This window comes from Anolis sagrei, chromosome 1 (genome assembly GCF_037176765.1).
Source record: "Anolis sagrei isolate rAnoSag1 chromosome 1, rAnoSag1.mat, whole genome shotgun sequence".
NCBI classification, from domain to species: domain Eukaryota; kingdom Metazoa; phylum Chordata; class Lepidosauria; order Squamata; family Dactyloidae; genus Anolis; species Anolis sagrei.
Genome location: NC_090021.1, coordinates 266,144,476 through 266,432,833, shown reverse-complemented (window position 1 = coordinate 266,432,833; position 288,358 = coordinate 266,144,476). Strand labels below are relative to the sequence as shown.

The following is a 288,358-nucleotide window of genomic DNA, read 5'->3' as shown; positions in this document are numbered from 1 at the left end:
TTAAAGTTACCTTCAGGCCATGTTTACAAGGTATATATGAAGCATAGTTGAATTTTGTGTTTTCATTGGGATCTTCAAAATATCATTCTGTGTACAAAATCAAAAACTTAATAATAATCTAAAATCCAAAGCAGTTCTGGTGTCAAGCATTTTGGATAAGCGATACTCAACCTGGAACTTTAAAGCACTGTATTTTATTTCTAACATAAACATGGTTGATGTTTAAACATTGCAAGCGAATGCTTTTTCCCCCTTTTCTTGAAGATTAGCTGCAGAGATTTTGAACTGAATCAGAAAAGTGGCTTGCAAACCTATTCATATAGATGCTAGACCTAAATATTTTGTGAATTCAGGAACTTGCATGTTCTTAGAGAATATGCAAAAATAAACAAATAAATCTATGTTACATTTTGGAATTTTCTCTTTCAGATTTAGGCAAAGCATACATGGAGAGCCCTACCCTATAGCAGTGATACAGACCATTACAAACACCCATTGATTCAGATTTCAAGGCAAGAGGCACAGAGTTTAGGTGATCTCTGACTGACAACACTGACACTACAGATAACCCCTGAGCACATCCATCTCCAACTGCCAGCTCAAGACAAATTACCTTCTCTCCAGGAGACTCTCTTTCACTGATTACCTACTACTCAAATTAAAAGCCAACTGACTTCTCAGAAGGCTTTTGTTTATTACATTCTACAGGATTATGCAAAAATAATTGGGGGGAGGGGGCAGGATGAGGGAAAGATCTGGGTGGGTTTGAAGTTTTGTGAATCTAAGAGACTGATCTCCTCCACCCAATTTTGCTGAAATTGGCCAGTGCTGGGGCTAATCTAATTGTTTCCTTGCAATTCGTAAACTGTACTCAATTAATGTAAAGAAGGTAGTGGGGGAAACAGATAAAATCCAGAATTCTGAATAACACTTTAGGGCAAGACAGTGCTGCTGCAGTTGTAGAAGTTAGCCAAGGAGGCTATTTACATGGAATCTGACACTCAATATAGTCAGACCTTGCCTCTTTTCAACTTTCCTCCCTGAAAACCCTAGCATGGTCCTCAAAGAGTTCTTACTTTTATGTTTAGACAATAAAATCTAAATCCATGTATTCAGGATTACTACTGAAAAATGTTTAATTTTATCCATGGCTTTCTTTCTTTTCTTTTCTTTTTAAAAACAAACTTCTGCATATATTTAAGATTTATTCATGATCAAAGAAAGGCAGACTATTAATGGCTTGGTTGGTGAATTTAACAGTATCACTCTAGTCCTGTACAGACGGTCCCCAAGTTATGAACAAGATAGGCTATCTGTGTTTTTATTTATGTTGAATTTGCTTGTATTTCAGAACAGGTATATTTTTAGATGTGACTCCAGCCACACACACACACACACACTCACACAAACACACATCCTTTGCTGTCTGTGGCCCTGTTCAGAAGATTTCACCTCACTTTCTGTCCCTGTTATAATTGGGCTTTGAAAAAATGGCTTGTTGTGGAAACAAGGATTATTATTATTATTATTATTAATAATAATAATAATAATTTTATTTTTCTACCCCGCCTCCATATCCTGGAAGGGACTCGGGGAGGCTTACATGGGGCCATGCTGAGACAACATACAGTTAAAAACAGAACAACAAAATATAAAACAGCATAACAACAACATGATGATTAAATGTCAACTGAAGCATCTTTTCCCCACTCTTTCAGGCATGAATTTCCTTTCTTAGGAGTAGATTTCTCTCACTTCCTGTTGTCTCACTCCCATTCTTAACGATGAGTCATTTATAAGTCGGATGTTTGTAACTTGGGGACTGCAAGACAGCATGTCTGCATAAAGTACCATCCTGAACACAACAGAACATGACTGATTTTGGAAACTAAGCAGGATCAGGCCTGGTTCATCCTTGGATGGTACAGTTATCTTTAGATAGAGCTAAGAATTAATCTTGCCAGTAAAACTGGAGAACTGCTGTCATTTGCAGTTGGCGAGCATGGATTAAATATATCAGACATGATATAAGACATCAGTTCATCCATTACTTTATTTATATCTCTCCTTTCTCCCTAGCTGGTATTCAAGGTGTTGTGCAAAAAAGCAGAGAATGCAATAAAACACATATAATAGAAGACATGAAAAATTAAAATGACACAACAACAGAATTAAATTAAAATCTTTCTTTGCTATGAATCAAAACATATATGACCAGTGTATTGATAGCTGAATACACTGTCTAAATTTAAAACAGCAGTAAAGTCCTGTCTTTTCCAGCAGGTGTTTTCTAAAATGTGAATTCTGAATTGTGTACTTTAATACTCAGTGATCTTATATATCCTTTCAAACTGATCTTTTAACTGATTTATGTTTTATATATTTAACTGATGGTTCATATTGTACATGGCAATCCGCCCTCCACATTTGTTGGTGTTAGGGGCACAAGAGCTCTGTGAAAGTGAACAATCACGAATAAAGAAATTACTATTTTCTTTAATTTCAGAAAAAAACCTCACTATGAATTTCTAGGTCTTCCAAAATGACTCTATAGTCAAGTTCTGCTAAAAGCTGGCCATAGAATCAAAAATTCTTAGAAATCTCAAGGTTCTCCAGCATGACTGGAGGGAATTTACCATAAAATCATGTTGGAGGACCTAGGGAATCCTAGAGAGAACATTTTAAAATCAAATCTGTGAATAATCAAACTCATACAAGTCAAAACTGGAAATATGGAGGGACAATTGTTTAATGTGTTGTTGCTCCTCACCTCAATAAATGGAGAGCAGCGAGTAAGAAAATATTTTTGACTTCTTCTATCTTCATTCTTCTCCTTCCCATTCTTCCTCTTCTCCTTTTCTGAATACTAGTGCCAACTACAGGAGAGAAACTCTTTTTAAAAAGATGCAAAAGAAATAAAGGCATAAAAATGAGCCCTGGGTCCAAATGAGCCCTAAATATTGTCATAAAAACAGGTGCCTGTCTTAGTGGAAATTAGTTTTGGGGGAGTGCATTAGGGAGGGATAAAACCTTGCTACTTCATGCTCCAGCATTAAAGGAAGGAAGTATTTGACATTCCAAAGCAGGCAGGGTTAATCAGTAATGTACCTGATTAATCTCTGAGGACTGGACCCGGTAACAAAGCTGCCATTCTGCTATTGTTCAGATCTCTAGAATGGGTGAGTAGGAGATGGAAGGAAGGGCATTTGGGCTTGACTTAAAGGGTGCTACGGTGCAGAGAACCCGATCAGGGTGATAATACAGGAGTGGTGAAATATGGCACAGAGAGTTGTACTTATCGCAATGACCCTTCATTTAATGCGGAAATGACCTCTGCTCAGATTGGGATGCTCTGGATGGGTGGGAGACAATGGTCACCTTGTTATTAAAGATTAAGAGCAAATGAACTATCATTCAGGCATGAAACAAGCTCTGGGTCGTCCTTAACGGTGGTGACAAATTCCAGAAGAGCAGCAGTCTGAAGCAGGAGCCTGAAGACAAAAAGTGCTGTGGCACCTTAGAGGCTAAGTACTTTATTGTGCCATATCCTTTCATTGTGGCAACAGCTCTGGCGGCAGTAAATCAGTTGGATTCTAAGAGCCAATTTGCATTTTATTTTAAATGGGCAGTTTCAGAAGTGCAAATCACTTGTACTTTCTCAGTCTCCACGGTTAAAAGAGGAGATGCAAAAGAGGAAAGACTGATGGCCATTCACATACTACATTGGACATGCACCTGTAGCAGTAATTTCAATCTTGAGAAATTGTCATTTTTAGACTAATGAAACTGCTGAAACTTTCAGATTGTTTGCAAGAAATACTTACTGTCAAGAACTGATCCCCTTGACTCTTACAAATTATGGAGAAGAGATATGCTTATGATTATTTTATGGATGTATATGTGTATGGCAACAAATTGCTGCCTGTTGTAAGGCTGCCTTGAGTCCCCTTCAGGGTGAGAAGGGCAGGTTACAAATGTGGCAAATAAATAAATAAATGGTGTTCACAGTAAATTAAGTAACAATTTGCTTGTACTTCTTGAGTATCTGAGAAATCAGCAACAGCGACTGTGAGGATAAACAGTTAAAATCAAAGAACAAAATGGAAACCCACACTTTCTAATTAATTTGGCTTAAAATGTATTTCACAGAATATGTTCTTTGTAGAAAATATATTAGAACAGATATAACTAGATGTCAACAGAGTTTGGTCATTTTTCAAAACCACAAGGACCATGAAATTTTACATTGCCTGGGGAATTCTAAGAACTGCAGACTAAGAAAGTAACTTTCTCAAACTCAGATATATTTATATGACAGGCTACAGTGGGCAAATCCCCCAAGAACACTGTCATCAAAGTTTTTAATCTTCTACCATTAAGATCACCTTTCTCGTCTGAGTTTGCAAGGTATTATAAATAGGAAAGGAAAACATCTCTCAAGATATTGTTGAAGGCTTTCATGGCCAGAATCAGGGCCGTAGCCAGAAAAGAAATTTGGGAGGGGTTGAAATTTGGAGGGGGGGTTGAAAATTTCACGGGGGGGGGAGTTAAAACCTGCCTCCTAGCTCACGCTGAAGCGAAGAGCACAGCAAGGGGCAGAGCATCCTTCCATAGCCTGCAGCTCCACCCCTGTCAACCACCTCCACCAAGTCTGGCCTCCTTAATGAGAGCATTCAACCCCCCCCCCCAAACTTGGTTTCTTCGCTACATTGGCTATTGCTGCAAGTAATGACAGTGTGAATAAATTGTCAGTATTTGCTTGAGATAGTGCTTGCAGTTCTGGAGGGACTCTTAATTTTTTGCATCTCATAGACTTAGCATGGGGATTTGGTTAACCAGTTAAAATTCATGAATAAACCAGGTTTTTTAAAAAGATCTGAAATATTTCGGGGGGGGAGGGGGGTTGAACCCCTAAAACCACCCCCTCGCTACAGGCCTGGCCGGAATCACTGGGTTGTTGTAGGTTTTTGTCGGACTATGTAGCCATGTTCTAGAGGCATTCTCTCCTGACATTTCTCCTGCATCTATGGCAAGCATCCTCAGAGGTAGTGAGGAGAGAATGGCTCTAGAATAGGGGTCCTCAAACTAAGACCTGAGGACCAGATACGGCCCTCCAAGGTCATTTACCTGGCCCTCGCTCAGGGTCAACCTAAGTCTGAAATGACTTAAAAGCACACAACAACAACAACAACAACAACAATCTTATCAGCCAAAAGCAGGCTTCCCATTGAAATACTAATAAGTTTATATTTCTTAAAATTGTATTGTACTGTTTTTATGTGTTTTTGTACTACAAATAAGATATGTGCAGTATGCATAGGAATTAATTCATGTTTTTTTCAAATTATAATCCGGCCCTCCAACAGTTTGAGGGACTGTGACCTGGCCCACTGTTTAAAAAGTTTGAGGACCCCTGCTCTAGAACATGGCCACATAGCTCAAAAAAACCTACAACAACCATCTCTCAAGATTCTGGAAAATGGCCTCTATTAATGAAAACAACTGATGCATTCCAACCTGTAGATACTCTTATTCTAGGTTAAGAGCTGTCTAATGTCTCATATTGAGTCTCATATTGGAAAAAAGTTGGGATGCAAATAAAATACAGTACGACTCCCATAACTGCAGGAGCCATATCCACAGTTTTACTTACCTATACCTAGAAGGGGAAAATGGTCAAACTATAAATTGACTAGGGACCTCATCACAAAGAAGTTTCTCCCCATGTTCTACCTGTTTTCACATGCTCTGTCTTGCCAGTATGCTTCAAGGGAGATAATATTCCCTCTTTTCTCCCTTGTTACTTTTCTCCTGCTTCCAGAAAGTGGGGAAAGCAAGGAAAAGCAAAAAGAAGACAGCAAAAAGCCGTGGAATGGTTGGCCATCCCTGAAGACAAAACCTGTTAGAAGAGATTAGTGTAAATGGTTTCCCCATCCCTCCCAAAACTTTTCCCCATGTCTCTCCTTCCCATCTAATGAAGTCCTGGGCCATTTAAGAAGTTACCATGGAATTCACTTGGAGGACCCTGCAAATTCCGCACTGCCCACCATTGCCAAAAACTGATCGGAACAAGTGGGTGGCCACTCTGTCATCCCCTGCCTACTGTGTTACCATGCTTTCTGGCCACAATATAGGTCCTACCTGTTCTCCATCACTTGATGTGATATCTAGGGTGATGGTGCACCAAGAGAAGGGGGGAGGAGGGAAAAAAACCACCTCTCCTCTGTTCTCTCCCTTTTTAGCATTCTCCATCACCTTGGCCAACATTACAGCAAATGAGAAAGCGCAGGTAGTATCTGTCATGGATGGAGGTTGCTACAACACAGGGATTGGAGGGCAGAAGGGGACTGCCATTCTGTGTTCCTGGACTGCCCAAGGCCAGAAAATGTGGAATGGCAATGGGGCCAATTGAAATTGGTTCTATTTTGTGCACCAGGCCAACAATAAATTGGGGAATACTCCCAATTCTGGTGCTCAATTAAGACTTTCTTATGAATTTGTCATAAAGGTGGCTTAGCCCTGTTTTACTCCAAGTCAACCTTGTGTGGCATTTGGGAGCCACAGGGCTGATCCTCATCTACACCAACCTAAGTGGTCAGTATAGATGTGACCTATGTTATGTTGGGCTAATTCAATAGTGTTTGGTTGCATTAGTTGTTTTACAGTCTAGGTGGAAATGTATCCCCCATGGATACAGAGATCTTACTGTAAAAGAAAATAAATGAAAAATAAGTAACACAAATTCATCAAGGGAGCACTCAAAGACAAAAATTCAAAACAAGTGAAGAGGACAAGAGACAAGGACCTGATTTAATTTGATTACTAAATAGCAATAGTATGAAGAATAAGTTTGATTATAATAAATAGTCTTAGTCCTCTTCATGTTAAAAGAGTTTAGAAGAAATCAATTTAAGAGTCTGCCATTAGAAACACACACAGGAAAAGGCTCACATAAGCAGAACAAAGAAAACATGCACCAAATTCAATACTTGGTTTCAAAATTATTCATTGGAAAAAATAAATTAATCATTGAAATACAATGAATTATGAAATCCACAAAATTGTTAGCATCCAATATATACTAGCATATCAAATTAACTGAAATATTTTAAGAAGTCTTCAGAAACATAAGGGATAAAACATTCCAAGAGACTTGATACCAGCTAAGAAGAAAGTTGTAATTCTTCCCTTGGGAGGAAAACACACATATGATTGTTATTCCTTCTGCAGCCCACCTCAGCATGCTCCTTATTACCTTGCAATGTATATAATTCTGTGAATAAAATGACCAAAACATGCTGTGACTTCAGTTTACTCAGCAGGAAGAACTGATAAAGCAATGCAGTATTTCCTTTTTTCTGAATAGTTAAGAGTGACTTATGTATGCTGTAAGTGAACACAGATTCGCATTTTCATCCCACAATACAAAGCAATGCCACTACCAGAATGCACACTGCTATTTCTCAGCTTACAGAGGTTGAAAGAAATTCCATATCTTTATAAAGATAGTGACATTAATTCATCATAGGCCATAAAACAATTAACATGATGTTGTTGTTGGGTTGAATTCAGACTTAATAATGCTTAACTCCCCCCCCCCTCCCCACTCTGGAACTGATTGCCTGGTGAGATTAGGAAGGCCCTCACCTTGGAAACTTTCAAGAGGGATCTCAAAACCTGGCTTTTCCGATGCACTTTTGGAGAGTAGCCATATTATCATACACAGTTGCTCCCCCTCAATGGTTTTTTGTCCCCAGAGTATATTTCCATACCTGTATGAAGGTCTATTTTTATGACCCTGTTGCTTTATGAGTTTCTCCCTCACAAACAATCTGCTCCATCCCTGTCTCATCCTGATTTTAGTATTTTTAGTGTTTTAGTTTTTATCTTGTTATTTTATTGTGTATGATTTTGCTTTATTGTGCTTTATTGTGTTTTTTTTACTCATATGTTATATGTATTTTACTGTGTTGCTATTGAGTTTTGGTTTTATTTTATTGTAATATGCTGTTGGGCTTGGCCTCATTGTAAGCCGCCCCGAGTCCCCATTGGGGAGATGGTGGCAGGGTATTAAATAAAGATTATTATTATTATTATTATTATTATTATTATTATTATTATTATTATTGAAATCAGTAGGGCAAATTCATTACAACTAATTTAAGCTAATGTAATAGAATTTAAGTTGGTTCTATCTGATCTTGTTGATTTCAATGAAGAAGTAAAGTAAACAAGGCTGAATTCCAGAAGAAAGGTGGAAGAAAGGTGGAATATAAATTAAAATATATGAGATGATGATGATGATGATGATGATAGATAGATAGATAGATAGATAGATAACATCATATTGTAGTATAACTAAATCTGGAGCCAGGAAGTCAGAATTCACTACAGTATGTTCCCATCACATCTGATATTTAGATTAACACTGAGAGTGAAACTAAAACTTACTCCAATCAAACAGAACAACACATTTGCAGAGGGGCAGTCTACCATAACTCAGAGCAAGGCTGGATAATTACTTTCAATCCATGGACTGAATTCAGTTTGAAAGAGAAACTATCCCTATGGTAAATGTGTCAAAGACAAAAGCGTGGGACACAAAATACCAGCCTCTTTTTTACTACCAGTACTTCAACCATAAGGTGGGCTTTTCAACTTTTCAAAGTAAGAAAGGTCTATTCAAAAGCTGGGAGAACACCAAATAATGGTAAAAGATAGTGGAAACCTGGAGAATCCCAAATGGCAGGGATTTGGCCCAAGGAACTGACATTCTTTAACCCTGGTTAGAGGTAGAAGAAATGTTAGATTTGGCCTGGAAAGACCAAGAGCCAATTCATAATACATAATCATAGAACCTCATCACATGGAGGTCAAGAAGCTGGGGAAAACCGTGGGGCAGTGTAAGGCTTCATCCCCTTACCATCAATGGTCATGAGATCTCATTATGTTTCCTTTCATTATGATTCAGGGCTAATCACTCTTTGATCTTTTCTATTTGAACTATTTTTAAGTCACCAAGATCAATTGAGCTCCTCTAGAAGTCACTGGTGGATGACGTATTCATTTTATGACATAACTAGACACTTCTTCAATCCTGCCTCCCTGCTCTCCAGTGGCCACTGAAGGTCTATGGTGGCTAAATGGTGACTTCCGTGCTGCATGGGTCATTTGGTCTGCAATGACCAAAACATATTCAGATGTATGCTGAGCTTATCTCACTAACAGGATGTTGGCCGATTAGCGATTCCTTGCCGGTTTGAACCTGTTGTATGTAACAGCAGCCAATGCAACCATCCTAGCACTCTTTTTTCTTGGCACAGTGAAACTATGCATGTCACAATGTATCAATTTAAATTGTAGCAATCTAAATCTAAACATTCATAATTAAATTGGCATTATTATCACACTAACTTCATATTCAAAACATTCCCATTTCTCTTCAAGTCAACACGCCAAATCAGGTTTATTGTATCATGACAGGACTCCTATCTAATGGGCAAATTCAGAAAGTGCCTTTTTTGTTGAATCATGGTTTAGAACAGGGGTCCACAAACTTTTTAAACAGAGAGCCAGGTCACAGTCCCTTAAACTGTTGGAGGGCCGGATTATAATTTGAAAAAAACATGAATGAATTCCCATGCACACTGCACATAGATTTGTAGTGCAAAAACCACTTAAAAACAATACAATAATTAAAATGAATATAAATTTATTAGTATTTCAATGGAAAGTGTGGACCTGCTTTTGGCTGATGAGATAGGATTGTTGTTGTTGTTGTTGTTGTTGTGTGCTTTCAAGTCGTTACAGACTTAGGTTGACCCTAAGCAAGGGCCGGGTAAATGACCCCAGGCCTTAGTTTGAGGACCCCTGGTTTAGAAGCTGGTGTTAATGCACTATATCTGGTTTTAGTCATGAATTTTATTTTAAAGTTCAACCCTTTGTGGTATGCAGATATAAAATGGAACAGAAACGAATTAAGTGATTTTGGTTTTTCAAGAATTCAAACTTTTCTGATTCTGTTGACTTGGAAATGTCTGGTAAGGGCAGTTTTATGAATAGGTCAGAAGTGAGCTGATATATAGACATATTGTTGTAAAGGTTCAGGAAGGAGTAGCTATTGAAAGAAAAAATCAAACACAGAAGAAATAATTTTCATTTTGAAAAAGTTCATGGAAAATACCCGGAATCTGGGTTTTAAGGGTTCTTGACTGACTCCATAACCTTTTGCCTCCTTCAAATATTTCTCAACACCTTGTAATGATTAGTCCAGTAAAGCACTTTTAAAAGAAAAAGAACAATTTAAGTCTTTCCAGTGAGCATATCTGTCTCATTAAAGTATTGTACTGGAGAAGCATAATGACACAGCCAAAGGAATCTATTTCAAGGTAAAAAAGTGCTGCCGATGTCTAAGGCTGGACTTAGGCTCCAGACCTTGTGCAGCCTAGCACTGGAATAGATTAAATATCAACTCAGGTCACATTCTCATGGCCCAGGCACAAGTGCCAACATTCTTCCAATTATTCAAGGCCAAAGAGAGAGTAACCTGCCTGGACAGAATTGTGACACAGCTTGATTAGATTTAACTTAGATGCCTGCCGAAATGGATACTCTGGTATTTAACTCAGATGGGGACAGGAATGGCTATATCAGGAATGAAGATGGGGGCAGGGAAGGAACTAAAGCCATATCCATGTATGCTTGCATTTATAAGAACTAAATGTTAAAACAGTGCAGTTTTGTGACAGGTACACTCCCGTTTTTATATATGACTAGCTGTCCCCTGCCACGCGTTGCTGTGGCCCAGTCCGTTGATCTGGCAAATAAAGTAATGAGAAAATGTTGGTTTCTAATATATGTAATTTCTTTCTGCTTGTGGGTAAACAGTATTTCTTGCTGTTTCTTTGTCAGTGTTGATGTGGAGAGTGCCTGGTTTGCCCACCCTGGAACATGGAACATATAGTTGTCCTTCTTTAAGGGTCCCTTTCAAATCTATGATACTATATCTCTGTGTGTGAACCATATCTATCTATCTATCTATCTATCTATCTATCTATCTATATGGCTGGATGGGTCTTTGTGAGGAGGACTTTGATTACATTTTCTTGCCCTGATGAAGGGAGCTGGATTGGATAGCCTCAAGTATTTTCTGTTGGTCATGGGGGTTCTGTGTGGGAAGTTTGCCCTGATTCTGTCGTTTGTGGGGTTCAGAATGCTCTTTGATTGCAGGTGAACCATAAATCCCAGTAACTAAAACTCCCAAATGTCAAGGTCTATTTTCCCCAAACTCCATCTGTGTTCATACTTGGGTGTATTGAGTGCTTGTGCCAAGTGTGGTCCAGATCCATCATTGTTTTAGTCTGTAGTGGACTCTGGATGTAGGTGAACTACAACTCCAAAACTGAAGGTCAATGGCCCACCAAACCCTTAAAATATTTTCTGTTGGTCAGGGGATTCCTGTATGCCAAGTGTGGTTCAATTCCATCGTTGGTGGAGTCCAGAATGCTCTTTGAATATAGGTGACCTATAAATCCCAGCAGTTACAACTCCCAAATGACAAAATCATAGTTTTTTGAGTGATGGTCACTCCTTGTGTCGTGAGACATTTTTTTTGCCAAATTTGGTGTGATTTCATTCATTGGTTCTTTAGTTTTTAAGGCAGTCATTATGCACAGAGCATTTTTATGGAAGAGACCTCCAAGGGCCATCTAGTCCAGCCCCTTCTGGCATAAGGGGAAAGCACAATCAAACCACTCCTGAGAGATGGCCATTCAGCCTCAGTATAATACTACTACTACTACTACTACTACTATTAATAATAATAATAATAATAATAATAATAATAATAATTGAAGAAGAAGAATCCTAGTATAGAAGAGACCTGAAGGGGCCATCCAGGCCAGCCCCTTTTGGTATAAGGGAAAAGCACAATCAAACCACTCCTGAGAGATGGCCATTAAGCTTCAGTATACTACTACTACTACTACTACTAATAATAATAATAATAATAATAGAAGAATCCTAGTATAGAAGAGACCTGAAGGGGCCATCCAGACCAGCCCCTTTTGGGAAATGGGAGAAGCACAATCTAAGCACTCCTGAGATATAGCCAGCTTCAGGTTAATAATAAGAATAAGAACAACAACAACAACAACAACAACAACAACAACAACAACAACGATAGCAGTCCACTTACATCTGGAGAACACTGTGAACCAACAGAAAGATGGCAAAATTTGAACACGGTGGAGTTTGGGGAAGACTTTCAAATTTGGGAGTTGCTTGTGGGGGGCGACGGGCCCTTCGCTCTTTCACCCCACCTAGGACAGAAGGGGAAAGAAGGGAGGGAAAGACAGAAGATAAGGGGAAGAAGGAAACGGAAGGAAGGAAGGAAGGGGAAGGGTAGGAGGGAGGAGAAACAGAAGGGGAAGAAGGGAAGGAAGGGAAGAACGGGCAGAAGATAACAAAGAAGGAAAGGAAGGACAGAAGATAAGGTGAAGAAGGGAAGAATGGAAAGGGAAGGTAGGACAGAAGGGGAAAGAAGGGCAGGGAAGGGAAGGAAAGGAAAGGGAGGGAGGAAGGAAACAAAGAACAGAAGATAAAGTAAAGGAAGGAAGGAAGAAAGGACAGAGGATAAGGGGAAGAAGGGAAGGAAGGAAGGAAGGAAAGAAAGAAAGAGGAGGGGAGGGGAGGGAGGAAATACAGAAGATAAGGGAAGGAAGGATCAGAGCACTGTGGCTGCTCCATGAGCTACGGGGAAGCGGAGGGGGTGTGTGGGGCTCAGGAAGAGAGGCGTGCTGCATCGGAAGGCCGGGGGGGGGGGGAGAGGGCTTGGTGCAGGGCCTCTGGGAGACCTCTTGGGGGGAACGGAGGGAGGGAGGATGCCCGGGCCCAAAACGGCTGTGTGGTGAGGGCCAAATTTCTGGCGATGGAGGGGTCAGAAGCAGGAGTCCTCTCTGCCTGCAACTCCTCCTGGGAAAGGCGGGGAGGCTTCTCCCAGGCACATTGCTATGGCAGGCTCAGCACCAGCAGCACGGTGACGGAGTGGAGAAGGCGCCTCCTGCTTCTGCTCCCTCGCTCGAAGAGGCCCCTCTGTCTCCGTCGGTCAGGCTGGTGTTTCAGATTTTAAAGTTTGGTGGAGCTGTGGCTGGCTCCGGGAGACCCAGCAGCCATTGCCGCCACAAGTTCCGCCACGAGATGATGGAGGAGCTCTCTTACATGCACGTGTGCTCCCCCACAGCTGCACGCATGCACTGTAATGGCTTCTCCTTTTATTAAGGATTTCTAAGTTGTTTTCAGTTTTATTTTATTTTTTATTATTATTGATGGTCACACCTTGTATGGTGAGGAGTTTTATTGCCAAATTTGGTGGATATTGGCCCAGCAGTTCTTTTGTTTTTAAGCCACTCATTACGACATGAACATTTATATATATATAGATGACTATATTATATAGCTGCAAAGACATGCTTGTATTTTGAACACTTTTAGAAATATTTATTCCAATGGAGTTCTGAAATGCAAACAGATATAAAGGTTGAGTATTGCTTATCCAAAATGCTTGGATTTCAGATTTTTTTTCTCCAGATTTTGGAATACTTGTATTGGCATATAAGGACATAATGGGAGATCTTGGAGATGGGACCCATACCTAAACATGAAATTAATTTATGCTTTATATATATTATGCTCATTATTTGTATTGCAAATATAATAATAATAATAATAATAATAATAATTATTATTATTATTAATATCCCACCATCTCCCAGAGGGACTCAGGGTGGCTCACAAAACACTCAAGGTGTGACATGCAAAATACAACAAGAACAAAACAAAACATATGAGTAGACAATAAACAATCAACATAATATCATAAATTCACAGTACCCTCTGGTATAAACAATAAAATACAGCAATTGCTGTAGATAAAACAGCAGTATTTAATCTCAGAAGTATAAAGTACTAATAAGGAATCCAGAGGTCCTCATATATATTATTAAAGAGTCAAAAGATGGTTGAAGGCTTGTTGGAAAACCCAAGTCATTACAAGGTGTTGAGGAAGGTTTGGAGGATGGGGACTAGCCTGATCTCCCTCGGGGGCCATTCCAAAGCTGGGAAGCACCACCGAGGAGGCCCTCTCTCTCATCCCCACCAACTGAACTTGAGCACATGTTATTTCATAGAAGGAAATGGGGTCTCGAAGATAGGTTGGACCCGAAGAGAATATGTTTTTCAATGAAACAAAGTTTGTGTACATTGAACATCAGAAAGTATTTTGGATTTTAGAGTTCCAGATAAATTCATGAACTGGAGCCATTTCATACATTACATTGCCAGACCATATGTACAAGAAAGAAAATAGTAACTGCAACTCTACATGGCACAGCATAGCATAATAGTTCTAGACTGCACTAAGCTATTTACCACTCCCTCAACCCAGATAGGCTCCTCCCATGACCATTTGATCCTAGAGGAAAGAGGAGAAATTGCAGAAGTATCTGGTATGCTGCTATAGTAAGACATATAGCATCATCCATTGCTGTGGTCATTTGGACGTCTCTGCAATAGGTGCAATCATTTTGCTTCTGGCTATGGCTGATTCTCTAATCGCTCCCTTGCTATTCTCCAGGATTGAACAAAAATGGAAAGGCTACTTTCTATAGCAAAATGGAGGGAGGGCTTTGGTTGCTATCAAGGGAAGAAGGAAATACGATATAGACCTAGGGTTAACTTACATGTGAGTGTGTCGGGAGCAAGATGACAGCCACAGTCTAAATGAGACTTTACATGTAATTTGTTTTCCCTTCACATATGTGCTACATAGTACTCAGCCAGTTTAAGAATCAATTTTAAACTCATGTCCTGTGTTTTAATCTTCGTCCTGTGTATTTAATATGTATTTTCTAGAAAGATGTTTTAATATGCATTTTTTTATAGAACTACATTTTAATATGCGTGCTTATAGAATTTTTGCGAGAGTATTCAAGAAGAAACCAGAATATTATTTATTAGGTTTCACGGACTTAGAATTACAATTAGATGAAAATGAAGATAAATTATTCACCTATATTACGATGGCGGCAAGAATATATTTGGCAAAACTTTGGAAACAGGATGGAATCCCTACCATTGAAGAATGGTTAGGGAAAGTTAGAGAAACAAGAGAAATTGACGAATTAACTTTTTTCTTGAAAAAGAATACCGGGAACCCGATAAAGAGGACTGATTGGACCCTCTATGATAATTATGAAAAAGAAAGAAGCAAATAAGAGGAACATTTTAACGTGGAAGCAACCGGAACATTATTGAGGACACAACACCTGATGGAGAGATGGAAGTCAACTCTTTTTTAATTTTTATTTTTACCTTTTATTTTTCATTTTTATTTTTAATATATTTTTGATTTTTCTTTTTTTCTTTTTCTTTTTTCTCTATTTTCGAACTTTGGGGAGGGGTAGTTTCTTTCTATCTTTTCCTACTGTTCTATCTTCTTTTCAATATTCACCTTCTTTTGCTGTTATTTTCAAATATTTCAATAAAAAACTTTTTTTTTTTAAAAAAAAGAATTTTTGCAATGTTTGTGTGTTTTGACTCTGCTGTGACCCACCTCGAACCATGAGGAGAGGCGGATAAGAAATAAAATAGTAATCATAATAATCATAATAATCATGTGCCACAGTGGCATTAAAGAAAGGGAAAATTACTCACAGCGAGGGCATAGAGATGCCAAACGGACAAACCATAAAATGCAATCAGCCTGAAGCCTATAAATATCTGGGCATACTACAGGTGGACAATATCATGTGAAAAATTTGATGGCATATTAGACTCGAGTAAATATGGGTATATACACTGGACACCAAAATCTGCAGATGCTCAAGTCCCATTATATATAATGGCATAGTAAAATGGTGTCCCTCATGAATGACAAAATCAAGCCATTTTTAGAGTTAAAAAAACTATTTTCAGGTCCGATTGTACCTTATCTAGGCACAATAATAAAATGAGAGTGAGACTGTGGGACAGTGCCCGTTTGAGAATGCTGCTACTTTTGAAGTCAGCAATTCATTCAAACTGTATTTTCAAGTAATCTTGGCTCAATCCTAGAAATTGTTGTTTTGAGCTTACTCTGCTCATAGCTTTGAAGATGTAAATGGGGAGGATATGAGTAAATGTAGGTTAGAACACTACAGATTAAATAATATGAAGTGGATATCTGTAGAAGTGAAAGTATCATATCACACTTGTGCTAAGCACTGCAGTGTGATATGAAAAATAGTGTCACTTCACGTGATACAAATTTCACAGGAGAAATGCTTCCATGGCAGCAATTTATCTTGAGTAAAATGACACATCATTTATTTTGCTTTTTGTATCTGGTCATGGATGTTCATGGTACTACTATCCTCCAGACAATGTATATCAGAGCCAGTGTTATGGTTTCAAAACAGCACAAAGCCCTCGAATATAAAATTCTGAAAGGTAGATTAAGTACAAACTTTTCTTTCTTTCTTTCTTTCTTTCTTTCTTTCTTTCTTTCCTCTGACAAATTTCACAAACTAACTGATATCATACACCCAAAATTTCCAAAAAGCCTGGACATTTTTATTGACAATAGCAAAAAGATGATGTTTGTCTTTGGGTTTTAAAACTGAAGTGTGAGTTTCAGCATAATGCATTCACATCTTTTTTAATGACCGAAACAAAATTTCTTTAAATGTCTGCTTTAAGTTATGCAAAGTTGCAGTTTTGAATACAAATGGTGTAGTCCACGCTGGTACTGAATCTAATAGATAATAGATGTAAAATAGAAGATTTCAGATTATTATATTGGACATGACAACTGCTGCATAATGTATTATTTCTCTTTGTTCTGAAAACGTTTCCCCTCCCCCAACCTAAAAAGCATTTGAATATATGTGCCTAGTTAAGTGGTGCAGGAAAAGGACAGGCAAATCTGGCCTCTCTATAATGAGACCCAACATGTCCTCTCCTGAATTACTAATCTGCTTTATTCACATGGGTGCCATTTGCATTACTTGACAACAGCCCCTCCTCATGCTAATTTACAAAATGGGCTCTTCTGTTTAGAGCTGTCAATACCATGTTCATTCATTATCCAGTATCATTCTAAGCCCAAAGAACTTTCCTGTACTCATGAAGCAAAATAGCATTTCTTTTCCACTCCCTATTTTGGTTGCATAATCATTTCCTAATTTGAGGATTTATCTGTAAAATCTTTTTCGCATTTATATATGTAGTTAAGCACTACCAGCTCATTTTCTTTCCATCTATGCCAGGCCAGGAATCTAGTATAGCAGACTATTAAAAAATTGAAACCTAATGTCATAATAGTGCTTGTTGTGCTTCTTTCTGGACACATGACTTTAATCATAAACAGTGCAGAAGGGTTGTCCATCTGATATCTGACAGATCCATAAATTTGTAATTTTCTTCAGAGACCCTGTTGATCATCCACTGTGAACCTTGCATTTATCTCACCTACCATCCATCCATCTTTCCATCTTTCTATCCTATCTATCTTATATTCAAATCCTTTATTGTGGCTACCATCTAATGTCTTTGCTTTTTTCTATTATTGTCTCTTTGACCAATCTACCCCCACATTTTCAATTTATAGGGTGCTGGATGAAAAACTGGGATAGCCATTCAAAACAGCTCTCTCCCCAGGATCAGGTTTTAAACCATGTCACTTAGTGGACCAGAATTGTTCCAAAACTCCAATAGTTCTCTCCTGCTGTAGACTTTCTCGTCCATGTGGACAGGATTGGAATGTGTGCTGTCATCTTTTCTAATGATTTAAAATACTGGTTTTCCAAACTTGATTCCTAATGTTGTTTGGTCTCTACTCCCCAAAAATTCTAGCCAAAATTGACAATAATTAGGAATTCCAGGAATCAGCAACACTTGAAGATTCAAGTATAAAAATGACAGCTTTAAAATCTGAACTACTTTGTAATGTGTGGCAATGGTGGGATCCATATCAATTGCATAATGTAGGAAGTTATTTAGACTACAATTCCCAAAATCAACCAGCATGGCCATGGCGAGTAAACCTTCAAGCTCTAACCAAGTAGGCAAAGTTTTCACCAAATGAAATGTTTTCTAAGCTTCATTCATAACTGGTGGGACAGGAATCCAGAAGTCATTGATTTCTAGAGCCAATGTAGTTAACTGACATATTGGTCTTTTAGCAAGCATTCCAACTTATTAAAAAGGTATTTAAATGCCCCAGGTCCAAACATCCAGAGACAAAAAACAAAGGTAAGAAGAAAGTAAAATAAATTCAGTTAAAATAAAATGCAAAGCTAGCATGTTTATTGTGGATGGTTATTAGACATTTCCTGACCTCAGTGGTTTCTAATGTCTTCCTGCCAATGAAAGTCATTCATGCCTCTCCACACAATGGCTCACTGAAAAATATTATATTGTCCCACCTTAGGATTTATATTTTTTTGACTGGAGTAGGAAAAAGCTCTCCAATGGCCAAAATTCATAGATTTATTGAAATATTTTTTATGTAGGGTAAAAAGTACATGTGTACATGTGCCTTCAAGTTGCCTGTCAACTTATGGCATCCATATTTTCATAGAGATTTCTGAGGCAAGGAATACTCAGAGGTGTTGCTTTCACTGAAATACAGCCTACAGTGCCTGGTATTGATTGAAGTAAAAGAATAATGTATGTTCTCTATTTTGTTCCATGGTTCTCTGTTCCAAATGTGTTACAGAATTAGGCATTGTGAAATATATTTGCAGTTATTGTAATTGATTTTTTTAAAAAAATGTTTTGATGTGCTTTAATTGTTACTGTTGTTATTTCTGGAGTGGGATAGCACTATAATATCTATAGTCATACAATAGGAACCCCCGGTGGTGCAGTGGGTTAAACCCTTGTGTTGGCAGGACTGAAGACTAACAGGTCGCAGGTTCGAATCCGGGGAGAGCGTGGATGTGCTCCCTCTGTCAGCTCCGGCTCCTCATGCAAGGACATGAGAGAAACCTCCCACAAGGATGGTAAAACATCCAGGTGTCTCCTGGGCAACGTCCTTGCAGACAGCCAATTCTCACACACCAGAAGCAACTTGCAGTTTCTCAAGTAGCTCCTGACACAAAAAAACCCCCCACACAATCTTGAAAGCTCTCTTGACTTTTTTTTTTTTAAAAAAATAATTTAAACAATTAACAATTACTTGCCTTGTCAAGACACTCAAAATATTGGTCCCTAAGGTGTCCACCTTACTCTGCCTAATAGTAGAACCCCCTTGTTTGCAGGATATTGTTGGAATGAAACACACATTGGTCTCAAAAGTATTTGTTTCTCTCTCTCTCTCTTTCCCCTTGTCTCAGGCTGCATGGAATGTGAAGTGATCCAAGCCTGCAGCTAAAAGAAGCAAAGGCCTTGCACCTCAAATTCACCGCTGTCATGGAGGCAGTGCATCAATTTACCAGACGGAAGGCTCCTTTTCGCGGTGGAGGGTCTACCATGCCCTGAAGCTGGCAGTGAAAAGAGCAGCCTTGGTAACAATCCATTTTCTCAACTTCATTCAAGCGGAAGAGCCCATAAGTCTTGACATTCTGCCCCCAGCAATCTAAAGTCTCCTCCCTGCCCTTCCCTTGTTCCACATCTACTAGGCCAGCATTTGACAAAGCCCAGGATTATATAATGAATGAGCCAAAGAAAGAGCATCCCTTTCCATATCCCCCATGGCAGCTTTAGATTCCCCCAGAAAGCAGTGAGATGGAATTCAACTCTCTAAACTTCTTAGATTTTACTGATTTCCATGTCACCTGATTTAAATACATGCAAATACCAAATGTGCATTTTGCTCAAGTTGTAAGTAAGCTCTAAAAATTAGCAGGTGGCCAGCAACAAACAAACTAGGAAACAAACAACAACACAACAAGTTAAATAACCCAATGGCATTGTGAGGGTGAAATGATCGGCATTGTCCTGATAAAACAATAGAATTGTAAACAAGTACCATCACCTGGAATTGTGTTCCTGTATCACAAAATGTATTGGGTGTGTTCTGAACCAGTGTGAAATATCTATCAGACTTACTTACTTTGTAATGGATCCAAGGGACAAACTGATGATTCATGTAGTAGAATGATGGTCAAATATAAGGGCCTAGTATATTATGGATATAATTTTCCCAAACCACATGATTTACCATTGAGTATTGCTTATTGCAAAAAAGGAAGACATTTACCTCATGGATGTTTTGGATTTTGAAGCTCCATCTATGCAGCCAATGGGAAGCAACTGTGGGAGTTATAGTTCAAAATATCTAGAAAGCCAATGGCTCCTAACCCAAATTCAGGTGGTCTGTCCTAACCTAACAAACATAGGAGCCCCCAGTGGTGCAATGGCTTAAACCCTTGTACAGGCAGGACTGCTGACTGACAAAACAGTGGTTCAAATCCAGGGAGAGTGGGTTGCGCTCCCTCTGTCAGCTCCAGCTCCCCATGCAGGAACGTGAGAAAAGCCTCCCACAAGGATGGTAAAACATCAAACATCCAGGTGTGCCCTGGGCAGACTGCTAATTTTCTCACACCAGAAGTGACTTGCAGTTTCTCAAGTCAATCCTGATATGAAAAAAGAAACCTAACATGTACCATGGCCTAACACATGGCTACCAACATAATAAGAGGGTACCAAAATAATAAGAGGGTATTTCTCTGTTCTTTATCCTTTATTTCATACTGGCTTGGGGACCCGGCATTGCCCGGGTTATTAGAGAATGGCTGCATTATTTTCAGGAAGTGAGTGAAGGTACTTGAAGTCCCATCATCCATGGCCCATCCTCCTACAAACAGCAGCAGGATATAGAGTGGGTCATGGAGGCTCTATGTGCCAAGTTTGGTCTTTATCAGTCATTAGATGAAGGTGGCAGTGGTGTCAGTAAGAGAGTGAAGGTACTGCAAGTCCCATCATCCAAAGTCCATCCTCTTTCAAACTGCAGCAGGATGTAGAGTGGATCATGGGGGCTCAGTGTGCCAAGTTTGGTCTTGATTGGTCATTAGAAGAGGGTTGTAGCAATCTTCGGAAGGGAGTGGAGGTACTTGAAGTCCCATCATCCATGGTCTGTCCTCCTCCAAACTGCACCAGGATGTAGAGTGCGTCAGTGGAGCTCCATGAGCCAAGTTTAGTCTTGATTAGCCATTGGCGAGGGTCTCAGTGGTCTCAGGAAGTGAGCAAAGGTACTTCAAGTCCCATCATCCATCTCCAATTTTTTCTAAACAACACCAGGACGTAAAGTGGGTCATGAGAGGTCTATGTGCCAAGTTTGATCTTGATCCGTCATTGGATGAGGTTTGCAGAGGTCTCAGAATGTGAGTGAAGGTACTGGAAGTTCCATCATCCATGGTCAACCCTCCTCCAAAACTGCAGCAGGCTGTAGGGTTGGTCATGGGGGCTGTGTGTGCCAACTTTGGTCTTGATTGGTTATTAGATGAGTTTTGCAGCAGTCTTGGGGAGTGGAGGTACTTGAAGTCCCATCATCCATGATCTGTCCTCCTCCAAACCACACCAGGATGTAGAGTGGGTCATTGGAGCTCCATGTGCCAAGTTTAGTCTTGATTAGTCATTGGCAAGGGTCTCAGTGGTCTCAGGAAGTGAGTGAAGTGACTGCAAGTCCCATCATCCATTGTCAAATGCTTCCAAACCGCACCAGGATGTAGAGTGGGTCATGCTGGGTCTCTGTGTAAATTGTGGTCCTGATCCATCATTGTTGGCAGTTGTAATGGTCTTAGGAAGGGAGTGCAGGTATTGCAAGTCCCATCGTCCATGGTGCATCCTCCTCCAAGCCGCACCAGGATGTAGAGTGCGTCATGGAGACTCAGTGTGCCAAGTTTGGTCTTTATCGGTAATTGGATGAGGGTTGCAGTGGTCTCAAGAATTGAGCAAAGGTACTGCAAGTCCCATAATCCATGGTCCATTCTCAGCCAAACCACACCAGGACGTAAAGTGGGTCATGAGAGGTCTATGTGCCAAGTTTGGTCCTGATCAGTCATTGGATGAGGTTAACAGCAGTCTCAGAATGTGAGTGATGGTACTGCAAGTCCCATCATCCATGGTTCATCCTCCTCAAAACTGCAGTAGGATGTCGAGTGGGTCATGGGGGCTCTGTGTGCCAAGTCTGGTCTGTATTGGTAATTTTCTGACGCAGCCCCCTCTGGCCTTTTCCTTTCCTCTGTTTGTCATCTCGGAATCTTGGAATTGAGGCTGGCCAATCAGAGACCATATGCAAATTTCCTTCTCATGTCCCCGTTTCTGCCATGAACCCTCTTCTCCACCAGGGGCTCCTATTGAAGCTGGCCAATCAGAGACCATATGCAAATAGCACCACAGCGGCAGCCAATGAGAACGCTGCCACATACTCCTCCCGTCACACTTCCTCTGTCCGATACAAACACTCTCTTTTATTATATACTAGCTTGGGGACCCGGCGCTGCCCGGGTTATTAGAGAAAGTGGGTAATGGTGGTTCTCTATGCCAAGTTTGGTCTTTATTGGTCATTGGATGATGGTTGCATTGTTTTCAGGGAGTGAAGGTACTTGAAGTGCCATCATCCATGGTCCACCCTTCTCCAAACAGCAGCAGGATATAGAGTGGGTCATGGGGGCTCTGTGTGCCAAGTTTGGTCTTTATCAGCCATTGGATGAGGGTGGTAGTGGTGTCAGTAAGTGAGTGAAGGTTATGCAAGTCCCATCATCCAAAGTCCATCCTCCTTCAAACTGCAGCAGGATGTAGAGTGAGTCATGGGGGCTCTGTGTGCTAAGTTTGGTCTAGATTGGTCTATGGATGAGGGTTGCAGCGATCTTGGGAAGGAAGTGGAGGTACTTGAAGTCCCATCATCCATGGTCTGTCCTCCTCCAAACTGCACCAAGATGTAGAGTGCGTCATGGAGACTCTGTGTGCCAAGTTTGGTCTTGATCAGTGATTGGAGAGGGTCTCAGTGGTCCCAGGAAGTGAGTGCAGTGACTGCAAGTCCCATCATGCATTGACAAATTATTCCAAACTGCACCAGGATGTAGAATGGGTCATGCAGGCTCTCTGTGTAAATTGTGGTCCTGACCCATGATTGTTGGCAGTTGTAATGGTCGTAGGAAGGGAGTGCAGGTATTGCAAGCCCCATCGTCCATGGTGCCTCCTCCTCCAAACTGCACCAGGATGTAGAGTGCATCATGGAGACTCAGTGTGCCAAGTTTGGTCTTTATCGGTAATTGGATGAGGGTTGCAGTGGTCTCAAGAATTGAGCAAAGGTACTGCAAGTCCCATAATCCATGGTCCATCCCCAGCCAAATCACACCAGGACGTAAAGTGGGTCATGAGAGGTCTATGTGCCAAGTTTGGTCCTGATCAGTCATTGGATGAGGTTAATAGCGGTCTCAGAATGTGAGTGATGGTACTGCAAGTCCCATCATCCATGGTTCATCCTCCTCCAAACTGCAGTAGGATGTAGAGTGGGTCTTGTGTGCTCTGTTTGCAAAGTGTGGTCTGTATTGGTAATTTTCTGACAGAGCCCCTGGCCTTTCCTTTCCTCTCTTTGTCATCTTGGAATCTTGGAATTGAGGCTGGCCAATCAGAGACCATATGCAAATTTCCTTCTGTCATGTCCCTGTTTCTGTCATGAACCCTTTTCTCCACCAGGGGCTCCTGTTGAAGCAGGCCAATCAGGGATCTTATGCAAATAGCACCACAGCAGCAGTCAGTCAGAATCTTGGAACTTTCAGGCTGGCCAATCAGAAAGCTGGCACATACACCGCCACACATCCGCCGCATACAAGTTTTGACTTTTATTATATACTAGCTTGGGGATCCGGCGCTGCCCGGGTTATTAGAGAAAGGAATCGCAGTGGTCTCAGGAAGTTAGTGAAGGTACAGCGAGTTCCATCATCTGTGGTCCATCCTCCTCCAAACAGCACCAGGATGGAGAGTGGGTCATGGGGGCTCTGTGTGCTAAGTTTGGTCTTGATAAGTCATTGGATGAGGGTCACAGCGGTCTCAGAAAGTGAGTTTAGGTACTGCAAGTCCCATCATCCATAGTCTCCCTTAAACATCACCAGAATGTTGAGTTGGCCATGGGGGCTCTCTGTGCTAAGTTTGGTCTTTATTGGTACTTGGATGAGTGTCACTGTGGTTTCAGGAAGTGAGTGAAGGTACTGCAAGTCCCATCATCCATTGTCCGTCCTCCTCCAAACAACACCAGGCTGTAGAGTCGCTCATGGGGGCTCTGTGTGCCAAGTTTGGTCTTGATTGGTCATTAAATGAGGGTTGCAGCAGTCTTGGGAAGTGAGTGGAGGTACTTGAACTCCCATCATCCATAGTCTGTTCTCCCCAAACCTCACCAGAATGTTGAGTTGGCCATGGGGGCTCTGTGTGCCAAGTGTGGTCTTCATCAGTCATTGGATGAGGGTCTCAGTGGATTCACTAAGTGAGTGAAGGTACTGCAAGTCCCATCGTCCATGGTGCATCATCCTCCAAACCGCACCAGGATGTAGAGTGCATCATGGAGACCCGTTGTGCCAAGTTTGGTCCTTATCGGAGATTGGATGATGGTTGCAGTGGTCTCAGGAATTGAGCAAAGAGACTGCAAGTCCCATAATCCATGCTCAATCCACAGTCAAACCACACCATGGCGTAAAGTTGGTCATGAGAGGTCTATGTGCCAAGTTTGGTGTTGTTCAGTCATTGTTGAGGGTCGCAGCAGTCTCGGAAAGCGAGTAGAGGTACTTCAAGTCCCATCATCCATGGTATGCCCTACTCCAAACCGCAGTAGGATGTAGAGTGGGTCATGGGGGCTCTGTGTGCCAAGTTTGGTTTTGTTCGGACATTAGATGAGGATTGCAGCAGTCTTGGGAAGAGGGTGGAGGTACTTGAAGTCCTATCATCCATGGTCTGTCCTCCTCGAAAGTACACCAGGATGTAGAGTGGGTCATTGGGACTCTGTGTGCCAAGTTTGGTCTTGATCAGTCATTGGCAAGGGTCTCAGTGGTCTCAGGAAGTGAGTGAAGTGACTGCAAGTCCCATCATCCATTGTCAATTTCTTCCAAACCACACCAGGATGTAGAGTGGGTTATGTGGGCTCTCTGTGTAAATTGTGGTCCTGATCCATCATTGTTGGCAGTTATAATGGTTTTAGGAAGGGAGTGCAGGTATTGCAAGTCCCATCGTCCATGGTGCATCTTCCTCCAAGTCGCACCAGGACGTAAAGTGGGTCATGAGAGGTCTATGTGCCAAGTTTGGTCCTGATCAGTCATTGGATGAGGTTAACAGCGGTCTCAGAATGTGAGTGATGGTACTGCAAGTCCCATCATCCATGGTTGCAGTAGGATGTCGAGTCGGTCTTGCAGGCTCTGTGTGCCAAGTGTGGTCTGTATTGGTAATTTTCTGACTCAGCCCCCTCTGGCCTTTTCCTTTCCTCTCTTTGTCATCTCAGAATCTTGGAATTGAGGCTGGCCAATCAGAGACCATATGCAAATTTCCTTCTCATGTCCCCGTTTCTGTCATGAACTCTTTTTTCCACCTGGGGCTCCTCTTGAAGCTGGCCAATCAGAGACCATATGCATATAGCACCGCTGCCCAGCCAATCGAAATCTTGGAATTTTCTCATGTCCCCGTTTCTGTCATGAACTCTTTTCTCCTCCAGGGGCTCCTCTTGAAGCTGGCCAATCAGAGACCATATGCAAATAGCACCGCTGCCCAGCCAATCGGAATCTTTGAACTTTCAGGCTGGCCAATCAGAGACCACAGTGGCAGCCAATCAGAAAGCGAGCACATACACCGCCACACTTTTGTCCTCCGCATACAAGTTTTGACTTTTATTATATATATAGATATAGACTAGCTTGGGGAACTGGCACTGCCCGGGTTATTAGAGAAAGGAATTGTATATCAAGGTTGGTCTTTATCAGTTATTTATATGGCTTGCAGTGGTCTCAGGAAGTTAGTGAAGATACTGTGAGTCCCATCGTCTGTGGTCCATTGTGCTACAAACTGCACCGGGATGGAGAGAGGGTCATGGGGGCTCTGTGTGCTAAGTTTGGTCTTGATCAGTCATTTAATAAGGGTCACAGCAGTCTTAGAAAGTGAGTTAAGGTACTGCAAGTCCCATCATCCATAGTCTCCCTCAAACATCACCCGAATGTTGAGTTGGCCATGGGGGATCTCAGTGCCAAGTTTGGTCTTTATTGGTATTTGGATGAATGTCACGGTGGTTTCAGGAAGTGAGTGAAGGTACTGCAAGTCCCATCATCCATTGTCCATCCTCCTCCAAACAGCACCAGTGTTGCAATCCAGAGCAGGGAACGAGGCCCTAAGATAACTATCCACCACACTTGACTGTGAAAAACAATCCTTTTTTATTGAAGAAAAATGGTTACAAAATAAAGGAAAAATGCAAGTCAAAAGACACAGCAAAATAAGCAAACATGAATTTAAATGGACAAAGCAAAACCAAAAGCCTCACTGTGAAATACTGGAACCTGTTAGCAATCCACTAACCGTACTTGATATCCTAGAAATCTTCCCAAACTACGGCCAGGGAACCGGGAGAACTGCCAAGGTCTTCATCAATTCTGAAACGATGCCTGAATTGAGACAGTCAGCCCGGCGTAAGGCAATTAAAGCTCAAGAATTGGTTTCGTGAACCACCCTTCTTCTTTGAAGCCAATGTTTTTAATTCTTGAATTCGGGAGGATCGACGCAAATTGAGTGATTTACTTCTGTCTTCCCAAATTTGGCCCCTTCTGTTGTCATTACAGTTAACAGGTGCAGAAGGGAGGGAAAGGTCAAGGCTTCCCTCTGAAACATTCTCATGAACACTGGTACTTTCATTTTCCAAACCTACAGCAGTTTCTTCCTCACTAATTTCAGGAGCATTGGCATCAAAAGGTACATTTCCATTAGCATCAGTAAATATATTTTCATTAGCATCAGGAGGAACAAACAGAGAATCAGGTTCAAGTTCAAACTCAGGCTGAACACGAACAACCAGGATATAGAGTCTCTCATGGGGGCTCTGTGTGCCAAGTTTGGTCTTGATTGGTCATTAGATGAGGGTTGCAGCAGTCTTGGGAAGTGAGTGGAGGTACTTGAAGTCCCATCATCCATAGTCTGTTCTCCCCCAAACCTCACCAGAATGTTGAATTGGCCATGGGGGTTCTGTGTGCCAAGTTTGGTCTTCATCAGTCATTGGATGAGGGTCTCAGTAGTTTCACTAAGTGAGTGAAGGAACTGCAAGTCCCATCGTCCATGGTGCATCATCCTCCAAACCGCACCAGGATGTAGAGTGCATCATGGAGACCCGGTGTACCAAGTTTGGTCCTTATCGGAAATTGGATGATGGTTGCAGTGGTCTCAGGAATTGAGCAAAGATACTGCAAGTCCCATAATCCATGCTCGATTCACAGTCAAACCACACCATGGCGTAAAGTAGGTCATGAGAGGTCTATGTGCCAAGTTTGGTGTTGTTCAGTCATTGTTGAGGGTCGCAGCAGTCTCGGAAAGCTAGTAGGGGTACTTCAAGTCCCATCATCCATGGTATGCCCTACTCCAAACCGCAGTAGGATGTAGAGTGGGCCATGGGGGCTCTGTGTGCCAAGTTTGGTTTTGTTCGGACATTAGATGAGGGTTGCAGCAGTCTTGGGAAGAGAGTGGAGGTACTTGAAGTCCTATCATCCATGGTCTTTCCTCCTCGAAAGTACACCAGGATGTAGAGTGGGTCATGGGGACTCTGTGTGCCAAGTTTGGTCTTGATCAGTCATTGGCAAGGGTCTCAGTGGTCTCAGGAAGTGAGTGAAGTGACTGCAAGTCCCATCATCCATTGTCAAATTCTTCCAAACCGCACCAGGATGTAGAGTGGGTTATGCGGGCTCTCTGTGTAAATTGTGGTCCTGATCCATCATTGCTGGCAGTTAAAATGGTTTTAGGAAGGGAGTGCAGGTATTGCAAGTCCCATCGTCCATGGTGCATCCTCCTCCAAGCCGCACCAGGATGTAGAGTGCGTCATGGAGACTCAGTGTGCCAAGTTTGGTTTTGGTTGGACATTAGATGAGGGTTGCAGCAGTCTTGGGAAGAGAGTGGAGGTACTTGAAGTCCCATCATCCATGGTCTATCCTCCTCGAAAGTACACCAGGATGTAGAGTGGGTCATGGGGACTCTGTGTGCCAAGTTTGGTCTTGATCAGTCATTGGCAAGGGTCTCAGTGGTCTCAGGAAGTGAGTGAAGTGACTGCAAGTCCCATCATCCATTGTCAAATACTTCCAAACCGCACCAGGATGTAGAGTGGGTTATGCGGGCTCTCTGTGTAAATTGTGGTCCTGATCCATCATTGTTGGCAGTTATAATGGTTTTAGGAAGGGAGTGCAGGTATTGCAAGTCCCATCGTCCATGGTGCATCCTCCTCCAAGCTGCACCAGGATGTAGAGTGCGTCATGGAGACTCAGTGTGCGAAGTTTGGTCTTTATCGGTAATTGGATGAGGGTTGCAGTGGTCTCAAGAATTGAGCAAAGGTACTGCAAGTCCCATAATCCATGGTCCATCCTCCGCCAAACCACACCAGGACGTAAAGTGGGTCATGAGAGGTCTATGTGCCAAGTTTGGTCCTGATCAGTCATTGGATGAGGTTAACAGGCGGTCTCAGAATGTGAGTGGTGGTACTGCAAGTCCCATCATCCATGGTTCATCCTCCTCCAAACTGCAGTAGGATGTCGAGTGGGTCATGGGGGCTTTGTGTGCCAAGTCTGGTCTGTATTGGTAATTGTCTGACTCAGCCCCTGGCCTTTTCCTTTCCTCTGTTTGTCATCTCGGAATCTTGGAATTGAGGCTGGCCAATCAGAGACCATATGCAAATTTCCTTCTCATGTCCCCGTTTCTGCCATGAACTCTTTTCTCCACCAGGGGCTCTTATTGAAGCTGGCCAATCAGAGACCATATGCAAATAGCACCACTGCGGCAGCCAATCCGAATGTTGGAACTTTCAGGCTTGCCAATCAAAATGCTGGCACATACTCCTCCCGTCGCACCGCCACACTTTTGTCCGCCGCATACAAACTTTCACCTTTATTATATACTAGCTTGGGGACCCGGCGCTGCCCGGGTTATTTGAGAAAGGAATTGTGTATCAAGGTTGGTCTTTATCAATTATTTATATGACTCGCAGTTGTCTCAGGAAGTTAGTGAAGTTACTGTGAGTCCCATTATCTGTGGTCTATCCCCCTCCAAACTGCTCCAGGATGGAGAGTTGGTCATGGGGGTTTTGTGTGCCAAGTTTGGACTTGATCGGTCATTAGATGAGTGTTGCAGAGGTCTTGGGAAGTGAGTGGAGGTACTTGAAGTCCCATCATCCATAGTCTGTACTCCCCCAAACCTCACCAGAATGTTGAGTTGGCCATGGGGGCTCTATGTTCCAAGTCTGGTCTTTATTGGTTTTTGAATGAGTGTCGCTATGGTTTCAGGAAATGAGTGAACATACTGCAAGTACCATCATCCATCGTCCATCCTTCAAACAGCACCGGGATGTAGGGTGGGTCATGGGGGCTGTGTGTGCCAAGTTTGGTCTTGATCGGTCATTAGATGAGGGTTGCAGCAATCTTGGGAAGGGAGTGGAGGTACTTGAAGTCCCATCATCTATGGTCTTCCTCCAAACTGCACCAGGGTGTAGAGTGGGTCATTGGGGCTCCGTGTGCCAAGTTTGGTCTTGATTAGTCATTGGCGAGGGTCTCAGTGGTCTCAGAAAGTGAGGTTACTGCAAGTCCCATCATCCATCTCCATTTTTTTCCAAATCACACCAGGATGTAAAGTGGGTCATGAGAAGTCTATGTGCCAAGTTTGGTCTCGATCAGTCATTGCATGAGGTTTGCAGAGGTCTCAGAATATGAGTGAAGGTACTGGAAGTCACATCATCCATTGTCCGTCCTCCTCCAAAACTGCAGCAGGATGTAGATTGGGTCATGGGGCTCTGTGTGCCAAGTTTGGTCTTGATCGGACATTAGGTGAGGATTGCAGCAGTCTTGGGGAGTGGAGGTACTCGAAGTCCCATCATCCATGGTCTGTCCTCCTCCAAACTGCACCAGGATGTAGAGTGCGTCATGGGGACTCAGTGTGCCAAGTTTGGTCTTTATCAGTAATTGGATGAGGGTTGCAGTGGTCTCAAGAATTGAGCAAAGGTACTGCAAGCCCCATAATCCATGGTCCATCCCCCGCCAAATCACACCAGGCGTAAAGTGGGTCATGAGAGGCCTATGTTCCAAGTTTGGTCCTGATCAGTCATTGGAAGAGTTTAACAGCAGTCTCAGAATGTGAGTGATGGGACTGTAAGTCCCATCATCCATGGTTCAACCTCCTCCAAACTGCAGTAGGATGTCAAGTGGGTCTTGTGAGCTCTGTATTGGTAATTTTCTGACCCAGCCTCCCCTGGCCTTTTCCTTTCCTCTTTGTCATCTCGGAACCTTGGAATTGAGGTTGGCCAATCAGAGACCAAATGCAAATTTCCTTCTGTCATGTCCCTGTTTCTGTCATGAACCCTTTTCTCCACCAGGGGCTCCTGTTGAAGCAGGCCAATCAGGGAGCATATGCAAATAGCACCACAGCGGCAACCATTCAGAATCTTGCAATTGAGGCTGACCAATCAGAGACCAAATGCAAATTTCCTTCTGTCATGTCCCCATTCCTGTCATGAACCCTTTTCTCCACCAGGGGCTCCTGTTGAAGCAGGCCAATCAGGGACCATATGCAAATAGCACCACAGCAGCAGCCAATCAGAATCGTGGAACTTTCAGGCTGGCCAATCAGAAAGCCGGCACATACACCGCGGCACATCCGCCGCATACAAGTTTTGACTTTTATTATATACTAGCTTGGGGACCCGGCGCTGCCCGGGTTATTAGAGAAAGTGGGTAATGGCGCTTCTGTATGCCAAGTTTGGTCTTTATTGGTCATTGGATGATGGTGTCATTGTTTTCAGGAATTGAGTGAAGGTACTTGAAGTCCCATCATCCATGGGGGCTCTTTTGGTCTTTATCAGTCATTGGATTAGGGTCGCAGTGGTTTCAGTAAATGAAATGAGTAAAGGTACTGCAAGTCCCATAATCCATGGTCAACCTTCCTCCAAACAGCATCAAGATGTAGAGTGGGTCATGGGGGCTCTGTGTGCCAAGTTTGGTCTTGATCGGACATTAAATGAGGGTTGCAGCAGTCTTGGAAAGGGAGTGGAGGTACTTGAAGTCCCATCATCCATGGTCTGTCCTCCTTGTAAGTGCACCAGGATGTAGAGTGCGTCATGGGAACTCTGTGTGCCAAATTTGGTCTTGATCGGTCATTGGTGAGGGTCTTGGTGGTCTCAGGAAGTGAGTGAAGTGACTGCAAGTCCCATCATCCATTTCCAAATTTTTCCAAACCACACCAGGATGTAGAGTGGGTCATGCGGGCTCTCTGTGCGAATTGTGATCCTGATCCATCACTGTTGGCAGTTGTAATTGTCTCAGGAAGGGAGTGCAGGTATTGCAAGTCCCATCGTTCATGGTGCATCCTCCCCAAACCGCACCAGGATGTAGAGTGCATCATGGAGACTCAGTGTGCCAAGTTTGGTCTTTATCGGTAATTGGATGAGGGTTGCAGGAATTGAGCAAAGGTACTGCAAGTCCCATAATCCATGGTCCATCCCTGGCCAAAACACACCAGGACGTAAAGTGGGTCATGAGAGGTCTATGTGCTAAGTTTGGTCCTGATCAGTCATTGGATGAGGTTAACAGCAGTCTCAGAATGTGAGTGATGGGACTGTAAGTCCCATCATCCATGGTTCAACCTCCTCCAAACTGCAGTAGGATGTCGAGTGGGTCTTGTGGGCTCTGTATTGGTAATTTTCTGACCCAGCCTCCCCTGGCCTTTTCCTTTCCTCTTTGTCATCTCGGAACCTTGGAATTGAGGTTGGCCAATCAGAGACCAAATGCAAATTTCCTTCTGTCATGTCCCTGTTTCTGTCATGAACCCTTTTCTCCACCAGGGGCTCCTGTTGAAGCAAGCCAATCAGGGAGCATATGCAAATAGCACCACAGCGGCAGCCATTCAGAATCTTGGAATTGAGGCTGGCCAATCAGAGACCAAATGCAAATTTCCTTCTGTCATGTCCCCATTCCTGTCATGAACCCTTTTCTCCACCAGGGGCTCCTGTTGAAGCAGGCCAATCAGGGACCATATGCAAATAGCACCACAGCAGCAGCCAATCAGAATCGTGGAACTTTCAGGCTGGCCAATCAGAAAGCCGGCACATACACCGCCACACATCCGCCGCATACAAGTTTTGACTTTTATTATATACTAGCTTGGGGACCCGGGGCTGCCCGGGTTATTTGAGAAAGGAATTGTGTATCAAGGTTGGTCTTTGTCAGTTATTTATATGGCTCTCAGTGGTCTCAGGAAGTTAGGTACTGCGAATCCCATCATCTGTGGTCCATCCTCCTCCAAATTGCACCAGAATTAAGAGTGGGTCATGGGGGCTCTGTGTGCCAAGTTTTGTTCTTGATCAATCATTGGATGAGGGTCACAGTGGTCTCAGAAAGTGAGTTAAGGTACTGCAAGTCCCATCATCCGTAGTCTGTTCTCCCCCAAACCTCACCAGAATGTTGAGTTGGCCAAGGGGGCTCTCTGTGCCAAGTTTGGTCTTTATTGGTATTTGGATAAGTGTCGCTGTGGTTTCAGGAAGTTAGTGAAGGTACTTCAAATCCCATCATCCATCATCCGTCCTCCTCCAAACAGCATTGGGATGTAGAGTGGGTCATGGGGGCTCTGTGTGCCAAGTTTGGTCTTGATCGGACATTAGATGAGGGTTGCAGCCATCTTGGGAAGGGAGTGCAAGTACTTGAAATCCCATCATCCATGGTCTGTCCTCCTCAAAAGTGCAACAGGATGTAGAGTGGGTCACAAGTTTGGTCTTGATCAGTCATTGGCGAGGGTCTCAGTGATCTCAGGAAGTGAGTGAAGTGACTGCAAGTCCCATCATCCATTGTCAAATTCTTCCAAACCGCACCAGGATGTAGAGTGGGTCATGCAGGCTCTCTGTGTAAATTGTGGTCCTGATCCATCATTGTTGGGAGTTGTAATGGTCTTAGGAAGGGAGTGCAGGTATTGCAAGTCTCATCGTCCATGGTGCATCCTCTTCCAAACCACAGCAGGATGTAGTGTGCGTCATGGAGACTCAGTGTGCCAAGTTTGGTCTTTATCGGTAATTGGATGAGGGTTGCAGTGGTGTGAGGAATTGAGCAAAGGTACTGCAAGTCCCATAATCCATGGTCCATCCCCGGCCAAACCACACCAGGACCAAGTGGGTCATGAGAGGTCTATGTGCCAAGTTTGGTCCTGATCAGTCATTGGATGAGGTTAACAGCGGTCTCAGAATGTGAGTGATGGTACTGCAAGTCCCATCGTCCATGGTTCATCCTCCTCCAAACTGCAGTAGGATGTAGAGTTTGTCATGGGGGCTCTGTGTGCCAAGTGTGGTCTGTATTGGTAATTTTCTGACCCAGTCCCCTCTGGCCTTCTCCTTTCCTCTCTTTGTCATCTCGGAATCTTGGAATTGTGGCTGGCCAATCAGAGACCAAATTTCCTTCTCTCATGTCTCCTTTTCTGTTATGAACCCTTTTCTCCACCAGGGGCTCCTCTTGAAGCTGGCCAATCAGAGACCATGTGCATATAGCACCACAGTGGCAGCCAATCAGAAAGCTGCCACATATCCCTCCGCCCTACGTCTGCCGCACTTCCACCGCATACAAACTTTGACTTTTATTATAGATATAGATATAGATATAGATATAGATATAGATATAGATATAGATATAGACTAGCTTGGGGACCCGGCGCTGCCCGGGTTATTAGAGAAAGGAATTGTATATCAAGGTTGGTTTTTATCAATTATTTATATGGCCTGCAGTGGTCTCAGGAAGTTAGTGAAGGTACTGTGAGTCCCATCATCTGTGGTCCATCGTCTTCCAAACTGCACCAGGATGGAGAGAGGGTCATGGGGGCTCTGTGTGCTAAGTTTGGTCTTGATCAGTCATTGGATGAGGGTCACAGCAGTCTCAGAAAGTGAGTTAAGGTACTGCAAGTCCCATCATCCATAGTCTCCCTCAAACATCACCAGAATGTTGAGTTGGCCATGGGGGCTCTCTGTGCCAAGTTTGGTCTTTATTGGTATTTGGATGAATGTCACTGTGGTTTCAGGAAGTGAGTGAAGGTACTGCAAGTCCCATCATCCATTGTCCGTCCTCCTCCAAACACCACCAGGATAGAGAGTCTCTCATGGAGGCTCTGTGTGCCAAGTTTTGTCTTGATTGGTCATTAGATGAGGGTTGCAGCACTCTTGGGAAGTGAGTGGAGGTACTTGAAATCCCATCATCCATAGTCTGTTCTCCCCAAACCTCACCAGAAGGTTGAGTTGGTCATGGGGGTTCTGTGTGCCAAGTTTGGTCTTCATCAGTCATTGGATGAGGGTCTCAGTAGTTTCACTAAGTGAGTGAAGGAATTGCAAGTCCCATCGTCCATGGTGCATCATCCTCCAAACCACACCAGGATGTAGAGAGCATCATGGAAACCCGGTATGCCAAGTTTGGTCCTTATTGGAAATTGGATGATGGTTGCAGTGGTCTCAGGAATTGAGCGAAGATACTGCAAGTCCCATAATCCATGCTCGATCCACCGTCAAACCACACCATGGCGTAAAGTGGGTCATGAGAAGTCTATGTGCCAAGTTTGGTGTTGTTCAGTCATTGTTGAGGGTCGCAGCAGTCTCGGAAAGCGAGTAGGGGTACTTTAAGTACCATCATCCATGGTATGCCCTACTCCAAACCACAGTAGGATGTAGAGTGGGCCATGGGGGCTCTGTGTGCCAAGTTTGGTTTTGTTCGGACATTAGATGAGGGTTGCAGCAGTCTTGGGAAGAGAGTGGAGGTACTTGAAGTCCTATCATCCATGGTCTGTCCTCCTCGAAAGTACTCCAGGATGTAGAGTGGGTCATGGGGACTCTGTGTGCCAAGTTTGGTCTTGATCAGTCATTGGCAAGGGTCTCAGTGGTCTCAGGAAGTGAGTGAAGTGACTGCAAGTCCCATCATCCATTGTCAAATTCTTCCAAACCGCACCAGGATGTAGAGTGGGTTATGTGGGCTCTCTGTGTAAATTGTGGTCCTGATCCATCATTGTTGGCAGCTATAATGGTTTTAGGAAGGGAGGAATTGAGGCTGGCCAATCAGAGACCATATGCAAATTTCCTTCTCATGTCCCCGTTTCTGCCATGAACTCTTTTCTCCACCAGGGGCTCCTATTGAAGCTGGCCAATCAGAGACCATATGCAAATAGCACCACTGCGGCAGCCAATCCGAATGTTGGAACTTTCAGGCTGGCCAATCATAATGCTGGCACATACACCGCCACACCACCACACCGCCGCACTTTTGTCCTCCACATACAAACTTTCACCTTTATTATATGTATAGATATAGATATAGATATAGATATAGATTGGAGAAAGGTAGGATACAAGTAAAATAAGATCAAATAAAATAAAATCAATAAATATTACTTCTGCAACCTTGATTACCTCTGTGCAAATTACCTATACACATTTTTTTCCATGTGGTATTTATGACACCATAAGTACAAACCATGAATGTACTAATTCCTGGGATGTTATAAATGAGAGATCTCCATGAGCTCTGATCATCAGCAGCACTTCTCAGTCTGTAGCATCCTTGATTGATTTAATCAGCTTGTAATGACTCATTTTTTACTGAGCATTATTGTTTTTTTATCTCACAATATGTCCAAAGTATGATAGCCTCACTTTAGTCATTTTCACTTCTAGTGAGAGTTCATGCTTGATGTGCTCTTCAACATATTTATTTATCCTGTTGACAGTACATGGTATCTGTAGAACTCCTTTAGCATCTATACATAGATGTTTTAAACACCCTGGCCTTTTCCATCTTGTATGTTTTCTTATTCCTCTGTTGTAATGGTTATTCTTCTTGTGCAGAGATAATATAATCTTAGTTAATAGTTTAATTCTTTTGGTCTTCAATGTTTCTGAGTGAGAGTGCATTTTGGCAGAAGAACAGAATATAAATCACGGAAAGAAAGAAATATGCAAACATACCCATACCCCCATGAGAAGATGCTGGAAACAGCACTCAAGAGTAATCAAGTATTAAAGGGACTGCAAACAACACAAGTCAGAAAGTAACCCAACTACTTCTTATGCCACCTCAGGCATTTCGGGTTCATAAGTAAAGCTGCTCTTTCAAAGCTGTCAATAATGCAGGGAAAATGGATGACCCTGCAAATTATAGACCAATTAGCCTCCTGAAGACAATTAGCAGATTGTACACAAGGCATCTACAATGGAAACTTCAGGACTGGCTGGAACAGAAAACATACTTGCTGAGCAGCAAGCTGGATTTAATGGAAGGCCAATCCACCATAGACCAATATCTAGTATTACATCATCTAATAGAAAAACACTCTTCTCATAACACATCTTGGTTCTATGTCACCTTCACTTCCCTGTGACTAGAGAGAGGCTTCATGAGGGTGGAGGCCAGGGTGTGGGTAGCTATGGGCTTAGACTATCCTTTCTCCCCATGGACTTGTCCCAACAATGCTGTGGGATGACATGGAAGCAAGCAGTAGTAACTAAAGTCTCATCTCTCAGCTTCTCTCTAGGGCTGCTACTCAGCATCAGATAGGAACAAGCCAAAGTGCTCATAATAGACACAGTGCGCCAATCAGATCTAGCCAGCACCCCATCTTTCATCAGCAATGAAGCTAATAGACATCTCACCTCCCCTATGGTATACTTTGCCAATCTAGAGGTACCCAACCATAAGAGGGTCTTCACCCTTGCACTGTTATACCCTCCCACCTGCCATACTCGAGGGTCAATATTGAAAGACCAGAGAGACTGTGCCCCTATGACCTCCCCTATGGTATACTTTGCCAATCTAGAGGTACCCAACCATAAGAGGGTCTTCACCCTTGCACTGTCATGCCCTCCCACCTGCCATACTCGAGGGTCAATATTGAAAGACCAGAGAGACTGTGCCCCTATGACTCCGGACACATAGAAACAAGAAAACATGTGCTCCTGTAGTTGCTGTTTTACAGAGACATTCATAATACTTTCATACTATCACTGCTTTACAAAGACTCAGGATGCTCAAGACGATTTTACATCACCATGCTGCTCTCGGACACCAACGTTGTTACAACATATATATTTGGCAAGTTTTGTGTGGCAGCGCTTAAAACTCATCAGGTACTGGTCGGGTGATGATTGGTATCATGAGCTAGCATTTTAACTTATTGGAAATTTGTAATCACAGTTATAATTAGTTCTCCACTCCCTAGTCCTTGAACATGTGTCCGACTGTGCCCCTCACTCCTTGTCCCCCCTCGTGTTCCTTGAGTTATTTAACTATACAAGCTTTTAATGATGTTTTAAGTTTTATACATAGCACTGTTTTTAAAAACTCACTTTTTAAAAGTTGTGCCTCAATGTATGTCTTGTTCATTTCTTACTGGTTCTTTTAATGCTGGTCACTGACCAAAATAAAAATGTTCAGTTCAGTAAAATGGTAACTCTTGTTAACTGACGTAACAGCCCAGGGAATCCAGCCAAAAGAAATGTGTCTTACATGTGGTTCTTTGATAAATAAGTTTATGTGTGCTCAGTATTAGCAAAAGTATTACCATCTGTTTACTTTGCACTAATATGTACTCGATTTTTGCACAAAGCCCAGCTTGCGCTGCAAAAACTAAACAAGGCATTGCATCCATTAGAATGGGTGACAAAGTTTTAAATCATATGGGCCATGTTTCAACATGTTATTCATAAAACTGGGTCATGGGATAAGTGTACTGTTGGAATGCAACTTTAGACTTCTTTTCCCAGTAAGATACATCATAAATATTAACTGTCCTGAACATATACAAAGGCTCATGGCCTTGGCTCTAAGCTTCAATGCATGAAAGTTAGAGAATGAGCTCTGACTTAAGCTAGTGAGAATGTGAGAAACCCTGGGATGTCTTCAAGTATAGATTCAGTGTGCATCTTTCTTTCCTATACTCTTGAAATATTCATTGGGTGTATTTGTGTTATTTTATTCTGCAGTTTTAGCCATCACCTGTTCCCAACCCAACTTTTCTAACCAAAGAAATGAAAGTATATTATGCTCTTTATTTTTAAAAATCCCCCTGAATAAATGTCAGGGCTTCCTATCAATTCACTTTGAATATCCTGGAGATACTTGATTTCATACATGGAAGTAGTCTCTCCACCAAGGCAAATCGGAAGTTTTTCATACCACCTTTGTTTCCACAGTGACTATGGCCAATTTGCCACTTGATATTTATTTATTTATTTATTTACTACATTTGTATACCGCCCCTCTCAGCCCAAGGGCAACTCGAATCGGTTAACAATCGGCAACACTTTGATGCCAAATCATTATAACAATTAAAGAATCATAAAATACCATTAAAACACTAGCAAACAATATAAAAATATAAAAACCGTACAAAGCTTTAAAAACATTATCATAAGCGTCTCCATATCAAATCATTGTCCACTTGCGTTGTCAGTGGTTCCATGATATTGTATATCTATGCCGTATTTGGGAAGGCATGCTTGAAAAGCCAGGTTTTCACCATTCTTCGCAAAGTCAGGAGGGAGGGGGCTGATCTTATCTCTCTAGGCAGGGAATTCCACAGTCAAGGAGCCACCGCTGAGAAGGCCCTGTCCCTCGTCCCTGCCAAAAGCATCTGTGAGGAAGGTGGGACCAAGAGCAGGGCCTCCCCAGAAGATCTTAACATCCTAGATGGTTCATAAGGAGAGATACATTTGGATAGGTAAGTTGGACTGAAACCGTTTAGGTCTTTATAGGCTCAAGCCTATAAGGTGGGGGGGGGGTGGGGGGTGTAACCCCATCTAGCACAGGCTGTAACCCTATGCCCTGTTCAGCCTTACGACTGACCAGGAATACCTCTGTCTTGTCTGGATTCAATTTTTATTTGTTAGCCCTCATCCAGACTAACAATAGTCAAGCTCTTTATGTTGAGCCTTTCCCTAAGCTTACGTTTTGATGGCACATTGTCTATCATATCAAAACCTTACCAGCTTTGGTAGAACCTATCAGATCTTCCATTCTAATCAGAGCTAAGGATCCCCTCAATACCACCACGAGCCAATGAACCAGGGCTCTATGAATGATTTGCAGTCACACTCTCTCACAGTCTCTTTCTATGCATATTTATTGTAGTATACAATGAGGTGAATATAGAAGTGAAAAAAAGTTCTCAACTATTGTTTGTTATGACTAGTTTACACCCAGTCATGTGGATCAGTAATTGCCTCCGATTTGGCAATTTGGCAAAACATCTAGAGCTATGTTGCCTTAAATTAGTGTCAAGATATCAGGAGAGGCTCCTTTTCTTGCCTGTCAACACCCTTAGACCAGCAAGGCCAAAGAAAAAGAGAAAGGCACCTCCTTCTCAGTTCAATTCAGCTTTTCTTGAAATAATCATAAATGAGAAAATAACATTTCTTCCTTTTCATAAGGAAAATCCTTCAATTTATTTAATCTTAAACTATCACTTACATTCACCCATTTCCCCCATTCACTGAGGTTTATATACCATGCGCCCTTTCCATGCCGACAATATGATCCTTCCTTTGTGTTTCTGCTTAGTAATCTTGTTTTATTTAGATAGGGAAGGTGTAGTGAAATCTACCTTTTAGGCGACCAGGCCGAAGCCTGAGTATCAGTAGCTGTCATCTTGAAAGACAGGCAGAAGCAGGAGGAGGAGTCAAGCCGACTCCTGATTGGTCAGAGCAATTAGGGGAGGAGTCGGTTGAGAGAGGGAAAGAGGCTGTCAGCTTTTGACAAGGGGGGGGGAAGTGTCTTGACATCAGACACAGAAGGAAGGGATTTTTATGAGAGGAAGCTGATTAGGGTTCTGACAGAGAAGAAGAGTTTTTAAGTGAGCCTTAAGGATAGGGAATAAGGTTGAGACAAGGGCTAGGGTTTTACTGTATTGAGAGGATCAGTAACAGAAAGACTTGTCTTCTTAGATTTAGGAAAAGTTTAGGAGAGCTCATTGCCCTGTGTGTGAGACAGTTAGGAGTCTGTTCTCTAAGTGATACTGTTTCTAGGAGTAGAGCAGTGTGTTTAAGGAAACTCACAGTTTCAAAAGCTTTATTGTTGGTGAAACTCCTGATTTAAATATACTAAGCCTCTACAACTGAATCAAGTTTCTGTACCGCTCATTCTATGAGTAGATATTTGCTTAAAGTTCAATAAACCTTTTCTAGTTCACTTTTAACTGGTGTCAGCCTCAGTCTGTCAAGCACTTTTAAAGTCCAGTCAGCCAGTGAAGAAGCAATAGAAGAACCAAGGGCAAACACACTTTACCTTCAACACACTCACACCTTTTGGTTCCTCAGTCCAATAAAACTGAGGTGGTGGCAGTCATACCTACCAATAACATCGGTCATTGATATATTTAACCTATGGTCAGCAGATAACTACGTTACAGAAGGCATCTTCCTTACAGTACAATTTTATTGGTAAGGAAGATCTAGAGTGGCCTAAGGTAACTAAAGATGAAAAAATGTGTCAGTTTGATGAACTTCTATCAATCTCAGAAGACAGGCAGGCTGGCAACTTGGAAATTCAATTCCATTCATGTTTACTCAGTCCCAAAAGATCAGCCAGTGGAACATATTCCCAATTTAGTTGGTCTTGGGTCACAGCATTGGCTCAGCCTACAAAATTGCCCCCCTTCATTTAGTATTTTTGTCCTCCATTGTCCCAAAAATCTTCTTGCAGAAAAGAATAACAGATTTAGGGTGGCCTCACAGTGCTGAAGAAAGATTGAACTGGATGATGTGCCCCATGTTCACATTTCCCCACTATCTACTAGAAAAGACTGACTGCCTTATCACATTCTCAGTTGTAGGACAATTGAGCCTCTATTCAAACATGGAGATGCACTGAGCTCATCACATGAGTTAAGCTACTTCCAATTGTCATGGTTGAAAAGAAGCAGAAGTGTCTTGAAAGGGGGAACCCCAGCAATTTGACCACATCACATTGAGAAATTCCCCCCTCATAGGACACTTCAGCCTCTTTTCAAGCATGGAGAAGCACAGAGCTCATCACATGTTCCAGGGTTGGAAAAAAAAGGCCGAAATGTCCTGAAAGGAGGGAACTCTGAACATGGGCCAGCAATCCTTGTATCACACTATATTCACATCTTTACAACTGAAAAACAGGTGTGATGGCGACCATCAAAGTTTCCACATCCTGTTTCATTGTTCAGCCATCAGCAGTCTCTTGAATCCTCTGGTGTTCGATGCAGATCAGTAGGATCCAGTGGAAAGCAATGGTTTTAAGATGCATCACTGTCTCTTGTATCCTCTGCGGTTTGGGGCAGAACCATTTTTCCCATGGGAAGATGAGGTTTTAAACTGGTGTCAGTCTTTTTTTAATGTGAGGAGCTTTAGGTAGGGCAGAGGATCACTTGGTTTTTGGATATTGTTGTTTCTCCTGATTAAAAATAAAAAACTAATACTGACATCATGATAAATGTGAGATTAATGTTTTTCCAGATCTTAAGTTTTCATGTGTAAATATGTGATGGGAAGACAGAATGCAAACAGGACTGCTGAAGATGTAAGGGGATGATTCTCTACTCTTAAATGGATGGTCACTCACACTTTCCCCTCTTAATGTGATGAGGTCATAAAGTTTTGTGAGGACATAAAATATTTTCAACATTTTGCTTATAGGTTCACTTCCTGAATTTGCAGTAAATACATTTATTTACAGTTCTCAGTGAAGAACAAGTTTTAAAAATGCCTCCCCCCACCCCCCAAAGAAATTGAAACAAAGGGAGAACTATCACAGGAATAGATAGAAAAGGGCATGAATTTAATTTCATTCAGTTTTTGATAAGAATGTCCCAACATTCATGAATGTCTGTGGAATTTTTTTTTTACAAAAATTGGTGCAGGAGAAAGAGAAAAATGACAAATCTGAACACTCAAAAAGAGGACTTTGCTTCTTTCTTCAAAACCTTGCTTTGAATCCCAGTGTAGTCAGCCATGCTCATGATGCTGAATTAGGGCTGGTACTTACATTGACAGTCTTCTTTGCTTTGGCCACTAAATGATACACCGGTGCAACATGGTCTTCCACAGACTTAAATAGTGGTGCCTATATAATTTGGTTAGTACAGCTATCTGAGAATTCCAATTGGTTCAGTTTTTACAGGAATATTTCAAATGTCATTTTTTCCATAAATCTGATCTACCTGCTATTGTTGTTATTATTTTTAAATAAATGTGGGAGAAATCAGGATCATATGGTTATGGTTTCCATTGGTTATGGATTCCATTGTAATATTTTACATGAATCTGTTACTTGGGTGATCTTTGAAAAGAAACTTTTGTGGCATTAATTATAATATATAATATATTATAATGCATTAGTTATAATATATATAATATATTGAAATATAATATAATATAATAAATATATTAATTATAGTATATTTGAATCTGTTTTATATTTACCGTATATTACAGCATATAAGACAACTGGGCGTATAAGATAACCCCCAACTTTTCCAGTTAAAATATAGAGTTTGGGACATATTCGCCATATAAAACTACCTCTTTTCTAATGCACACCATTTTTTTTAAAAGAGCATCAGATTTCAATATGGTAATTTTCCTATTACTGTACCTCCTTCTCTGCCTCTCAGATCTCTCACATGTGCACCTGCACCGCTTCACTGCAGTCTTCAGGAGCAAGATCTGGGAGACAGAGGAGGAGGTCAGACAGATAAAAGAGGTGTGTTTGTCTGGGCCCAGAGCCACTCTATCTCTTTTTTCCATATTCCAGGTGCCCCAGATGCCTGCAGCTTGCTCCACCCTTCATTTACACCTTCCTGGTGAGGTGCCTCTTCACCTCACCATCGGGACCGCATTAAGTCCACAAATCCTGATGAATGGATTTTCTTCTACCGTACTTGTGCAGTGTCACCTTTAATGCTTTCATACAGTGGCTGCATACGCCAGGGACACGGCCATTGCCATTTTTGAGCTCCCCCCACCATATGCGGAAACCACAGATTCTCCAATACGATTGGAAGTTTCAGCACCCGCTCTATAAGACTACTCCTGTGCATAAGACTACTCCCGAGTATAAGACTACTCCAGTGTATAAGACTACTCCAGCATATAAGACTACTCCAGTGTACAAGACTACTCCTATGTATAAGACTACTCCCGCGTATAAGACGACCTCGCATAAAAGACAACCCCTGACTTTTGAGAAGATTTTCTTGGGTTAAAAAGTAGTCTTATACACCAGAATATATGGTATATCTGTTTTATTGTAACATGTGTTTTTATACTTTGCTTTGTTGTGTGTGGACACTATACTGTGATGGTTGGTAGCCATCCTGAGTCCCTCTGCGGAGGTTGAGAAGGACGGGATACAAATGCCCTAAATAAATGAATAAATAAAGGGACAACAAACAACAACAACAACAGATGGTTTTCTGTCAGAAAAGTTTCATAAGATTATTTAGAGAGAATTAAATTCATCACACTTTAATTTTCTTTCTTTAAGTACCTATCTAATGAGTTCTTTTCCAGCCTCTCTCAAAAGCAATTACAACTTCAAAGTCAGGACCATAAAGAAAAGGAAATTGTAATACCTCCTGCTATTTTTTTCGTGAAAAATCTCAGATTTGACTGCAATTAAAAATAAAATACAGCTTGTGTCTACCTTCAGCATGTACGTTTACATTTTGATCCTTGGAAAAACACAGACTTGAGTCCTTGTGTCAGGGTACAGGCCTCCGCACATTGTCTCCACATTACACTTTTTGATCCTGTTCAGAACTGTTACCCTGTGCAGCTCCATGCTTCAAAGGAGCGCTTGTACACACTGGGATCTGTTTCAACCCTCAGGCAATGAGACCAAAAGACCCTTCTCATAAATTCTAATTCAAAAGTTTTTAGTTATCAAGAGGAAGTTTCCAATTGCTCTCTCACATGTGGGAAAATATGTAAGCTACTGAGAGGACCTTTTGTCTGGGACTTTAATGGGGGCAATTTGCAAAGGGGGAGTGCAAATGTTCTCATGTGCAGTGTGCACAGACAGTAAGCAGGCACATACTTGGTATTTAATGAAGTTCCATGAATCATTAGCCATACAATAACCATGGGGTTCTATAAATCACCTGCAATGATATTTTAGGCCAACAAGTTGAACAGCACAGTGGCAAAGTGGAACACCTAAAGCGACGGGAAGAGTGAGGTGAAAGAGGGAAAGATAAAAGGAGGCCGGCACACTGCATTAGCCTTTAGCTGCCCCAGCAATCTGGAAATTAAATCCTGTTGTTTTAACTTGGTTGCTTTACAGAAAGGCAAGGCTATAAAACAAAAATGGTGCAACCCACTCTTCTACCCCCTCCCTTCCCAAACACTAAGCCTGCATTCCTGGAAATAGATTACTTTAAAATTGCAAAGCTTGCTCCCCCTTCATTTTCAGTGTTACTCTAGAGTAAGTAACTTCATCCAGGGTCCCTTGAAATCAGACTATTGAAAGTGCACCCTGAATAACAGCATTGTCTTAAAAAGCTATGTAAATTAAAATGGAAACAACTAGAACGATGCACAAAATCAAGAAAAGTTCCCTTGGGTTTTTTTTTGTTGCCAGAAAAAGTCACTTTTGTTGAAAAGACAACAAATATTAAAATAAAGTGAAAGCCAGGGGTGATTTTGTGGATAATGTTGACTGAAGCTTGTTGAAGAATTCAAATTCTGTTTCAGTTTTTTGTTCAGCATGAGTCCTCGATGAAGCCACCAGACCACCCGCACTAAGCAAGTATAGTTGACCCTCCACATTTGCAGATTTGACTTTTGTGGATTTGATTAGTCACAGATTTGATGAAAAATTCTCTTTGGGAATCTCTATGTCCTCTAGTGCAATTCTATGGTCAACATCTCCTGGGAGTTGACCATAGAATTACAGTGGAGGAACTAGAGAGAACATGCTTCTTGGAATCTAGAAGTTTCATGGAATTTCTAAGTCCTTCAGAGTGATTTTGGTGTAAGTTAATCATAGATTTGTGCTAACAAACCTATAAATTCCTAGAAAGGTGGTCTCTTGGCTAAAACAATTGCCATTTTTAAATTTCCAATTTTGCCTTTGTGTGGAATACTGTGATCCTGTCACTAGCAAATGTGGAAGGTTAACAGTATAGTGCTATCAAGCCCATAACTTGGGGAAGGGGTGGGTTTACGGGTTCATCCCCCCCAAAAAAAATTCAGGTTAAAAAAAACCCTGGGTTAGTCATGAATTTCAAGTGGTTAACCAAATCCCCATGCTAAATCTTTGAGAAGCAAAAATTAGAGTTCCTCCAGAATGGCAAGTATTATCTCAACCAAATTTTGATAACTTATTCACACTATCATCACTATCATAATCTGCCTTTCGACCAATTTACATTGCAATAATAGCCATAGCCAACCTAGTGGAAGTGACCATGTGTTGATGTCACGGATGTTTAATCAACATTTTTGATGTGAAGACAATGTAATCCACCAAAACTGATATCTGAATTGGATTCCCCAGGTTAAACTCCATATGAAAAACTTAAGTTTAAATACAATTTATGATGTTTCCAAGTATATGACAACAATGATAATTTGTGCTTGCTTTAAAATTTTATACTTTAATTTTTCCTAAACTATCAAGCATTTCTGAATAACTAGGTACAAGATTAAAGGTATTTTATGTATTTCAGTTCATTCAACCCTCATATTCCAGTTCAAAGCAGATAATGTGGGATTTTATTCAGTTGTGTGGAAGGGGCCATTGACTCATTTCAACTCACAGTATATAGCAGTGTAGATGGGGCCAAAGTCTTTAGTTAAACAGTACTAAACATGATATGGCAATATATTAAAGAATTCAGTAAGAAGTGCCACCCGCCGACAATAAATTCACCTGGGCTTTGGATAAAAGTGTATAATGGCTCCTAAAGCCAGAATTCATCCAGGCTTGTTATAACCCCCTGTCGGTCTGTTCAATAGGCAACACTGGCAGAGCACAGAGCTGCTTGTTGACTGCTCTAACCTCTGCCATTAGCAAGGATCCCAGAGAGTTTTTCTGCATGCTGAGAGTATCTGGAACTGCAGCCTTGGCATTCCTACCCCCCCCCCCCCACACACACACACACACACTGCCCACTGGAAAGAATGTAGGAGCCAGATGTTCAAGCTTTCAGCTACCTGAGAACTTCTCCAGTCTAAGAATTCCCAAGCAAGATAAATAGAAAAAAGAACTCCCTCCACTCTGTAGATGCCAACCATGGGTCCTCCCTGAATCAGGTTATGGGAACCACTTCTATGGCAAGGAATGTTTTAGTCATTTAGATTTATCACAGGCCCCTTTGCTGAAGTTTCAAGAGAGATCACAGTTTTTATAGCATATTGGAATAACTTTCCTGCTCCCAGCTAACCATGGAAACAAATGCATAAGGAGTAACCAATTGGAAATAGCAACGTACAACACATCACCTAAATATAAACCTCATCAGTTCTAATCCAAAAGAGAGAATACACTATTGGTCAAGTTATTTTCTCTTTCCAGATAGTGCTGGATTATTGTCCATAGGACTGCCAAAAAACAACAGACAGTTTTAGCTGTTTTAAAGGTTTTTTATGCATGTCTGAAGCATCCACTAATTAAAGTTTTCTGGCTGGTGTACAATACATTAAAAATAATATAGACAACAAAATAGTGGTTGAAAATAATATATAGAATCATAGAATCATAGAATTGGAAGAGACCTCATGGGCCATCCAGTCAAACCCCCTGCCAAGAAGCAGAAAAAATGCATTCAAAGCACTCCCTACAGATGGCCATCCAGCCTCTGTTTAAAAGCCTCCAAAAAAGGAGCCTCCACCACACTCCGGAGCAGAGAGTTCCACTGCTGAACAGCTCTCACAGTCAGGAAGTTCTTCCTAATTTTCAGATGGAATCTCCTTTCTTGTAGTTTGAAGCCATTGTCCTAGTCTCCAGGGCAGCAGGAAACAAGCTTGTTCCCTCCTCTCTATGACTTCATCTCACATATTTATACATGGCTATCATGTCTCCTCTCTACCTTCTCTTCTTCAAGCTAAACATGCCCAGCTCTTTAAGCTGCTCCTCATAGGGCTTGTTCTCAAAACCAAAATTAAATCAGAGCACAATGACAGTATTAAAAAAAATTCAAAAGTCAAAAACCAAGTATTGTACATGGAAGTATTAGGTTATTGTTCCAATATTCTGAAAGTAGTTAGTTATTTGTATAGCTATAAATTTTAAAAGTAAATATGTACTTTTTAATTTTGCTTAAAATTCATTTTTATTTACATTTATGCAACTCTGAATGCTACAAGTTGCAGGTGTGTTATTCTTGTTCAAATCTGCAGTAGAGCATAAGTCAATCCTTAGACCATGTAATATTTCTTCTCTACCATCTAGTGAGGCCCAATCCCATAAATGCAAAAATAACTGAAACTATGCTTACAGTTAAGTGGCAACCATAATGCAGCAACATTGCTTCCACACAGTTAAGGTCACATCAAGCAACCTGGCGAGGACAATTCCAATTAATCCTCTGTCATTTGACTTTCTGAGCTGCCTTTGAGGTCCCAGTTTTTCTCTTCTCTTCTGCTTCCTCCCTTTTTTTCTCAGCTCACTTCAGTTCTTGCAAACTCAATTAAAAATAAAAAAACGATGCACACTCATTTAACTCATAAGAATGGGAGAAGAGAAAAAAGAAAAGAAAAGAAGGGGCAGAAACTTATGATTCACATCAGGCTCAAAGAAAACTGCTGCAGCCTCTCCTGACTTGTGTATTCTTTCTTATTAACGACATTTACCTCCTTAACCACATTCTGATGCTACTTGGGTGCATGTCTCCTGTTTTTGTTTTTTAAAAAAATCTGTGAAATGTTGGAGGGAATGTAAGATCACTAACTTGGTTGGGGCATCAGTGTTAATCTTCTCAAAGGCTAGAGTAAAAAATATGCTTCCAAAAATGTGCCATTTACATTTGGTATATACTCATTTCTTATTAAAGAGCATCTTTTCTGTAGACCACTCATGCTATGGAACAGTATTTCACTACCTCCAGATAGAAGACATATATCAACGTTATGGAATCCCGGGCTTTGTAGGTTGTTGAAGCATCAGCACTCTTTGGCAGAGAAGTCTAAAAACTTTGTAAAAACTACAACTCCCATGATCTAAATAGCATTAATTATGTAGTGTAGATGTGCCCTACCTGGAATTATGATAGATTGTACACGAATGTTACAAATAAATGAAACTATCCATAATCTAAAGCATCAAGTGTTACACATTTTTGCCTGACAAATGGGAGGAATTCTTCTGAAAACACATACCTTGCTGCCAACATGCACTACCACCTTTTCAGGTCAGATTTGATAGGAATGATAAATATTCAGCAACTACGCAGCAGGATTTATTTTGTGTTTTCTGATGTAATCGGTCACTCTTGCTAATCGCTGCTTCTTCCCATTGCAAGAAGGAGCAATTAATCATGTAATTAGTTCAACATTTTGATCTTTGGCAAAAAAGCTAATGTATAATTTGTAGAGGTATGAAGGAGATGGCAGAAATAATAATCTCTCTTGGTATTTGGATTTACATTGCCTCTTTTACAAGCCATAAGGTTGTAATTAAGACTTTTTGTAGCCATAGGCATGTATGCCAGCTTAAAATATAGAGTTATACTTTTGCATTACGATTTGTTTTACAACTTCCCACGCAGCATAGCACAGTAGGCAGTATAAGATCAAAACAAGTTAATGGTGCCAGATAATATTCATCAGCCTGAACCAACTGCCACTTGACTTCCCTCCTTCCACAAGATTTTGGGCAGTGAAGTCTCCTTCATTGTCCCATGTTGGATCAATTGTCATTAGAAAAATGTCCAATCTCTTGCAGCAATTGTTCCCCTGCATCATTTTGTGAGAACTGATTTGCAATTCCTGAGAAAATGTGAATGGAGTTGGGGGGGGGGGGTATTTTGATGCTGATCTAATTTGTATTTGCTTCTCTTGTTTTACCAAAGGCAAAAGGATTTGAATTATTTTATTAAAAGATAAAACACACACAAACTCACATGTATCAAAACAATATGGTTTAAATATCCCCTTCCTCTGAGGGATGACAACTGAACAACATTAATTGCAACTTTGAAACCAGCAATGTGTCTATTCACATATGACTGACAGTTTGTTCATTATATTACTACTAGCCAACCCCTGCCACGCACTGCTGTGGCCCAGTCTGGTTTTCTGAAAAATAAAATAACGAGAAAGTGTTGGTTTCTAATATATATAATTTCTTTATACTTGTGGGTAAACAGTATTTCTTGTTGTTTCTTTGTCAGTGTTGATGTAGAGATTGTCTGGTTTGCCTACTCTGGAACATGCCAACATATAATTGTCCTTACTTAGGGGTGCCTTTCAAATCTATGATACTATATCTGTCATATACATACATGTGTGTGTGAATCATATCTATCTATATCTATCTATCTATCTATCTATCTATCTATCTATCTATCTATATCTATGGCTGGATAGCTCTTTGTCAGGAGGGCTTTGATTATGTTTTCTTGCCCTGGTGAAGAGAGTTGGACTTGATAGCCTTAATACAGTGTTTCTCAATCTGGGGGTCAGGACCCCTGTGGGGAGTCATGAGAGGTTGTCAGAAGGGTTGCCAAACACAGTATTTCTTGTGGTCATGGGGGTTCTGTGTGGGAAGTTTAGCCCAATTCTGTCTTTGGTGGGGTTCAGAATGCTCTTGGATTATAGATGAACTATAAATCCCAGTAACTACAACCCCCAAATGTCAAGGTTTATTTCTCCCAAACTCCATCTGTGTTCATATTTGGGCATAAGGAGTATTCATGCCAAGTTTGGTCTAGATCCCTCATTGTTTGAGTCTACAGTAGTTCTGGATGTAGGTGAACTACAACTCAAAAATTCAAGGTCAATGCCCACCAAAACCTTCTAGTGTTTTTTGTTGGTCATGGGAGTCCTGTGTGCCAAGTTTGATTCAATTCCATCATTGGTGGAGTTCAGAATGCTCTTTAATTGTAGGTTAACTATAAATCCCAGCAAATACAAATCCCAAATGGCAAAATCCATTTTTTGAGTGATGTTCACTCTTTGGGTTAGTAGGTATCTTGTGGCCAAATTTGGTGGCAATTAGTCCAGCAGTTTTTGAGTTATGGTGTCACTCAAAACAAGCAGAGCATATAGATAGATAGATAGATAGATAGATAGATAGATAGATATAGATAGATAGACAGACAGAGTATTCAAAACAATACAAACTTAGTAATAGAAAATGGAGGTACAGAATAAAAGCAGAATGTTTTCTGCCATACCCGCAGGGCCCGTATCCATGGGTTCATTCAACAAACTATGTCCTCTCTAGAAATGTTTAGGTCCTCCATGCAATTCCATGACATGCTTCTACCATCGTGTGTCAGTGGAGAACCTAGCAGATTCCTAAACAGAATATCACTATTTTTGATGTCCTCCAGCAAGACTCAATGGAAATTTTTGGCAGATCTTGTTCATTTTAATAGGGTTCATTATTATCCACTATTACCCTCTATGTATGATTATTTTGACAATAAAGTATGGATATAGGAATTGTACTCTATTACCATTTTCCCCTGTCCATTTTTTCTTTTACATCTTTTCCATTTACTGACAATCTATTATTTGAAACTAAACTATCAAGCCAACCACAGTCCACCAGCCAGCCCGTAGTGCTTCCTATGTCCAATGATCCTCTCAAGACAGAAAATGGGAACAGAAGGAGGTCCAAAGACCCACAGAAACAGCTTACCACATGTTAAAATGAAATAACATAACACATAGTGACCTAAAGAGAGAGGCCCTAGTTATAGCTGATGGTTTCCATGGCAGTGAAGCAGTGGGCCCACTTTAGGTTTTAATCTGAGCCTTAATGGCATTCTCCAAAGTGAAACTTCTATTTGGAGAGTAAGATCAGCACACTGGATAGCTTTTCTTAAAGTGGAGGAATGTGTTTGTCACCCCATTGACATGGAAATTATTAGCTATTATTGAAATAATCTCTTGAAAACAGAGTCCAAAATACCATGCAGCTGTGGACAAGTCTACATAGGGACCACCAAACGCAGCGCCCAGACACGCATCAAGGAACATGAAAGGCACTGCAGACTCCTTCAACCAGAGAAGTCAGCCATAGCAGAGCACCTGATGAACCAGCCTGGACACAGCATATTATTTGAGAACACAGAAATGCTGGACCACACCAACAACCACCATGTCAGACTACACAGAGAAGCCACTGAAATCCACAAGCATGTGGACAATTTCAACAGAAAGGAAGAGACCATGAAAATGAACAAAATCTGGCTACCAGTATTAAAAAACTCTAAAATTATAACAGCTAAACAACAGAGAGGAAAAAAACAGGCACAGATTAACACCTCCCAGCAACAGATTTCCCAGGCGCAGGCAGGCCTTCAAATGCTAATGAAGGTGATCAGCTGAACATTCACACCTACTGCAGCAGGGAAGAGCTCCTTGCCCCACCCCAGCCATTCCACAGATATATACTGTATAAACCCATTGTCCTAATTCCAACAGACCTCTACCTCTGAGGATGCTTGCCATAGATGCAGGCGAAACGTCAGGAGAAATGCCTCTAGAACATGGCTCTATAGCCCGAAAAAACCCACAAGAACCTAGTGATCCCAGCCATGAAAGCCTTCGACAATACAGAGTCCAAAATGTTCCATGAGCTGTGTGTTCCTTCCTCCAAGTGACAGATAGACAGGTAGAAAAGTTACTTTGGATTCAATTCCCAATTAGCCATCATATGTAGGCTATTATTAGGCCATCAAATATTTCACCAGCAATTTATCTTCCAAAAATATGCAATAATTAATCTTCAATTATGATTACTTTAAAAGGAAAGAAAGAAAAGAAATTGTGAGTCATTCCAATGATTCTTGATGCATGTGTTCGATCAGCAAGTATTTCACCATGTTTCTCAGAGGCCTGGCTGAGTCCTCAAAAGAAAGCATGACACCCTTCTCTAAACTGTTGTCAATATTATGATGTTACTCGAATCAAAGAGGCATTGCCACAGCAGATAGGCTTGTGTTGATATTTTAAAAATGACAATCTGCTTTGAAAATAATGGAGCTTGACAGCTGGGGGATGAAAGGCTGCACCAGAAGAAAAACATGGGCCAACACCCTTGACATTGGTGGCCACCCCCTTCTTGACTGCTTCTTCCCACAGACGGGTTTTCTAAAGCTCTTTCCTCTTTACAAAAACATATCAGAACCAAAGAGTTTATCTGACCTGACCTTTAGCCTGGTGCTGAACCCTCTTTCATGTTAATTCTTTTCACAAAAGCCACTGCGTGTAATATCCCTACAGAGGGTTGTCTTGTCTGGCACCTCATTATTAATATTTTTCCATAGAAAATTGTAGAATTTTGTGCATTCATTGTGAAATGACTGGAGCACATTAAACGTGACTTTGCAGTCCCTAATAACTTCATGCAAGTGAGAAGATTTAAAATACCCTCTGATTTGGAGAAACAAAACTGGTGTTATTGAGAAAGAAGAGGTTGGAGGTCTAACTATGTGGGAGGGAGGGTTGAAAGCATTGCCCCAAATAAGAATTCTGTCTCTCATCGAAAGGTCCCTTCAGTCCACACATTTATTCCATTCAGGAGAGGGAGACACAGAAATAGTACATGTCTATAACTTATATTTATTGTGTTAATGTTCCCTTAGAAACTTTGTTTCCTCTTTATCTTTGGATGCCAAAGCTGTAGCTGGATGAGACAATGACAGAGAGCTGATAGCATCCCTGCCCAGTGGTGCTCAACTGGCTTCAGCACAGCTGAGTAGTAGGGCTAACTACTGCAGTATTCTGCAGTCCAGAACCAGAAATAGTGGGTTTATCCTGTGCCTTCCAAGAAGGCATGGAATAAATCTACTATCTAATTAATTTGCTACAAACCAGGGGTTTCCTGGTTTGTAGCATATTAATTCAGGACTGTCCAGAACATTGTCTAGATAGTCCCTCCTTTATTGCAGTAGATACAGCAATAAAGGCCCTGTCTGGATGGGCCCTCTGATGTAAAGAAATTTGTGATACCAAATGAAGACATCTGGCAAGGTTCCATTTCCATTTTTTAATATTGGAGGAGTGGGTTACACCCCACAGTATCATTTTGGTCTCTTGTGAATTTCCAAATGACTTGCATTCCAAGGACTTTTCAGACATTCTGAGACAAAGGGAATTTTATTTTTGGCCCAAACGATGTGTTTTAGGCACAATATCTTTTTGGAATAGTCTTTGATAGGCTTGATGGATGCTTCAAATGGAATGCCAAAGTATCACACAACTCCCATCACTGGTCTAAAATGCCACACAATCCCCAGCTGCAATCATTTAAGATCACTGCTTATCCAGTTTAATGTGGAATAGATAGCACATAATCACAGTACAAATTTGAATCTTGTTTCCTGCCCTTCCTGCTTCTTGTATTAAAATTTTTCACAGGTCCTATTTCAAATCACAGTATTAGTCCTGCAGTTGTAAAAGTAGTTTTCCAAAGAGGTTTTCAAATTATTGCAAGTGGTTCTTTTTCTGTGAAATATTAACATCTTGTTTCTCCTATGTGTTATTCTCTGTTGTTCCTTTCTGGGTTTTTCTGATATTGTGATCATCATCTACCTTGCTTTTCCCTATATATGGAAGCTTTCAGCAACTAACAAAATTATACTGAAATAAAGACAAGAGTGTCAAATAAAATTTCAAGGGACAAGAATATGAAATTATTATTGTGCCTTCAAGTTTACTTTCTTGACAGAATCTTACGGAGGTTTCTCCATTAACTTCCTTCATTAGGCTGAATGAAGGGGTCTTGTCTCAAATAGGTTTCCCTAGCTAAACTCAGATTTGAACCCTAGTCTCCTGGTCTCCTAACCACTGTGCGTGCTATTTCTTGTGGAAAACAAAACCCTAACAATATAAATACTACAGTCAATGTATAAATGCTGTCTCACTTCAACGATTAAACAACAATTTTTCCAATATATACAACATTCATAAATGTTTTTTAAAAAGGGGACAATTAAATATAAGCCCTGTTTTACCCTCAGTGACTCATCTATATCCCATCCTTTGGATAGGCCATTAAAATAGATCTTCTGCACAGCCAGAAGGAAAGGGAAAAAGTAGACATGAGTATTTCATGCAATTGCACAGAACATGAAGATCTACCATTATGCCAAATATTTTTTCTTCCTATAGGTAGAAAAGGGGCACAGATCCCAATGGAGGCAATTGCTTCAGCATTAGGGGTGACTTAGCGACTCTGTAACCAGCCTAAAGCACTGGTCCACAGGATGCTTATCTTATCCCTGGAAATTTTGCTGGATATTTGTTCTTTTTTAAATCTGTGTTTGTGGAAGTCACCCTGACAACAATGAAATTATCAGTTGAATGTATATAGGAAAGTTAGATAGAACATGTGAAATGAAATATTTATTCACACAGCACACGGTTTGACAATGGAATTTGTTTCTACAAGATGTCGTGATGGCTGCCATTGAAGACAGCTTTAAAATGGGATTAGACGCATTCCCAGGGGATAAGGCTGTCACCAGCGACTTGTCATGAGGGCTAGGTAATACCTCCATTATTGGAGGCAGTGCTCCTTTTAGTGCCTGGGAACAACAGCAGGAGGGCTTTTAAAAGGAACTACTATATATATATTCATGTATAAGTCGACCTCGCATAAAAGCCGAGGGCAGGTTTTGGGATCAAAATGTTGCATTTTGATATGATAAATGGATCAGTCGAGGGTCGTTCAGCAGAGAGGGGAAAGCACCAGTTCTGCCTCAGGGAGCCAGCTATCTCTGGTCACTTCCATTTTCTCACTCAGGCATTCAAAAAAGGCCAGACATGGCACCATGGTAGAGAAAGTAGAGGAGGTTGTTGCTTCTTTTAGGTTCTCCTGAGAAGGGGATGGATCCTTTTTTAAGAGTTAAAGCGCAGTACAAACATTAACTCACAGATGTTGACAGGTTCTTTTGGTTGATTTTTAACTAAAATTTCTAGACTTATATGTGAGTATATAGGATATGCATTATTCTGATTGTTTAGGAGACCATTGTTTATGTTACTGCAGTCTAGAAAGGTAACTCACTTAGTTACCTATTACTAACAATTTACTATTCATGTTACTATTGTGCCATGGGAAACTACAAGAAAATGCTTCTCAGTTTCGCCAGGTGGCCAATTCAGATATTGCACCTTGAAAATGCTAATGAAAATGCAAATTACATTCGAAAGTAATCCTTCTCGGTAGCAACACACAGTAGCCACCCATGTGGCCCGTCTATTGCTCACACCAAATCATAGAATCATTGAGTTGGAAGAGATGTGGTGGGCCATCCAGTCCAACCCCCTGCCAAGAAGCAGGAATCACCAGACACACACACAACCAGTAATGAATTACAAGCAGACAATATGTTCCCATTAACTAAGCACCCCTGGTAGTGCAGTGGGTTAAACCGCTGAGCTGCTGAATTTGCTGACCAAAGGTTGGCAGTTCGAATCCGGGGAATGGGGTGAGATCCCGCTGTTAGGCCCAGCTTCTGCCAACCTAACAGTTCGAAAACATGCAAATGTGAGTAGATCAATAGGTACCATTTCTGCAGGAAGGTAACAGCTCTCCATGCAGTCATGCTGACCACATGACCTAGGAAGTGTCTACAGATAGCGCCGGCACTTCAGCTTAGAAATGAAGATGAGCACTACCCCCCAGAATTGGTCACGACTAGACTTAATGACTAGGGAAACCTTTATCTTTTACTCTGAAATGTAATGAAGTCTGTTCCAGTTCTTTACTACAAAAAGTAATTTGTCATAAATTCTTTGCTTTGCTTCTCTGTGTGTCTCCTGTCTAGAGGGCAACAAACTCCCAACAGGGGGAGTTTCAGGCCCCACTTAAGGGTTCCTTTAAGTTAGTATAGCATAGACCAAGATTTGAGTAGCCATTGGGCTTTCACCTGATCAGGGTCTGGCAAAATTATGTCTCTTGATAGTATGGAAGCGTACATGCAAGAAGCAACTAATCCTGTATGTAGGCCTTCTCCTGCAGATGACCAAGCAAATGAGAAGGTATCTGTATGCCCAGCACGAGGATTGGAGCCACACACATTACTTGCGTGATGTTCCCCCTCACAAAAACAACCCAAGGGAGCTTTTCAAGTGAATGACTGGGAAGAGTATAATAAATTCTAAAACAGAGTGCTACATCCCTTTGCATGTTTCTCAAACTCCAAGCTAAAATCATTTTAGTTTCCCAGGCTTTTGCCTTCTGAAGGAACCATTATCTTTTTTTTAAAATCATTTTTATTGCATTTTTGTGTAGTTACAAGGAAAGTGGGGGAATAATTGTGAAGGAGATAGTAAAGTAGGAAATAATAATAGACATAGAGTATTGTGTAGAAAAAGAGTCTACACGCAAAAAAAAAAGAAAAAGAAAGAAAAAGGAGGGTTTCAAAAGGTGAAAAAGAGGTGAAAAACAAAAAATAGAAAAAACAAAAATTTTAAAAAAATAATAAAAAAAAGAAAAAGAGAAAAAAAGGTAAAAAATAAAATTGGTGGACTTCCATCTGTTCTTTGAAGATCTGTATTTGTATTAAAGAAAAAAATGGAAATGGAAATAATAACCAAATCCATAATCTGTAGATAGATTGTGACAAAAAGAGAAGTATATGTCTTTCATTTCAAATAGTTCAATATGCTTTCCTGTGGTACAGTTATTTTTGTTCTATGTTAGTAATTTTCAAGGGGCGACCTCTATATTTTGGTGTTTAAAATAACTTTTCACCGAGTCCCAATTTGTATGTTTTTTCGGTTTTCCTTCATTTGGTGTCAGCCAGTATGTTAGGTCATCCATGTTCATTATTTCTAGTATCTTACACTGCCACTCTTCAATTTGTGGTATTTCACTCTGTCTCCATCTCTTGGCATAGACGATCCTGGCTGCTGTAATCAAATAATTAAAAATAATATCTTTGTTTTTATCTCCTATTATATCATACATTCCCAGCAGGAAGAACTCTGGTTCTTTTCTTATTTTTATATCAAGTATACTTTGTATATTATTATGAATTGTATTCCAAAAATTTTTAGCTTTTGGGCAGGTCCACCACATATGGTAGAAGGATCCTATGTGTTAATCGCATTTCCAACATCTATCGGGTGCCTTCTTGTCAAACTTTGAAATTTTTTGTGGTGTGATATACCATCTATGTATCATTTTAATTTGATTTTCTTTTAAATTATAGGAATAGGTGTATTTCATTTTCTGGTTCCAAATCTTCTCCCATTGTTCCAAGCGAATTTGATGGCCTATATTTTGTGCCCATTTAATCATAGATTCTTTTATTTGTTCCGTTTCTGTTGTCCATTCTAGTAGTTTTTTATAGATTTTTGTTATTATTTTGTTATTTGTCTTCATGATAATATCCCAAAATCCCTCCTTATTTCCAAAATTTGATTCTTTATCAATTTTATAGCAGTCTAGTATTTGTCTATAATTCAGCCATGATAGAGTGGTAAAAGTTTCTTTGATCTCCTTTTCTTCTTTTAGTATAAATGTCCCCTTTTCTAATCTGATTAGGTCTTCATAGGTAGGCCATGCTTCCCAGCCAAGCTCTCTCCGTTGAAATGCTTCCAAGGGTGACAGCCATAGTGGTGTACTATTGTAGAGTCTTCTTTTATATTTTTCCCAGATTTTAATTAAGCCAGCTCTAATATAATGATTTGTAAAAAAAAATTCAATCTTAATTTTATCGTACCACAAATAGGCGTGCCATCCTCGTCTTAAATCTGCCCCTTCTAACGTCAACACATTCCTCTTTTTTAAAGTAGTCCAATCTTTAATCCAACTAAGGCTGCAAGCTTCATAATATGTTCTGAGATCTGGTAGTCCAAGGCCGTCTCTCTTTTTTTCGTCTATTAAGATTAACCGTTTTATCCTCGGGTTTTTTCCTTGCCATATGAATTTAGAAATGTCCTTATTCCATGTATTAAAGATACTCATATTTCTTATTATTGGTTGTTGTTCATTCGTTCAGTCGTCTCCGACTCTTCGTGACGTCATGGACCAGCCTACGCCAGAGCTCCCTGTCGGCCGTTACCACCCCCAGCTCCTTCAAGGTCAGTCCAGTCACTTCAAGGATGCCATCCATCCATCTTGCCCTTGGTCGGCCCCTCTTCCTTTTGCCTTCCACTTTCCCCAGCATAATTGTCTTCTCTAGGCTTTCCTGTCTCCTCATGATGTGGCCAAAGTACTTCAACTTTGTCTCTAGTATCTTTCCCTCCAGTGAGCAGTCGGGCTTTATTTCCTGGAGGATGGACTGGTTGGATCTTCTCGCAGTCCAAGGCACTCTCAGCACTTTCCTCCAGCACCACAGCTCAAAAGCATCGATCTTCCTTCGCTCAGCCTTCCCTAAGGTTCAGCTCTCACATCCGTAGGTGACTACAGGGAATACCATGGCTTTGACTAGGCGGATCTTTGTTGCCAGTCTGATGTCTCTACTCTTCACTATTTTATCGAGACTGGACATTGCTCTCCTCCCAAGAAGTAAGCGTCTTCTGATTTCCTGGCTACAGTCTGCATCTGCAGTAATCTTTGCACCTAGAAATACAAAGTCTGTCACGGCCTCCACGGTTTCTCCCTCTATTTTCCAGTTGTCAATCATTCTTGTTGCCATAATCTTGGTTTTTTTTACGTTTAGCTGCAACCCGGCTTTTGCGCTTTCTTCTTTCACCTTGATTAGAAGGCTCCTCAGCTCCTCCTTGCTTTCGGCCATCAGAGTGGTGTCATCTGCATATCTGAGGTTGTTAATGTTTCTTCCAGCAATTTTCACCCCAGATTTGCATTCATCCAGCCCCGCACATCGCATGATGTGTTCTGCATACAAGTTAAAAAGGTTGGGTGAGAGGATGCAGCCTTGCCGTACGCCTTTCCCAATCTTGAACCAGTCTGTTGTTCCGTGGTCAGTTCTGACTGTTGCTACTTGGTCCTTGTACAGATTCCTCAGGAGAGAGACAAGGTGGCTTGGTATGCCCATCCCACCAAGAACTTGCCACAATTTATTATGATCCACACAGTCAAAGGCTTTATTGGTAAGGATTGAAAAAGAAATAGCATTTTTCGAAGAATGTTCATTTTAATTATCGAGATTTGGCCTAATAAAGATAATTTTAGATTTTTCCAATTTTCCAGATCTTTTTTAATTTCTTTCCATTTTTGTTCATAGTTATTTTTCATTAGTTGAGAGTTTTTTGCTGTCAGTGTTATACCCAAATATTTTATCTTCTCTACTATTTGGAATTCCGTTAGGCTTGCGAGTTCCTCTTTTTTCCTTTTTGAGAGATTTTTTGTCAAAAGCATTGTTTTTTTTCTTGTTTATTATTAATCCTGCTACCCTCCCATATTGATCAATTTTTTCTAACCATTTTAATATGTTTTCTGTTGGGTTATTGACAATGCAGATTATGTCGTCTGCATATGCCCTTACTTTGTAATTTTCTTTGTGAATTTTGATGCCTCTTAATTCCGGATCATTCCTTATGTTGTTTAATAGAGTTTCTATAGCCATTATAAATAGTAGAGGTGAAAGAGGACACCCCTGTCTTGTTCCCTTACTTATTTTTATACTTTTTGACTCTTGTAAATTTATTAACATTTTGGCTTCTTGTGTGTCATATATAGCGTCTATGGCATTGATGGATTGATATCCGAAATCCATTTCTTTCATTAATAATTTGAAGTAATCCCAATTCAAGTTGTCAAATGCTTTTTCAGCATCTAAGCTTAGTAGAGCTAGTTCTTCCTGATTATGTTTTTCAAAATACTCAATTGTGTTTAGTATAATTCTTACGTTGTCTTTGATCTGTCTGTTTGGGAGGAAGCCTGATTGTTCTTCTTTCACCCATTCGCTTAAGAAAGTCTTCAATCTTTTGTAATCAGTATTTAAAAGTGAAATAGGTCTATAGTTTTTAACATCTCGCGGGTCTTGATTTTCTTTGTATATCATTGTAATATGGGCTACTTTCCATGATTCTGGCATTTTGTTTTGATTATTGATAATTCCATTCATTAATTTTCGTAAGTGTGGGGTCAATTCGTCTTTCATAACTTTATAATAAGAGGCTGTGAAGCCATCCGGGCCCGGTGCTTTATTTCCATCCATTCTCATTATTGCCTTTTTAATTTCTTCTTCAGTTATATCTTTGTTCAAGTTTAATCTTTGTTGCTCTGTTATTTTTGATAAGTTTTGTTTGCCCAAAAAAGACATGACTTCTTTTTTTATTTGATCTTTAGCATAAAGTTTTTGATAATATTTATGAAAATGCTTCATAATATCTTGGTTGTTTGTATATTGTTTGCCCTCTGCTACTATTTCTGTTATTATTTGTCTCTGTCTTTTCTGTTGTATCTTCCTGGAGAGCCAGTGTCCCGGCTTGTTTGCATGTTGGAAGTCTCTTTGTTTTATGTATTTTAATTGCTTAGCTAATTGTTCTGTTTCTAATTTCTCTCTTTGGGTATGCCAAAATTTTAAATCTTGTTCTATTTTTTTGTCAGTTGGGTTCTGTTTTAGACTTCCCTCTAGTATAGCTATCTGTTGGGTTATCTTTTCCATTTTTTGTCTCTTTAGTCTCTGTCTATACGCGTTTTGTTGGATAAGATGCCCTCTCATTACAGCCTTGCTGGCATCCCAGATTGTTTGTAATGGCACTTCTTGAGAGGTGTTAAGTTGAAAATATTCCTTTAATATTTCTTTATTTTTATTTATGTCTTCTTCCGATTTTATAAGGCTATCATTTAATCTCCATCTATAAGTTCTCTTTGATTCATTAAATACTAGTTCCATGGGGCAATGGTCTGATAGTGTTCTCGGTTGAATCTTAATTTTTGCTGTTTTTGTGGATATTGCTTTTGAGGCCCATATCATGTCAATTCTAGACCATGATTGGTGGTGATTTGAGAAGTAAGTGTAATCTATTTCTTTTGGATGTATTTTTCTCCAGAGATCAATCAAGTCAAATTCTTGTTTCAAATCTAAGAATTTTTGGGGCAATTGATTCATTTTATTCCCTTGACTCTTCTTTTTCTTTTTAGATTTATCCAATTTTGTTTCCATTACTCCATTAAAGTCGCCTGCTATAATTAAACTATCAAAGTTCTGATTGAGGAGATTTTCTCTTAAATCCTTAATGAATTTTGTTTTGGGGCCGTTAGGCACATATATGTTACAGAACAACACAGTTTGACCATTTTCTTTTATACTTATTCCGACCATTCTTCCTTCCTCATCCTTAAAGGCTAATTTGGGGTCTAATCTTGGGTTGGCATAAGTCACAACTCCTCTTTTCTTCTCTTTTGCAGAAGAATAGAACTCTATCCCTATATTTTTTTGGATTAGGTACGAAACTTGTTTCTGACTTATATGAGTTTCCTGGAGTGCCACTAAGTCAAATTTTCCTTTTCTTATTTGGTTATAGACTTTTTTTCGTTTTTGTGGGGAGTTCAATCCATTAACATTAAGACTCCAACACTTCAATTGCATCATTTATTTTTTTTATTTATTTAGTTCCATCCAGTCGGTCCAAGTCCAGCTTAGGGGGGTTCGGGGTCAGGGTCATCGTCAGGGTCGGGGAGAGAAATCTTGCCCTTTTCGTATCTCTATCATCTGGATCATCTGGTGACATGTCTCTCTTCAAGTCTCTCATCAGTCTTTTGTGGAAGTTTTTGGCTTTTTGTTCTGATGTTACCCAGATTCTTTCTTCTTTATATGTAATCATCATGCCTTCTGATCTTTCCCATCTGAAGCGAGTTTGATTTTTCTTTAGTTCTTCTGCTAGGAACATATATTTCTTTCTCTTCATTAGTGTGCTTACTGGGTATTCTTTTAGGATAAGGATCTTTTTCCCATTATAGAGTTGGGGATTTTTGTTGTTTTCTCTCAGGATTTCTTCTCTCAAGCTTCTTCTGGCAAAATGAACTATGATATCCCGAGCCACCTTATGTTTTTTGGCATAGCTTGTCATTATTCTGTAGGATTTCTCCACGTCGTCTGATATCTCCTCTTCCATAGCTCCGAGTAGTTCAGCCAGTATCTTACATATTTTGCTTCTTGTATTCTCTTTCGGTTCTTCTTCTATGTTTCTAAATCGCAGTTGAAATTCTGTCTCCTTTTGTTCTAGCTTTTCCTGCCTTGCTTCCAATTTACTGCAAGTTGCCTCTAGGCTCTCTACTCTTGTCTGCAATGTATCCTGTTTTTGTTTTAGTTTTTGTTCTTCTTGTTTGACCTCATTGATATCAAGTTGAAGAGAGTTATAATTTTTTTTGATCTCACTTAATTCTGTTGTGATTTCATTCTTCATCTCTAGCATTTTTTCTTGAAATTTTGTTTGATTTTCTTGAGCAACTTTTTGGCTTTCAGATATTCTTGGTATTTCCTTTAATATGTCTTTTAAATTTGGATTGTCGGGGAGAAAGTTTCTTCTTTGCGGTAGTTTTGGTTCTTCCTTTTCTTTTTCTGGTTTTGCCTTTGGTGTCGCCATTTTATTTTTATGTGGTATAAACTCAATTGATGTATTTCTTATTGAATATATTTTGAATATATATTTAATGTGTATTATTTAATTTGTATATGTAATCGATGGGATTTAATAGTGTCCAGTAGTGTCCAGATTAATTCATTAAATATTTAATGTATTTAGTAAATTATTTTGGTTTTGTCTCAGTAGGGTGGGTCTTTAGGAAAAGTCTATGTTCGTTCTGTTTGTGTTTACTACTTTCAGATCAAGAATTGCAGTTCTTTAATTCATCTATTTAGTCTGATGATTATTTTTATTGTTCCTCCTAATCGGTTCCCTGATTAATAATTGGGTGCGATCATCAATTCTTCAGTTCATCAAATTCATCAAATGCTCAGTTCATTAAATACTAATCAACTGTTGTTGGGGTTGTTAAGATCTGTATATCCGTTTGCCCGCTCTGTTTTCCCTTTCCCCCGCTTTTTCTTCTTTTCTTCTTCTGGTGTACCAATCTATTATCCTTTTTTCCGCTTTGGCTGTTAACTATCTTCTTTGTCTTCTTTGTCTTCTTCCCTCCGTTGTCCGATGTTGAGCTCCTTCCTGTCCCTCGTCGCTCCTCGTCCCTCGTCCCTCGTCTTCCTCGCCGTCCACTCCGTTTCCTGATCTTGCCATCTCCCGCTTTCTCCCGCCGCCGCCGCCCTCTTCGCCGCGTTAGGTTGTTGTCCCCGTCTGCCTTTCCAATTCCGTCTATGTTTACTGTAAATATTGGTGTGGCTCCGTCTGACTTTTATTTTTGCAATTAGCTATTGTTTTTATTATTATTTATATTCTAAATTTCGTAATGTCTAGGCATCCGCTCTCTGGTTTGGTCCCTCTATCTTCTTATTTCCTGCTTCCTGTTCCTGTTCTCTATGATCGAGCCTCTTCAATTACTACTTCCCGTTTCCTGTCACCATTTTGTTTGGTGACTCTCTAGCCACATATACTCTGTTGTGGGTTTGTTTTGGGAAGGAGGGGAGTGTAGACACAACAAGTCTTCGATCAAGGTCAGTACTTTTCCAGAATGGCGCCTTGTCTTTCTTGCCTTTCTCCCCCCTTATTTAAAGCAAGTCTTTATAGCAAATCTGCTGTTTTGCTTTGCTTCTTGCTTGGTATATTTCTATTCCTTTCTCTCTCTCTTTTTTTGGAGATATTTATTTTATTCAGTTCAGGGTCTTTTCCCAATCTGTTAAATTATTTATTTATTTCTTCTCCGCCGCGGGGGCAGATGTTTCTTTCCTTTCGCAATTCCCAGGAAGCTAGGTGATCTTCAAATAGAGATTCTAGTTTTAAAAGTACTTACTTTTGCACTGTGAGTTTCTTTTCCATTTGAGAGTGGATGGGTCGGCAGTGTGCCGGCTGTATTGCTGGTGCTTGTCTCTTCAGCGACCCGCTTGCCCTGCGGGCACCAAAATTCCCGGGTCTGTGGACCCTCGCCCTTGAGGGGAGGGGGTCTCCTAGACCGTCGGATGGTGCCCTGTGGGTTTAGCAGTCCGTCAGGTCTTTCCCACCTGGCAGAGGGAGCTCTACCCGGTCGCGAAGGCAATGGCACTAGAGAACCCTAAGAGTGCCCGTCCTGCCACCATGCTGTCCACCCGGAAGTCTGAAGGAACCATTATCATAGAGGAAGTTTGTTTGTTTGTTTTTATTTTTGCTGCTGTTTTTAACCTTGTGAGTTTAAAAAATGATTTTGGTGATATTTTGTTACATTTTACACCGTGTTAAGTTTTGTAAACCATTTAATTAGTTATATACTGAAGGGCAGCAGGAAAACTGGACAAAAAAAGAGGAAAAATGGCATTTATTACAGTTGATTTGGATGCCAAACATGCATTTAGCATATCTATGAATTTAAGCAAAATGCATGTTTGGCATCCAAATCCTATCTATGAATTTAAGCCTAAGTGATGCTCATGGATTGTGGCTTTGGCAGTTTTTCCAGCAAAAGTAGACATTAGGGAGTCACTCTTTTTTTCATGACCATATCACAACATGTGTACAATCAAAGAGGCTGAAAAGATTTTAAGAATCATTTCGCTCAATCTGTTTTTTGGTTTTTTTTTCATGTCAGGAGTTACTTGAGAAACTGTAAATCGTTTTTGGTTTGAAAGAATTGGCCATCTGCAAGGACGTTGCCCAGGGGATGTTTTGATGTTTTATCATCCTGGTAGGAGGCATCTCTCATGTCCCTACATGGGGAGCTGGAGCTGACAGAGTGAGCTCATCCACACTCTCCCTGGATTCGAACCTCTGACCTGTTGGTCATCAGTCCAGCCAACACTGCTGGCATTGTGCCACCAAGGGCTCAGCTGAGTATGTGCCAAAGCAGGAATCCACAGTTAAAGCACCCCTTACAGGTAGCCAAGCTCCCTCTATTGGAAATCACCAATGTTAAGAGAGCCCACTAACTTCCAGTGTAGCTCTTTTCCCTCTCAAAAGCTCTTCCAAATATTTCAAATCTACTGTCTTCTAATCTGAATACACCCCCTGGAGAAAAAGAAAACAGATTCATCCATGCTCCATGTGCCATCCCTTCCAAAATTTGAAGATGGCTGTCAAATAACTTTTCTATCTTCTATTGTCTGGGCTAGCCAAGCCATACGAAAGTTGGAAATTATAGTATTTATACTTTTACTTTTGAGTAGTTTTACTACTCAAATGAGACAATCAATCTAAGATTTTTGATCAAGAAGTTAAAAAAACTGAAGACTGGGCTAATGGGCTAATCTACTGCTCTTTGGGAAAGCAAACTTCATTAGTGGCCTCTCTTAAGTAGGTACGTTCTATGTGCAACTATGAAAGTTCCTTGTATTTGTCTCCTTAAAATGCATAGAAATAGCAAATGCAAGACAATTTCACCTCTACTTCTTCATATTCCAAAGGCTCACATCATGAATAATATTCAGGTGCTGTTGGATGTGTATTCCATGGTGTGCTTAGATATAAAAGTGAAAAATATGCCAAGAAAAGCTATACTGGGAAAATGAGCTAAGAAGAATCAGGTTAGTTTGGAGACAAGATTAGCTGGGATAATTTTTCCTGGTGATCACAAAGGTGCTGAGGGGAAATAACTTTAATTCTCTTTCTGTATCCCAGGGAACAAGAAAACATTTTACATCCACTAGAACAGCCAGGAATTCAGAAAGGCCTTGTGGCATAATGAAAAGTGAGTGAAGCTAAAGGACAGTGCTAGCAATTGTGCTGCTAATAAATGAAGTTTCACAAGTGAGGCCCAAGGTCAGGGGAAAGAAATGAAGGCGGCCCTTCAGGAGGGGTTTTTTTTAGTGCTTGTTCTCCCAACTTCATTTTCAGCCCCATTTGCTGATTTGTGTACTGCTGAAATGACATTTGGATGTTCATTTGTATGAATTCATATTTGCTGGATCAGAAACAAGCACCATTCTATCCCGCTGAATGATTAATCATCACAGAGATGGATTCTCTTGTACTTAATGTGAAGTGAAGGTGAATGGAGAGGTAACTAAAAAGAAAATTACATAATTACTGCTCTCCTTTTTTAAATCACAAGAACCGCAGCACCACTAGCCAGCTGGTCAAATTATTTGTATAATATCGACACAGAAATGGCTACTTCTTGGACTACAACTGCTAGAATCCCTTTACTATGCTTGTTTGAAGTTCTGAACATAATAGTCCTAAGAAAGCAACTTTTCCAAGTTTTGATGTAAAGTTTGATATCTCTTTAACTTACCATTATGGTGTCAGAATTATGTAAAAGATTTCTGGATAACGGGATTGGAAAACAGGATTTCCTATGCTCTGAGCACATTTGGCTGTTCCTTCCTTTGCTCTAGTCACCTGCTTGTTTGGTTTCTGCCCTTTGCCCCCCATATGCCCTTTATCTCCCATATATTTTTATTCAGTGGGTTGGTTGATTGTTATATTTATACCCTTTAAAATACCTTTGTGTATGTAACAAATAATGGGAAACAGTCAGTAAGCTATCAAAAATCGATCACAACATTGACAGATCAAACAGGAGTAAAAACTCTTTGTCATCATTTCACCCACAGGACATAAAGTCAAACCTTTTGAAAAAATCTTGTAAGCTGTTGGCATCCTGCATCCTTGCAGGACAGTGGTCTTCAACCTTTGGTCCTCCTGATAGTTCCTCAGTATTGGCCATACTGGTTGGGATTTCTGGGAGTTGAAGTCCATGGTATCTGGAAGACCAAAGGTTGAGAACCACTGCTAGGACATGCTTCTAGTTTGTATAGAGGACTCCACACATACTGCCCTAAACACATAGATGCCTTTTTGTAGATAATATATATACTTTATCTGCAGATGCCAATGGAAGGGACTGGGCAACATAGTCATTGTTGGGGATATGCCACATAGCCATAACTCTCACCTTGTGATTCACCTCCATGCTTGAAATGGACTATAGCCTGTTGAAGAGCAGGTTTTGGAACAAATGAATGAGCACATTTTACATTTTATAAAAGGTCCTGTGCTGGTGCTTTGTGATCCCTTTCTTGTTGCAATGCTGATTTTGATTGGATCCAGAGCATTTTACAAGAAAATCTTGACAAGATATACATGGAAATACATTTCCAGAAATACATGGTCTAAGTTCATGGTAGTGACACTACTAACCAGGCTGGGGGTCCTTATTTGATGCCCTCAGAAGGTGTACTTTTCTTTCCCTTCCAATGACATGACTCAATAGTCACCCGAAGAAATACAGATGTTTTCTAAATTCAAGCAGGTTCATATGGAAGCATGTGGTGACTGCATCCTAGCCTCAAGCTATACAAAGTTTTATATAAAGGGCCCTGCATATCTATTAGGATTTGGTTCCAGGATCCCCCTGTGGATACCAAAATAAATAGAAGGCCCATTATATACAATGGTGTAGTATAATGGTGCCCTTTATATAATATGACAAAATCAAGGTTTTGGATTTTTTTTACAATAGCAAGTTGTGGATGATGCAATCCATGGATGCAGAATTTGTGGATATGGAGGGCAGAATGTACTACAGATTAATACCAGCCTTGAAATCGAATGATAAGCCTACCTAGCTTTTTGGAAACTTGTGACATACAGTATGTTCCATATGATCTATATTGGTTAGCAACCTGGCTGAAACATTTCTTTTGTACAACCAATGTACATTTCAGAGAGGCAATTGAAGGCAGATCATGCATGCTGTATTGCAGTGGTCAAACTTGGATGCTATCAGGTCATAGACGTGATCATCCTAATATTTATTTATTTATTTATTTACTACATTTATATGCCGCCCTTCTCACCCCGAAGAGGACTCAGAATGGCTTACAAGTTATAATTGTTTCTGATTTGTGCACTATTTTCTTTGGACTTCATTCTGGTCTTGATCTTATACAATAAAAACACAAGGAGTCATTCAATAGGTGTTGCTATGGCTGGGCAGCCAGACTGTTGAAGTACAGGCCATGACAGGTATCTAGCAATGGCCTCTGTTTTGCTGTTCTAAGATCTTCAGTATGGCATTTCTCCTGTCTCATCTTGTTTCACTTCTTGGTTGTAGATTTTCCCCTTTTCCTAGGAATTATGAGACCTATTCTCTTGTCCTTTCTTCTTTGTCCTAGGTTTCTGATGTGTGAAATCCCCCTTTCAACATGAAATATGTCTATGTTAGACTTCCTAGGCATTTCCCCACCTAAAGGTGTTGACTTAATTGGAGTACAGCCACACTTTTAAATGATTCAACAATGGTAATTTATCAAATGGTTCACTTTTCCCCAGAAAAAGGAATGAGACTTCCTTAGTAGTAAGGTGGGCACAATGTTATGTCTTTGTGTTTAACCTGAAGGTTTTTTTTAAGAATGCAAATAGTACTGCAGAAAGGGCATTGCTAATTAACCAGTTCAGAGCCAGCATGGAGAGGTAACGTAACTCTTTCTTCCCCTACTATGATCTTAAGGTAAATTATTCCTTTGCACCTTGCTTTTCTGTCCAGAGCAAACACCAAAGCAAGGACCTCTACATTCCTGCTTTTATGTTGTCAGTTGCCACACATACATACACACACCTCTGATATTATTTATTTATTTATTTATTTCTATCCTGCTTTTCTCCCAGGTTGGGATGCAATGTGGCATACAACATGTAAAAAGCAAAAACAACATACAGCAAAAACAGCAGCATAAACCTACAGCAGCAACGCAGTAGATTATGACTGATTTCTTTGTATCTTACTCTCATCTCAAATAACTATCCATTTCATTTCCCCCCCTACAAAACTCGTGTCTGTTATTACCTGACTTCATTTGAAGTTTGCATTTTCAAAGGAATAATTATACTTTGTATGAAGATGTATAATTGAGTGAAATTCAAACACAACAATTAACTAGATATTTGTTATTGTGTGCCTTCAGGTCATTTCCAACCTAGGGTGAACCTATCATGGGGTTTTCCTGACAAGATTTGTTCAGAGAGGGTTTCTCTTTGCCTTCCTTTGAGGCTGAGAGAGTGTGTTTCCATGACATATTGGTCTAGCCAGTCTCAGAAACACCCTTCTGTTTATGCAATATAAGACTTGCTACATTCTGTGCTGTCATGAGCACAAAGTTAATTGCGGACCAAAGCATGTGTAATCCTTGACAGGGTTCATCTTGGCTGTGAGAAGGAAAGAAATGAGAATCTTCCTGGACAGAATGCACCTCTTTTCCTTGGAGCCAAGATCAGCTGCATCTTCCTCATCTGATTTGCTATCTGCTCTCTCCTGTCCCCACCACATGACAAATGAATGTGGTTCCTATTTATTACTCCAGATTAAATACACACGCGTGCCACTCATAAGATCTAGTAAGATCAGGTTACTGGCTACCTCACATGATTGTGTCCTTTCCTCCTCCATCTAATTTCTGTTATCATACTGGAACACAGTGGTGCCCAACCAAAGTTGGGATACATGGGATTTATTGCAATTGAAGCTAACAAAGATCATGTGAAAATGTGCCACCATATCTAGCATGTTATCATAAGAACTGATTTTTTGTTAGCTTTTAAGAAACCCTGTTCTTTATGTACATCACCATGCTACTAACAGGACCTGCTAATTGTTTAGTCTGAGGCATTCCTTAGACATTTTCTCTCCTCTATTAAATGCAGGTTTCTGTTAAAATAAATGAAGTTTGTAGCCCTTTTCTTTGTAGGGATAGCCTTTTCAATCCCCATACAAATCCAGGTTCTGTTGTCCTGTTAAGCTAGCCATGCAGAAAACAGTTTCCAGCCAAAGAATAGGAATAGCCAACGTATGAACTCTATACCTCAATGAGGTGTTAACATCAAAGCTTCCTTCCTCCATTTAAATGCTAACATTATTAGGCAAGGAAGTCTAAGAAACAAGCACTCAGTGGGAGTCAAAGAACATGTTGTAAAAAGAGTTTTCTTTATGCTCATCACACTCCAATTCACTTAGGATGAGTTCTTGTTCTTTGCCTTCCAGTTTCCTAATTAAGTCTTCTTTTGCTTCTACAGTGTTTAGGCTAGAGAGTCCCCCCTCCTCTCATACTGTTAGCTTTTCTTTTTCTCCTTCCTTTTCCTATCTCCTTTACTCTGTCACTGAGGACAATGACGGAGCTTAGCTCCAGCCCAATTAATGGAACCAGTATATCCTCCTACAATTCTAATAGAATCTGAAAGAGAAAGGTTCAGTCCAATATTATAAGGAAATAATTGAATCACTAATTATACCTAGGAGAGAAAGCTGTGCTATTACAGTTAGGCCATCCCGAGGGTAACTTAGAGAACAATCAGACTGGCAAGCTCAAAGGAGGTGGCATTTCTGGTGGTGGCGCCGCCATGATTTTGGAATAAATTCCCAGCAAGGATACTTCAACCCACATCTTTGATGTCCTTTCAATGAGTCCCAAATATAATTTATTCTCAATAGCCTTTTCCTATGGATTGTGTAGTTGTGTAAAGATGTTTTTTTTTCTGTTTTAGCATTTATTTTACTGTTTGTATTTGGCTTTAGTTTTTCTGTTTTATTTTTTCCAGTCAGTACAATTATAATTGCTTTTTTAATTACATGCTTATGACCTAAATGTAGGGGTTGGAATTATGTGACCCTATAGATGCTGTCAGGCTACCATTGTCATAATTCCTTGATAGCAAAGCCAATGACGAATGCTGGAAGTTACAATTCAACCATACTGGGAAGGCTGCATAATTCCAACTCTTAGGTCAAATCCATTTATGGTTAGTTCCATAAAGCTAGAGTATATCTTCCTCACCACTTAGAATCGCCTTCTGGATGTAAGGTTGAGGACATACTAGAAATGTCTTCTGATTTTTGGTCTTCCTCATTGCTGCATTATAAGCACAATAAAGACCCTTTGCTGAACGTCAGCTGTTCAGCAGTGAAACTCTCTGTCGCAGAGTGTGGCGGAAGCTTCTTCCTTGGAGGCTTTTAAACAGAGGCTGTATGGCCATCTGTTGGGGTGCTTTGATTGTGCTTTTCCCACATGGCAGGAGCCTATGTGGTCTCTTCCAAGTCTGTGATTTTATGATTTGTATTCACTTTGAAATATGCCTTGATACATCTTTTCCTTTTCATTCCAACAAAATTTTGGGCTTAAACAGGACCTTTTACAACCTTTTGCTTATGGATAGTTCACTTCCAGCTCCAGAATTCAAAAGAATAGTATTCTATGTGATTTTTTGATGCAAGCATGTCTGATAGTTTTTTCTCTGGCACATAGTCTTCATGACAGCTCTTCCTAGGAATTCCCTTCAACAGTCCTAATTTGATCAAAAATGTTCCAATTTCTCTCACATTTGTCACTTGCTCCCCACCTCCTTGCCCTCAGCTTATTTGTACTCTTGTAAACTGAATTTAAATTGCAAAAGTAGTTCAATCTTGCCCTTCCCAGTACACTCAGACAAAAACACACTTCTGCAGCCTCTCCTGGCTTGTATAGTTTATCATATTAATAACTTTTGACACATTGACCACACTCTGTTGTTGCTTCACTACATGTGTCCCAGTTTTCATCTGTCAAACATTGAAGGGTGTGGCTAGAGCACCATCTATTCTTCCCATGGCGGTAGCACCTATAATAGGGCCATGTGGTGAAATGGAACAAAAGGCAGTATTCACTTTACTGGCAGCAGCAGAACACAAGTATCTATGTTTTAAAAATCATTTGAAAGTTTCCATTTTCAAGGGTCAGTAGCCTCTTCCAAGCTCTTTACTCTTTTGAACACAATCCATTGGGAAGGATGAAAGCATGGGGAGAAAGCTTTTGTGAAACCTGTAAGGTCTCTGCAAAAGAGTCATTTTTTTTCCTTCCCAGGAAGAGTTTAAAACACATATCCAACATCACATCTGGTGCCAGATATATTTATCCTAAAATCCTGACCACACTGAAGCAATGTTTTAAAACTACAAAATATTTAACCGAAACATTGTGAATTCATCATCTGTATTTTATATGTGTTTCCTTCCTCTTACAGCCAAATGCAAAGATGTCCAGGAATGGTTTCCTACTCCTTTTCTAATAAGCAATCCTTTCTCTCTTATTGTATTCTTTCTCCTTCCTTTTCCTAAGAATTGCCACCTGTATACCTGGACAAGGCTTTAATAGGATCTGCAAAAGAAATGTGATGAGAGGTGAAACTGTGAAGTGATAATGGAAGAGAATGCACAGAAAAATTATAGACTTAATACAAAAGAGACTGAGTACAGTATATTAAAGCTATCAAATATTAGAAGAATTAGGGAAGGCAAACTCTTGCAGTACAGGATTTATTGGCATCTGACAGTCATACCGGTTGATTTCACACATATGTGCTTCTTTGTCATGCAATAATTACAACTTGAAAAGATATACTATTTTTAGTACACCCATATCTCAATTAGCAAAAGCTCTAGCAAATAACCCTCTTTTTACAAAATCTTTTTATGCTTATCCAACCTTTTATCTTGTCTTTTTCTAATTGGACCTTTTAAGCAGCAGCATTATTGGTGTGGAAGGGTTGGAGAAGTACACAGATTTGTCATGGGGTAAAGTACCATGTCTGCAGGAAATCTTGTGTAAGGAATGGTAACCAATCCTACCCTCATTGTATGTTTGCCCAGAAAAGGCAGGGTAAACTGCAGCTACCACCAGAATCTCTTCCTGAACATGAGTGAGCAGCAAAACAGAGAAAAACCAAAAGAGCAGATAATGCTAAAAGAACATAGATCTATAAGTCTGGACATCCACATGGAAATCATAAGAAAAATGAATGCTGACAAAAATGGATGCTCACAGAATTACAAATAATCTCTGGATATAAGTTTGGAACAAGCTTTCAAGTGGTCCTTAGGAGTATGAAAAGGGTTTTTGTCTATTTAGCTAAGGCTTCATTTCAAATGAGAATGTTGTTAGTTTAGAATAAAAAGGTAATTGAAACATATTCAAATACTTTTAAATTTTATGCTGTAGGAGCCTTCACTATTCTTCAGTAAAATCAGCAAGCAGTTTATTGAAGGATATAAATAAGAAAAGCAGTAAAAATGGTAAAAACAGTATAGTCCAAAGATAAGAGATACTCAATGAACTTCAAGGTCAAAGGTAAAAACACAAGATCCAAGGATGCAAAATCCAGAGAAACAAGGCAGCATGAAAATCCAATACATAGAACAGGAACCTGGCAAAACTTGAAACATGAAACTAGAAATCCCTTTAGAAGCAAGTTGTTCATGAAACTTTGGTGTTCCCCAGACTGATCTAAAATCCTTTCCCTGTCTCATATAAAACTTTCCCTGTCTTACGAAGTGAAAGGAAAACATTCTGTTTACCTTTACAACCAGATAAGGACCTCTTTTCTCTCTTTTCTAATAAATGGGCTGACTTTCAGTGAGCTTGGAAACTCTCATTTAGTTTACAAAAGTTTTGCCTTCTATCTTCTATCTCATTAACTACTGCACCTGACAACTAATCCTAAGAAGCAAGTTTCTCAGATAAAGGCTGCCATGGGGTCCTTTCAGGAATTTGACCTTCAGAATCTACAGGAGAAGCACTCCGTCCATTCTTAAGATGTGAAACCTCGGGCCTTTCAGCAAGGCCAGAACCAGGCCTTTCAGCAAGGCCAGGGTTTGAAAGCTCAGTCCCATCAGGCTCAGGAAAACCATCATCCATATTGACATGAGACACAATTACAGGGCGAACTACAACATTCCTTGAACTCAAGAGGATGGCATCTACTTTATTGACTGGAGTATGCCAATCACTAAATACAGAATCTTCAAATCACCTCAGAAAATCTGTCTTAATAGACTACCTATATATTCTTGTAGAAGTCTAAAAATTGTAATAAAAAAGCAACTCAAAAGATCTGAGTTGACTTATCCATGGACTAATGTGACTACTGTATCTTAATTTTTATTTTTAAAAGGGACCATCCTCTTGAGTTCAAGGGATGAAATGCAAGAGATCGGTCTGTCCCCAGAAAATATAAAAGCAACACTGACTTCTTCTACTCTTTCCTCCTTGGTCTCATTTCTGGTCCTTTTGAATTCCAGGCTTGGGAGGTGGAGGTAGCGGCCAGGGGTAGCTGATGCCTGAAATCAAATGTTTGTTTTCTATTCTTCATGCAACGACCCTCAATAGGTCAAATCAAAATCAATAATGTTGGCCCCCAAACCTGCTGCTGACTTATCCATGAGGTCAACTTACATATGAGTATAAATTGGCTTTTATGTACATTATATGCATATATAGTTTAATGCAAAATAACATTATTATTTATTAAACAAATAGCTAGGCTAGAACCTTAGCTCCTTACGTGATGTATACATATGTGTGAATCAGTCCTAAACAAGTATATTCATTGCTGCTTCCAGGGATTCCCTCAGTTTTTTTGTGTTCTTTATAATAACCATTTAGTTTTACTGCCATGAAGATTTCAGTGTCACCTTACACCTCACCATTGAAACCAATCCAGTGTGCAAGCTGCAAACTCCACTTCTTTTGTTCTGCCCCCTTATGACATTTCCCAATGGTAGGGAGAGAGAATTAATAAGACACATAGTTAAACTGATGTCTTTCATATTGCATTAATTAATCATTAACAACTCACTTTCTAAACCATATGTGTCACAAAACTATAAATTTATTTCACTCATGCAAACATTTATTTATTTTATTCATAAAGTTTTTTGCCTCTCCATTCTCTCTACTATAACTCACAGAGAATTAAAAATGAGATTTATTGAATAAACAATTTCATTTTAAAAAATCTAGTATCCAAACTATTAATTTCATCCATTAGTAAATTAAATACAGTAGGCCTGCTTATTATGTGAATTAATTGACTGTATGCCATAAAATCACTCTGGAGAGCTCAGCAATTTTATAGAAGCATTCTGTCCTGGCCACCTGAACAATTCTATGGTCAACCTCTTCCAGAAGTTGATCATAGAAACATGTTGGAAGCCTAGGCATTTTCTAGGTTCTTCAGAGCAATTCCATTGTATCCTTCAACCAGAATTCCAACAATCCTTCAACCAGAATTCCAAGGCAATGTTCATTTCAGATAAGAAAACTATTGATGTAAGTTCTGTTTAATTGAATAAAGATCAGAAAAAAGGAATGGTTGCAGAGAGTTCTAACTGAAATTGCTTTTCAATTGTGCTTCCATTTAGCCACCTATGTGTCTGGGGCTCCATTTTTTTTTACAGTTTTGGACTTTTAAAACACATCGATCCACTGGAGCAGTCCACACAGGGGGCTCGGATGGAAGTCATGTGTTTTCCATGACTGCAGGAATATACAGTCATGCAAAGATGCACATTTGGGGGGTGGGGGGGGGGGCAGAATTGTTTTTCAACTGTTCTACTGTTAACCTGATTCCACGCACACTTTTGCGGAACATCATTTAATCATCCCTCCTTTTATTCCAGTTTCTTCCAGGTTTTAGTACATGTGTAGAAGTGCCCTATATTTCAGAGAAAGGAATTGGCCAAACAGCCTCTGACCATTCTTTGCCCAAGGAAACCCTATGGATTTATGAGGTTGTCATAAGATGACTTAACACGCATTTTTTCTATGCTCCCTGGCAAATGACTGGATCATTCTTGTGCATCACATGCATGCCTACTTAAGTTATAGGGTACTGTATAATGCTTTACTAAGGGCAATATAAAGGGAGCACACTTTAACCAAAGCAAGATAACACTGACCATATCCAACCATGCGGAACTTAAATTCCCTTGGCAAGCACACCCAGCAATATGTATTTGTCTTTTCCATGCCTATATCTGCTAACCAAAGCAACCAGTTTTTACTTGTTTAATTATTACCGAATAAAAACTGTCAGTCCTTTCAGACATGCCAAAGGGTGGGTTCGCTCTGATTCATATGGTTCTGAAAGCCAAGCAGGCCTCAGTACCAGGAATGTCAGGCCAAGACGGAGGAGGAGTGGAGGAAGAGAAGGGAGAAAAGAAGGATGAAGCAGCAATAGCTAAGCAAAGTCTCAGCCCCATCAAATCCCCTTTCAGATGTTTCTCATTCTTTTAAGACTTTGATTTAATGTGACGTTTTTGGCTCAGTTATAAAATCGGAGAAGGTAATATTGCAGGAAGATTAAAGGCATCCTTTGATATATCTTAACTGATTTGGCATTGAGATGGGAAGATTTACGTATTTCATGTATGCTTAAAGTTGTCACCACTCCCAAGACTGTTGTCAAAATCTCTGCATGTGATATTGAGCTAGAATTTGGAGGCTCCCGCCCAGGAGAAAGGAGCCCTCAGACCCACCAAAGAGAGTCCAGAACCTTGGCAAGCAAAGAGGAAGAAACCCTGAATTTTCCCAAATAAATCTCACCAATGTTGAAGAAAAGCCACCGAATTGTTTATTGCGATCCAGCTGGAAAGGATGTCAGGAGAGACATACTTGCAGTGAATTTTAGTACATTTCTATAGAGAAACAGAGTTGTCAAAGTTCAAATTTCCCACCCCCCACTCCTTAGCCAGCATCTCTCTGATTGGCTGTTGTCATCAGCTGGAGGGGAGGTGCAGCCAGCGAAGCCGCGCCTCAGCCAATCAGAAAGCCAGCGCTGCTTCCTGCTTTCAGCCAATGAGGGTGGAGGCGGTCCTTGGAAAGAACAATGAAGCAAATGTCCAGATGATTGAATTAGGCAGATTTTAAGCTGTCCAAACGGACAGCGATAAACCTATGAAAAGATTCCTCAAAAGCCGGTCTAGTTTCTTGAAAAGATGAGATATGCAAATGTGGCTGGCATGATTGCACAGCCCTGGTTTTCCCGGTCACAGATATGAGTCCATTGTGTAATCATATGGTTTCCTCGGTCCATGGGGAAATGACAAAAGGGAAGGAAATGGGAACATCCTTACTTCTTTTGAAAGCAGGGTGTCTTTTGTTGAGAAATGACTGGTTTTCCCAGGTGCCCCCCTCCAGCAGTCTTGCTCCGAGACTGGGGTGGGCCAGGGTATTATCATGCAATTAGTCAATTGTTCAGATCCTGAGTCAATAGGGAAATGCCTTGGGAAAAGGTTACCCAAAGTTGTTGATATGTTGGAAATCACAAAAGGTGGCTTTCCATATTTTTTCATATATAGACATATGCACAGGGGTCAGGGAGATACATAAGGAATAATAAGACATAAAGGAAATTTCATATATCCATCCCACCCACCAGAGTCCAAAAGAAAAAAGTTCATGAGCATAAAATCATAACATCCCTCCATCATGAGAAGGGAGTCCATAGGGCTTGGGGAAAGTTCCATAAAGTTTGCAAAGTTCCTTGAAAGTTTGAGAAAGTTATCCAAAGTTGTAAAATCCAGAAAAGGCAAGTGGAGAAAGGTGTCCCAGTGTCCACAGAGTCCTTATAATCATCCACCAATGCTGATCAAAATCTGGGGGAGAACTACAGATCCCTTCATACCAAGGGCCAAGGCGGCCCATCGACATCTTAGGGGTTTCATGGGTTGACCGCGACAGTTCCCCAGGATCAGCAGGCTCCTTGGATATCCACAAAATGGTGGCAGCAAGGCAGCATCTTCAGGAAAACATCTGGACTCCAAGATATGGTTTTGGGGGCAAAAAGGGTTATTCCTGGGGTGGAAAGGACAGCGGAGCGAAACCGAGATAGCCATTAGTCTTAGAATTCTCCCAGGGGAAGATTGGCACCATTTTTGGAGTGATCCGTTAACTCGTGGATACGGGAGCCCAAGGGGTTTCTGTATCCACAGTTTAAGGGAACGCAGTTTCGGCCTCCCCGGGATGCGAGAATCGCATCTCAGGAGAGCTGGCAGCCACCTGCCATCCGGGAGAGGAAAGATTTATTGAAAGGAAAGTCTGAGGCAGTAAAAGGACACAAAGTAACACTATGGAGAAGGAAAAGTTATAATTAATTGATACATTTTATTGGAGGGATTTTACAATGTTAGGAAGGGGGGAAAGCAAAGAAACGAGGAGGCTTCTGAGTTTTAGCTGCTGCTGTGGCCACGTTCATGCAGTTGGCCCAAGCGGGGCATTGTGGAACTGTGGAACTCCCTTTTGCAGATCATATTAGCTTGAAGGCAGGGAGTTCCGCATTCGGTCTCACATGGATTGTTTGCATAAGGTATATAGATGTAGCAGAATGCAATAGATAAGTAGTGAAAAGGAAATTCGAAGTATTTAGTTTTGTGCAGCAAAATATAACAGAGACTGGCTAGTCACTTATCAAGAATAACCCCTCTGATGAAGACAATAAGACAATTGATCCAGTGCCAAAAGCCCAAAGATTGCAATAGTTAGATGGCTGACATTGTTTCCTAATATCATCATCCAATAGAGACTTATTCACCTACTTATTATCCAACATGTTATACACCTTTACTTACTAACAATATATCATTAGTCATTTGGCAACAATGCAATTCTTCTGCCTAGTGAGAACAAATACGGGCCAGCAGAACATTGGATAAGCGAATATGTTGGATAATAAGGAGGGATTAAGGAAAAGCCTATTAAACATCAAATTACATTATGGTTTTACAAATAAAGCACGAAAACTTCATGTTTCACAACAAATTGACAGAAAAAGCAGTTCATTACATGATATTGTTATGTAGTAATTACTGTATTTACAAATTTAGCACCAAACATCTTAATGTATTGAAACAGCTGTGGATCCGGGTGGGGGGCAGACGGCGTTGGATAAGCAAAGCTTAGGTAAGCAGGACTCTACCGTAAGTTAACATCTACACACAAATAAAAAATTGGAATCAAACCAATCATTCATAAACCAGCAGGAGATATATATTGCCGAAGGGTTTCAAGGATGGAATCATTGGGTTGCCCAAAAAACTTACAGCAACCCAGCAGGAAATAATTTCCATCATTCTTCCATGATGATGCTTACAGCAGTTGGGTAGTAGAATGGGATTTAGACTCCAAAATTGTGCAAGGAGGGAAGGTCAGACTTTCTGCCTATGTAGCCTACTCTGATTGGCAGAAGGGGTGTTGGCCCCCAAAATGCTCTCTTTCACTCCTGTGGGGCAGGGAATTGGGCTCTCCAGATGTTGTTGGACAGAAACTCCTGTCTTCCCTTGTCAGCATAGTCATTGCTGAAGGAAATGAGAGTTGTATTCCAAAACATCTACATGGCATGCCCATAACCAGCCTTGCCCATTCTTGACCATTGCACTTTCAGCCCTACTGTGAAATAAAGAAGTCAGACAACATATGTATAGTATAAAGGGGCCATTATTTGGCCTATTTATTTATAAATAATGCATCTACAATGGCTAAATCGTTATAGTCTTGTGATTCCTTTTTTCCTGGATTAGTCTTATGAAGTGATGGGCTTTGCAGTTTAGGAAGTCGTATTTGGAAATCTCTAGTGCCTCACCAAACTATAGGTCCAATTATCATTGGATGCAGCTGTCACAGTTAATTGAAACATACCGCTACAACTGCATAGTGTAAAAAAGTCCCTGGTTTCTGGGCAATGTCTCCAGGTTAGGAAAGACATGACCAGTAAAGCCATTGTCTATCTAATGAGAAAGGGAAGGGAATGCCAAGGAAGGAGCAACAGACTAGCTCTTCTATTAGTGTAAAGATCCAATTTAAAAGACGGGATTACAGATAAGGCCCATTCTGTCCCACAAATGATTATCTTTGGGTAGATGTCATATCTGGAATGAGAACCTGCAGTGGAAGATCTGACACATTTTTTGCTCTGAGTATCTTGTGTTTGCAGGTTCTGTGAAAAGCTTGAAACAATTTCCACTGCTCAATGTAAACAAGGCTTACAGATAGTTCTGTGATGTTGGTATGTAAAGACCAAATGAGATCCGTTTACACAAATAAAATGAATATTTAAATAAAAAGCAGCCACCATAAAAAAGGTTTTATTTTAATTTTTTGATGTTTTGGTTAATGCAACATAGTGTCTTTCTGCCAACAAAGGCAGTTTCTGATCAGGCCGCCCCATGTTTTTCCTTGGAGATTCTGCAGACAGGGTGGTCCTCCTTTAGGGACTAGATGGGGAGTATGGGGGGCGGCGGGGGAGGGGGGGGGAGAGGCTCAGTTAACATTACACATCCTTCATATATGCAGGCTGGTAAATGGAAGGCATTACAGCTGTGCAGTTTGTCACCTAAAACTGAGCTGAAAGGATTTTATATACATGGAAAAAGATCCAGCCTACATACAGTACCTTTTTTGTTCTCCTCCTGTTTTACAATAAAACAAATCACATTTTATAGATGAAACAAAACTCCTGGCTTTCTGGAGACAGTGAACAGAAAGATGAATAGCAAGCTGGGATGAAATAAGGAAGCTGAGACAAACAAACCAATGCCTGGCAAACTATATTCACAGAACTGGGCCTGTATATAAATGGGCAAATATTTTTCTTGGATCCTCTACCATCTTTCATAACATCATGCAAATTACTGTAGTTAACTATCTTTCACCGAAAATGGTTTTTCCCCCACATTTTTGAGGGAAATTCTCCTAGCTATAATCATTGTCACGTTCACAGTATGATAATTGAGGCTTCCAGTACATTATAATCCATGTAATGGTCTATATCAGTGGCTCTCAACCTATGGTCTGAGGACCATCAGTGGTCCGCAAGAACTAAAATATGGTTCGCAGCCTCATGGTTACTACACCATTGCAACAAAAGCTAATGGTCTTGCGAAACTCTCTTATAGTGCCAAGGGTTATTAAATATGGTTTTCTGTGAGTGAGCAGATGGCAACTACTAGATGGCATATGTTCAGTATCAGAACCTTGAGTTAATGTGGTCTATTCAATGAAATTTTCTGAATCAGCACCCCAAATAACAAGAATGAATCCAAAATTGACCAAAAACTGATCTGTAACCCTTTTGGTACTAATGTTGGAGAGTGCCCCCTGGTCAAAAACAGGTTGGGAGCCACTGATCTATATATTGAAAACTGTCCCTACTGAGGAAGCTTTAATAATAAAGATGATGATCATAAATAAAAAATGTGGGTGCTACCTATTTCTGGTCAACTATACCAAAGGAATAATTTGGAAACTTGCAATGGGGAACAATTATGGCATGATTTCCTTACACTAATGTCCTTCATTGAAAATATACATGTCAAAACAGCAAACGCTGATCTCATTTCACTGGCATGTTCCCTGCCTTCCTGGAAAATCAGTATGTCCCTGTCTACTTTTTGTTCTGGCATCTGGCAAGTTTATAGGGGTGCCTTCTTGCAAATTAGAATTGCTATTTGGCATCCTTTTATTTCTGAGCCTGTCACACAGATGTCCAGGAGTTAAATCTCTTTCTGGAATGGGGCAAACTGATATGGCTGCCACATATCCTACTTAAATGGCAGTCTTCTGTTTGAAGTTGTTCTTTGTTTGAAAGATTTTTTATTCTAAGATGGAAGCACAGGACCATGTAAAAAGGACCAGGCCCACAGGATCAGACCAAACACTGTACTGAATGGGACCGAAGGCTCATTCAGTAAAGTGTTCAGTTCTTGCGGTGGTTAAACAGTTGCCTATAGGAAGCCCAAACAAGCACAGCAATAGCATTCCACCACTCTTCTTTCCTGTCACTACACATCACTGATAGCCTTATCTTGTCAGGATTTGTCTAAGCTCTTCTAAAACCTTCCATGTTGGTATCACTACATTGTGTGATGGGGAATGCCTTAGTTTAACAACATGTTGCCTGCGGATTCTGGTTTTGCTTTGTTTAGGAAGGAATGGACAGATATGACATCCACAATGATTCTTCAGAAGTCTTCACCAGACTGATGCTACAAAAATAATATGAGCATTAGAAAGAGCAGGAAAGCACCAAAATGTAGGTTGAAATTTTTTTCAGCACAGGTTTTCCACCCTCCCTCCACATTTTTACTTTTATGATAGATAGTACGTTGGATTCTGTTAGCTCTACCATCTTTTCAAAGCTACATCATTGGGTGGTTCCAAACAGCCCTTTATCCTAGGAGCAGTCATGTTTTTAAAACACAGATGTTCCTGGGGGACTGTCTACACCCAGCCCAGAAAGTGTGTGTTTTCTGGGGTGGGTGTCCAGATGTTCTGCTGGGACTAGCCTGGCAGAATAACTGGGGACCCTCCCCCCTTCCCCAAAGCCCCCAAACCCCTTTGAAAAGTAATGAAAATTTACCCAGCTTCCATTGCAGTCTTGGAGCAGCTCTCCCAACATGTAGAAATGATGTGCCAGGAGAGTGGGGGGGGGGGAAGCTATTTTCCTCCCCACCCCACTCTCTTGGTGAATCATTTCTACATGCTAGGAGATCTGCTCCAAGAGTGTACTGGAGGCTGGGTAAGTTTTCTTTACTTTTCAAAGGGGTTTGGGGGCTTTGGGGGAGGAAACTGTGGGAATGGTGTCTGGACAAGACACCGGAAATAGTGGGTTTTTCCCACACCTTCCAAGAAGGCGCAGAATAGACCCACTATCTAATTCGCTACAAACCAGGATTTTCCTGGTTTGTAGCGAATTAATTTGGGGTTGTTCAGGATGTGATCTGGACAGCCCCTTCTTTATTGCGGGAGTTACTGCAATAAAGGGGCTTTCTAGATCCACCCATTTTTGATTCTGCAATGGAAGTTCAATGGCAGAGAGAGAACTCATACATACAATGCAGGAGCAATGCATTCACATAACCCTGATCTAGTTTTAATTGTTCGTAGCTAGTACATTTCATTGTTCTAGAGTAAGCACTGTGGAATTAGTAGTCTAGCTTTATGCATGTATATATGTGGTTGCTTATACATTATCTGTAAATATTTAATGCATTAATAAGTTCAGCACGTATCATTGAACCATGCTGACTTTTGTAAAAAAAAAAAGGTTGATATGAAATTATGGAGCACAAGGGAAGCCAATTAAATGGAGAGGAAGATGTTTTTAATTTATTAGCTAACTTTACGTCTACAGGATTTGGGCTCATTTCCTAAAATAATACAGCCAGTATGGTGCTCACCTTATAGCTTGAAGAAATTTCTCAAATACCTCCTTTCAAGCTATCAGGTGATTTAGAAACCTGACATGTTGGAAACTGCTAGTCTCCTTAAAAGGAAAAGCAAAAGAATTCCTAATGATAATGTTTGGAGTGTGTTCATTCCAATGGAATTACCTATTAATTTTGTTCATCATAACTATTATTCATATCATTAATAACTATTATTCTGAATGAATGTTAGATCCTGCCTATCCCAGGATGTATGCAGTGTTATTACATCTCTTTTACCTCTTTTCAAAAAAGGCCTCAGCATAAACAATTTTTGGTCCTGTGTAAACACTGAAGTAAAAGGCTTATGTGGGAAAATATGCTAAATACCTCATAGATAACAAACATTTTCAGGTGTTCACTAGGACACATGCAAAGCTAAACCGTGGCTGAAAAATATACAGCTGCAAAGTTCTGTCAAATGTGGTAAGAGATGCAGGTCTCACTTGATGCTGGGAATTGGGGGACTTGGCCTCAATTTTAACCCCGTGTAAGTTCCAGTGATCATCTGAACAGATCTAGTAGCTATGTGGTATTTAACATATTTTCCTAAGGATGTCACCCACATTCCCCAACTCAGTTTTAGCCTTACGCATGTTCAGGCAAATGCTACTGTTTGGATTTTTATGAAGCCATTTGTAAAACAGAGCTGAAAGAAAGATGCAAACACATTGCTTTGGCAGTCAAACCAGTCAGAGCATTATCTGGGGCTTTTTGTTGAAAGTTGAAAGTAGTCAAGTATGCGGGTTATCATGTAAACAGAACTAACACCATGGATACTGTATGTTCTTCGAGGTATCTCATGGTATATCCCCCAGGTTTATTTTCAGAAAATTATTACTGCATCTCGAATATTCAAAGGGAACAAAGATCATTTTTGGAAGTTAGATTTAATCTTCTATGTTAGATCGCAAGGCATATCTCTTGACTTGTACAAATAACTGGCAAGTACAGGCCAATTCACAGATGTTTTCTGAATGTTCTTGGACTCCAATTACTTGCAATTCTTGTTGGTTGGATTACTTTGGGTGTTGTTCATTTAAGAAAGAATGCCATTGTGCCCTTCTGCAATTTCTGTTGCCAGGGCAGCCTAGCATACAATTTCCTGATGATTACATCTACATGGTGATATTAGACGAATTCTGTGCAATAATCCAAACTTGAAGATTTACAATACTATTTTTTCTAATGGAAGAAATAGGAGTTTGGTCTTGTAATATCCTAAAGGCACCAGATCATTCCTGATCTTAGAAGTTAAGCAGGGTCAGTCCTGATTAGTATCAATGAATACTAGGGACTATAAGCTATATTTCAGATGAAGGAACCAGCAAAACCACCTCTGAATATTTCTTGCCTAAGAAAACACTATGAAATTCACGGGATCACGAGAAACCACCAGGTGATTTGAAGGGACATACTCATACACAATAACAGGACCAAACTAAGAATTATCAGTTACCCTTGGGTGCACTGTGGTGAAACTGTTGATTATTTAGTTTCATATATGTATTATTGAGTATTATTATTATTATCTTGAGTATTATTATTATTATTATATACATAACAAGATTAGTACACAGCAAACAAGATCACTATGCTGGTTTTTGTATTTTATCACACGTCGGACCAGGCTCGTAGCCAGGATTTCGTTCCGGGGGGGGGGGGGGGCTAAAAAAATTTCAGGGGGGGTTTCGGGGGGGGGGGGCTGAGTCTGAGTGAAAGAGGGTCTACCCTAGCAAACCTTTTGTATCATTACCCCAATACCCCCATGCATATGGGATATATTGAGTATGGTGATCAGATCATGATATGAATAAACATAACAGTTTAAATAATGCACCAGTATGGCCTTTTTGCAAACCACCATGATAATTTCGGGGTGGGCTGAAGCCCCTCAAGCCCCCCCCCCCCCCCCCCCCCCCCGGCTACATGCCTGCGTCGGACACTTCCCAAGTAAATAATACATGCAGATCCGAGTAGGGTGGCCCTTTGCAGCTGGCAGATGGTAATTTTGTCAGTGCCAATTGTTCTTAAGTGCAGGCCAAGGTCTTTAGCCACTGCACTCACTGTGCCGATAACCACCAGGACCATCTTTACTGGCTTATGCCAGAGTCTTTGCAGTTCTATCTTTAAATCCTCATATTGTGTAAGCTTTTCCAGTTGCTTCTTGTAAATCCTGTTGTCACCTGGGATTACAACATTGGCAATCCATACTTGTTTTTTTCCACATGATTGTGAGGTCAGGAGTGCTGTGCTCCAAGAAGAAGGAGAAGGAGAAGGACAAGGAAAAGGAGGAGGAGGAGGAGGAGAGGTGGCGGTGGTTTATTATATCTATATTTATACTCCACTTTTAGTCTCCACAAAGGACATTTAAAGTATGTCACCTGCTCCTGCTATAAAGAAAAAAGCAATTATATTCCTAGAGAAACCGAAACCAACATCTTGTTTATTTATTTATTTATTTATTTACTACACTTGTAGACCGCCGTTCTCAGCCCTAGGGCGACTCACGGCGGTGTACAACATATAAAAACAATTTACAATAGAGGCAATATCACAAATAACAATAACAACATCACTATCAATAATACAATTACACTAAATCATTCGCGACGTCTCATCATAGAATCACAATCCAATCTCGTTGTCCATATTCCGTTCCAATCATCATTACCAATTGTTGTAGCACTTAGTCAAACGCCTTCTCAAACAACCACGTCTTTAGTCTCTTGCGGAATGTCATAAGGGAGGGCGCCTGTCTGATGTCTACAGGGAGGGTGTTCCACAGCCGGGGGGCCACCACCGAGAAGGCCCTATCCCTCGTCCCTGCCAGGCGTGCCTGTGAGGCAGGCAGGATCGAGAGAAGGGCCTCCCCAGACGATCTCAAAGTCCTCGTGGGCTCATAGGCCGAGATGCAGTCAGACAGGTATTTTGGGCCGGAACCGTTTAGGGCTTTGTAGGCCAACACCAGCACCTTGAATTGGGCCCGGTAGCAGATCGGCAGCCAGTGGAGCTGGAACAACAAGGGCGTTGTGTGCTCCCTGCCTCCCGCTCCTGTTAGTAACATGGCTGCCGCGCGCTGGACTAGCTGGAGCTTCCGGGCCGTCTTCAAGGGCAGCCCCACGTAGAGAGCGTTGCACTAGTCAAGGCGGGATGTGACCAGAGCGTGTACCACCGTGGCCAAGTCAGACTTCCCGAGGTACGGGCGCAGCTGGCACACGAGCCTGAGCTGTACAAATGCTCCCCTGGTCACCGCTGAAACCTGGGGATCCAGGCTCAACGATGAATCCAGGATCACACCCAAGCTGCGAACCTGCGCCTTCAAGGGGAGTGCGACCCCATCCAGCACAGGCTGTAACCCTATACCCTGTTCAGCCTTGCGACTGACCAGGAGTACCTCTGTCTTGTCTGGATTTAATTTCAATTTGTTCGCCCTCATCCAGACCATTACAGCGGCCAGGCACCGGTTCAGGACCTCAACAGCCTCCTTAGTAGCAGGTGGGAAGGAGTGACAGAGTTGGACATCATCTGCGTACAGATGACACCGCACCCCGAAACTCCGGATGATCTCACCCAGCGGCTTCATGTAGATATTAAACAGCATGGGGGACAGTATAGAGCCCTGTGGAACCCCACAAGTAAAAGGCTGTGGCGTTGAACAGGTGTCCCCCAATAACACCTTCTGGGTGCGGCCCTCCAGAAATGACCGGAGCCACTGCAGAACAGTGCCCCCGAGGCCCATTTCCGCAAGACGCCCCAGAAGGATACCGTGGTCGACGGTATTGAAGGCCGCTGAGAGGTCCAGGAGCACCAACAGGGACACACTCCCCCTGTCTAGCTCCCGGCGCAGATCATCCACTAAGGCGACCAAGACCGTCTCAGTTCCATGTCCCGGTCTGAAACCAGACTGTGCCGAATCCAGATAATCCGTGTCTCTCAAGAATACCTGGAGTTGTGAGGCCACTACGCTTTCCATGACTTTGCCCAAAAAGGGGAGATTGGAAACAGGCCGAAAGTTGTCAAATTTAGTGGGGTCCAGTGATGGTTTTTTCAACAGCGGTTTTATAATAGCTTGTTTTAAGCTCGCTGGAATCTTGCCTTCCCGAAGGGAGGCGTTAACCACCACCGTTACCCACTCAGCCAATCCCCCTCTGGCCTCCTTCAGAAGCCAGGATGGGCAGGGGTCTAGGATGGATGTAGTGGGCCTCATTCCTCCAAGTATCTTGTCCACATCCTCGGGCTTCACAAATTGAAAAGAATCCATCAAAATAGGACAAGCAGGTGCTCGTGTCACATCCTCAGAGACTGCATTTAACATGGTGTCCAGACCAGAACGGATCAAAGCGACTTTGTCTGCAAAGAACCGAGCAAATGCTTCACAGCGCGTGGCCGAATTGTCAGGGCTCCCGCCTGAGAAGGCGGGAGTTAAAAGACCTCTGACAATCCGGAACAACTCCGCCAGACGGTTCCTTGCAGATGCAATAGTAGCCGCAAAGAAAGTTTTCTTTGCGGCTTTTATTGCCGCGGCATATGCCCTTAGAAAGGACACAAACCGTGTTTGATTTGACTCGCTCAGATCCGAACGCCACACGCTCTCTAGTTCCCTCTTCCTTCGCTTCATCACTGCCAGCTCCTCAGTGAACCAAGGAGCTGGTTTAGCTCAACTACTTGAGAGGGGACGTTCCGGAGCGATCGTGTCGATTGCCCTGGCCATCTCTCAATTCCAGAGAGTGACCAAGGCCTCGACAGGGTCACCTACCGAGGTGGTGGGAAAATCCCCAAGAGCCGTCAGGAATCCATTCGGATCCATAAGCCTCCTGGGGCGGACCAACTTAATGGGTCCTCCACTTTTGCAGAGTTTGGGAGGCGCAGTGAGCCTAAATCTGACCAGGAAATGGTCGGTCCATGGCAACAGAGAGATGTTCAACTCCTCCACACCGCCACCTTGCTCCCATCCCTGACAGAAAACCAAGTCCAATGTATGTCCAGCACAGTGGGTGGGGCCAGATATTTGTTGGGACAGCCCCATGGTTGCCATGGCAGACATGAAGTCCTGAGCTGCTCCTGTGAGGGTCGCCTCGGCGTGGATATTGAAGTCTCCCAGCACGAGAAGCCGTTGAGACTCCAACGCCAGGCTCGAGACTACCCCCGCTAGCTCAGGTAGGGAGACTGTAGTGCAGCGAGGTGGACGGTACACTAACAGAATCCCTATTCTGTCCCGGTCACCCACCCTCAGGTGGACGCATTCAAAATTTGTTGACTGCGGGATGGGACTCCTGGTCAGATGGATGGAATCTCTATAGACCACTGCGACCCCGCCTCCCCGCCCTCCGGATCTTGGTTGGTGCTGCACGGAGAAGCCTGGAGGACAAAGCTGGGTTAGATTCACGCCTCCAGCTTCATCCAACCAGGTCTCCGTGATGCACGCCAGATCTGCCTGCTCATCCAGGATTAAGTCCTGGATAAAGGTCGTTTTTCCATTGACAGATCTGGCGTTCAACAGCACCACCTTCAATCCAGAGGGACCGCCAGCCTGGTTACACCAATTTACCATAGGAGACCGGTTTGGGATTATTAATGTAGATATGCGGTCCGAATTAGGCCGAATTTGTGGTCTCCTTTCCCCGCATCTCCCCTTCCCCACCACGACTTCTATGGGGGCCCCTCGGCTAGTGGAACACCTCCCCTCCTCCATGCCGCAATCCGAGACCATGGTCTCACTTTCAGTTCCATTAATGGTTGTTTGGATTGTTGGAGTTTTTTCTTGCCAACTTTCTCCATTCCCTTTCTCCCCCCTCCCCACCTTATTGTTACCCGCGGTCTCCAGCCCACTTCGTCCCTTGCCCCTTCCACAAGTCACTAATACCAAGGACAATACAAATAAGGGGATAGGGTACCGCATGAGTAATGATGGAACACTTCAAAAACCTGACAGTGGCAAAGTGCAGTAAACGTCACAACTGCTAACAGTTGGGGCAGTTCATAAAGTGCAAGAGTCTTAAATGCCAACACGGTAGGCGTCACAGCTGTGTACCACTGGGGTAGTTCATAAAGTGCAAGGTCTAAAGTGCAGTTCATAAAGTGCAAGAGTCTTAAATGCCAACTCAGTAGGCGTCACAGCTGCGTACCACTGGGTAGTTCATAAAGTGCAAGGTCTAAAGTGCAACAGTACCCAAGTCTAGTTCTAAGTGCTATCTAAAGTGCGGCATGGAGGGATAAGGGGATTGAGCGCTAGTTCGAATTAGCAGCAGAAGAGGCAGGCGCCGTAAAGTGCTATACCAAGTTCTTGTACCAATTACATATAAATGTATATATAAATTATAAATTTATGGATGAAAATACTAAATTTGATAACAGTGAAATTAGAATAAAGTCAAATAAAAGTGACCTGTGCATGTCAACGAATGGAAAACTGCCTTAGCTTAAATGTTTAATAGACTTTAAAAGAAAGAAAATGTATCCAACTTGATGTTGGCCATGCAATTAATATAATGATTCCTTGTGTCATATGAGGTGGCTAAGCATAAGTGATTATTCCTTTCTTTTTAAAGTTGTTACAAGGCATTAATTTTGTATTAGAAAAATCTTTGATGTTTGTAGACACATATGTACTTTTAAATTATATCTTTACAACTTGAAATTTAACTAATGGTGAGCATGGTTGGATATTATTATTATTGTATTGTCGAAGGCTTTCATGGCTGGAATCACTAGGTTCTTGTGGTTTTTTTTGGGCTATAGGGCCATGTTCTAGAGGCATTTCTCCTGATGTTTCGCCTGCATCTATGGCAAGCATCCTCAGAGGTAGTGAGGTCTGTTGGAAATAGGACAATGGGTTCATATATCTGTGGAATGGCTGGGGTGGGGCAAAGAGCTCTTCTCTGCTAGAGCTAGGTGTGAATGTTTCAACTAACCACCTTGATTAGCATTTGAAGGCCTGCCTGAGCCTGGGAAAATCTCTTGCTGAGAGGTGTTAAGATGTGCCTGGTTGTTTCCTCTCTGTTGTTTTGCTGTTGTAATTTTAGAGTTTTTTAATACTGGTAGCCAGATTTTGTTCATTTTCATGGTCTCTTCCTTTCTGTTGAAATTGTCCACATGCTTGTGGATTTCAATGGCTTCTCTGTGTAGTCTGACATGGTGGTTGTTGGTGTGGTCCAGCATTTCTGTGTTCTCAAATAATATGCTGTGTCCAGGCTGGTTCATCAGGTGCTCTGCTATGGCTGACTTCTCTGGTTGAAGTAGTCTGCAGTGCCTTTCATGTTCCTTGATGCGTGCCTGGGCGCTCCCTATGTAGACTTGTCCACAGCTGCATGGTATACGGTAGACTCCTGCAGAAGTGAGAGGATCCCTCTTGTCCTTTGTTATTATTGTCCTATTATTATTATTATTATTATTATTATTATTATTATTATTACCCCACTTTTTGGAAGATGCCTGTGTGTGAGTTTTTTTAATGCACAGCTGATCAACACGCAGTCTTCACAGAGTAGGGGTCCCATCCAGTGGCATGGTTAACACGACGATGGTGGCTTCTCATCTGTTGCAGGCTTCTTCTGCCTTCACAGCTGTTGCAACATGTACTATGTTGTTGTCCACCTGCTCTGCCATTGAGGTCTTCAGATTGTTCTTGGTCTGGATCCTCCACCGAACTCAACAAAAAGCTCTTGTTTTGTAGCAGATTCCCTATGAAGCAGGTGAGGTAGCAATCATTTGTGATAATACACATTTTTTTCAGGAGGAGGCAATTATTTACAGTATCATAAGCTGCTGACAGGTCTATGAAGACAGCTCCTGTAATCTGCTGTCTTTCAAAAGCATCTTCTATGTGCTGAATCAGGTTCAGCAGTTATGATGTACAGCTTTTCCCTTTCTTGAAACCAGATTGCTGTGGGATCATAAATGGGGGACATGAGAGAAGCCTCCCTACAGAATAGTAACATATCTGGGTATCTCCTGGGCAATGTCTTTGTAGACAGCTGATTCTCTCTCACCAGAAGTGACTTGCAGCATGCAACCAAACAAACAACACTGACACTGAAATACAACACTGTCTGAGCTCTGTGAGTGCAGTATTTTTCTGACTGTAGTCGAGAGTGTTTAAGGATTAGGACATTCATAGAGATTCCAAGAAAGATGTTTGTTTATAAAGCTATTGTCCTCCCAACCCTGTTCTACACCTGCAAACCATGGACTGTCTACAGACGTCACACTCAACTCCTAGAATGATTCCATCAGCAAAAAATCCTGGAAATCTCTTGAGAAGACAGGTGGACAAATGTCAGAATGCTGGAAGAAGCAAAGACCACCAGCACTGAAGCAATGACCCTCTGCCATTAACTTTGCTGGAATGACCATGCTGTCTGAATGCCCAATCACCGTCTTCCAAAGGAGTTACTATATGCCCAACTCAATAATGGAAAACAGAATGGTGGTGGACAGGAAAAGAGATTTAAAGATGGGGTGTCTATGCCAACCCTAAAAACTGTGGCATAGACACCAAGACACCATAGACACCAAGAACCAAGACACCAAGAAGATCAGGATATAAAAGTTTTAAATAAAATAAAATAAAATAAATAAATAAACTGGGAAGCTCTGCTCCTTGAGCATTCTAACTGGAGGTCACCTGTTACCAACAGTACTGTGGAATTCAAAGAGGCACAAATGGAGGGCGAAAGGGAGAAATGTGTCAAGAGGAAGGCATGCTAAGCCAACCCTGACCAGGATCACCTTCCACCTGGAAATCAATGTCCTCACTGTTGAAAAATATGGGGATCAAGAATTGGTCTCTACAGTCACCTTCAGGCCCACCACCAAGACACTATACTTGAAAGACAATCATACTCAGACACGAGTGATTGCCAATTATGATGATTTCTTTGTAAGTATTTTTTAAAAATAAACTAAATAGTATTATTTTGAAAAGCACTAAGACTATGATGGCTCTCAGTTTAAATACTCCTACTACAAAAGCTGCAATAATTCCACTTCCATCGTATTTAAATAAAGTGTGATCCCACTATTAACAGATTTGATATGCATAGTTTCATTTACCCAATGCTCCCCCCCCCCCAAAAAAAAAAAACTATCTCCCTTTTGTGGATCTTTCAAGGTCCTTCAATGCAAATGTATAGTATGCTTCTGGCCTAAATATAATCTGAATACAGGGTTTGCCATTATTCACCATTTCATGGGTAGTGGTCATGGTGGTATTGGAATGTATTCTCTCCAGCTATAGGAATTGTACTGTAACAACACTTTTGCCTTCTCTTTCTTCCTCCCTGTCTCTTCTAATAGCTCCCTCACCTTCTCCACCAGGCCACCTTGTTCCATCAACTCTGAATAACGGGGCTCCCTCATCTACTTCTCTTAATTAGCTTGCCTTCTTCCTCTAAATCTGTCTTCTTTTTTCTCCTCATCCCAAGTCTCCCTTCCTTCCTCCCTCCCTCCCTCTCTCTTTTCACTCAGCAGGCCTGGCCTCCTGATGGAAATGGTGAGAGGGCCACAGAGAGAGACAGTGTTTGCAATCAAGAAGTGAAGCAGTAGCAGGCATTTAAAAAATACGTGGACATTATTTTTTAAAGAGCTCTGCTAAGAGAAGGAAAAAGAATGTATGACAACCTCACATTAAATGCATGTTATAATGTACACAGAAGTAACAGATGATCAATACATTCCTAAAGATCATAAAATTCAATTGAGCCTGCAATGCCTTCTTAAGAAAACAAAGGCCTGCTGGTTATGTAGCCAAAGACTCTCAATGGCTTAGATCAAACATTAGATGTGTGCTCCATTGCCAGCATCACAGTCCTTTCTTCCTTTTCCTTCCCTTCTACAGCTGACTGCATATCCCAATGCCAGGCTCTAGAGACTTTCCTGAGCATCTTGACTGCACCTCTGACAATCCAATGGATTGTACTAATAGAAGAAGAGCCACCAAATGAACCATCCCTTAGATTCTGACCCTCATCTTTCCAGATTATACAAAGAACAGCTCATTTCTTAGTTTTGTACTCACAATAGGAACATTCACATAAGTGGAAGAGGATGTTGCCTTGCCTCAGGAGAGATGGCAAGCATGTGCACAGACACAAGATCAAATGAAGTATACATATGATACCCTGTAAATCTTGTTTCTGTTAACTGCCATCAAGTCAGCTTCCACTTACGGTGACCCTCTGAATGAGAGAGTTCCAAAATCCTTTATTATAAACAACTATGTTAAAATCTTAATAACTCAGGGCCATGGTTTCCTTGATTGAGTATTTTTGTTAGCTTCTGTCAAGTCAATTTCAACCTATGGTGACCCTCTGAATGCAAGATCTCCAAATCACCCTGTTATCAACAACCTTGTTCAGGTCTTACAGACTCAGGGCTGTGATTTTCTTGATTGAATCTATCCACTTGCAACATGGTCTCTTAATTTTCCTACTGGCTTCTACTGTATGGAGCATTTTATTCTCTTTTCTAATGCGTCATGTTGTCTGATGATACATTGAAAAGGAAGACCAAAATCTTCTACTGCAGTCTACATTAGGTAGCTTGACCTATACTTAGCTATGAAGCAGAAATAATAAGAAACTCTGTTAGTGAATTACAATAATGCACAACAGGATAACAGCAAGAGTGTACCAATGCACACTGGGCTCTACCAATATACATTGGCATTCCCTAGCTGGTGTCCTGATTTACACTGGTCCCGTTGTACACTGACCCCTTTGCTGGTTCCCCTATGCAGCAATGTCGCAGTAACTCTTTGCTACGTATGGACTTTGCAAAAAATAATCAGTTCTTTGTCCTGCAGGTGTAACCTGACTTATAAAACCATACGTTCCTTACTGAATTTTGTCCAATGAGTCAATTTGCATTAATGAACTGTAAAGAAGCACTAATCCCACCGCTTGTCAACAAAAATGTAAAGAAGCTGCGTTAATCTCACTAGATGCCACCAAAAATTATGTGAGGAAGTATTAATCTTCTTTAATGCCACCAATATTCTGTGAGGAACCTTCTTTTAAATATCAATTAAGCTGCCACCAATATGTTTAGAGACGCTGGTTTATGTCTCTGTTTATCCTTAGTTGTGTTGTGAGGTGATTTTGGTAGTGTGGAATGCACCAAGCATAAAAGCAATGGAGGAGGCAGGTTTGAAATACAAAGAGAACAAGTTTTATTGTTAACAGAACGTAATTGTTGCAGGTTTGAGAGTTTGAACTTGGCACAAGGCTTGATGTTACAAAATGGCTGGTTTGAGATACTTTCAGGCTTCTGAATGTTACAAATCTACAAACTCCTTCTTTAGTGAAGTGCTTATACTATTTCAGAGTTCCCTATTGTGAATGTCCACACTGTTTGCACTATACTCGGAACAAACCACTGATCACCAGTCTTTCCTTACTGGCGATCCTTAAAACCCCCTCTGTTAGATTCTTTAACCTAAGTAATCTAACAAGGTAACACCTTCAGCTCTCTTGCTGAAGAAATATTCACAAATTCTAAGAACTGCTGAATTCTCACAGCTTCACAACAGAGCCCTAACTGACTCTCCTCTTCCCCGGGTCTCGTCCACCGGACTGAACTACTTTTCCCAGAGTCCTTTCTTGACTCTGCTATTTCCCAGAGCCCTTAACTGGCTCTGCTCTTTTCCGGGTCTCGTCCACCGGACTGGAGCTTAACTGCCACTTTCAAACCTTTTCCTCCTTAAGCTCCGCCCACCTCCTCTGAGGCTTTGTCTTGTCACCATGGCAACCTATCCCTCACAGCTAGGCCATGGCAATAAATGTAATACATAAATACAGATTCAACACAGTACATTTAACACTCTATAATAAACATTATAAATAACACTTTATAATGAACACATCTCTACATGAACGTATTTGATACTTTTGTGTTAGATTGGCAGTTTGAGTGTGGTAAAAGATATCAAGGGAAAAGGGAATGGAACTTACCTGGTTTGTTACTGATTATCACGACAGTGGCCATGAAGCTACACAGAGCTCATGGCCATTGCTGGGTACCATTGCTCAGGGAAAGGAAGATGACAAACAATGATGACTGTCTAGCTCAGGGGTCCTCAGACTTTTAAAGCTGAGGGCTGGTTCGCAATCTCTCAGATTGTTGGTGGGTCAGAATACAGTGTAAAAAAATGAATTCCTATGCACACTGCATGTATTTTATTTGTAATGCAAAAAAAACATGAAAGGACAATATAACATGTAAAATTAAGAACAATTTTAACCAACATAAGCTTACCAATATTTCAATGGGAAGTGTGGACCTTTTTTGGCTGATAAGATAATCAAGTTAATTAGGATTATTGTTGTGGGCCTTCTAGTTAGAATGACCCTAAATGTCCTTACAGGGCTGCACCAGGCCCACAGCCTTAGGTTGGGGACTTCTGGTCTAGCAGGAATGAGCTGGGTTTGGTCTGGACTCTGCTCCCTCCTTTGCCACAGTTCAGTAGTGGAGCATGTAAACACTTCCACTGAATCTGGGGGTGATCTGAAACATCAAAGACCTGACTGGCTTTGGATTTAGATGGCTGTGTAGATAGGCCCGAAGTAGTAATCATGAATAAGGAACAGTTACCTAGATTTTCTCATCCATAACTGTTCTGTATTCGTGAGTGATAGTTACACTGTGACATCACTATCATAATTATCTCTCCCCCACCCCTATTTTCCTGGGCATTTGCTGCATGGGGAGAAGAAGATCTGTTCTACTGGTGACCAACATGGATGAATTATGATCCTGTCAGGTTTAGGGGTGAATGGCAGGAGGGGGGGGGGGTATAGAGATTGCTTAGTGAAGTAGTTGTTAGAGAATACTGGCTGTGATAGAAATTGAGGTTGAGTTCATGACTAACTTAAAACTGTATTCATTAATATATGTGAAAATATATCTGTTGACTCATTAAAGGCCACAGACAGTGATGGGGACGGTGTGGTGAAAGCTTAGGAAAAAGCTTACTTAAATCAAGAGCTGGGGAAGTGGTCACTCCACAAGGTCATTTTCCTGTGAGACTCTGTGACAGCTGGAGAAAATTAACCAAAATATCTACATTCCAGAGAGTTAAAAAAAAAAGCAAGGGAGGGGGGTTGATGGGGGGGGGCTCAAATATCTTATGGAAACTGCTTGAACTACTAGAGTGAGCAAAAGCATTTTCAAGTACACCACCTCACTAGATCTGGTTTCTCACCAATTCCAATGAATTTTTCAGACACAAAAGGCAGCTGGGTTACATATGCAAATAGGTGCTAAACACTGCGTATGTCTTTCAAAAACACAGTTCTTTTTTTAAAAGAAACCCCGATGTATTGATTTCTTTCCCCTTTCCTTTTAACTCTTTGCAGCTTTATTGTAGATCTTTCATATCAAATAACATATTTTGACTTTTCATTCATATTAAATTAGACATACATCACTTATGCCTTCCCATTCTCCTTTTACTTCTTGTCCTCTGTCTAGCTGGAAGAGTGGATGGTGAAAGAGGCTTGTAGAGAAAAAAGACTTTCAGGTTGCAGCAGTATGCCTGCAGTTAACAATGCAATGGAGCTTGAGCTGAGGGAAATAGGATTCTGCTCTAATGAATCTAAGGGCCCTTCCAGACATACCTAAAACCCATACAGAAATGGGTTAAAGTAACCCACTTCAGTGTGAGTTCTGGTACCCAGTCCCTCCCACAATCCCAGGATTTGCTATCTTGATTGAAATTGGGATAGCATGAAGCCATTCTGAAGCCCCCAATTTATGCCCTAAAATGTATTGAAAAAGGTCCCTAGCAGTCATGAAGCCTTTCAATGACACCCAAGAAAATTGGAGGGGTAGAAGGAAAATCCCTCTGCACCCTCACCCCACATCTCCTCACGCATCATTTTCTCTCTTCAAGACAACATGAGGAGAGGCTTCATGGCTGCCAGGGACCTTTTTCAATAAGTTTTAGGGGGTAAATTTGGGGCTTGGGGAGAGAGGTGGGTCTGGATGGGCCCTTAGTGTAGCAGTGTGTGTCTGCTCACAACTGATAAGGTAAATAGCAGTGCCTCTAGAACCCTTTACTGAACATGTATGAATAGCAGAACAGAGATAAACCTGCCTCTTTAGCAAGCCTGCCCAGCATCATCTGATGGTGCTCAGTAGGTCCCATTCAAGAACTGGCTAAAAGTGTCAAAACAGGGCTATTTAGCCACACATGAAGAGTTCCCAAGGGTGAGAGAGTGTGGCTTGCCCAACTGCTGGGAGTTAATCACTGGTAGAATGTATGCCACCAAAAGTCTGTTTGCAAACCAAGAAAGAGGCAAAAACAAAATATTTGATGCAAACTAAAGAAATAAAACCAGAGCTGTCACTTTTCGCTCCAAGGGGATAATCTTTTTGAGATCCAGATGTCATTCTGAATTGGTGAGAGCCTTCTTCGAGGATACTTTTTCACTTCCTGTTTTGCTTTACAAATGAGGCTAAAAGCAGACATGCTGAAATAACTTGAGAAGGCTTGTTCTCATGAGAATTTTAGCTCAACTTTTATTACTCATATAAAGTTAGGGAGATCAGATGAGTCCCAACAAGTTAAAGGATATCAGGTTGATTCACTAAAGCCAAAACACAGATCATTGTGAGATTCCTAAATGCTGTGGGACTACCTATAGCTCAGCAGGGGAGTGCATGCTTTGTATTCAGAAGATGCAAGGTTTATCCTCCAGAGGAAAGGATTAGGTAGGCAAGAAGGTAGATCAGGAGTAAAATCTCTTGAGATCCTGAACTAGAACTTGGATAACTACTTTTTTGGACTAAAAAAAAAAATAGACACCAATTTCAATTTTGAAGCTGTCCAGGTCTAGACTCCCATGAAACCTTTGTATACTCTGCACAGTTGGATAACAGCTTTCAGGTTGGCAAAATAAACTTAGTTGGAAAGGAGTTCCCTATAAGGACTTCTCTTGGAGATTGAATAGGTTTTTTGTGTGTTATCTGTGTGTAAACAATATCCTCATTTTGCTCTCCATAGATATGCCCTAGGTAGAGAGTATAATATGGCTTATACTCTCTGTTAGGTTTTATAACAAAGGAAGCAAGGTGGATGTTATCCTTGGATCATGATAGTTTTTATTCCAGAACACCATGAATAAGATTCAAGTATCTGTCCTAGCATCCATGGCAGAGCAAAAATTCACTCTTTTTATAAAGTAATGAAATCTGATATATTATGGCCCTTCCATGCAAGAAGTCTTCTATCAACTTTTGCACAAAATATATAGAACACTATTGATTCATAATCAAGCTACAGTGATGCATATACTGTTAGCCTCTCAGTTTGACTACTGTAATGTGGGTCTGTCCTTGAAGAAGACTCGGGGCCTTACTACACATGGCTAAAAACGTGGAAGTAATCGGGTTAAAAGAGGTGTGTGGCTAAATGGTGTTCAGCCAAAGTGTGGGCAGAATTGGGTTAACAGCCGAAAAGCACATGTTGAAAAGGTGTGCTTAAAATTTGATTCCTCCCCAAAAATATGCACCTTCACATAACTGTATATCCCTACAGTCATGCAAAATATGTGCTTTCCTTCTCCCCCCCCCCCCGTGTGTACTACTCCAGCACATGTGTACTTTTTAAAAGCCTGAAACAGCTGATCCGCTGATTGGGTTGTCAAACATGGACACACAGGTGGCTCAAGGGAAACAGAATGGGAAAGCAAATAGAACTATCTGAAACTCTTTCTTTTAAACTTTATAATATTAAAGAGAGATTGAATTAATTTTTTTTTAAAATCACTCCGTTATGCAATGGACTTCATATGTGCACATGCAAATCTGCTTGTGTTTACATTAAAATATTTGCATGTGTGCATATGAGGTCCAGTGCATAACAGAGTGATTTTTTTTTAAAAAAACTTCTGTCAGATGTCCCCCATCCACCCTCCATCTTGATCCACTACAAAGGAAGGCTATGAGGGTGGTGAGGGATCATTTCCTGAGACTGACAGGTCTGTGTATGGGATTTTCTTTTTTTGCCTCAGTTATAAAACATGGATTTTGGTGCTGTCTGGAAGCACCCTTAGAAACTGTAGCTTGTGTCGCTAGCTCCTCCTCATCTCCCATCACATACATTAGAATTGTGGGCACAAATTTCTTGCAATAATAGCAACATTTTAAAGTTTACAAGTTTTTAACTGTACTCTGGTCTCTAACCTCATGTGTATAGGAGGTCTGCATAGAACTGCTGCACTTACAATTTGATATAATGGGAGGTTACTCTACTACCACTCCCAGTGTAATTCACCAGACAACTTATGATACTCTTAATTTCATCAGGTCAGTGCTTTAGATCCTGAAATGTAAGAAAATGGATAAGCAATAATAATGTAACGCCTAAGGAACTTTTGAGAGGAGGAAGGTTCTTGAAATTATAGCCACTCACATTCCATAGTACCACACAAAGCTGCCTTCCTGGAATATTTGCCAGGCATTCCATTTATCTGCTATTGTGTTCAGTTTGAGAAAACAGTCCAGGCATGTGTGAGCAGTGTTGGTATTTGCCATTACAATTTGGACACAACTAACCATCAAAGTCTGGTGGATCAGAAACAGATTCCAATGTTTATATTCTTGATCAAACACCCAGAAAGAAAACATTCAAATATGAGCATTTGAGTGAGTCATGGAAAATTGGGTTGAAGCTTTGTGAATGATAACAAAATGAGAGGACTTGGAATCTAACCAAAATTCTAATATTGTCAAATATTATTGATGGTACACTGGATGAGTACAGTATCTATAGCTCAGCTTGAAATTACTTTTCACATTTGATTTCCAATAAAAGTTTTTCCCATCATAAGCCCGCTACTCTCACTTGAGCATGCAATGAAGTGATGATAAGCTGATGTTTCTAGAATAATTTTCTGCTACCATGAAGGTGAATGGGTTGTAATAACTTCAAGGGCTCACAGTTGTCTCTGCTTTGCACCTTCTTTCTTCATTTGTTGCTCATAAAGAACATTCATGAAATCCCATTCCTTGGGTTTTTTCATGCTTTTGATCACAGTCGCTACCAATACTGGGATTTAAAAATTGGCAAACATCACTTTTACTAGGCCAGAGCTTTCCTAAAACAGCTTTCCCTAACTTCCTCACGTCCTAGGGTCCACATTTAGCTCCCCCTCTCTAAATCTAGCTAATGGGTTTATTTTTACCACTAGTGTCATGGCTGCATCACCAAATTTTGGCCTGGTGATGGCATGGATTTTAAAATCAGAGAGAAATATAATGTATATGATCTAGGACAGGGGTGTCAAACTACTTTTCATTCAGAGCCACATCAGTCTTATGATTGCCTTCAAAAGACTGTCGAAACCATAGACAGAGAATCCACGATATGGACGACCATACACACATAGTGGTCAGTGCTCTTTAGTTTTTATCTTGTTTGAGTCCCCAGTTGTTATTGAATGACAGCTCCCATCACTTCTGTGGACTGGGGACTGGGGATAATGGGAATTGCAATTCAGTAGCAATGAAGTCAGAGAAAGATTAAAGGACATTTTAATGACAGACATCATATCCACAAACCTTGTTTCCAAATTCAAACCTTATTAAACAGAAGTTGGCCTTCCAGATGTTACTGTATCACAACTCTCATCAGCTCTAGTCATGATGTCTAATGAGGAGGAATACAGGAGTTGTAGTCCAGCATCTGAAGGGCCACATAAAATGACAGGATGGGCCAGATTTACCCCGTGGAGTTTGGGTTTGACACATGTGATTTAAGCCATGAGCTTCCTGTTTCTGTCTTAGAAAGTTGCCAGTTCCAGATATTGTTGGGCATTTTTAAAATGTTTTTGTCTTCCTCTAACGTAGGGATAAGGAAAACATTAGCTTTCTCAGATGCTTTGGTTTACAACTCACTCAATGTGGCCAGTGGAAAGGGAAACATCTGGAAGGCCAACTATAGTAAAATTAAAGGTCACAGCTTGGGCAGGGTGGTCAAACAATCCCACCGCTGCCACCAGTATAATAAAATTAAAGCACCACAGCTTGGGCAGGGTGGTCAAAGAATCCCACCTCTGCCACCAAAGCAAGGGATGAAAAGGTATTATAAATGACCGATGTTATTGGTAGTATTAGCCACCGCCACCTCAGCTTTACTGGTCTGAGGAACCAAAGGTGTGAATGTGTTTTAGGTAAGGTGTGTTTGCCCTGGGTTCTTCTACAGCTTCTTAACTGGCTGACTGGACTTTAAAAGTGCTTGACAGACTGAAGCTGAGACCAGTTAAAAGTGAACTAGAAAAAAGTTTATAGAGCTTTAAACAAACATCTACTCATAGAATGAGTGGTACAGAAGCGTAATTCAGTTGCAGAGATTTAGTTGGATTAAACAGTTAGTTCTACTGACCAAAAAGCTTTTAACACTGTGAGTTTCCTTAAACACACTGTTCTATTCTTAGAAACAGTATCTCTTAGAGAACAGACTCCTGTCTGTCTCACACACAGGGCAATAAGAGACCTTAAACTTCTCCTAAGTTTAATAAGACAAAACTCTCTTTTACTGGTCCTCTCAACACAGTAAAACCCTAGCCTTTGTCTTAACCTTATTCCCTAACCTTAAGGCTCACTTTAAAAACTCTTCTTCCCTGTCAGAACTCTATCTAGCTTCCTCTCCTAAAATCCTATCCTTCTGTGTCTGATGTCAAGACACTTCTCTCTCTCTGTCAAGAGCTGACAGCCTTTCCCCCTCTCTCAACCGACTCCTCCCCTAATTGCTCTACCCAATCAGGAGTCGGCTTGACTCCTCCTGCTGCTGCTGCCTGTCTTTCAAGATGACAGCTACTGACAATCAGGCTTCGGCCTGGTCGCCTAAAAGGTAGATTTCACTACATCCCTCCCTGCCTAAGTCCTTTCTGTAAGATTTCAGATTTCTAATCTAAAGCTGCAAGAAAGGGTTTCTCATGAAGAGACCTAACTTTAACTTAACTCCCTTTTCCTGCACCTAACAATCTATCCTAAACTAAACTAAGACAAGGGCATTCTGTCTACCTTCCTATCTTACATGCTACCTAACGTATCTAAACATGCTTATTACATTTCATACATCTTATACAGCATTTGCAAATAATACATTAACCCTATGTATTCTATCTATGCAATCCTGCAATGCAAATAACACAGTCAATACATTTATACAAACCTGTAAGAGAAAACATGTTAAATACAATATATTACATCATACAATACATCCTTTAATGAAATTACCTATACCATTACCTGTACAATTACTCTATACCATTGCCGGTAATGCATTTAATAACATCTATATACAATCAAGGTATTGCTCTAACCTGCAATTAGATATTTTAAATTGCAAATAATTATCTTGTAACATCTGTACAGCAAAGAAACTTTCTAAAGTTACCCTGGGGTTTACTTTTGGTTAGCTGGTACACATCAATTTAAACTGGGAACAACCCGGCATGGAAAATATAAAGGGGCTGAACCTTTTCCTATTTTACCCAATGCCACAAATTCTATTCCCAACTCTTATTTTAGCATTACCAACGGCTAACTCGAACCCCATATTACTATCTTCGGATGTTTCTTCCCAGGATGAAGCTGAGACAGTGCTATCTCCATACAGCACTCTCTGGACCTTGCGCTCTAGCTCCACCTGCTGTTCTTGTTCACCATTACAATCTTTAAATTTTCGCTCCAAATTCACAAAAGACCTAACTGAGTACACTCTTCCCCCTCTACACAGTCACATTCTCCTCAGACTCTGGCACAAGTTTTATCACAAAGTTAGTCCTAGGAAAATATGGTTTCAGTCTATTGACGTGCAGCTTCTTGCACCTTTGATCTCCTCCATCTTCTTTGACTACGTAAGTCACCTCAGAGTCTTTAGAAACAACGGAAAATGGTCCTTCCCAAGCCATATCTAACTTCTTTTTGGCTCTGGGCTTCAAGACCAACACTTTGTCTCCGACGGCAAAGCTTCTGTGCCTAGCCTTAGAGTCAGCGTAGTCCTTCTGTCGACTTTGAGCTGCTGACAAGCTCTCACCGGCACAGTCCCGGATCAAAGTCAAATGTCTCTGAAGGTCTTCGATGTACTCGACCACGTCCTTCTCAGGAATCTCCTCACATCCGATCCACGCCTCTCTCACGATGTCTAGAGGTCCACGCAGGGTTCGGCCATACAGCAGTTGGAACGGGCTGTATCCGGTACTCTCTTGCGGTACCTCACGATAGGCAAACAGGAAATGCTGAATTCTTCTGTCCCAATCGTTGGGGTTGCGATGTACATAGGTTTTCAGCATGTGGTTCAACGTCGCGTTGAACCTCTCCGTCGTCACATGTTGAATCCCACAGGAATGCAGCATCTCTTTCATTAAAACGGACATGGAAGATGTTCCCAAATCCGTCACGATAGATTTAGGGAACCCCACACATGCAAACAACGTCAGGAGTGTGTGTGTTACAGTCTTGGTGTCAATCTCCTTCAGGGGAATCGCCTCAGGGTATCTGGTCGCGAAGTCCACCGCTGTGAGGATGTAGCGATGACCATCCCTGGTCACAGGTGACATCGGGCCAAGAATATCTATCCCCACTTTTTCGAAAGGAATCGACACTACAGGAATAGGTTGCAGCAGTCCCTTGGTTTTGTCTTTTGCTTTGCCCACAAACTGACAGGACTGACAGGATCTGCAGTAGGTGGCAATGTCCTGTCCCATTCGGGGCCAAAAGAACCGGCTCTGCACCCTATCCTTAGTCTTTTTGACACCTAGATGACCACTAAACGAGGTGTCATGGGCCATTTTCAGGATCTTTTCCCTGTATTTTGGAAGTATTACTAGCTGTGTAACTACCTCATACAGCCCTGGGCCCTTTTGATGTCTGACCATCCTGAACAACTTGTTATCTATACTCTTGAAGATAACTGGCTTGGTTTCAGTGGGTTCAGTCTCTTCAGTTTCTACTGATTCCCACAGGCCCTTTAAATCTTCAGCATGTTGCTGTTCCCTCAGGAACTCAGCTGGCTGACTAGATGGCAACATTACAGGGAACTCTTCTGCGTTGTTACAGTCAGAGCTATGAGCCATTTCTGAGGTGATTTTTCCCTCCTCAGAAATCCCCGCTCTTTCTGCCTGGCTTCTAGTCACAGCATTGATCTTCAGCGTATGTTCTGACAGATCATTCCCTATTAACACAGGGACCTCCAAGTCTGACAGGATCCCTACTCTCCATCTACCACAAAAAGCCTTGTACTTGACTGGGATTTCTGCCACAACTACCTCAAAGCTGGGACCAGTTATTCCTTTTAGTGTCCACTTCTTTCCTGGCACTATCTGCCTTTTTCAACTACATGAGGGCGCACCAAAGACACGTCAGCGCCTGTGTCCCTCAGTCCCATTAGCTTTTGGTCATTAACTTGGACCTCTTCCAAGTATTCTTTGCTCACACCATGGTCCATACGCCAAACCCTCATTATTTTGATGGGCTCTCCCTCAGGAGTAGGTTCTTCATCTTGTGGTTGAGTCTTTTTGACTACCTTCACATACTTTGGAGGAGTCACAGGTCTCTCTCTCGATAGCTTAGGGCATGAGGCTTTTACATGTCCCTCCTGGTTACAAAGGAAACATACGATCCTACGTGGCACATACTTAGAGATGGCATCCCCTTGCTTGGCTCCCTGACCCTCCTTGTCAGTTCTGCCCTTCGGGACCCACTCCTTCTGCTTTTTGAACATTGGGGGGACCATTTCAAAGTCTCCCTCCATCTCGTCCAAAATTGCCGCACACTTTGCCACAGTCTGGATCTTCTTATCCTTAATGAACCATCTCAACTGCGCTGGGACCAGTTTATAAAACTGTTCCAGACAGATCAGGTGTCTCAATGCCTCAAAGGTGGTCACCTTACTACCCTCCAGCCATCGTATTAGAGCTTTTTCAATCCTAGCCCCTACTTGGGAAAATCTCTCCCCAGGCTTCCTCTTAATCTCTCTGAAGGTCTTTCGGCTTTGTTCTGGGGTTAGACCAAACCGAACCTTCACTCTCTCTTTAAACACAGAGTAGTTCGACCATTCTTGAGCTGGCAAGTTAGCATAAACTTCACTCAGCTCCCCACAGATCAATGGTCTTAAGTGTGCCATTCTCTTTTTCTCAGGCACCCCAAAGTCTGCACAAGCTCGCTCAAAACTAGCGAGGAAACTCTCTACACAATCCCCCTTTGTATATTTGGGAAAGTGTTTTACATAGGAAGCTACGGGTTCAGCAGGGATTGTACTAGGGTTGGATGTGGGTTGTCTATCTCTCCCTTGTAACTCCATCATCCTTTCCTCATGTTTCATCCTCTCTGCCTCGTGTCTCTTTCTCTCTCTTTCTCTTTCAGCCTCAAACTGCATCTTTTCTCTTTCTACCTCAAGCAGCCTTTCTTTCTCTCTTTCTCTAGCCTCAAACTGCATCTTTTCTCTTTCTTTCTCAGCCTCTAGCTGTCTTTCATTCTCTCCCTAGCTTCAAACTCCATTCTTTCTCTTTCTCTTTCTCTCTCGGCCTCTAGTTGCATCTTTTTAAATTCCATTTCTAGCCTCAACTTTTCGATTTCTAAAGAGGCAGCCACTAATCCTGGGCTTTCTCCTCTTTCTTCAGTCTCAGTCTCCCTTACAGCCTCCTCCTGTTCCTCTCCTTGTGTGTGAACAACTGGAGCTTTCTTTTGTTTTGGAGGTGCCATGTTGCTGTATAATGGTGTACTTAGGCAGTTTCTGAGGTAAAATGTCTTCAGAAATGTTTTGGCGCAAACCTTTACCTCACAAAATCACACCACCCTACTGGATTTAGCCTTTAAGTCACGTATCCCGCCGCTGGTCACCAATATAGTAAAATTAAAGGTCACAGTTTGGGCAGGGTGGTCAAACAATCCCACCGCTGCCACCAGTATAATAAAATTAAAGCACCACAGCTTGGGCAGGGTGGTCAAACAATCCCACCTCTGCCACCAAAGCAAGGGATGAAAAGGTATTATAAATGACCGATGTTATTGGTAGTATTAGCCACCGCCACCTCAGCTTTACTGGTCTGAGGAACCAAAGGTGTGAATGTGTTTTAGGTAAGGTGTGTTTGCCCTGGGTTCTTCTACAGCTTCTTAACTGGCTGACTGGACTTTAAAAGTGCTTGACAGACTGAAACTGAGACCAGTTAAAAGTGAACTAGAAAAAAGTTTATTGAGCTTTAAACAAACATCTACTCATAGAATGAGTGGTACAGAAGCGTAATTCAGTTGCAGAGATTTAGTTGGATTAAACAGTTAGTTCTACTGACCAAAAAGCTTTTAAAACTGTGAGTTTCCTTAAACACACTGTTCTATTCTTAGAAACAGTATCTCTTAGAGAACAGACTCCTGTCTGTCTCACACACAGGGCAATAAGAGACCTTAAACTTCTCCTAAGTTTAATAAGACAAAACTCTCTTTTACTGGTCCTCTCAACACAGTAAAACCCTAGCCTTTGTCTTAACCTTATTCCCTAACCTTAAGGCTCACTTTAAAAACTCTTCTTCCCTGTCAGAACTCTATCTAGCTTCCTCTCCTAAAATCCTATCCTTCTGTGTCTAATGTCAAGACACTTCTCTCTTTCTGTCAAGAGCTGACAGCCTTTTCCCCTCTCTCAACCGACTCCTCCCCTAATTGCTCTACCCAATCAGGAGTCGGCTTGACTCCTCCTCCTGCTGCTGCCTGTCTTTCAAGATGACAGCTACTGACAATCAGGCTTCGGCCTGGTCGCCTAAAAGGTAGATTTCACTATACCAACCTTGTCCACTGTACCCAAATATTTTATTTCCAGGATCAAACCAGCCACCATTTGTGGTAGTTTATTCTTTCCTCTTCTAGCTAGGGTGGGCAGATACAAGAGAGGATGGTACTTCTACATTTTTCATGTTGGATAACATGAGCACATTTCACAAATTCCCTACAGATTATTCCCACAAATTGGTCTAGTCTTATGTCCAGTTTGGACTTCCTTCTCATTCTGCTGTTTTTAAGTAGGAACTCCTTTCAAGTGCCCAGAAAAGGAAGACTTTTGTGAACTAGAGTAGAAATGTTATTTCATAACCTTTTAAATGTGCAAAATTGTATACAATCCTTGGTTTATTTATCTCTTCACAGGCAAGATGAGTTATAACCCAATTGATAGAATTAAAAATTAGTACTTTGCATATGGCACTTATTTAATTATGTACTGTGGATCCCTGATCTCTGCTGGAATTTGGTTCCAGAACGTTATATGAATAGTATAATCCATGGATGCTCAAGCTGATTGGGCCATCTCCCAATTCATAGCAAAAAGGGGAAAGTGGCAGGAATAATATAGGTTGTAAGCACAGTGAACTACAAGTTCTTTCATGTTTTTTTCGGTTTTAAAAATGAAATCTATCTGTATAAACTCCAATAAGTCTTCAGTTTATACAGTGAGAGTCTAAATAAGGACACTGCTTGTATAATACTGACTTGTTGCAACCAGCAGGTTCGGACAAGCATATAACACTGCACCTGAAAAGACATGGCTAAGCTGAAATACCATGATGGTGCAGAAAGCTGCTTTTAAAAAGAATGCAGAAACTGTTGCAATCATCAAATGCCCATGATAATTTATTCATCAGATTTAAAATTAAAAAATGCTTTTCTCCCATGGAAACTGAAAGTGACATACGGCATTGCAACTAATGTATTTGGATATCACACATTCCACAGATAAAGTTGTATCATAACCACACCCATTCACAGTCCTACCTTTAAAACAGGGGAAGGACTAGTGTAGCCTTCCAAGTAAAACTGGACCGCAAGTCCCAGTACTCTAGTAAACCTAGAGTCTTTGCTGCATGCCCCCAGACCCTGCCAGATCCCTCAAACCCCTCCTCCTACCTACTCATTTCTCAAAACTCAGACAGACATCAACTACAAGTGGTCAAAAATAACTTCTGATGACCTTCAGAAGCAGTAGACATCAAATATGGGGTTGGGAGTACAGGACTCTTGCAAAAATGAAAAACCGCAAATTAAGGCATTGCTATTTTTTACTTGAGAGAAAACCTCTCCAGGAATTTCTAGGTCTTTCAGAATGACTCTATGATCAGATTTTGCTTGAAGCTTGAATTGCAGGTGTTCTCTCTAGAAAGCTCTCGGTCCTCTAGCATGATTGCAGGAGAACCACATACCTAGAAATTCCTTAAGAGAATATTTTTAATCAAATCCTTGAATAAGCAAATCCACAAAAGTCAAAACTGAAAATTATTATTATTATTATTATCATTATCATTATTATTTATATCCCACTGTTTCTCTCTTTAAAAAAGAAACTCAAAGTGGCTCACAATAAAACTGATACAGTAAAATAAAAATCTAAAAATATACAAATGGAATTAAACATGAACAGTGTTAACAATTAAAACAATTAAAACCATTAAAAACTATTCACAGTTAAAATTACAGCAACTCAACTCAATCTTAAAAACCTCAGTCTTTAAAACCCTACCTGAATAAAAAAAAAAAGTTGTAGCCTACAGCCAGAAGGACAGCAGGGAGGGGTGCATTCTGGCTTCTCTGGGAAGGGAGTTCCAGAGTTGAGGGATTGCTACTGAGAGAGAAGACCTGTTTTTGAGATAGTGGGAGTGAGACAAGGGCCCTTCATGAGGATCTCAGAGCCAGGGCAAATTTGTATCAGGGAGATGTGATCAGCCAAATAGTCTGGACCTAGAACTTGGCCACACAGCCCGAAAAACCTACAACAGCCCAGTCTAGACCTGATCCATATAGGGCTTTAAAGGTCAAAACCAGCACTTTGAATTGTGCCCGAAAACAAACTGGAGCAGCTGCAACAAGAGGGTTGTCCGTTCCTTGTAGCCAGCTCCAGTTAGCAACATGGATGCAGCTCTTTGGGCCAGCTAAAGTTTCCAGACATTCTTCAAAAGCAGTGTTACAGTAATTCAGACAGGATATAACTAAGGCATGTACCACTGTAGCCAGATCTGGCATCTCAAGGAACGGGCACAGTTGGTGCATTGTAGAAACATGGGCTTCCAAGTTCAATGTTGATTCCAGAAACACTCCCCAAACTGTGGACCCCCGTTTTCATGGTGAGTGTGACCCCATCCAGCACACACTGGATCACTATTCTCCAATCTGCCTTCCAACTGACCAGGAGTACCTCTGTTTTGTCTGGATTAAGTTTCAATTCGTTTGCCTTCAAACAGTTCATTCTGATAATAGACACTGTTTAGGGTCAGGACAGCTTCCTTGGCTTTAGGTGGAAAGGAGTAATAGAGTTGGGTATAATCTTTATATAGATGGCACTGCACTTGAAAACACCGGATGATTTCTCACAGTGGTTTCATATATATGTTAAACAGCATGGGGGACAAAGCAGAAGCTCGAGGTACCCCACAGGCCAATGGACAGGTAGACAAACAGTCTCCCAGCACCACCTTCTGGGTATGCCCTTTCAGGAAGGAACAGAGCCAATGTAAACAGTGTCTTCAAGTCCCATCTCAGCAAGATGGACCAGAACGATACCATAATCAATGGTCTTGAAAGCCTCCAAGAGGTCCAGGAGAACCAACAGGGACACATTCCTCATCCAGCTATCTGTGTAAGTCAGCCACCAATGTGATCAAAGCTGTCTCTGTTGCACAGCCAGGTCTGAAACTAGATTGAAATGGATCTAGATAATCTGTTTCATCCATAAATCTCTGGAGTGAATGCAACCACTGGAAAATGTGGAGGGATGACTATTTAGACTTTCTGGAAAATCCCGGTAAGTGGGCAAAATAGAAAGTGAATATCTAGGGCTGATTTTAATTCACTGTTTAGTTAAAAGATCTGACTGGCCTTGAGAAAGTGAAGTCTGAGTGCCTCACTGAACCAGGAAACTCACTGAGTGATATTTGATGGCCCATTATTTTTCTCCCTCTCAGCCTCTTTCTAACCCACTTTTCCTACACAGTCTTTCAGAGGATAAAGTGGGAAGTAAGGAGCCATACATGCCTCCTTGAGCTCATTGAAATCTATGATATAATATAAATAGTAAATAAATAGATAAAGAACTTCTATGTTCATGTGTTTACTAGTGAGGTGTGTGCATGCATGGAGGGGGGTGGGAATAGAGGGGGAATACCGAAGCATTCCTGTTTAAACTCTGTTGAACCATTGGTAATTATATTGGGGGGATGGGAGAGAAGTTTTCATGAAATAGATTTCATTGCTGCTATTTTGGCTGTGTGAGGCATTAGTTGTATTTGTGCAAAGCAGTAATTGGTTTTTGGACTAAACATTATTTTAAAAAAATGTATCCAAATGCTTCCTTAACTACTATTTTCTGAAGAGCACTCAGTTCTTCAACATTTTAATGGAATATTTTCCCTATCCTTTAACAATTATTACTATCATCATCATCATCATCATCATCATCATCATCATCATCATTCCTGTGTTGTGTTTTTCCTCTATGAAAAAAGAAATCAATGTAAAAGGGTGACCTTCACCAAAGGGCATCTTTTTCACTCCATCTCTCCTCTAAAGACAGTGACATTAGTTTTGTAAATTAATAAACAGGCGGGTATCTGAGGACTGCATGAAGCTGCCATCACCCTTCATTGTGCTTTCTCTTCTGACCCCACTTTCCAGTGCAGGGCCCTCATCTCGACAACAATGCCCTGAAAGCCTGTGTGGCACTCTGGGATCACACTTGAAAAGGTCTTTGGCTGAGGCTGGCTTTCAAGCAGGGGGGACAATTGGCAAGAGGCCTGTGGCTATTCATGCAGAACAGGCAGTGAAAAATGCCTGAAGTCAGTTTCAGGGGTGGGCAATGCCCCCAAAAAAGAAAGCCCACATAACGCGAATGGCTGCTGCTAGGCGACTCGAGCCAAAGGCATGCCACTCGCAGGCCTCCATGTGCCGACATCAATGGGCTCATCCTCTCCCTATTAGGGGCCTGAACTGATGGAGAAACATGAGAAGGGACTAGGAGCAGGAAAGGAAAAGAATGTGAGGGCACAACCGTGGTCAAGGCAGAGATTGTTACACGGAACAAGTCCACCGACCCAAAGAATGGCATCGGCATTGAGAGCCTCATTTTGCTGAACACAGTTGGTGGTACTCGTCACTTATCAAAGCACAGAAGAAAAATAACAGAAGGCATTTTTTTCCATGGCTACTTTGTGTGTGGGAGGAATATCTCATTCATAACTTAGTACAATTCTTTTATCAATTGCACTCATCAAGCCTTGGGAATATGTTGTCCATATGCTCATAACCAACCAAGTTATGAGTATGGTTTGGAAAAATGAGCCCATATTGATTTATCTTTTGCCAGAGATAATTTTGATCATCTTTTGGCCCGACTGTATGTAAACACACCAACTCAGCTCAAAGTCAAACAGTCTTAGGAACGTCCTTCCATTTAGAGACATAGGTGTTTCCTTCTCCACTCACCTTTGCCTGCTAAAAGCATATTTATCTGTAAAAGTTTTGAGTGAATAAGTAAACATTTGATTCATCTTTTAATGCTGTTTACATAGTATTTTTATTATTACATTCCAGCATACATTTGTAATTTGTTGATGAAGAAGCTTGTAAAGCTGCACATTTATAATTTGTGATTTTGGATATTTACAAGTTGTGATTTCTATGTAGATTTTTTAGTTGTCCCAAGATCTTATTAGGAAAGGAGGGGTAGAAATGGAATGAAGAGCAATCCTAGATAATGAAAGAATCACCATGTTTATTTGGATGATTTCATCTATCACCGAGAAGTAGTAAAATGGTTAGACTTCACAGCCTTTTCATTGTTTAATAATGGCATTTATTTTGTTCATTCTGTGATGGTCTTTAAATAAGGAGTTCATAGAAGTTTGACTACCTTGAAATTTTATTATTGTTGTTATTGTTATCACAATTCTGATTATTTAAATTGTTTCAATACATGTACAATATTGCACACTGTTTAAGACTTTTGGATAAATGCTCAGCCAAAGGTCTTAAAACAACACAGCAAACATTAAATATGAAATGGTATTTAGTACAAATTGAGTTTCCCTTATCCATAATCCTTGGGTTCTGAAGCATTTTGGATTTCAGATTTTTTTGGGAGATTTTGGAATACCTGTTTTTTTGCTTATATGTTCATAATGGGATATTTTGGAGATGGAGCCCAAGTCTAAATAGGAAATTCATTTATGTTTCATTTACATCTTATGCACATAACCTCAAGGTAATTTCATACTTTTATTTTAAGTACTTTTATATGATTCAAAGATTGTGCCAATTGAAACATTTTATTTATTATTTATTTATTTGGAAAATTTCTATATCGGCCTTCGACAAGGTCCCCCATGACCTTCTGGCAAGGAAACTAGTCCAATGTGGGCTAGGCAAAACTACGGTGAGGTGGATCTGTAATTGGTTAAGTGGACGAACACAGAGAGTGCTCACTAATGCTTCCTCTTCATCTTGGAAAGAAGTGACAAGTGGAGTGCCGCAGGGTTCCGTCCTGGGCCCGGTCCTGTTCAACATCTTTATTAATGACTTAGATGAAGGGCTAGAAGGCGTGATCATCAAGTTTGCAGACGACACCAAATTGGGAGGGATAGCCAATAGTCCAGAGGACAGGAGCAGAATTCAAAACGATCTTGACAGATTAGAGAGATGGGCCAAAACTAACAAAATGAAGTTCAACAGTGATAAATGCAAGATACTCCACTTTGGCAGAAAAAATGAATTGCAAAGATACAGAATGGGGGAGGCCTGGCTCGAGAGCAGTACGTGTGAAAATGATCTTGGAGTCCTCGTGGACAACAAGTTAAACATGAGCCAACAATGTGATGTGGTGGCAAAAAAAGCCAATGGGATTTTGGCCTGCATCAATAGGAGCATAGTGTCTAGATCTAAGGAAGTAATGCTACCCCTCTATTCTGCTTTGGTTAGACCACATCTGGAATATTGTGTCCAATTCTGGGCACCACAATTCAAGAGAGATATTGACAAGCTAGAATGTGTCCAGAGGAGGGCGACTAAAATGATCAAGGGTCTGGAGAACAAGCCCTATGAGGAGCGGCTTAGGGAACTGGGCATGTTTAGCCTGAAGAAGAGAAGGCTGAGAGGAGATATGATAGCCATGTATAAATATATGAGATGAAGCCACAGGGAGGAGGGAGCAAGCTTGTTTTCTGCTTCCTTGGAGACTAGGACGCGGAACAATGGCTTCAAACTACAAGAGAGGAGATTCCATCTGAACATTAGGAAGAACTTCCTGACTGTGAGAGCCGTTCAGCAGTGGAACTCTCTGCCCCGGAGTGTGGTGGAGGCTCCTTCTTTGGAAGCTTTTAAGCAGAGGCTGGATGGCCATCTGTCAGGGGTGATTTGAATACAATATTCCTGCTTCTTGGCAGGGGGTTGGACTGGATGGCCCATGAGGTCTCTTCCAACTCTTTGATTCTATGATTCTCACCTCAACGAGGGACTCAGGTCGGTTTACAACATATTTGCAAATACAATAATATATAAGTACAACAGAGTGCAACATCATTACAGATTAAAATAGTACAATAAAGTACAATAAAAACATCATCATCACAATTACCCAAGCCAAGTCGTCAATCCAGTCATAGTCATAGTCATAGTCATAGTCATAGTCACAGTTCATCATCCTCCTTCCTTGTGGATGGAGGTTATAGATTCAGTCCTCGAATGCCACATTCCAGAGCCAGGTCTTTAGTAGTTTCCAGAAAGTCAGGAGGGAGGGAGCAGATCTAAACATCAGAAAGCAAAAGTGTTATTAACTCTGCCATTCATGTGGACATTTTTTGATTTGGAGTATATTTGATTTTGGAAATTTGAATGAGGGATCCTCAATCTGTACTTGTTGTGCTGTCACAGAGCAGAATGGCAGGGTTCAAGCAGCATGAATGAGTAATCCAAACCTACCTGTGAATTTGAAGGCTCTCTTCTTTGTGTTGGAAATCACGGTGGGACAATACTGCCAACTCCTGCACAAATATGGCAATGGAGAAAGCTTTGATCTAGGAGTCAGCTCTGTTTCACTCTTTTTTGTATCCCATTAAGAGAAATAAAAGTAGGAGAAGAAGAAGATAAACTTAGTGGTTCCTCCATCCAAAAGAAAAGCATTTGGTCATTTGGATATTGGAAGTTTGTACAGAGTTAGGCTCGCAAGGCTGGAGTGCCTGGATTTTTGGATTAGAAGGGATTTTGTTGATGATGTCACCTGCCACATCTCTGAGGCTTCCTTATTCCTACTGACTTTAGCTGTAAACTTCATAAGAGGTGGAAACAAGATGAATTTTCCCAGTAACAATACATTGCTGTGAACTCTTGCATTGCATAGTATTTTGAAGTGGCTTGATCTGTGTAGAAAACATGTTCTTGTGCAAAAAAAAAAAAAGACATGTGTTTCTTTGCACAGAAAAATCCTCCAAAACACTTTAAGATGATCAGAGAGTACTAAGAGAAAACTTAACTACATTTCACTTCTCTATTATTCTTTCCCTTAGGATTTCCCAACTGCCAGGAAACTTATTTTTGAGTGAAACATTAATAAAGGGGATTTCTGTGAAGGACAAGTGTGTGTTTTTCTACAGGAAATGCATTTTTTTTTGTCCTTTGAAATCCTTGTGTGTGTTTTTGCACAGAAAAATATTTTGGAACACTTTTGAACTCTTAAATTTTGGAAGAATGCTGTACAAAAATATTTGTTTTCTCTCACAGCTGGAAAAATCATACACTGGGCTATATCCAGAAATGGTGAGTGTTGTAGTCGAACTCATCCAAAAAGCCATCAGATTGAGGAAGCTGATCCATCAAATATGTTCAAAAGGGAAGCCCCCAGTGGCACAATGTGCCAGCAGGCCTGCCAACCAAAAGATCAGCAGTTTGAATCTGTGAAGCAGGGTGAGTTCCCATCTGTCAGCTCCAGCTTCTCACGCAAGAGCATGAGAGAAGCCTTCCATAGGATGGTAAAACATCTGGCCATCCCCTGAGCAACTTCCTTGTAGATGGCCAATTCTCTCACACGAGAAGCTACTTGCAGTTTCTCAAGTCACTCCTGACATGAAAAAAGCTAAGCAGTAAAATTTCATTCAAAGTACAATGAAATAAAAATCCTGTTACTCTGGCCAAAGTAACAGAAACTTGGGCCCTTCCTTTGTGCTCTTAAAGGAAGTGAGCAGTGTCAAAAACAACAGTTAATAAACATAAAGCAGATCTTCTTTCTACTTAAGCATGGTTTGCAGTTCATTGGCTTCCTGAAAACCGAACAAACAAACAAACAAAAAAACCCTGTAATGTCTGCTCATGGTTAGGTATTTTTTTTTAGCTTGGCATATACTCAAGTTTTAAAATAGAATGGTATTCCTTAGTTTATGACTAATGATCTCTTTCTAAAAATGGTATGAAGCATGCTACACTGTGCTAATGCAGTGATTTATTTCAGATAGGAATGGTTTATTATTCATGGAGCAGAAAGCTATGGAATCCCCCTTTATTTCAAAACACACACACACATGCATGCACTTTGCTGTTTCAAAGCCAAACAACATACATAACATTACCTTGATCTCCAAAACAGTGATTGGAAAAACCTAATTTCCAGTCTACATTTTACCCCAACTTGTTTTGCCCAGTTCTGCCAGTATACAGGATTCTCCCTCTTCCCAATTTAATGAAGGTTGAAGTGCTTTTTTCTTATAATAACAAATTTGGTTTGTTGGACTTGGTAAGCTAGAAATGTTGGACTTGGTAAGCTAGAAATCCTGGAAAATGGGAAAATAGCTGATTTCCTCAAGTGTTCTAACTATTTCTATAAATTGATATGCTCCTTGGTTTATAGAAGTATGAAAACAAATCTATGTAGTTTGTCCAAAAAGAACCCTAGCTATCATTCCTGATTAATTACAGGCAGAAACTAACACACTCTTGCTTGGGAGTCAGCCGCACTAAACTTGGAGGAATTTCTGAATATAAATGGTGAGGATCATATTGTTAACTTCCTTTTGAAATCTCCATTTGACAAGAGTAGTACAAAATCCCCGATGCTTGGCTTAAAATTCATTCAACAACTCAAAGGCTCCGGAATTAGAAAAAGGAACTTCCTCCATCTTCCTCCTTACAAAACCCCAAACCGACCAAATGACTTCCTTTCTCACACACCAAAGAATACACAATCCTGGGGGAGGGGCGAGGAAGGCTAAACTACTATTATGTATTGGGTGGCAGAGCATCTAAAGCTGCATGAGTGTTACTAACTTAAGTAAGAATGTACAGGATGATCCCACAGCACACTCTGTGCAAACCTCATTTCTTCATTAATCACTAATGATCCTTTTGATTTTACAAAAACTGAAATACATGCATAGATTCCCTGGCTATCCTACAGGGGTTGCTCTTGCATGCAGCCTCTTCACTTCATCCCTTCTGGAAACTAACTGTAATTCTCAGCTTCTTGGAGTCAAAAGTATGTAAAGCTGTGTCTCATGTAACTTGCTATTTCTGTGCCATTGAAAACACAGAGAAGGAGCAATATATTACAGTAGGCATAACTTGTCATCATGTTTGTCCTCTCACACCCCTCCTCCAGTCACCCTGTTCCAAGCTGATCCCTTCATAATAGAAGTAAGAGCAGGGAAGTATGTGAAGAATGAAAATATACCATCCCAGGATGCAAACCATTAGTCAGTGCTTGGATTCCATTTAAAAAACAACAACACAAGCAGGGTCCAATTCTCTAGATAAATACTAACAATGCAGTTTCACTCAGAAAGCCACATTTCACAAGACTCATTTGAAATATAATCATAGAATTGTAGAGCTGGAAAAACCATAAGGGCCATCTAGTCCAACCTCCTGCCATGCTGAGAAAAAACAATCAAAGCAGCCCCAACAGATAGCCACCCAGCTTCTCCTTAAAAACCTTTAGAGAAGGAGATCCCACCGTGCTCTGAAACAGCCTATTCCACTGCCAAGTTCTTCCCAATGTTTTGGTGTAATCTCATTTCCTGCAAAATGGGATAAATAAGAACTATACACTATTTTGTGGAAATGAAGAAATACCCACCCAAAACCTATTGAGCCTTGTTTATAAAAAGCAGAACTCAATAATGCCTTTCTGAGTTTGGACTTGTCCACTGGGTAATTCTGGCTTGGCACTCACTTTGGTTCCAGAACACACACCCCCCACCCCGCCTCAAATGAATACCAAAATATCTGGATGTTCAATGCTCATAAAATGGCAAAATAAATTTTTCCTTTTGGGATTTTTTTTAAAAAAAAATCAAGCCTTGGATGGGGACAGAATCTATGATATGGAGGGCCAACTGTAATCTGAAAAGATACAATTTCCTGCAGAAGAGGATTGTGGTTCCTAGGACAATAAGGTGGGGAATTCCCCCAGGTTTTAGTCTGAACTCTGAAGGAACTAATCCAAAATAAAGATGCTTAGGGTGGAGGAAAGGATAGAATTTAAATGACCTTGGATAGCTCCTTTAAATTCTGAACTAAAATCTAGAATGCCTGCACAACCTGTGGCATCCAGAATTCATCACAAGTTGGTGAGGGCTTCTGGGGGTCGGAGTCCCTAATATCTAGGGGGCCCCAGTTGTGCAGGCCTGACCTAGAGAGGGATTCACCACTTCACCAACTTTTTATTTATTTATTTCATTTCTACCCCACCTCTCTCGAGCTGAGAGGGGACTCAAGGCGGCTTACAAAATTGGCAAAAAGTCAATGCTGTACAGGTAAAAAATAAAACTCATCTCATAAAATATAAACAATTAAAGCATATAAACAATTAAAACTCATAACAATCTATCAAACAGATTAAAATCCCATATAAAAGTTGGAATCCACCAGCCATGATGAAAGCTGTTTCATTGCAGATGATGCCGTTATGCTCAGACAGCAGGGATGGATGGAGTACTGTGAATGTCAGCTGCAATGCCAGTCAGCACAGCTCTCACATGTTTATTAAATGAATGTATGCTCATGTCTAGACCAAATAATGCTAAAGCATAACTATAATCTTGTGGTGGTAGTGGTGTCATCTGCACAAGTTTAAATGAGTTTTGCTATGCACTTGACTGCATTTTTATGGCTTGAGTTCAGGGCACTTAATGGAATGTATGTCACTCTATGAGCAGGTTGGGCTCCAAGGTCTTCAAATAAGGTTCTTCTCTCTGTCTTACCATTGTTGGAGTCCCAATTTGGTGGGAACACGGGAGAAGGCTTCACTGGCTGCTCCCAGACTTTGGAGCTCCCTCCTATGTAGGCTGGGATGGCTCTTACTTTGTTCTTCTTCTATTCACAAATAAAAATATTCTGATTCCATCAGACTTTTAGGAATGAACTTTTAGTTTTATGTGGTCTATAGTCTGCCCTACTAATTGTTATCTTTTGCTTTTAATTATTATTATCCTAATGTTTTATACTTTCTACCTTTCTTCTTCCAATAATTTTAACCATATTTGTTTTATGTTTGTTTTATGATAGAAATGAGATGATGATGATGATGATGATGATGATCAGCACCATCATAATACTCTTTACCACCCTTACTCAAAATTAAGCAGACAATACATTTAAATTTGAAAGCCTATTAGTAACCTACATCAATTTCAGCGGGCTAGATTTATGTCTAAATTGCGTACATGCACCTGGAATAGCAGAAGTAGACTCCCTGCTCTGTTTCCTGACGCTGTCCCTCCATTCCAGAGAATAAGGCAAATTTAAAAGGGCACAAAACATTATCCTCCTAATTTCAAATGCATTGTTTCTAATATAATAATTACCATATTGTTTAGTGTCTTAGACCTTTGCAAATATCCATATGGAGCCAGTCAAACTTTTTTCTCCAATATAGATATGCACATTCAGTTCAACATCGCTGACCACACATGTGATGCCATTGGATAACTGATATAGGAACTGATGACTGACGATGGAACTGGACAATGCTTGACAATAAGGAGATGCCAATGATGTTGTTTTTATTGTTGTTGTGATTTATGTAATTTTAATGTTTTAAATTGTATTATGATACTATGTATACTGTTTTGTTGGAAACCGCCTTGAGTCACCGACAGGCTGAGAAAGGCAGAATACAAATACAGTAAATAAATAAATAAATAAATAATAAGAAATATGCATTAATGTGCATGCATATCTGGTTTCATATGTGTTTGATTCAGATATGCGACACTGTTATTCAAAACAAGGGTTGCATAGCACAGTTAATGTGTCACTGCATGCAGAGATTTATGTTATGCCACACTGATTTGGGATCTTGCTTCTTCAATTTAGTACAGTCAGTCCTCCACATTTGCTCTGGTTAGGGATGAAAGGTTCCCAAGAAAGTGAAAAAACTGCAAATAAAAATGCTATTTTTTTTTACCTGAGGGAAGACCTCTCTGGGAATCTAGGTCCTTTAGAATGACCCTATGGTCAATGTCCACTGGCGGTTAACCACAGAACCACACTGGAAGATTTAGAGCTTCCTAAAGAAGTGTTGTCTTTAAGATTCTTTAGATACATGTTCACTCTAGGAATCTCTAGGTCTGGTAGCACAATTCTATGATTAACTTCTACAAATAAATCTGCAAAAGTTAAACCTGTAGTGTACAGATCAACTGTATTTGTATATAATATGTTTTTGATGCTGTTACTGTACTATGCATCCCTCAACAGTATTTTACTTAGCTTACACATAAATTCGGTACTGCCTGGAGCAATATGGATATGGTATGCATCAGAGGGCTGTTTTACATGGGGAGGACTATGGTGCAGCACGAAGAGGATTATCTGAAAATTAGTCAGAAGGTCTAATATACTTGGCACTTGGTGGGGGGGGGGGGGCATGGAGGATGGCAGAGTGTAAATTGAAAAGGGGAATAGGGTGTAGGCTCATGTATTGTGATCAGGGTCCAGAAGGGAATTGTATTTCCTTCTCATTACAGTAGATTTTGGATAGGTCTTTTAAAAAAAGAAATAGATACATTTATAATGTGTAAGCTTAGCGGTGCCTTAGTCATCATGGCTGAATGGAACATCCATGTACAGAAGCAGTATCACTCTGTGAAAGAGAAACTGGAGTGAAATAAGCAAACAAAGAAAAACAACAAGGCATGGACATCAGTTTCATGCCAAGGCATCTGGCTCAAACAGAATGGTAGTCTAGATGGGTTTTGGTGGACCAGCACAGGTACTCTGTTTCAATCCATCTGTACTATAGATGGTGCATTTCTTAATACTGCCCTACATATATCTCATTTTAAGACTATGTGAGCTGTCACTACATTCAGTGTCAGTCATTGCCTTCAACTTGCTCCCACTCACATCCAAGGGCAGGCTTAACACATGCCATAGAATGTCTTTCATCAAGGCTACCATAGCAATTCTGGAGTGTTTGGGTTATATTTTGCCAAAACGTCACCCCCTCAGCTTCCTTGTCTTGGCAACTGGCTGGGAGTGGGAGGATGAGCTCAGCTTCATGCAAAAAGAGCAAGTACAGCAAAATAAAATGATTTCTGAAGTATAAAATATTTGGATCAAACAAGTAAGAAGATTGACTGTGAAGTTGTTGGCTTTGAGTGAGGTCCAGGAAGAAAATGGGAAGAATGCAGAATTGCTTTGCCAAAATTATTCTAAAAATTTATTAATCATAATTTGTGGGGCAGGGTGGTGAAAGGGGCAATGCCATAGTTTCTTCAGCATGAATTGGTATCAGACCTTTGGAGGGAAAAGTAATGGGTGATGAAATTAGTAAGATTTACTTCCACTTAGACATCCCTGCCTAGAGCTCTGATTGTGTCCTCATAATATGTACCTATCATTTTTGTATTTATTTCACTGGAAGAAGCAAACTATACCTTTAAAAATGCACATAAATCAGAACACGAAGGAGGAGGTCAGAGAGTTGAGAGGGATGTAATTGCATGTGAACAGATAGAACTGCAGGACAAACCTGGCATGTTCTTCATACTCCTCAAAATTGGGAGGTTATAATCTCCAATGGTATTCTAATAGACAGCTGTCAGAGTGGTATAAGATGGATAAGAATTACTTGAGTTTCTATAGTTACATCAGAATTTGAAGTACTATTGTGTACAGATTAAAGGACATATAGTTACTAAAATATATACATTTTTATTAAAAATGGAAACAGAAGATGAACAAATTAAAAATATATATGTATAGTTAAGTGAGCCAAGAATAGCAGACAACTTGAGAAACTGCAAGTCGCTTCTGGTGTGAGAGAATTGGCCGTCTGCAAGGACGTTGCCCTGGGGACACCCGGATGTTTTTGATGTTTATCATTCTTGTGGGAGGCTTCTCTCATGTCGCCGCATGGGGAGCTAGACCTGACAGAAGGAACTTAACACGCTCTCCCCAGAGTCGAACTTCTGACCTATCGGTTTAACCCATTGTGCTACCGGGGGCTCCAATATTCATATGGATCTATGGGAGAAATATGGACAGCAAGTTCAAAGTTTGCTTTAAGTTATGATTTTAGAAAAAGAAAAAGAAGAAGCTATATAGATGCTATTTGACACCAAAAAATTGCCCAAAATGTATAAGAGTTCCAATAACATGTAGTGGAAATGCAATCAGAAAGAGGGAACTTTTTTATCTCATTTAGTGGAGATGTAATAGGGCCAACAACTTATATACTTCATTTGATGGAGGACATTTTGAAATTCAAAATTAAACTGAAATCAAAACTCTTTTGCTTTTTTGGGTGGATGGATGAACAAGAAGAGAAATGAAAGAATTGCTTAGTATATTATCACAGTTGCCAGATTGGTATATACACAATGATGGAAATGTGCAGCTATCCCAATACAAGAAGATTGGCCGATAAAATCATATGATCTTGCAAATGGATGATTTTGATTAAAGAAAAGTCACTAAGCAATTTGAATGGAATAAATAACTGTTTATTTGAGAGAACACTGGGGGAGGATAGCAGTATAAAGTGTTGAAGAATAGTAGATTAGAATAATACCTAGAGTTATATTTGTATTATAGATGATGTAGGCAACCAGACTGATTGATAACTGCTGGAAGAAACATTAACAACCTTAGATATGCAGATGATACCACTTTGATGGCCGAAAGCGAGGAGGAGCTGAGGAGCCTTCTAATCAAGGTGAAAGAAGAAAGTGCAAAAGCTGGACTGCAGTTAAACATCAAACAAACCAAGATTATGGCAACAAGACAGATTGATAACTGGCAAATAGAGAGAGAAAACGTGGAGGCAGTGACAGACTATGTATTTCTAGGTGCAAAGATTACTGCAGATGCAGACTGCAGCCAGGAAATCAGAAGACATTTACTTCTTGGTAGGAGAACAATGACCAATCTCCATAAAATAGTTATTTATTTATTGTGTCATCCGCAACTAGAACATTGTATTACATTTCTAACAGAACAAAACAAACAAACAGATAAAAAAATACAAATTTAGCAAACTTGGTAGCTGATTAAATGTCCTTTGACCAGAATCTGGCCACTTGGAGTGCCTCTGGTGTTGCTGCAAGAAGGTCCTGAAGAGTAGAGACATCACACTGGCAACAAAGATCCACATAGTCAAAGCAATAGTATTCCCCATAGTAACCTATGGATGTGAGAGCTGGACCATAAGGAAGGCTGAGCGAAGGAAGATTGATGCTTTTGAACTGTGGTGCTGGAGGAAAATTCTGAAAGTGCCTTGGACCACGAGAAGATCAAACCAGTCCATAGTTCATGAAATAAAGCCTGAGTGCTCATTGGAGGGAAGGATATTAGAGGCAAAAATGAAGTACTTTGGCCATATAATGAGAAGACAGGAAAATTTAGAGAAGACAATGATGCTGGGAAAAATGGAAGGAAAAAGGAAGAGGGGCTGACCAAGGGCAAGATGGATGGATGGTGTCTTTGATGTGACTGGCTTGACTTTGAAGGAGCTGGGGGTGGCGATGGCCGACAGGGAGCTCTGGCATGGGCTGGTCCATATGGTCATGAAATCAAGCGACTGGACAAATAAACAACAACAAGAGGATGTAAGATAAGTGGACAACTATAACAATTAGCTAGAAGTTTTGAGGTCATTCATCTTTCCTTCCGTTTTTTGTTGTTGGCATTGCAGTTGGCTAGTGTAGTTTTCTAGTATAATTTTGTTAACTGTAGGTGTAGTTTAGTTCTTTAAATTTTGTTTTTCTTGTATAACATTTTTCTTATCTGTTGTTTTATATTATTAAAATCTTTTTTAGTTTTACAATAAATATATATTTAAAATGTTATTTAAATGTTAATGTACAATCCAAAGTAATAGCTTAATTTCAATTATTAAATCAACTGAGGCTGTCGGTGAATGATAAGTCAACATTTGGAGTTGTTCCATTGACTTATGGTTATTTTCTACTTTGGAGTAGCAATTGGATTTAGGCTTACTTTTTCTACCTATGGAGACGTTTATGAATTAATAAATGCAGGTTTCACCAAGGAATGCAAGGCGTTGCATTCTTAAACAATGGCACCTGATTCCACCAACAGAAGTTGACTTGACTATTGGTTGAAGCTTCAGCACTGGTAGCAGAAAATGATTTTCATTCAAATTTGAGGGCAGCAGGATATCTTACACAACATGGGGGATGCTATGGAACATTTATGTAACTCTTTGAGTTGTTTTAATCAATGGTTTTATGATACAGTGTATATTTTAAAGCTGTCATGAGGTGCCTTGGGTCCACCAGGAGAAAGGAGCATAGCAATAACTGAAATAAATAAATGAATCAGTGCAGCATGCATACTTATGACTTCCAGTAATTCGCCATTGCACTGTCCATCATAAATGTTGCCTCGGACAGCTACTTCAAGTCAGTTTAATGCTAGGGATGGGTTAGAAAATTAATTTTCATCCTTTGTCGACACCACAATCCTGATCCACATTTAAGGGAGCTATTAGAGATGCTGACCATTTTCATAGCATTCAGCACAATGGATAGTTCTTTAGAAGTCCAGCTTAAAGTCTAGAGTGGTTTCACTGCTCCAGTAACATGAAAGCCATCAGTCATCACTCCCTTGGTTCTTGTGACACTGATATAAGTAGCAATTTGTGAGATTCCTTCCTCACACAAACAGGCTAGCACTCTGTTCTCCCTAACCCATGGTCCTGATCAGGACTGAGAATCCCTCTACCAGTTAGTTAGTTTAACAATATGTCCACTTAATCACAAACTGCATACAAAGCATCACATCACACTTGACCTCCAGTGTTTCATAGTACCTTGCTTGCTTCTGAGATTAATACAAAGTGCTGATAACTTCATAATCTTTAAGGTGCCTAAAAGTGTTTGGGTTTTTTTGTTTTGTTAGTTAAAGAAGCTGAAAACATGGAAATGATCATCATCATCATCATCATCATCATCCAAGACAATAGTGCTGGAGTGCCAGTGTATCATAGTTTTGTTCCTTCCCTCTAAAGTCCTTGCAGTTGACCTAAACCCAGTTTCATCAGATTTCCTAACCCCTTAGAGCAGTGGTTATCAATCTTTGATCCTCCAGATGTTTGAGACTTCAACTCCCAGATTTCCAATTCATTTGTCATATTGGCTAAGACTTCTGGGAACAGGGTTCTAAACATCTGGAAGAGAAAAGAAGCACTGCCTTTGCCCTCATCAGTCAGGGTACTTTTCGGCAGCATATGCCGGCTCACCTTCCCTTTTGCTCTACATCCCATGATGTAGAGCAACTTCTGGCAGGACTCTATCACAAAAAGGAAAAGTGATCCAGCATTTGCTACCACAGCGGCAATACAGGATGCTTCACATGTTACACAGAGATCAAGTGGAGGAAGCCGGGCAGAGGACACTTCCCCCTGGAATAAAGTGGGGGGGGGGGGCTGGGCAATAAGGGGTGCCCAATGTCCCATACTAGGCACTATTGGAGATGCGTGGAAATTCTGGCGGCCAGGATGATAAGGCCCCTAAATCACTTTTTTGGAATTCTGCTTTTCTCTGAGTGGAAGTAAAGCACCAGATCCTGCAAATAAAACCCCAGAGTTCTTTTGTCTCAACTATTTAAGGAACATCTTCCACCAGATAAACACAACTAGCAAAGCTTTTGCTCTGTATATCTGCCAGTAAAGAGAAATCTGCTAAAAATAGTTTCTGTCCCCAGGAATGGTGGCCCAACTTTGGAAAATCAAACCCACAAAAGCCACATCAACATTTTTGGGTTAGGTTTTTTTAAAAGCAAGAATATCAAGTTAAACACTGTTTTGTTCAGCTAGGCATTTCTTTGAATAAGTGGATGGATCTATTTACAGAATGTTTATGATACATTTAGGATCTCGTATAGCCCCAACTCATGATGTTAATTCTGGAGTGGACACATCAAATTAATGAGATTTACATAAGTGTTGACAAACAATATTTATATATTATTAATAGTAATAATTTCTAGAGTTGCATCTGCATACATCAGTTAGCATTTGCAAATGGTGCTTAAACCACTGCCCTCTTTTGTCCTCCTTTTTGTGCTCCATAGGAGTCAGTCCTATTCAGTATTCTACTCCATCTCCATTCATCAAAATAGAACACAACTTTAAGAAACTTAAACTTTGAAAAGAAGAGATATATAGTAGGTTCTCCATTTTGTGAAGCTGGGGGTGCATGTGCAGGTCCCCTGCAAAAGTGGGAAAAATGAATGAAAAACAATGTTTTACTTTTGAGAATATCTCACTGGGAACCTAGAACCTCCAGTGCAATTCAACATTGGAAGCTGACTATAGAATCACATTAGGGGACCTTGAAATGCCTAGATTAGTGTTTTCTCTATGAATCTCCAGGTCCTCCAAAATGACTCTGTTGACAACCTCCAGGTGAAATTGACCATATAGCCATGCTGGAAGGCCCAGAGATTCCTAGAGATGATACAGGCAGTCCCTAAGCAGAGACCCCTTTTCCCCATGAGTTAATTTTTCTCCAGGAGTTAATTTCCCTTCCGAGGAGTAGATTTATCTTACTTTCTGTTGTCCTCCATTTGTAACTATGAGTTGTCTGGAACTCAAGAACTGCCTGTATATTAATCAATTTCATGAATAATCAAATATACCAATTTTAAATCAGTAAATGTTGAGAGCTAACTGTATTTCAAACAACATACCATAATTGTAGTGATGTTTCGTAATGAAACAGGTACAAATGATATCATCTCCTTTCCAGAATTTGTTGTGAAACACATTTGTGTTATCTTAGAACTGTCTCTCCTATTTGTAACCCACAACAAATCTAAGAATTGTATATCCTTCCGAAGTACATAGTTCAAGCATCAACATCAGATAATTAAATGAATGGCTGGAGGAAAATGCAAGCATATCAGTTGCAGACTGTCTTAGTTGATTGCCCTCTTGGAGTGGCAATCAACTGGTTCCTAGCAATAATGGACAGGGAGCAAAAATGACATGCAGCATCCCCTGAAGTCAAGCATCACAATCCTGTCCTGTGTGTTTTCTTTTTAATGATTTTAAAGGAAAAGATGGACAAGCTTTGGAATAATACTGTCTTTTATGCCAACTGGGGAGAAGCCAGTAATGGGCCAATTATGGTTCAGCACAATGTTCCAAAATTTGGGAAACAGTTCTTTTTAAAATGAGTATGTACATACATCATTCCCCATGTTTTGGAACATTCAGCATACAGATAATTTTGACACCTTTTGGCTGATCTTCAGATGGCTCAACTGTCCAAATATTCCAGAAGGCTTTCGTTTGGATGGAGGGGGGGCAAAGCCTGTCTGAACAGCATACAATCTGTCATATGGTAAAGATAGCTTGCACTGCAAACTCACTCAGACGCTCAGAAATTGACATGCTATATGTAACTCATACAGGAATGACATATAACAAGGAATCTTCAATGTCAGTGTTAGAGGATGTGTGGTCCTCTAGAAATTGCTGAATTGCAATTCCTAGTGTTCCTCCCTCACGGGGTGCACTGTATGGGGATTATGGGAGATGCAGTTGAAGGTATTCTGAAAGATATCATTCATCACACATCTGCCATAACAGTTCTCTCTTTCCCTGTCACCTTCTGAACTTCAGACAATATTTGTAAGTGCCTGACATTCTGAATGGCTGTGTGTGTGTCAGGCTCAAAGCATGCTAGAAACAGCTAGAAATGAACAGCAGCCAATATATTCAATGGGAAATCTCTGAATGGGTAAAACGCATTATCTACTTCTAATCTAGGCTACTAGTGCTCATGCTGTTTTTGCACAGGTTGTATTAATGTCAATGTTGCTTGCCAAAAAGAACATCCCAATGGACTATGTGACAACCACCAACTAGGTCATTAGTGAAATACGTAGAAATTAGGCAAAGGGTCAGCTCATGTATAGGAATGCTCCCAGGCTAACCACAAGACAGTCACAGTCACTCTTCAAGGCAGTGAGCAAGTCATGGACTGCCACATTCTCAGGCTTTGGAAAGCAAAACAAACATAGTCCAAAAGCTGTGGAATCGACTCAGGCCCATAAAGTCCAGACTCAATGAAACAGAGCACAGAGCAAACACAGTCCAAAGGCAATGGAAAGCAAACGGAGGCAAATAAACTCCAGACCTTGTGAAACAGAGCACAGATAGACACACTTCCAAGCACAAGTAGAAAAGCAAACAGACACAAATATAGTCTAAACTTAATGAAGCAGATAACTGAAACAGTAGCTGTCTCATTCTCTTTCCAAGTCAAACCTAAGCAACGTATACCAATTTCTCCAAGTTGAAGTAAGAAGAGAGTTTCATAATGGTCTGCTTTCCCTAGGCTTTGGAACAGTCCTCCAATCTACTATGCTGCATGAGCAGAAAACCTAAACCTAAAATATTTCCATAATGTCTGCACTAGTGGTTGATTTTTTTTATTTTAAAAAAACACCTTAAATTCCTATATGTTCTCAGGTAATTCATTTTCAGTAATATGTTAAATTTCCATGGAAAATGAGGAGGGGAGCAGGAACAAAATGATCTTTATATATGGATTCTTTTCCATGCCTATTAAGGGAATATTTGCACATTGACTGGAATACATGTATGTAAACAGTATCTTACACTATGGGCAATATTTAATGCTTTGCCACAATTCCAGAAATGTTAAGGAAATCGATAAGCTATTGATGAAGTCATTTGAAGCAGTGTCGCTTTCTTCTATAACACTTGAAACAACCACAGTAACGCAAACAAATTTCCCTTTAGTTCTAAAATTCAGGTATTTAACCTTTTCAACCCTGAGCAATATCATTCAAGCCCCATCTACATGGTCAATTTAATGCAGTTTCAAAGCAGCATTGAAGAAAGTGGTTTCTCTGTGTAGTTAACTACATAGGAAATCTTGGAAACAGTTTAATGCCATGATGATGTCTCAAACCACAGAGTACAGATGAGCATTAAGGACTTTCTTTTATGCGCTTTTGTGGGAGTTTGTTTAATAGCCACTAATTCCAAACTGCATAAAATGGCCAGTGTAGATGGGGTCCTAGAAATCAGATATTCAAAGGTTCTTTTCATTAAGGTTTCCTGTAGTTCAGTGGTAGGATTTCTTAAGGTATTTGATGGTTGTGGGTTCTGGTATCAACTGATAAGATCTTTATTCCCTAGACTTCTGTATATTGTGTGTCTTCAAGTTATTCCTGAGCTATGGTAACACCTAAATGACCTATTATTGGGTTTTCATGGGAAGATTAGTTCAGAAGAGGTTTGCCATTGCCTTCCTCTGAGGCTGTGAGAGTGAATTGAAACCCTGGGTCACAAATTTTGCAAAGCAGTTCTTAGCCTGAGAAAAATGTTAACATAAACTTTAAAATGTGTACATTTAGATAATGAGCATTTAGAAATGTGAAGAAAATATGTTCAGAAGTATTTACTAAAGTGTGTGTTTATTTCTGAATATTCACATGCAAATTAGGAGCCCCCGGTGGCGCAGTGGGTTAAACCCCTGTGCCGTCAGGACTGAAGACCGACAGGTCGCAGGTTCGAATCCAGGGAGAGGCGGATGAGCTCCCTCTATCAGCTCCAGCTTTTCATGCGGGGACATGAGAGAAGCCTCCTACAAGGATGATAAAAACATCAAAATCATCCAGGTGTCCCCTGGGCAACATCCTTGCAGACGGCCAATTCTCTCACACCAGGAGTCACTCCTGACATGACAAAAAAAACACACACATGCAAATTAATGCAAAAACAGGATGGAAAAAATGTACAAATGAACACGTGAGTTAATGGTTTATACCTGTGTCCATGCCTGGTTTATATTCTGATCTTATGGTTAAGTACCATTGCCACTTGAGACAAGGACAATCAAATAATTTATTTACATGCATCACTTTAGGGATAACATGTTGAACCATCAACTCCTTTTATATCAACGCATTATTAAAATGAAGCAGCTGGTAATGTCCAAGCTTTTTTGCTGGGTTATAATTGCATGTATCTATTTCCTTGGTTTGTGGTGTCTTCCCAACATATTTTTTTTTTGTTCTCAGTTGTAGATTTAGGTTCATTCTATTTTATTTTCACATTTTTTGCCTGCCTACACTCTGCAAAAAGTTTAGTGGGAACTACAGCCAGAAACAACATGGATGGTTTTCCATGGAACTCCATTACCAACTTTACCCTACCAATGTATTATTATTTCTGAGGTTTTCTCCCATGATGACTTTTCCAGTTGCCATTCAATTCATAATTCCTTAGTTGCTCTGTAAATAAGGTGATGCCTTAAACTGGAGAAAGCTTAATGAGAAATCTGCTCTCCTTGTTGCTTCTTATATTTCATAATGGAAGCTCTGGTAAGTATGGTAAATGCAGTGCCATTTTGAATTTTTATGTTAATGTCTTCATAAAGAACATCAATTGCCCATGTATTTTTCAGATATAATGGGCTAGGTCTGAACACGTGGAACAGCATTCCCAACAGAGCTCCAAATGGGAAAACTTAAGACTAAATAAATGATCTCTCTTTTAAAAAGTCAACAAAATTTTCATATTGTATTCAGCTTGATAGGAATGCACCTTTTAATGAGAAATTAGAGACAGTGTTGTTCAGGAGATAATTTTGTCTCCTACAAATCCATAACTAGATGTCTAGCAAGTGTCCTTAATACAAATTTTACCCTTGGAAACAACTCTTTCCATGCTAGAAGTGGATATTTCATTTTCAAACTGCACCACGTGGGCCATTACGCACTACATATTAACAATATTATGAGAGGCTCTTTGCTGGCACACTATCCTAGGGCCAGTCCAATGTGGTGTACACCAGATTGACCCCAGGATAAGTTATACAGCACCACCCAACTGCTGCAGAGGTGGGAGGGCCAGTCTTACCACCGGATACCATTTTCTGTGTTACAGCAATCGCCAGGCCCACAGCTCCCTTTCTTATAGTGACACTGGCGAAGATGGGAGTGGGGGGGGGGGGGGGGGATTAGATTTTAAAAGATTATATTATCTTGGCTTTACCAAAGTTGCTTAATAGTTATAATGAAAATTAGACTGACCTTGGGAGTCATCCAAACATTACAGAACATTTATGAAAAAAATTGGTAAGTGATTCAAAGTCTAAATCCCGCCACCACCACTACCTTTTCTGCATGCTTTGGAAATTGCTTCTTATGCACAAATTTAATGAATCAGATACAACTTCCGATTAGATCCGCAACAGGCTTTTAAGCAGAGGTTGGATGGCCATCTATCAGTGAGCTTTGAATACGATTTTCCTGCTTCTTGGCAGGGGGTTGGACTGGATGGCCCACAAGGTCTCTTCCAGCTCTTTGATTCTATGAAATGCAGACTTCTGGTATATAGATCATTAAAAAGCCAAAATGCTGCCCCCCCCCCCTAAAACATTCACTCAGCATAGGTAGCAGACTAGTGGTTATGGCATAGAGCAGGTTAGGTTATATAAATATTTCGGAGTAATATTTCAATCATCTGGGGACAAGAGAATACGCCAAATACTCTTGGTGCCATCCCCAGGTTCTCCTTCTTTAAAGGAAGTTATGTGATAAAAATGTTCAGGGGCAAAGTATATCTCAAACTTTTCCTAGTTCCCAACTGTGTATTTATAAAGACTTTCAACCCACAGAAGCAGTACTGGGTGAGTTTCTATGCACTGTTCTAGATGTCCTTTCTAATACCTTGTTCAGCGTGGCATTTATTAGAACAGTCCCACTTGAAACACTTGCTTGGTTCTATACTTAAGCTACAAGCCTAAGTTGAATCTTATTCCTTCTGGTCTAGACCCCTTTACTCGCATCAGTTTCTCCTCTCTTTGGATGAGGGCTGTGAAGCTACAACAGCATGGGTTCATCCCCTCAGCTCTGCTGTGTGTGTGGGATTCCCAAAGGCAAAAGAAACAATCTTGCAATGGAACTGGGGGACAGCCTTGCAGGAAGACTGCGGTAGAACTCCAGACTACCCAGTATCAGGCAACCATAAGATCAACTTTCTTCCATTTGACTACCTTTATGCTCTATAAATTCCTAAATATCACAAAGCTTTTATTTTGACCCATTTCAGTATTTTGTCAACAACCCTACTGGATAGAAGACCCTTGTGAATACCTTGAGACTAGCATATCTGTCCCTGTCAAACAGGCATGGTTAAAACAATTGATCATGTTATGCTATATTTCCTGTATTATAAGGATATTCATTCTCATTTTATAGTTCTGACCTTGGAAAAGTTCCCAGGCAGATCTGATCACTTTCATACCCCCCTTCTTTCACATTCTTTTAAAGAAGATGGGTTGAAGGCTGCAAAGTTTTGTATGCTAGCATGTTCTACTAATGGTCAAATCCCATCATGCCTGTTTTTAACCCATTGAATTCCACTGTGCTTGTTGAACTGTGTCATCTATGTCAATTGAATAAACAGCCTTGAAATCAATATCAAGTAGCACTATATTATAGAAAGTTAGAGTTTATAGAGTTAGAGATAGCTGTGCATGTGTTGTATTTGCATCTTAGATTGGTTTTTACCTGTTTCTACCTTTATTTTCCACTGTCTTCTGCTTCTGTTCTCCTATGACTGTCCTAAGATTGCAATAAAGTTTATTCATTAACTGATTGTAGCAAGGGATACTTATTCCAAATTTTCTCATAATGTTCTTTTTTTTCTTTTTTGGTACTGGTGGCTAGTTTTTATGCAATTGTAAGTAATAGAAATTGAAATTCTGCTTCCTGTTACTTTGATTCTACATTTTAAATGGAAATGGAGTAATTTATGAATAGGGTATCTCAAATATGGTTGCAGTGAGAAGCATGGGTCTAACATGGGATATTCATGAAGCTAACCAGGCAGTCAGGCCTGTAGCGAGGGGGTGGTATTAGGGGTTCAAACCCCCCCCCCCGAAATGTTTCAGATTTTTTTAAAAAAACCTGGTTTACTCATGAATTTTAACTGGTTAACCAAATCCCCATGCTAAGTCTATGACATGCAAAAAATTAAGAGTCCCTCCAGAACTGTAAGCAATATCTCAAGCAAATATTGACAATTTATTCACACTGTCATTACTTGCAGCAATAGCCGATGTAGTGAAGCAACCAAGTTGGTTGGGGGAGGGGTATTGAATGCTCTCCTTAAGGAGGCCAGACTTGGTGGAGGTGGTTGACAGGGGCGGAGCTGCAGGCTATTGAAGGCTGCTCTGCTCCCTGCTCTGCTCTTTGCTTCAGCGTGAGCTAGGAGGCAGGTTTCACCCCCCCCCTGAAATTTTCAACCCTCCCCGAAATTTTCAACCCCCCCCCCGAAATTTTCAACTCCCCCCCCCCGAAATTTTCAACCCTCCCCGAAATTCTTTTCTGGCTACGGCCCTGCAGGCAGTTGAGAGTTTTACTCATTTAGTGGACCATTACTGACTCATTTGGCCACAACTGGATGGTCTGTCACATCTCCTTTTGCTGACATGGCAAGGGTGTTATCCCATGGGTGGGAGGGAAGTGGGGGAAAACATTTAAAAGAATGGGGACTTGTCTAACATCGTCAAGGTCCACCTTTGGGAATGGCCAGCCATCTCACATTGTTCCCCCATCTTCTTCTCGCTTTCCCCTGCCCCTCCCCCCCTTTTTCTTCAATCAGGAGTTGGATAATACCCAACTCCTGAAAATGGAGTCTTCTCTCCATTTTCACATGCTGACAAGACGGATTCCCAAGGGTGGCCACTAGAAGTGGCTGTACATCATGGGAAAGCCTCCATGGGATGCCAGTGAGTGAAAACTGAGAGAAAATGGGTGGGAGGACTTACTCTCAGATTTGGCTGACCACATCCCCATGTACTAACCTGCCCAGGCTCTGAGGCCTTCAGGAGAGGTCCTTCTCTTGGTCCCACCTCCATCTCCAGGAGGTGGTTTGAATGAGAGAGAGCCTTCTCAGTGACTGCGCCTTGACTATGGAACTACCTTTTTCCCAGGGAAGCCAGAATGGCCTCTTTCCAGCGGCAGGCTAAAACCATTTTATACAGGCAGGCTTTTAAAGATGAAGGTCTTTAAGACCCTCAAGGCCTGCTGTGATTTTGTGACAATATTTCATTTGCTTTTATGGTTTTCACCTAGATTGTTTTAATATTAATGTTGTTTAATACTGTTTAAAAAAATGTTTGTATATTTTAAGTTGTATTGAAATGCTTTTAGTTGTAAGCTGCTTTGAGTCTTCGTATGGAGAGAAAAAGGGGGATATAAATAAATATAAATATAACACCCTAATGTGTTACCATCCTGTGGGAGGCTTCTCTCATGCCCCCACATGGGAAGCTGGAGCTAACAAATGGGAGCTCATCCCATCTTGCAGATTTGAACCTATGACCTTCAGCTCAGTAGTTCAGCTGGCACAAGGATTTAACTCATTGTGCCACCAAGGCTCCATAGTAGCAAAATGAGAATGAATATCCTTATAATTACAGAAATATAGCGTTTTTAGGATTTAAAAAAATCACCCAGAGCACTAACAGTTAACAAGGCCACCGGACCCTGGTAGAAATGAGCTTCATTTTTTTTTACCACAGAGAAAAAAGTTATTTTGGCATCAGCATAATACATGCAACAAAACAATGAATGCACATTTTCATGTACGTTTCTCCTAATTTTGCTTAATGTATTCATTTTGGCATCCCCTCCTCCTTAACATACTGTTATCTTACATTCCTGTCTTGTATATGGTCACTAAATTGTAAATAGGTAACAGGACTAAAAAGAACACAAAGGGAAAGCTGCATTCATAACTGCATGTTCTTAGGGAATAAATGCCATTGACTTGAACTCAGAAAGGAAATGCACAAGGGTAATGCGGCACAGTTAGAGTAAGGGTGAAGTTATCATTTTCATTATTGGGCAATTATTATAAGACTGCCTTGATAAAGAGACCTCTCATGCCAAACATCATTTTTTCTCAGACTGATTTTTTCCATTATAAATGCTAGATAATAGTAGCCATAGATTTTGTAATCCCTGGCAAATAATTCCCAGTTTCTGTCCAACATGACCAGATGCCTGGAATAAGCAAGACTGATAATAGCAGTCAATGCTTGCAGTAGGGTTACTTATGGAACATTGTGTATTTCATCATTTTTGCATTATATTGGGAAAATATTTGAAAATTTAATGTGGGGTCAAATAAGGATATCAGAGAAATAGATAGAGCTATTAATAGCTAATATTCTCAGTGGCTATATATTCTCTCCAGTATCAAAGCATGAATGTATCCCAAAACCAGTCACTACATATAAGAAGCAGTTGGATGCTATTGCACACATAGCTTTGAGCAAAGTTGGGGGATATTCTGGAGGTTTTTGGAAATTCCAAGGTATTCCATGGCTTTGGAACAGTCTTGACAGTGGGCTTGGGTCTAATTTGATCTACTGTTCAGACTGGATACCAGCACCAGCACCCATTCCCTACTCTCATCAACAGGCCCGTAGCCAGGATTTCGTTTCGGGGGGGGGGGGGCTGAATTTTTTTCAGGGGGGGTTGGGGGGGGGCTGAGTTTCGGGGTGGGTGGGCTGAGTCTGAGTGAAAGAGGGTCTAGCCTAGCAAACCTTTTGTAACAATGTACCAATACCCCCATGCATATGGAATATATTAAGTATGGTCATCAGATCATGATATGAATAAACATAACAGTTTAAATAATGCACCAGTAAGGCCTTTTCGTGAACCACCATGAGAATTTTGGGGGGGGGGCTGAAGCCCCTCAAGCCCCCCCTCCCGGGCTACATGCCTGGTCAGATAGATTTCCCTGGCTGGTTAGGAGTGACAGCAGTGACATGGATATGATTCATCTCCTTTCCATGCGTTGATGAGCAGGCCTGTAGCGAGGGGGTGGTTTTAGGGGTTCAAACCCCCCCCGAAATGTTTCAGATTTTCTTTTTAAAAAACCTAGTTTACTCATGTATTTTAACTGGTTAACCAAATCCCCATGCTAAGTCTATGAGATGCAAAAAATTAAGAGTCCCTCCAGAACTGTAATTTATTCACACAATTTATTCACACTGTCATTACTTGCAGCAATAGCCGATGTAGTGAAGCAACCAAGTTGTGTGTGTGTGTGTGTTAAATGCTCTCAGTAAGGAGGCCAGACTTGGTGGAGGTGGTTGACAGGGGTGGAGCTACGGGCTATTGAAGGTTGCTCTGCCCCTGCTGTGCTCTTTGCTTCAGCATGAGCTAGGAGGCAGGTTTCAACCCCCCCCCCGAAATTTTCAACCCTCCCCGAAATTTTCAACCCCCCCCCCCCCCCCCCCGCCGAAATTGTCAACCCTCCCCGAAATTTTTTTCTGGCTACGGCCCTGACCTGAAGACACACAATACCAACAAGAACAAGATCAACAACAACAACAACAACAACAACAACAACAACAATGTACCTATGCCACACTACATAGTTACAGTGTGATTCTATTTTTATTGCCATGGTTTTTTTCCTATTGAATCATGGAATGTGTAATTTGGTAATGAGCACATGGAGTTCCCTGCTAGACAGCTCCTTTGGCAATGGAGTCTGGAGAATATGAAGTCCCTTTCCTAACTACAAATCCCAGGCCTTCATATTAATATAATGGGCATTCACATTAAGGATGCAGGACAGGATGCCAAGCACCTATTGATTTGGACACAGAAAGCAATGACTGTTTATCTGCCTTTTGGGACTTTATCCCATGGCATGCTATGGTGGTTGATTACATGCTCATAATATTCAACACACATTCAAATATATAAAAGAAATGTGGAAGTATTCAGAATTTAAAAATTGGAAGCAAAGTCCTTCATGGCTGTTATTTGAACCAGATATGATCACACACCAAATTGAATATATCTGTTATCTAAATGCTTTCTGCTTTCTATAGATGTTGTCACCATTCAGTTATGCCATTTTCCAGCAATGTTCCCAAGATCCTTTGAATTAGTGTGTTTATCTATTTTACAACATGGTCTGCTAAAATCGAGTTGCTGTTGGAATTTAGAGGTGCTATGACATCAATTTCCCCATTTTACTCCATAACAGTGGGAACCAAATGGGGAGCATTATTGCAATGCGGATTAATGCATTTGATTGTCCCTTCCATACCCATGTTCTCAAATTACCTATTGCTTTGAAAGTAACATTTCTTTTACTCAGCAATCCTGACTCCCACCAATAGGGCTCATTACTCAGCTTTCCAGCCTGCTTTCCATGGCAAGTAATTTTGTCCAACCATATTTCCTAAAGCCAAGCCATCGTTCCTCAACCACATTTGTTTATAGCTGAGCTGTCATTTCTGCCCACTCCCAGCTTTTCCAACCCCTTCCTTTCCTCTTCTTTCTTTCTTTCTTTCTTTTTTTTTTTGGGGGGGGGGGGGTCAGACATTCCACCATCCCCTTGTGTTCGCTCTGTGCATATAGTAATGCTAGAGTTGCCACAGTCTCCTTAATGTCTAATCCTCTAACACTGGGAAAGCATTGTATGGCAGCACTAATGCAAGGATGAATTCTGGAATGTGAAGCCTGGAGAGAGGCTTATAGAATAAGAAAGAAAGAAAAAGGGAAGGGGAAAAAGGAATCGAGAAGAGAAAGAAGTCAAAACCACACATGGGACATAAGGGAAAAAAAGGGATTAGGTGACAATATCCGACTGCACTGAAGGGTCAGGAGAATTAAGCTTCAGAGCAGCTTGCTCAATGTGTGCCGGGATAAAAAGAGTCTGATATGAATGGAGGTGGTTCAAGTGCAGGCGCTTTGTGGAATGCAATAGGAGTCTGCTAGGGAACATTTAAGAGAGCTATGCATTACTTTCATGTGACAAATAATGTATATTGTTTGCAAGGGAAAGATCTGAGCGTCCTCTGTCACTATTATAAGGTCGTCACGGCAGAATGAAAATGTAAAGACCCCAAGAGAATAAGGATACGTTCCAGTGGATCACAGAATGACAAATAAATTCAAGAATTGCAAAATCTCCATAATATTTATGATTATGATGGGCTTTCATAATGATTTCCATTATCTGTCCTAGGTTATGTAACTTATATTTAAATTGATATATATCTTAAAGTATCTGGCATGAATGAGTGGTCTTGACTCCAAGAGTCTTAGTTTCAATAGACCCAGACGGCTTTGCACTAGTTAAGAACATGGACATGCCAGAGGTCAGCATCCAAAGCAGACAGTTCAGATTCATGATGTTTTTCCCACCATGAAACTCTATTAGCCAGGGAGCGCTTTTAGTGCTTGGCTGTGTCCATCCCTGGCACATCAACAGTGGTGCAGTCCAAACAGTGGAAGGTTCTATTAAAAAAAATCTCAGGCTCCCAAATCTGTTTTTAATAAAATACATGCAATCGCGTTCATGAGTAACCTCATCAAATATAACCTCTGCACTGGTCTGTATACACAGTCTCAGGACAATACTTTGGAGACAATCTGTTTTCAATACGGAATGTAAAGTTCTTTACATGTCCCTTTGAGAAGAGCTAAGAATTTCAGCAAATGAGTTTTAAGGAAGCATCCCATTAGTTGGGTTTTCTTCTTCCTTGAGATCAATCTCACTGTTAGAAAATGGGTGATTAAAATATGTTTATATATTTTATGACAACACTTGTTTAATTGTATTGAAGAATTACAGGGGATTCTCCACATTTTAGGGGAACCAAGCTTTCAAAAGACTCTTAACTTCTTAGCACCTTACCAGTCAGTCATGCAATCTTGAGGAAAGTGGACCAGTCATTTTTCTTATGGCACACTGCATCTTAAATGGTGGACTATTTTTTTTTACCACTGTGCCAAGGGCCAATTCCATATTTGTGCCATATGATTATCATATAATGTTATGGAAGCTCACTCCAGCCCTAAGCCATAGAATTTCAGGCCCCATCTATACTGCCATATTATTATTATTATTATTATTATTAACTTTATTTGTACCCCGCTAACATCTCCCGAAGGACTCGATGCGGCTTACACAGGCCAAGGCCTCAGTAAAACTAGTTAAGAACATGGACATGCCAGAGGTCAGCATCCAAAGCAGACAGTTTGTTATAAGTTGTTGTAAACCGCGTTGAGTCGCCGGCTAGGCTGAGAAACGGCGGTATACAAGTATAGCAAATAAATAAATAAATAAATAAATAAAACAACAGCATAACAAATACATAATAAAACTCATAAAGCAACCAAAAACATCAAAGCAGTAACAATAAAAACAATAAAACAATACACCGTGACACATTTAAAACTAGGGCCAGATTATCTGCTTTAAACTGGATTATATGACAGTGTAGATTCATATAATCCAGTTTGAAGCAAATAATCTGGATTACCCTCTTTGATAATCTGAATTATATGGCAATGTAGATCCAGCCACAGTAGCCTTACTATATTCTATACCAATTCATCCATTCATCCTGCTTTTCTTCCTATCTTCCTTCATCCCCCCCCCCCCTTATTGAGTGTGGAACATAGTTCATCTTCTTCCCAAGTGGTGACAATTATGGCTTGACCCAAGATCTGACTGGGATGCCCGGGCAAAGAATTCAAAAGGCAATAGTGTCTTTAAAATGTGTATCTCATCACATCATCTTGGCAGAAGAAGCCCATCCTTCCTTAGATATGTGACAAAGCAATGGATGTCTATCTTTCAGTAGTTGCATTCCTTCCATCCTGGAGTCTAAACACATCTGAAAAGTTTGATAAGACCCTATTAACATCAGCAGTCTTTCCTGCTTAATCTAAATGTTAAGAAATTGATGGATCCTTCTGGCTTTCCTGTGTACAAGTTGGAGTCAGTTTCTTTCCTGTGTGTTGTGTGACTGAAAAGAAAATGAAAAGCAAACAAGCCAGTGGTGACACTTGCACTGTTAACCCATATGCTACGGAATAAATCTAAATTAAACAACAGGACTTCTTTCTCCCAGAATAATGTGAATACTAGCATCTTTGTTGAAATAATATAACAGAGGTTGGATAAGTTACTTATTTTGGACTATCAGAACAATTGCCCATTGCCAATTCGCTGTAGGATTTTAGGAATCGTAATCCAAACCCGTGCTAAAGAGATGCTCTGGGATATGCTTCTCAATCCACAAGAAACTTCTTGTGTGAAAACCATGCAAAAACCTCATCCACTCACAATCTGGCTGCATTAGCTTAAAGCCCCCTCTTTTGCAATAGAGCTCAAACCAATTACAAGAAATACACAGCAATATGGTGATTATTAATGCAATAATTCATAAAAATTGCTGTTGCCCACATAATAACAAATGTATTAAATTAAGCATCCCATCCATCCATAAATATGCTCTGAAAGAATAGAAAGAAATCTGAGTCTAACCACTAATTACTTTCTGTTTCTATAGCCAGAAGACTAGAAGTACATGCACGTGTATTTTGTAGAGCAGATAATCTATGTTAGATCTCTTGAGAATAAATAAATCCTGACAAAGTTAGAACTTGGAGTGTAATGGAAGATCCTTTCCATGGAGGCCTGCCTCATAATCATCCAATTGGGTTGCTGTGAGTTTTCTGGCCTGTATGGCCATGTTCCAGAAGCAATCTCTCCTGATGTTTCACCCACATCTATGTCAATCATCCTTAAAGGTTGTGAGGTCTGTTGGAAACAAGGCAAGTGAGGTTTATATATCTATGGAAATTGCAGCATTCCCACTTGCCTCAAACAGACAAGTGTTTTTAATCCCACTCTGGAGATTCCACAGATATATAAAACCCACATGCCTTGTTTCCAATCAACCTCATGGCCTCTGAGGATGCCTGCCATAGATGTGGGTGAAATGTCAGGAGAGGATACTTCTGGAACATGGCCATACAGCCTGGAAAACTCACAGCAACCCAGTGTTTCTGGCCATGAAAGCCTTCGACAACACATTGAATCATACAATTATTTTTTAGTCACCGTGGAAAAAATATACAAGTTTTCCTAGACTCTTAAGAAGTTCCATTTTTTGTGGTTTTGCGCTTACAACTATTTTTACTTCTTCTACTCATTTGACTGCTACTCTTATAATTTGCTGTATCAAGTGTGTATGCCTTTAATGTTTTCTATTATTTATTTATTTATTTATTTATTTATTATTTCATTTTATTTTACTACTTCCCCTTGCATTTGAACAATATTCCTGTACAACCAACCACATTTTTAGCTGGAAGTCCTCTTCAGTCTCCCCAATGCTACACTCTTGGGGTGTAATCTGTGAAGAGCAGGGCTTTAGTACAGCAGGTTAACCACCAGCTGCAATAAAATCTTGCCTATCAAAAGGTTTACAGTTTAAAGCCCGGATAAGGGTGAGCTCCTGGCCTTCAGCCCAACTTTTGCCTACCTAGCAGATCAAAATTGGAATTGTGATAAATAGGGTACCATTTTAAGCAGGGAGGTATTTAAAGGCACCCATAAAGGAAACACCAGAAAAATGCCAACGATTCAATCAAGGAGGATGTTTACAAACAAAGCTCTTCAGCAGGGAAGATGGAGCGACAGCACCAACCAAGCATAACCTCCAAGATGCCAAAGATGGGAAAATCTATATACCTCTATCTATGTACAGTTGTCTGTCTTGTCTGTGTAGAATGGCACTGAATGTTTGCTGTATATGTCTTCTATGATCCGCTCTGAGTCCCCTTCAGGGTGAAAAGGATGGAATACAAATACAATAAAATAGAATATAAATAAATAATCTGTACTAGAAAGATATTGAATTTACCACTCTAAAATAGGTATTATTCTCTTTTGCTCCCACATCCTCCCTACCAACTTGATTGAAACAGAGGAATACATAATAGTGTGGTGCAGGTAACAACATTATCTATAAAGGGCTATATTAAAAAAAACCCCAGCAAAACTGGAGGGATGCCAGAAAATACACTGAAGTTGATATTTCAGATGATCAGAAGTAATATCTGTGGACCATTCAAGCTACAACATTTAAGCACATTGATTCTATTCTAACCATCATAACTGTCGTTTGCTATGACACAAGAATTCTGATAGTAGTGGTGCAAGCGGAGTTGCGCAGCCAGCAGCTATATCTAGTTCTTGACTTTACAAGTTGCTCATGTGCATTATATGTTGGGGTTTTGCATACTAGATTTCACATTGTAGTTGTGCATCATGTATTGTGTATTCTCCAATTGTTCCCAGGCATGGACATGTGTTGTGCAGTGCTTCCCTTCTTCATGGGGGTTGCATAGTGCTCTTGTGTGGATATTTGCCCTAAGATGAGGGGATGTTGTTTTGCAGTCCATTTGTCATGTCACACTGCTTTAAAGAGCCTCATAAAAGGTAATGCCCACCATATCTGTACATGTCAGTCATTACGTCTTAAGCAAAAACCTAGAAAAATGCATTGTCCAAGAAGCGGAGAAGTTATTGTCTTCCCAAAACAACTGCTTCCCTATCTTCTCCAGCAACAATTGAACCCTAATTTTTTACAAAGCTGCTATTTTAATTCACTCTTGTAAATCACTGCTCTATGCAGAAGATACCACTACAAGGTTTTTGTCACAGATCCCCTTGTATGTCAGAATTTTATGTACTTCCTTTGTTGCTGATACAAATCTCTTCCTGAAGATAACACCTAACAAATAACCTTTTTACCATTTCCTGTCAATTGTGCAAAAAAACCAAAAACAAAACCCCTCTTACTTCAACAACAACTACTTTCATTTTTATCCAAAGTGGAAACACGCTTTCAAGACTAAAGATGTAGTTTGAAGAAGAAAACATTTTGGCTGTATTCTCTAAGTTTGTGCTCCAAAATAGATGCTGCAGAACACAATGGGAAGTCTCAAAATTACAAATATCTTAGTTCCTGAGATGATTTCATCATAACTTGTCATTTTGTGGATGAAGTCTACAAAAACATGTTTGGTTTGGATGTTTTGTGAATCAATTTGATTTACAAATAAGTATTGTATTTTATCACGCCACCCCTGTAGGAGTGAAATTAACATTTTCATAAAGAAATCATTTCAATAAACTGCTTATTTTAAAATTCATTAAATATTGAAAAAAATCCTAGTTGTATCATAGTGTACCAACCACCTCGCTGCACTACGGTCTCCCTACCTGAGCTAGCGGGGGTGGTCTCGAGCCTGACATTGGAGTCTCAACGGCTGCTTGTGCTGGGGGACTTCAATGTACATGCCGAGACTACCCTAGGAGGAGCGGCTCAGGACTTCATGTCATCCATGGCAACCATGGGGCTGTCCCAACGAGTATCTGGTCCCACCCACTGTGCGGGACACACATTGGATTTGGTTTTCTGTCAGGGATGGGACCAAGGTGGCAGTGTCGAGGAGTTATCCACCTCTCCGTTGCCATGGACCGACCACTATCTGGTCAGATTTAGACTCACCACACCTCCCAACCTCTGCAGAGGTGGGGGACCCATTAAGATGGTCTGCCCCAGGAGGCTTATGGATCCGGATGGATTCCTGACGGCTCTTGGGGATTTTCCTGCCACCTCGGTTGGTGATCCTGTTGAAGCCCTGGTATCTCTCTGGAACGGGGAGATGATGAGGGCCATAAACACGATTGCTCCGGAACGTCCCCTCTCAAGTAGCCGAGCTAAACCAGCACCTTGGTTCAACGAGGAGCTGGCAGCGATGAAGCGAAGGAAGAGGAGACTAGAGCGCGTGTGGCGTTCGGACCCGAGCGAGTTAAATCGAGCACGGTTTGTTGCCCTACTCAGGGCATACGCCGTGGCAATAAAGGCGGCAAAGAAAGCCTTCTTTGCAGCCAATATTGCGTCCGCAAAGAACCGTCCGGCGGAGCTGTTCCGAGTTGTCAGAGGGTTATTGAACCCCACCATTCCGGATGGGAACCCTGACAACTCGACGGCCCGCTGTGAAGCATTTGCTCGGTTCTTTGCGGACAAAGTCGCTTTGATCCGCTCTGACCTGGATACCATGTTAACGGCAGTCTCTGAGGATGTAACACGAGCATCTGCTTGTCCGATTTTGATGGATTCATTTAATTGGTGAAACCCAAGGATGTGGACAAGATACTTGGAGGAATGAGAGCTACCACATGCATCCTAGACCCCTGCCCATCCTGGCTTCTAAAGGAGGCCAGAGGGGGATTGGCCGAGTGGGTGGAAGTGGTGGTTAATGCCTCCCTTCGGGAAGGCAAAATTCCAGCCAGCTTAAAACAAGCTGTAATAAAACCGCTGTTGAAAAAACCATCACTGGATCCCACTCAATTTGTCAACTATCGGCCTGTTTCCAATCTCCCCTTCTTGGGCAAAGTCCTGGAACGTGTGGTGGCCTCACAACTCCAGGTATTCTTGGTAGACACGGATTATCTGGATCCGGCACAGTCTGGCTTTAGGCCGGGACATGGTACCGAGACAGCCTTGGTCGCCTTAGTGGATGATCTGCGCAGGGAACTAGACAGGGGGAGTGTGTCCCTGTTAGTTCTGCTGGACCTCTCAGCGGCCTTCGATACCGTCGACCACGGTATCCTTCTGGGACGCCTCGTGGGAATGGGCCTTGGTGGCACTGTTCTGCAGTGGCTCAGGTCCTTCCTAGAGGATCGTACCCAGAAGGTGTTGCTGGGGGACAACTGCTCGACCTCACAACCATTGTCCTGTGGGGTCCCGCAGGGTTCTATACTGTCCCCCATGTTGTTTAACATCTACATGAAGCCGTTGGGAGAGATCATCTGGAGTTTCGGGGTGCGGTGTTATCTGTACGCAGATGATGTCCAACTCTGTCACTCCTTCCCACCTGCTACTAAGGAGGCTGTTCAGGTCCTGAACCGGTGCTTGGCTGCTGTGTCGGACTGGATGAGGGCGAACAAATTGAAATTGAATCCAGACAAGACAGAGGCGCTCCTGGTCAGTCGAAAGGCCGAGCGGGGTATAGGGTTACAGCCTGTGTTGGACGGGGTTACACTCCCCCTGAAGACGCAGGTTCGCAGCTTGGGTGTGATCCTGGACTCACCGCTGAGCCTGGAACCTCAGGTCTCGGCGGTGGCCAGGGGAGCATTCGCACAGCTCCGGCTCGTGCGCCAGCTGCGCCCGTACCTTGGGAAGTCTGACTTGGCCACGGTAGTCCACGCTCTGGTCACATCCCGTATAGATTACTGCAACACGCTCTACGTGGGGCTGCCTTTGAAGACTGCCCGGAAGCTTCAGATGGTCCAGCGCTCGGCAGCCAGGTTGCTAACAGGAGCTGCTCTCAGGGAGCACACCACTCCTCTGTTGAGCCAGCTCCACTGGCTGCCAATTTGCTACCGGGCACAATTCAAGGTGCTGGCGCTAGCCTACAAAGCCCTAAACGGTTCCGGCCCCACTTACCTCTCCGAACGTATCTCCACCTATGAACCGACACGGACATTAAGATCGTCCGGGGAGGCCCTGCTCTCGGTTCCGCCTGCGTCACAGGCACGGTTGGCGGGGACGAGAGACAGGGCCTTCTCGGTGGTGGCCCCTCGGCTATGGAACGCCCTACCCATTGACATCAGACAGGCCCCTTCGCTACTGGCATTTCGGAAGAAGCTTAAAACCTGGCTCTTTGAGCAAGCGTTTGGCTAATCAGCGCAATTAAACATAGGATGACGGTAAACTGAACATAGGAATGGCTCAAGGATTATGAGATTGGATTTCATTTGTGATCGAGGCATTATGTATGATTGTTGTGTGTTTGTTTCTGTGTATGATGTGTTTTAACTGTTATTGCTATGTTAATTAATATTGTGTAAACCGCATTGAGTCACCTAATTTAGGTTGAGAAACGCGGTATAGAAATAAAGCAAATAAATAAATAAATAATAAATATGCACCATACATGCTACAACACACTACAGAATTAAGTAGATAGACTGTTTATGTGGAGATTATTTTTTTTATTGTGTCAGAAGCAACTTGAGAAACTGCAAGCTGCTTCTCATGTAAGAGCATTTGCTGTCCTCAGAGACGTTACCTAGGCAGATGTCCAGATGTATTACCATCCTGTGAGAATCTTATCTCATGTCCCTGCATGGGAAGCTGGAGCTGACAGATGAGAGCTCACCCTGTCTTGCAGATTCAAATCACCGACCTTCAGGCCAGCAGTTCAGCCATCACAAGGCTTTAACCCATTGTGCCACCACAACTCTGGAGATTAACTGAGGGCTCTTCAAGACTGGTTTGTGGAATGGGTGTTAAAGATGGCAGGAAAGTGCGCCCATGCCACAGCTTAACCCAACTCAAGTGGGAGAAACAAGTAATGTGCACATTTGAGCTTGTGCTAAAATCCGCTATAACTATAAACAAATAAGGCAATAACTGGATATATTTAGGGCATGACTGAATGTGGCAGTGGAAGCAGCTGTCAGAAGATATTAGAAACATGAATGATTACCTCATTTACTAGAACTATGGGATCGTCGGGAGGAGTCCTAAGTTAGTCTAATGAGGGAAAAGGTTCTTCTTGGTCTTTAGAAAGAATGAACTTTGATAGACTGGAAACAATGCCCAAACAATAGTAAAACAATGTGTCCCAAAATTTCAGATACAGACAGCAAAAACTGAAACCAAAGCAAACTTTCTGTGTCATATTGCCAAAATAATGTGATTGACAAGCAATCATACAGTTATTCACAGAATCGATTTCTACGGTTTCACTTATTCATGCTCCAAAAATGTCCTCCCAGAAGTGTTGGTTGGCGTCTCTAGGTCTTTCAGTGCCATTGTATGATATGCTTCCAGTCCAAGTATAGTAAAAATATAGGTTTTGCTGTTTTACAGTTTTAAGTATTTATAGTGTGTGATGTTTTGGGGTAAACCCCTACAGATTCAATAGTCACTGTAGTAAAAACAAACAAAAAATAAGAAGTAACACCCTAATATATAAACAAAGGTAGAAATGAGGACCTTAGCTCATTTTGTTGTTGTTTATTTGTTCAGTCGCTGCTGACTCTTCATGACCTCATGGACCAGCTCACGTCAGAGCTCCCTATCGGTCGTTGCTACCCCCAGCTCCTTCAAGGTCAAGCCAGTTACTTCAAGGATACTGTCCATCCATCTTGCCCTTGGTTGGCTCCTCTTCCTTTTTACTTCCATTTTCCCCAGCATCATTATCTTCTCCAAGCTTTCCCTGTCTTCTCATTATGTGGTCAAAGTATGGCATCCAAGCCCCATAAGTCTTCACTTATTAAATGAATCCAAAATAATAACAGTTTGATTTGGTGCTAGAATTTGGCGACAAACTGTGTATAACAAATATAGATGTTCAGGACTTCTGCAGCAGCAGTACTTGAGAATTTCACAATGATTCCCCATGACTTATTCCTCTTAAGGCTTTTTCCCATCCCATTGACACAAGCCCAGTTATTCCCCCCTCCCTTTATCCCTGTTTCCTCCTTGCTTCCTGAAACTGAATATAGCTGGAAAGGCAGCAGAATGAAAGCAGGAGAAAGGCAAGAAAAGAACAAGCTGTAACTAGGGGGAACTCTGTGTGAGAGAGGACAATGAATCTATTTATGCTAGAATGAAAATTTATTATGAATTATTATGCTTGTTCCTCATGTTTCTAAGTTGTGGGAAACAGAAGAGATCATGTTAACTACAGAACTGTCTGTTCAAAGTGAGGAAGAAAGCATGGAATAGTAAGGAGAGGAAACATTTGTTTACAAATAAAACCAATATATTGACTACATGTAGGGCCGATCTCAGCATTAACCAGGAAATATCACACAAGGCATCTTAAGACCATTGCTTTAAAAGTGCAACACAAGGCTATTCATGGCAAGAATTTATTTTAATTAAAGCACAACCCCAAATCTGTTCTATGATCTCCCATGGATACCTGAAACCATAGATCATACCGAATCTTATAATTTGACTAAGGGAGCACACCATAGAATCACACTGGAGGCCATAGAGAGGTCCACAAACACTTCTAAGGAGGGATATATAGATATATATGGAACATGAAACTATGTATACCAAATCCACGTATAAGGCATATAAAGGCATTTAATGAAACAAACAAAATAGTTAACAAGGGTTAAAATAACTGATTATATGTGTGTATGGTTTCAACCATATATATCTAATTTGTATAGAAAATAAAACTTAAAACATTTCCTGTGCATCCACCTGCACCCCATGAAAGTAGAGGTTAGGGTCTTTGGTGTTTTCCAGGCATCGGGTGCATAGGGAAAAGGAGGCCCATTTTACCATCAACTGGAACATGTTGAAGGATGTTTCTTGCAAGTTTGAATGGACTGGGCCAGGAGAAGACTCCTTAACTAAGTAGGAATTCCAGACAATACATTTATTTTTGTATCATCACCATCGTCATCACCATCATCACTTTCTGATATCAAATTGCCACTCTTAAGTACTTGATCTTTTGGCTCACTGCAATTGCCCACCTTGAACAACAGAGAGCTTTCTGATACTACTACAGGTTTACTTTCTGGGTTATTCATTATTTCATAACACCACCATCTCAAGAAGCATAATTTCTGCATAATATCTACACTTTGTCCACAGTATTGGATGCAAAAGATCAGAACTCCAAAGTGCCTTTTAATTTGGGAACAGTTCTATCTCGTAGGAAAAGTATCTGTTTGATACCTGGACAAAATTATTTGCCACTCTGCTTAGCATTCCAACAGCTTATCACCCAAAGAATGTTTGGAATCAAACCAAGCATTGTTTCTTCCACATTTCACACCACTGATGAACCATGAAGGAAACTCCCTCCCTCTCTTCTCACTTCACATCCTACCCTCCAGTGACCCACACATGGAGATTTGAGAAAGGAAAAGGCTTTGGGATGGATACAAATTACATTTCTTTTTTTCTGGAAGAAAAAAACCCTTCTAACTCTTTTCAGTGATGTGAACAGCTGGGACAGTCAGTCACCCATTCAACATCTTATGTTGTTTTAAGTTTACAATGTAATCATAAATTAAGGGAGGGAAAGGAGGGGCTAATGCTTCTTGGGAACATATACACTACCCACACATATTCTCTCACACATTCAAACACATACCCATATGCTAAATACTAACAGAATCCCTGCAGTAAAAAAAAAGTATTTATACCATAAGAACGTCAACAGCCATCACCCCAATTGAGAACAAAGTTCTATTAAATTTAGGGTGTTCTGCTTCTGCAAAAGCATGGAATATTGTTCTGCAGTGATTCTTAAACCGTAATACTCCAGAAGCCTCATCCCACCTGACCAATATACAGGGATTCTGGAAGCTGAAGTCCCAAAACATCTAAGATGCCAAAGATTGAAAGCAACGAGTATAATGGAGCCATATGTCATGGAATCAATCCACTAGGACTTTTCAATTAGCTGGCTAAATAATATTCATTTGCCCTAATCTCCAGAGGCCATTTCATTCCAAATAATGGAACCCTACAATAGTGTTTGTGTGTGTGTGTAGGGAGCAGGGTGGTATTTCCACAGACACAATACATTGTTGTAAACTACCTGCTGCACAATAATTGAGGCCTAAGCAGTTATCACATAAGCCAGGCTAATCACAATTACAGCAGAACAGCATCTTTAGTTGGGATGCATCACATGCTTTTACTTCTCTCCTGCTGCTTTCCCAATGGGAGATAGCCTAGAAAGTGTTTCTTTTACAAACATAAATAACCCATTAATGACCATTGGACTTTCCTAGGAGGTCTGGCTTTGGGGACTGTTAGGAAGAATGCCTGCATTTTTTAAAATTTACCATGCTATCACTAAACAAATCTTTGATCCATCTGCTAGTACTATAGCTGGCTTGTTTGTTTCTAAAGAGAAAACTGAGAACTGTCTTGAAACTTGCCCTCTAACCTGGAAGCATTGTTTCTTCATCTTAAAATATATGGGATGTTTTCATCTTTAAGACCACTGAAATGAATGTAATAAAATTTCCCAGTTGATTGTCCTTGGGTATAAGAGAAATGGGCTTTACATAGACATGTGCAGGAAAGGTACTAAAAAGAATTAATTAATTTAGGCCCATATACTTTGGGAGGAGGGGAACCCTATTAAGTTGCATTTATATTAAAGAAGGAGGATTTTATTTAATAACTTAAAATGTTATTTGAGTTTAAGTTAAATGCCTGCATTTAAATACCATCCATGATTTTAGCCCTACTATCTACTTTTGAGCTTGACGCAGGGGGAAAACATGCATGATTTTTTTAAAGCCCCATTTCTCATCCATCTCATGAAGAACTTCCTCTTTCTCTTACATAATAATAATAATAATAATAATAATCTTTATTTATACCCTGCCACCATCTCCCCAAAGGGGACTTGGGGCAACTAACATGAGGCCAGTCCCAAAAATACAATATAGCAAAATAAAATACAAAGAAGCAAAAATTGCATCAAAATAAGGCACATGAAGTAACAAATAAAATAAACAGTTAAAAATAACATAATGAAGAGATAGAACACAATGGGTGGGCCAAATGCACAGGATAAAAACCGATAAAACCATGGATGAGATAGTAGTGGGAAAGTGTGTTTCTTCTTCCCTTTCTGAAGTCCTCCATATTTCAGAGATAAAAGAAATTGTCTAATTTAGTAGTACACAAACTTTCTTATTTTTAGAAATGTGGGGAGGGTAATAAGGATCAGCTATTAATACTGCTGACCTCAAATGAGAGTGTTAAGAGAGTGGTTTGACTCTTGTGACCTTAACATTGTCATTCTGTAAATGTAACTTATTTGATAATTTGTGATTAATTAGTTTATATCACTGTGCATATGTTCAGTGACATCTCAACATATCATGTTCTTAGATAAACATTGTTATTAGTTTTCTACATCTGGTAAGCCCCAACTCTGACAAAACAAAGATCTGAATCCTACTGATAGTCACAAGTAGAATGGACCCATTGTCAAATGGTGGGCCAGCAACCAATCTAAATTCCACTGATTTGATAAATAAGCTCTACTTATGACTATCACCATGAGTTAGGAATTACTTATACAGATATATAAGATTAATGTATGTGTGTGTATCTGTTGTTTGTTTGTTTTTGTCTATCTATCTTTGATACAGTATAAAAATTGTGGAATATGATTACTTTATAGAATCTCATATGCAAACTGAAATATAACTTTATATAAAAAATAAATTTCTTCTAATTTCATAGAATCATAGAATAATAAAGTTGGAAGAGACCACATGGGCCATCTAGTCAAACCCCCTGCCATGCAGGAAAAGCACAAAGTATCGCTGACAGATGGCCATCCAGTCTCTGTTTAAAAGTTTCCAAGGAAAGAGCTTCTACCACACTCGGAGGCAGAGAGTTCCACTGTTGAATAGCTCATATGGTCAGGAAGTTCTTCTTAATGTGCAGGTGGAATCTCCTTTCCTGTAATTTGAACCCATTGCTCCTAGTCCTATTTTCAAGGGCAGTATGTGAAAACAGGTCTGCTTCTTCTTCCTTATAATGCCCTTTCACATATTGTTGCTCTTGAGCCCTGAAACACCTTTTCACCACAAGCCACACTCTGTCTAGATAATTTAGTAAGTAAAAGCTTAAAGTCAAGTATATAAAACATAAGCAAATGCAAAAAAGAGAGAATAAAAGTTCAAAAGGTTATTTGAGTCCAAAATCCTTTTAAATATAGTTTCCAGAGTCAATCCACAAACATATCCATAAAAAAGATGCCACGAATACAAGGGAGGCAACCTTTGCCACATATAAACTAGAAGCAAGAACAAACTTAAAAACCTGAATGCACGAATTCCAAGAACATAGGTCCCAAAAATTCCTTTTTATATAAATAACTTTTATTAAGGTATATTTTCCAAAAAAGAAAGAAGAATAAAGGTAAAAACAGGGGAAAGCACAGAGTAGCTAAAGAAGGGGGTGAGAAAAGAAGGTAACAGGCTAAGGTATGAGAGGGAGAACATACCTAATTCTTGAAAACACTCCTCATAGGGCATGGTCTCCACATCTCTGATAATTTTAATCACCATCCTCTGGACACCCTCCAGCTTGTCAATATCTCTTTTGAATGGTGGTGCCCAGAACTGGACACAGTATTCAAAGCAAAGTAGAATACAAAGGCACAATGACTTCCCTCGATCTAGACACTGTAATCTTTTTGATGCAGCCCAAAATCCCATTGGCTTTTAAAGCTATTGCATTACACTTTTGGCTCATGTTTAACTTGTTGTCCATGAAGACTCCAAGATTTTTCTCACATGGACTGTTGTTAAGCCAGGCATCACCCATCCTGTATCTTTGCATTTCATTTTTTTCTGCCTAAGTGTAGTATCTTACATTTGTCCTTGTTGAAATTCATTTTGTTAGTTTTGTCCCAGCTCTCTAATCTGTTAATGTCATTTTGAATTTTGATCCTGTCTTCTAGAGTATTAGCTAACCCTAATTTGGTGTCATCTGCAAACTTGATAAGCACATAAGTTATTAATAAAGATATTGAACAGAACTGGGCCCAGGACCGAACCCTGTGGCACTCCACTAGTCACTTCTTTCCAGGATGAAGAGGAATAATTGGTGAGCACCCTTTGGGTTTGGTCGCTTTACCAGTTACAATTCCACCTAATAGTATTGCCTAGCCCACATTTGATTAGTTTGCTTGCAAGAAGGTCATGGAGGATTTTGTTGAAGGCCTCTGAAATGACTTCTGCTAGTTCTTTCAATACTTTTGGATGTAGTTCATCGGGCCCCAGGGACTTGAATTTGTTTAGAGTAGCTGGGTATTCCTGGATGACTTCTTTCACTATTTGGGGTTGGATTTCCCCAAATCCTTCATCCACTTCATGTTGCTGAGGTTGAGGATGGCTTTCTTTTTGTGAGAAAACTGAGGCAAAGAAGGCATTAAGTAGTTCTGCCTTTTTCCAATCCCTGTCAGCATTACCCCATCTTCTCCTCTCAGAGGCCCGATCATTTCTTTGTTCTTCCTTTTTCTATCGATGTAAGCAAGTAAGCCCTTTTTATTGTTTTTAATGTCCCTGGCAAACCTGAGCTCATTTTGTTCTTTAATCTTGCAAACCTTTTCCCTACAAGAGTTGGTTATTTGTTTGAATTCTTCTTTGGTGATTCCCCCCCCCCCTTTCCATTTCTTGTGCATGGATCTTTAAAACCTCAGTTAAAGTTCTTTGGAAATCCATTCTGTTTGTTTTACACTTCTCTTTGCCGGCACCAGGCCCGTAGCCAGGATTTCGATTCGGGGGGGGGGGGCTGTATTTTTTTCAGGGGCGGTTCGGGGGGGCTGAGTTTCAGGGGGGGCTGAGTCTGAGTGCAAGAGGGTCTACCCTAGCAAACCTTTTGTATCATTACCCCAATACCCCCATGCATATGGGATATATTGAGTATGGTGATCAGATCATGATATGAATAAGCATAACAGTTTAAATAATGCACCAGTAAGGCCTTTTTGCGAACCAACGTGAGAATTTCGGGGGGGGGGCTGAAGCCCCTCAACCCCCCTCCCCCCCCCCCTGGCTACATGCCTGGCCGGCACTGTTTGCAATTGTGCCTCCAGTATCTCACTTCACCATTAACTCCCTTCTCTTTTAATATTCCTGTCCATGGAATCATGCTCAGTATTTCCTTAAAATTTCTGAAGTCGACTCTCCTAAAGTCTAGAATGTGTGCTTGACTTATCTTAGTTTCAGCCTTCCTTTGTATCACAAACTCTAGGAGCACATGGTCACTCCCACCTAAGAATCCCACCACTTCCACTCCATTGACCAGTTCTTCAATAGTTGGTTTCAGTCCCTTTTTCTAACCATTCTGAGAAGGGCTGAAGTAAAACAGATATATTTGAGGTAGTATAAAGTTCTTGGGTACCTGTGCAGGCATTCTTGGGTATTTTCATGTGTTTCTTAATAATTTGGGGGCAAAAATCATAACAGAAAATTTTGCAATACAAAATCAAATCAAAATAAGTGCTCAATTGTACAATATACCTACATTATAACCAGAGCACAATGTTCTAGCTTTCCACCAAGAATGTTGCGACTGAATACTGGCAGAACCACTGGGAATCCTTTGTGTTATCTGTCACTGAACTTTATTTAAATTTTTCTTCTGAAACTGCTGTAAATAAATATTCATCTTAAACTGGACTCTTTTCTAGCACAAGGAACATTATGTCATGTCACTGTGAATCAAGTGATGAACTGAAATCATGCCCCAAACCATGGATGCCGCAGTATTATTTCCCTAGTTCCCCTAGCATTTTGAATTCAAGAAGCAAAACAAAACAGTTCAGGGTCAGATGTTTCAGGCTGCCCTTAATAACACTGGTCCTTTTGAACACTTTTCCTTCTGCTCGCTACAAAGGTTAAAGAGTAGGAAATGCCTGTTTTGTTTGACCTTTTGGTCACAGAAACTGACAGGAATCATATTTAAGGCTCCAATGTTCAGTTATTTTTAGTCTGTGTAACTATTCTGAAGCAAATAGAAAGCAGCAACTTGAACAGAAGAAGGCAAGGTAAAATAAGGGCCAGTGTTTTCTTTTCACCCCCTCTTCCCTCTCCTTAACTTTGCCTGATTTGACTATTTACATCACTATCATGAGTTTAGTTTCTACTTCCTCTGCATGCTGAACAACTTCCAGCCTGCTTACATAAGTATCTGATAATATTTTACTTTCCTGTGTAACCACTTGGCTATGATGCATATAGCCTTTTGTGTCCCTCATCATTTACCATTTCCTAAGGATGCATCCGGCTTTGAAAATAGCAAAGAAAAGGAAATGATTTCTAGCATTATTTCCACATTAAATAGTTTGCATCATAATGGTATATCTTAAAGGTATCTTCTGTTTGTTCTTCTTCCTCATTTTCTCCTTTATAATTGAGGGGGAGGAAAAAGAAAAAGGGGGTGAAAGAGGAAAATGTTCATCCTCACAATGAGAGGTGGTAGAATTTTTCCTCTGATCTAATAAAAAGAGACAAGAAGTATGTGAGAAGAGGCTTTCCTTATTGTGATATTATTTTATAATGTTATGACTGTAAGAAAAAATAATATAACTTTTTGGTCATGAGACAAGGCTTCATCTTGTTTTTCAAAATAAGAAACCGCAGATCTCCTGGTAATGAAATGGTATTGCTTCTGCAATCGGGATTTTTTTTCCCAATCCTAACGGTCCCTCATGCAATATGGACAGTTTAATTCTGTGTAGAAATAAATTGTTGGCAGTGACATTTTTGCATAATAGGTATAGTATGGACAAAGCCTATCTTTTAGGCTTGGGTAACCATGGAAAAATTTGGTTCTAAACTCGTTTTGTTTTTAGGGGGCCCTTGCGTTTTGTTTTTTTTAATAATTCCGAAATTTTCCTTTTAAAAATTTCGAAATATACGAAATTTCATATAATTACAAATCGATTCGTTAATGGCGGACGCGATTGCGCAATATGCTAAAAAAAACCTCCAAATGGGACAGGGGGAACTTCTGAAGCTTCCCTCTCCCTCTGTTGTTGACTGTTGGTGTGATAAAACAAACAACAACTATAAAACTTGCACCAGACATGCGAAAATAATTACAAAATAATTACGAAATAATTACGAAATAATTACGAAATAATTATGAAATAAATTGAAAAAATTGTTTCGAATCTAATTTACTCCTCACATTATTCCTGCATGGCTCAATATTGGATCATAAGCTAATTTAAATACGAATTAATAACGAATTATGAAATTAATGAACGAAACCGCCCAAGCCTACTATCTTTCTATACTTGCTGCCACATCCCAAAATCTCCAAAGATTCTTTAGAGATGGTGACCATGACCACTGTTTTGCAGTAACATTAGCTGGATACAATAAAGGCATATGTTACTGTGACCAGGTTGTATCATCCCAGAAAAGTCACTAACTTGCCTAAGCTAAACAGAGTTAATTATAGTTATACCCATTATGACACTGCAATCGACATTTTGTATATTTCTGAATGGTGGAGGATAGGAATTGATGGCTCTTGTGGTCTTTTCCAATTCAATGATTGTATGTTTCTAAAACACAAACTATCCCCCTTTAGTTTTGCTTCTCAGCTGCTCTTAACTGTTAGAAGAGTTTCATCTGTCATCCTTTGAAATCTTTTCTTCTATTTAGTTACAAATAATTGTTTTTTTTTTCATTCCTCCCTAACAAGATCCTTGGCTTCAATCCAAAGTTCTTTTGTCTCCTGGTCACTTAGGCACAATAATACTGCAAATATATTTTCTACATTATCTTTAAATTCTGTGCGAATGTTCCCCAGATTCTGTTTTGACACAATAGTTGATTTGATGTTCTCCTTTGGGTTTAATTTAATTTTTGATATTAACAATTCATGGTCTTTGCCACAGTCTTCTTTTTGCAGAAATAATGGAGCTTCTTCATCTTCTGCTTCCACTTTTGTAATCTATTACCCCTTTGGTTGCTCGAAGAATGTGTTTGTGATTGACAAATTGCTGGCCTTGCAAAATTCAGGCACCAATCTGCTCCATTTCTTGATTCTAGGTCAAATTTCCCTACAATATTTTATTCTATTCTGTTTCCTACTTCTGCATTCCAATCACCTATGATTTACAAGAAGTCTAGTTGCAAGATGTGAACATTTCCTTCTGGAATCCACCACAGAATCTTTCAATTTCTTCTTTTTCTCCCTCTGTAGTTGGAGCATAAACTTGAATTATAGTTATATTGATGAATTTCACCCAAAGTCTTATTGATGTCATTCAATTAGAGTTTGCATTATATCCTTTGACTGCTTTTGTTACATCCCTCCTCACTATTAATGCCACCCTATATCTTTTTAGATTTTCTTTTCATGAGTAAACCCCTGTGTAGTTATCTGAATCAACACATTCCTTTCCTGCCATAGCTTCTACTTGATTCATTTATTGTTTATTATTATTTATTTAAAGCATTTATATTTGGCCCTTCTCACCCCAAAGGGGATTCAGGGCAGAGCACAACATACAAATGGCAAACATTCAATGTTGGAACATAAAATAATCTATAAATATACACAAACACCAAAATCGGTTATCTCCAAAATAAATTGTTTAAAACCATCTCAGATTAGCCATACCAGATCTGGTCAGCAGGATAGAGTTTCCTATCATTACCTTATTGCACTGTCCCAAAGGCTTGGTCCCACAGCCAAGTTTTTACCATCTTTCTGAAGGACAGGAAGGGAGGAGGGGACTGATCTAATCTCACCAGGGAGAGAGTTCCATAGGTGAGGGGCAATCACTGAGAATGGCCCCTCTCTCATCCCCGCCAATCGCGCCTGTGATGGAGGCGTAGGGTCTCCCTGGAAGATCTTAATCCCCGTGGTGGTTCATAGAGGGAGATTCATGTGTCTCACATTCCATTTACCTATGCATTGTGCAGCTTTAAACTTTTCTTTCTTGTCCAAGCATGTCAAGAACTGAACATCCTTTCAACTTGAGCCCAGTTGTGTCATTAGCCACAGCACTGTTCATAGTTGTCCTATGTTGTATCCCAGATTTAGTTTGTTGTGTGCCACCCTGGAATCAGGGAGTTTAATCTTCTGGCTTTATTTCTTGTTGTATCTTGGCTTGTCCTCATTATAGAGTTTCAAGAGAAGTTTACTGTGCCTCCTTTTGCAGAGTACTATCAAACATTGGCTACGGTTCCACTGTTTTTGTCTCTGAGAGATTCTTCACCAGTGTCACCTTCCACTACTGCTATTGCCCACAAGCTGTCATGACATATATTGTCTGGCTCCTCAGAAAAAGCCTGCCTGACATGGAAGATCCCGCCTGCAGCTTTGCTACCTTCAACATAGCCTCCTGCTTCACTGGGATAGTTCTATAGCAAGTTTAAACAGTTAAAGAGGGATTGTAAGTACTATGTCATGAGCCAAGATCCTGTGCTGCATTTTAGTGTCTGATGGAAACAGAACTGATACATTCTTCTCCAACCACCAAAAATCAGTTTTCCAGAACATGTTTAGCATAGAGACTGCGAGAGGCTGCAAACTGCTGTCATTCTGGTGAAAGCAGCATGATGCAGGAAAAGTATACTATTAGATCCTGGCTATGGTGTTAAGAACCTAACCAGCCTTATCAGATCTATTCAATCTGAGTGTTCAGCAAAAGGATGGGAGAACTTTTAAAATAAACCAACTCCTGTTTAGAGGATAACGTTTATTAGATGTTATAAGAAAGACCTATTTAATTTTATTCTGTCCAACAGATGGCGATCATTCACACTCAGGCATAAGTTTCAAACCAGGAAACCAGCACAGCTAGAAGCAGGAACTGACTTGATGATAGGCCCGTCGCAAACTAGGTTCCTGCTGGAGAAACCCTTGCTAGCAAGTCCCTGACGTCATGAGCCTGCGCCTCTCTCCCCGCCCCTTTCTCCACCCCTTTCTCTTTGCGAGCGTGGTTTTTCCTTTGCTAGGGCAGCATTGCCCGCATTTTCTCTCAGTTGAATTCTGCCAACTGAGAGAAAATGCGGGCAATGCTGCCCTAGCAAAGGAAAAACCACGCTCGCATGGAGAAAGGGGCAGAGAAAGGGGCGGGGAGAGAGGCGGAGTCTCGTGACGTCAGGGACATGCTAGCAAGGTTTTCTCTCGCAGGAACAGAGTTTGCGACGGCTCATAGACCTGTAAATGTCAGCAAGTGAGCCCCAGGATCTGAGATTTTGTCCAGCAACAGATCAACCAGCAACCAGCAAGGAGGCATGCACACCCACACAAAAGTTCCTGAAATGGACCAATGAGTTACCAAAAGATAGTAATTTCTTATCATTAGAGTCCTAAATCCAAGTGTCTTCCCCATCTAGACATTTCACATTTCCTAAGTACTGATTTACAAATTTCCAGTGATTTAATGGTCCTAATCTAATTGGGCCAATTAATAGAATTCAGCCATAGTTGCAAAGCACATAAATAATTTGCTACTGTTATAGTTATGATCTCAATAAATAACCTTACTTTCCAGTTTCTCACATAACTAAAGTAATTGCTTTATTATAATAGTTAGAATTTAAAATAAACATTCAGATGTTACAACCTTCTGGTCTGTGGTATACACACTGTCCTCCCATTCATAGTGTTACACCCTCAATGCCTACAACAACATACAAGGCATAACGCAAGGCACAAGAGAAGCCCTTAAATCATGTCTTATTCTTACTCAGTCATTTAGTGATGCCAATGCCACCAGTATAAATCTATGAAAATAAGTAAAAAGTGTTAGTTGCATTACAAAAGAAGTAAAGTTATTCCTTGTTAAGGAATTGTTGCAGTCATCATGTAATGCAATTCATTACAAAGCAATGTAAGGTAATGCCAGGAATTAATTACATGTAAGTAGCAATTTACAATTATTTCCCATGTCTATATTCTGTGATTCTATGATTCTATGAATGCAACTGCAGCAAAGATATGTTCCATGTGTTTTCTTGGCTGAACCAATAAAGAGGCTGAAATGCAATCGTCTTTCCCACCACCTATTTCTCTGCCATATGCATAATTTTTTCTTTACATTCTCTTATGTTCCAATATTTTTTACACTGTTCAAAAGCAAATCTGCTCCAAAAAGAGGCAAGGAACTTTCATCACCAAGCATGGGGGCCATTTGTTACTTATTTGTTGTTCATTATGATGAAAGTTCCCATCTCTGGGGCCAAAGGAGGGTAAGATACTTGCATACACAACTGTCAGCATAGACAAGCTAAACTGCTGAAGTAAGGGAAGACAGGTTATGGTCGGTTTGATACAGACCTACTGCTACAAGAATCTTGGCAAGGACAACAGTGTTATCTTTGACGTTACACTAAAGTGAGCTGGTAGTGAGCCAAAGGTATGTTAACAGATTTAGAACAAGCTTTGCTAAAAATGGCAATTTGTAGGTTGAAAGGCAAAACATTTGGGTGTGAAATGCAAACGTTGATTTCTGAACATCTGTATTTGCTACTAGGCAATGTGGGATTGGGATTTAAACATATATTGGAAGATGATAAGACACTCACACAAGATATTTTAAAAATTAGAATCTACCTGAATCCAGAATTATGGTATTTTAATTGGGTTTTCCAAATGATCAAATTAAAGAGGTGAGTTATAAGATGAGATTGATTTATGATAAAAATGGTAGAATATTGATGTGGAATTTTTAAAAGCATTTTTTAAAAATGGTAGAGATATGTACTAAAAGTTTCTCAATTTGAAGGTTTTGACTGGAACCTGTAATTCAAGCACTGAACTACTTCTGAAACCACAACGCTTTGTACAAATCAACTGCAACCATTAGGTTTCTGTGCCTGTTCTAAGTAAATAAACAAACATCTTTCTTTGTTCTTTCCAAAAAATGGTAGAGATGAACAATTTGTTTATTTTAATAAAAGAGAAATCTGGGTAATTTTCTAAAAGACTTGGAATCATTTTTATCTTGGGGACCCAGCAATGCCCGGGTTATTTGAGAAAGGGGTTGTTTGTCTATGCTCCAAGTATAGTCTAGATCCAATGTCAGCTGGATTCAGTGGTTACAGGTGAACTACAGCTCCCATATGCAAGTCCCATCATCCATGATCCATCCTCCTCCAACTGCACCAGGATTTAGAATGGGTCATGGGGGCTCTGGGTGCCAAGATTGCTCTTGATCAGTCATTGGTGTGAGTCGCAGTGGTCTGTGGGAGCCGAAGCAATAGAAAGATATAGATATTTATGGGATTTTAAGGCTGACTTTTAATGATTGATTTTTAGCAGGCACAAATTGTCATGAGAACAGTTTATTATAGTTTTTTATTGGTATATCTGGGTGCTTCGAATTGACACAATTTGACACCGCTTTAACTCCATGGCTCAATGCTATGGTCTTTAGCCTTCTCTGCCAAATAGTGCTGGTGCCTCATCATACAACAAATCTTAGGATTCCATAGAATTGAACCATTATACCAAATAGCATTAATTTTACAAGTGTAGATACAGGTGTTGACTGATGAGGTGGTAAGTCAACTTTTACACTGGACCTCATTAGATGCAGGTGTCTTCCCATGGAGTGTCTGCGGTGTTTTGTCCTTGAAATGTACTGAAATAGGGGAGAAGATGAGATGGGGAGAAATTGTCTTCTGAGTCCCCGATGTGCTCAAAAATGGGAGAAAATGTTCCATAAAACATGGGGTGGGATCTGTCAGAATAGCCAGTTGCATTTTGTTTCAGTGACGTGGAGTGGTGGGTGATCCCATGAGCGGTATTCTTGGGAGCATTGGCACACTTATTCTTTTTTAATGTCATTGACAGAAATTGCTCAATAGAAAGATTTCAGTACTCTGATGTAGCTGTGTATTATGTTCTCCTTCTGTAGTTCTGAAATTTCGAAGATTTTCCCAGGTTTTTTTTTTAATGGAGTGGACAGGGAAAGAGCTTGTCCATGTGATGGTTCTGAGCATGGAGAAGTATGGGGAAAAGGCTGGGGAATGTGTGTGATGGGAGCTGATAACATGAAACGATCCGCTTTGGGATGAAGTGCTATGATTTTCTGTGCTGTGGAGACAATTCTCCCTGCTTCTGTCTGTTGGATGACTGTGATTGAACTGCCTGATTGTGATTGAACTGCCTGCCATCCAGCTCTTAAGGTATGGGAACATTTATTCCTTGTGGCAGAGACATGTGTTGTCATTGCTTTGCTTTTCTAACAGTGTAAACAATGGGCACTGATGTAAAAAACTTTTTTATTTCTTTTGATTTATAATCCAAAATCTCAGGATGAAACAATAGCAAAGTGAGTGAAGCTCCCAAGAGCAGACCAAATATAGTGATCCCAAAAACTTTTTAAAAATGTCTTGCACAGGTTAAGTATCCCTTACCCATAATTCTGAAACCTGAAATAATCCAAAATCCAAAACTATCTACATGGGAAACTGAGATAATGAGACGTTTGCTTTCTGATGGTTCAGTGTACATAAGCTGTTTCATGCTCACAAATATTAAAATATTGTGTATCAAATTACCTTCAGGCTATGAGTATAAGGTGTACTTGATGTATCAATGAATTTTCTGTTTAGACTTGTATGTTAGCTCCAAGACATCTTATTATGCATATGCAAAGATCCCCAAATCCCCCCAAAAATGAAATATGGAACACTTCTGGTTCTAAGCATTTCAAATAAGGGATACTCAACCTGTATTAGGCATCACCACCAGTACCATTGTCATTTGCCTCTGCCATTTCACATATTCAGGATATAGACTGGTGCAATGGGGTTCATTTCCCTTAAATACTTATAGCACTGTGATTCCATTTTAACTGTACTGGTACCATTCTCCTAATTGAAGCTGGGGTGAGGGGGTTAGAATTATTAGCCTAAGCCCCTGGAGCCTCACCAAAGTACAAATCTCAGGATTCCATAGGATGTCTATGTGGTAGTTAAAGCGGAATATAGACAGTGTGTGATAGACAGGTTACATGATATACTCATTTGAGCACTGGACTAGGACTCAGAAAGATTAAGATTTGAATTTCCACCTAGCAAGGGAAACCCACTGGATGACCTTGGCCAAGTTACTATTCCTCTGCCAAGAAATCCCTGTGATAGGTTCACTTTATGCTTGCCATAGGCTGTAAACTACTTGTGTATGTACCCAACATAGTTATAGTTTGATCCCACTTATAAATTCCATAGCTTCATCCTACAGATTATTGAAATGTGTAGTTTGGGAACAACACCCCAAATTCCTTGCTAGAAGGCTCCTCTGGTTCTGGTGTTCATAGGAATCTGGAGAATATGATGCACCTTCCCAGATTACAAATCTCAGTATTCTATAGAATGAAGCCATGGTTTAATGTGGGATCAAGTTGCTAGAATTTTTGTTGTCATAAATCAGAAATGACTTGGAAACACACAACATCAAGTTCCATGGTGTGAAAGGACCCAGTGAATATATAACTATATTCACATGTCCTAAATTTCACACACTCCTGCTTTGCAATGGGAAGAAAGGAGGGCAACCTCCCTTCCCCCACTGTATCTTCTACCTTGCCTAGCAATAAAACAAAAAAAAGCTAAGAAAGGATGTTCTTTTCCATTAAAGTTCAAAGTAATATAAAACTTCCTGCAGGACGTTTGTTGTCTTTATGCAGGGATTTAGATCAAAGTTGCCAAATATCATGAGAAATACTTGGTGCCATTTGTGTTACATAAGGAACAAGGAAGCCCAAGAAATCTCAGACAAAACACCGTTATTGGCCACATTTCCTAAGTAAAGGTAAGTAGAAGAGATATTTGGAATGTAAACAAACACCTGGCACTGAGAGGAATGTAACCATAGCTAAAATTACAGCTTCCAGACAGCTTAGCCTAAAATAATGTCTTTTGCCTTAGTGGGCCTATTTGAAATTAAGTCATTTCAAAATAAAGGCATTAATCTAGCACTTCATTTGTACTGTTTCTAGTAAAATGCTTTTGTCACAACTGGCTGCATTCTCACTGAGAGAGTGATCCAATCTGCACTTCAGTATCCAATTCCACTGCATTTCAGAAAGATAGCCTAGCTCTGGAATGTCTGTAACACATATTTGCTTTCAAAAGCCACTTTGCTATATTAATCACTTCCCTGAAGTCAAGGAGATTCCAAAGAATGAAATATCACCTCTTTAAAAAAAAAGTGCTGGGAGGAATCGCTTCCAGCTGCCAAATTGGAGAAATGACTTCCAAAGGGGCGGGAGGGCATTTTGGCTTGGAGAGATTCATTATTAAACCCATGGAGCCACACCTAGCAAAGTTGGCTTGTAAATAAACTATGTTCAGAAGTAAAAAAAACCAAAACATTATCAATGCTCAAAATGAAAGTGCAATCCAACTGTTGATGGATAATAACCTCATTGTTTTGGCATTGCTGCTTCCTTTACCTTTTTTCTCTGTTAACTTGTTTGTTCAGGTAATGGCATTTAGAATTTTTCTGTCTTTTTAGCTATTTGCACCTTTCCTGGCAAGGCCTGAACAGTTTTTTATTGCTTATAAATGTACATTCAGGTAAAATAAATACTTTCCCACGGGTCCGTCATGGTGCTGTGTAGCTGGAGGTCTAGTGGATGAGTTGCACAACAAGTATTTCTGCTGTTATGTCCTCTTATTTTTGACAAATCTTTAAAGGCAAACAGACTGTGTGCTCTCTGTCATTCCCATTGGGCACTATTCTTTTTAAGTTAATATAAGTCTTTGCTACTGTACCAGAAGATGAAAGAAGGGTATCCTGGTCATTAAGCATAATGAAATGGGCTTAGAAACAGAAAAAGGGAGGAGGAAATATGGGCATAAAATTATGTTTACTCTCTCTCTCTCTCTCTCTTTGTCTCTCTCTCTCTCTGTGTGTGTATCCCTATCCATCCATCATTTCATAGAATCATAGAGTTGGAAGAGACCTCGTGGGCCATCCAGTCCAACCCCCTGGCAAGAAGCAGGAAAATCGGATTCAAAGCATGTCTGACAGATAGACATCCAGCCTCTTTTGGGGTCACAAGTGACACAGAGACAGCCAAGTTCCCATAGAGACCTAGAGGAGGTTTAGTTGTATTTTAGTGCATGTACAATTCAGAAATGTGTGCAAAATTATGGAAGAAATGGTTCCCTTCCCCTTGCTTTTTTCCAGTGTGTCACTCAATGTTCTCAAAGAACAAAAGTTTTGAAGTATTGATCAAAAGATGTAAAGAATCCACCCAGTGCGTCAGATTATGCTAAAACAGCTGTTCTCGGGTTGGTTGGGGATAGATGATAAATGAGGGTGCACCCACAAATTGAGTTTGCCCAACTTATCCTTTCCTTAGGAGCCTAAAGCAGCCATATCTTTGTGGTCTGAATAACTTCTTTCCTGCCCGCCCCCTCCCCAATCTGGCCAGAGAGGGCAATGTTTTGGGAGGATGCATAAAGGAAAAGGGTAGCTTTCTGCTTTTAATCTAAATGGACCCACACACATACACAGAAGTCCCTAAGCAGATGGCAACCAATGGGTGTCCGGGCAGCAAATGGTTTCTTCTTCACTTCACTGTCTGGAATTGAAAAAGGCAATTTGTAGGAGCTTTTCAGAATCATGTGCCTAAAATACCTTATCTGTGTTTGGGTAATAAACACCTTGGATGGTGGGGGGGGGGGGTACCATTTGCTGATCTATCTCATCCAGGAAAATATCTTAGCCCACTGATTCTAGACATAATATATGGCTTTGCATTTTTGTTCCTTGATATCTAATGAACCATAAATTTCACAAGAGGTATAGTTTTCTGTTAATCCCCAGTTCTTGTTTTACAAACATGAATTATTTATAGTTTGGACAAACATCTCTCTTCACAATAGAGCAAAGCTCAGTACTGAGTATATGGAATGTGGGGAGGTAGCAGGCAAGAGGCAAAGCAATGATTTCTAATATTCCCTTCCCCCATTCTATAACTGATGAGCCATGTAATCCCTCACAGATATTTAGCTTTGTTAAATTAAAAACTTCTGAAGAAAGTGACTTCTTACAATTGAATTAGCAATATGGTGGTATGATCTGAACAGATCCATGTAGAACTCCTTGGGGGAAGCTGTTATAGAAATATACATAAAGGATAGCTGCATGAAGGGATGGTCAAACAGATTCTTGTTAATTCCATAATGTATGAGTCACTACCTGGTCAGGTTTAGACTCTGCAGGGGTGGGGAACTGATTAAGATGTATTGTCGAAGGCTTTCATGGCTGGGATCACTGGGTTGTTGTAGGTTTTTCCGGGCTATATGGCCATGTTCTGGAGGCAATTTTTCTCCTGACGTTTCGGCTGCATCTATGGCAAGCATCCTCAGAGGTAGTGAGGTCTGTTGGAAGTAGGGAAATGGGTTTATATATCTGTGGAATGACCAGGGTGAGACAAAAGACCCCTGTCTGCTGGGGCTAGCTGTGAATGCTTCAGCTGATCACCTTGATTTGCATTATATGGCCTGGAAGCACCTGGGGGGAATCTCTTGTTGAGAGTGATTTTGTGTGCCTGTTTGTTTCCCCTCTGTTGTTTTGCTGTTGTAATTTTTGAGTTTTTTAATACTGGTAGCCAGATTTTGTTCATCTTCATGGTTTCCTCCTTTCTGTTGAAATTGTCCACATGCTTGTGGATTTCAATGACTTCTCTGTGTAGTCTGACATGGTGGTTGTAAGAGTGGTCCAGCACTTCTGTGTTCTCAAATATTAAGATGATTAAGATGGTTCGCTCCAGGAGGCTTATGGATCTGGATGGATTCCTGACAGCTCTTGGGGATTTTCCTGCCACCTTGGCAGGTGATTCTGTCGAAGCTCTGGCTGACCTCTGGAATGGAGAAATGACCAGGGCAGTGGACACAATCGCTTCTGAATGTCCTCTGTCATGGAACAGAGCCAAGCCAGCTCCTTGGTTTTCGAAGGAGTTGGCGGTGATTAAGTGAGATGGAGACTAGAGCAAAATTGAAGGAGAATTCAAAGTGAATCAGACTGAGCACGGGCTAGAGCATATTGGAAAGCCTAGTAAAGGTAAAGGTAGTCCCCTGACATTAAGTCCAGTCATGTCTGACTCTGGGGTGTGGTGCTCATCTCCATTTCTAAGCCGAAGAGCCTGCGTTGTCCGTAGACACCTCCAAGGTCATGTGGCCGGCATGACTGCATGGAGCGCCGTTACCTTCCCACCAGAGTGGTACCTATTGATCTACTTACATTTGCATGTTTTCGAACTGCTAGGTTGGCAGAAGCTAGGGCTGACAGAGGAAGCTCACGCCGCTCCCCGGAATTGAACCTGCGACCTTTCGATCAACAATCTCAGCAGCTCAGTGCTTTAACCCACTGCGCCACCGGGGGCCCCTATTGGAAAGCCTACTCCACAGCAATCCCACAAAACTAACCATATATCTATATATCTATATATCGCTAGTTTAGTAAATGACAGGAATGCTGTGGATGTTATTTATCTAAATTTCAGCAAAGATAAGATTAAATATGGAATAGAAGGAAGCACTATCAAGAAATCCATAATTGTTTGGAAAACTATGCTCAGAGTATCGCCATCAATGGCTGCACTTCAAACTGGAAGGAGGTCTCAAGTAGAATGCCTCAGGGTTCTCTCCTGGGGACATTACTCTTCAACATTTTCATCAATGAGTTAATGATGAGGTGAAGGGGAATCCTTATGTTTTTGCAGATGATACAAATTGGAATGGGGGCTAACACATTGGTAGCTAGAAACACAATTCAAAGAAACCGTTATAAGTTAGAAAATTGGATAGAAATTAATAAAATGAAATTCAAGAGACAAGTATATTTCAGCCACTAAACCCAAATGTACAGATGAGGAATACATGGTTCAAAAGTTGTACATGCAAAAAGGACCTTGGGACATTGTTGTTGATCATAAATTGAACATGAGCCAGCAATATATGCTATTTTAGCATTAATAAAAACATCATTTCCAAGTAAAGGGAAGTAATAGTCCCACTATATTCTGTGGCTGGTCAGGGCTCATCTGGAGTTCTGCATTCAGTCCTGGCTGCCTCATTTTAAGAACATTATAGACAAGCTGGAGAGAGTTCAGAGAAGGCCAGCAGAAGAGGTATGGAAAATAAAACTTATGAGGAAAGGTTGAAGGAGTTAGGCATGTTTAGCTGGGTGAAGAGATGAGTGAGATGTATCATTATTTCACTCTTTAAATATGTTGGAGGTTGCCCCAGGAGAATCAGGTCTGTAGGCTTTAATTTACAGGTAGATTTCGGCTGAACAGTAGAAGTAACTTCTTGACTAATAGTGGTTTGGCAATGGCCTTTAAACGTGGTGGGGTCCCCTCTGTATGTCTTCAAAAAGAGGCTGGACGGTTACCTGCTGGAGATGCTTTAGCTAGAGATCCTGCATTGGTTTCTGGGAGTTAAAGTCCAAAACAGCTGAATGACCAATGTTTGGTGCCCACTGGTCTAGAAGATGGACTATAACATTTCCTGAAATTGACTTCATGTTTTCAAGTTAACAGTAATGATTTCAGAATGAAATCTAGTGTCACTTTGTGCTAATGTGTACATATCCTACTAATGCATTTCCTAACTAGTTAGATGGCAGTGTAGATGCACCCTTAGTCTTAAAGTCGCTACAAAGAACCCTTTGTGTAACAATCAGGACCTATAGTATAAGAGTTGGTATGCCTTTGTATATCAGAACTGATATACAAACTGATTGAAACAGGTGCCTTCAGTTCATGTTGTCAGGGTAGCCATATGCAACTATATGAAAGAACATTGGATTTGATAGCTCTTGGTCTCATCCAATATCTCTCTTATCTCCTTAACAATAAATTTCAAGTCAAGAAATAATACGTCATGCTTTCTGCTGTACTGAACCCAAAATATATTAGCATATTATTACAAATTACAAATTTATATTTAAAAACCAGCAGATTAATCCTGTGCCTGTTTACACAAAAATAAATCCCGCTGATGTCAGTGGGATTTATTTCCAGATGGGTGTGTAGAGACTTGTAGTTAAATCCACTGAAACAAATACCTAGTTTATAAAATCACAAGAACTAGAGGTCTTGCTGCACAGTTCGTAATAGCACAGCAATATTACAAACATCATCATCAAGTAATCTAATTGGGCTTTAAAGTCTTAAAGTAGAAAAATTGGGATATTGAAGCAAATTCAAAGATGGTCTCAATAAAGTTACCTGACGCTCCATCTACACTGCCATCATAATGCAGATTGACTTTCTCTGAAAACTGCTTTGTATGTATATGTATATGTATGCATGTGTGTGTGCATAACTGCCTCTCTATTCCGGTTGTGCTGCGAGTTGCACATCTGAACAACAGATTAACTGTGGTTTTGATTAACATATATGCTCTATATCCTTTGTATTTCTAATCCTGAACTAAACCTAAACATTGACTGCAAAACCAAGTCTCTATAATACTTCATCATGAGATCCTCCATATGTATACAGACATGCTACATTAAAGGAAATATGGCATGGTGGGATATTTGAAGAGAGTGAAGTACTGTGGGTGGGGATATCTGCCCTCAGATGTAATCATTTTACCATGAAGATTAATGTGGTGCCCAAGGAAGCAGCCATATGTACATTCCTGTACCTTTGCCTCCATTGTGTCATGATGATTTGTTGTTACAGATTTGGCTTGGATAAGAAGACAAACATTTTAAGCTTAAGATTACTCCAATTCAGGATAGTGTTGCTTCAAAAAGGAATCATTGTTGAAGCATTATGATCCTTTGCTATGGATATATGAGAATCTAATTGTCGTTCATTTTATAAAGAAATATTTAACAAATTTTGTTGAATTCTTCATTTTTGGGGTGAAAACAAAATCTGTCCTGGCTCAGAGCAATAGTACTTAACTCTTAAAAGTATTATTTTGGTACTGTTCCATTATCCAGGAAGACTCCAAAAGGAAGGCAAGAGAGAGAAGGATAGTCCATTTTAAGGGGGGAGGAGCTGAAGTAGGAAAACCATTACCTCCGTTTTGCTGGTTATTCCCCACCTACTCACTTCCCATTTCATAGACTAAGGTTGTTTTGACAATGGGGATATGGGTGCGGAGAATAATAACAAAAAAGAGGAAATTGTTTTAACTCCTTCAACACACACCCCCACCCCATAAAATGGACTATCCTTCTCTGTCTAGTGCCCCCTTGTGGCTTCTGCCAGATTAAAAAATATCGTGTCAGAATTGAGAATGTACTGCAAATCGCTTCTGGTGTGTGAGAAACGGCCATCTACAAATACGTTGCCCAAGGGATGCCTAGATGTGTTGCCATCTCGTGGGAGGATTTTCTCATGCAAGTTACTTCTGGAATGAAAGAATTTGCCATCTACAAGGATGTTGCCCAAGTGACACCCGGATGTTTTACCATCTTATGAAAGGCTTATCTCATGTCCCTGCATGGGAAGCTGGGGCTCACAGTCAGGAGCTCATCCCATCTTGTGGATTTGAACCACTAACCTTCTGGTCAGCAGTTCAGCAGAGATCTACAGAATTAAAGAAAATCTGGATATCGTTGAGAACACTAATAATTGATTTTCCATCATTCTGAACTGAAAACATGGATTTCTCTTATCACGAGAGCCCATTTCACCATTCATTGCTAGGCTGTCTCTTTCCATGTGCCAATATTTCTTAAAACAGTAACAGTACCAATGTACTTTATCCTGAAGAGGCGAAATTATTTAAATAATTAGAAAATAAAATGCCAGTCTTTGAATAATTATGAATTCTCCCTTATATTTTAATAGATCACATTTGAGAGGGTGCACAAATATCACTTACTGGATTTTATGGAAGTTTATATAGCCAAATACTGCCAATACAGTGAAGTACAATTATGTAATACTTTTTAAAAGGTCCTAGCATCTACTGAATTTTGACTGCAGGACTTGATTGCAGGAATCTTCTATAAATGCTTCTCTGCAGTATCACATGTTACAAAATAATATAAAATAAAATAATAAAATACAAAATAATTCCAAATGTAATATATGTCTCACTACAATGGATTTTAAACCATTGAGCTGCTGAACTTGCTGACAGAAAGGTTAGCAGGTTCGAATCTGGGGAGTGAGGTCACTGGGGTGAGCTCCCACTGTTAGCCCCAGCTTCTGCCAACCTAGCAGTTCAAAAATGTGAGTAGGTACCACTTCGGAAGGAAGGTAACGGTGCAGTCATGCCAGCCATATGACCTTGGAGGCATCTATGGACAACGCTGGCTCTTTGACTTAGAAATGGAGATAAGCACCACACCCAGAGTTGGACATAACTAGACTTAATGTCAGGGGAAACCTTTATCTTTACAAAGAATTTGTCCTTTTCACCTCTTAAAAATACATCCCATTACCTTATACAAAGTGAAAAGGGCCTATTCTTTAGCCCTGTTCCATTTCCGTTCCAGTTCTCCCTTGCTTTTTGAAATCTATTAGTAAGTACAGCTCCTTTCTTAGGCTTTCCTCACGTGCTGGGCCAAAACGATAATTCATATGAGTTACACATGCAATATCATTTGCACATTTTATTTGCTCATTTTGTGATGCTAATTCTGCTTTTGATATAAGGTTCATTGAGTTTCTGGATTTTGGCAAAGATGGGGAACACCACACAATACACAGATTACTTTGAGCCTCCTAATTGCAACCTGTCACACCAGAGATTAATCTGCCAGAACCATGGCTTCCATCTTGCACAACCGTACATGAATTTGCTTGTTCCCATCAACTTTGAACCTTATTCCTCATAGTTTCTGATGGGCGATCTTTGTGATACACACATTCCAAAACATTACTCTTCACATTCCATTGTTATTCATATCCAATACTTTGTAGATGTTATGGGTAAGTGAATTCAAGTGTCCATAGAATTTAAAAAATTGATCTTTACAGTTAAGTCAACAGTGGATATTCTTGTAAATTGTAAAGGAAGCCATCAGATGTGATTACAATCACTGGCAGAACTTGGGAAAATAGGAAAAGCAGAGGCATACAAAACTGAGTTGTAAGGAGGTGAAAAAAGGAAAATATAGGATCTTCCATAAGTTGTCGCATTGTGATAGGGATGTGCAACTCAGCAAAAAAAGTGCCATCTTAGGCTTCCACCCCCCTCCCCCGCCCCCATTCTGTTGTCGGTCTGGTAAGATTCAATCTATTGGCGTCAATGAGGAAAGTTTAGAGACCAATTTCTCTGTCATTTTTAGGCCTATCAGGATTAAACTTGCCTCTGTTATTAGTCACATGTACAACTGCAAGCCTGCCGAGTTTCAGAATATTTCACCAATCCACAGATGTTTGAATTTTAAAAAATATTTTTACCATAACATTTAAAAGAAACATAAGAGAGGGTTCAGAGAATTGAAGTACCAACCAGCATGCCACAAGAGGGGAGGAGAATGGACACAGTCAAAAAGACCTCTCGTTGGTTGAAAAAGAAACATGAGAAACAGAGACAGAGAAACCTCAACTGCCATCATGCTCCAGGAGGGAGCACAGAGGTTCCTTCAACTCCAGGTGTGGTCTAATCAAAGCAGAATAGAGGGTAGCATTACTTCCCTAGATCTAGACACTATGCTCCTATTGATGCAGGCCAAAACCCCATTGGCTTTTTTTGCCGCCACATCACGTTGTTGAGTAATGTTTAACTTGTTGTCCACGAGGACTCCAAGATCTTTTTCACACGAGCCTCTCGAGCCAGGCGTCCCCCATTTTGTATCTTTGCATTTCGTTTTTTTCTGGCTAAGTGGAGTATCTTGCATTTGTCACTATTGAACTTCATTTTGTTAGTTTTGGCCCATCTCTCTAATCTGTCAAGATCGTTTTGAATCCTGCTCCTGTCCTCTGGAGTATTGGCTATCCCTCCCAATTTGGTGTCATCTGCAAACATGATGATCATATCTTCTAACCCTTCATCTAAGTCATTAAAAAAGATGTTGAACAGGTCCGGGCCCAGGACGGAACCCTGCGGCACTCCGCTCACCACTTCTTTCCAGGATGAAGAGAAAGCATTGGTGAGCATCCTCTGGGTTCTTCCATTTAACCAATTACAGATCCACCTCACCGTAGTTTTGCCTAGCCAACATTGGACTAGCTTGTCTGGACTAGTTTGTCATGAGGGACCTTGTCGAAGTCCTTACTGAAATCCAGGTACGCTACATCCACGGCATTCCCCGCAACTACCAGCTTGTAACTATCGAAAAAAGAGATCAGATTTGTCTGGCATGATTTGTTTTTGATAAATCCATGTTGGCTATTAGTGATGACCGCATTTGTTTCTAAGTGTTTGCAGACCACTTCTTTAACAATCTTTTCCAGAATCTTGCCTGGTATTGACATGAGGCTGACCGGACGGTAGTTGTTTGGGTGATCCTTTTTTCCCTTCTTGAAGATTGGGACCACATTGGCCCTCCTCCAATCAGCTGGAACTTCTCCTGTTCTCCAAGAACTCTCAAAGATGATTGCCAATGGTTCTGAAATGACTTCTGCCAGCTCCTTCAATACTCTTGGGTGTACTTGATCTGGCCCTGGGGACTTGAACTCATTTAGAGTGGCCAGGTATTCCTGGATGACTTGTTTCCCAATTTGGGGTTGGATGTCCTCTAATCCCTCATCCACTCCATCTTGCTGAGGTTGAAGATGACTTTCTTTTTGTGAGAAGACCGAGGCAAAGAAGTCATTAAGTAGTTCTGCCTTTTCCCTATCCCCTGTCAGCATTGCCCCATCTTCTCCTCGAAGAGGCCCTATCGCCTCCTTGTTCTCCCTTTTTCTACTGACATAAGAAAAGAAGCCCTTTTAATTGTTTTTAATGTCCCTGGCAAGCCTGAACTCGTTTTGTGCTTTAGCCTTGCGGACATTTTCTCTACAGGAGTTGGCTATTTGTTTGAATTCTTCTTTGGTGATTTCTCCCTTTTTCCACTTCTTGTGCATGTCTCTTTTGTGTCTTAGCACAGTTAAAAGTTCTTTGGACATCCATTCTGGCTTCTTTGCACTTGACTTATTTTTTCTCTTTGTTGGCACTGTTTGCAATTGTGCCTTGAGTATTTCACTCTTGAGAAACTCCTATCCATCCGTAACTCCCTTATCTTTTAGTATCTGTGACCACGGAATGCTGCTCAGTGTTTCCTTCATTTTTCAGAAATCAGCTCTCCTAAAGTCCAAAATGCGGGTTTGACTTGTCTTAGTTTCGGTCTTCCTTTGTACCTCAAATTGCAGGAGCACATGGTCACTTGCCCCTAAGGATCCGACCACTTCAACCGCATCGATCAGGTCCTCCACATTTGTTAGGATGAGATCAAGAGTAGCTGACCCCCTTGTTGCCTCTTCTACCTTCTGGACCATGAAATTGTCTGCAAGGCAAGTGAGGAATTTGTTGGACTTTGTACTCTTGGCCGAGTTTGTTTTCCAGCAAATATTGGGATAGTTGAAATCGCCCATGATTACTACATCTCTTCTCTGTGCCTGTTTGGTCAACTGTTGGCAGAAGACTTAGGGTTCTTCCTCCTGGCTTGGAGGTCTGTAGTAAATGCCTACAACGACATCTTGTTGAGTCCCAGTTCCCCTGATTCTTATCCAGATGCTTTCAAGCTGGTTTCCTGGATTGCTGTTTTGCATCCCTTCTGCAGCATAACAATTTTTGACATATAAGACTACTCTGCCTCCTCTCCCCTTTGTTCAGTTTATGTAAAAGAGGTTATAAACCTCCATGTCTACATTCCAGCGATAGGAGTTATGCCACCAGGTTTCAGTGATGCCTATGACATCATATTTGTGGTGTTGTGCTAAAAGTTGGAGTTCGTCTTTTTTATTTCCCATGCTCTGTGCATTCGTGTAAAGACATGTGAGCCCCTGAAATCTTCCCCTGAGCTGTTTATTTGAAATTATTGTGCTTTCGGTACTTGGTCCTTGTTGTGTTTGTGCAGCCCTCTGTTTAGCCTTCTGGCAATTCCCTGACATTGTGGGTAAAGTTCTGTTCGCAAGGCTGTTGTCCCCCTCCCCCGGTGGGCCTAGTTTAAAGTGCGCCTAATGAGGTTTGCGAGTCTGTGAGCAAAAAGGTGTTTTCCTACTTGTGTGAGATGCACCCCATCCCTTGCCAGTAGGCCATCTTCCTGGAAAAGCAAGCCATGGTCGAGGAAGCCAAAGCGTTCCTCCTGACACCATTTTCTAAGCCAGTTATTGACCTGTACTATTTTTCTGGCCCTTATAGGACCGTGTCTTACAACAGGGAGGAGGGATGAAAAGACCACTTGTACATTACATTGTTTAAGCTTTGTTCTGAGAACTCGAAAATCATTTATGATCTTTTGAAAAGTATGCCTAGCAGTGTCACTGGTTCCTGCATGAATCAACATGAGGGGAGGATGGTGATGGGGCTTGAGGAGCCTGGTGAGCCTCTGAGTGATATGGTGTATTTTTGCCCCCGGTAGGCAGCATATTTCTCGAGCCATCCCATCTGGTCTGGAAATGATGGCTTCTGTTCCTCTAAGGAGGGAGTCGCCTACTACCAAGACCTGTTTACTTTCAGGATTGACAGGGTCCCTTTTGTGCAATGTAGTGTGTAGGTCCCCAGAAAAGTGATCCTGTTGATGTGAATTGTGTATGTGTAAAGTGTTGTCTACATCTACTTCTGCTTCATTGACTATTCTAAAGCCTTTGACTGTGTGGATCATAATAAATTGTGGCAAGTTCTTAGTGGGATGGGCATCCCAAGCCACCTTGTCTCTCTCCTGAGGAATCTGTACAAGGACCAAGTAGCAACAGTAAGAACTGACCACGGAACAACAGACTGGTTCAAGATTGGGAAAGGCGTACGGCAAGGCTGCATCCTCTCACCCAACCTTTTTAACTTGTATGCAGAACACATGCGATGTGCGGGGCTGGATGAATGCAAAGCTGGGGTGAAAATTGCTGGAAGAAACATTAACAACCTCAGATATGCAGATGACACCACTCTGATGGCCGAAAGCGAGGAGGAGCTGAGGAGCCTTCTAATCAAGGCGAAAGAAGAAAGCGCAAAAGCCGGGTTGCAGCTAAACGTCAAAAAAACCAAGATTATGGCAACAAGAATGATTGACAACTGGAAAATAGAGGGAGAAACCGTGGAGGCCGTGACAGACTTTGTATTTCTAGGTGCAAAGATTACTGCAGATGCAGACTGTAGCCAGGAAATCAGAAGACGCTTACTTCTTGGGAGGAGAGCAATGTCCAATCTTGATAAAATAGTAAAGAGTAGAGACATCAGACTGGCAACAAAGATCCGCCTAGTCAAAGCCATGGTATTACCTGTAGTAACCTACGGATGTGAGAGATGGACCTTAGGGAAGGCTGAGCGAAGGAAGATCGATGCTTTTGAGCTGTGGTGTTGGAGGAAAGTTCTGAGAGTGCCTTGGACTGCGAGAAGATCCAACCAGTCCATCCTCCAGGAAATAAAGCCCGACTGCTCACTGGAGGGAAAGATACTAGAGACAAAGTTGAAGTACTTTGGCCACATCATGAGGAGACAGGAAAGCCTAGAGAAGACAATTATGCTGGGGAAAGTGGAAGGCAAAAGGAAGAGGGGCCGACCAAGGGCAAGATGGATGGATGGCATCCTTGAAGTGACCGGACTGACCTTGAGGGAGCTGGGGGTGGTAACGGCCGACAGGGAGCTCTGGCGTGGGCTGGTCCATGAGGTCACGAAGAGTCGGAGACGACTAAACGAATGAACAACAACAACAAAGTGTTGTCCTCCTCCTCAACATCCTCGGTGCATCTATTCAATCAATTCATTCTAATAAACATAACATGGACATTGGGAAATAAATTCTTGCTTCATAGATAGGAGTCAGGAATGCATTTCAGTGATTTTAAAGAGGTATATTCCTGAATAAGTAGGTAAACTATGGCAGTATGGTTTAAATGTATGTGTACTTTCTTTATTTGGGTCAAAATAGGTCTCCTTGACAGATGTTGAGACATGGTGGGAGTTCATCTAGTCTGACTGCCTGACCTTTGTGTCTTATGATATATTCATTAATACCTGCGCTGGGTATTTTGGAATACTATCCTTGAGGCCAGGGTTAATTGTTTTTAATCGATACTCTGCATTGCTGCTGGAAGCCCCAGTCAAACCAAGTATCCATTGTTTTCTTTCAAAACATTATGTTAAGCCTCATGAGAATATTGGGGCCTTTGGAGAGAGATGTAATTATTGGTAGTTGCCTTTCAGAACACGGTAGTGGACATGGCAGTCATCAGGGACATATCATTCCTTCTGCCACCAGACCTGAGTTAGACCACCGGGGCAGTGGAGATAAACATGGCAGGAATCTGGAGGGGATTTCTGGATGCGGGACCAAAAAGAGAGCTGTGATGTATCTTATTTATCTTGAAATTGGGACTGAGCTTTCTTACTGACTGCTACTGATTGTGGAAGTCAGCTACAGCGATAAGGTTACAATTCAATTAAATATTGCCTTCAGATATTTAGAACACACACGTCTTTAAGGAGATGAAGAAAACACTCATTGCTCAGGGATGTCAAATTCACTGGAGATAGATGGATTCCAGTTTTCATTCTAGCCTGTGGGTACGGTATATGGACATTTATCTCCCCCTCCCACTCTCTGGGAGACCTTTTTCTTTGATTGCCACCATTGTACACTGCTTAATTTAAGCTCAAGACATGCACTCATTTCGAAGAGCTTTCCCAAAATATGTGTGTGTGTGTGTAGCATTACAAGATGTAAGCTTGTATGCATTTTACAGATTTTTCTTTTCCTTTATCCTCTCTCTTTTTTCTGATTTTCAGTCAAATAAATTTTCTTAGCTTTGAAGTATAAAGTATAAAAATATAACAATTTAAAAACCATTCTACCAACATTAAGAAAGGGATCAGTGTGACCCTCCACCAGAATTTCATTTTTTAGAAATTTTCTTAACTGCTTTTTCTGACCATCAATGATTTTCAGACAAGCCACCAAGGAAAGTCAGCCTTGGAAAACCCAGTTTTCATACATACAAACAGAATTGTCTTCATTCTGTAAGAAATCTTGTGCAAGACAGACCATGTAGCTTCTTCTGTGAAAAGAAAGGGCCTTTATCATCTGAAAAGGAAGAAAGATACTCTGCTATGGGAAAATACTGTCATTTTTGCACACCAACTGCAGCAACCCCCCTTAGACCACTGGTAGCAGCAGTGGGCTAAGGGGAGTCAATGTGGCTACCGAATATGGGGAAATAGCCCACACTCTTACTTTAAAATCACTGCTGTTGATTCTGGTGGTGGACTCATGTATACTGCCTTTCCTTGCCCAGTGGAGTTAAGCAGTGTGCTATTCGTTGCTGTACCAAAATTATTTGGGGTGCCTGTACTACACACTTGGGATCACATGAACAGTTATGGATCCATTTTATATAATCCTGGATTTTGTAGTTTGGTGAAGGGCTTTGAGAGCCAATGTGGTGTAGTGATGTGAGTCTTGGACTATGACACTGGGAATCTACTCAGTCATTGAAAACCACTGGATGATCTTAAGCAAGTCACACTTTCTCCACCTCAGAGGAAGGCAGCTAGCAAGCCCGTTCTGAATAAATGTTACTAAGTAAATTTTGGGCGCCTTCACACAGTCCTTTATCCCAGGAGCATCCACGTTAAAAAAACATGGATGTTCATGGGCCCCTATCCACACATACCCCAGAAAGTGTGTGCTTTCTGGGGTGGGTGTCCATATGTTCTTCTGAAAATTCCCAGGCGAACGTCTGGACACAAAATGGGGCAATGCTGATGGGGCAATGCTGACAGGGGATAGGGAAAAGGCAGAACTACTAAATACCTTCTTTGCCTCAGTCTTCTCACAAAAAGAAAGTCATCTTCAACCTCAGCAAGACGGAGTGGATGAGGGATTTGAGGACATCCAACTCCAAATTGGAAAACAAGTCGTACAGGAATACCTGGCCGCTCTAAATGAGTTCAAGTCCCCAGGGCCAGATCAACTACACCCAAGAGTATTGAAGGAACTAGCGGAAGTCATTTCGGAACCATTGGCAACCATCTTTGAGAGTTCTTGGAGAACAGGAGAAGTTCCAGCTGATTGGAGGAGGGCCAATGTGGTCCCAATCTTCAAGAAGGGAAAAAAGGATGACCCAAACAACTACCGTCCGGTCAGCCTCATGTCAATACCAGGCAAGATTCTGGAAAAGATTGTTAAGGAAGTGGTCTGCAAACACTTAGAAACAAATGTGGTCATTGCTAATAGTCAACATGGATTTATCAAAAACAAGTCATGCCAGACTAATCTGATCTCTTTTTTCGAGAGAGTTACAAGCTGGGTAGATGCGGGGAATGCCGTGGATGTAGCGTACCTGGATTTCAGTAAGGCCTTCGACAAGGTGCCCCATGACCTTCTGGCAAGGAAACTAGTCCAATGTGGGCTAGGCAAAACTACGGTGAGGTGGATCTGTAATTGGTTAAATGGACGAACCCAGAGGGTGCTCACCAATGCTTCCTCTTCATCCTGAAAGAAGTGACGAGCAGAGTGCCGCAGGGTTCCGTCCTGGGCCCGGTCCTGTTCAACATCTTTATTAATGACTTAGATGAAGGGTTAGAAGGCAGGATCATCAAGTTTGCAGACGACACCAAATTGGGAGGGATAGCCAATACTCCAGAGGACAGGAGCAGGATTCAAAACGATCTTGACAGATTAGAGAGATGGGCCAAAACTAACAAAATGAAGTTCAACAGTGACAAATGCAAGAAAAACGAAATGCAAAGATACAGAATGGGGGATGCCTGGCTCGAGAGCAGTACGTGTGAAAAAGATCTTGGAGTCCTCGTGGACAACAAGTTAAACATGAGCCAACAATGTGATGTGGCGGCAAAAAAAGCCAATGGGATTTTGGCCTGCATCAATAGCAGCATAGTGTCTAGATCTAGGGAAGTAATGCTACCTCTCTATTCTGTTTTGGTTAGACCACATCTGGAATATTGTGTCCAGTTCTGGGCACCATAATTCAAGAGAGATATTGACAAGCTGGAATGTGTCCAGAGGAGAGCGACTAAAATGATAAAAGGTCTGGAGAACAAGCCCTATGAGGAGCGGCTTAAGGAGCTGGGCATGTTTAGCCTGAAGAAGAGAAGGCTGAGAGGGGATATGATAGCCATGTATAAATATGTGAGAGGAAGCCACAGGGAGGAGGGAGCAAGCTTGTTTTCTACTTCCCTGGAGACTAGGACTCGGAACAATGGCTTCAAACTACAAGAGAGGAGATTCCATCTGAACATGAGGAAGAACTTCCTGATTGTGAGAGCCGTTCAGCAGTGGAACTCTCTGCCCCGGAGTGTGGTGGAGGCTCCTTCTTTGGAAGCTTTTAAGCAGAGGCTGGATGGCCATCTATCAGGGGTGATTTGAATGCAATATTCCTGCTTCTTGGCAGGGGGTTGGACTGGATGGCCCATGAGGTCTCTTCCAACTCTTCGATTCTATGATTCTATGATTCTCCTCAAAAGAGCCCAAAACCACTGTAAAAAAAACCAAAACAACTTACCCGGCCTCCATTAGAGGGCTGCCAGAGCTCTCCTGGCATGTACAAATGATGCGCCGGGGGGGGGGGGGGGCAGGAGCGATTTTCCTCCTCTTCCCCTTTTCTCCTGGTGCATCCTTTGTACACACCAGGAGAGCTCTGGCAGCCCTCTAATGGACACTGGGTAAGTTCTTTTGGTTTTTTTTACACTGGTTTTGGGCCTTTTTGGGAAGAGGGTTGGTATTCCCCCAGTTTCCAGGCTAATTTAGCCTGGAAACTGTGGGAATACTGTTTGAACTGCAGTCCAGACACCAGAAGTAGTTGTTTATTCCATGCCTTCCAAGATGGCATGGAATAAACCCACTATCAAATTAATTCACCACAAAGCAGGGTTTTCCTGGTTTGTGCTGAATTAATTCGGGTTTGTCCAGGACGTCATCTGGACAACCCCCTTTTTTATTGCAGTAACTCCCTCATTAAATGAGCTATCTAGATGCGCCCTTAGTGATAAGGTCATCTTAGGGACCCGATAAGTCAGAAATGACTTGAAGGCACACAACAACTTTCAATTCTCTGCAAGTCCTTCGAAAGTTTAGCAGTTATTTGCAAGTTAATTTAATAACATATCTCTTAGGGCTCATCCACACAGCCATATAGCCCAGAATATCTAGGCAGAAAATCCCACAATATCTGCTTTGAACTATGTCCACACTGCCATGTATTCCAGTTCAAAGCAGATAATGTGGGATTTTATTCAGCTGTGTGGAAGGAGCCCTAAAACTCCTTTCACAAAGCACAATTACAGCATTGATTTCACTTTAACTGCCATGGCTACATCCTATGTAATTGTAGGGTACTAGAGGAGTTATCTGGATGAGGATTCTAAGTATCCTCCTCTGCACTGCAGATCCTAGGAATCCATAGGATGTTGCCGTAGCAGTTAAAGTGGAATCACAGTGCTATTACTATTAGTGTTAAGGAGTCCTAAATGCTAGTTCATATGTTGTACAACTGTAAAATCAGACAAGATGCAGTTGTGAAGTGACTGATCTGAGCTAGCTGGCTGTTTATGTTTTGCACTTCTTCTACTAGTTTGTAGCTTTTTAGTAAATGCATTGATGGGAATGTAAAGAGGGAAATTCCTTAGTAAGGATTCAGGAGGAGGTGCTATCAAATAAACATTATTTTCTTCCCCCCAGCTGACCCTTAAAAGCTTTGCAGTACAAGGGATCTTAAATGCTTTGATACTAAACAAACAGTTAGAAATAGGATTTGATCAAGTGCAAATATTAAGAGATCTTCCTTTGCTTTGGTGTCTTCTATTTAGTCTTGTTGTGAGCAAACTAATAAGGACAAGGGATTGAAAGGGTTCGCAGTTAAGGGGAGCTTCTCCCTTTCTGGGTATTTTTGCAAAAGGGCCCATGTATAAATTATCCTTGGTGATTATGGGAGTGGGATTTTCTCCTTTAATTGCTGGATGAATCTAGTTGGTCTTCAATGAAATCTTGCTGGACTTTCAATACCAGCCTAGATTGTGATTTGGCCAGGCTGGACATATTTGTGATTTGCCGGAGGCCTGGGAGCTGAATGTTACGGTTGATTGTTCAATCTGCATGTTGCATTGTAATAAAGCAAACATATTTGCCCAGTGAGAATTCTTTACATAACCATGTGTTTCAATTCATAAACTGAACGGCTAATGGCAACCCTATGAATTTGGACAATGGCCTCATTCTGGAGGCAAGCAGCTGTATTGCCAGTTGATTGACCACCTCAGATTTTAGGCTGGTTGGGAATAGGTAGGGATATTCTATAATTGAAAAACATTTTTAGTCTTCATTCAGTCTGTAGGAAAATCCTAATAAAAGGAAGTCACTGGAGAATAGAGCATGTAGTATCAGATCATACCTGGTTGATGGAGTACTAAATCACAAATCCTAAACATAAATACCAGCAAGAAATACCCAGTGGGCAAATAGAGAACTTGATGTATTGTTGTTTGTTTATTCATTACATCCTGGTTTTTTTCTAGGCATGACCCAAGGCATACAACTGTGCTGTGTGATTATAGTTTTCATCATTATTATGGTTAAATATTTCTTCCTTCTTTCCTTCCTTTTTTCCTTTCCCTTTATTTGCCTTTCTCCGGAGTTAAAACAATGCAGTTAAAAACAATAATCTATAATTTTACAGAAACCCCCCCCCAAAAAAACAATCAAATAAGCTATAATTTTAAAAAAACAGAATCAGGATCATATTTTATTTATTTATTTAGAAGTTTTATATACCGGTCTTCTCACCTCGAATGAGGGACTCAGGCCGGTTCACAACATGTGTTCAAATACAATAATATACAAAAACAACACAGTGCATCATCATTACAGATTAAAATACAATAAAAAACATCATCACATTACCCAAGCCAAGTCATCAATACAGTCACAGTCACAGTCACAGTCACAGTCACAGTTCATCATCCTCCTTCCATGTGGACGAAGGTTATCGAATCATAGCACTTCAAAACAATTAAAAGGGAAAGAAAGAAGCTTATGTTATGTCCCTGAGTGCATCTATACCAGGCATAGGCAAACTTCAGCCCTCCAAGTATTTTGGATTTCAACTCCCACAATTCCTAATAGCCTACCAGCTGTTAAGCATTGTGGGAGTTGAAGTCCAAAACGCATGGAGGGCCGAAGTTTGCTCATGCCTTTTCCACGCTGTAGAATTAATGCCATTTGCACCACTTAAACTAGCATGTCTCAAGAATATGGAATTATGGTTTTTAGTTTTCTCTACCAAAGAGTGCTGGTAATTTGTATGTTTGTAAGTTTCGGTGCAAATTACAACCTCCATTCTGAAATGCCCCTAAATGATATTCAAAGGGTAGTTAGGGGCATTTTCACCATGTTTTTGCTACTATAGGCCATTTAAGCCCAAAAGAGGCTTTTTTTTCTATAACAAGAATAAATGGGTCATTATGTTGAATCATTTTCCATTGCTAAGAAGGATTTACCTGGCCTGAAAGGGCCCTGGGCCCCCAAAGGATGGCTAAGGACAGGAAAGTTTGAAGAAGACAGTGGTGCTGAGGAAAATGGAAGGAAAAAGGAAGAGGAGCTGAATAATAATAAAAATAAAATAAAACTTTATTTATATACCGCTCTATCTCCCCGAGGGGGACTCAGGGCGGTTTCCAAGTAACATCATCGAAACATACAAAGTAAACAGCATAACATAAAATTAACAAAACAACATAAGCATGAAATTATCACAATAACACATATGTATTAAAAACAATCCTGCCTATTCAGAGCAATTAAAAAGCCAGCCCAAGGCTAGTGCAAACTCAAAATATGAGGGGGCTGGGAATTAAGTGCAGTGCTATAACAGGATAACGGTATAGGCAGGTACGGGTCTGTGGCAAGGTGGATGGATGTTATCCTTGAAGTGACTGGCTTGATGTTGAAGGAGGTGGGGGTGGCCACAGCTGACAGGGAGCTTTGGCGTGGGCTGGTCCAGGTTGCTACGAAAAGTTGGAAACAATTGAATGAATAAACAACAAGATCATGGGAGTTGTAGTTTTTACAAGGTTTTTAGCCTTCTCTGTCAAAGACTACTGATGCCTTACAAATCTACAAAGCCTGAGATTCCATAACATTGATGCATGTCTTCTATCTGGAGATAGTGAAATACTGTTCCATAGAGTGGTGATGGCTGACAGGGAGCTCTGGCATGGACTGGTCCATGAGGTCACAAAGAGTCAGAAACGACTGAACAAATAAACAACAAAGGGCAATAGACATGAGCCATGTCATGCCCACTGGCCGCCATGATGACAAGAACAGGAGGTGAGTGCCCTCCCATGTCTTGGGCTATTTGAGCCCAGGGAATATGGAGTGGTTGTGTAAACAGTTGTGGCTAGTTGTCTCAGAACCAGCCTAACCGATTACATAGGCCCAAGTCACAGTTTGGTCTGGAATCTCAGGTAGAATACCCACAACATTTGCTAACACAGTTCAAGACCACTTTGAGTGGCTGTGGTCCACATTAACCTGAATCAGTGCCGTGCATCATTTAGCTATTACAGAGTTGATTCTCTCCCCCTTTAGGTTAATGGTCCAATGTAGATGTGTCTGAAGTCTTCTGGTGGGTTAGTGTAGCCCCTAGCTTCCCACAGTTCCCCATCCCTAATATAGGTGGGTATGGAGTTCAAGAAAGCCTTGCCATTTCCTTGCACATGCCAAAGGAGCATTCCGTATCTTCCAGACCAAGTTCCCATGCTGAGGATTCATGGTTTCCCAACCACAAGACCTCCCTGAAATCAGCTAAATGCAGTTACTGAGCTTATACAAACCTTTGAGCCCTACTCAAACCAGATGTAAAGGTCAGGAATGCTACCCTCATACATGGAACTGAAGGGAGACAAGGTTTACATGAGTAAACCTTGCAATATTCCTGCTTCTTGGCAGGGGGTTGGACTGGATGGCCCATGAGGTCTCTTCCAACTCTTTGATTCTTTGATTCTATGATTCTATGAGTACCCAAGAAAATTATGCACTATATGGAAGCAGCCAATTGCTTGTCTAGGGCTGTAATGAAACTAGGAAAGACTGAGACCAGGATCTTTCTAGTTCTCAGCAAATTCAAGAGTTTTTCTTTACATTCCTTACAGAAGTGTACATCCATGGTCAAGGAGAGAGAGCTGAACATTTATTTTCAAGAAAAACAGCATTTTTCCACAGAAAATGGGAATGTAACAAAATATGATTGCCTGTACATTTTTTCCTTCTTGTTGAAGAGCAACTTTGGGGGGGGGGGGCAGTTTGCATGAGAAGATTCAACTTGGGGAGGGAAACTATATGATCTAATTCTGTCACTCACGCTGTTGCCCTGATTCAAAGTGAGAGCTTGTTACAGCTTTTAAGAAAACAACAGCAACAACAAATACACCAGAAATTTAAATCCTTTCATTTGCATGTCGCATGTCACTTTAACTGCCATGACTTTCTGATAGGGAAGGGTCAATATCTCAAACAACTACAAATCCCAGAATTCTATAGGATTGAGCCATGTGGTGTCAAACTGCCATAATTCTGCAGTGTGGATGTATTGCACCATCTCACTTGAAGGTATTTGCCTATGGTTTCTGCGTTCAGAAGAACTCTTGTCCTGTTGTTGCACATGACATAATAATGAAATCCAATTTAAATGTCCACAGGATTCTTTGAAAAGGGGCATAATTCTATTTATGTACACTATTTTTTAAAAAAAATAATAATATGTGAAACAACCACCCAGTTTTCATGTTGTTATAGTTCCTTTATGTTGTGTGTATGTGTGTTGCATATTGTTTTTCTTTCTCCACTATTATGACAAGAAAATGGAATACTTATCTCCTGTAAGGACAAAACTGTCTACAGTAAAGTCTGGGTCTGAAATATCCATAGTTTAGAATTGGTTCCATTTGCTGAAAATAGGATGTTCCTGTGGACATGATTCAGGACTAAGGTGTAAACTATGGTTGCTAGAGGGAGTCCATGGGGATTGAACTGATAGTAACCCTTTCTGGAGTTATTCTCCAAAAAGAAGCAATTTGCCACACCCAGTTATGCTCTTTTTCATAAATCAAAGCTTACAATGCAATTATTTTTTACAAGAAGAGCTTCATGCTCTTTCCTGTTACTTTTGCCATCCAAATGACCTTTAGACATTGTAACTGGAGTTTACTTGTGTGGGTGTACTTTGGTATGAGAACTGGAGGCTGTCATAATTATTAAACACACCTACATTGCTTTAAGTGGAAATAAAAGGATAAGAAAAGTAATGTTAACATAAAAAGCGGACAAGCTTACTTAAGTACCATGAGGTAGGACTAAGATTTTCCTTTTCTGCCTGCCTGCTTGCCTGCCTGAAGATGGAAGGCTCACTAGCTATAAGGAAGATGTGGTTGGTTTTAATGTCCTGGTCATTTGTAAGGTTTGAGAAAATTACTTTGGAGCTAGAAGTTCTAGAACTCCTCTGCCCCACTGTAGCAAAGCTCTGGCTGTTAACATCATAAGTCCATCACCTTACTTTTTGTCAAGTGCCTCCAAGTTGATTCTGATTTATGGCAATCCATTTCTAGGTTTTCTTGGCAAGATTTCAGAAGGGTTTGCCAACGCCTTACTCTATGGCTGTGAGAGTCCGATTTGCCCATGGCCACCTAGTGGGTTTCCATGGCTGAAGGGGAATCAAATCCTGGATGTCAGAGTCCTAATTCTCAATGCTCAAACCATTATGTCATGCTGACTCTGGATCATATAATTAACTTGAATTTGGGGTCCTGCTCTGCTTGCAACTTGTACATAACATCAAGTAGAGTTGGTACCTATAATATATCTTATATAAACTTGCCTTTGACTCCTTCTAGCCTGACAGTAATTTATAGTCTTGCCCTTGATACTAACAAATAAGTGGATGGGTTTCTTGTAAAAATCAGGTAGCACAGCAGTTTAGTCACCCATTTACCTATCCTGATTATTTATTTATTTGAAAGTTTGTGCAAGTATATCATCTATGTTCCAAAATTGAGAGTTGAAAGTTAGAGTTTTTGGGAAGATGGGGGATCAATTTCTTTGAAGAGAAAAGCATTGTATGGATACAAGTGAACAGTGTACATATGTGGTAGTGCTGTTATAAAATTAACAATTCGGAAAGAGTTGCAGTTATCAGCATAAATTGTCAGAGCTGTGTCCTTTCTTGTATACATGTCTGACAATGTGAGTGATGAAGACAGTGAAGGAGAGATGGCTCTCAAAAAGAACAGGAAGGGTATCCCAAAGAAGCAGTTCTTGCCATTCCCTGTAGACTCAGGCAAAAACTGTCTGCTGCAGGCTTCTCCAAACTTTGCCACCTTGACCACACCCTAGCATTGCTGTCCCAGTTTTCAACTGTGAAATGTATTTATTTGTTCTTGATTAATTTGCAACATCTTGCACAGGTTTCAAGAGAGCTCTCAATTTCTTCAGCAGAGCAACAACTTTGCAGTCACTCTGCAATCCTTATATTCTTGACCACTGAAGTTTCCCCCAAAGGAGCAATGATGTGCTCTGGAAAGAATTATCTCACTTGTGGTGGTACTGTTTGGTTGTCATATCAAGTGCAGCTAAGGAGGTTACAGCAAAGTTGGAAACTACTATTTTTACCTTCTTTACTTGGAGAGCTATCAAACATTTTTATATATTTAGCATCAAAGCATTGTTCAAAAGAATGGGCAATCTTTTTGGCTCGTGCACTAAAAATTGCAGGGAGGAGACCATATCAGAGGATGTTCAGAAGACTGAAGAGGATGTTCTAGGGGAGAAAACACATTCACAAAGAATACTCACAGCTTTTATTCTGATCCAGTTCAATAGACAAATGGTGTTTATTCAATTATGTCTAGCATGTGGTTGACTGGAACTGTGCAGAGCACATGTTTGATTCAAATGGCTTTGTCTTTGAAATGCATTTCAGTTTTGCACAGCTTGGATAGCTTCCTTTTTTACTAAAACTCCCAGAATCCCCCATGCAGCAGGTTGACAGAGGTACAAATACAACAGCTTGAGCAAAAGTCTTCCTGCAAGGGAGAGAAATCCTGTTTCTTCACTGCAAATGTTTCCCTTTGTCTCATGCAAGTGAATGGCTGAATGGGGAGAAGAGCTTCTGGTTTTGTGAAGAAAGAACAAGAAGGAGTGCGGCAATGATTAAAAAGATATCTTCAACAAGTTCATTTCTTACTGATAAGCCAAGATAAGCCATATATCCATACAGGGGGTGAAGTTGATGTGCAGCTCTACAACACTTTTTATATCAGTGTTGCCTTTTGGTGAGGACAGGGGATTCCTCTTGACCATTCACTTGTTGAGCTAGAACTTCTCTGCGGATAGGAAGAGCCTATACAATATCCCAGAGTACTTGTAGGGTATCAGCACAAACACAAAACAGTCTATGTAGAATGTCAAAATATAATGTCAAAAGAGCATATAGTATGCTAATTAACAAAATCCCGAGTATATAGCTCAATTCAGTGGCCCAAAACAAAATCAAAAGGAGCAACCGCTCTCAAATGTAACAGTTCCAGGTCTAAACAAGGGTACCACTGTATATAGGCTTCAGGGATACATACAATGAGGTAAATCATGCACAAAGTAAGTATAGAGTCATGAGGCTATATTGAAGATGGAGCACCACTCTCAAAAATCTTCATGGAATAAATCCAAATTAAGTCCAGTGAAAACGGAGCACTGCTTCTCAAAATAAGTCTCTGTAGGAAAAGTCCGAATGGCATTCAACAGGGGTGCCCAGGTATTTTTGTACCCTGTTTCGGGGAAAGAGATCCCCTTCTTCAGGAGTTGAAGTAATCAGCAACTCTAGACTCTTATCTATAACAAGATATAACATAACATAACATAGAGTAACAAGTATTCTCCAGCAAAATTACAGAAGTAAAAATAATCCATACAACAAACATATATACTCACATCATGCCAGATAGCATTTACAACAAATGACTCTGCTAGTAGTACATTCACACTGCGAGTACTTCTGTAGGTTCATCCTCAGGTTTATAAAGGGTAATTAGAAACTTAAAGGAAACAGCTAAAATTAAGTGACTCATTAAGTCCCTGAGGGGAAAAGGTTTTCAACTTAAAGGTCCAATACATTTCCCTTTGGGATAGTAGTTTTTCTAAGTCCATATGGGGTTTTGGAATGATGCATTCCAGAGCACAAAATTTAAAGGAGTTGGGTGAATGTTTGTATTGTGTAAAGTGTGAATATAGGAGGGACTCAGTAGATAAACATTTTATTCTGGATTTATGTTCAGACATTCTAATTCTCAAAGGTCTGGTTGTTTTTCCAATATACCACAAACCACAGTCACATGTTAGAAGGTAGATAAGGTTACTGCTATTACAATTGGAAAAATGTTTGAGTGTGGTGCCCACTTTGTTCCTATAGTTGTGTACCTCCTTAGTTTTCCATGATTGTGGACAACATTTACAGCATCCACAGGGGTAATGGCCTCTCAAAGTGCTTTTAGGTGTAGTAGTAGTAGTGGTTAAATCTGTATGAATTAACAAGTCTCTTATGTTTTTAGTACGCCTATTACCAAAAATGGGTGGTTTTTGGCAACCTGGAATATCTTGAAGAAGATGCCAGTGTTTTTTGATGATTCTGGTAATCTGTTTGGAATAGTGCGATAGTTCTTGTGTCCAAATAATTTGATTTTTTATGGGTTTGGGGCATTCTTTCAGTAAGGTAGTCCTATCTATTTTATCCGCTTTGGTTAATGCTTTCCTTATTACATGTTTGGGGTAGCCTCTATTTCTGAACTCATGGCTTAAAGTGACACTTTCCTGAATAAACTGTTCCTTGGTGCTTGAGTTCCGTTTAAGTCTGAGGAGCTGTGAAAATGGAAGATTGGTTTTTAAACTAAAATGGTGGAAGCTGTTGTAATGAAGATAAGAATTTTTATCTGTGGGTTTTCTAAAGTTCTTGACTAAAAGTTTATTGTGATCTTTATAGACTGTGACATCCAGAAAATTAATATGTGCCAGGTTGAAATGGCTGGTGAACTTAATAGACGTATGTATGGTGTTGATCCAATTAGAGAAACCTACTGCAGCCTCGGTTGATTTAAATACCATGAATATGTCATCAATAAATCGTCCATAATATATAATATTGGTGTGATACATATTTGAAGATGGATTTAATAATACAGTGTTCTCTAAATTTGCCATAAATAAATTGGCAATAGAGGGGGCCAATGGACTGCCCATTGCCACACCAAAGACCTGAAAGTAAAATTGATTTTGAAAACGGAAATAATTTTTCTCTAAAACTATATCCAACAGGTCCATAAGGAAATGTGTGGGTGGATGTAACTTGGTTCTGTTATGGAGGACATTCTCTATGGTGGTACGGGCCTCATCTAATGGAATGTTGGTGTAAAGTGAGGTGACATCAATAGTTACTAAAACACTATCCTCCTCTACTTTGAGGTTTTCTATAATATTAATGAAGTGCTTAGTGTCTTTGATATAGGAATCACAGAGAGGGACAAAGGGTTGGCAGAAAAAGTCCAGATACTTAGCGACTGGTTCCAACACTGAAGAAGAACCTGAAATAATGGGTCGGCCTGGGGGGGGAATAACACCTTTATGAATCTTTGGTAAAGTATAAAAGATTGGTATTCTAGGGAATTCTTTCTGAAGATATTTAAATGTAGAAGAAGAGATAAATCCCAGGGATAATCCCTCTTGGCACACAACCCTAATAAGGGACTGTATGTGTTTAGTGGGGTCTGTAGCAACAGGTTTGTAAAATTTACTATTAGATAACTGGCAGTTGATTTCCTTAATGTAATCTTTTTTGTTGAGTAGCACTATAGCTCCCCCTTTGTCTGCTGGTTTCCAGACTACCTCTTTAAGGTTACTCAGTTTGTTCAAAGTGGTTCTTTCAATGTCAGATAAATTAGAATGGAATGGTTGTCTGTGGGTGATTAACTTATTGAAGTCCCTCTCTACTACTTTTTCAAAGCACTTGATATGTATGCTGTCTGTGGAGGGGCAAAACTTGCTTTTAGGTTTGAAGGGATCTATGGTGGAATTGGGTATGCTGTTTGTGAAAACCTCTCTTAGGCGGATGGTTCTAAACAATTTAAATAAATCTATGCGTGCTCGGAATGCATTAAATTTTGGGGTGGGAACAAATGATAGACCTTTATTTACTACTGACCTTTCTAAATCTGATAACTTGTAATCGGATAGATTGACAATCAAGTCAGGCGTCTTCGATTTTGGCCCCGTCGAAAAAAAGTAGTAGTGGAGGAAGACCTGGAAGATGATCGGTTCATATTTCTTTGTCTGTTAGATCGTCTTAAAGAAGGTGTGTCAGAGGCTTCAGAGCTTTCAGTTGTTCTCCCTGGGTCTTCCTCTGTGGAGGAATCTGCAGACTGAGGACGAAAACTGACTCTTCTCCTAGAGGGGGCTTGCTCTTTGTCCAATAGCCATGGGTAGACTCGATTGGACAGATAATCATTGCGGTCTCTATCAAATTTTTTGATTTTAAATTCCTTCACCTGGTTATATAAATCACTACATTTTTTGTCAAGAGTCTCAAGCATGGTAGGAGAAGTTGTGTCTTTCATAATGTTTTCCATAAGATTAGTAATTTTAGTTTCTCCTTCCTTAATAGTGGCATTGGATTTCATAATTAGTAGGGCCATCAAATCCAAAGAGCATTTATTTAGAATCTTAACCCATTGTTGTAAGAAATCCTTGTCTTCTTTAAACATGCCAGGTGGTTTATATATCCTTAGTCCTCTAGGGATCATGTTATGTCTTATATAGTCAGCTAACGTGGAGGCATGAAGATCCAAGCGAATATTTCTTTTTTTCAATTTTTCTAAATCATTGAATAAATTGCTGGTCTGGGAAGACTCAGCTACCGGTACATGGTCAATGACTGACCTATTTTTAGTAAGAGACATAATGTCTTCTTTTTCAAAACTCAAAGTACCGAGCCAGTCATCCATATTAATATGGTAGTACAGCTATACAATATCCCAGAGTACTTGTAGGGTATCAGCACAAACACAAAACAGTCTATGTAGAATGTCAAAATATAATGTCAAAAGAGCATATAGTATGCTAATTAACAAAATCCCGAGTATATAGCTCAATTCAGTGGCCCAAAACAAAATCAAAAGGAGCAACCGCTCTCAAATGTAACAGTTCCAGGTCTAAACAAGGGTACCACTGTATATAGGCTTCAGGGATACATACAATGAGGTAAATCATGCACAAAGTAAGTATAGAGTCATGAGGCTATATTGAAGATGGAGCACCACTCTCAAAAATCTTCATGGAATAAATCCAAATTAAGTCCAGTGAAAACGGAGCACTGCTTCTCAAAATAAGTCTCTGTAGGAAAAGTCCGAATGGCATTCAACAGGGGTGCCCGGGTATTTTTGTACCCTGTTTCGGGGAAAGAGATCCCCTTCTTCAGGAGTTGAAGTAATCAGCAACTCTAGACTCTTATCTATAACAAGATATAACATAACATAACATAGAGTAACAAGTATTCTCCAGCAAAATTACAGAAGTAAAAATAATCCATACAACAAACATATATACTCACATCATGCCAGATAGCATTTACAACAAATGACTCTGCTAGTAGTACATTCACACTGCGAGTACTTCTGTAGGTTCATCCTCAGGTTTATAAAGGGTAATTAGAAACTTAAAGGAAACAGCTAAAATTAAGTGACTCATTAAGTCCCTGAGGGGAAAAGGTTTTCAACTTAAAGGTCCAATACATTTCCCTTTGGGATAGTAGTTTTTCTAAGTCCATATGGGGTTTTGGAATGATGCATTCCAGAGCACAAAATTTAAAGGAGTTGGGTGAATGTTTGTATTGTGTAAAGTGTGAATATAGGAGGGACTCAGTAGATAAACATTTTATTCTGGATTTATGTTCAGACATTCTAATTCTCAAAGGTCTGGTTGTTTTTCCAATATACCACAAACCACAGTCACATGTTAGAAGGTAGATAAGGTTACTGCTATTACAATTGGAAAAATGTTTGAGTGTGGTGCCCACTTTGTTCCTATAGTTGTGTACCTCCTTAGTTTTCCATGATTGTGGACAACATTTACAGCGTCCACAGGGGTAATGGCCTCTCAAAGTGCTTTTAGGTGTAGTAGTAGTAGTGGTTAAATCTGTATGAATTAACAAGTCTCTTATGTTTTTAGTACGCCTATTACCAAAAATGGGTGGTTTTTGGCAACCTGGAATATCTTGAAGAAGATGCCAGTGTTTTTTGATGATTCTGGTAATCTGTTTGGAATAGTGCGATAGTTCTTGTGTCCAAATAATTTGATTTCCCAAAGGGAAATGTATTGGACCTTTAAGTTGAAAACCTTTTCCCCTCAGGGACTTAATGAGTCACTTAATTTTAGCTGTTTCCTTTAAGTTTCTAATTACCCTTTATAAACCTGAGGATGAACCTACAGAAGTACTCGCAGTGTGAATGTACTACTAGCAGAGTCATTTGTTGTAAATGCTATCTGGCATGATGTGAGTATATATGTTTGTTGTATGGATTATTTTTACTTCTGTAATTTTGCTGGAGAATACTTGTTACTCTATGTTATGTTATGTTATATCTTGTTATAGATAAGAGTCTAGAGTTGCTGATTACTTCAACTCCTGAAGAAGGGGATCTCTTTCCCCGAAACAGGGTACAAAAATACCCGGGCACCCCTGTTGAATGCCATTCGGACTTTTCCTACAGAGACTTATTTTGAGAAGCAGTGCTCCGTTTTCACTGGACTTAATTTGGATTTATTCCATGAAGATTTTTGAGAGTGGTGCTCCATCTTCAATATAGCCTCATGACTCTATACTTACTTTGTGCATGATTTACCTCATTGTATGTATCCCTGAAGCCTATATACAGTGGTACCCTTGTTTAGACCTGGAACTGTTACATTTGAGAGCGGTTGCTCCTTTTGATTTTGTTTTGGGCCACTGAATTGAGCTATATACTCGGGATTTTGTTAATTAGCATACTATATGCTCTTTTGACATTATATTTTGACATTCTACATAGACTGTTTTGTGTTTGTGCTGATAGGAAGAGCCTTTCATATCCATGTTGCAAAGCTGTTTTTTCATATCCATGTTGCAAAGCCGTTTGTTTTTTTAAAAAGCCTGAACAGTGACATGCTTACTCCATCCATAATAGAGTCCTATGGAATTATCCTACCATAGCTCAGTTATGGTTGAAATCAGTGTGCTGTTAAAGCTCATTATTTTAAAAAGTCTGCTATATTTTCCTTTGGGCAAGTAAAGCATACATGAAGAGTTGCTGTAACACATCATGATTTTTAAGTTACAATCTTACACTTATGTGAAACTACTGTTCACTGAACTCAGTGGGAAAAAACTACTAAGGGCCTCATTACACTAGAGAAAAAATTCACTTAAAATTCGGTTTCTGGGGTTTGTAGTTTAGGGAGGAACCTTTAACAGCCTCACTAAACTACAAACCTCAGAATTCTGCAGGAGGCAGAAACAGAATTTTGAGTGGATTTTTTCTCTAGTGTGATGAAGAGGTCTGTAGCATGCATAGGGTTGCACTGTTAATCTGCTAACTGCTAAGGCATGGAGAAGGCTTTAGATTTCTTGAATACAATTGATAAACACAAATAAAATGTTTATACAAAAAATACAGCCTGCATATGCTTGTGCTTGCAAAACTCAAAAATTAGTTGATCAATTGACGACATTTGACACAATGTTGCATTCCAATATGTGGATGTTTTTGTAGTAAAATGAATTTTTACACAATGTTGCATTGTAATAAATACATGTATTTAGAGTAAAACTAGCAGTTCAGGAATAGACAAAGAGGCCACCAAAAATTATCCCAGCACCCACTCTCATGAAAGTTATACAAAAGAAAATCTGTGTTGCCCCTCGCAACCACTCACACCTTAGCTTTCATTTTGCCTTAGCAATATACAAAATGAAAACCTAGCTTTAGCAACCAATCACTGTGCAGCTTTACTTTTACCTCAGCAGTATAAGAAATACCAACCAATCACAGGGCAGCTATCTCTGCTCTGATGAGTGAACAATGGCTCACAAGAAATCATTGGAAGCATTACACCATACACTGAAAGACTTGCAAAATAGTCAGGTTTTATTTGGTGAAGCATTGGTGTTACTATCCAGTGATTTCAGACAAACATTTCCAGTTATACCTTGCACAACACCTGCCTGTTTGAAATATTCAACTTTTTGGAGACAGTAAAAAAAACTGCATTTAACAACAAATATGAGTACAGCTTCAGACTGATCCAACAGCTGATACCTTTTCAAGACATTACTCGAGGTCAGAAACGGCACTGCACCTACAAATCCAGAAACAGAAAAAATCACCTTCCCGTGTGCTTTCTGCAACATTGTGACTTCAAAGCAAGAATTAGTAAACAAGGTTTTCCAAAACATTGAAACAAATTATCAAAATTGCACATGGTTCAGAAGAATAGCCATTCTAGCAGCTAAAAATGTCAACATACACAAGATGGACAACATCCTTCTAAACAAAATCGCAAGTGAAACAGGGACATACAAATCCATTGACTCCATGATAAACCAAAATGAAGTAGTGAAATTTCCTTAATTCTCTCAATGTCTCCGGATTACTGTCACATATTCTGAATTTAAAAATTAGAGTGCCAATTAGCCAAAGTTATGCAATAGCACATAAGTTGTAGTTAAAAAATTGATGAACAATCTAATTGAAGCAACAATTCTGAAAGGACCTCATAAAGGTGAAGATGTACTTCTTTCATGAGTATCACTCATTCCGTCCGACATGGCATTCAAGTTCAAATGACTTCAAATTCCAATATGCCTTGTATTCGCTAGGGCTACCAATAAAACACAGGGGCAATCTTTGCAAGTATGCAGTTTGAATTTAGAAAACAATTGCTTCTTTCATCGGCATTTATATGTCGCATGCTCTAGAGTCAGAAAACCATCTGATCCTTATGTTTATGCAGAAAATGGAAAAACCAAAAATGTAGTCAGTCCACTAGCTTTACAATAAAAAATGTTATTTTGGTTAACCCCCCCCCCCCCCCCGCGCGCCTCTTTTTCTTTCCTTTCATTCCACATAGACACAGCAGCGCAAGGCAGGGTATTGAATTGAATGATGTGTTTTCTCAATGAATTCATGTCCGCAACAATAATTTTATTTACTTTCACATTCATTTCATATCAGACTGAGCTACAGCAAAGTGTGAGCAGGTTTGGCTAGTGGATTATAAAGAAGACAAATATTTTTGAAATTGATAAGCATAATAATAATAATAATAATAATAATAATAATAATAATAATTTTATTTCTTATCCGCCTATCCTTGTGGCTCTAGGTGGGTTACAACATAACTAAAAACACATAATTATTATGTAAAATGCACATATTAAAATGTATTTCTACAAAATACATATATTAAAATATACAGAACAATGATTAAAATATAGTGACGCAACACCCGAGTTTAAAATTCATGATTAAAACTGGCTGCATGTGTCTGCAAGAGGTCTTTTGATGTGTTTTAAATCATAGTGTTGCTGTTAGTAATCTTCAGTTAGAAATGAGATTTGTACATATCTATGCAAGTTGATACACTCCACTCTTTTTTGGGGTGTGTCACCAATGACATTAGGGTGATGTATTTTCCTTTGAATATTTTTTTTCATTCAGTTGCACCCACAGTCTTTGAAATGGATAACTAGGAAACAGAAATTTGTTCCACTTAACAGGTGCAAGTTTGGAATGGTTGATCTGTATATGGATTGTCACAGAGTCATAGAATCATAGAATCATAGAATCAAAGAGTTGGAAGAGACCTCATGGGCCATCCAGTCCAACCCCCTGCCAAGAAGCAGGAATATTGCATTCAAATCACCCCTGACAGATGGCCATCCAGCCTCTGCTTAAAAGCTTCCAAAGAAGGAGCCTCCACCACACTTCGGCAGAGGTTATAGATAATCCGTTTAGCATCCATGTTTCCACAATACACATAATGTTTAGAATCCTGTTGGATAGTCCCAACTAGAGTATTACCATTGAATTAATTGTTGAATGGTAAATCAACATGAAGGTAACTCTCACTGATTTTGGCCATAAGTAACAATTGGCTTTGTTCTACGTATGCTACAAATCCAATTCTGTATTTTGACATATTTGGCAGCATATCAGAGATTTCATTGAAAATCCAACAAATTGTTAGTGCTGTCCTTTGTTATTGCTTTACTTTATTATTATTATTTTTACTAACAATGCTTATGGGATTTATTACTTCATGTATTTAGATAATTTGGTTGTTTTGGGGCACTATATTCCTTGACTTCGTCGGTGTCTCTATTTACTGTTCTGTCTCAGGTAGAAAAATATCTTCAGCCCTGATACAGTAAATGGATTTCTGATTAACATTTGGCCAGGAGATCAAGAACACTAAATTGTTTGAGAAAGATGATTTCATTCTGGAATATTTTGTTATCTCTGTTTATTTTACAACAATTAAATCCACATTATTAGAGAAGATGTAATACAAATGCATACATATATGTATGTATGTATTCACACACACTCACAGCCTATACTGATTTTAAACAAGTTGGGAGGTACTAAGTGATTTTATAGGTGGAATAATGGCTTAAATCTAAGAAAGGAAGGACAGGAACAAACCCACTGAGGAAAATGACAATAAACCTCCTCCTTCAATTTTTATAACTTCCTGACTGTTGGGCTGAGGCTTGGCTTAAAAGATTTAGACACATCTGCAAAGCTTAATCCATGCTTCTGTGGAAATGGAATCCAATTACAATCTTGCCTCTATTTCTTCCATTTCATCAGGCTTGTGTATATTAAAATCTAGGGAAAGATTTGGAGTAAACCACATCAAAACCTGAAAAGTGAAATCTTTAAAACACTTTTCCAGGACAGCCCATGTAGTCAATGGCAAAGTGAAACCATTGTGAATTAAACTCCATTTACTAACATGCAGGGCTAATTTGATTACCCCAGATAAAGCTCTTATTGCAACCCTTTGGCACTTACTGTAGTGTGAAACTAGATAGATAATTTGCTAAGAAGAAAAAAGTGCAAGCTTGCCTTGGCACCTTCCATTGGTTTTGTGCTTTTGCATTTGAGCGAGACTTGCAGCATAAATTGGACACAATTAGCAGCACATTTTAAAAAATACAGCTCAGTTCTGGTGCTAATTTGTCTTTGCAATAACACCAATTTCCCTTTTATTTACACTCAGTAAGCGTACAGAGGCTAACAGTGAAGAAAGCTTTCGACAATCCTCACTTGTATAGCGTAGAGCAAAGAACTCATTGTGCAGTATGTGAAATGAATCGGGTATCTCAGTCCCCTTTCCAATGAACATGTGTCCAAATCACAGAATCTACCACCACAGTTGGCACTAATTGGCGGGCTCATCAGAGTGGCCAAGAAATGAATGGACCATGGATACCAAGCTAACATTTTACCCTACAGGTGGTCCTTTCAGATCAAGATTGAGGTAGACAGCAGAAATCTGCTGGGGTGGTACCTACTAACACATTTATCCTAAGCTGTGCATGCATATTACTAAAACTTGTATACAACCAAAGGAAACTGTGGAGCCTGAAAATATTCTCTGCTTAATTTCAAAAGTGATAAAACACTTCACTACTCTTCATATTCAAAACCAATATTCCTATATGTGATGAAACAACTATTTGTTTTTCTAATTGCTTATGTCCTCTGTTATGGTTCAAGTGTATTTCTGTGAGTGTGTGAGTCATTTTACACCAATTTAGTGCCCAGCTGGCCACTTTTATTTTCAATCACTTTAATAAGCTTTATATCAGGTCAGTCACAAATGTTGTGCCAAGATTTCCAAAATAGTTTTCATGTTTAGGAATGTAGAAGAATCAGAAAAGTGGGTAGGAAATGAAAATAAACTGGCTGACTCAAGCAAACTGGACAGAATTGAAAAGCCAAAACCTTAGCTCCAGGGCTTGACAACCATGAGGAAAGATGAGATAGTATTCTCAGGTACAATTGCAGGGGGTGATACCAGCTTCAGGAAATACATCAAATAAGGGATGATGAGGTGCTGGAAGATGTGGCACTTGACTTGCTTTTCACTCCCTAAACTACCCCTGCTGCCCTCAAATATAGTGGAGGATGCTATCACATCATAGGGATAACACTAATCTCAGAAGACCAATAACATCCCAGATTAAAGGGAGAAAGAAATGTCCTAGCCAGTTGACCCAGGAGCTCCCAGGTTTCTCCTTCGTGTCACAGGGACACACAAATGCACATGCACACATTTTCTCCAAGATGGGAGTGGTCTCTTGCATAGGGTTTTCCTGCCCACTTCAGATGGGGAGTGGGAGGAAGCTCTAGGCCAGACCAAAGCCAGGTCACTTCAAAAGAAGGAGGGTTGAAACTGCAAGCAGGTTGCCAATGACAAGTGGATAGAGAGAAAAAATAGAAAGGCAGGGATTAAAAAAACTGGCATTTTGAGAGAGAAAGGGCCCTATCAAAGAAACAAAGAAGTGTTGTTGTTAAGGGATGTGAACCATGGAGGTTCTTTTTTATTTTGGAACTGGTTGAGGAGTGACACAAGAAGAGCAACCCTAAAAGCTAGACTAGATCCGACAGATGATAGTCTAAGGCAGGGGTCCTCAAACTTTTAAAGCAGGGAGCCAGTTCATGGTCCCACAGACTGTTGGGGGGGGGGCATTCTATAGTTTGGAAAAAAAGAACTAATTCCTATGTACTGCACATATTTTATTTGCAGTGCAAAAACCTTGAGATAACAATGCAATCTTTAAAATGAAGAATAATTTTAACCAACATAAACTTACCACTTGGCCCTGCTTTTGTCTGATGAGATAGTTAATTAGGATTGTTGTTGTTGTTGTATGTCTTCAAGTCATTTCAGACTTAGGGTGACTCTAAGTCTAAAGTTTAGGGCAGGGTAAATGACCTTGGAGGGCCACACCTGGGGACCCTTGGTCTAAGGTCATATGATAAATTCCATGTCCAAACAAGAATCTGAACTTATGATGCTGTTGCAAGTCCAGCACTATAAATATTATTCTATTGGTTCTCTCGGAAGAGTAGCTGCCATGAGAAATAATATCAAGGGTGGAACACAGTGGTACCAGAAAAGGAATGATTGTTTTGAATTTGCAGGATGCACATTATGAATAATTATAATAATTTGTATGATATGCAAATTAGTTGCCAGGGTTTGTGGGGCTATGATATAATAACCTTTCTTCATCTCCAATGAGGAAGTGGACTGGCTTCAAGATGGCCAGTCTCCTCCTAGAACACAACATGGAAAAGAATCTCATTTCCTCCCATCTTCCTTTTTTCACCTGTTAAAGCCTCACTTTTTCATCGACATGACAGCAACCGGATTCCAACATCAAGCTGTTCCCACATGTTGCTTACAAAGAATAAGTTATAAAACCGTGGCATTAACTGGTTTATTGAAAGATCTAGATGCTCTTCTGCTGCTTCAACTTCTATGATTCCCAGTTCAATCTTATGATGGTTTGGTCATGCTACTTCTTCTTAGATCAGACCCAGGCATGTAGCCGGGGGGGGGGGGGGCTTGAGGGGCTTCAGCCCCCCCCCCCCCGAAATTCTCATGGTGGTTCGCGAAAAGGCCTTACTGGTGCATTATTTAAACTGTTATGTTTATTCATATCATGATCTGATCACCATACTCAATATATCCCATATTCATGATGGGGGTATTGGGGTAATGATACAAAAGGTTTGCTAGGCTAGACCCTCTTTCACTCAGACTCAGCCCCCCCCCGAAACTCAGCCCCCCCAAAAACCCCGCCTGAAATAAATTCAGCCCCCCCCCCCCCCGAAACGAAATCCTGGCTACAAGCCTGAGAGCCCTACCAAATCCCATCCTTTTCATCATTTTATAGGCAGTTTTAAAAGACACATAAGATACACTATACTGAACAATTAGTAAAGAAGAAAGTACAATTAGTAAAGGACCAGCATATGGAATGTGGAACGTTGGCTGCATCTACACTATAGAACTAATGCAACCTGAAACTATTTTAACAGCCATGAGTCAATGGGAGTTGTAGTTGTACAAGGTCTTCAAATTTCTTTGCCAAAGAATGTGAATGCCTCACCAAGCCACAAGTCCAGGACTGAGCCATGGCAGTTGAGATGGTGTCAACTTCATTAATTCTACAATGTAGATGAATCCTCAAATATTGAAAGTGAGAAATATTTAAAAGCTCCCCTGGGGAAAATAATGAACTTCTTAAGGCTAGTCTTCCAAACAATTCTCCTCAAAACATGTATTTACATTTATGGGATTTTATCCAGTGATATTTTCCTTGTTCCCCCATTGAGGCTTTTGTGAAAATTAAGGAAAAGACTCATTTTCCACTGATCTGTGATTTATAAACCTCTGCACTCCCCAGACCATAACCAAGTTTGCTCCAGTGTGTTCCAAACTTCCATGAGTAGAAAGACAACACTGGGTACAATCCAATTAATCTTCCCCTGCCCCATTTTCATTCAGGTGTGACTTTCTCTTTTGCTAAAGATGTAAAATTCAGGAATATACTTTGCTGCTTGGGTAGATGAGTCCATAATTACAGCAGTGTCCATAAAGTCTGGAATTTTTGAGCAATAGAACTTGAACCCGAACCAAATCCAATTGGTGGAGCTTCAAGTGAAAAACAAATCAGGACTTCAGACTCATGCTCACATCCTGGAATATAGTTTTGAAACTTCACTACTCTTTCTTCCTTTTTAAAGAGGTCAAGCCCAGTAAATCAACAATAAATAGATGAAGGAAAATTGATTATTGGGAAAGTCTACAATACCAAGCAGCTGTGGTACTGTACACAGCTGCTAAAGAAGCAGAAGTAGATCAGTTCTATGAGGATCTGCAGCACCTACTGGATAATACACCAAAAAAGAGACATTATTTTCATTACAGGAGACTGGAATGCCAAGGTGGGAAATCAAATGACAACTGGGATTACAGGCAAGCATGGTCTGGGACAACAAAATGAAGCGGGACGCAGGCTGATAGAATTTTGCCAGGAAAACTTGCTGTGTATAACAAACACTCTCTTCCAACAACCTAAAGGATGACTTTATACATGGACTTCACCAGATGGTCAGCACTGAAATCAGACTACATCCTTTGCAGTCAAAGGTGGCGGAAATCTTATTGCTCAATTTAGAATAAAACTAAAAAGATTAGGGAAAACACACAGACCAGTAAGATATGATCTCACTAACATTCCTAGCGAATATGCAGTGGAAATGAAGAACAGATTTGAAGGACTAGATTTAGTAAATAGAGTCCCAGAAGAACTATGGACAGAAGTTCGCGACATTGTTCAGGAGGCAGCAACAAAGCATGTCCCAAAGAAAAAGAAAACCAAGAAGGCAAAATGGTTGTCTGCTGAGACACTGGAAGTAGCCCAAGAAAGGAGGAAAGCAAAAGGAAACAATGATAAAGGGAGATATGCCCAATTAAATGCACAATTCCAGAGGTTAGCCAGAAGAGATAAAGAACTATTATTAAACAAGCAATGCATGGAAGTGGAAGAAGACAACAGAATAGGAAGGACCAGAGACCTCTTCCAGAAAATTAGAAACATGGGAGGTAAAGTTCAGGCAAAAATTGGCATGATAAGAAACAGAGATGGCAGGGACCTAACAGAAGCTGAAGAGATCAAGAGAAGGCGGCGAGACTAGACAGAAGATCTTTATAGGAAGGATAATAATATCGAGAATAGTTTTGACTGTGTGGTGAATTAATTAGAACCAAACATCCTGAGGAGTGAGGTTGAATGGGCTTTAAGAAGCATTGCTAACAACAAGGCAGCAGGAGACGACAGGGTCCCAGTTGAACTGTATAAAGTCTTGAAAGAGGATGCTGTCAAGGTGATGCATGGCATATGCCAGCAAATATGAAAAACACAAGAATGGCCATCAGACTGGAAAAAATCAACTTATATCCCCATACCAAAAAAGGGAAATGCTAAAGACTGCTCAAACTTCCGTACAGTGGCCCTTATTTCTCATGCCAGTAAGGTAATACTCAAGATCCTGCAAGGAAGACTCCAGCAATACATGGAGCAAGAGTTGCCAGATATACAAGCTGGGTTTAGAAAAGGCAGAGGAACGAGAGACCAAATTGCCAATATCTGCTGGATAATGGAGAAAGGCAGGGAGTTTCAGAAAAACATCTATTTCTGTTTCATTGACTATTCAAAGCCTTTGACTGTGTGGATCATAATAAATTGTGGCAAGTTCTTGGTGGTATGGGCATACCAAGCCACCTTGTCTCTTTCCTGAGGAATCTGTATAAGGACCAAGTAGCAACAGTAAGAACTGACCATGGAACAACAGACTGGTTCAAGATTGGGAAATGTGAACGGTAGGGTTGCATACTCTCACCCAGCCTATTTAACTTGTATGCAGAACACATCATGTGATGTGCGGGGGTTGATGAGTGCAAGGCTGGGGTGGAAATTGCTGGAAGAAACATTAACAACTTTCGATATGCAGATGACACCACTTTGATGGCTGAAAGCGAGGAGGAGCTGTGGAGCCTTCTAATTAAGATGAAAGAAGAAAGCGCAAAAGCTGGGTTGCAGTTAAACATTAAAAAAAAAACAAGATCATGGCAACAAGAATGATTGACAACTGGGAAATAGAGGGAGAAAACATGGAGGCCGTAACAGACTTTGTATTTCTAGGCGCAAAGATTACTGCAGACACAAACTGCAGCCAGGAAATCAGGAGACACTTACTTCTTTGGAGGAGAGCAATGACCAATCTTGATAAAATACTGAAAAGTAGAGACATCACACTGGCAACAAAGATCCGCATAGTTAAAGCAATAGTGTTCCCCATAAAGCAATAGTGTTCCCCATACAATCTACGGATGTGAGAGCTGGATCTTAGGGAAGGCTGAGTGAAGGAAGATAGATGCTTTTGAACTGTGGTGCTGGAGGAAAGTTCTGAGAGTGCCTTGGACTGCAAGAAGATCCAACCAGTCCATATTTCAAGAAATAAAGCCTGACTGCTCATTGGAGGGAAGAATTGTAGACGCCAAGATGAAGTACTTTGGCCACATCATGAGAAGAAAGGAAAGCTTAGAGAAGACAATGATGCTGGGGAAAATGGAAGGAAAAAGGAAGAGGGGCCAACCAAGGGCAAGATGGATGGATGGTATCCTTGAAGTGACTGGATCGACTTTGAAGGAGCTGGGGGTGGTGACGGCCGACAGGGAGCTCTGGCGTGGACTCGTCCATGAAGTCACAAAGAGTCGGAAACGACTGAACAAATGAACAACAACACAATACCAAGATGTAGGTGTGATGTGAATTATTGTACATAAATGATCTTTCAGTGCCATTGTTGTTAGTGAAAGCAAAGTGACTTCTTTGCTGCACAGACAGAGGCACACCATCACTAATCCGGGAAGTTCTAATCACTTCCTGAGAAGGGAGAAGAATTAATGAGAGAAGCCCAATGAATAGTAGCAGGATAGCCTAGAACAAAAGCCATTTAGGCTGAATAGCAACTACAAGCAAGGCTTATTGGAATATAGTATTATTATTTATTATTTATTTATTTGCTTTATTTCTATACCGCATTTTTCAGCCTAATTCAGCGACTCAATGCGGTTTACACAGTACAAATCATCATAACAATAACAGGTAGTTAAAACACATCATATACAACAGACAAAACAACAATCAATTATCATATCAACGCCTCAGTAAAAATCAGAATCCGTTCTCATAATCCTTATACCATTTCCTATGTTCGATTATACCGCCTTCCTGTGTTCAGTTGCACTGTTTAGCCAAACGCTTGTTCATAGAGCCACGTCTTGACCTTCCTCCGGAACGCCAGCAACAAAGGGGCCTGTCTGATGTCTACAGGTAGGGCATTCCATAGCCGAGGGGCCACCACCGAGAAGGCCCTGTCCCTTGTCCCCGCCAGGCGCATTTGTGACGCAGGCGGGACCGAGAGCAGGGCCTCCCCGGACGATCTTAATGTCCTAGTCGGTTCATAGGTGGAGATGCGTTCGGAGAGGTAAGTGAAGCCGGAATCGTTTAGGGCTTTATAGGCTAAAGCCAGCACCTTGAATTGTGCCCGGTAGCAGATTGGCAGCCAGTGGAGCTGGTTCAACAGCGGAGTGGTGTGCTCCCTGAGTGCCGCTCCCGTTAGCAACCTGGCTGCCGAACGCTGGACCATCTGAAGCTTCCGGGCAGTCTTCAAGGGCAACCCCACGTACTGTGGGTACTTGGTACTGTGTCTCAAGGAAAGAATGAGAAACTTCATTTGGTTATGCCAAATTAGAGTTATTCATAAGAACTATTCAGAATTCAACAATTGCTTTGGTTTATCTGCTATATCTGAGTCCCTCAGATATAGAAAGGATATAATTATTTTAATTCATAAAATAAAAATAAAATATATCACCTATAAACATAGGTTCGCAACATAGAATGAAGTAAGGAATATTCACATGCATTGAATATTTAAAAATCGGGTTTCCTCAAATATAGCCATATGAACATGTAAATGTTTCAAGAGCCAGCAAAATAATTAAGAATGATGACTATATGATAATGGAAGGTGGAGTAGGTTTTAACTATCCAGCCAAGTTATGGGACTAAGAGTAACACTTATGAATGGTTTTGGTCTAGAATAGGTTAGTTCCCAGTTGGATATGATAAAGTAGGCTGCATTCAAAAAACAAACAAACCCTATGCCAAATAATAAATGTACAGTCATGTCCACCAAAATAGTAAGACCATGCATGAATGTTTTCACAGCACTTTTATGGCTTGTGTGCACACAGAAAAAAATTGCCAACCACAATTTCACAATACATATAAACACAATGGATGCGTACTTTTCCTATTTGAAGTGCATCATCTGAAACAGCACTTCTAATGTGTCACCTTGCACATCACTGTAAAGTAAATCTCTTTTGAGTTCAGTAGCCTTACTTCGAAGAAATGCTCTGTCCCGGCATTTTTAAAGTGGCTTAATGTGCTGTGTATTTTCTTTGGCACGCTATTTATATTACTACTCATGATCCAAACCCTGAAAGAGTCCAATGTGGCAATTTACCCAAGAATTGTGCAACCAACCCTTGCTCATCTTTAGGCTGCTATGAAACAAGCATGAGAATTTAATAACTGAGACCAAAACAAATATTGCCTTGGAAAGTGGAGAAAGACTCCAAAGGGAGGATGTGCTTAACTGGCCGACACAGAGGAGGTACAGGTTTTGTGCTCTTCCAACTGCTACCAAGGGCTACCTCATAAATGCGCCAAGTGAATACCTCACAGAATGAATTTTCAAGCAAAGCAGCCAGTGACAGCCGTCTGTGCTCCCTCCCCTCCCTCTAGCCAATCCCTGTTTTCCTTTCACAAAACGGCCTTGTCTTGGCTCTGTGCAGGGAGAGAAGCAACGTAGTTTGAGCTTTGCTTCCTATCAACAATTATGTTGCTATATGCAATTCATATATGCAGGGGGGGGGGGGGGGGAGACCATGAGAGGCTTTACAGTCATAAGAACGCTGACATTGTCCTTGCTAACATATTAGTTTAAACATAAAGATAAAAAGATCACTGAAGAGGTTTTCTACCAAAATTCTTATTGAGCACTACTGTCCAAAATGATGCACCATTTCTCTTTTTAAAATCACTTTCTTCCCATCTCCCAATGCAGGCATATATAAATATGTATACATTCTAGATCCCGATGTTCAGTGAGTAAGTATAGGAGAATCTCTAGAGGTGTCCATAGAATCATAGAATCAAAGAGTTGGAAGAGACCTCATGGGCCATCCAGTCCAACCCCCTGCCAAGAAGCAGGAATATTGCATTCAAATCACCCCTGACAAATGGCCATCCAGCCTCTGCTTAAAAGCTTCCAAAGAAGGAGCCTCCACCACACTCCGGGGCAGAGAGTTCCACTGCTGAATGGCTCTCACCGTCAGGAAGTTCTTCCTCGTGTTCAGATGGAATCTCCTCTCTTGTAGTTTGAAGCCATTGTTCCGCGTCCTAGTCTCCAAGGAAGCAGAAAACAAGCTTGCTCCCTCCTCCCTGTGGCTTCCTCTCACATATTTATACATGGCTATAATATCTCCTCTCAGCCTTCTCTTCTTCAGGCTAAACATGCTCAGCTCCTTAAGCTGCCCCTCATAGGGCTTGTTCTCCAGAACCTTGATCATTTTAGTTGCCCTCCTTGGGACACATTCCAGCTTGTCAATATCTCTCTTGAATTGTGGTGCCCAGAATTGGACACAATATTCCAGGTGTGGTCTAACCAAAGCGGAATAGAGGGGTAGCATTACTTCCTTAGATCTAGACACTATGCTCCTATTGATGCAAGCCAAAATCCCATTGGCTTTTTTTGCCACCACATCACATTGTTGGCTCATGTTTAACTTGTTGTCCATGAGGACTCCAAGATCTTTTTCACACATACTGCTCTCAAGCCAGGCGTCCCCCGTTTTGTATCTTTGCATTTCGTTTTTCCTGCCAAAGTGGAGTATCTTGCATTTGTCACTGTTGAACTTCATTTTGTTAGTTTTGGCCCATCTCTCTAATCTGTCAAGATCGTTTTGAATCCTGCTCCTGTCCTCTGGAGTATTGGCTACCCCTCCCAATTTGGTGTCGTCTGCAAACTTGATGATCATGCCTTCTAACCCTTCATCTAAGTCATTAATAAAGATCTTGAACAGGACCGGGCCCAGGACAGAACCCTGCGGCACTCCACTTGTCACTTCTTTCCAAGATGAAGAGGAAGGATTGGTGAGCACCCTCTGGGTTCGTCCATTTAACCAATTACAGATCCACCTCACCGTAGTTTTACCTAGCCCACATTGGACTGGTTTGTTTGCCAGAAGGTCATGGGGGACCTTGTCGAAGGCCTTACTGAAATCCAGGTACGCCACATCCACGACATTCCCTGCATCTATCCAGCTTGTAACTCTATCGAAAAAAGAGATCAGATTAGTCTGGCATGACTTGTTTTTGATAAATCCATGTTGACTATTAGCGATGACCGCATTTGTTTCTAAGTGTTTGCAGACCACTTCCTTGACAATCTTTTCCAGAATCTTGTCTGGTATCGACATGAGGCTGACCGGACGGTAATTGTTTGGGTCATCTTTTTTTCCCTTCTTGAAGATTGGGACCACATTGGCCCTCCTCCAATCTGCTGGAACTTCTCCCGTTCTCCAAGAACTCTAAGATGATTGCCAATGGTTCCGAAATAATAATTTTGAACCATTGGAGTCCAACAGAATAATTGGTTTAAACATAGTTTTAGAAAAAAAAAACTGCTATCACAAAATCTTAACTAGATTGGTAAGACAGTAGAACTCTCTGGCTGACAATTCTTAATGCTTCTCTCTAAATGCCAAATCCCAGAATTCCTTAGGATAGATAGCATTTAAAGTGGAATCATAGCACTTAAATGTGTAGTTGGATAGGGCCCCTGGACTTAGGATCAAGCAAATCGATAGACCAGATCATCTATCCTATGTGTATTGACAATGTAATACATGACGCCTCTACACATGGCTAAAAACCTGGAAGTAACTGGGATAAGGCAGGAGCAGGGGGCTAAATGACACCAGTGGCTCAAGTCAAACACAATTAGAAAGCAATTAGAACTCTCTGAACCAATTCCTTTCTTTTGATCTTTATAATATTAAACAGGGCTTGAATTTAGAGTTGGAAGAGGAAAGATAATAAGAAATATGCTTGTGTGTACATTAAGATGTGTGCATATGAGGTCCAGTACATCTCGGAGATAATTTCGGATGTTAGGTCAGTGGAGGAGCATTTCCCAAGACTGTTAGGCCTGTGTGTGGACCTGCTGTCAGGTCCTGGGATTTTTTGCCCCTGTTTTAAAACTCGCATTTTGGCACTGGCTGGATGTAACCACAGTGGGCCTTGGTGTTTGCTGGAGTTTTATTTTTGGAACCCCCACTCCATCACTTGGGAATACCATTACTGTATATGCAATGTAATGCAATTAAATCATGTATCTTATATAAAATGGCAAACAAATGAAAGTTTACTTTACAAGTTTTTCTTTGAGGGGTAATATATTTTTGGGCCATGGACAGTTTAATGTAATACAGGACCCTTCTATACATGGCTAAAAACCTGGAAGTAACTGGGATAAGGTTGGGGGGGGGGATGCAGAATCTGTGGTGTCAGAGGGCTTAATGTTATGGAATCCTGGGAGCTGTAGTTCTTCGAGGTCTTGAGCCTTCTCTGCCAGATTCCTGGTTCCTGACTAAACTACATCTCCCATAATTCCATAGCATTGAGCCATGGCAGTTAATGTTGTGTCATACGGCATGACTTCTATAATGTAGATACACTCTGTCCACCTCATAACACAGGAAATTTTTTGGCCCCTTACTCCTCTTCATACATGGATCCTGCTGAATGCCATCACATGACACAGGCTGTGGACCCATCACATTGATAGCAAGGAAGCATCTCAAGAAGATTCATCACCAACCATGGCGAACATGTGTCTTTTGGGTATCTCCAATAGAGTTACCCATGGTTTTTGGCCTTTTCCACCATCTGATAGAGAAGACGGTTACATGGTAACACTTTTTCCTGTCTGATGGGGGAAGCAACAGGGCACAACGCACCTTGCCCCGATGCCCCCATGTGATGGGGGAAGGAGGGAGAGTGCATGGGTCACTGCAAGGCACACTGCACACCTTCAGTTTTGCCAGTGATTGCCAGCAAAACCGAACAAAATGAGCGGGGTGGGCATCAGTATGGTGAGGTCCTTGGAGCTGTTCCCAAGACCCAAAAGGATATGCTGGCTTCTTTTTTGTTGCCTTTCCATCAACAGGTGAAGACTTTTTTTTAATCCCTGCAAGCTTTTGAGAAATGATTGCTTAACAAGGGAAGGGCTAAATTATTGTGCTGTACATTTTTCAATCTTTTGTCTTTTAATGGATATGTTTTAAATGGTTTTTAATTCTATACAGCTTAACTGTATTTTTAAAAAAGTTTTGGTATGCTTTTATGTAATATGTTTTACTTGTATCTCTTTGTAACCTGCTTAGGAAGAAAAGTGGGTTAGAAATAAACAAATACAACCAAATACAATGCAATACAAGTTGAGGAAAACAAATCTGGACATGCAGCTGACTTTCCTTTTTCCTCGGAAAGCATTTAGGCGCAGCTTCAAAGACATATTTGGTTTGATCCAGTTGGCATTGCTTGCACAAGAATCAGGTATTTATTCATTTGCTGATCTAGGATTTCAGGAGCACCTTAGATTGAACTATAGCAGCCACAAAAGGTTATATTTGACTTTATAGACTGCACAACAAGAAAGGGGAAATGGGTGGGAGGGAAGACATAAGATTGATTCCTAGATCCCATCTTTCCCTACTGTGCCAGCAGCACAGTGAGGGTCAGCCCTGCAGCTGTCAACAAACTTAGTCCAGATTGTTGCAGCAAATGTTTTCTGAGAAGTTTGCGGCATTGCCAAGCAGGCCTACTTCACATTTAGTGGTGTGCTGTGTTTTCCTTGACTTCGAATTCCCACTGCATGACTACATAATCTCTGGACGGAGCAAAGGTTAGCCTTAACAGGTCACTCTATGACTATTGTGCAAAGTGTGAAGGAATAAAACCATGAAGGGCCCCCCTACTAGGCAGCTGCTGTCTTCAGCATTCCCACAAATTTCTCAAATGCAGATTAAGAGAGAGAAGGATCCAAAAGCACAAAAGCTGAACTAATAACGTTGATACTCCGCATAGATTTCCTTCCTTTCCTCCCCCTTCTGAACAACTTTTGTATATTCAAATTTCTAGGGCACATTGGGAAGGAGGGGATACCACAATAATGTTTAATCCTATTACTAATGCTTATTTTAGAATCTACTTGTCTATAAAGGTATGATAGGGATCTTAATTACCGTCTCCGACATGTATTTGCCTGAAATAATTATTATACTTCATTCCTACAGAGACAATGAGATAAAAAATCTAATTTGGTTTTATTGGCCTTCTCTCCTTTAAGAAATGAGCTGCTACAGAGGGCTTTGAAGTAGGTCCCCCCTTCACAGATTAAACCCCCTTGAAAGTACATGAACAGAGGGGAGGGAAAGGGGTGACGGGAACAATTTACATCCCAGCAGCAGACATCGAATGGGAATCAACAATGCTAGGAGACCTACATGATGGCTGACAGGGAAATGTTGAGGCATGTTGGTCAGGATGGGGGACGGGGAGCCTGCTTAGCTGCAGCATTTTGTTCAGGAAACAGCCAAAGGCTGCACTAAGTCAGAGGAAATAAGTAGCCAAAAAACCCTTCCCTAATCATATTTTCCAAGATTTTTTGAAAGCACACTTCATCGTATAAAAGATCATCTGGTGCTTAACTGTCAGCTGGCTAAGAGCCAAGCTTCCACCAGGATTGAAGGGAATAGTACAGAGTATGGTTGAAAAGACTCTATATAGATTGTGTTTCCTTTCCCCTTCAACTTCTCTGTCTGTCTGCCTTTCTCTTGCGCATGTACATATGCACACACCACACAATCTCTGATATAACAAAACCAAGGGCTAAACATAAGTTTAACTAATTATCCATAGACTCTGTATTCAAAGATTCAACCATTCACTACTTGAAAATATTTCTTAAAAATACAAAAAGAAAACATTTATTTAGTCATTTCATATACACTTTTTAAAATAAGGGCCCTTCTACACATGGCTAACAACCCAGAAATATCCAGGATAAAGCGGGGAGGGGGTAGTGGCTACATGGCATTTCAACAAAGTGCAGATGGAATTGGGTTAACAGCTGAAAAGCACATGTCTAAAAGGTGTGCTTAAAACCTGATTCCATTCCAAAAATCAGCACCTTCGCATGACTGTATATCCCTGCAGCCATACAAAACATTTTTTTCTTTCCTTTCCCCCTGTACTGCTCCAGTGCATATGTGCACTTTGTTGTTGTTCATTCGTTCAGTCGTCTCCGACTCTTCGTGACCTTATGGACCAGCCCACGCCAGAGCTCCCTGTTGGCCGTCACCACCCCCAGCTCCTTCAAAGTCAGTCCAGTCACTTCAAGGATGCCATCCATCCATCTTGCCCTTGGTCGGCCCCTCTTCCTTTTGCCTTCCACTTTCCCCAGCATAATTGTCTTCTCTAGGCTTTGCTGTCTCCTCATGATGTGGCCAAAGTACTTCAACTTTGTCTCTAGTATCCTTCCCTCCAGTGAGCAGTCGGGCTTTATTTCCTGGAGGATGGACTGGTTGGATCTTCTCGCAGTCCAAGGCACTCTCAGAACTTTCCTCCAACACCACAGTTCAAAAGCATCTATCTTCCTTCGCTCAGCCTTCCCTAAGGTCCAGCTCTCACATCCGTAGGTTACTACAGGGAATACCATGGCTTTGACTTTAAAAGCCCAAAATAGCTGATCAACTGATCATGTTGTCAAAAAATGGAGCCACAGACACACAGGTGGCTAACGGGAAGAAGAATGGGAAGGCAATTAGAACTCTCTGTAATCTTTTTTTAATCTTTATAATATTAATTAATTAATTAATAGTATTTATATTCCACCCTTCTCACCCTGAAGGGGACTCAGGGCAGATCACAATGTACATATACACGGCAAACATTCAATGCCGTTTTTGACATACAAGACATACAGACAGATAGGTCATTCAGCAGTTCTTCCTTCTCAATTCGGCCACAGGGGGAGCTGTCACTATGATGTCAAGCCTTTTTGATCATAGTATTTCCTCCTTGCTCTCTGGCATTTTTATGGTGTCATAAATTAGCCTCCAAACTTTATGCGGTCCCTAATGCCTCTACTCACAGCTGTTTTCAGATTGCTTAGGTCGACAGTGAGCTGGGTAATTTTTTTTAACAGCTATTTTTTTAACAGCTTTTAACAGTTGAGTGCTCAATATTGACTTGGGCTTTGAACTTGCCACCTTTTGGTCAGCAGTGATTTATTGCAGCTGTTTAACCAGTTGTGCTACCAGAATTTGAATTAACAATTTGGAGAGAGAGATAAGAAATCTGCTTGTGTGTACTTTAAGATATTCACGTGTGCATATAAGGTACAGCACATTATGGAAAGTTTTTTTTAAAAAAAAACTTCTGCTGGATGTCTCCTGTCTGCCCTCTATTTTGATCCATTTCAAAGAAAGAGGTGAGGACAGCAAGGGAGAATTTCCCAAGTCTCTGTGTTGACTTACTGTCAGGTGTGGAAATTTTTGCTTCAGTTTTAAAATGTGCATTTTGGTGCTGTCTGGAAGAACCCTAAGCCATTTCATGTCATGGGACTTAAGCATCCACATACTATGAAACAATGAGGGGGCTCCTTCATCCATATCCAAGCTCATACCAAGAGCACATATATCACTAATTATAATTATAACCAGAAGTTTTCGAAAAAATAAAAATTCTATCATCGGGTTGTTGTAGGTTTTTTCGGGCTATATAGCCGTGTTCTAATTCTATCATCATTTGTAAAATGTTTGCCCATTTCTCTTAAAAATACATGTACATATCTGACACTGCACCTCAGTGTTAAATTCATAAAATATGCTTAATAATTCAGACACATTGTCAGAAAATACTCAATTGTGATTTTTTTAAAAAACATAACACACAACAACATTTTTAGTTTTAAAATTATTCTGGTTGCTGAATGGATGATTTTCATTTTGTCAGGGCTTCTTAAACTTTTCCACTTGGAACCCCTTAAGACCTGACAAAATTTTACATTTTTATATATAGATATAAAAATAAAAAAATACTGAAAATAAATAATCATTTGCAAGGTTTGCTAAACTGGCTGATATTTCTTTTTGTGAAGTACAGCTGAAACATTTGGGAAGTCTGACTTGAAACATTTGGGAAAGTCTGACTTGGCCATGGTAGTCCATGCTCTGGTTACATCCCATATAGACTACTGCAACACTCTCTACGTGGGGTTGCCTTTGAAGACTGCTCGGAAGCTTCAAATGGTCCAACAGGCAGCAGCCAGGTTGCTAACAGGAGCAGCACTCAGGGAGCATACAACTTCTCTGTTGCGCCAGCTCCACTGGCTGCCAGTTTGCTACCAGGCACAATTCAAAGTGCTGGCTTTAGTCTATAAAGCTCTAAACGGTTTTGGTCCAACTTACCTATCCGAATGTATCGCTTTTTACGAACCATCTAGAATGCTAAGATCTTTGGGAGAGGCCCTGCTCTCGCTCCCACCTTCCTCACAGATGTGTCTGGTGGGGACAAGAGATAGGGCCTTCTCAGCGGTGGTCCTTCGACTGTGGAATGCCCTGCCTAGAGAGATAAGATCGCCCCCTTCCTCCTGTCCTTCCAAAGAATGGTGAAAACCTGGCTTTTCAAACAGGCCTTCCCAAATATGGCATAGATATATGATATTATGGAGAACTGACAATGCAACTGGACAATGATTTGAGATGGAGATGCTTTGATAATATTTTAAAATACTGTGTATGATTTCTATGTTTATATAGTGCTGTTAATATTTTAAAATATTAATGATTGTTTTATTTTGTTGTAACTGCTCTGGCATCGAATTGTTGCCTATTGTTAACTGCTCCGAGTCATCCTTGGGCTGAGAGGGGCAGTATATAAATGTAGCAAATAAATAAATAAATAACATTTTCTGCAGAATCTACTGTAAACACTCCATAACAGATTCATGTAAATCTCTAAAACAGCCATTAGGTAACATTCAGAAAACCTTCACTGCTGCCAAATTTTTCAGAAATCAACCCGTGAGCTAGGGGGACCCCAGTTGGGGCTGGGGCCCATAGTTTAAAAAGCAGTGATTTAGGCCACAGCTGTGATACGATCACACTTTTTTACTTTGGAGCAGTATCAGATTGGATGCTGATATGGAAAATAATGCCATTTCCAGCTTTTGGACATCCCATGAACTAAGTATTCACCAGCCGCCAATTTCTTTGCATGAGACTTGCTCTCTTCTTCTGACCATTGGATTGCATCTTCTTCTGGGCCTAATTGCCACTACCTCCCAGAGAAAGGTAGACAAAGGTGTGTAGACTGTGCTCTTCTTCTTTGAGCCTCTCACTGCTCACTACTTGAGAGCCAGTAAGTAGACAGAAAAGGACAAGGACAAACAAGAGCTAAACTAGGCAGTTCTACAAACTGACTGCAGTCCTTATCAGATGGTATGGCTCCTGACTGAAAGACTGCTCCATATTCAGTGGAAATCTCATTAGATGAAGGATGCCTAGTTTTAATGCCAGTTGAGGTACAAAGGAAATAACATTTCCACCTTGGTCCTGCCAGTATGCAAGGCTGTAACTATCAGATGCAGAACCCCAGTTGCAATTCATCACAGTGTCAACTTTGGGGAGAAGAGTGCTGGAAAGGCCATCCTTCTTGCACTTTGAATAAAAACCTGAAAAGGCCTCCTTCATTTTATGGATTTAACTGGCTGTTGAAGTGGGCTTGGGGGTCAGTCATGCATACGTAACTAAGTTATGCATATGTAAATAAGTAGACAGTGTAGGATATCAGTAATAATATCTTCCAGCATTCTTTTCAAGAATATATTTATTGAAGAAAAACTACATAAATAAAATTGATTAAGATTTGTAACAAAAACAAACTGAAGACTACAAACTACAAAATGTACACACAACATATACACATTTCAAAATAACCACAATATATATTTAAATACTACAACTAGCAAAATTGAAAAAAGCACCCCAGAAGTAACAAACCAATTGTGATATGGCATTTATTTTCCATCACTTCCTGCACCAAAGATGAATGGAGCTATCAATCTGCTATGTTCTTTGCTGAAAAATATTAAGTTCTTTCTCTTGAATGTATAAAGAAATTTGCTAAATTTGTTAAATTCCAATTAAACAAACAGAACAACTTCTTTAGTCAAATTCAATAGTTATAGCTATCCATAACATAGAGAGAGCCATGCTATACTTAACTCCTATAATAAAGAAAACAAAAGAGACAGAAATTTCCATTCAGCAGCATAAATATGATTGAATAAATAGAGATTTGTACTCAGAATTTTTCAAAGCTATGATTTCAAAGTCTTTGACCCTGATGGTACACTCTGCTAGTTTTGCTATCTTCTCTATCCATTTTTTCAATCTCTTGTCCTTTCTGACAAATTTATGAAGAGATATGTGATTTTTATTAGATCAAAAACAAACTAAATGAAATTTTCTCCAGCCTCCAGTCTGCACCCACATGTGTTAAATTTAAGGGTTTAATTCAAATGACGTGTGAGAAGGAAGTAGGAAAAAATCAAATACTAAACATCTAAAGTTCTTGAGGAAGCAGTCCAAATGGCCCCAACTTGGTAGAAACTCCCATTTCATAATGCAATGCTAGTTAATCTTGATGCAGCAATAAAGATGTGTGAACCACAAAGGAACAGTAGTTCATGCCATTTATTATGACATGACTAAACTGAATCCATAATATAGAAATAATTCAAATAAGAAGATATCACCATTCATATATTTCCATAATATAAAGAATATTCAGTACAATTTCATGTATTTCAAATGTAAAAAAATATGCTTCTATTAATTTTAGAAATATCAATTTAAATTCCCCTTGATCCCAATATCTGATTGAGAAATGGTGTTTTGGATTTTTTTTTTTTAAAAAAAGAAGGAATGGAGGAAAAACTGTGCAATGGGAGGAAGACAGGAAACAAGCTTTGATAAAAGAAGAGCAGAAGAATGCTTTTTGATAAGGTACCTACCAAAGTAGTTTTCCAAATTATTTGTCAACATGTTTGCCAGATGGCCAGTTTGATCCCAGCTTAAAAGCACCTTGGGGAAAGTTTTATGGGGCTCCTTAGAATTCCTTATTAAAGTCAAAACTTTTAGACCTTCCATGCACTCCCAAGAGTTTTCTGAGTGAGAAGCATCATGATTAAAATAGGTTCAAATGTGCAGCACATGTATCATTGTCATGAAACAAACCATCAAATGGACAAAGATCAAATTAAGGCATTTGGTGACATTTTAGCACCAGCATCTTCAGAGAGACTCCAAACAAGATATGCTATTTTCCCTTAATTTTTTTAAAAAAACATTTTCCGCTCTTTTGAAGTTTCGCAAAATTAAAGGTGCCGGAGGCTACAGAAGTGACCAGCAGCAACTGTACCCCAAATAATATGAAACCAAAACCATTTAATAAATGTATAAAATGATTTCTTGTGTAACTTGCATTGAAACTGTATCAATTTATAAATGTATTAAACTGTACCAAATGTATCATGAATGCATCTGCTTCCCCGCTGCCCCCTATTTACATAGGCTCCTGGGAACAGAGATCGCTAAACAATTAAGGAAGGTCCCTCCAGCTGTTTCCCAAGCCAAATAATATCAGACCCTTTGTGTATGTGTATAAGACAAATGATCACTTTATCACCAAGATGGTCTTAGGATGTTTGCCTGTTTAGAAATGATAGGTGGTTTATGGTCTCACAGAAATATAAATACATTCACCTTCTGAAAAGGTAGCCACGCCTCTGGTGTCGGACGCCTTAAAGGGCCAGTCTCCAGGGCAGCAGAAAACAAGCTTGCTCCCTCCTCCCTGTGACTTCCTCTCACATATTTATACATGGCTATCATATCTCCTCTCAGCCTTCTCTTCTGCAGGCTAAACATGCCCAGCTCTTAAGCCACTCCTCATAGGGCTTGTTCTCCAGACCCTTGGTCAACTCCTAAACAGAGTTTATTAAACAAAGGAAAAAGACTCAGAGACACTTAACTCAATGTCTCTGGTCAAAACTCAAAGGTAAAAACCAGTCCTGGTTCGAAAAGGTTAACTAAAGTAATAATCCGGATTATCCGGAGAAAAGACTAAACTGACTAAACTAAACAAAGTACTCAGAAAATCACACAAAACAGCACAGCATGCAAATGGTTAACAAAACAGAGAAGCCGCAGAAAAAAAGCGTAGTCAAGCAAAGTCCAGGGTTGTAGCAAGCAGAATCCAGAGTAGCAAAGTTCCAAAGTCCATGGAAGCAGCATCGTAGTCAAACCAGTCCAAGGTCAAGGAAGGGGGAAATCCACACTCACGAGAATCCAAACTGAGTTGAAGCACACACAAACAGGAGCAGCAACCTGCAGATCCCAAACCCAACGCCAACACGGAACAGGCAGCAACAAGTCCAGACAATACCCAATGCACGAACGTTTACCAACACTTTGCCTTCTGCAAAGATTCCCCATTTCAGAGCCTACTTTTATCTTACACATCATCATCAGAAGATGAGCTGACCTCCGCCCCGTCATTGTCCCTTGCAGCTATTCTTGATTCCACACCTGAATTCCTACTCCCATCTCTCCAACTTCTCCATCTTCTGTCAAGACTTAGATCCCCCAAGACTCAGATATATTCCCCGATTGACAGTCCTCATTACCAGAGAACCCTACAAATGTACCACTAGACGTTGGCTCCGCATATACAGCTTGTACCTCTTTTACCTTATTCCAGTCCAACGTGTCATCTCCATCTTCATCACTCCCTAACCCATCACCCCCAGAGAAACCCATGAATGACTCCTAATCTGTATGAGCAGTAAGTATATCCTCTTCCTTTGTTGCTCCTCATCCGATTCCTGCTCCCGAGTAACCCTCTTTGTTCCCCTGTTCCCATCCATTGTATCTCCTTCCTCTCCTTCACTCATGGACCCTTTGTCCCCAGAAAACCCCTCAAATGAGTCCTCATCGGTAGGTGTCAGGCGTATATCCCGGATCCTTTTCCTCTGCTGTTCCTCATCTGATCCTGCTCACGAGTACCCCTTTTTCCCCTTCTGGCATCTATACTAGTGTTTGCAACATTACTTACAGGCTCTACTACAACATCTGGTCACCCAAGATTATCACCCTAATAGCTGCCAGAACTGTATAAAATGTCCTGTATCTTTCTATGGAGTTATGCTTGTACATTTTTGAGCATCGACTTGGTCTTTGCATCCCTTTTGGCCAAACTGAAATAAACATCTGTAGTTTGCCTTTGTGAGGAAGCGTTAATGCCACCGCTTGTCAACAATAAAATGTGAAGAAGTCTTTATCCCACCAAATGGGATTACCAAAAATGTAAAGAAAGTTCCTAGACTGCTATTAAATTAAACTGCCACCAATAAAATGTAAAGACGCTGGTCTTAAAGTCTCTATTTACTCCTATTTGCGTTGTGAGGTAACTTTGGTAGAGTGGAATACACTGAACATAAAATCAATGGAGGAGGCAGGTTTAAAATAACAAAGAGAACAAGTTTATTCTTAACAAAGCGTAATTGTTGCAATATTGAGATGTTGAACTTGGCACATGCTTGTTGGTTACAATATGGCTTGGCTGTGATACATTCAGGCTTTAGATGTTACAATTCTTATAAACTCCTTCTACAGTGAAGTGCTTTATTATTTCAGTGTTCCTAATTATGAGCATTTCACACTGTTTGTCCTATACCGGATCAAACCACTGAATCCCCAGTCTTCCACTACTGGCGATCCTAAAACCCCCTCTGTTAGATTCTTTTTACTTAAGCAATCTAACAAGGTTTCACCTTCAGCTCCTTTGCTGAAGAAATATTCACAAATACTAAGAACTAACTGAATCTATACTACTTCACACCACAGAGCACTACTGTCTCTGCTCCTCTTTTCAGGGTCTCATCCTCCTGACTAAACTACTTTTCCCAGAGTCCTTTCCTGACTCTGCTATTTCCCCAGAGTCCTATCTGACTCTGTCCTCTTCTCAGGGTCTCTTCCTCCTGACTGAAGCTTAACTGCCACTTTCAAACCTTTTTCTCCTTAAGCTCCGCCCACCTCCTCTTCGGCCTTGTCACCATGGCAACCTATCTCTCTCAGCTAGGACATGGCAACGAATGTAATACATAAATACAGTTTAAACACATTATAAATAACACTTTATAATAAACATTATAAATACAGTTTAAACACATTATAAATAACACTTTATAATAAACACATCTCTACAGCCTTCAACCCAGAGTGCTTGTTCTCTGTCCTGGATGATTTGGGGCTCTTCCACACAGCCATATAACCCAAAATATCAAAACAGATAATCCAAAATGTCTTTTTTTGAACTGGGTTATCTGAGTCCATTCTGCCATATAACACACTTCCGGGCACAATTCAAAGTGCTGGCTTTAGCTTATAAAGCCCTAAACGGTTCTGGCCCTACTTACCTCTCTGAGCGCATCTCCTCCTATGAACCGACTAGGACACTAAGATCATCTGGGGAGGTCCTGCTCTCAGTCCTGCCTGAATCACAGGCGCGCTTGGCGGAGATGAGAGACAGGGCCTTCTCAGTGGTAGCCCCTCGGCTGTGGAACGCCCTGCCTGCAGATATCAGATCGGCCCCCTCCCTGCTGGTGTTTCGGAGGAAAGTGAAGACCTGGCTGTTCAAACAAGCATTTGATTAAACAGTGTAATTGAACATAGGAATACGGAATAATGGATGACAAGACTGGATTCTGATTTTACTGTTGAGGCACTAATGATTGTTATACTGATGTTAATGATTTCTGCGATAATTGTTTTCAATTGCCCTATACTTGTTTTGTGATATTTTGTACTGATGTTGTTCACCGCTTTGAGTCGCCTGAGGGCTGAGAAAAGCGGTATAGAAATAAAGCAAATAAATAAATAAATAAAGCAGATAATGTGGGATTTTATACAACTGTGTGGAAGGAGTCTTGGTTTAATGGAAGTTCATTCGGCACGGACCTTCTTATTCATAGTCCTACCTGAAATCACTTCAATAGCCAGAGAGAAATCAGCTTACAGAAAGACCTGGCCAAATATAAGACCAGCAGTGAGATTTGAATAAAGGCATATACAAATACTATATATAATCACACAATCTACCAATGCTTCAGTAGTGCAATGTTCCAAAACAAGGAAATTCTGGAAGAGATGAAGAACCATTCAAGTGACTAAGCTCAAGATCCGGCATTCCCCAAGCATGAGTTTGCACTACTGCATTATGCAACATGGAGAATGTCTCACTGCTGTAGAATTCAGCCACATCCTTTATGGGTAAACCATTAGTAACCACTAGAACTAAGAGACAGGGAACAGCTTTGGTAAAGCCTAATTCTGCATTTGGTGAGTGACTGGGAGCCTGAAGATAGAAAGAGTAGCTGTTAAACCATAATTTTATAGCCTTCATTCTTTTGCATAGCACTAGAAACATTATCAGAACATATTGGGACTTACTGAAGAATTTTGGTTTTTTTCACTGACAGATAGCTCAATGATTGCTTTGCCTTTGCAACTGTAAGGGGAAGTGTCTCACGCACATACTTTATAGTTATAAGAATGACTGTGATTGAGAAAAAAGGGTTGAAATGTTTAAGAACACAAGAGCCATGCTAGATCAGACCAATTACCTTTGTAATCCAGCTTTTACAGATTGGTCAAAAAGAAGCCCACAAGTAGAGCGGGGCACAAACAAAATCTTTCTAATTGTTTTCCTTCTAATCTCAGTGCAACCTGCTAATACTGTGGGTAATATACAATATAGCACATGAGCTAGTTTTTTTAAGAAGAAGAAAGAATTGTAAGATATTTACATAATACTTGAAGAACAGGGGGAACTTTACAGTTGTTTTGATATCTTCATTAAAATGTCACACAGCCATGCAGTGACTTAAGACCAGATCAGATGGGAAACCACATTTGAACAGAAAATCAGCTCATGGAAAGGAAGGAGTATAAGTAAAAGGCTGCTGATTAGGGTCAGGTCATAGCACCTTAGCAAACACGGAAAGGCTGACAGGATGCTATGAAAACAAAAACAAAAATACTCCACAGCTCCTTGCTTACCAATCTCCACCAACCCAGTCCAATCCAATGCAATACTATTCAGAAGTTAGTACTACTAAATGCATGAGCGGTTGCTTAAAGGTGCTTGTGACAGAATTTTAGGACTACAACTACCAGAATGCCTCAACCTATTGAAGACTGACTGAAGGATACTAGGATTTGCCTTTTTAAAAAAGCATCTTTTCTATACTCTGCCATGAGATTGTGGCATTGTTTCCAAGTCCTTTTGCCCATGTTACTAACAGCACTTCCAGACTGTGTCAAAATTCAAAATAAATAAGTGGGTTTAAAAATTGTGGGACCTGATAGCAATTCCAGACACAGAACTGTAGTACTGGGAAATGGTCCCCCACCATCCTGACACCTTCATTTGTAGTGGATTTTACAAATCCGCAAGATGGACAGAGGACACACAGCAATTTTTTTGTTGTTGTTTTAATTCTCTTTGAGATGCACTGGATTGTATATGCACTCATGGAGATATCTCAATGTACACACAAGCAAATTTCTTACCTTTCTTATTACCCAACTATAAATTCAAGCTTTGCTAAATTTCAGAAAGATCAAAATAAATGGAATGATTGCAAATAGTTCTAACTGTAATTGCTTTCCAATTGTGCTTCCGTTTAACCACCTGTGTGTCCACGACTCCATTTTTGACAGCCCTCATCAGCTGTTTTGGGCATTTAAAACATGCACATGCGTTGGAGCAGTCCATACCAGGGTATAGGAAGGAAGTCACGTGTTTTCCATGACTGCAGGGATACACAATCATGCGAATATGGACATTTTTGGGCAGAGTTGGGTGTTAAGCACACCTTTTAAACATGTGCGCTCTCTCTCTCTCTCTCTCTCTCTATATATATATATATATATATATAGCCTTTGCTGTTTGGTCAATTGGTAGCCCTTGATGCTAGATAGCATATTTCACCTATGGCTCTTTGTTTCTCATACCAATAGAGTTTAGCAACATTTTAATAGGAAACTACCCCTCCCACACATTCAGTTTTTTCCTTGTGCCCTGCTTTCCACAGCCTCTGTGTAAGGAGCCATAAACTGTATCTTCTGTTCCCTTAAAATGCTGCAGTAGATTCCATTTGCTAATACTAACAGGAAATCCCATGAATCTGCCTCATGGCCTTTTACTGACTTCACAAATCCAATTGATACAGACAGAGTCAATTTCTGAAACTGCAGCTGTCTACACTTACAAAGCTCTCACTGTTAGATAAGGAAGTGCCAGCTGGAACAAGAAGTTTCTCTTACTACTCTCGATGCCATATTCTTTGCCAAGCGGGCAGCTGTCAGCTTGGGTGGTGGCAAAAAGGACATAAATGGGAAATGCTGGGATATGATCCTGCACACTCATCCCAAAGCCATGTAACTGTTAAGCTCAAACCAACAGAGAATGGAAAGTGAGCTAAACCCAGGCTCAGAAGAATCAAGGGACACTTATGTCTTTGCTTCTGATTTCCTGTGTGCCATTGTGTTCCCCTGAAGGCCAAAGGGAGGGGAAAGTGGCTGGCGAGTAACTGAGAATATTCAGCCCACAGGCTAAGGCAACTTTGTTTCCCCTTAGGGAGGCAAAGAGAGGTATTGGCAAAGTGATGGCATTTTCATTGGCCGTCTCTTTCAAAATATTTCAGGGAAAAGACAATAGATGGAGACAGGAAAAGTCCATAGCTGGGTGGTAAATCCATCTGTGCGATGAGTGATTTGCTTAAGTTTTAGGAAACAAGTCAACAATAAATGAGTTGACAAGGTTAGAAGTACTCATGTCATTTAGCTTTTACCCTCTTGAAATTAAGCACAATATTGGCTATTCATAATCAGCATTCAATATACCAGCACCTCCAAAACTCCTAGTGTATGTGTTGTGCAGTAAGCCAAGACTTGGGAGAACCTCCCAAGAAAGCACAATAAGCAAAATAATCTTTTCTTATGTGCCACGTAGGCAAACCATAAAGACACTTTATCAGTGAATTATAGGGATCAGTAATGGACCATAGAAGACAGGCATGTAGCGGGGGGGGGGGGGGGCTCGGGGGGCTTCAGCCCCCCCTGAAATCTTCATGGTGGTTCACGAAAAGGCCTTAATGGTGCATTATTTAAACTGTTATGTTTATTCATATTATGATCTGATCACCATACTCAATATATCCCATATGCATGGGGGTATTGGGGTAATGATACAAAAGGTTTGCTAGGCTAGACCCTCTTTCACTCAGACTCAGCCCCCCTCAAAACTCAGCCCCCCCGAAACCCCCCCTGAAAAAAATTCAGCCCCCCCCCCCCCAAAACGAAATCCTGGCTACAGGCCTGATAGAAGATGACATACAAAAGAAGAACATTTCTTAGGTAAGCAGTAGCTCAATATTTCATGCTTGCATGGGAGAAAAGTAAAATAGCTATGTCTAGATTTTCTGTTTCTGCAAAAAAAGGGAACATATAGAGACATAACTTTTTTTTTTGTTAAATTGCAACAGGCACAACATCTCATTTCTAGTTCAGCCATGACACAAGATGTGCCTTCTTTTTGCACTTAACAGTCTTGGGGCCTCACTGTGCCCAAGAGTCTCCAAAGTAGAAACAGAAAGCCCCAGATTATATACAGTAAGGCACCCAAAAGATATGTTCCCAAATGGGTCATAATTATGTGAAACAATGCATATGACCGAATACATTATCTCACTTTCAGTCCCAGCATAGAGTTGTATTGGGGGACCTAGAGATTCCTAGAGATATCTCCACTCTAGCTATTTGCTAGGTCTTCCAATGTAACTTTGTGGTAATGTCTGGAGGAAGTATACTTCTCCAGATTCTCCAATCTACCAAAATCCTTGAAATACCATTTTTCGCATGGGTAGGTAAGTGAAACTGAGCTTATGTTTTTATTTATTTACAGGAGCCTTACTGTACTTCTTTCATCCACCTTGATTTGTTTTATTTGCCTTCACAGCAATTCTGTGCAGAATTTAACTTGTTGATCCATATAATGGGAAACTGAATTCAAGTGGCTGGTCTTTTTGTAACTTCTTTCACAAGACAGTGGTGTTGGTGGCACACTTTGTCAATTTCTGACAAGTTCCATGAAAGAAAATCGAAAAAGTTAAGTCCTCCACTCTTCTTTACCTCTGACAGCAGAAGCAATGGCTGCTTTTATTGTTTCTCTTTTTGACAGCCTCATCTCAGGAGTGCTGGAGTTCTTTCAGGAATTCTATTCATGCAGAAAGATCCTGGGGCTGATGCTACGGTGTAAAGTAGCTTTCTTCCAAGGAAGTTTCTAGGTTAAAAAAAATGACATATCCATAGGAGGCTGCCATTTTCCCCATAAATATCAACTTCTGAATGAGATGGCATAATGTAACATTATTGTGTGCATGGTCTGGAGAGAAGAAAAATGTGGTTGAAGCTTCCATTCCCTAAGAGGTTCTGTTCTGAGGATGAATTTTATAATGGCTTCCCATTGAACATGGGTCTGCAACATGCAGACTATGCCTTTCTGGTAAGTGTAAGATTGTTGTTTTCCCTCATCACACTACTACCACTACCATCAAGAAAACTGAGGATAAAATTGCTGCTGCTTATAGCACTTCAGTAATTTGTAGGGGAGGGGTGTCATCCCATGGCTCCCAACTTTTCTTCAATACAAGCCCTTTCAATACACAGAGAGAAAAAACCTAAAGTGATAAGATGCTGATAGCTTCTGCATGGGGGAACATGTTGGGGTGCTAGAAGATAATATGAGTACTTGAACAATACAGAGGTCCTTTCAAGTCCAACAACATTTTACAGCACTGAGACAGATGCTACAGAAAATGTTTCATTCACAAGCTGGGCGTGAAAATGCCTACTACCTCCTCGTACCCATGGCACACTGTTTATTTCCAGCACCTGACATTCAGAGATATTGCTGCAGAATATGGAAGTCCCATTTTAGCTCTCACAAATGACAACCAGAAATAGTAAGGATTTGTGTGCTGGTAGCTCTGTTCAGTGATCATGTAAACAGATATCCAAGTCGCAGGGCCATTTGCGTTGGCCCTTTTTGTAGTTTCCTTGACTAGCTGGTCTCTTCCTTATCTGGAACAAGAAAGACGCTTCTGCTTATGTTTGCTTGAATAAAAATGGTACAGTTGGCAACCTCGATAAAGCAGAAATTCCTAGTGACTTGTGGAATTCTACACAAATTCAGATGAATGTTAGTAAAACTTCCCCCAACACTCGCTTCTCAATCCGAGAGGTTTGAAAACAGCAATGCCTGGTCTGGAGACATTGAAGACAGGGCTTGCCTCTGACTCATATCCAGGCATAATTCCTCAACAGAGTTAAGGAAGCCTCCAGAACGAGGCCTTGGTAAGTTGCCACTCCATTCCCTCTCAGTGCTTGCCTCTACAGAAATGTGAGTTTGCAGCTGAATTCCATCTGTGGTGGAAATCGGCTGGCAACTTGGTATAAGATTACTCGATGGCCATAGAGATCTCTTTTCATAATCTGTACATTCGTTGTTGTAACTCGCTGCCTGGGAAAAGGGTTCTTGAAGGGAATAGTAGCTCGTGGTTGAAAATAAACAGCCCAATCTCAAGCTGTAAATAAAGCACTACATATGTTTTAGTGGAAACTTTATATAGGGACCTATGCAGGTTGCGTCGATGGAAAGTAACTTGTGGCTTTGTGGGATTCCTAATATAAATATATTTGACATAAAAATTACTATCTTAGAAGGCAATGTGGATGGATTGGAAAATACTTTCTTGTATGCAGACCAATGTAAACTGTTTAATAGCTAGAGAGAGACTTCTACACACTTTCTGAGAGAAGCCCTTCACTCCGCACCCCCGCATGCTCCCGCCATTGCCAAGGCTTCTGCCCCATACAATCTTCCACCTCTTTTTACAGAAATTATCCTTCCAGCATAGCAATCAGTTCCATGGCTTGTCTTTGGCTCAGTGCAAATTGCCTCTTCTGTCCTCAGATTGCTAGCTCTTTATTCCATGAATTCTTTTCATAATGCCATAATTGCAACATTAGAAGGCGAGCTTAACAGAGCCACTTCTGAGTGCCAGGGCCACATAGTAACTTAATTAAATAAACAGAAATATAATTAGTATGTAAATATTTCCTTTCTTTAATTCCTAGATATCCTGCAAGTGTGTTAAGTGAGATAAAATTATTGAAGAAACAACGTTCAGCTGTTCTCCCCCACCCTTGTCTATCCAGTCCTGTCTGCCTTCATCAAATGTTGCGAACATTGCCATTTTTCTGTCAAGCGAAATATGCCCTTGAACATAAAAGGCTCTGATAGCTAAATATGTTTATCACTGGAAAGGAACCAGGAGAAGTTAATTGTTCTGTCATGCATAACTGCTGAGTTCCTTCCACAAATTATTTGCAACAACTGCTTTCTCCAAGAGTATAACGTTTCAGTTTCATAAAGGAAAAGATGAACAGATCATAGTGTTACTCTGACACGTACATCACCAGAGGACACTTCTCAGAGCTGTCCTAGTGAGGTAAATGAAGTGGCATGGCTTTTTCTGTGTCTAAGGATAACACAGAGAATTCTCCTTTTCTTTTCTTCTTTTCTTTTCCCCATTCTTTCTGACTTTCTTCCTTTTTTGATCATCTCTAGGTCTGCCACCACTGTCCTTGGAGATCTTGGATTTTACCTGGAGTTTCTTCCAACACCATTCAGATTTTTCATTCTCTTCCTCCTACTTACTGCTGCTACTGTATCTCTTTGCCCACCTGCAGATTCTTTCCCCTCACTTAGGTTTGAATCCTGTTCTCTCTTGCAGTCAAGGCAACCTAGCTAAAATTTACTAGCATTTTGTAATACCGCTGGCTTTCCATATCTATTTATTCTACATCACTGATTCTATCATCCACAGCTTGATTATATTCCCAAAAATATTTCCAAAAAACAAACCTTGATTTTGTTATTTTATATAAGGGACTTAATTTACTACGCCATTGTACAAAATCATTGTCCCTATTTACAAGAAGGTTGATAAGCAAGATCCCAACAATTATCAACCCATTAGCCTCTTAGATATTGATTCTAAGTTTTATATCAAACACCTGTGAAACAAATTAGAGGATTTGGAATTTGTTAACCACATTATTTACCCTGAACAGGCTGGCTTTAGGAAAGGACAGAGTACAATTGACCAGTGTTTGAATCTGTACCTCTTAGCCCAACAAGCAATCGTGGGACCAGTTAAACATCTGTTTGTAGCCTTTGTTGACCTGGATGCAGACTTTATCAATATTAAATTGACAGAAACTTCTTCTGGCAAAAATTGACTAATGCTAATATAGATAAACATCTGTTGCTCCTTATCAAGGCACTATACTCTGATACCACTGCTAGAATAAGAGTTGGCATCTCTGGCTCATTAACTGATCCAATTCACACCAGCAAAGAAGTAAAACAAGGCTGTCTGCTGGTACCCACACTCTTTAATTTATATTTGAACAATATAATAACAGCACTTTCAGGTCCAGAATTGTTTCCACCCTCAGTAGGATCAAAGAAGATTTCTGTCTTTTATATGCAGATGATATGGTGTTAGTCTCATTTGCCCAAATAGGTCTAAGAAGGCTGCTTACTAATCTTGGCATATACTGCTCTAAAGAAAAGGTGAACATTAATTATAATAAAACAAAGATGATGGTGTTCAGAAAGTATACCCTACCCTGTCTCATAAGCCTTTGATCTAGAATTCAAGAGAGAAGCTGAATGGATACATTTATAATCAAGGCATTCAAATGGACAAACAGGCTATTATGTAAAGGTAAAGGTTTCCCCTGGACATTAAGTCTAGTTGTGTGTGACTCTGGGGGGTGGTGCTCATCTCCATTTCTAAGCTGAAGAGCCAGGGTTGTCCATAGACACCTCCTAGGTCATGTGACCAGCATGACTACACGGAATGCTCTTACCTTCCTGCCGAAGTGGTACCTATTGATCTACTCACATTTGCATGTTTTTGAATTGCAAGGTTGGCAGAAGCTGGGGCTAAGAGCTCACCTTGCTCCCCAGCTTCAAACTGCTGACTTTCAGTCAGCAAGTTTAGCAACTCAGAAGTTTAACTTGCTGCACCACCAGCCCCCCCCCCCCCCAAACAGGCTATTAATAGGTCCAAACATAGTTCAAGTTGTACAGATTTGACCATGAAAGTGCTATGTACCTAACCAATCTTACATTCCCTAAACTCAGACAAACTTTTACAGCCCTACAACTCCAAAGTATGCCATCAGCAGTACTGGATGGTAGATACTCGGCCACTCCTTTGGCTTGTTGGCTATGTGCATGTGGGACCCCAGAAATTGAGGATCTTTCCCAGTACAGGTGAATGTGCAGTTCCTAGTGAATGTCGCACTTGCATCGCTGCACTTCATGATATATATTTTGCACGCTCTGTTCTATCCTGCCTGCATCCTGCTTTTAACTGTTGGGTTTTACAATGTGTTTTGTGCAGATGCTTCTTAGATGTTATTTCTGTTGGTGTAAATGCATACGATCATTGGTTGGAGCATTAATAAATTGATTTATTGTACAGAATGGGACCTGAGCATCCATGGATTTTGGTATCCACAGGGGGGTTCCTGGAACCAAATTTCAGCAGATAACAATGGCCTGCTCTTTGGAATTTTGTATAGCATTTCTCGTTGAAATTCTCTGATTTTATTTTCTAATAGATGTAAGTATAAAACAACTGACAAATAATGACACTATTGAGAAAAACAAGAACATCGTCTGATACTGGGTTGCTGTGAGTTTTTCAAGCTGTATGACCACAATCCAGACCAGTAGCATTCTCTCCTGACATTTTGCCTGCATCTGTGGCTGGCATCTTCAGAGGTACTGTTGGCAGTGAAGCAAGTGGAGTGAATATAAATCTGTTGAATGTCCAGGGTGGGAGAAAGAAGCCGTGTTTGTTAAAAACAAGTGTAAATGTTGCCATTAGGAAGCTTGAATAGCATTGAGTAACCACAAAGCTTCAAAGTCAATCAGTGAGGGTATCTGCATAGAGGTAGCCTGGTTGTTGCCTTGGGGCATCCTCTGTTTTGGGAGGAGTTAACTGGTACATGATTGTTAGCTGTTTGGAGTTCTTCTGTATCTGAGCAGTGTTCTTTATTTACTATCTTGATTCTGGTATCTTTTAATACTGGCAGCTAGATTTTGTTCATTTTCATGGTTTCCTCCTTTCTGTTGAAATTGTTCACATGCTTGTGGATTTCAGTGGCTTCTCTGTGTAGTCTGTACAGCCCGAAAAACTCACGGAAACCCAGTGATTCTGGCCACGAAACCCTTTGACAATACATAGTCTGATAATAATTCTCTTTTTGAACTTCTGGAGCCTAGTGACTAGTAGTGACCTCCTTGGGCCCATGTAGAACAACTATTAATCAAACTAGAGACTTTTTCTCATTGTTACGTAATTGCTTGCCCATCTTCTTCCAAGAAATACTCAGTGTTAAAGTGGTTGCAAGTTGTGTCTTCTCAAATATTCTGTATGATACAATCTACACATGCAGTGATAAAACTATGGAAAACCCCTTTTCTTAAATGAAACTCTCCAGTTCAAGTTGCAAAAACAAAAACAAAATCCTAGGTCCAAGTTGCCATGAAACTGAGAGAAGTCATGGAGAATTACATTTCTGTATCTCACTCTACAAAGTTCTCTGAATTTCTTATCATTAGAGCAAAACAAATAACTTTATTTTGCTATCACTTCATTTCCATGCTAGCAGTGGAAACTGTCTAATATTTATGTACATTAATCAAACATTACAAGAAAAGTGATGAAAACCATTATTAGTAAATTTATGTTTATTTGTGTTAGGAAACATTTACCTCACAATTTCAATCCACTTGCATCACTCAGGACAGTTTATAAAAATTAAAGAGTAAATCACTACCATTAAGGTTTGGATGATGGGAGTGGGAGGGGAAGGACTGTTCACTATTATTGCGTTGTATAATTGCCTTGCAACAAAATCAAGAAGAAGAAGAAGAAGAAGAAGAGGAAGAGGAAGAAGAAGAAGAAGAAAAGTCTGGATTATTGATTTTGCCATACCAGGTGACAGTCGCATTGAGGAAAAACAACAGGAAAAACTCAGCCGCTATCAAGACCTCAAAATTGAACTGCAAAGGCATAAACCAGTACAAGACCTCAAAATTGAACTGCAAAGGCATAAACCAGTACAGGTGGTCCCAGTGGTCACTGGCACACTGGGTGTCGTGCCAAAAGATCTCATCTGGCATTTGGAAACAATAAACATCGACAAAATCACGATCTATCAACTGCAAAAGGCCACCATACTTGGATCTGCATGCATCATTCGAAAATACATCACACAGTCCTAGACGCTTGGGAAGTGTTTGACTTGTGATTTTGTGATATGAAATCCAGCATACAGATCTTATTTGCTATGACATACTGTGCTTTTGTGTCAATAATAATAATAATAATAATAATAATACTTTATTTATACCCCGCTACCATCTCCCCAAGGGACTCGGTGAGGCATACATGAGGCCGAGCCCAAAATACAATACAAGCAATAACAACAACAATACAAGCAGTTTAAAAACAACAAAACAATGAAACAATAACATAAACATTATCAAATAGGACAACACACTTTAAAAACTATGGGTAGGCCAAATGTAATTAAAATTAAAATAATGCTGGACATGGGCAAAGGAAGTGATAGGGCGGTTTATGGAAACATACAAGCAGACCTAAAAACAATATGAAGTGCCAGACCCATAGCCAGGATTTCGTTTCGGGGGGGGGGGGGCTAAAAATTTTCAGGGAGGGTTCGGGGGGCTGAGTTTGGGGGGGGGGGCTGAGTCTGAGTGAAAGAGGGTCTAGCCTAGCAAACCTTTTGTATCATTACCCCAATACCCCCATGAATATGGGATATATTGAGTATGGTGATCAGATCATGATATGAATAAACATAACAGTTTAAATAATGCACCAGTAAGGCCTTTTCGCGAACCACCATGAGAATTTCGGGGGGGGGGGCTGAAGCCCCTCAAGCCCCCCCCCCCCCCGGCTACATGCCTGTGAAGTGCTTTGGAGGACAAAGTGCTGTGGGATCATTATTCTGGAAAGGCACACTGGAACAACCACATCTTCAAGCTCCTCTTAAAGATTGCCAAGGTTGTGGCATGCTTGATGTCTTTAGGGAGTGAGTTCCAGAGTCGAGGGGCCACCACCGAAAAGGACCTCTCTCTCGTCCCCACCAATCGCGCTTGCGATGCAGGTGGGAGCGTGAGCTGTAATAATAATAATATCAAATAAAAGGAAAAACAAGATAATTTTTAAAAGGTAAAGACTGAAATTATCCTTTAAAAAAAATCCTGAAAAGGAAGGTTCATCACCAAAAAATGCATCAGCCATGGACAGCAAATAATTACTGGAACAGGCACATATTAAATGATTCACAAAATAAGGAAAGAAACCAAAGAAAATCATGGTTAACTTGAGATTTGGTTTGAATTCCTGATTTAGAAAATTGCATTGGATAGACCACATCAGCTCTAGTTTCTGATACCGAACATATGCCATGGTCAGTAATAGGGAAGGAGTGGCAGGCAGCATGAAAATAATAGAAATAAAATAAATTAAAAAATAAATAAAAAGGAGGGAAGCTCGTGGACCAGATTTTCTTCCTTGCAGCCCACTGGTGGTCCGTGGTCCAAAGGTTAAGAACCACTGTGCTAGTCAATATCCTTCTCTTAAGTAGATAAAGCTTTTTTTGTTGACTTGTTTACTGCAGACATGCTGCAACAACCCAACACCAAAAGTCTGTGTTTCCATGCACTTTCTCCCAGGTTAATGCTGCTAAAGTCAGAAGATGAGGAGAAAATGGGGCTGAGTGAGCATAACACAATCTTTGAAAGGTGAATTTAATAGCAAAGTCTTTGTTAACCAAGGTATGTCTGTGTTTGCTGGAAAAGGCTAACTGGATTCTGCTTTAACAGAAGTATAAAGTCCAAATAATGGCACTCTTCTGTTCTACCTACTAGATCATCCTTCATGTTGAATAATGTGTCTAGTTCTGGACACAACTATTTAAATAATGATCCAGGGCAGATAACAAACAGATTAAGAAACCTAGAGTTCAAGTCCTCTGGAAATAGTTCAAGAAATTGGGTATGTTCAACCTAGTGAAAACAACAATACCCTGTTGTAAGCAAATCTGCTTTCTGTTAGTCTAAAAAAAAAAACTGCCCTTGCCAATGAAACACAATCAACATATGGCCTTCCTTCATCTCTGATTTGAATGAATTGACATAATGGTGCAAGATGGATGAGTGCAGGTCATTCCAAGGCCAAATAGTCATTGTATATATTGTATATGTTGATGTGAAATATCATTGCTCACAATTTTCTAGAATGTCAATTATATGCAATATTCCTGCTTCTTGGCAGGGGGTTGGACTGGATGGCCCATGAGGTCTCTTCCAACTCTTTGATTCTATGATTCTATGATTCTATATTCTAGTCTTAGGGAGCACAATTTATGTCTTTTCTCAAACATATGGGAAATTAGAGGTGAAGACAAATTTTAAACTTTCTTCTATAAGGTTCTGACACAAAACGTTGCTCTTTCATTTATTATTTATTTATTATTTATTTATTACTGGTGCTTTTACCCCGCCCTTCTCAACCCCTGGAGGGGGACTCAGGGCGGCTTACAAAAAAGGCAGAATTCGATGCCTATACATAATAATACAGAGTATACAAAAATATAAAAGAACGAAGAAAGCAGATGATGTAATGAAAAGGACCTCACTACCTCTGAGGATGCTTGCCATAGATGCAGGCGAAACGTCAGGAGAGAATGCCTCTAGAACAGTGGTTCTCAACCTGGGGTCCCCAGATATTTTTGGCCTACAACTCCCAGAAATCCCAGCCAGTTTACCAGCTGTTAGGATTTCTGGGTGTTGAAGGCCAAAAACATCTGGGGACCCCAGGTTGAGAACCACTGCTCTAGAACATGGCCATATAACCTGAAAAAGTCTACAACAACCCAAAAGGACAAATATTATATAAATCAGGTTTTCCTCTTTTCCTTTTAACTTTCATGTGGTTTATCAGAACTTGGAATTTTTTCCAAGGTTTATATTGATATGGTGTATTATCACATTCAATAATTTTTTACTTACTTAGCCATTAATAGCTAAATCTCAGTCCCCAACCAGGATTGGCGGTTTTTGTCATTGTCATTTAGCAACATTTGGAAACTGAAATATGGATAGTTTCTGAGCTAGACATTATACATTACAAAAATGAAGGTTATGATTAAACATTGGAAAGGGCTTTTCCAGGCAGGGCCCAAAATGACACCTCTGGTAAAAGACAATTAATTCAGGACAAAATAGGTAAACAGTGCTTTGTCTTGAATGAATTTAATACCCCATTAGACTTGGGCCTTCTTGAAAGGCCCAGGTCTAGTGAGGTATGGGGCCTGTGGGGACTTACCCCTGGGACTTCTTCTGCAGTCCCAGGGGTCAGTTATCACATCCATCTCAGTTCTTTGGACTCCATGAGCCCAGAGGCCCGAGGAGGGCACCCAACCTTTTCCTACCCCAAGCAATTAAAATTAAAAAAACTCCTGCCCCTGTCCCTCCCCTGTCTCCTGGCGTGTCATTTCTACAAGCCAGGAGGACTACTGGCTTTAAGGGCTTTGGCGGGGTTAGGTGGCCCCATGCTACACTGGCATGGGGACACCCCCCACCAGGAAACCCTGGGTTTTGGGAAGGGTGTAGGGGCTTAAACCCATGCTGAAGTGGGGTTTTTAAGAGTGGGTTTAAGCCCTGTCTGGAAGTGCCCAAAGAGTTTCCTGATGGCACAAATCCTTTCCGTGGAATAGACTGCCATAGAATGTGGTGAACATTCCATCATCAGGTGTTTTCAAATAATTCTTTAACACTCAGAATACATTCTTCTTTTGGTAGCTTTGCCAAGTTTCACTTAATATTATTCAAGATGCAGCATCAAAAAAAAAAAAAAGCCTCTGAACTTTGGATCAATTTAACCTTCTAAACTAGTCAGTTTTTTCTAGATCAGTAGTGATCCTCTGAGGAGGCGCTCCACCTTTCTCATGGGTTGCAAAATCTTTTGCGGTCTCACTAGAAGTGACATTGCATCACTTCTAGTTGCCTTTCTAAAGCAATTTTCATCTTTAAAAAATGTTTTGGGGAGATGACCTAAACCACTGCATATGAATTGTGAGTCCTGACCCCAAAAGGGCCCCCTTAGCTCAATGTTGGGGTCATGAAAAATCTGGCAACAGTAAAAGTTTTATGAATGCCACCCATGTACACAAATCTGTTGGCAACAATGTGTTGTGTTTACAGTGGGCTCTGCACTTTGAATATGCTTGAGCTGTGCTTTGCAAGAAGGAGAACTAGCTTGTTTAGTAAGTCCTGCAAAAGCTGATAAAAGACCATTTCACATGGGGCTAAAATTGGCAGCATGTGCTAGTTTAGCCCAGGTCACCCACAGAGCCCACTGGTTCCAGTCAGACGATGCTGGCACAGCTTTGTGGGTCAAGGAGGGCAGAGCCAGTGCATGCCACTACCAGGGCAACATGGGACACTTCCCGTGTTGCCATTTGAATCCATGGGGGGAAGCCACACACTCATGCTTTCCCCCATCTGATCGCCCTCAGCTGGAGTCGGGCAATGTGGGGCATGGGGCAGCGGGTTCCTCATGCCCCTCTTCAAAGTGGAGCACCTCCAGTGGTTGTGTTTGATTGTTATACTTATTTTATATACCTATATACCTGAGGCCACACAAAAATTTATCAGGTGGAAAGAAGTCATGGGGGCAGAGGGGAGATTAAGAAGCTCTGACCTAAATCACAGCAATCTGGAGGCTTTTTTACTGTTCCGTGGGTGAAAAAAATCTCCAAATTGGCACGAAAGCATTGAATGGGGGGTTAGGGGGCTTCTAGGTGTCCCCAGAGGGGTTTTGGTGGGGTTTGGGGTTCACATGTATCTCATTCTTTCTCCACTCCTGTCATGGAAGAACAGCATGTACCAAGCACATCTATCATTTCCCGCAAGCCTTCATGAAATAACAATAGAGGTATCACCATGATTTAGGAGTTTTTTTAGAACAAAGCAAACACAAAGTAGACATTTTAGTTTCTTCTTGTACTTTTTCTCATTTGTTGGTGTCTAGGATGTGGAAGGGCTTCTGGGAGAACAGTAGCAACAGGTGCTTACTTGGACACTCAGAATAGCCTCCTTGAGCAACAAAAAAAAAAAAAAAACAGGACTAGCAAGATACAGAACACTAATTATAGCCAAACACTTTCCTTGGAGCTTCTGGCAATAGCTTCCTTCATTTCACAGTCTAATCCCATTACTTACAGCTGACAGCAGTCTTTCCCCCTCTCTCTCTTATACACACTGACACACATGGGGGGAGCAGAAAAAGAATGCCAACAAAACCTTAATGATGCTTCCTCTCAACCTCTTATTATATCAGCATGTCCAGCCATTTTTTAAAATAAGAAGACTCAACATTAGCTAGTTTCAAGGCAAAATAAAGTGCCTTGTAGATTCCACACACACATCACAGTTACTCTTAAGACCGAGTGATTGGGGTTTTTTTTCTCTCTGCATGAATCTGGTGTTTTCAAAAAGGATCTGCTGATGAAACATCTCACATTATTGTAAGGGAAGTAGTGATGTAATCGGGCACAGAGCTTAAAAATAGATGCAGGAAAGCAACAGCAGAAGCAGCAGCTTTATTCCTCAAAGGGAAGGAAGATCATGTGTTGCTTCTGAAATTCATATGACCTGTTTGATAAAGCCACAGTGTGCCTCCACATTCCTATGGCAGAAACAGCACCAGCACTCTCTCACATATGGAGGTAACGCTGGGGGGAAGAAGAAAGGCAGGAGGGGAAAGGCACCAGAGAAAACTGTCAGCTAGCACAGATTCCAGCTGTCGTCTGCACTCACTGCTTCCTCAAAAGGCTTTGGTTCTTACCCTCCTAACATAAACCTGTCAGTTTTCCTTCAAACAAGTTACATTTCCTCAAAGATCAACGAAAAATGTCTCTCTCGCCTATTACAATTTATACAATGGAGGGACCTGGTGGCTCCAGACAGGATCTGGATACACTTTGGGCTTTTTGTGCTGCACAAACGCCCACCCGCCAGTAAAATAACACAGCACTTCTGTAGCTCGGCGGGCTTGAGCCGGTCCCCCCACCTCCCACTACAGCAAAATGGGCCTCTTCTCTTAAAACATTATTTCCTCCAAGTTTGCACTCTGGACAGTTTGATTGTTCTGAGGCTATCTATTTCTTTCAAATCAGCATGATAGCACCCTTAAGAGAATTCAAAAATCTATAAAATAGTCCCTCCACATTGCCTGAGGAGGTTAGGCATGCCTGGCCCCAATGAATGTAGAAAAACTCTCAAAAGAAATGCTTTAAAAAAACAGATAGAATACTTACCTACGTTTCTCTAGGTTCTCCAGTGCAAGTCTGTGATCAGGTTTAGCTAGAAGTTGACTATAAAATCCTCTGTAGAGAAATCTCAAGATCCTCCAATGTGACTTCTGGTGCAAGTTGACAACAAAGTCATAGTATTCTGAAAAATGAGATATTAATCAAATCCACAAATAATAAAATCTGCAAAAATGAAACCTGCAAACAAGGAAGATGACCATACTTTCAGAGGTATTTTGATTGTACTTTACCTGCATGGCAGGGGGGTTGGACTGGATGGCCTTTGTAGTCTCTTCCAATGAGAAGATTCTATACTCTATTCCGAAAGGAAAATAACCCCCTTTCTACATTGCCATATAAAATCCATATTATCTGCATTGAACTGGATTATATGGCAATGTAGACTCATATAATCCAGTTCAAAGCAGTTAATGTGGATCATTTCTTTGATAATCTGGATTATATGTCATTGTAGAAGGAGACTAACTGAGGTCTTCATTGTCTGGATTTGTGCTAATTGTCTTGCTAAATGTTTCTTTCATTTCAGTACATACTCTTTTCTCTGCAGGAGATAGTTTTCCCTCTTAAACATCTGTCTATGATAGTTCAGTGGCTTGCAGTGTTGGAGATACTTCTCAAGCCTCCACTAGTTATTTGTTATGTGTATAATTGCTTACTGTATTGTATATACAGTTTGGTTTGCAATTATATCTAACCTCTTTGTTGTGGGAGGGGCTGCAGACCTTGTGATCAGAACTGGACATGTTCAGGACTCAAGGCTCCATTTTAGTTTGTAGAAGCCATTTGACTCTTAGAGAAAGTAGAAGCCATCTGTATGCTTTTAGAAGACTGCAGGAACAGTTCAGTTTAGACTTCAGTAAGATGTATGCTTAGAAACTTATTAGACTCTCACAACAAGAGAGATGCTTTGGACTATGGATTGTTGTTTCTAGGGAAGATGGCCTGTGTTACCTACACAGAGAAATTACTTAAAATCTTATTGTAACTGGATTCATAAAGAAAGTACCTGTATGCTGTATACAAGAATTTTTGCAAGTAGACCAACTCTTACTTTTCAAGAAGACTTGTTTATTTTGTCTCTTGAGAGCATGTTTTAAAGGCAAATATATTTTAAGGGAGAGTAGATGTTTTTGGGCAACTTCAAGAAACACTTCTGAAACTGTGAAATATGTGTTTTTATACATTGGCATGTCTTTGTCCCTAACAGAATTCAAAGACATACCTAGGTACATCAGTTTAACAGCTGAAAGATCTAGTTGCCCTGCATGAATGCCGATGAATGTCATTTTACAAAAAGAGTTATGACTTTTAACAAGGTAATGCCTTTCATTTGACCAGTGGTTTTCCAAAAAGGTTATGAATCCCATTTCCCAAATGGTTATAGAGATTCACATTTTCCAAAATTTCAGTAACTAATGTAATAAAATCAGCGTTTCTACACATTTAAGAATCAGCAACCCACAGAGCCCATCACATTATGCATGCCTCAACTGTGGGTTCCAAGTAGTTCACCATTTTTAAAGTTTTGGTTTTTCTCACAATTCCTAAATAGATTATTTATTTATTTATTTATTTATTTATTTATTTACTGTGCTTATAGACCGCTGTTCTCAGCCCAGGGGCGACTCACAGTGGTGTACAACATGTAGAGAATAAAATGCAAATTACCAAACATAATTAACAACAACTAGCAGTATCCAAAACATTGTCATAACAACATCAACATCAACAACAGTCTCAAATATCAATAATACAAATTACAAAAAAGTCATTCGCATCGTCTCATCGTTAAGCCACAATCCAAAATCGTTTTCCGTTGTTCCATTCCTATCGTCATTGCCACTTATTGCACTTCTTGTTCAAACGCCTTCTCGAACAGCCACGTCTTTAGTTTCTTGCGGAATGTCATAAGGGAGGACGCCAATCTGATGTCCACAGGAAGGGTGTTCCACAGCCGAGGGGCCACCACCGAGAAGGCCCTGTCTCTCGTCCCCACCAGGCGTGCCTGTGAGGCAGGTGGGATCGAGAGCAGGGCCTCCCCGGACGATCTCAAAGTCCTCGTGGGCTCATAGGCCGAGATGCGGTCAGATAGGTATCTTGGGCCGGAACCGTTTAGGGCTTTATAGGCCAATGCCAGCACCTTGAATTGAGCCCGGTAGCAAATCGGCAGCCAGTGGAGCTGGTACAACAAGGGCGTTGTATGCTCCCTGCGTCCCGCAATTAGCAATTCCCCTAATGTTACACCAATGTGGGGGGGGGGGGGCAGCAATGGAAGTAATCTCTGTCAGGAGATATTGCCTGAAGGCAGGAAATATTCATCAGAAAGACCACTCCAAAGTTCCAGATTCAATCTCACCTCTCACTGCTCGTGGAGGATTTCTAGTACCTTCTAGGCTAATCATTGTTTGGCTATCTAAACAGAAGAAAAAATGAACTTTGTGCACGTGTTTTTTTATTGTTGTTTCAACCCCTGGTGACAGTTATGCCTGCTACTAGAGCATTAAGCCACTATTGCTGCTACTTCTGTTATGGCAGGGAAATACCCAGCAACATTTAAAGGCAAAAGATAGTTTTAAGGAGAGATTCTAGAGAAAGAGGGAGCTCCATGAAATGAGGGATGTTTCACACTATGATAAATTGTAACATGAAAAACACGATAAACTGCAAACCTAAATTATCTGGATGAGCTGAACATAGCCAAAAGAGATAGATAATCATATTCTTAACTATACATGAGTGTTATTTTCCATGGGTTTTCTGAACGTCTATGGTCATCTATAAAATTTAGGACAGTCATCCCTCCACATTTTCAATTTTGACTTTTGAAGACTTTTGAAGATTTGATTATTCACAGATTTGATTAAAAACCATTTTCTCTAGGAAACTCTAGGTCCTCCGGTGTGACTCTATAGTCAACTTTCATAGGGACCCCGTTCCCCTAACTTCAATGAATGTGAAAGGCTGACTATATTAGGATGAAATTGTCTAGTCACATGTGTAAGATTATCTGAACACCTCTGGGAATTAGATCTGGGTAAACATGCATAGGATTGTACAGCTGGGTGGTTGAAGTTTGCAGAATAAGAGCCATGCTGTTGTTAGAAGGCAAATGTATTGGAAATATTTGGAAATCTAAATTTGGAGTGCGTATGCCAGGCCTGTAGCCAGGATTTCGTTTCAGGGGGGGGGGGGGCTAAAAATGTTCAGGGGGGGGTTCGGGGGGCTGAGTTTCGGGGCGGGCTGAATCTGAGTGAAAGAGGGTCTAGCCTAGCAAACCTTTTGTATCATTACCCCAATACCCCCATGCATATGGGATATATTGAGTATGGTGATCAGATCATGATATGAATAAACATAACAGTTTAAATAATGCACCAGTAAGGCCTTTTCGCGAACCACCATGAGAATTTCGGGGGGGGGGGGGGCTGAAGCCCCCTGAGCCCCCCCCCCCCCCCCGGCTACATGCCCGGCGTATGCTAGATCTATTTAATATAGTTCCATACTTTTCTGGAAATCAGATTGGGTTGATAAGCATCTACCAATGCTGCAACAAGATTGAAGAACAACATGGTGGACTTTCCAGATGGACTCCCAAGTATTAGTGTTAGGTAACTTTCCAGAGATGGATTGCTTTCTGTGGATGTAAATGAGACCATGAAAATAAAGAACCAGTACTGTAATTTCTTTCAGACTATAATTAGCTGCATTTCCTTTTGTAATCTCCAAAACCTAAGAAGTGTGCAACCCTGTCATTGGAGCAATAGGATAATTATTATAGTACAAACTGTTAAAAGTAAAAATATCCCTCATTTTTCTTTGATGTTTAAGAAAGAATAATTAATTCAAAGACATGCAAAAATTAGGGGAATTTAAAATACAAAACAAATGGAGTCTAGTCTTGTTGAGGTACTGTGTGTCTTTCATAGACATTTCCTAGCTTGCCCAACCACAATGGAGCCCCTGCCACTTTTCAGATTTACACTAGAGGGGAGTTGGTTTATCCTTCTATACAGCAACATCATTAAACTATTCCAGTTAAAATGAGTATGACTTAAAAGGCTCTTTGCCACAGCTCTGTGCTCTCTCAAGTGAACTATATCATTTCCGGAATATGGAACATTAAAGCAACATTATCATACTTCTTCATAAAATAGACTCTACAAAGCAAACAAAATCTTTTGCTTTGTATGAGGGTTAGGCAAGTATCAATCTTGCTGGCCTTTTTTTTTTTTTTAGATCCCCAATATCCAGGTACCTTCCCTTAAAATAAAAAAAGGTTACCTTTGAGAGCATTATCATAGAATCATAGAATCAAAGAGTTGGAAGAGACCTCATGGGCCATCCAGTCCAACCCCCTGCCAAGAAGCAGGAATATTGCATTCAAATCACCCCTGACAAATGGCCATCCAGCCTCTGCTTAAAAGCTTCCAAAGAAGGAGCCTCCACCACACTCCGGGGCAGAGAGTTCCACTGCTGAACGGCTCTCACAGTCAGGAAGTTCTTCCTAATGTTCAGATGGAATCTCCTCTCTTGTAGTTTGAAGCCATTGTTCCGCGTCCTAGTCTCCAAGGAAGCAGAAAACAAGCTTGCTCCCTCCTCCCTGTGGCTTCCTCTCACATATTTATACATGGCTATCATATCTTCTCTCAGCCTTCTCTTCTTCAGGCTAAACATGCCCAGTTCCCTAAGCCGCTCCTCATAGGGCTTGCTCTCCAGACCCTTGATCATTTTAGTCGCCTTCCTCTGGACACATTCCAGCTTGTCAATATCTCTCTTGAATTGTGGTGCCCAGAATTGGACACAGTATTCCAGATGTGGTCTAACCAAGGCAGAATAGAGGGGTAGCATTACTTCCTTAGATCTAGACACTATGCTCCTATTGATGCAGGCCAAAATCCCATTGGCTTTTTTTGCTGCCACATCACATTGTTGGCTCATGTTTAACTTGTTGTCCACGAGGACTCCAAGATCTTTTTCACACGTACTGCTCTCGAGCCAGGCGTCCCACATTCTGTATCTTTGCATTTCATTTTTTCTGCCAAAGTGGAGTATCTTGCATTTGTCACTGTTGAACTTCATTTTGTTAGGTTTGGCCCATCTCTCTAATCTGTCAAGATCGTTTTGAATTCTGCTCCTGTCCTCTGGACTATTGGCTATCCCTCCCAATTTGGTGTCATCTGCAAACTTGATGATCATGCCTTCTAGCCCTTCATCTAAGTCATTAATAAAGATGTTGAACAGGACCGGGCCCAGGACGGAACCCTGCGGCACTCCGCTCGTCACTTCTTTCCAAGATGAAGAGGAAGCATTAGTGAGCACTCTCTGTGTTCGTCCACTTAACCAATTACAGATCCACCTCACCGTAGTTTTGCCTAGCCCACATTGGACTAGTTTCCTTGCCAGAAGGTCATGGGGGACCTTGTCGAAGGCCTTACTGAAATCCAGGTACGCTACATGCACGGCATTCCCCGCATCTACCCAGCTTGTAGCTCTATCGAAGAAAGAGATCAGATTAGTCTGGCATGACTTGTTTTTGATAAATCCATGTTGACTATTAGCGATGACTGCATTTGTTTCTAAGTGTTTGCAGACCGCTTCCTTAACAATCTTTTCCAGAATCTTGCCCGGTATCGACGTGAGGCTGACCGGACGGTAGTTGTTTGGGTCATCCTTTTTTCCCTTCTTGAAGATTGGGACCACATTGGCCCTCCTCCTATCTGCTGGAACTTCTCCCGTTCTCCAAGAACTCTCAAAGATGGTTGCCAATGGTTCCGAAATGACTTCCGCTAGTTCCTTCAGTACTCCTGGGTGTAGTTGATCTGGCCCTGGGGATTTGAACTCATTAAGAGCGGCCAGGTATTCCTGGACGACTTCTTTCCCAATTTGGGGTTGGATGTCCTCCAATCCCTCATCCACTCCATCTTGCTGAGGTTGAAGACTCTCTTTTTGTGAGAAGACCGAGGCAAAGAAGGCATTAAGTAGCTCTGCCTTTTCCCTGTCCCCTGTCAGCATTGCCCCATCTTCTCCTCGAAGAGGTCCTATCGCCTCCTTCTTTTTCCTTTTTCTACTGACATAAGAATAGAAGCCCTTTTTATTGTTTTTAATGTCCCTGGCAAGTCTGAGCTCGTTTTTTGCTTTAGCTTTGCGGACCTTTTCCCTACAGGAGTTGGCTATTTGTTTGAATTCTTCTTTGGTGATTTCTCCCTTTTTCCACTTCTTGTGCATGTCTCTTTTGTGTCTTAGCACAGTTAGAAGTTCTTTGGACATCCATTCTGGCTTCTTTGCACTTGTCCTATTTTTTCTCTTTGTTGGCACGGTTTGCAATTGCGCCTTGAGTATTTCACTCTTGAGAAATTCCCATCCATCCGTAGCTCCCTTGTCTTTTAGTATCTGTGACCACGGAATGCTGCTCAGCGTTTCCTTCATTTTTTGGAAATCAGCTCTCCTAAAGTCCAAAATGCGGGTTTGACTTGTCTTAGTTTCGGCCTTCCTTTGTACCTCAAATTGCAGGAGCACATGGTCACTTGCCCCTAAGGATCCTACCACTTCGACCGCATCGATCAGGTCCTCCGCCTTTGTTAGGATGAGATCAAGAGTAGCCAATCCCCTTGTTGTCTCTTCTACCTTCTGGACCATGAAATTGTCTGCAAGGCAAGCGAGGAATTTGTTGGACCTTGTACTCTTGGCCGAGTTTGTTTTCCAGCAAATATCGGGATAGTTGAAATCGCCCATGACTACTACATCTCTTTTCTGTGCCTGTTTGGTCAACTGTTGGCAGAAGACTTCATCAAGATCTTCCTCCTGGCTTGGGGGTCTGTAGTAGACGCCTACAACGACATCTTTTTGAGTCCCAGTTCCCTTGATTCTTATCCAGATGATTTCAAGTTGGTTTCCCAGGTTGCTGTCTTGAATTTCTTCTGCAGCATAAGAGTTTTTGACATATAAGGCTACTCCGCCTCCTCTCCCCTTTGTTCGGTTTCTGTGAAAGAGGTTATACCCCTCGATATCTACATTCCAGCGATAGGAGTCATCCCACCAGGTTTCAGTGATGGCTATGATATCATATTTGTGGTGTAGTGCTAGAAGTTGGAGTTCGTCTTGTTTATTTCCCATGCTCTGTGCATTAGTGTAAAGACATGTGAGCCCCTGGGATCTTCCCTTGAGCTGTTTAATTGGGATTATTGTGCTTTTGGTACTTGGTCCTTGTTGTGTTTGTGCAGCCCTCCGTTTAGCCTTCTGGCGATTCCCAGACATTATGGGTAAAGTAGTGTTCGCAAGGCTGTTGTCCCCCTCCCCCGGTGGACCTAGTTTAAAGTGCGTCTAATGAGGTTTGCGAGTCTGTGAGCAAAAAGGTGTTTTCCTACTTGTGTGAGATGCACCCCATCCCTTGCCAGTAGGCCATCCTCCTGGAATAGCAGGCCATGGTCGAGGAAGCCAAAGCGTTCCTCCTGACACCATTTTCTAAGCCAGTCATTGACCTGTACTATTTTTCTGGCTCTTGTGGGTCCGTGTCTTACAACAGGGAGGAGGGATGAAAAGACCACCTGTACATTACATTCTTTTAGCATTGCTCCTAGAGCTCGAAAATCATTTGTGATCTTTTGAAACGTATGCCTTGCAGTATCATTGGTTCCTACATGAATCAACATGAGGGGAGGACGGTCATAGGGCTTGAGGAGCCTGGTGAGCCTCTGAGTGATATGGTGTATTTTTGCCCCCGGTAGGCAGCATATTTCTCGAGCCATCCCATCTGGTCTGGAAATGACAGCTTCCGTTCCTCTAAGGAGGGAGTCGCCTACTACCAAGACCTGTTTACTTTCAGGAATGACAGGGCCCCTTTTGTGCAATGTAGTGTGTAGGTCTCCAGAAAAGTGATCCTGTTGGTGTGAATTGTGTAGGTGAAAAGTGTTGTCCTTCTCCTCGACATCCCCGGTGCATTCGTCAAGGACAATCCATTGAGATTCGTCCAAGAGCCTATGGTTCTCCTGTATGTGTTCCTGTTGCTCCTGGTCTATGGTTGGGGATGGTACCCCTGCACGATTGTGCAAGTGTGAATGTTGTGAAGTGTTGTCCCAGTCAGGGCTATCCCCTGCACACTGATCAAGGATGAGCCACTGATCAGTATCTAAGCCATTCTGGTCTTCCCCAATATGTTGTGTTTCTTGGTCAGGTGCTAGTTGTGTGAGAATTTGGAATCTATTGTGTAACTGCAGCTGAGCGGAGTATTCTGAGGAGGCTTCTGGGTCCTATGTGTCTTTCTAAGGGTGACATTTCTCCAAGCCTGAGGGTTGTCCACATCTGAGGTGCTGTTCTGTTGAGCCTCCCCGTAATGTTGGTGTGATATGGGCCGCGTGTCTAGGCCAGTGTGGTGTGTGGTGTCTAAGAACAGCTCAAGTTCCTGAATGTCCTTAAGGGTTTTAATACGGACCTCGAGTTGTCGTATCCTGTGTTCCATGCGAGTGATCTGTGTACACTTGGGGCAGATGTAATTGAGTAATTGTAGTGTGAAAAAGCTGAACATGCCACAGCTTGTGCATGAGATGGGAAGTTTTCATGTTTGTTCCATCTGGAGGTTGCTAATGACCTCCTCTGGTGTGTGTTTGATGTTGTTGTCTGTATGCAGGGGTGAAAGTATAGGTTACTGAGTGTACGAGTTCTGACACTGGTTTATATAGGATAACCAGGAAGCCCCGCCTCTGAGACAGAGCAGTTAATTTTTAAACTCAGGAAGCCCCTCCCCTCAAACAGAGCAGTTAATTTTTAAATGGAGGAAGCCCCACCTCTCAAAGAAAGCAGCGCTGAAAGCTGTTAAATTTAAACAAAGCTTACCCTGAAGCAGAAGGAAACAAAATGGGTTCCTGCTTCCTCAACTTCTGTGGAAAGCCCAGCTCTGCTATAGGGTGGAAAGCCCAGCTCTGTGGAAAGCCCAGCTCTGCTATTATGGGTCTATGAGTTTGTTTTCACCACCAGAACTGAACTGAACCCACACTCTTTCCTCACAATAATCTGGGGCCTGTTCACACTAAACAATTAATGTGCTTTGATACCACATTGTCATACTTCCATCCTATGGAATCCTGGGATTCATAGTTCAAAAAAGTATATTTAGAATTTTCAGTCAAAAAGGTCATGGCACACCAAACTACAAGCTCTAGGATTCCATAGGATGTAGCCTTGGGAGTTAAAGTAGAATCATAAAACTAACCCAATGGATATCTCAATGGGCCTGTGGATTTTATCTTTTCTTGATCTTCCTAAGTAACTTCAACCACTTCTTCTTTCTTCAAAGTCGTTTTATTCAAGGAAAATAGACTTCTGAGGCACCTCATGATAGCCGATCCTTATTTTGCCTTTGTTGGATTTTCTGAAACAACAAACCTGTTTTATTTTATGAGTTCCCCTAGGGGTGAGAAAAGCGGTATAGAAATACTGTAAATAAATACATTATTTTATGTATTATTTATTAGTATTGATGTGGTTTGTTTCTGGTTTTGTCTTTTTTATCTTACTACATTCACAGTATTTATTGTTTTTCCAACATACTCATAGTGTTACCCTGTTGCATTCTGATGGCTGAAATATCAAAACTTTTTACATTCTTAAACCATGGAAGATGTGCTGTCCAGTACTTCTCTCTGTTTAATTTGGGCACTGACTCTTCTGTGCACCAACCCTATAGCAGGGAACTAAAACACAGTTCTTGCACAACTGTCAAAACATCTTATGGGTAATATTAAAAACATACTTATAAAGTGAATATGTGGTGTAAAACTGGGGTGAGGGAGCCATAAGGATCCAAATGGTGGAGATCAGTACCATGTTATTATTATGAGAAAACTCAATACACCACTCAGGTCTCTAACACTTGGGCTGATTTGTGTGTTAGGTGGATCTGCAACTTATGATTAATTATAATTGATGCAATATGTTAAAAAACAGTTACTTACCTCAGTTCCTTCACTTCTATTGGAACAGGTAAATAGTATGTTGTGGTGGCCATCCTCAAAAGTTATACTTGTAAATAAAAGTTTTCCCACTTATGCAAGAAGGCAGCCCAGTGCAAGTATTCTGAGGTTTGCAGTCAGAGTATTGTTAGAGTTCAGCTAAATTTATTGCCCGTCTAAGGAAAGTGGAATGCGCTCCCCTTGGTTTTGTTGCAGCATTGATTTGCAATTAAATTCTGTTGGCCTTCATAAATGAAACAGCATGTCTATAATGGAGGTACATATGATGTGTATTATGACTATATAGAGCACAGCAAATCTTGTTTCATCTGACAGCAATGAACAGAGTGTTTTAGTCATTCCAAATAAGAATTTGTAGAATTCTGTTTGCAGGGCTTTGTGATTTAAATTAAACATCAAATGGCAAAATTGTTTTTGTGATCTTTGTTGTTCCAAGGAATTGTTTATTCTCTTAACAGTTATTGACAGAGAATTGCTTTAAAACATATTCAAGTTAGTATTGTTTTGTAATTCTTGTTAACTTGTCATTTTATATAATTACTAGTCCAGTCTTCAATTGGAAAGGCTTGCATAAATTTACACAAAAGATTATTCGTATTTATTATATTTTAATTAATTAACATTTATATTCTGCCTTTCTGTCAATGAGCCCAAGAATACCCAATTCTCCCACTCTGCTTTATCCTCACAACAACTTTGAGGTGGGACAGTCTGAGAAGGGCCATCCAATTAAATTCATGGTTCATTATGGACTTTTACCTGGATTACTACACCATATTGTCTACAACCAGGGCTCCTCAAACTAAGGCCCGGGGGCCAGATATGGCCCTCCAAGGTCATTTACCTGGCCCTCGCTCAGGGTCAACCTCAGCCTGAAATGACTTGAAAGCACAAAACAATAATCCTATCTCATCAGCCAAAAGCAGGTAAACACTTTCCACTGAAATACTAATAAGTTTATATTTGTTAATTTTGTTCTTCATTTTAATTATTGTATTGTTTTAAGTGTTTTTTGCACTACAAATAATATATGTGCAGTGTGCATATGAATTCATGTTTTTTTTCAAATTATAACCCAGCCCTCCAACAGTTTGAGGGACTGTGACCTGGCCCTCTGTTTAAAAAGTTTGAGGACCCCTGGTCTACAACACTCAGATTACTACACCACATTAATTGCATGAGGAAGTTTTTTCAACTATTGTGCAAAAAAAAGAAAAGACTTTATGTTTTTAAAAAATATATATTAAGGCAACTATTGCAGCACCATTTGTATCCTGGAATAGAAGAAAAGAAGAAAATGCATTATGTGTATCCTTAAAATTAATAGTTTTGAGACTATAACAACTGACATGGCAGTTATCAGCTACCATTGTTTGCAAACCACAAAATACTTATTTGCAGTGGAAATGAAATAATGAAGTGGTCATCAGTAGCTGGGACTGGACAGAAAAATGATGGAACATGGCATAGTAGGTGAACTAATAAAACCAGTATTGGTTCCTGTTATAATACTTGGAGAATATAAAGTGGAAACCATGCCAGATGTCACCCTAAAACAACTTCCTTGTTCCTCTTGTGGAGAAAGAATAGTGTGTGAAATGTTCCTTCACTGGAAACATTTCCCATCATGCATCTTACACATGCTAAAGGTTTACTGCTATGAACAGAAACCCCACCTGTGGACAAAAGGAAGGAATATTTAAACACACAAACACACTTTCCCTCATTTTAAGCATGGATAACAACTGCTGAAACAGCCTTACAGCTGGAAACAGAACCTCTTATTAGCCAACGTCTTTCCCCCCCTCTTTCTTCACAGTCACAATTAGTTATATATTTTTACTCACCTGAAGTAGAATGACATCTCATGGCCTTGGGCTGAATTTGCCACTCTTTTCATGTTGGGACCACCTTGTGCCCTACAAAGAATATGTCAGAGATTCCATTCAAGGAATCTGTGTTCTGTTGTGCTTACACAGAACATCTGGTTCTGATATAGCCGCTTTCATTGAGAAAAATGTAGTCTGAAAGCAGGGCTGAACAAGAAACTTGGAGGCCCCCTGCAAAAGAATTTATGGGTCCCTTTTCAAGACATCAATTGAGCAGTTTATTTGTAATGATGTCTATATTTACAATTTAATAATTTTATATATTATATAATAAACATACGCACTGTCTCCCAGCCATATTAAGTTATTGTAGTTGTACATATGCACTTTATCAATAACAAACCAGTTTTTAGAAGGGGAATCAGCTATCCTCAAAAACAATCATTCTTACTCCACTGGGGAAGGGAGGGGGGGGGGAATGATCTGGGGTTATTTAGTGAGTAATCTCTTAAAGTCCACTTGGGACTAGACCCAATAAACCAAGCTAGTCTGGCTAACTGGAAGATCAGAAAATTACTTCAATTTTTCAAAACCCAATTACAAACTTATATATTTTGTACACTGTTAACGTCATCAAGAATGGGTAAGAATTTTATTTTAATTCATATTTTGTAAGAAAATAAGTAACATTGGTGGGATTATTTTGGTGTGATAAAGGATTTGAGAGTTTTTAAAAAGATTTTAGAATTTGAAATTAAAAACTTTAAATGTTTTTAATGTTTATATATGCACATAATGAATTCTTGTCCCAGCATTGAATTTTTGCTATATATGTGCTGTGCTCTGCCCGGAGTCCCCTTCGGGGTGAGAAGGGCAGAATAGAAATGTTTTTTAAAAAAATATTCATTGTGACTCAAGGTTTAGCTCTTTAAAATCTCACTTTGAATTGTTGTTGTTATTCTATTAGTTTTGTGTGGAATAAAGGTTTTCCTATGAATTTGGGGTGACATAATTTTAAACTGATGCACTCTAGCTTTTTATTAATTTCTTCTTTTTTTCTTTTCAACTGAATGAGCACTGTTACCACATCTTTAGTTCTGATTAGTTTCACAGGTCCCATCCAAACAAGCAGTAGATACACCTCTTGAATTGATGAGAATTTCTTGTAGTTTTTCTGGTTTGGTAGAGAATTAGAAATGCCCCTCCCCCCTCCATCTAATCATAGGATGCATCCATTGCAGTTAAAATGGAATCATAATGCTATAACTGTATTGTGTGAAACGGTCACTGGTTTTACTACCTTAGGAAGCTTTTTATCCTGGCATGAAGTGTTCAAATGATGCATTCTACTATCACATTCATACGGTCCAGCATTCTAAAAAAATCATTTTCACTTAGGCCACTTTTCCCATATCCAGTGTAACAAAAATATGAAAGACATGAGTTCTATTTGGAAATTATTCCCCATACATTCTTTGAAGAGATGGCGGTACATCTGTTTTGTAAAACTCTAAATTATATAATTATCCAAAGATTGATCTCATGGTAGATACATAAAAAGTTCAATTGTCAAGATAATATTACGTCAGCAAGAAAAATAAAATACCATAATAAAGAATTGATGGGCCATAGACAAAGCTATTCCACAAGTGAAAAACAATGCAATCAAATTAAAATGTTTTAGGGAAATGAAACATTTTGAAGTGGTGCCATAAAGAGCACAAGACTAAAATCTATTGTGCTATCTTTTGGAATGATATTTTATTGCTGAGGAAGAAAAGACCTCAGGAAAAGGCAGCTTCTTTTAATGACCTCATCAGATGCTGTCTTCTCCATGTTTCTCTATGCTGCCGAAACAGAGTCCCACAGACTCCATCGCTTGAGGTAAGGCAAATTCCAGCAAAACTCTACAGGGCTCCATTTCATCAGTGTAGAGAAATGGAGCCCAGAGTGCCTTTTGAAGAGTTAGTTATTGCCCAACTACGAAGTGACAAAAAGCAGGGGAAAGATGGACCTCTGTGGGAAAAGGATATGGGATGGCAGAAGATGGACTTTGACAGGAGGGAACAGAGTAAGACTTTTCCCTCCATTGTCTCCTGCTGTCCCCTGTTTCCCCTCTTTTCCTCCACTTATGTGATGAGTGAGGAACCTCTTCTTGCAAATATATGTGCAAGTTGCTATTGATTGTGGCTCTTCTTCGGATGCCTGGTTCTTAAACCATTTAGGGCCATAAAGGAAGACCCCAACATGTTGAATTGGTCTCAAAAACATCAACATGTATGGGGGGGGGGGGGTGAGATTCCTTAATCCAAATTTAAAATTCCTTAATCCTCATGTAAACAGATTGGGTGGAACTACCATATGACTGAATGCAACTGATGAAGTGGACTGATGGTCTCATTTATGCCACAAACCTCTTTCTCGCATTTGATCTCAAAGATGTTACAAGATACCTCTGCATACTGATCCAGACTAGCATGGCTGTCTTTTAATCTCACCAGAGAATTGGATCAAACTGAGAGTCAGTCTAGTAAGATACCAAAGAAAACATACAGGGTCTTCCTATGTCTCTTCCTATGTCTCTTCCTATGTCTCTCCCAACAGAGTTTGTCCATTAGGGCAACAAAAGCTGTTTCCATGACATGTTATGATCTAAATCCAAAATGATTGATGAAGTCTTCTGCCAACAGTTGACCAAACAGGCACAGAGAAGAGATGTAGTAGTCATGGGCGATTTCAACTATCCCGATATTTGCTGGAAAACAAACTCGGCCAAGAGTACAAAGTCCAACAAATTCCTCGCTTGCCTTGCAGACAATTTCATGGTCCAGAAGGTAGAAGAGGCAACAAGGGGATTGGCTACTCTTGATCTCATCCTAACAAATGCGGAGGACCTGATCGATGCGGTTGAAGTGGTAGGATCCTTAGGGGCAATTGCAGGAGCACAAGTGACCATGTGCTCCTGCAATTTGAGATACAAAGGAAGGTCGAGACTAAGACAAGTCAAACCCGCATTTTGGACTTTAGGAGAGCTTATTTCCAAAAAATGAAGGAAACACTGAGCAGCATTCTGTGGACACAGATACTAAAAGACAAAGGAGTTATGGATGGATGGGAGTTTCCCAAGAGTGAAATACTCAAGGCGCAGTTGCAAACTGTACCAACAAAAAGAAAAAATAGGACAAGTGCAAAGAAGCCAGAATGGATGTCCAAAGAACTTCTAACTGTGCTAAGACACAAAAGAGACATGCACATAAAGTGGAAAAAGGGAGAAATCACCAAAGAAGAATTCAAACAAATAGCCAACACCTGTAGGGAAAAGGTCCGCAAGGCTAAAGCAGAAAACAAGCTCAGGCTTGACAGGGACATTAAAAACAATAAAAAGGGATTCTTTTCTTATGTCAGTAGAAAAAGGAAAAACAAGGAGGCGATAGGGCCTCTTCGAGGAGAAGATGGGGCAATGCTGACAGAGGATAGGGAAAAGGCAGAATTACTTAATACCTTCTTTGCCTCGGTCTTCTCACGAAAAGAAAGTCATCTTCAACCTCAGCAAGACGGAGTGGATGAGGGATTTGAGGACATCCAACTCCAAATAGGGAAAGAAGTCGTACAGGAATACCTGGCCGCTCTAAATGAGTTCAAGTCCCCAGGGCCAGATCAACTACACCCAAGAGTATTGAAGGAACTAGCGGAAGTCATTTCGGAACCATTGGCAACCATCTTTGAGAGTTCTTGGAGAAGAGACTGGAGGAGGGCCAATGTGGTCCCAATCTTCAAGAAGGGAAAAAAGGACGACCCAAACAACTACCGTCCGGTCAGCCTCATGTCGATACCAGGCAAGATTCTGGAAAGGAATCAGACTACACAGAGAAGCCATTGAAATCCACAAGCATGTGGACAATTTCAACAGAAAGGAAGAAACCATGAAAATGAACAAAATCTGGCTACCAGTATTAAAAAACTCTAAAATTATAACAGCTAAACAACAGAGAGGAAAAAACCAGGCACAGATTAACACCTCCCAGCAACAGATTTTCCCAGGCGCAGGCAGGCCTTCAAATGCTAATGAAGGTGATCAGCTGAACATTCACACCTAACTGCAGCAGGGAAGAGCTCCTTGCCCCACCCCAGCCATTCCACAGATATATATAAACCCATTGTCCTAATTCCAACAGACCTCTACCTCTGAGGATGCTTGCCATAGATGCAGGCGAAACGTCAGGAGAAATGCCTCTAGAACATGGCTCTATAGCCCGAAAAAACCCACAAGAACCTACTGGAAAGGATTGTTAAGGAAGTGGTCTGCAAACACTTAGAAACAAATGCGGTCATTGCTAATAGTCAACATGGATTTATCAAAAACAAATCATGCCAGACTAATCTAATCTCTTTTTTCGATAGAGTTACAAGCTGGGTAGATGCGGGGAATGCCGTGGATGTAGCGTACCTGGACTTCGACAAGGTCCCCCATGACCTTCTGGCAAGGAAACTAGTCCAATGTGGGCTAGGCAAAACTACGGTGAGGTGGATCTGTAATTGGTTAAATGGACGAACCCAGAGGGTGCTCACCAATCCTTCCTCTTCATCCTGGAAAGAAGTGACGAGCGGAGTGCCGCAGGGTTCCGTCCTGGGCCCGGTCCTGTTCAACATCTTTATTAATGACTTAGATGAAGGGTTAGAAGGCAGGATCATCAAGTTTGCAGACGACACCAAATTGGGAAGGATATCCAATACTCCAGAGGACAGGAGCAGGATTCAAAACGATCTTGACAGATTAGAGAGATGGGCCAAAGCTAACAAAATGAAGTTCAACAGTGACAAATGCAAGATACTCCACTTTGGCAGGAAAAACGAAATGCAAAGATACAGAATGGGGGACGCCTGGCTTGAGAGCAGTACGTGTGAAAAAGGTCTTGGAGTCCTCGTGGACAACAAGTTAAACATGAGCCAACAATGTGATGTGGCAGCAAAAAAAGCCAATGGGATTTTGGCCTGCATCAATAGGAGCATAGTGTCTAGATCTAAGGAAGTAATGCTACCCCTCTATTCTGCTTTGGTTAGACAGAGGCTGGATGACCATCTGTCAGGGGTGATTTGAATGCAATATTCTGCTTCTTAGAATCATAGAATCATAGAATCAAAGAGTTGGAAGAGACCTCATGGGCCATCCAGTCCAACCCCCTGCCAAGAAGCAGGAATATTGCATTCAAATCACCCCTGACAAATGGCCATCCAGCCTCTGCTTAAAAGCTTCCAAAGAAGGAGCCTCCACCACACTCCGGGGCAGAGAGTTCCACTGCTGAACGGCTCTCACAGTCAGGAAGTTCTTCCTAATGTTCAGATGGAATCTCCTCTCTTGTAGTTTGAAGCCATTGTTCCGCGTCCTAGTCTCCAAGGAAGCAGAAAACAAGCTTGCTCCCTCCTCCCTGTGGCTTCCTCTCACATATTTATACATGGCTATCATATCTCCTCCCAGCCTTCTCTTCTTCAGGCTAAACATGCCCAGTTCCCTAAGCCGCTCCTCATAGGGCTTGTTCTCCAGACCCTTGATCATTTTAGTCGCCCTCCTCTGGACACATTCCAGCTTGTCAATATCTCTCTTGAATTGTGGTGCCCAGAATTGGACACAGTATTCCAGGTGTGGTCTAACCAAAGCAGAATAGAGGGGTAGCATTACTTCCTTAGATCTAGACACTATGCTCCTATTGATGCAGGCCAAAATCCCATTGGCTTTTTTTGCCACCACATCACATTGTTGGCTCATGTTTAACTTGTTGTCCACAAGGACTCCAAGATCTTTTTCACACGTACTGCTCTCGAGCCAGGCGTCCCCCATTCTTGGCAGGGGGTTGGACTGGATGGCCCATGAGGTCTCTTCCAACTCTTTGATTCTATGATTCTATGAAAGTGAACTGCATAATTGGCTGCATTAAACAACACCTCAAGTTGTGTTGTCAGCACCTTCTGAGGAACCTTGTCTAAAGAGAGCGTTTGTGGTTAAAGAACATCTACATCGAGCGGGGATTTTCTAAGATACTGCCTCACATTTGCCTTCAATGAGTGCCTTGGTTCATTTCTGGACCTGCTTGGTTAATCTTTTTGATTTCTTGTTACTCATTAAATTGGCAGATATTGATGAGGTACTTAGTTGTATGATTCTGTCTGAGCACCTCACCATCATAGACATTGAACTGTTTCAGGTAATGTGACCAGAAATTTATTCCACAAAACAAGACTAAATTTATTCCATAGAGCTAAGTAAACTGGGGACTGCCTATGAAACTTTCAGTAGCATTGTCAAAGAGAGGCAGCATCAGCAGCTTTCTCTTAAATAGTTTTTCTCTCTGAAGATTCCAGACTCTGAAAAATGTAGATGCAGTATCCAATATCTATCTATTCATCCACCCATTTATATAAAGTAACTGTTTACTGCCCATTCAGACCCAAGGTGATACATAAATAAATAATTTAAATTCACCATATTTCTCTTTTGAAATAGCTGTACTTTAAAACAACTCTTGAAATAGTTCTAAAAATATCCAGAGAAGACATGCCAGATTTTGAGACACGAACGCCAAGCAATACAGATGGAACCAGCTTGATTTCAGGAGGGAGTTTTACAGAAGGGGAATGCTACCGAGAAAGTTCCTGGACAGGTTGTTTGGGTACACAACATGCTTTCCACTGATGATCTCAAAATTGGGGCGGGCTCACATGGGAGAAGGAAGTCTATGAGGTATCCTGGTCCCAAACCTTTCACTACTTAAAATGGTCTGCTGGGTGGCTAACTAAAGATACATGAGAAACAGAGAAGTAAGATTGCTTCACTCCACCAACCACAAAATAGGCATTAGTCACTGTCATGTGCTGACCTTGGTGGCTACGAGACTTGAATGATCTGTGTTCCAGCCTTTGCTCTTCTTGTTTCACTACCCCTGGCTTTCTGGTAGGCCAGAGGTGGGGGGAACTGAACTCTACAATGCAAGAGAGGAAGGTGGGGAGTAATTTTGTCAACATCCCTTTTTATTTTGCTCTCACATAATGAGGCCAGGATTCTGGCAGGCATGGCAATAGGACAGCCCCCCAATGCACAAGTTATCTAACAAGTCTACAGGGGAAACCAGTTTAATAGACCCACTACCCCAGCAGAGAGGGAAAGCCATGATCAGTTTAAGATTTATCAAGTGATCATCTGACCATGACAACAGGGGGAATATTTCCAGACCTCCACCCTTCTGTGGTCAAACAAACAAACCTGATGTGTACTGCAAAACACACCAGGCAGGTGAGATATTGAGAGATATCAATGATGAAAAGTTGATAGGCTTTCCTCAGGTGGCCCCTATGAACTGAATCAACTTTATTGGGGGTTTTACCTAGATATCAGTAATTCAGTGTAGATTTTTTTGAAAAGCCCTTTTTATCAGGGCTAGCAAATGCTTGAGAAAGCAAAATACAAATGTAGCATTGACTGGATATAGTTTTTAAATAATATGTGGTTACACAAACAGTCAATCTAAGATTTGGGCTGAATTAAGAATGCTTGAATCTTTTTGCTATGTTCAGTCCTTTCACAGAAAGGCAGTTCTTACAATGCACAGGGCAAAAAAAAGAGGGCTTGAGGCTCCAAATGGGGAAAGTTAGAGCAGGGAGGGGGAGACACAAAACCCCCAAATAAAAAATAAACCATATGGAATCCACACTCAGATGCCTTTAAAACAACCACAAACATTCTTGCTGCCTCAAGCTGCAAATGTCGTGAAACAATTACTGGGCTGGAGGACTTCAAAGGTTCACTGAGAGCAGCAGATTTATTTTTCAATCAAACCCAGGAATGGCCTTTTTTCTCAATGAAACTTCAGCCAGGCTTCCTGATTCAAAAAAAAAGAGAGGAAAAAACCCTGTTCCGCTTGGCTTGACCACTCTATAACCTTAAGAGAAGCTCTGCAACTTCAAAACAAAACAAGACAAAACAAAAAAAAAAACCTGTGAGTCATTTGAAGTGAAAAAGACATTCACAACTTTCATAAAAATTTGAAAACTTGCATTCCCTGTTTGGAGAAAATGGAAAAGAAATGCATAGGAAAAATACTTAAGCTCTACAACTCCTTTGGCACATTAAATAAATTTCTGGAATGATGCTAAATTCGTATTTAATTATTTGCTTTAAGTAATTAATGTATGGACAGTTTTATTTTTAGGAAAATCGATCTTTATTTTCTTAAGTGAGAGAAGTGCTGTCCCTAGAATGTACATCTTGGTTTATTTCATTATTAAACATGAGCATGAACATTTTCCCAACTCTTCCTCCTGTCAAGTGAGATCATGAGAATGTTTGCATTGTTCAACTTTTTTTTCATATTCCAGGATTTTGGGATGAAATTTTCAATTTTAACAAAAAGGGGGAGGGGGTTTGGACAAAAAGTCACATTTTGGGCCAAAAACAATGTTTGGGTAAATTGCTATTTTGTGCAAAACTGTTTTGGTACAAAAAAAAAAACAACCAATAGCTTTTCTGAAAAATCCACCAATAATTTTAAAAGGATGAAAAAGTTCATGATGGTTTCTTACTTGAAACAAGAAATCTTTCAAATATTTAGATCCCTATACTATTCTAGACATTGTCAATTTTAAAAAGTTCTTGAGGACAAGTGGGCTAATCTTGTCCCCTAGAAAACCACACTGTTTGCCAAAATGCCTACCCCAAAAGGAATTCAGATTTGTTGAACTTGATACTGATTACAGCCGCTTTTGCTGGAATAGGGCTGTTGTGCGTGGCAACACCTAGGAGGTCAGACTGCCCCATTCATCCCAACAGCTTCTTCCTGTGCTCATGCTTATGGTGCTTCCATAATGATGCTACAAGTGTTATCTGGAAAATAAGGAAGGAAAGTAAGGTTACAAGATTTTTTAAAAAAATATTTACAAAGAATGAATATATTTTAATAAAACTTACATGGATTGCAGGATAGGTATTACATAATTTTTCCACATAACTATCATTCAATTCAATACATTTTGTCATCTGTGGGACAAGTTTTTTCAGCCAGTTCGTCACTTCGATTTTCACCTCGTTGTCGTTGGAAAAGTGTTTCCACCAAGGTGTTCCTTCAATTTAGTGAACAGATGATAGTCACTGGGTGCAAGATTGGGGCTGTGAGAGGGGTGGCTTAAAACATGGCAAAGAAAATGAAGTCAACAAATCTTGTGTTGCTTGAGCGGTGTGTGGATGCACATTGTCATGAAGGAGACAGACTCCCCCCATCAGCATCCCACATTTGTTTTCGATGGCTCTGAAAAGTTTCTTCATGGTCTCACAATATATTCCATGGCCATTTTATCACATACTGTCTTGACATTACATTCTCTCCATAAACTGAAATGATTTCATAATAAATCGCAGCGGCATTCATACCCTTAGGATTTAGGTAGCATGTTACAGCGTGAACTTCGCACTTGGAGGGAAGCAGAATGAGGACGCTGATCTCTAACCTTCACCACAACACCAGTCAATGAGCTACTGATGACTGGCACTGTTTGTTTGCTTCCACTGGCTTCCCGATACACAGCAGTGATACCAATTTCCCTCAGGAAAATTCCCCACAAGAGCTACATGCCTTGTAACCTTACTTTCTGGATAACCCTCATACAATCCATTTTGGAACTGGTTCAAAAGGAACTGGTTTTGCTGGAGGTTGATCAGATTGCTATGACTGGAACCAGATTGAGGGCAAAGAGGTTATTACATTGAACCTGGAACCTGGTATCAAACCACTTTGCGCGCTCCTCCTCCCCCCCCCCACCCTCATTTCCAGAAATACGCATCAGTGCATGAGAGGCATATGAGGTTGAAAAAAGGGGGAATGATGGTTAGCAGGAAGTAATCAATTAATCCCCCCAGGAAGTTGATTAGCCCCCTGCTGCCCATTCCCTTGGGGATTTTTGGAAGCACCCTTCTGAAGTCTTTACTGTGCTTCATCAGGAGCGGGTGTCTACAATGTACTCCACATTTTGAGGAGCTAATTTTGCCCAGAATCTGGGAAACACTATCATCTGCTGGAGCACATTTTTGTCAAAACTTGTACTTTTCCGGGGCTTTTAAAATGCACTGTATACCCTTATGCAGTAAGCAACTTTAAACTGCATTATAAAGTCAGTGCAGAAGTATCCTTAGTGTCTGACAAGGGTTCTTGCAACCTCTGAGGATGCTTGCCGTAGATGCAGGTGAAACGTCAGGAGAGAATGCTTTCTCGGGCCATATAGCCCGAGAAACCTACAACAATCCGGCTCTTGCATTAACCCTTACTGGAGCTGGTGATTCTACTTCATAGAATCCTATAGTTAGAAGGGATCACAAGGGACATCTAGTCCACACATCCCCCCCCCTGTTTTGCAGGAATACATAATTAAAGTATTCCTTACATATGCTCATCCAAGTTCTGATGAAAAAAATTCCAAAGAATGAGAGTCCACTATTCTGTAAGGCAGAATACAGATACAGTGAAGACATCTGCCCTTGCGCTATGCTACTCCGCTGCTGAGTATACATGTCCAGTGTGGAACACATCTCACCATGCTAAAACAGTGGATGTGGCTCTTAATGAGACATGCCGCATTATCACAGGGTGTCTGTGCCCTACACCACTAGAGAAATTACACTGTTTAGCCAGTATTTCACCACCTGACATCTGCCGGGAAGTAGCAACCAATAGTGAAAGGACCAAGGCAGTAACATCTCTGGCCCATCCTCTGTTTGGGTATCAGCCAAATCAAGAAATAGTTTTTAAGATCTACAGAGACACTCGCTGGAACACCTCAGCAAGCGAGAGTCCAAAAGTGGCAGGCTCAAACCCAGAACCTCAATCAATTGCTGATACCAAATGAGAGACTCACTCCTGGGCACAAAGAAAACTGGGTAACTTGGAAGGCACTGAACAGACTGCGCTCTGGCACCACAAGATGCAGAGTCAACCTTAAGAAATGGGGCTACAAAGTGGAATCCATGACATGCGAGTGTGGAGAAGAGCAAACCACAGACCACCTACTGCAATGCAACCTGAGTCCTGCCACATGCACAATAGAGGACCTTCTTGCAGCAACACCAGAGGCACTCCAGGTGGCCAGCTACTGGTCAAAGGACATTTAATAGAATACCAAGTCTGCAAATTTTGTGTTTTGTTTGTTTATTTGTCTGTTTTTTAATGCAATACAACTGTTTTGGTTCACTCCTGACACGATAAATAAATAAATAAATAAATAAATAAATAGAATAGTGGACCTATTCTTATTGTGAAGGAGTTCTTGATAATGTTTAGGTTGAATCTCTTTTCTTGTAGTCTATATCCATGGGTTCTTGCTCTAGTCTGTGAAGCAATAGGAAACAAGTTTGGCATCTCTTCAGATATTTAAACATAGCTTTCATAACATTTCTCAAACTTCTCTTCTCCAAGCTAATCATGCCCAGGCCCCTAAGCTATTAGTCATAGGGTTTGGTTCCCAAACCACTTACCATGTTGGTTGCCCTCCTCTGAACACATTCCAGCTATGCTTGTGGCCACTAATTTATGTGCAATCGCTGGAAGTACTAGATTTCAGTACCCATTGAAAGGCACACTGAATCAATTCAAAAATATTCCAAATAGACATAAATGCACAAAGAATCCATGTGTGGATTCTCTGTGTGCATAGATATAGACCTCTCTAGAGCCTACTCAACCATAATGGAAGCAAGTAGATTGAACAGGTGAGAAGGGGTCAAGAAGTAGCCTTGTCTTATTTCATTCCTCCATCTCCACTTCTGTTATCTTCTCTACAAATTGACAGAATGTGCTCCATGGAGGCTTTCACATGAGTTGAAATCTTGAATTTTCTAGGATTTTCACTCACATAGATATATACTGATAATGGAATCTCTTCTCTTCCACAACTACTGCTTTGCTGATGTAGAGGGTGGTAAAGGAAACGCTGGAAGGAAAGGGCTAGGATGCATTGCATGCTTCATTTTTAATCTGAGAAGAGTTTCACTATAGTGGGATAGTTGTGCTTGTGAATTATTAAAGACTTTCCTTTATGTCTTTGTAGAATGTTTCAATGCAAGTTCATACAGCTAATTCTTCTATATATCTAAAACATGATATGAATATTTTTCTGTAGGTCTTTCCTACAGATTTGCTCTTGTTGTTGTAGTAGTTGTTCGATTATTGTGTTTTTTCGCATCCTTCTCTTTCTCTGAGGGAGCAGTGCATGCAATCTTCCAGCTTCATTTTGTCTCCACAACAAAAGTGTGAGGTAGGTTGGAATAGAGTAAAAGAAGAAGATATGGCAATACAGGCAGGGAGGAAAACAAGCAGAGGGTGAACTGAGCTTCAACGAGAAATACATTTGCATCTGGAATCTGGATCCTTGCAGTCCTATTCCAAGGTTTTTTTATTTTTACAATTATGGAGCAGCAGAAGTATGTAACTGTGGGGTTGCGAGGTTATACATAAATAAGTGCATTTGAATGAATGGAAAGACTTGTGATAATGAAGGTATTCTTGCCATCATGCAGCCACTATCAGTGATCATACAACTGCTTGGATTAGCAGTCTTGTATGATTGAGTCATCTGTGTGGAAAGAGAGTTGGTGCATAAAAATTACACCAGGAACCAACATTTTTAAAAAATCAGATACAAAAATTACTGGTAGAAAATATTGCAGGATACATTATTCCAAGGCGAGAAGATCCAACCAGTCCGTACTTCAGGAAATAAAGCCTGACTGTTCATTGGAGGGAAGGACATTAGAGGCAAAGATGAAGTACTTTGGCCACATCATGAGAAGACAGCAAAACCTAGAGAAGACAATGATGCTGGGGGAAATGGCAGGAAAAAGGAAGAGGGGCCGACCAAGGGCAAGATGGATGGATGGCATCATTGAAGTGACTGGCTTGACTCTAAAGGAGCTGGTGGTGACAGCTGACAGGGAGCTGGGGCATGGGCTGGTCCATGAGGTCACAAAGAGTCGGAAGCAACTAAATGAATAAACAAAACAAATCCAAAGGCCAAAGAATAAATGTCTGAGGATGGTCTGATTCTGTCTACAGGTGATGAGATCTACTTGGACTTCTGGTTTTAGATTTCTAGATGTTCAGAAGACAAACCAGTATATCCAACCCTTCAAATGATAAACTGATGAACAAAAGAACAAACATTTTCAAAAGCTGATATTTGCATGCATTCTCACACCCCTCTTTTCCCAAACTCACATTGTTAAACAGCTAAGTCCATATCCCACCCAGCCTTTGCAGATGTAGTCTTTTCTAAAGGCTGCCATTTCCAGCAGACAGGAACTCAGCAGCTGGCCGAAGCCTTTTCCCTGGCTGGGTCCCAAGGGGTTAACATTTGCTTTGACCCCGTTGTATAAAGTCAGGCATACAAGAACCATGCTGAAATAACATGCTTCCCCCTCTTTCCTTCCCCTCCCCTCCCCCTCCCACCTTTGAAGAGAACTGAGTCAGATTGTTAAAAATGAAACTGACTCATTGTAGAAGAAGTGGTCACTGGAATGGCATCCCCACAACTGCTGTGGTAAGAGAGGAAGCAGGCTGACCACAACTGCCTTTGTGCTTGTTCTAGCTGTTTAGGTTCTAAAAGCCACAAAACCCCATTTGAAATTCCACCATTTAGCTGGGTTTGTGTAATGAGGTTACAATTCATAATAGGATCATTGAGGACTGAAAACAGGCAGCATAAAGTCTATCTGGACCTCTCTGCACAGTGCAGGCGTGAGTGCAATGATGTCATTTTTAATTAAACGCCAACTCCCGCTGCCCCCATTGCACTAATAAATAGGATACGAATTCAGGATCCCTTCTCTTGGCTTTAGAGGAAAGGCCAGGCGACGACCCCATCGGTGCATCCTCTTGTAGAAGGCATATGGCACAGCTTTAATGGAACTAATGCAGAAGTATTTGGCTCAGGTCATGCATGTCAGGATTTTGTTCCCATGCTGAAGAACAAGAGATGTAAGTCAGGAAAGGGTAAGAGCCAAAAGATAATCCACGGAGAGCTTCTTGATCATGTTTAGATGACCAAGAAGCAGCAATCATGCAGACCACGAGAAAGGTTTGGAAAGTTGTGCTGTGCTGTGCTGTGAAGTTCTCTGTGGGATGCAACTTGGCATCCTTCCAGTTGCTTGAGAGTGATGACATCCATTTATTCCTCACAGTAAACTCACAAGCTTACTTTATCTGCCCAATTCGTCTTCATTTTCTTTGATCACTTTACATTTATAGCCTGCTTTACACAAAATGCTGAGGGAGGGAGAAGGAACAAATCACACAATTCAGGCAAAAGTTAGACTAATTGTCAAACTACAACTCCCATCATTCCTCACATAAGCCTATGCTGCTGGGAGTTGTAGTCCAGCAATATTTGGAGGGCTGTGCAGTCCCCAAAATGAGGAGGGGGTATTTTCTAACAACCCTGATCATGTCTTTGTTTGAATATGTGATTTTTACTTATTTATATATGAAAATATTTACATCCCACTGTTTATCCAAAGATATCAGGGTTTTTTTGCAATAAGAAATCAATTAAAAACAATACTTAATAAGAATAATTTCAAAAAATAAAATAGATCAAATAATTTATTAATTAAAACCCAGACAATTAAAATGGGCTAAAATCATTTAAAATATTGCAACCATAGCACAGGTACATTTTGGGTAATATCAAAAAGTGAACAGAGGGTTGAAGCCATGCACCATTCTGTTTTCATGGGTTTTCCATCATTTTTGTCTTTGTGTTGATCAGGTAGATCTGAAAGGACATTTTACTTTACACCATCAAAGATCTTATAATTCAAGCAGGCTCACTCTGAAGGATATGACCTTTGAGACACTCAGAAACCAAGCTATAATAAGGTTTTACATTATGTTGAAAATGGGAGTCCCCAGTTGTGCAGTGGGTTCAACGCTTGTGCTGGTAGGACTGCTGACTGAAAAGTCAGCTGTTTGAATCCAGGGAGCAGGATGAGCTCCCACCTGTCTGCTCCAACTTCTTATGTGGAAACATGAAAGAAGCCTTCCACAGGATGGTAAACCATCCGAGCATCCCCTGGGCAACACCAGAAGGGACTTGCAGTTTCTGAAGTTACTCCTGACACACACAAAAATTTTGAAAGTGGAAAATGGCACTTCAAAAACAAAACAAAAAAATTATAAGGGACAAGATTTCAGTCTAAAGCAAAACACAGCTTCTCCTGCACCATATTTTAGCCCTCAAACCACTTTTCCTGAAGCCAGAAGTAGCCTTTCCGCTTTGCTAGAAACAGGAAGCAGAACAAGGGGAGCACCTTTCAGCCATGGATTACATAAGTATTTGAACTGACTGATTCAAAGCTTTCACATCTTTTGGAGTAAATAATTGATTGAATACATAGTGTATTACTTAGGCTACCTATATATTTCTGGATGTGTGTGAGTAATTGCTCTTTTGTTCTGTACAATTGTAGTTTCATCCAAATAAATTATATTCCATCAATGTCCTCAATGCTCTCAATGGAACTAGGAGTCATAGGTCCCACAAGAGTTCAGTTTAAATGGGACTGCTCTGGAGAAAAAAATAAATAAAAGACAGCAATTTTCAGATGTTTGTTGTGAAACCCAAGACAAAGAAAGAAGGACTTAACAGTCTTCAGTGGCACTAGAGAAGAAAAACAAGACAACAGAAGTGTGTGCTAAGACAAAAAGAATGTTATCTCTAAAGTCCGCGGGGGGAGAATTTTCAAATGTATAATTGCAAACACATACCTTCAGCAGTGAATCCAAGGCCCTTTCAGATTGCAGTGTTAAGAGCCTGGAAGGCATCCAAACTATCAGTTTTATATGACAGATCAAAGTATTAAAGGAAAGAGATCTGAATCAAATATGATTGATAAATATGACTTCTCTGCTCCGTTGGTTTAAATTCTCTCCCCACCACACACACACACCATTACCCCCATAATTCACTAGAAAGAATGTCAGATCTGTGCTGTATCTACTAACACATACTTGAATCATGAGATGTAGGCCTATAGAACACCTGCCTCCTCCTGCACATACCTGCTAAAAGGCATCATAGCTATTCAGCTTACACTCTCTTCAGTTTGGAAAGTTACTTCTCAAGGCAATAATTATCATTGTTTCTCTGAATTTATAAACATGCCCCTGAAAGTTACTCATTTTTATTACATTAAAAAAATCTTATTTTAAAACCCTTAAAAATGACTAAAAATAAGGATAGAGCAGGAAAGAGGGCATAACACAGATAGAGGTGTGTGTGTGTTCATTCTATTTGTTGTCTGTCTTGTCATTGTTTAATTGGCATTGAATGTTTGTTCTGTGATCTGCTCAAAGTCCCCTTTAGGGTGAGAAGGGCAGAACATAAATACAGTAAATCTATATAAATAAAAAACTCAAAAACCACTGGGCGAATTGACACCAAATTTGGACACAATACATTTATCAGGCCAAGAAGTGACCATCACTCATAAAAAACTGAAAAACATAGCAGAAAAGACTTTAAAAGCCAAAAAATAAAAAATACATTACAATGCACACGCAAAACAACATATTTACACATATGCACAAATACACACACATATAATATTGGATAATATTCTAGTTTAAATGTTTAGTGTGAATTGTTGTCCTTTAGGGATCAACATTCTCCCTAAATATGAATTTTATTTCCTGGGGATGCAATTTGTATCAAATCCACTTATAGGCAAATCTCCATGCATGAATATTAAGGCAAGATTCTGCCCATTACATGTAAATGTTTACAAGTACCAGTATTCTTTGTGCCATTTTTTTCTAATACCAACTATCCACATCACAAGCAGCTTTTCATTATCAAAATAGGTATCTCAAATTCATTTACAACCATGTGGATTATTAAGTATGATTGGGCCTTAACAGATTATCTACAAATAGCATATAAATTGCAGCAGGGAAGCCAAATCCTAGTAGGAAATGAAGAAACAGGCCATAAGATTCAGTGAAGTAAGGAAGCAATTATCCAATGAACTGGTACAAAGGATATTCTGTGATGAAAACCCAACCTAAAGGCAAAATGGATCAGGAAAAACCTGTCAAAAGCTTAAGCACAAGGGAGAACACACAGGGCAAAAGTCAGATGTAGGGTAGTTTTCTACCTTGTTGGGAAAAAAAAGTCTTGTAGTTGTTAACTGGCTTCCAGGGATGGTGCAGAGTGGTAGTTGTTTTCAGAACTACATCACTGCAAAAAGTATATAATAGCACCTACAAAACAATTTAATATCATTTAGAATAGAGTTTCTTAAAAAGGAAATGGTGCGTTATTTCAAATAAGTGAGATTAGAAATGTAAGTGTACTCACTGCAAAGGTTTGAACTTTATAGAAGAGCCATATGATTGCCTCCCTGCTGTGAACTTTTAACATATGTGCATAGTTGTCCAAGATTCCACATTTATGCTACCAATTCTGCACTGGGTAGTATGGTCACAAGCTCACCTGTTGTGCACCCGTTTCATTTTTTACAGGCAAAAAGAAAAAATATGCAATTTTCTCCTTAGATCAAGAAAGTTTTTGAAAACTCAAAAAGTGGAAAATATTCAGTTTGGCATTTACTCTATGATGATGGCGGTGGTGAAATTCCCTTATAGACAGAGGCATTTTCTCTACAAAGAATAATGTTTCTGCCCCCTCCTCAAAATATTCATTTATTTACTTTTATCCCAATTTTCTCCCACGTATGGGACTCAAAGTGGCAAACTAAACAGAAGAAACAAAACTACATAGTACAGATAACCATCTATAATTTACTACACCAGACAGCATTTTCTGCACATGAATGTTATTTTCTTCATAGAAAATTCTGTTTTCTGTATGGGAAACTCCATTTCTACACCAAAAAAAATGCTATTTTATGCTCCTCCTGCTGCAAAAAATAAATAAATAAATACCCACAGGCATTTTTCATACAAAATAATTCCTGAACTGCAATGATTCTTGCCCAACTAGAATTCCTCTCATTAGGTTTTCCCAGCACAAGAAACTTATTTTCAAACACTTTTTCAAATATTTTGAATATTTTTTCTATCCTTGTGCTATACCTTTTAGTAAGTCAAAGATGAGATGGAGGACTTCATGTGTGATTTAAATAACTGGCTGCAAAAGGGCTGCACAATCTCTGAGGAAGCACAACCAAGGGCTGAACTATTTTACATGAATATAGTGGCCCCCAAAGGATTCTAACTATATAGTCAAATTATCAGCTACCTTCTTCCAAGCCATAGGGGAAAGCATGGGATATGTAAAGAAATACCTTTTAATAAATATTAAAACAATTTTGTCAACATCATCATCACCATTAACAGTCTGACCCACAGTATGTCCTTCATCATTTGGGTGGGTTAGTATATCATTAGCGAGCCGAATTTGTACAAAGGCAATATAATGGAATGGTATTGCATCCTCCTACCTTTTTATCTGTACTTCACACAACTACAGTTACTATAATGCATCTGTCATTATAGTATACTTTATCTGAGTTTGGAGCATAGAGACATTGATACATGAAACATAATAATGAGTTAAATAAATCCAAGTGGAAGAATTGTCCAAGGTTATTGGCAGTCTGGTGTACAAATTTGTATTAGATGTTTATTTAAATTGACTTTTTTTTAAAATGGTAGCAATTAACAGGAGTACCTTTTTCTGAACCCCAAATATGAAGCTGTGAAATGGCTTAAGTGGCCTGTTAATATCTGGTGTTCACATGTTTATTTTTCTTGATGTGCCTGCTCTAGTCAAGATTCCTTTTTGAGCATAACATTACAATGTGTTCTCCCCTTGTCAGCATTTTGATCCTGAAGTTGATGACAGTTTAAGGAAAGAAAAAGAAGCAGTCTTTTCTGAATCAAAATCAGGTTGAATTTCCCTATCTCCTTTTTTCACTTTTGATTTCCTGGATATTTATATACATTTCCTTTCTGTTTACTTCTGCCAATGTCGTCAGTGAAACCAACTAGTACTGCATCCTGTACACTGATACCTTTGCACTCACAGACGTTTTCGAGTCCCTAAGGATAAAAAGACACATGGAATCTGGCTTCCTACCTAACAACATTTCTCATGGCAGGACTGTTCACCCTTATGTTAAAAGACACAATGGCACCACCTAAAGGAAATACTATGTACAATTAACTGTAATGCTGATCATGTATTTTGGTGAACCCTGTAGCAGTACAATTGTTTTTATAAAAATATTATGACATTAGCAGCACCTTCTTAAAAACTGCACCATAAGCAAGGATTAAGCAGAAATAACACCAAGAAGAGCAAATGTTTATTGAAACATAGGAAGCAATAAATCTCAAGTAATGACACTACCTGCAACAAAGTATAATAAAGATACATTTTAAAAATAAAATGATGCTTTATCAGAGTAACAAATTGCAGTTTCTTTGAAAGGACATTTTTGAAAAGATTTATGCCAGTTTCTTATTTGAAGGGTTTTTCTTTTTTAAAAAAACGTAATGGAAAGTAAGAGAAAGTAAGAGAAAAGTAATAAAGGTAAAGGTTTCCCCTTGACATTAAGTCTAGTCGAGTCTGACTCTGGGGGTGGTGCTCATCTCCATTTCTAAGCCAAAGAGCCAACGTTGTCTGTAGACACCTCCAAGGTCATGTGGTCGGCATGACTGCATGGAGCGCCATTACCTTTACGCCTGAGTGGTACCTATTGATCTACTCACATTTGCATGTTTTCGTACTGCTATGTTGGCATAAGCTGGGGCTAACAGCGGGAGCTCACCTCACTCCCCAGATTTGAACTGCTGATCTTTCAGTCAGCAGATTCAGTAGCTCAGTGGTTTAACCTGCTGCACCACTGGCGACTCCCCTAGAAAAGTAATAAGTAGTGCAAAAAGATTATTAAATTCTGTACTGCACAATAGCAACATGTTCCTTAGCAAGAAGTGGAAACAAGTTAAATGGAAAAGTTGCATTCAAAATTTTGTTTTCCTTGAAGACAGTATTGGAAATGAGGACAGATAATGTCTACAGTATAACAAATGTATTATTTTCAACAAAGGGAAGAGAGAAGCAGGAAATTATTAGCTGATGAAACCTGAGAGCTTTTGTCATAAATAAAATATGTGGCAATATATAAAGAAGAAACACTTTAAGACATTTATAGTTTATACATTTCTCAGTTCTAATTATAGTAACTGAGAACTGGCATAGCACTAATATCTAATTCAAGTGTAGTCCTCCTAGAGCTTAATTGTATTATACCTGCATATAATTGCTATGGCAAGGTCCTGAATATGATAGAGTAGGCTTTGTGCAACATGTACATTTTATAGCAGCCATGCAAAATTGCAACCACAAGCAGCTTGCTCTATGGGATTGAAAGAATTGTGATTCAGCAGGTTGCCAGCATCATGAACTTTATGCTGGTGCAACAGTCAATACAAGTATTTTGTAGCAGAACAGAGGCAATGATACTTCAACAGCACAAAGGGATTGCGTTGAGAGATTTGCCTTTGGATCTGCTGATTTCCAACTGATCTATACAGTGGCGGCCAATAGTTTTCCACATCAGTGTATTTGTGAATTGATTCCATATTTCAGTCTGAATTTTAATTGAGCTATTGAAGATACTTAACGCTCTCCACAAAATTGGTTCACTAACTTGAATAGCATTTTAAAGTTAAGATCAAACTTCACAGTGGATTCAAAACCTTGTTGATAAAGAAGCCACCGGTAAAATTCCCACACAATCAATGGGATTTGTAATGGAAACCTGCTTCTCTGTGTAACACCTCATTATCAGAAGTGTCAGGTGGTAATCTTCCATTTACATTAAGTATTAAAGTCCAGTATATGAAAGCTATGTGTATAATTGTGTTTTTTCATTCCTGTCTTAATCTTTGTCTATATCCCATTGAATTGCTTGGGACAGGCAGGAGTGACTTCACAGGATTGAGGAGTAATACACTTAGGATGTCTCAACACTCATTGGAATTCATCTGATTATGACAAGTTTGTGGTACGATGTCATGCTAGTGTACTACAGTAAACATGCATATATAATAATACTAGACAAGAGAATTCTTCACATTTATTTGGAGGGTGTTTTCAGTGGCTTCCTGTAAACTTTTTCTAGGAAGACTAGAATGGCCCCCTCTTTGCTGTCCTCCTATCCATAGACTTTTATTCTTACCTGGTTTTAACAGTAGACTGTTGTGTTCTTTTAAACTGTGCCATTCTTTTAAACATATGTTTATTGCTTTTACAGTAAATTTTAAGTTATTTTAGAACATTGTTTGTAGCTTTGAATTGTATTTGATTTAAGCAAATTAATATAGAAATTTATGTATTCATAAATAAATATAAATATATAAATAAAACCAATTTTAACATTATTTTATTTATATATTTGATTTGTATCCTGCTTTTCTCCCAAATGGGACTTAAAGCAATTTACAATCCATTTCAACTGCACTATACTTTAATTTAAAAAGAAAGAAGGGGGGTGGAGACATATAACAACACCCTTGAGACTAACTGGCCCAATCTACACTACCCTATATCCCAGGATCTGATCCCAGATAATCTGCTTTGAACTGGATTATATGAGTCTACACTGCTGGATAATCTGGGATAAACAGATAATCTGGGATCAGATCCTGGGATATAGGGTGGTGTATATCCAGCATTGGATCTACATGAGTTTTGCATGCATTTTCATTTATCTTCTTCAGATGTAGTAGAGCAACCTTGGTGCTCGGTTTTGGTGGAAAGGAGGGTGTGAGGTTAATTTTACAAAATCATAATATTCAGCTCAAGGGAAGATTTGTGAATAACAAGAATGAGCTAAAGATTGCATTCTTAACCCTTAAACATTAGAAGGATACATTGACCTTGGTCATATAGATAACCACACTGGGGGATGAGATTTTGATGCTGTGTTCTGAAGAAGCAACTGAATCAACTTTTGTGTATCAGAAAGTCTATCTGGCACTTATATTATCCTTAGGAACATAGGAAATTTCCATATACTACAGCCAAACTATTGATCCACTTAGCTGTTCATTGCCTACACTGATGAGCAAAAACATACCAGAGTATGAGACAAAAGTCTTCCCCAACACTACTGGGAAAGTTCAAAGTATGTGCTCTGCCTCTGAACTATGTCGGTTCCCACATCTTACTAGTTGTTTGAAATAAAGAATGAGTATGGTGCACAGCAACATAAAGAACCCAGACTCCCAATACTATGAAATATTAATGAGTTAGGTTTCACACAGAAGAAAACTGAGCTATAAGACTGGCTTGTCTCAATTATTAGTCTGCTTGAGAGATGCAAGAGAATTCAGGGTTCCTGATGCCTGTCTCTGTGGTTTAACCACAAGACTACTAGCAAATGAAGAATATCCAAGAGACTGCAGTCTTTCTTCATATCAGACTGAAATATTATAATCAATTCCAAGATGGTAAATTCACATCCTGTCTCAGTCTGTTTTCATTTTGAAGCACTAGACAGCCCCCTTGTTGACAGAAAAAGAAGAGAGGGAAAGTAGGGGAAGGGTAAAGCCTCCAGGGGTAGCCTACAGCATCTGGTTTCCTTGACAGTCTTCCATTCAAGAACTAACCAGGGCTGACCCTGCTTAGCTTTCAATATCAAACATTGAGTTTGGGCTTGAGTTACAGTTACAGTAGTCCTCCTGCATCAGTAGGATTTACATAGGTGTTGAATTATCATTGATTTTGTGGCATTACTCTAATTTGGGTTAGATATTTATTACTGATCTAGATAAATAAATTCTCCTTTCCTGAAAAAAAATCACTACATCTCTCTCTCTTTTTTCCTCTTACTCCTGCCAACTTTTCCAAACATGTGACTTTTTGAAGTGTGGTCTGGTTGGAACATAAAGCAACAGTAGCATAAAACTAACACTTAAATAATAAAACATAACTACATTTAAACATTAAAACAAAGAATTAAAACATATTAATATAAACATTAAAATCATATGATCCATAAAGCATGGTCCAGGCTGTTCCAGTATCACATAACAATTTCACTTAATCCATGTCTGTTTCTTGTCCTGCTTACTGCACAAATGCTTGGTTCCACAGCCATGTTTTTGCTTTTTTCTGAAGGCCAAGAGGGAGGGTGCTGATCTAATTTTGTTTGGGGGTGAGTTCCATAGACCAGAGGCCACCACTGTGAAGGCCCTATCTCTTGTCCCCACCAGTCATGCTTGCAAAAGAGGCGGGACCAAGAGCAGGACCTCCCCGGATGATCTTAGCCTCCAAGATGGTTTATAGAGGGTGATACATTCAGACAGGTAAGCTGGGCTGGAACCCTTTAGCCAGCACTTTGAATTGTCCTTGGTAGGAGACTAGCAGCCAGTGGAACTGGCATAACAGGGGGGTTGTGTGCCCCCTGTACCCCGCTCCAGTGAGTAATTTGGGTGCCACCTGTTGGACTATTTGGAGCTTCTGAACAGTCTTCAAAGTCAACCCCACATATAATGTGTTGCAGTAGTCTATTTGGAATGTAACTAGAGTGTGGACTACTGTGGCAAAGTCTGACTTCCCAGGGTACAGGTACAACTGGCACACAAGTTTCTCTTCCAAACTTCTGTCTTGCAACAAGTTAGGGAGCAACAGCATTCAGCTAAATATTTCACCAACTTGATATGTATCATGGATCTAGAATCATAGAATCATAGAATCATAGAATCAAAGAGTTGGAAGAGACCTCATGGGCCATCCAGTCCAACCCCCTGCCAAGAAGCAGGAATATTGCATTCAAATCACCCCTGACAAATGGCCATCCAGCCTCTGTTTAAAAGCTTCCAAAGAAGGAGCCTCCACCACACTCCGGGGCAGAGAGTTCCACTGCTGAACGGCTCTCACAGTCAGGAAGTTCTTCCTCATGTTCAGATGGAATCTCCTCTCTTGTAGTTTGAAGCCATTGTTCCGCGTCCTAGTCTCCAAGGAAGCAGAAAACAAGCTTGCTCCCTCCTCCCTGTGGCTTCCTCTCACATATTTATACATGGCTATCATATCTCCTCTCAGCCTTCTCTTCTTCAGGCTAAACATGCCCAGTTCCCTAAGCCGCTCCTCATAGGGCTTGTTCTCCAGACCCTTGATCATTTTAGTCGCCCTCCTCTGGACACATTCCAGCTTGTCAATATCTCTCTTGAATTGTGGCGCCCAGAATTGGACACAATATTCCAGGTGTGGTCTAACCAAAGCAGAATAGAGGGGTAGCATTACTTCCTTAGATCTAGACACTATGCTCCTCTTGATGCAGGCCAAAATCCCATTGGCTTTTTTTGCCGCCACGTCACATTGTTGGCTCATGTTTAACTTGTTGTCCACGAGGACTCCAAGATCTTTTTCACACGTACTGCTCTCGAGCCAGGCGTCACCCATTCTGTATCTTTGCATTTTGTTTTTTCTGCCAAAGTGGAGTATCTTGCATTTGTCACTGTTGAACTTCATTTTGTTAGTTTTGGCCCATCTCTCTAATCTGTCAAGATCGTTTTGAATTCTGCTCCTGTCCTCTGGACTATTGGCTATCCCTCCCAATTTGGTGTCGTCTGCAAACTTGATGATCATGCCTTCTAGCCCTTCATCTAAGTCATTAATAAAGATGTTGAACAGGACCGGGCCCAGGACGGAACCCTGCGGCACTCCACTTGTCACTTCTTTCCAAGATGAAGAGGAAGCATTAGTGAGCACTCTCTGTGTTCGTCCACTTAACCAATTACAGATCCACCTCACCGTAGTTTTGCCTAGCCCACATTGGACTAGTTTCCTTGCCAGAAGGTCATGGGGGACCTTGTCGAAGGCCTTACTGAAATCCAGGTACGCTACATCCACGGCATTCCCTGCATCTACCCAGCTTGTAGCTCTATCGAAGAAAGAGATCAGATTAGTCTGACATGACTTGTTTTTGATAAATCCATGTTGACTATTAGCGATGACTGCATTTGTTTCTAAGTGTTTGCAGACCGCTTCCTTAACAATCTTTTCCAGAATCTTGCCCGGTATCGACGTGAGGCTGACCGGACGGTAGTTGTTTGGGTCATCCTTTTTTCCCTTCTTGAAGATTGGGACCACATTGGCCCTCCTCCAATCTGCTGGAACTTCTCCCGTTCTCCAAGAACTCTCAAAGATGGTTGCCAATGGTTCCGAAATGACTTCCGCTAGTTCCTTCAATACTCTGGGGTGTAGTTGGTCTGGCCCTGGGGACTTGAATTCATTAAGAGCGGCCAGGTATTCCTGAACGACTTCTTTCCCAATTTGGGGTTGGATGTCCTCCAAACCCTCATCCACTCCATCTTGCTGAGGTTGAAGACTCTCTTTTTGTGAGAAGACCGAGGCAAAGAAGGCATTAAGTAGTTCTGCCTTTTCCCTATCCCCTGTCAGCATTGCCCCATCTTCTCCTCGAAGAGGTCCTATCGCCTCCTTGTTTTTCCTTTTTCTACTGACGTAAGAATAGAAGCCCTTTTTATTGTTTTTAATGTCCCTGGCAAGTCTGAGCTCGTTTTTTGCTTTAGCCTTGCGGACCTTTTCCCTACAGGTGTTGGCTATTTGTTTGAATTCTTCTTTGGTGATTTCTCCCTTTTTCCACTTCTTGTGCATGTCTCTTTTGTGTCTTAGCACAGTTAGAAGTTCTTTGGACATCCATTCTGGCTTCTTTGCACTTGTCCTATTTTTTCTCTTTGTTGGCACAGTTTGCAATTGCGCCTTGAGTATTTCACTCTTGAGAAATTCCCATCCATCCGTAACTCCCTTGTCTTTTAGTATCTGTGTCCACGGAATGCTGCTCAGCGTTTCCTTCATTTTTTGGAAATCAGCTCTCCTAAAGTCCAAAATGCGGGTTTGACTTGTCTTAGTTTCGGCCTTCCTTTGTACCTCAAATTGCAGGAGCACATGGTCACTTGCCCCTAAGGATCCTACCACTTCGACCGCATCGATCAGGTCCTCCGCATTTGTTAAGATGAGATCAAGAGTAGTCAATCCCCTTGTTGCTTCTTCTACCTTCTGGACCATGAAATTGTCTGCAAGGCAAGCGAGGAATTTGTTGGACCTTGTACTCTTGGCCGAGTTTGTTTTCCAGCAAATATCGGGATAGTTGAAATCGCCCATGACTACTACATCTCTTCTCTGTGCCTGTTTGGTCAACTGTTGGCAGAAGACTTCATCAAGTTCTTCCTCCTGGCTTGGGGGTCTGTAGTAGACGCCTACAACAACATCTTTTTGAGTCCCAGTTCCCTTGATTCTTATCCAGATGATTTCAAGCTGGTTTCCCAGATTGCTGTCTTGAATTTCTTCTGCAGCATAAGAGTTTTTGACATATAAGGCTACTCCGCCTCCTCTCCCCTTTGTTCGGTTTCTGTGAAAGAGGTTATACCCCTCGATATCTACATTCCAGCGATAGGAGTCATCCCACCAGGTTTCAGTGATCCCTATGATATCATATTTGTGGTGTTGTGCTAAAAGTTGGAGTTCGTCTTGTTTATTTCCCATGCTCTGTGCATTAGTGTAAAGACATGTGAGCCCCTGAGATCTTCCCCTGAGCTGTTTAATTGGGATTATTGTGCTTTGGGTACTTGGTCCTTGTTGTGTTTGTGCAGCCCTCCGTTTAGCCTTCTGGCGATTCCCAGATATTGTGGGTAAAGTAGTGTTCGCAAGGCTGTTGTCCCCCTCCCCCGGTGGACCTAGTTTAAAGTGCGTCTAATGAGGTTTGCGAGTCTGTGAGCAAAAAGGTGTTTTCCTACTATCAACCATCTATCCCTGACAACCAAGATAAGATATAAGATAACAGCTTTGCCCATGCTTTTTAACTTACCGTGTGCATTTCAGGCTCTGGGGAATCAATTTTTTTACAATCCATTGCCAATCCATTTGCTCTGTTGACTGTATCAGTCCATGGTGAAACATTATGAAACAATATAATGATAAAAGAAATGATCATGACAACAAAAATGCATCTGGATTGTGGGAATAGTACAATGGCTATTTAAATTACTTATATGTTGTAGATATTAATGAGGAATGGTTAGAACTGCTTACACTTATGAGCTAGCTGAAAAAGGCAGAATCCAACTCTAGAAAATGATATTGACAGATTAATAAATAATGTTTCCTCCTTCTAAAAACTTCTTGCTTCTTCCAGAATAAAAGCACATGAGTCTAGTTCTCATGTGCTGGATAGGGTTTCCGCTGGTTTGCAAACCACAGTAAGAAATATGCTGGTTCCCACTGCTTTCCTGGAAAGTGTCATTTGGCCTTGTCCATCTCAAAAACAGTTCCTGTACAACATCACAATATCAAGGCTAAGTGCTAGCTGGAGAAAACCAATAACACATATACTAAATTTCTGCTTATCTGCCCTCATGCTTTCTTCTACTACTGCACAAGCGATTTAAACACTTGGAAGGATCAGAACAGAAAAGTGCACATGTACTTCATGGTATCTGATGCAATTTATTAGTGAATGGTCAGAAGTGATTGGTTAGAGAAGATTTAACATAGTGGCAATGAGTAACTTCCAGTCTAGTGGGTACAATATGCTTTTACATATGTTTGGTTTGCAGATCATATACAGTGCTGAGATACACATTTTACACATTTATGCCACCCACTTCTTAGAAGGGGTGCACAGTATTACAGGTTGGGTATCCCTTATATGAAATGCTTGAGACCAGAAGTATTCTGTACTTCATGCCCAATCTACACAGCCATGTGATGCAGTTCTATGGCAGTGCAGATAGAGCCTCAGCTTTTGGAATACCTACATAAACATAATGAGATGCCTTGGAGAAGAAACTCAAGTCTAAACATGAAATTCATTTATGTTTCTTATACAGGCAGTCCCCGAGTTAGAAACATCTGACTCATAGTTAAGAAAGGGGTGAGACAACAAGAAGTGAGAGATATCTACTCCCCAGAAGGGAAAAGCACTCATGAAAGAGTTATCATGGGGAAAAGGTGTCTCCACTGAAGCTTTTTCATCAATCATTGTTTCCACAACAAGCCAATTTTTTTCAAAATCCAATTATCCCGGGGATGGAAAGTGAGGTGAAACATTTCCCTATGCTTTCCAAAGCGCGTTCTCTCTCTCTCTCTCTCTCTCTCTCTCTCTCTCTCTCTTTCTCTCTCTCTCTCTGGAATTACACTTTAAACATGTACCTGTTCCAACTTACATACAAATTCCACTCAAGAACAAATCTAAAGAACTTACCTTGTTTGTAAATTGGGGACTGTATACGCTTTCTAGGCATAGCCTGAAGTTAATTGTATACAGAACTTTTAATCACTTTGTGTGTGAAACAAAGTTTGTGTACATTGAACCATCAGAAAGCAATGGTGTCCCTGTCTCAGCCACCCAAGTGAACAATTTCAGATTTTGGAGCATTTTGGATTTAGGAATGCAAGATCAGTCTGTAGTCTTTGTTCATACCAATGTTCAGAGGAAGATTGCACTCTGTGAAATAGTTGAGCAAGGCCACCCAATGAATTTCATGATTATTTCTATTTTAGCATCCTAACCCAAAACACTAATTCTGTCCAACTATGCAGAGCATGCCAGTGATAAGGACGAAATGTTTTTCTAAGAAAATGTTTTAAAAGATTTTAATGAGAAGAATAGAATCCTAGAAATTGAAAGTATCACATGGCCGTCTATTCCAACTCTCTGTCTTGCAGGCATAAACAACTAAATCACTCCTTAAAGTTGTATATCTCACCTTTGTTTAAAGGCATCCAAATGGAGAATCTTTCCTCAGTACCCAGCTCATAGTGAACCTTTTCTTTCTCCCAAGCTTTGGGGGAATGTATTTCTCCCAGGTGACTCAGTATATGTTAACATCTTTGTCCCAGCATTCTTGGGCTCATCATCCTCAGCTCAATCTCCTCCTATTTGTCATATGGGATTAGGTGATTCCTCATAGCTCAAGGATGATTGTCTTCCAGATGTGGTGTCTTGGAGGTGGGTGTGGAGCCCTATTCTTGATCCACATGTTCTCCCACAGTGAGGACATCGGTTTCCAGACAGAAGGCGGTCCCAGTCAGGGTTGGTTTGACATGCCTTCCTCTTGGCACGTTTCTCCCTTTCACCCTCTATTTGTGCCTCTGAATTCTGCAGCACTGCTGGTCAAAGCTGACCTCCAGTTAGAGTGCTCAAGGGGCAATGCTTCCCAGCTCTCAGTGTCTATGCCACAGTTTTTGAGGTTGGATTTAAGCCCATCTTTAAATATCTTTTCCCGTCCACTAACATTCTGTTTTCAATTCTTGAGTTCGGAGTAACTGCTTTGGGAGATGGTGATCTGGCACATGGGATTGTGAGACTTTGCCCCTATTTATTTAATACACATGCATCCCAACTCAGCATCAAATAATTATAGAAAGGATTTTCATGATAAATTACGATAATATCCAGATACAAATCTCAGTTTCAGGGAACCATGGCCTATAGTCCCTAGGTTGAAGCATAGAGCTAGTATTTGCTTCGATACAATCCTGCAGTCCAAGGGGAATTGGGAATTAGAGCCAAGTATTCTTTCTGGCAGAAAGGCAGAAGGAATGCTTCCTGCAGCTGCTCTTTCTTTGACCAATGGATTGGGCCAGGTGGTCTTCCCCTGGCCATGACACTCTTCCTGGGAGGCAACAGGTGCAACCAGATGTGTGTTTCTCTTCCGCTACAGTCAACTATTAGAGTCTGTTCCAAGCAATACACTTCTTGCATCATTACAGGACAAGTGATAAAATGTGCAATGTTGTATCAGAAAAAAAACTTTGTCCAGTCGTAGCTGGCCAACCCTATTGACATGTTTATTAATTTCCTATTTAATGTTGTATCAGAAGGAAGATTTGTCTGACTGAATCTGGTCATCACTATTGCCATGTTGATTAGTTGCTAGGCAGTTAAAACAAAATCATAGTGAAAAGACCCTAGGTAAATTTGGATGTAAGTGTATACACACACACACCGCACACACACACAGGTTAAAAATTCTACATTAGTGCAAGTAGTGATTTGAAAATAAATTTCATACAGCTCTTGTTTGAAGAGCTTGGAGACTACTGAATTTTGCTATACAGAATTGTATAATTTGCTTTACTTTCAGGATAACATACATTGATTTTCTTTTTTAAAAAAAATTGTTTCATCACAACACGTATCCATGAGACTGGTTGTATGTTGTTAGATTGTCTTTCTTTTTTTTCTCCTTGTAGCACAGCATAAGAGCACTCCAATCTTGTTTCCATTTTTCCAGGGCTTCAGGAAACACACTTAGTGCACATATTGTTGTTGTTGTTCATTCGTTCAGTCGTCTCCGACTCTTCGTGACCTCATGGACCAGCCTACGCCAGAGCTCCCTGTCGGCCGTTACCACCCCCAGCTCCCTCAAGGTCAGTCCAGTCACTTCAAGGATGCCATCCATCCATCTTGCCCTTGGTCGGCCCCTCTTCCTTTTGCCTTCCACTTTCCCCAGCATAATTGTCTTCTCTAGGCTTTCCTGTCTCCTCATGATGTGGCCAAAGTACTTCAACTTTGTCTCTAGTATCTTTCCCTCCAGTGAGCAGTCGGGCTTTATTTCCTGGAGGATGGACTGGTTGGATCTTCTCGCAGTCCAAGGCACTCTCAGCACTTTCCTCCAACACCACAGCTCAAAAGCATCGATCTTCCTTCGCTCAGCCTTCCCTAAGGTCCAGCTCTCACATCCGTAGGTGACTACAGGGAGTACCATGGCTTTGACTAGGCGGATCTTTGTTGCCAGTCTGATGTCTCTACTCTTCACTATTTTATCGAGACTGGACATTGCTCTCCTCCCAAGAAGTAAGCGTCTTCTGATTTCCTGGCTACAGTCTGCATCTGCAGTAATCTTTGCACCTAGAAATACAAAGTCTGTCACGGCCTCCACGGTTTCTCCCTCTATTTTCCAGTTGTCAATCATTCTTGTTGCCATAATCTTGGTTTTTTTGACGTTTAGCTGCAACCCGGCTTTTGCGCTTTCTTCTTTCACCTTGATTAGAAGGCTCCTCAGCTCCTCCTCGCTTTCGGCCATCAGAGTGGTGTCATCTGCATATCTGAGGTTGTTAATGTTTCTTCCAGCAATTTTCACCCCAGCTTTGCATTCATCCAGCCCCGCACATCGCATGATGTGTTCTGCATACAAGTTAAAAAGGTTGGGTGAGAGTATGCAGCCTTGCCGTACACCTTTCCCAATCTTGAACCAGTCTGTTGTTCCGTGGTCAGTTCTGACTGTTGCGACTTGGTCCTTGTACAGATTCCTCAGGAGAGAGACAAGGTGGCTTGGTATGCCCATCCCACCAAGAACTTGCCACAATTTATTATGATCCACACAGTCAAAGGCTTTAGAATAGTCAATGAAGCAGAAGTAGATGTTTTTCTGAAACTCCCTGCCTTTCTCCATTATCCAGCGGATATTGGCAATCTGGTCTCTCGTTCCTCTGCCTTTTCTAAACCCGGCTTGAACATCTGGCAACTCTCGCTCCATGTATTGCTGGAGTCTTCCTTGCAGGATCTTGAGCATTACCTTACTGGCATGAGAAATAAGGGCCACTGTACGGAAGTTTGAGCAGTCTTTCGCATTTCCCTTTTTTGGTATGGGGATATAAGTTGATTTTTTCCAGTCTGATGGCCATTCTTGTGTTTTCCATATTTGCTGGCAAATGGCATGCATCACCTTGACAGCATCATCTTTTAAGATTTTAAACAGTTCAGCTGGGATCCCATCATCTCCTGCTGCCTTGTTGTTAGCAATGCTTCTTAAGGCCCATTCAACCTCACTCCTCAGGATGTCTGGTTCTAATTCATTCACCACACCGTCAAAGCTATCCTCGATATTGTTATCCTTCCTATACAGATCTTCTGTATAGTCTCGCCACCTTCTCTTGATCTCTTCAGCTTCTGTTAGGTCCCTGCCATCTTTGTTTCTTATCATACCAATTTTTGCCTGAAATTTACCTCCAATGTTTCTAATTTTCTGGAAGAGGTCTCTTGTCCTTCCTATTCTGTTGTCTTCTTCCACTTCCATGCATTGCTTATTTAAAAATAGTTCCTTATCTCTTCTGGCTAACCTCTGGAATTGCGCATTTAACTGGGCATATCTCCCCTTTTCACTGTTTCCTTTTGCTTTCCTCCTTTCTTGGGCTACTTCCAGTGTCTCAGCAGACAACCATTTTGCCTTCTTGGTTTTCTTTTTCTTTGGAACGTACTTTGTTGCCGCCTCCTGAACAATGTCGCGGACTTCTGTCCATAGTTCTTCTGGGACTCTGTTTACTAAATCTAGTCCTTCAAATCTGTTCTTCACTTCCACTGTATATTCGCTAGGAATGTTAGTGAGATCATATCTAACTGGTCTGTGTATTTTCCCTGATCTCTTTAGTTTTATTCTAAATTGGGCAATAAGAAGTTCGTGATCTGAGCTACAGTCAGCCCCAGGTCTTGTTTTCACCGACTGGATGGATGTCCGCCACCTTTGGCTGCAAAGGATGTAGTCAATCTGATTTCGGTGTTGACCATCTGGTGAGGTCCATGTATAAAGCCGTCTTTTAGGTTGTTGGAAGAGAGTATTCGTTATACACAGCGAGTTTTCCTGGCAGAATTCTATCAGCCTGCGTCCCGCTTCATTTTGTTCTCCCAGACCATGCTTGCCTGTGATCCCAGTTGTCATTTGACTTCCCACCTTGGCATTCCAGTCTCCTGTAATGAAAATAATGTCTCTTTTTGGTGTATTATCCAGTAGGTCCTGCAGATCCTCATAGAACTGATCTACTTCTGCTTCTTCAGCAGCTGTGGTTGGGGCGTATATTTGGATCACTGTGATGTTGAAAGGCTTTCCTTGCACTCGAATTGAGATCATTCTGTCATTTTTTGGGTTGTATCCAAGCACTGCTTTAGCGAATTTCTTATTAATTATGAAGGCTACTCCATTTCTTCGATGTTCCTCTTGTCCGCAGTAGTAGATCTGGTGGTCATCTGATGTGAAGTGGCCCATTCCAGTCCATTTCAGTTCGCTGACCCCCAGAATGTCTATCTTTAGTCTTGACATCTCACCAATAACAACATCCAATTTGCCCTGGCTCATAGATCTTACATTCCAGGTTCCTATGGTGTGTTGATCTTTAGAGCATCGGATTCGTCGTTCACCTCCAGTACCGTCGGCCGCTAGCCTTCCTTTCGGCTTTGAGCTAGCTGCGTCATCACATCTGGGGCTAGTTGAACTTATCCTCTGCTCCTCCCCAGTAGCATTTTGGCCATCTTCCGACCTGGGAGTCCCATCTTCCAATGGCATACCGACATATCTCTGGTTGTACTGGTCCATTTAGTTTTCTTGGCAAGGATACTGGAGTGGTTTGCCATTGCCTTCCCCAGGGATCACGCTTGGTCTGACCTCTCTGCCACAACCGTCCCGTCTTGGGTGGCCCTTCACGGTTTCGCTCATGACATCATTGAGGTGCTCAAGCTCCAGCGCCCCGACAAGGCGGCGATCCTTTGCTGGAGAGTGCACATATAGCTGCCCATAAATGACAACACAAGCAACATGATGCCCATGTTCATAAATGTTCTTCATGGGGACAACATCCCTGATTGCAAGATGGCTGAAACATGTAGACTTAAGGAGAGAGGAGTGGTTGAAAAGTTCAAGAAAAAAATGGATGTTTTAGTTTCCCTACTACTCCTTGAGGAATATAGTGGATAATATTTAAGACAATGTGTTTATATAGTTATTCATCACCACAAATTATGTTTAAAAACTGTTCAGTGGGTAACTTTAATGTTATGATACATATAGCAGTGTTTCTGTAAGTTATGTGGGCTATCAGTTGCAAGTCTATGGTAAATTTCTGGGAAAGAAAGACACAGTTGTATTCAATATAGCTCCGGACTCTGGCACATTCAGAGAAAATAAAGCCAGTCTCCACCTCCTCCATTAGTTCACTTGAGAAGCATTGATGTACAGTCTCACTTCATTGTTATTTCTGCTCCTGGTTGTTTTCCCTTGTTTCTATGGATACAGATGCTATGGGTACAGAACTTAATTTAATTGTGTTCTAACTTTTGCATTTAAATTGTATGTTGTTTTGAAAGTGTTATATACTGCATTGAATCCTGTGTTTGGAGAAAGGCGGATACAAATGACTGACAGATAGAGAGATAGATAGAGTTGTGTATGCTTGACAGCATGGAGGCCTAGAAGACACAAAATAATGCCTTGTACTAATGTTGTTTTATCTGTGGTTTTCACTTTGATCCTCATAAACCAAAGAAGAACACTACAATTCAGGTGTTTTTACATTTTTGGATTGTATAGATCCACTGTAAGAAACAATAAAAATTGAATCTGGCATTGAAATTTTGCCAGAGTTGTAAGCCGCCTTGAGTCCCTTCAGTTGAGACAGGTGGGATAGAAATTAAGTAAATAAATAAATAAATAAAAAGTTAAAAGGTAAATTAAATTTGTAATTATTTATTGAACAAACTGCACTTTTAGTATATCAAAAATTACAATGATGTGCCAAAACAAATTATGCAGAATATATGTTATGTTCCTAAAGTAAGAAAGTGGCTCTCAATCTGTAAAGGAGATTAATACATTTCCTAGCACAAAAACCCCCACCAATTTTTCCTAAAAAAAAAAAAAAAAAGATTAGGAAAGAACTGTTTTTCACCATGCCTTCCAATTTGCAGAAATGTTACACCTCTAGAAATACGTACGTGAGCTGAATTCTGTATAAGTATTATTCACAGTGAGTTGTTCAAGAGTGAGTTGTTCAAGGGAGAAACTGGGAGAGTTTTACCTATCTCATATGGGAAAAGCCACACTTCAAGGGGCAAACTTCTCTTTATGAGGAGCTTTTCCATGTGAACTAGACCACGATTTCCTAATATTTGTGCTAAATCTGGGTAGCAACTGCCCCAGAGACAGGGGGTAATTTACACATAGCGCTCAAGCAGGCTACTCCAATTGCCATGGAAATTACAAGAAGTAAATTTTATATTTTGGTTTTGCTGTCAGGAAATTATGCCCTTTTTTGGTGCCCTTTTGTAGTAGTGTTGGTTATTTTCTGAAGCTCTTTTAACAATTTTTTACCTGGGGTCACTTTGAGGGGCCAAAAACCCCAAAAAAATCATCAGTTGAAGCACTACTTTCCCCATCTTTAGTCAAAGGCTTAACAAAAAAAGCTTTTTAACATTTTGTATGCATGGAAAAAATTAATTTTGGTCCACATTGACACATAAAAGACAGACAGATCACTCAACATGCTGAGCATAAATCAGAAAAGTAAAACGTCAGGTAAAACATACACTGTACTGTTTTTAATGCCACTGTACTTTTTACTCAAAATATTACAGATCAGTTTCCTTTGAGGTTGGGGGATATCATCCGTTTTCTGCCTGCCAAAATTGAGCTAATCTGTGTCGGCATGCAGCAATTGTATTTTATGAGTTTGGCATGATAATTATTGAGGCCCCCTTTGTCTACAGATAGAAATAAATTGCCTCTATAATGATATAACTAAGGCATTTCAAAAAGATTTTAACAATCTCCAGGTACATTGCAAGCTATATAATTTAAAGAAACTGCTGAGGGTACAACGTCAGCATATCTATCACAGCAATTTTTATTTACTAAAAAACACACCAAATTTGGAGAAATTGTTGCAACTTGTCTTGAATCATATGTAGCTTCTGGCTAAAGATGAACAATTTTAAACATTTATTTAGAAAAAATATGAAAGAAAAAGGAATAAGTAGTAATACAGTACCTTCTACCAGCATTCAAAGAATCAAATTTGAAAAGCATGAACTGGTTATAAGCACCTTAGGTATATATACCATGCATTTAGTGTATATAGACAGTGAGTATGGACACAGTTGAGATCTCTAGTTTTCCCAAATTCACATGGATAAATCTTAGGTTAACGCTTTGTTTCGCCTGAAGAAAAGAAGGTTAAGAGGGGGCATGATGTCCATGTTTAAATATTTGAAATAATATCATGTTAAAAATGGAACAAGCTTGTTTTCTGCTGCTCCAGAATCTAGCAACTTTGTCACATGGCTGCTGAGAATGTTGCACGTTGTTGTGGGGTGTGGGGAACCTGGTGCCCCATGCCCCACATCTCCCAGCTCCAACTGAGGGCAATCCCATGGAATGATGTGTGGACCACACTGTTTTCCCCCATTGATTCTAATGGTAACACAGGAAGCATCCCATATTGCCACCACTGCCACATTCACCAGCTTTGCCCTACTTCAGCCTTAGAGCCCCCACCAGACATCATTTGATGGGACCCAGCAGGCTCTGTGGGTGAAGTAAGGCAGAGCTGGCTCATGCCATCCAAATCTGCCCTTTGTGATGAGGTCATAGGCCATGAAGCAATGGATTCAAATTGCAGGAAAAGATATTCAACTTAAACATTAAGAAGAACTTCCTGAAGGCAAGAGGTGTTCAACAGTGAAATGCACTGCTTTGGACTGTGATGGAGTCTCCATCTTTAAACAGAAGTTGAATGATCATCTGTCAAGTATACATTGATTGTTTGCGCCTGCATGGAGAGTGGCATTGGACTGGATGGTCCTTGGGGTTTCTACTCTGTGATTCTATGATTCTGTGTGTAAATGTTATTTTAAAAATGTGTAGCTCTTTCACATGTCTGATTTCTCATGGGGTGATAATATTTCTCAGCCTATAGTTCAAAGAAGTATTCTACAAAAGAGACAGTGTTTCTAAAGTTAATCGAAGTGTACAGCATGTAAGTATTATGCTCACCCTCTCCTCGTGGCTCTGGGCAGGTCATAACATTACTAAAAACACAATCATCTAAAAACATTCTATAAAATACACACATTAAAACACATTTCTACAAAATACATATTAAAATACACAGAACAAAGATAAAACATAAGACACAAGTTTACAATTTGTGATTGAAATTGTCTGGGTAGGCCTGCAGGAAGAGATAGGTCTTCAAATGTGCTTTCGATTCCAATAAATCATTTAGCTGTCAGATCTCCCCCAGCAGGTCGTTCCCTAGTCATGGGGCAGCCATTGAAAAGGTCCTCTGAGTGATGGTAACCTTGAGCAGATCCCCCCCCCCCCCCGAGAACCTTAGTGTTCAGGGTAGATTGTATGAGAGAAAGCGATCCTGTAGATAACCTGGACCCAAACCGTGTAGGGCTTTAAAGGTCAACACTTTGTACTCTGCCCAGAAACGAATTGACAGCCAGTAGAGTGACTTTAGTATGTGACTACCTAACCCAGTTTTCTGTTCATACAGCATCCAACCAGTTGTCCTAAAAACTTGGAAGTTCCAATGTGCTTTTGATTAATTGGTTTATCAATTGATGTGGTCCTTCTAGCCCTAATTTAATTATCTGGCTTTTGCACTTTACAACCAGTCCCAGCCTTGCAGTTGTATTGCACAAGCCCTTGTCCTGCTCTCATAGCTCTGAACACACCCATTGTGTACAGCTACTGGTTGTTGGTTGTTGATAGTTTATGTTTTTATGATGTCTTGTATGGTGTTGTATTATTTTTTTATTGTGCTATATGTTAATTTTGTTGACTGGGTCTGGTCCCCAGGTAAGCCACCACAAGTTCCTTCAGGGAGAAAGTGGCAGGATATAAGAATAAAGTTGTTATTATAGTTGCCTATCAGGGAAACAGTTTCTTTTATACATTGAGCAAAGCTACAGTTCAGGAGATACTGAGCCATATGTCTGAATAGACTTTGCATTCAGCCAACCAGGATAGGTTCTTAGAAATACTAATTTTGTCTCCAGAATTCCACCTCATTTTGGAAAGTTTGTGACAATGGATGTACATTGATACTGGCACTTTTGAGCCAGATTACTTTCACTCACATTAAAAATCCCCAGCATATTATGCAACAATTAGAAGTGACAGTACTTGGCAGGTACACTGACTTCCCATAATATTTCTTAAGGCATAAAAATGCACTCAATGCCATGGCCTCAAGAACATAATATTATACAGCTTTCAAGTATGTGGATTAATTGCTTATAAACTTAGTTACCCTTAGGACTGATTTTTTTCCTTGATGCAACTTCAGATTCGACTGACTTAGAGTTGTGTATTCCATTGGTGAAGTTTGTCAGCTACTGCCCTGAATATATTTTTATTTGCTCAGGTCTTGCAAATCTGATTATAGTTAGTATATACATTATGGGACCCACAGTAGATAAATTATACATTTTAACAGTGATTTGTTTCAAATAAATACAAATAATGATAATTAGTTTCATTTTCAAATGTGTTAGTATGACTGATTTAATAAATGATTATTTCATTTCTGTTGGAGGTGTTGGGCGTACACTTTTATTTTTGTAGCAGTGTGGTTTCACTAAATAGTGGCAAAGAGATATCACTTTCCTTCAAATCTCGATTGGTACAGTGTGGGGAGGGCAGGGGATATTTCCCATTGGCCCAAGCCAGAAGTAAATGAGATGCCTTTAAATAAGCAAAGGCATAGATACATATCTTTTGATTTTGAACACAATTTAGACATCTGCTTAGTATACCCAATATATCCACAAATACATATTTGCTTGTATACTTGAATAAAATCCTTGAGGAAACAGGTCATGCATTTTCAGGTTCAAGCACACTATAAAGTATGTGTTTGCCTGCCTCTAATAGGTAATTGCAGCCATGAAGGAGCCTTTCTAATCTACATGGAAATATTTTACAGTCTTGTAGGTATGCATGCCAGCAGGCATCCTTAGTTGCATAAATATTGTGCCCTCTTCAGATGCCAAAGTACATATTCAGACAATTCAGCTCAAGATATTACGTGGGCTACAAATCATGTACAGACTGAATGGTTTTGGCTTTGTACAGTTGGGGTGGAGCGAATATTTTGCTTATGTCATCAGCTTCAATGTGGAAATTTTTTTGGCATTTCACAAAAGAGAAACAGAATGGCACTATCTCTTCCCAAGTCTCTACCACTTCCAGTATTTATTGTATTAATAATTGTTAACTGGCTATATCTATATTTGAAATGTTATTTTCCATAAAAAGAAATATGGCAAAATATATAATTCTTTATACCACAAATGAATTAAGTGTGCCCACATTGAAACCACATCTTCCCATGACTCTTTCTTGGTTCCTTCACACTGACTGGATTACATTTTTTCTGTCCTCCCCCTGTTCAGAATAAGTAATTTTTCTTCCAGTCTGCCCTCTCTGCAGTTTTTAGCATCAATGTTTTTAAAAACTGAAACCAAAAAGAGAAAGAACTACAGTCTTCTTTTATATCAGTGGTTTCCAACCTGTGACCTGTGGACCACCAGTGGTCCACAAGAACTAAAATATGGTCAGCGGCCTAACCGTTACTACATTGCTGCAACGAGAGTGACTGGTCTCGCAAAACCCTCTTATAGTGCCAAAGCTTATTAAATATGGTTTTCTGTGGGCAAGCAGATGGTGACTACTGGATGGCACATGCTGTGTATCAGAAACTAGAGCTGATGTGGTCTATCCAATGCAATTTTCTGAATCAGCACCCCAAATAATCAAGCCGAATCTGAAGTTGACCAAAAACATTTGGGACTCATGTTGGAGAGTGATCCC

The 288,358-nt window shown here is 40.5% G+C and overlaps 1 long non-coding RNA gene across 1 annotated transcript; it reads right to left on the bottom strand.

The window, feature by feature from the left end:
• Window positions 1–113,679: 113,679 nt before the first annotated feature.
• Window positions 113,680–247,062, bottom strand: LOC137095957 (uncharacterized). Its single transcript, XR_010909101.1, has 3 exons — window positions 246,841–247,062; window positions 236,879–237,014; window positions 113,680–114,133 (listed from the first exon to the last, which is right to left on the bottom strand). It is a non-coding gene; the product is annotated as an uncharacterized lncRNA (long non-coding RNA).
• Window positions 247,063–288,358: the final 41,296 nt, after the last annotated feature.